This window comes from Chironomus tepperi, unplaced genomic scaffold, assembly GCF_022539635.2.
Source record: "Chironomus tepperi strain 1889 unplaced genomic scaffold, CSIRO-AGI_Ctep_v1 contig_93, whole genome shotgun sequence".
Classification (NCBI taxonomy): domain Eukaryota; kingdom Metazoa; phylum Arthropoda; class Insecta; order Diptera; family Chironomidae; genus Chironomus; species Chironomus tepperi.
In genome coordinates, this window is record NW_027226215.1 from 1,420,875 (window position 1) to 1,674,734 (window position 253,860).

General features: G+C 31.8%; 17 protein-coding genes and 1 long non-coding RNA gene across 38 annotated transcripts; 9 read left to right on the top strand and 9 right to left on the bottom strand.

Annotated features, from left to right (window-relative positions):
• Positions 1 to 515: 515 nt before the first annotated feature.
• On the bottom strand, positions 516 to 18,390 carry LOC139086897 (transmembrane protein 65). 6 transcript variants are annotated; one of them, XM_070635531.1, is made up of 5 exons: positions 17,960 to 18,390; positions 11,256 to 11,333; positions 10,122 to 10,163; positions 9,785 to 10,056; positions 516 to 8,590 (listed from the first exon to the last, which is right to left on the bottom strand). In XM_070635531.1, exons 1-5 carry the CDS (start codon positions 18,249 to 18,251, stop codon positions 8,441 to 8,443), a joined length of 834 nt encoding a protein of 277 aa, XP_070491632.1. In that variant the 5' UTR covers positions 18,252 to 18,390; the 3' UTR covers positions 516 to 8,440. The 6 variants fall into 6 exon arrangements, with proteins under 6 accessions (XP_070491632.1, XP_070491630.1, XP_070491631.1 ...); XM_070635529.1 differs by having other exon boundaries at positions 11,253 to 11,333; XM_070635530.1 differs by having other exon boundaries at positions 11,256 to 11,336.
• A 3,347-nt stretch (positions 18,391 to 21,737) lies between these two features.
• Positions 21,738 to 37,558, top strand: LOC139086928 (uncharacterized). 4 transcript variants are annotated; one of them, XM_070635569.1, is made up of 8 exons: positions 21,738 to 21,800; positions 28,927 to 29,192; positions 33,876 to 33,915; positions 35,023 to 35,100; positions 35,186 to 35,454; positions 35,788 to 35,855; positions 35,918 to 36,299; positions 37,054 to 37,558. In XM_070635569.1, exons 2-8 carry the CDS (start codon positions 29,156 to 29,158, stop codon positions 37,341 to 37,343), a joined length of 1,164 nt encoding a protein of 387 aa, XP_070491670.1. In that variant the 5' UTR covers positions 21,738 to 21,800; positions 28,927 to 29,155; the 3' UTR covers positions 37,344 to 37,558. The 4 variants fall into 4 exon arrangements, with proteins under 4 accessions (XP_070491670.1, XP_070491672.1, XP_070491671.1 ...); XM_070635571.1 differs by lacking the exon at positions 21,738 to 21,800 and having other exon boundaries at positions 28,679 to 29,192; positions 35,918 to 36,307; positions 37,054 to 37,218; XM_070635570.1 differs by lacking the exon at positions 21,738 to 21,800 and having other exon boundaries at positions 28,695 to 29,192; positions 35,339 to 35,454.
• On the bottom strand, positions 37,470 to 40,625 carry LOC139086929 (prostaglandin reductase 1-like). Of its 3 annotated transcripts, XM_070635574.1 has the most exons (4): positions 40,456 to 40,587; positions 40,244 to 40,365; positions 39,602 to 39,850; positions 38,713 to 39,537 (listed from the first exon to the last, which is right to left on the bottom strand). In XM_070635574.1, the coding sequence occupies exons 3-4, from the start codon at positions 39,808 to 39,810 to the stop codon at positions 38,754 to 38,756; spliced, it is 993 nt and encodes a 330-aa protein (XP_070491675.1). In that variant the 5' UTR covers positions 39,811 to 39,850; positions 40,244 to 40,365; positions 40,456 to 40,587; the 3' UTR covers positions 38,713 to 38,753. The 3 variants fall into 3 exon arrangements, with proteins under 3 accessions (XP_070491673.1, XP_070491674.1, XP_070491675.1); XM_070635572.1 differs by lacking the exons at positions 38,713 to 39,537; positions 39,602 to 39,850 and adding an exon at positions 37,470 to 38,614 and having other exon boundaries at positions 40,456 to 40,624; XM_070635573.1 differs by lacking the exons at positions 38,713 to 39,537; positions 39,602 to 39,850; positions 40,244 to 40,365 and adding an exon at positions 37,470 to 38,614 and having other exon boundaries at positions 40,456 to 40,625.
• Positions 40,626 to 43,484: 2,859 nt separating this feature from the next.
• Positions 43,485 to 141,183, bottom strand: LOC139087043 (putative uncharacterized protein DDB_G0289963). Of its 2 annotated transcripts, none has more exons than XM_070635735.1 (7): positions 140,689 to 141,183; positions 106,116 to 106,984; positions 76,761 to 76,928; positions 59,399 to 59,602; positions 48,696 to 48,778; positions 47,181 to 47,296; positions 43,485 to 46,888 (listed from the first exon to the last, which is right to left on the bottom strand). In XM_070635735.1, the coding sequence occupies exons 2-7, from the start codon at positions 106,700 to 106,702 to the stop codon at positions 46,697 to 46,699; spliced, it is 1,350 nt and encodes a 449-aa protein (XP_070491836.1). In that variant the 5' UTR covers positions 106,703 to 106,984; positions 140,689 to 141,183; the 3' UTR covers positions 43,485 to 46,696. The 2 variants fall into 2 exon arrangements, with proteins under 2 accessions (XP_070491836.1, XP_070491835.1); XM_070635734.1 differs by having other exon boundaries at positions 59,390 to 59,602; positions 140,689 to 141,182.
• On the top strand, positions 80,536 to 81,900 carry LOC139087053 (uncharacterized). Its single transcript, XM_070635746.1, has 3 exons — positions 80,536 to 80,784; positions 80,862 to 81,185; positions 81,578 to 81,900. Exons 1-3 carry the CDS (start codon positions 80,536 to 80,538, stop codon positions 81,854 to 81,856), a joined length of 852 nt encoding a protein of 283 aa, XP_070491847.1. The 3' UTR covers positions 81,857 to 81,900.
• LOC139087059 (uncharacterized) lies at positions 109,888 to 110,641 on the top strand. Its single transcript, XR_011544100.1, has 2 exons — positions 109,888 to 110,046; positions 110,117 to 110,641. It is a non-coding gene; the product is annotated as an uncharacterized lncRNA (long non-coding RNA).
• A 1,286-nt stretch (positions 141,184 to 142,469) lies between the features above and the next one.
• On the bottom strand, positions 142,470 to 149,853 carry LOC139086939 (apoptosis-inducing factor 3-like). 3 transcript variants are annotated; one of them, XM_070635587.1, is made up of 5 exons: positions 149,671 to 149,853; positions 149,289 to 149,433; positions 144,158 to 144,362; positions 143,586 to 144,091; positions 142,470 to 143,526 (listed from the first exon to the last, which is right to left on the bottom strand). In XM_070635587.1, exons 1-5 carry the CDS (start codon positions 149,740 to 149,742, stop codon positions 142,640 to 142,642), a joined length of 1,815 nt encoding a protein of 604 aa, XP_070491688.1. In that variant the 5' UTR covers positions 149,743 to 149,853; the 3' UTR covers positions 142,470 to 142,639. The 3 variants fall into 3 exon arrangements, with proteins under 3 accessions (XP_070491688.1, XP_070491689.1, XP_070491690.1); XM_070635588.1 differs by having other exon boundaries at positions 149,289 to 149,425; positions 149,671 to 149,809; XM_070635589.1 differs by lacking the exons at positions 149,289 to 149,433; positions 149,671 to 149,853 and adding an exon at positions 144,419 to 145,110.
• LOC139086940 (caspase drICE-like) lies at positions 144,805 to 149,204 on the top strand. Of its 5 annotated transcripts, XM_070635591.1 has the most exons (6): positions 144,805 to 145,421; positions 145,599 to 145,680; positions 146,483 to 146,564; positions 146,877 to 146,938; positions 147,010 to 147,491; positions 148,343 to 149,204. In XM_070635591.1, exons 4-6 carry the CDS (start codon positions 146,898 to 146,900, stop codon positions 148,960 to 148,962), a joined length of 1,143 nt encoding a protein of 380 aa, XP_070491692.1. In that variant the 5' UTR covers positions 144,805 to 145,421; positions 145,599 to 145,680; positions 146,483 to 146,564; positions 146,877 to 146,897; the 3' UTR covers positions 148,963 to 149,204. The 5 variants fall into 5 exon arrangements, with proteins under 5 accessions (XP_070491692.1, XP_070491691.1, XP_070491693.1 ...); XM_070635590.1 differs by having other exon boundaries at positions 145,599 to 146,790; XM_070635594.1 differs by having other exon boundaries at positions 144,826 to 145,421; positions 145,599 to 146,938; positions 147,010 to 147,059; positions 147,115 to 147,491; positions 148,343 to 149,201.
• A 623-nt stretch (positions 149,854 to 150,476) lies between the features above and the next one.
• Cln3 (CLN3 lysosomal/endosomal transmembrane protein, battenin) lies at positions 150,477 to 155,488 on the bottom strand. Its single transcript, XM_070635741.1, has 7 exons — positions 155,258 to 155,488; positions 152,085 to 152,221; positions 152,000 to 152,013; positions 151,813 to 151,940; positions 151,559 to 151,752; positions 150,892 to 151,443; positions 150,477 to 150,797 (listed from the first exon to the last, which is right to left on the bottom strand). The coding sequence occupies exons 1-7, from the start codon at positions 155,314 to 155,316 to the stop codon at positions 150,616 to 150,618; spliced, it is 1,266 nt and encodes a 421-aa protein (XP_070491842.1). The 5' UTR covers positions 155,317 to 155,488; the 3' UTR covers positions 150,477 to 150,615.
• Positions 155,489 to 156,010: 522 nt separating this feature from the next.
• On the top strand, positions 156,011 to 167,875 carry LOC139086911 (uncharacterized). Its single transcript, XM_070635546.1, has 8 exons — positions 156,011 to 157,288; positions 157,348 to 157,608; positions 157,669 to 157,854; positions 157,983 to 159,527; positions 159,714 to 160,258; positions 163,242 to 163,578; positions 163,633 to 163,804; positions 163,863 to 167,875. Exons 1-8 carry the CDS (start codon positions 156,058 to 156,060, stop codon positions 167,779 to 167,781), a joined length of 8,196 nt encoding a protein of 2,731 aa, XP_070491647.1. The 5' UTR covers positions 156,011 to 156,057; the 3' UTR covers positions 167,782 to 167,875.
• Pp2A-29B (Protein phosphatase PP2A regulatory subunit A) lies at positions 160,259 to 163,096 on the bottom strand. Of its 2 annotated transcripts, XM_070635766.1 has the most exons (6): positions 162,958 to 163,096; positions 162,789 to 162,894; positions 162,523 to 162,676; positions 161,948 to 162,441; positions 161,119 to 161,884; positions 160,259 to 160,987 (listed from the first exon to the last, which is right to left on the bottom strand). In XM_070635766.1, exons 2-6 carry the CDS (start codon positions 162,867 to 162,869, stop codon positions 160,707 to 160,709), a joined length of 1,776 nt encoding a protein of 591 aa, XP_070491867.1. In that variant the 5' UTR covers positions 162,870 to 162,894; positions 162,958 to 163,096; the 3' UTR covers positions 160,259 to 160,706. The 2 variants fall into 2 exon arrangements, with proteins under 2 accessions (XP_070491867.1, XP_070491866.1); XM_070635765.1 differs by having other exon boundaries at positions 162,789 to 163,089.
• LOC139087072 (phosphomannomutase-like) lies at positions 167,782 to 168,897 on the bottom strand. The gene has a single exon (XM_070635767.1). The coding sequence runs from the start codon at positions 168,816 to 168,818 to the stop codon at positions 168,063 to 168,065; it is 756 nt and encodes a 251-aa protein (XP_070491868.1). The 5' UTR covers positions 168,819 to 168,897; the 3' UTR covers positions 167,782 to 168,062.
• Positions 168,898 to 169,417: 520 nt separating this feature from the next.
• On the top strand, positions 169,418 to 170,862 carry LOC139086912 (lipase member H-A-like). Its single transcript, XM_070635547.1, has 5 exons — positions 169,418 to 169,431; positions 169,493 to 169,739; positions 169,800 to 169,878; positions 169,930 to 170,096; positions 170,473 to 170,862. The coding sequence occupies exons 1-5, from the start codon at positions 169,418 to 169,420 to the stop codon at positions 170,860 to 170,862; spliced, it is 897 nt and encodes a 298-aa protein (XP_070491648.1).
• Positions 170,863 to 171,298: 436 nt separating this feature from the next.
• On the top strand, positions 171,299 to 172,840 carry LOC139086913 (lipase member H-like). The gene is made up of 4 exons (XM_070635548.1): positions 171,299 to 171,369; positions 171,752 to 171,852; positions 171,910 to 172,110; positions 172,572 to 172,840. Exons 1-4 carry the CDS (start codon positions 171,299 to 171,301, stop codon positions 172,838 to 172,840), a joined length of 642 nt encoding a protein of 213 aa, XP_070491649.1.
• Positions 172,841 to 191,835: 18,995 nt separating this feature from the next.
• Positions 191,836 to 213,929, bottom strand: DIP-alpha (Dpr-interacting protein alpha). 3 transcript variants are annotated; one of them, XM_070635667.1, is made up of 13 exons: positions 213,811 to 213,929; positions 211,608 to 211,965; positions 203,499 to 203,608; positions 203,204 to 203,345; positions 203,101 to 203,144; positions 201,232 to 201,332; positions 198,368 to 198,459; positions 198,152 to 198,280; positions 195,748 to 195,764; positions 195,465 to 195,567; positions 195,231 to 195,401; positions 194,082 to 194,282; positions 191,836 to 194,018 (listed from the first exon to the last, which is right to left on the bottom strand). In XM_070635667.1, exons 2-13 carry the CDS (start codon positions 211,657 to 211,659, stop codon positions 193,810 to 193,812), a joined length of 1,371 nt encoding a protein of 456 aa, XP_070491768.1. In that variant the 5' UTR covers positions 211,660 to 211,965; positions 213,811 to 213,929; the 3' UTR covers positions 191,836 to 193,809. The 3 variants fall into 3 exon arrangements, with proteins under 3 accessions (XP_070491768.1, XP_070491770.1, XP_070491769.1); XM_070635669.1 differs by having other exon boundaries at positions 213,787 to 213,910; XM_070635668.1 differs by having other exon boundaries at positions 213,771 to 213,910.
• An 11,076-nt stretch (positions 213,930 to 225,005) lies between these two features.
• Positions 225,006 to 229,519, top strand: LOC139087060 (integrator complex subunit 5-like protein). Its single transcript, XM_070635753.1, has 3 exons — positions 225,006 to 225,151; positions 228,491 to 228,784; positions 229,223 to 229,519. Exons 1-3 carry the CDS (start codon positions 225,043 to 225,045, stop codon positions 229,318 to 229,320), a joined length of 501 nt encoding a protein of 166 aa, XP_070491854.1. The 5' UTR covers positions 225,006 to 225,042; the 3' UTR covers positions 229,321 to 229,519.
• Positions 229,520 to 233,464: 3,945 nt separating this feature from the next.
• Gas8 (Growth arrest specific protein 8) lies at positions 233,465 to 235,365 on the bottom strand. The gene is made up of 3 exons (XM_070635549.1): positions 234,597 to 235,365; positions 233,861 to 234,121; positions 233,465 to 233,790 (listed from the first exon to the last, which is right to left on the bottom strand). The coding sequence occupies exons 1-3, from the start codon at positions 235,342 to 235,344 to the stop codon at positions 233,465 to 233,467; spliced, it is 1,335 nt and encodes a 444-aa protein (XP_070491650.1). The 5' UTR covers positions 235,345 to 235,365.
• A 10,090-nt stretch (positions 235,366 to 245,455) lies between these two features.
• On the top strand, positions 245,456 to 248,278 carry LOC139086916 (kinesin-related protein 4-like). The gene is made up of 3 exons (XM_070635550.1): positions 245,456 to 245,546; positions 245,816 to 246,581; positions 246,877 to 248,278. The coding sequence occupies exons 1-3, from the start codon at positions 245,456 to 245,458 to the stop codon at positions 248,276 to 248,278; spliced, it is 2,259 nt and encodes a 752-aa protein (XP_070491651.1).
• The last annotated feature ends 5,582 nt before the right edge of the window (positions 248,279 to 253,860 follow it).

Consider the following 253,860-nt stretch of genomic DNA (forward strand, 5'->3'; position numbering starts at 1 on the left):
TATGATGATTTATGTCTCTAAATTAAAGAAATGTCCGATACCTTAAAGAAAAGTTTCAGAACATTCAATTATCCCCAGTTATCCTTTTTCAACTAGATACAGCTGCTTTAACCTTAAACCTTTTTACAGTTCTGACTCTTTACCTTCTTTAAAAAGTTTCAAACTTATATCCAACACACTTTTGTTCAGAGTCTAGTCACATATGACTCCACAGATGCTACTAAAAATATTAAAATGAGCATAAAATGTATGCTTGGATGTGACATAAATTCTACCTGAAAATAAATTAAAATTTCTTTTAAAAAACAATTAAAGCCAATTGGCACAGACTGGCTAAAATGTCGCATTAGGGACTTATCTAGTCATGTCTATCAAGTCAATTTAAAACACATTTTAAAAGTATTTTACACACATTAGGTTATTTATGATATATTTTTGTGAATTTCTTTTTATTTCGTATCAAGTTCCTCTCTACGAGAGGAAATTAACATAAAAACTATATAGCATAAGAACTGTTTTCATGATTCCATTCATTAAATAGAGTTTAAAAATCTTTTTAAACAATTTTTTCTAATTTTATTTATTAAATATTTTTTATTAAACTTTTTTTTTTTGTAAGTTTCTATGCAATTCTATTTAATGGAATTAACAAAAAAATATGGCAAAATGGACAAGTTTCAATTTTTATTTTTTTCTTCTATAAGCTCTTCAAATGTTTTTGTATTATCTCGAGTTAGGCTTAATATAATTTAAGATTTGTAGCAATTCCTCTGTTATTTTTTTTTATTTTGTCTAGGTTTGATTAGGGATTGTTCACTCATTAAGTTCATAAAAGCAGGGGAAAGGGATAATCTGTAACGTAACACCATGACACGTTCTTTAACACCATATCACGTTGCGTAACACCATAAGACGTGACGTAACATCATAAAACGTTACGTAACACCATAACACATTACGTAACACCATATCACGTTGCGTAACACCATAACACATTACGTAACACCATATCACGTTGCGTAACACCATAACACGTTACGTTACAGATTTCTACCCTCACCAACTCCCTGAACGTAATAAGTGAACAGATTCCCACTAACTAAGGGATTTTTAGAGATATTGAGTTTTCGATCTGTAACCAGGGTTGTTAAAAACAGAATCTGGTGTGTTTTGAAAATATGTCACATGTAAAAATGTGTGAATATGTGTGGAAAATGTGTGAATTTTCACATGTCCACACATTTTTCCCTGTGCACACATGAAATATGTGGAACAGAATATGTTGTAACAACCCTGTCTGTAACTACACAACCAGGGGCATAGCTAGAAATTGGATATGGAAGAGATTTTATTAAGGAAGAAGGAGTTTGTGATTTTTGTCTCGAAAATTAAAGAATTTAAGTTAAAAAAGGAGTGAGGGTTGTTTTGACCCCAACTCCTTCCATGTCCTCCTATATACGCCCCTGAATACAACTATATCATTATATTTGTAAATCCATTTAAAAATCCAATGTTCCACTTCCTTTTCATGCATAAATTCACATTTAGTTGGTGGCTGACGTAAGAAAAATCAATATTTATTTTCACTACATAATTGTGATCCTATAACATCAATGGCTCTACTTAATCATCCCAAAATATATAATTCTATGATTCTCGAAACGTCATATTAATCCTAACAATGAGATATCCTTATCATTACCATCATTAATTTTTAATTTGGAAGATATTTCTGTTATTATGAAGAAGAACTAACAAGTATTTGGTTTGCGGAAATATAATTAAGTTTTTTTCTTTTCTTTATCATTACAAGTTGTCAACAACCTTAGACTTGGAATACAACGTAAAGCTCGACATTAATATTTAATGCAAAAACGGCTTCTTTTGGATATTTTTTTTGTGCTTATTTGGCTTTGTTGTATTTCCTTTTTTTGTTCTTATTATTGCTTTAAATATGACCAAAAACACATAAGAATGTATTTCTATATTCAGTTCAATTTTTGTGGACTGGATTAAATTCAGCTTTTAAAATTTTTGATTTAAAATGTTCAAATTGAGCTTTTTTGAACTTTAAGCTTGCATTTTTATTTTTTAACATTTAATTTGTAATAAATATTGCATTTTTAAGGGAATTTGTAGCAGTTTATTGTTAAATGGTTAAGAATTTTATAGGTTAATTGTGGTTATTGCTTATAATCATCTTGCTTATTGTTCATTTAGTTTAGAAATATTTTAAATAGCTCAAAGCTCAATTTTGAACATTTTAAATTTTGGAATGAAAATCTTGTTTTTTTACATTAAATGTCCTTGATATAGGTTCAAATTTTACCACCGTAAAGCTCTAAAGCACTACATAATCTCAGGTTCAAAAGATTCAATCTTAAGATCAAAAATCACTGATATCAAGATCAAAACCTCCAAAAAATGTTAGTATCAAAAGCTCATATCAAACTTTAAAACAAAATTTCCAGATTGAAGGCTTTAATCAGAGCTTTAATCAAGTATTTAATGCCCTAAAGTCAATGAATCGAACGCTTCTTAGAATCAAATCTTAGGATCAAAAGCTCTAATCTCAAATCTAATGTTTTAATTTGAAGGTCAAAAGCTTCAATTTTAAGTTTAAAAGCTCTGGATTAAAGGATCAAATTGGTCCAAATTTGAAGTTAAAAACTCTAGTTTCACTGTTAAGTTTGAAGATTAAAATTAAGTCAAGATTAAGAGCTTTAATCAAATATTAAAAGCTCCAAACTCAAGTTCAAAAGTTACAATCTCAGGATCAATAACTTTAAACTAGAGCTCGAGTTCAGCTCGGATTTTGAAAGGAAAATTGGACTTGGCTCGACTCGACGACAAATAAAATTCAAATTGGCTCCAAGCTCAGCTCAAAACTAAAGCTTTTTTCTCAATATCAAAAGCTTCCATTTCAAGATTTGAACCTCAAAATTGAAAGTTTATAGTTTATAAAATAAAGCTTCGTTCTAACCAATAAAAGCTCTAGATCAAGAACTTTATTAAAAAAATCGAAACCTTCTCATTAATCCAATTTTAATGCTGAATTTAACCCAATTAAAATATCCAAAACAAAAAAAAAAAATGGAATTTTCATTTCGCTTATAGGTTTTGTACCTACGATCGAGAGGAAAAAAGAGTATAATTAATGAGAATTATTTTTACAGCAATTCTACACCTAATTGAACAACATCAACAACAACGAATCTACTTAATGAAATTTTTTTTCTCCATTCTACTTCCATTTCATGCTACGAATAATTTTCAATTAATTAATTTTATAGAAGTAAATAGTTCGAATCGTTAAGGAATTATTGGTACAGAATTGGTATGTTTTAAGGCATAAGGATGTGAATTGATGAAGGCTACAGTATGGGAAGAAATTTGTTCTACATAAAGCTACATATTTAACTATCTATGCTAAATTATGTATGATTATGTTGTGGACTCGATTTTTGGTGATAAATTTTAGTCTATTTTTTTCTAAAGATTAAAGGCTTCGTGTTATTTAAGGAGTGATTGAAAGTTTTTCTCATTAAGATATTTTTTTTTTCTTGTTCCTTAATTGATTATTCATTTATTTACAAAAAATCCTTTCTTTTTTGTTTCGATTTACAAATCGATTTCAAATTGAAATTATTAATTAACAAATAATAGACATTTTTCATCTTCTTACTTAATTAAGAATTTAATAAAAATCAATAATTATCAAGGCATGGCTGGCTTTGTAGAATTTGAGCTTTCTTTGTGGAAAAAGCTCGTTTTGTGATTAAAGCTCTTCTGAAAAGCGGCAATGGTCAAGTGGTTAGAGCGTCGGACTGCCGTTCTAACGACCCGGGTTCATTCCCAGGGAACGTCTAGTTGAATTCGGATGCTTTTTCGCTGTTCTAGTCTCACCAACTGCAGGTGAGACTGCTACTGTTGCGACTTTTCATGTTTCCATAGTTGATGCATCTCTTTAAATCAGAGTTGCAAAACAGGCACCTGTGACAGGCAAAAACCGTATAAATTCTCGATCATTTGTATGGTTTTTCTAATGAATTCATACAAATTATCAAGAAATTGTAGGGTTATTGCCTGTCACAGGTGCATGTTTTGCAACTCTGCTTTAAATCTGTTTAATCCAGACTAATACAGTCCTACCAACTCTGATTTTTAAAGAGAGTTGAAGAGGTTTTGTGGTGTTTTTTTTTTTTGCAACACTAAGAAATCTCGTTCGAATCTCGGCATTAAATATTTACTCTTGTCATTGTTCTAAACATGTATACTAGAAACATGACTTTCCTTTTGTAGGATCAAACTACGATATGACATCTGCACAACTTGAAATTCCATAGCAAGATCAAGTTTATTGCTAGATATAAGATCAACTTACCCCAGCCTATTTCTCTCGAGAATGTCGTTAAAAGAATTAATCAGTTACCTCAGCCTTAAATATTATCCATCAAATTGCTTTCTACTCGAGTTGTGGAAACCCAAAAAATAAGAACTCTCGACTAGAAAACCTTGTTGACAATTAAATCGCATATAGATATTCTTAGTCTTCTTTATAGAACAAACAACCCAAACACAGCAATTATCTTGTCTTCATTTAAAGATTGTGTCTTAATAAGAATATCGATTTTCATTCTTCGAATGTGTAAAACTTGCCGGCAAGTTTTAATTAATCCCAGATTCGGATTAGTCCATAGAATATGGACAGAATATTAACCCAGATTCTCATATTGCAGGATCTGTCTCTTATTTATAGATTAAATCGAATTAAAAGGATTTAAAAGAATTTGAGACAAAAAAAGTTCTTAGTCCTCAAAATCCAAAGGATTAAAAGTTCTGTAACTCTTTAACTGACACAATTTAAAGCCATGCTTAATATCTCATTTAAATTTCTACTTTATCATTCACAGAACACATTTATGTCCTTATTTGATTTATGTATTATCAATCAAATTTATTCAAATGCCTTTTATCTACCTCCACATATACAGCTATAGCTATATGCAAGCCTAACTGTAATTGAAAATGATAAAGCTCATTCACATTCAGTCAGTGATGAAGTCAGGCTTTCGGAAATATTTTCATCAATTGACAAAAAAAAGGTAAAATTTCAAATCTGTCAGAGATGCATGCTGTGTATGAGAACAAAATATGCTTTAAGCCATATTAAAGTAAGGGTATGGAAGTAATATTTTATTCCTTAATGGAAAAAATTCTTTATTCCTAAGTATTTTATAGTCGGATTATTAAAGACAGCTAGTAAGTCTTCATGATTCTTATATCCACTTCGGTGTGTCTCTTCAAAGTTCTGTAAAATGATATCGTCAACCTGCCATGGAAGTAATTTTTCTTTCATCTCATGTTTCAAATAGAAGGGGTTGTTTAGTCATTATGTAACAAGAAAAATCGACAGTACCCTAAACTTTAATCTGTATCAAAATCTCCATGGATGTATGAGACGTAACAGAATTTCGAACATCCCCACCCCTCCATCCCTTTAAAAGCGTCACTTAAGCTTTTTAGGTTAAAAGGGGGAAAGGGGTGTCTACGATTTTTTAACTGCTTAAACCAGTATTGGGAAACCTTCTATTTTAAGCGGCACTCTTTGGTGGTATGATGTCTGGACAGAAACAACACATAGCAAACGGTTCATGGGATTTTCAACCATTTTAGAGGACACGTGCTCTGGTGATGAGCAACCTACGTATCGCGACACTAACCTAATGGTGGATGTCACAACCGTCACTTCACGGGCGTTATTGCATTTTGGAAATAGAATGAACCTTCTGCCGAGTGCGGTGTTGATTAAGGTTTAACACGAAAGAGTGCTGCAAAAAATAAAATGTTGCGCCCCATTGCAGCAGTAGTGTGTCGCAATACGTAGGTTGTCCATTAATGCACTAGTGTAACGCGATACGCAGGGTGTCCATTATTGCACTATTGTTTACTAACGTGCCGCGGTACGTAGGTTGATCATAACTGTAATAATAACTGCATTACGCAGGTTGTCCACCACTGCACTAGTATGCCGCCGTACCAAGTTGCGCATCACTGCAAATGTGTGGCACGATACCAAGTTGCGCACCACTGCACTAGTGTTTCGCGGTAAACATGTTGCCCACCAAACAACTGAAACGGTCTAAAAATTCTTTTGTGCAAAAAGTCAATTTTTCTGTGTTACATAACAAGAAAACAGCCCCAAAAGAAGCTCTTTCATCACAATTATGTCTCAAACTCTTCCGAAGCAGCCATGCCTTGATGATTTTTTCTCCATCACTCTTAATTTATCATAAAGCTTTTCTTCATAAAACATTAACAAAAAAATATTTAAGAAGCAATTAAGTCATGTTTTTTGTGCTTTTTGAATTGAGGTCATAAGTTTTTTTTTAGCGAATTGGTAATTAAGCAAATCCATCGTTAAATTCGACATTGAAAATTAATAAAAAAATTGTCTATAAAAAAACATTAGCAAAAATTCTTTTTTTTTGTTATCACAAGATGAAGATAAAGTTTTTACAGCATTATTATTCTTATCCATTTCAAAATATTAGTTCCACTTGAACTGTTTTGCAATTCATGAGCATTTTTTTCTTGTTTTTGTGAATAAAGTTTCATTTTTTATATATTTAGCATTTTACTTTACTTTTACCAGATACAAAGCAGTTGAAAATGTTGCTGGCATGTCGGGAACAGGAAAGTTTTCCTTTTAAAGCTTTTGGGAGGTAAAAAAGATAAATCCAATGGAATATAAATGAAATGTAAATGTGGAGAAATGGATTTCATTTGGGATTATTGGAGCGCTTTTGTCTGGGTCAATGAGTTTTACATTGGAATTTACTTGTATCTGCAATTGGAAGAATAACGGAATTCTGAAAATTTGAATTTTAACGGATTTTTAATTTTTGAATAATTTAACTGAACTTCAATTTTTAAATTTTTAACGGTTTTTTGAAAATTTTAACGGATTATAATTTTTGAAAAGTTTTAAAAGATTTTTCCTTTTCAAAAATTTTAACGAATTTTAAATTTTTGAAATTTTTGCTGAAAAAATTCCCACCACCTCGAAAAGTTTTTCTCAGTTTTCGCGATAATAAAGCAGTTTTACAGTACAAAACCTAACTTGTGCCCTTTTACGATATGGCGCGAAAACATCTTGCTACCTTTCAGTTCCTAAAAAGCTCTATTTTTCGAGATATTGTGGCATTTAAATTCAATCGTAGTAAGCAATTACTTTACTAATATTAAAGTGCACTCGGGAAAATGTTTTGATGTGGAAAATAAATGTTTGATGACATCAGCGAAAAAAAAATGGAAATCCGTCAACAAATATTCGATCATATCTGGTTGTATTTTAATTATCATGGTACATAAAAGTCTCATTTTTATCCCAAAATTGTACATAAAAACTTTGTTATTTGTTAATCATTAAGTTAAAAAATTTACAATTTTTTTTTCGTAATTAAATTAAGGAGCTTCAAAGCTCGTCGTGTAGCATCGTCGTAAAAAGTTTAAGTCAATACTCTTCAGATACTTTTATATACTCATAAAAGAACAGAAGAGTGATTGCCATTAAAAAAGGAGACAATCCCGAGCGACACAAATGAAGAATGCTTTGGCATGGAGCTCTTAAGGCTCTAACACGGAGGTTTTAAAACTCTAACATGGAGCTTTTAAAGCTCCACTAAACCTGTTTTATCAGCTCCAAATGGAAGTCGCCTTTGTTTGACGTCCATAGGGCTGCCAATAATAAACATCCATAGAGTTGCCAAAAACAGGCGACTTTCATTTGGTGCTGATAAAACAGGTTTAGTGGAGCTTTCAAAGCTCCGTATTAGAGCCTTAAAAGCTCCATGATGGAACTGTCTTCATTTGTGTTGCTCGGGAATAACATGAAAAAATAATCTCAATTTGTGATTCCTGAGGAATATCCATTGCAAAATTTGATATAACTTCCGTCTCAAGGAATTAAGTTTCAATTCACAGCGGTGGACAACCTTTTATTTTTCGCGGCACAACCTATGTGGTTAGCTTCGACTGCAACTACACTGAACTGCATATGACTCAAGCCATTTCCACACAATTGTTGCAGTGCCATCAATGTGCCACTTGTGTGTGACACTAGAGTGCCGCGGCACACAGGTTGCCCACCACTGTTCTATTTTTTTGCACGCAAAATTGATTTTTTCTTAGTGAATTAAATTATGTATGTACGCCAAATAATTTATAAACTGAATATATAGGTGTACGGTAAGTACATTCACAAAAATCCCATGAGATTATTCCTTCCGTAAGATAAAGTATAAAGAATTTACGCACGCAATGATTGAAGATTGAAATAAGTTGAAAATTACAGTACAACAATAAATGGATGAAAATGATAAAATTGATGGGAAAAAAGAAACAGAAAATCGATCGTTCTTGTCAATTTTTACTCTGCTCAATTCTCATCCTCATTCTTTGGTTTTGTATCATCCTTATTCTTGACATCCTTATTTGTAGCTTCCTTCTCCTCATCCTCTTTACTCTTCATAAACATGAGTGGAATCATTCCTAAAAGACAGCCTACGACAATTCCAAAAACACGACCCTGTTGTGGAGATATTAAATGAAATAGACAAAGAAGAATTTATTAGAAATTTCATTAACATAAATTTAAAATACCTCTCGATAAAATTGCTCAAGGCATTCTATGATCAAAAATTTAAAGACTGTTTTTGGCAAAATTTGAAGATTTTGTGGGCGAAAAAGGTTTGAAAAAAAATCTTTTATTATGTTTACTTTTAATAGCTTTTTCCTTTTAAATGATCAAAATTTATGCCATTAGGTGTTACAAAAGGGATACTTTGTTGTAGACATAAATCATGTTTGGAATCTTGTTTCATTCAATCATTCAAAATTAAACTTTGAAATTGTTTATTTTTAGAATTGATGAAAATGAAGTTCAAAATTTGAATTTGAATTGAGATTTAAATTTTGAACTTTGTAACGGAATTTGTTAATTCTTTCATGGATATAATCCATTAAGTTGGAATCTCAAGTCAACCCATATCCCGAGTGGCACATTCTCATTTGTCGCCGTTAAAATGGGTCAAAACTAGTCGTCAAGATCCCTTTAGAGCTACTTCGTGCCTTATCGTTAAAAAAATACGGTGACATAGCGTTGTTCTGCGAACACAGAGTGCTGTTTCCAAGAGATCATGTGCAAGGTCGAAGAATACATGGACGACAAGACGTCAGGATACCCAGACACCTTTATGAAGGCTGATTTTGCTTTTGCTCTGATTTTGATTTCCCCGAATATTTAGAACAAATCGGTTAATCGATCAAAATTCTACCTCCAGGTAAGCGTGACTCTGATTTTGTGCTGGATTCGATTTAAATCCATCATTATGTCACATTCACACCGTCCTGGTTGCCAGATTTTGATTAAATTAACAAACATGTGCTATTTGGGTTTGGCACAATAGTGCACTTGACTTTTTAAGCAGCAGATGACGATAGAGCACGCGCCATCCAAGAAATGTTATGACTCACAAAAGAGCTTCAACTGTCAGAAAAGTGCGATTGCCTCACACGAAACAAAAAAGTTTCATAAATCTTTTCACAATTCATGCAATCAAAGGTTCTATTGTTTGTTACATCTGTGCTTCTTTTTTATATCGAAATGCCAGTTCCACAATTTTATTACATTGAAATATTTCTGTCGATTTTTGATTTTATGTAAGAAAAGTTCAATCGAGAGGCATTACCATAAATTTGAATATGATAAAAAATATCTTACAAAGTTTGATGCTCGTCTTGCCGATTTCATTTCCAATTGTACAGGCGTCAAGTCAGGAGGTTTGATTCCAATGACTTCAACAATTCTTTCTACATATACAGCTGATCCAATTCCTAATACATCGCTAATTGTGTTACCGAGTGCTGCAGCAGCCATCGTTGATATTGTCATAATTGTACCAACACTGTACTCAATATAATCACCAGCTATAATCATTGTGAAATTATCCAAGAATCCAAATCCAACGAACGGAAGTGAATTTATGAGACATACTGATGAAGAAAATTATTTTATTAAAATATTTTTCATGTCCTTAAAAAGGCTTTTAATAGCTTACATTTGAGTAAATCATTTGCTTTTGGTTTTGGCGTAGCTGCGACTGTTTAAGTTAATGTGTAAAGGAAGAAAAAGAATAAAAAAGTAATAAATTTCATATGAATTTCCAGCAATTTTCCTTAATTTAGACAGTATGTTACATCTATATAGCTACTACTTTTTTATGATAACACATGCGATAAGAATATATGAACACTTACGATCAATAATGCCACACACACACATAAGTACAATACATAGAATATGGATGTAAATGGAATTTGAAAACGTGAGGACTTTACAGTAATTTAATCAGTCTTTTCATTCATAAATTATAATTTTTTAGTATGGTCCGCAGTTATATGAAATCAGAAGTTTAGGAAAAATCTTGTGAATAATTTATGAACATTTCCTTTTCTGCTCGGGAATATTCATAACTCTCATTCAGTCATTCAAATAAAAACTGGAAAAACTTTTTTTCTGCTCATTTCTCAACAGATCTACATTGTCTTTATCCGGAAAGCACATGGTAGTAATGGCAGAAAATTAGTTGTACGGTACCACATTGTCACACTAGGTATGTCACACTGTCACGTCATATATGCCACATTGTGATACTAGGTATGTCACATCAAGTATGCCACATTTTTATACCATGTATGCCACATTATCATACCATGTTTGCCACATTATCATATCATGTATGCCACATTGTCACAACATGTATGTCACATTGTTACACCATGTATGCCACATTGTAACACCATATATGCCACATTACCACACCAGGTATGCCACATTACCATACCAGGTATGTTACAATGTCACACAAGGTATGTCACAATGTCATATCAGGTATGTCACATTGTCATACCAGGAATGTCAAAGCCACATTTTTATGGTACCGAATTTTCACTCATTTCAACGTCATGTGCTTTCCGGGCTAGTCATCTGCGACATCTTTGAGTAATGAATTTTGTTCTTATTCTGGTCTGTCACAAGCGTTTTTTGTTGGATGTTTAATTAAATTACATAAATCGTACAGAACAAACGATTTGGCAATTTTTTTTGCTTGTAATCGCTTAATACAGATGTAAATGTGTCACATAAATTAAGAAGCATAGAACACTAGGATATTTTTTTTTGATGTTACCACATTCATTGGGGAAACTTGTACGGTTGAGTTTTGTGTACATGTAGTATGGCAGCTTTTTTTGAGTTACCTTTTGGGAACCTACTGTTGAGTATTGTCGGATAAATTAAAGATACTTAAGTAAAATTATAAATAGAAATAGAATAGTGCAGGAATTGACTACATAGAGCAGTGTCTCTCAAACATCTCAGCAACAGTGTTGTGACACAATAGTGTAACATAGCTTGAGAAGCACTGACTTTGGATATTGGAATTGTTTGGCACGCTTTTGGACAATCAGAAATTAGGATTTGAACCACAAATCTTCAAACAATTAGTAACAAAACTCTTAAAACTTGCCGTACCAAATCGGCATAAAAATGCTGTATTTGTATAAGCTTCTTATTCATCTATCTGTAAACAATCAGATAAAAACTGAAAAAATCTAAAACAAAAGCTGATAAAACAAAAGTAAATGATAAGCAATTGTGGCAGCTGAGAGCAAATGTTCAAGCACTACTTGAACGTCGAGTACTCTTAAGAATTAAAGATACAAAGAGTACGCCTATCTAGCAAATCTACTGGAATTAAATACACATAGGATGTTAAGGGTATGCTTTAGATTATGCTTAATAAAACTTGATGGTTTCAAAAAGCAAATTAATGGTTCAATTAATCCCAAGTTGTTTTTTAAACGGTTATGTGCTTTGAAGCTATTCTTTACATTTTTTGTAGAATATTTAAAACATTTATCTAGGACTATCTGGGGAGTGATGGTGAAGTTGCCTGATGTAATTGATTCATTCAGCATGTCGCCATTATTATCAATTTTTGGAAACTGTGGTATCGTAGTAGAATGAGTTTTGGGGTATGAAATCATATTAAGGTGAATCTGTCAGGGCGAGATAAGACCTTGATAGACCCAGTGACTAGACAACTGACCGGAAATTCTTGACCATATTACGAGAAGTGGGTTCGATTCTCATTGAGTACTGTCAATATAACAAAGAGTCGTACAATGCTTTTCACGACAATTCAAGACCTAAAATTGAATCAGTGTCTAAGTCTGTTATTTGGTAGCCATTTGGAAGCAGCAAGCAGTTTCAGAGTCCATTAAGATTAAGAATGGATATCTCCGCATAATGTGCGTGGCTTGAATGGTATTCTCCTTAATTTTGTACAGCCCGAGCAACACCATGTGGCCACTAGTGCGCCGAGTTATCAGAAAGACGTAAGAGTTTCCTGAAGATAACACGGCAGCTAATAATGAAATTCGTCGCATTATGCCATTCGGATAGTCTATCTTATCTCCAAAATATCTATCAAAAATCAAACAAATTTACCAAATCTCATCTTGGCAATCACAACCCTAATAAATTAATCCGCACCTTAATCCCCAAGAATTATGATTCCAATTTAATATTCTCACATGTATCCACATGAATCAATTCAATTCCCACAAATACTCATTTATCAGCCAAGACAGCTCATTAATGAAGAAAAATGCGCCACAATTTGTCAAAATAATTTTCATACAAATACACTTTAAGGGCACTAGACAGACCGGAAGGATATGAGAATAAAAACGAAATTACATAATAATTACTTTCATAACACACAAATGTTTTGTTGTGTGCTATGCAGGGTGTTATGCTCTATTATACGGTAGAAAAAGTTTGTACGATTTAGGGGATGTTTGGAAGTTACGTGACGGTAAGAATTGGGATTTTAGAGACTTTCGGTAATTATGCTTTTGTGTGGAAATAAGGTAAGAACAAAATGCTTTATATCTGATTCTGTTGCTGACTGTTTTACCTGACAGTGTCTGGTTGTTAGACCTCACTTCCCCAACTTAACGTTTTGTAGTGTTTTGATGCGATTCATCCCTCAAACAGCACAGCGTGTTCGTTAGGGCACTGCTACGTCGTCGTCCTAATGTTAAGACGTAAAATTGCCCTGACGGCCCCAATAAAGGCAGATTTAGACCCATATTCCCGATCGGCAAATATTGAAATGCTCCCACCAGGGCTATGGCAGAGTAATTAGAGTCAAGTGGCAGGAACTTGGCGAAAACAACCAAATTTACCAAGTGGCTGATACTTGGTTCAAAGTACATTGCCGACTTGTTGCTGTAGTGGCAACATTTCAAATCGTGACTCAGTTTCCTTCCTAACCGTCACATAATTTCCAAACAGCCCCTAAATATATATCTCGAATATCAACAGCATGATAAGCTATAATCATAAAGAAAATTGAAAATGAAGAATTTTTCTCACTTCCGTAAAGAATCTCAATTCCCGATTGACGAATACGAGCTATATAATATACACAAAAAAAAGTGTAATATAAGATATGGAATGATGTTATGGCGCGCAAGTGAGAAATTGTTTAGATGATGGTGGTGGGGGGATGGAATGATGAATGCCAAGATTAATATAAAGTCGAAAGTTCTATAGCAGGAAAAAGAAATAATTGTTTTGCGGTACAAAAAAAGCAGGTCGGGAATATATATAAAAGCTCAAGTGCCTGAGGCTTATAAAATGGTGTAAAATCATTTACATCACAATTCCTGACACAAACAATGTCGTGTCGTGAATAGAGCACTTATTCCCTATTTCTATTCAACAGTGCTGGATGTAAAATGGAAATGAAAGCAACACTAAAGCATAATATTTACGGTTGATATGTGGAAAATAAGGAATATCAAGCTTCTATATCCTTAAAGCTAGGATATGATGCTTTCACAGAACATATGAAGGCATTGAAGAATGAAGAAGTTAATTTTTCCCTGAAGTACTGTATAAAAGCATGTATATGCGCCATTAAATAATGTTATAAAAAATTAAGTCAAAGTTCTGGTCTGCGGACTATGTAGTTACATCTAGAGTGTGCCAATGAAAAGTTCATGATGAGCTTTAATTTTTAGAGCTGATGGCTACAATCAACAAGGAGGATATAATGAATTCTAAAAGATACAATGTTTGAATTTTTCACGTAACCTTTGTGGATTTAAGCCAATTTACACATAAATTGAACTGTAATCCCCTTTTTGTATTGCAATGGTTGTTGGGGTTCATAAATTATTTTGTGTAAATTGAGTACTAAATTGTAATAAACCTTATACATTTTGATATTAAAGAGCTCATTCTCATTTATTTCAGCATTGAGACTCAATTTAGAACGAGTATCTAATGCCATTCCATATTAACATTTGTCATATTTGCAATGAATTTTGTAGGTATTTTTAGAATTGTAATTTAGATTAAAATCAGACATTTTAATTAATATCTCTATAGGAGCGTCGTTCATAAATTATGGAACGCAAATATTTAAAGAGCCGACTTTTTGAACCTCCTGCTCTTCTGCCTCTCTCTCTAACCTTTATATATTTGAGGCGTACATCCACTCCTTTCCCTCTCGTCCCCCTAACCTATATAAATTTCAGGCATAACCCCATCTTCCTTTCTCCCTAAGAGCGTCACTTAATAACTGAACGTCCCCTCATTCTATGACACATATCCTGAGAGAGATCGACAGTAATACGAAATGTAATATTTTTTTGCGATTTTAATGAATGTGATTCAAGCTATTTGAGATGCAATGCTTCTCCGTTGATGCGAAGTTTTGTTTTAAAAATAATTAAAAATAGCTTTTTTAGGTTTTGTTAGGTAATTTTTTTTAAATGGAAATTAAGATTATTCTGATGTGTATCGTGATTTTAGAGAAATTTAGATGATTCATAGATATGGTGAACATCTGCTGTATTTTAGCTGAGAAGCTACTGTACTTTTCTCTCCTGTTGCTGTGTCCCGACAAAGCCTTAAAATGTCCTGATTGTTCAAGAAGTTGAGAACTATTTTACTTCACCTTATCCACAGCTTATAGGGAAATATCGAATGATACTAGACAGGGGTGTACATGCGAGCGAAGAAGGATTTTGAATATTTTTTATATGTATTGTAAAAATCTTGTGAATTTTGGGTTTTTTCACGAAAAACCTAACAAATTGGATTTTTTCCTATAAAGGGAGTTAAGGAACCACATCTCGAAACTTAGCCCCCATCCTAGAATACACTCCAGATACAGAGTTTAGCTAGAATTTCTTTGTTATTGTTATTTTTTAGATTTAAAAACTTAGCAAAGACGTGAAATTGTAACTGATTGGAAGCCTTTTCAAACCATTCAACAACCCTCGCTACCTCCTCCTTTCCCAACGTTCTTCAAACTAAAATTTGAAAAACTCATAAGACGAATCATTTCACCACATGTTCATATTGTCAAAATGTTACTGAAGGGGGTTATTAATTTCATACCAGGTTTCGTACACATTATCCCCCAATGTATACCCAACAACACATTAATTACAGTCCCCTTGATTAAATCAATAATTTCTCCATGACGCCACAAGTATTTTACATTCCTTAAACATGAGAACCCTCAACAAAGACAGAGAAATTTTCGCATGATTAATGTCTTTAAATCAAGAAATATCTTCAGTCACGATTAATAACTTTCTTGGAATTGTTGGAATTAAATTATGTCAAATTCTCCATTGGCACACTTAATGGCAAACACAAGTGATAACATAAAACATAACAAAAATGTACTTATATGTGTCATAATAATAAATAATATTAATGAATAAAATAATATGAAATTAAGGCAGAACTGGAAGTCGACTTGGATTTTGTATAGAACTCAAGTCGACATTTTCATACAAAATCGGAATCGACTTCCAGCTCTAAAATGATAAAAATAAAAAAAAACAAAACATCATACCAATTTTCTTTTGAAGCCAATCTTCAGGCATTTTACAATATGCGCCACCCACAACCTCGCCGAGTGTTTCAACCTTTGAGGGGCGGCCAAAGCGTGATCGCCATTTGTTTCCAGCTAGCTGAGCTATGAGGTAAGTCACATTGAACATTTTGACAGGCGTGTAATTGTGTGTGGTTTTTTAAGACATTTGCAGCAACAAACATATTTTTTTTTTGTAGTAGGCAAGTCGATAAGATTATGTGTGAGTAAGTAAGAAAAATCATAATTAAATCATTTCATTGTTAAGTATAAATTCAAGCATAAATTAAAAAATTAGAATTGCTAAAAATAACAAAAGAAAAAGTTTGTTTAGATTTCGTTTTGTTTAAAGCAGTGCTGTACAACCTTTTTTGTGGCATGGCACATGTGAGACACATGATGGTGATTTCCGATCGAGACCACACATGACACATAGCGACATGTGTCGCGTCACACAAGTTGCTCACCATTGCAAATGTGTGTCGCGTCACACAGGTTGCTCACCAATGCACAAGTGTGATGCGGTACACAGATTGTCCACAACTATACAAGTGTGCTGCGATACACAGATTTCTCATCATTGCACTAATGTGTCGCGTCACAAAGATTGCCCACCACACCACTACTGTGCCACAACACACAGCTTGTACAACACTACTTTAAGGTAACATTCAGCTATTCGATACTGAATCTCTTTGATTTTTGCATACATAGCAATGGATGCTAATAGGGATAATTTATGACAAACACCCCCTCAAGAAAGGAACACAAATATGTCATGGATTATCTCCAATAAATCAATCAGATCGCTTATAGTAATATTAAGGATATTGTTGGCAATAAAAGTATCCATTTAATATTAATAGAATCGATAGGAAGCAATTCTACATTGTCGAGAGCTTTCGACCCTTTTCATAAGTCTAGACTCTATATACACAGTCACCCTTATCAATATCCTTTAGAGACCTAATTAACACTGCTTATACAGCATATTGTCGTACAATCTGTGTCCTCTTCTTGAGCGTTTGTTTGTGGATCGAAATAAAAAGTTTTGTGCTTGTTGGTTTTAATAACCACATTAATTAGGAAAAAGGTTGTTGTGTACGAGGATGTATTTATAAAGGATCTAAAGGTAGATGCAGGAAGAATGCGAGTTTAGTGGAACAAAGATTTAATTAACTTTTGGGGTTTTAATAGCTATTAAAAATTTTTTGTGTACACACCGAATTGAAATATCAAGCAAAACAAAACAGGAAGATGCAGAGATCGAATGCAAGTTGAGTTCGCGACAATTCGTCAAGAATAAAGGAATTCCGATACCGAAGACAAGACGGGAAATTCCCGAGGATTCCCAAGATTATCCGAGGAGTCAAGAGACTACCCGAGGAATCAAGAGATTAACCGAGAAGTTCCGAGACTCCCCGAGTAGCCCCGAGACATCCCGAGTAGTCCTGAGACTTCTCGAGTAGTTTTGAGATATCTCAAGTCTCGGTCCACGTTCCGATCTTGGGAATTTGTCGAGACCGAGACTTCGGGAAATCTTAATAGGAACCGAGTTAAATTTATTTGAAATTTTATACTTCACAAGCGTTAGCAGAAAAAAAAAACTCAATACAAATCTGAATCACTTTAAACCAAACCGAACCGGACCGAACCGAACTCAAGTCAACTTCGACTTCTAAGAAAATTTAAAATTTGGAAAAATCACTCAATTGAGAAGAAAAAGGAAGTCACTCGATAGATATCATCGTGCATATTTAATGAGGGATGACAAAGGATTCGTTAAAAAGGAAAATAAATGTCAACTGGAGCAGGTAGGAGATTAGAAAAAGGTTGTAGTCAACTGTCATTTAAAGGATGTTGATCAAATTGATTGATAGGATGCCATTTTAAGGTTCATAAAAATACAGTATACATCTATTAAGACTTACACTCCAATTTCCTCTTATCTTCTTTTAACTGAAATTTTTCTAATTGTTCTAATAATGTTGCCCGTTCCTCTTCATTAAGTCTAAACACTAAATCATGTGCTTGATCTTTTGTTAAGCTTCCAAGTGCTTGACTATAATAAACTTTTTGACTCAATGGATTATTATTATTATATTTATAATGATGACTGTAAATTTTATTTTGTGACACATTAACTGAATAAGTTCTTCGACATAAAGTCACTATTTGCTTATTCGACTTATGAATTAGTGAACACAACTTTCTTGCACTCATTTTTGATATCTTATTACCGGCAACACACAATAGCAACTGACACGAAGCACACTGATAAACAGAAAAATGGAAAAATCACGGAAAATTACAAAAAATAAAAAAATTTTCTCACAATACACAGAAAAAAATTTCTTGTTCACTGAACGTAACTAAGGGGAGATGTGCTTAAGTGAAAATGGCTTTTCTGTAACGTTCGAGATGATTTTGAATTTTTTTGCAGTTTATGTAAATTAATGTTTTTGTTTTTATTTTTGGAATGGATTATTCCGGAATTGTTTTGATTATGAATGATTTTAATCAATTGAGGCTATTTTGATGAGCTTTTGATTCATTAGGAGAGCTTTTGAAAGCTTTTAACGGGTTTTAAATTTATTTTGAAAAATTCAAACAATTGTTATGAACTAAATTTTGGTATTTAAATGTTTTGATCACTTTTAACCAGAATTCGATGTCGATTTGAGCTGATTATAGAGTCGAGTCAACTTTAAACGACTTTTAACCATAAATCAGCTTTTTCAGTTTATTAAATAAATTCATTTCAATTCCGAAAATCATTCGATTTAATTCAATTTTAACTTTCAAACTAAATTCAAGCTTTTAAAATTCAAATCTTTAATTCACAATTTTTAATATTATTTCATCAAAACCATAAGCATTTCAAGAATCAATAAAAGTTCTCCCTCTTTTAATGTGTTGCTCGGGACAAAAGTGTAAATTAATGTGACGAAGCATATGATTCTTATCTGACACTATTAATATTCCATTTCATTTGAATTTGTTTGATACAGTGACACGAAATGTTGATATTTAAAATACTGATTTTCTTGCAAAATACAGTTTTAAATTAACTTAAATTTTAGAAGTTGTTTAGATATATGTTGCAAATCCAATCAGACAATTAGCATACTCACCTAAATAAGTGTGTTTTTGAACATACTCACTTAATTGAATTGACTGTTCTTAATGTTATCATCATACTTCTTGTTTGTTCAGGGAACTAAGGTTTGGGAACATGGATATTTTTTTCCCTAGGAACGCCTCATGACTTTAATGCACCACAGAGTGGACCTAGACTCAGATTTTCTATAAAAAATTCAAATTTATGGAAAAATTCAATAATTTATTATTATTCGACTCCAATCAACTTTGAGCTCTGACTGTCATTTTATTTTACAAAGTAATAGGTATGTGACGAGTAGAGTCACCTTTTTAAAATTTTCCCGTGGCGACAGAAGACTTCAATACACCCAATTCGGAATAATTTAATATAAGCGTCTACTAATTGTTTAACGAGTGAGGGTGCGTCTCTGGGTAGCCAAGAGGCTACTCTACATTCAGTAGACCTTCAATTTATAGTGGGATCGGATCCGCTCTTTTGATGACATTTCTGACTAAAGTCTACAAACGAAGGCTGCGAGCCGAGTTTAATGGTTAAATATGATTTGAAAATTTAGGAGGTCATGGATCACAACTGATCTGTACGACCAGCGAAGTAAGTAATATGATTTGAAAAAGAACAATTGAAATAATCTTACCTACCGAGTCTCGAACCCATGTGCTCAAGGTCGGTGCATTGCAATAATTAGATCCCGAAGTACTACACCATTCCACCATTGACTTACTAACTTAACCATTGAACTAACTTAACAAAAAATCACTTACCATTATAAAAGTCAACCAAAACAATCCACAAATCTAAATTGACAATTCATTCCTTAAAGGCTTTTTAACTCTTACTCATGATTAAAGAATGCATTGCACAACAATCTATACCAAAATTACCACAAGGATAATTTTTAAATGAATATTAAATCGATCATAAAACAATCAAGTTTATTAAGTGCGAAATCTTTAGATTAATGGAAAATTGCATTAAAAATTATTTTATTGCTGCCAATTGCTCAACAATGCATTACAGGGATGAGATATAGGTGCCATTACTACCATGCAGTCAATTGATATATATTGATTGATGTAAGCGACAATAATTGTGTTATCAATTATTTCATGTCGAAATTCACACCGAGTGATAAGAATGAATTGCTGATTAACATTGGCACTGACTGCAATTTCAACTGACTGAATAATAAGCCCATGGTGTTACAATTCTGCAATAAAGTCCAATAAATTATTCTTTAATGAGACCACAATATATTTTAAATGATTAAGTTGTCAGTACAATGAGAGTTTATGACATAAAAACCGGAATCAATTGAAAGATTTTTATTAAGATAATGCGAATTATTGAGGAATTTAAATGCACTTTTAGATATATCATAAATAATTTATGAGTTTTACAAGATTAACTTTTACAGAAATAAATTATGCCGAATTTTTCAAAGTCAGCCACGTGAGAATGAGGACCGTTAAAGGGGCTGTTTATACTTGTCGTCAATCATGGAAGGCACTTCCTAGTTTGAGATTTACTGAAGGTAGCAAGAGGGAGGGTCATCTATGAAAACGTTTCATACATTGTTGTGGTCAGAGATCGAAGTCGAGTTGTATTTAACATGTAGTCGAGTCAACTTTAGACGAATTGTCCATACAAAAACTTAATCAAATTAGAGCTTTGGTGCTGGAATTGGATTCCAGTAATGGGCCTTTCAGTTGATCATTGGAAGTGCAGTAGTAAGAGGGATACAGAAAATGTATAATTTACAAACATATGGCAATTTGCAATATAATCGAAAAACCCCGACAGCTCAGCGGTAGGAGCTTGCGACCTGAAATTCTAAGAAGTGGGTTCGAGTCTCACTCGGAATCAGTTATTCGGAATTATACTTTTTCTGTCTGATCAACATTTGGGTTCATTTAAATATTATTCAATAGGTACTCAAGTCTGACTGGTGATTATAGATTCTGATTATATTGTTTCATTATATCGTGAGTTCGAGACCTCAAAATGTCTCTTTTTAAACTCATATGTACTGGAAACACCGATTCACAGCCTTTTTTCAAAGACTGCAGATAGTAATGCCACCAAAAGAAATGGTTTTGATTCCCTTCTCCAAATTGTAGGTTTACTGATTCCAGTAATCTGATTTAGGATTTGACGTACCCTAACTCGAAAAAACAATTTTAAGCTGCAAACTGTCATAATGCAGTTCTGAATTCCAATAATATGAACAGCAACAGGTCTTCTTTTGCAGATTTTTACTGAATCATCTCAAAATCACAACTTCTTATAGACGCAACTTGCGTATAACATAAAAAATTAATGACGTTATTTTGGAAAGTCAAAGAAGCCATACAGCGTAATACTTTCATTGATAAGTTCGTTGGACGATTTTATCGTCATTTTTCTTCCTTTCGCGCGCGCTTCCTTATGAAGAATATTATATTTTATTGAGATATTACAATAATCGACTAAACGATCGGCACTTCTCGATTTTCTTAATTGAGCTCTCAATCGTAGAATGAAAAAAAAAAAATTCAGCATTGGTATTTGAATGAAAACAATTTTCAAGAAGTTTCAGTTTTATTTCAGCAACCGATGTGATCAGTCGCGAAAAAAATTCAATATTGTGCAGCTCAAAAAAATATTTTTTTGTTGGTGACAAATTTTTTGTGCATTTTAAAAATATTTTTCTTCCTTCACATCAGCATTAGCAGCATAGAAAGTGAAAGATCTGATCAATAAATCAATATTACTGTTAATTATATAGTGTCAGCAAAGTGTCAAAGCAATGTTAAATCCCACTCCATTTTTGACCACGCGACTCGCAAATTGTGATTGTGTGTGCTTGCAAATTTGCAACTTTGATATATGCCATAGCTAAATTGACGTTGTGTCACTGTGTTCCAAAAAAAGTAAACATTATTAAGCTAATTTATGGAGATTCAAAAAAATATTGTCAAGTGACATTTTTGATTGGGATCAAAGCGATTTTAGAGATATTGATGTAGTGTGAATTGTGATTGAGGCAGGGATTGCGATGGATTTGAAATTGAAATTAGGGTTAAATTAGGGTTTCCAGAATTCCCGTTCCCGTGAAATTTCGGGAATCGGGAACGGGAACCGGAATGGCCTTCGGGAACGGGAATATTCCCGGGTAATTTTTACTCTAAATTTTTGAATTTTTTTTTGAGAAAAATTGAATAAATATACAATGAATAATGTATATAAACACATTAGTTTTAAATTATTAATTAAAAGACATTTTTTCAGAAAAAAATCTAAAAATTGAAAATTTTAAGTCAAAAAAAGTTTGGTTAAAATGTTTTTTATATGAATCGGGAATTCGGGAATATTCCCGTCAGATTTCGGGAATCGGGAACGGGAATTCCCGTTCCCGTTCCCGGGAATTCCCGGGAAAATTCCCGTTTTTGGAAACCCTAGGTTAAATGTTGTATGATAGTCGTGCAACACAATGCGGTCCCGAGAGGCAAAAATGAAGAAGGCTCCACGACGGAACATTGAAGGATCCGTTTATTAATTAGCACCAAATGGAAGCCTTTTATACATATTTGGCAGTCATATGGACGTCAGGTGACACAGTATATTAGGTTTAGCGTAGTCTTTAAAGTACAGTGGTTTTTTTAATTGTGTCGCTCGGGAGTGAAAAGCTTTTTTCTCCATGAAAATGAGTCGAAATCATTCTTCACGGTAAAGTCAGGGCTACTTTGTGGCTTACTGTCAATACACTGACTTATCGGTGCCCTAGTGAACAAGTTTTATTGTTAGAAAGTGATTGGGCTTCGCAAAGAATCTATCAACTGTTATTTTAAGTTCAAATTTTATTTGAACCAAAATTAGTTGATTTTCCCCTAGAATGAATTGATTTTTCCCTTCCATAGTTGCTGACCCCTTCATATTTGTTTATATTTTCATTCAGTTAATATTTATCTGATCAATTGCTTCATTTACAAGTTTTAGCTGCTATTTCAACAGACAAGTAATGTCGCTAGCTTATCTCATATTTAGTATCAATTCCCAATACTATTGACTGACTATTGATTATGCTAATTTTAAAATCAATTACATATTTTGTATTTCTATTAAAAATCAATTCCGATTAGATCAGTTTAAGCTTCAAAAGTGTGAAAGTTTTAATTTAATTAGCATAATAATTAACAATTTACGGTCGTGTGTTATTAATAAAATTAGTAAATGTATATTTAATAGAGATATTATTGACTGATTATTTCCTACGAGATTCTCCGTTACGGAACTTGAACTTCTGGATTATTTAATCCTGTTAATGATAAATTACAATCGTACTTGAGACTTCTTTAGATTAAAATACGATCCAATTAAAATTGTAATACATGTTTTACAAAATAAATCATGAGGAGAATATTAAAGCATGTCAAACTGAATATTTAAACTACAATTGAGCTAATGCAGTAAATTTGACTGCAATTTTATTTATTTGATGCTAAGCAAATGTTGAGAGAAGTTTGAAAACTAATTAAAAATCGACTGAGTATAGAATAGGTTCTGATCAGTAGCCTCGTACCCGTCAACGATGAAATCTTTCAATGCTGTGGAACTGATCAATCACATTTATGTCAATTTTGATATTTCCAGGTCATTTTGTTCAATTACACACCATATAAAATAGAATTGGAATTAAGAAATATTTTAAAAATTTGTGTGGTTTTCAGAACTAGCTACATTTAATATTTTGTCTTGCTAAATTTGAACATCATTTGATTTCATTGAAAAAACAAGAATTCTCACTCAAAAATTAAAATGCCATCTACAAATGATGTTATTTGTTCTTTCTTTCTCTTAAATAGAGCGACAACGTTGCTAGAATTCTAAAGAGCAATGATCTTTACTGATCGGCATGCATCTAAATGCTCTCACTAAGGCTTTGAAGCTATAGTACTATGCCACCTCTAATAGTTTTTAAGTACTCTATCATCCTAATGCCTCGGTGGGAACATTTCAATGTGTAACAATCAGGTTATGTTCAGAAATAAATCTTAAAGCTTAAATTGGTTAATTGATTGAGTCATCCGTCCTGGATTTGGATTTTTGATCGATCAATCCTTTTGTACTATTCGAGTATGTGACCTTCTCCGAGTGATTGGTATGTGTGGTAGCTAATTGAATGATTTTACACATTGGCCCGGTATTTAACATTAGTTCTTGTACCAATTTTTATCTGGTCAATTACAAAGTAACTAGTGTAATCAATGAACGCATTTAGATATCCTTTACCAATTTGGATTCCTCTGTCGTTTCTTATTTTGGTGGCTATACAAATCATTGTGATTGATGGCCTCCAAAATGCAATGCCGTCTTTATCAACATCATTGCTAAAGCTTGATCCTAGATCCCAGCTTTATCCACATGCCTAGATATCATAGTTGAACGACCACAAAAATATTCTATGTCGCAAAAAAATTCAACCAAACATTTGGGGCCATAAGTTATGTATTTATATTGAGGTTACAAATTACATCGTAAATTACAGCAATTGTCTTTGAATTTGTTAATTAAAAACCAATTTAAGATTTTATGTCTCTAACAAAAATTTCCTTCATAAAAATGACACTGAGACGATTACAATAAATCAAAAAGTTTATTACCAAGCATGTAGCATAGTTATGATAAATATTATTATGTTTATTTACTCACATGGGGCTCGCGTCACATCTTATCGTCATCGAGATCATGAAAATATTTGTTCCTTCTATTATTAATAATTTTTCACGCCAATTAATCGATGCTACATCTCTCTTTTAAAATAGTTTAGTTTGATTCTATTTTAATATTAAAAAAAATCCCGTGTCAAAGCCAAAAAAAACATTCTCTTTCATTAAACTGCCAAAAAACAAAAAATCAATAGCAACGCTACCTATACTATCTGTAAATAATATTATTGAAGATGTATATAGATGTGGGATGCTGTTTCGCCGTCTTCTCAAACATCGATGAATAATCGTTGATGCATTTTAATTTTTAGCGCAATTTTTAAGCTTTTAACTTCATTTTAATTGACTGGATGACTGAATCTCAGTGAGATCTTGGGAATCAAACATCAATGAGAGTTTAAGTTTAAAGCATTAGCTCAGTACTATCGAATAATTGGCTTATCGCTTTGTTTTGCTAGATTTAAACTATTGTTAAATGATTTTCTTACTTACTTTGCTTCGCTGGCCGTACAAACCAATCGTTATCCATTGCCTTCCATAGATGTCGACTAATAGTCAGAGTTCTATTGCTGACTATTGCTTGACAATTCCCGATTAAAACTGCTAAATTCTTTATTTAATGATTTTCTTGTGATATTTCTGTTTTGTTTACAAAAATACTGGAAATTTTTCCCCTCGGCAACAATTTGAATTTATTTTAACCGTTAATTTTCAAAGAAAAATTGACCGTTATTTTTCATGGCATTTTTATTACTGATTTGATACTTTCTGCTAACCAAATACTGATCGCTGTGCATAAATGCGCTTAAATCCATCAACTAATCACTTGAAAATTGTAAATATTTTTTTAATTCAGCAACAACTTTAAGAGAATCGCTTTAAAAAAAATTAAAATTTTTGATCATAGGGAAAGTAAATATTTAGAATAGTGTAAATAAATGCCAGGCACGCTCTTAAAATTCCACAATCGTGATCTTAAGAGCCTCCTCATTGTATCCTCACAAAAAAAATTATTTCACATCTTGTGCATCTCAAAATTTATAGTAAATAATTAAAATGAAAGTATATTTAATAATTTTTTTTATTACATCTATGCCAGATGAGCGCAAAAAACAAAAAACAGATATTTTTTCTGTTTGTTCAACAGTTGTTATATGTAAAAAAGGCTAAAGCTCACAGACTCTATTAATAATTAATTTGTAAATAATGAGAAAAAAAAAATTTGTATTGATACATGCACATAAAGACGCTCACATGGTATATCATCCATGCTCGACTTCAATTGGGATTTATTTTTTAAATAAATATTAGTGTAAGTCATTGAAATCAGTTAAGTGATCGTGGTGGAATTAGGCGCAGATATGTTGCCACGTGACATCAATTATCTGTTGTAAAAAATATGCAAATTGTAACAAAATTTACAAGTTTTGTATCGGAAATTTTGAATTTGAAATTTTGTAACGGAAATTTATAATTTGAAATTTCCAAAACCATACAACAGTTTTGGATTTTTAATTATCTGCTGATAGAACAGGGTAAAATCATTTAAAATTGTGGAAAGTTCTTTAACGGAAATTTAATATTTGAAATTCTCAAAACCGTACAACAGTTTTTTGATCTACAGTTTTTGCAGAACTTTTCTCAAACGTAAACAACTCAAAATTAATTTAATTTCAATCAAAAACAGCAGAAATCTAAGAAAACAGCACCAGATATTCCTAGTAACAGAAACAAGCAAGTAAAAGAAGACAAACGATTATTAAAGAAGAAAGTCTGAACATCTTTCACACGCGAGAAAATTGAAATCATGAAAAAACATCAATATTAAGGTTATTTGAGTAATATAGATGACGTTCAAGTTCATTGCTATATTTATGCTTCTTGGCAAGCCCACCTGCAGTGTGACGTCATATGTAATTTGTTCACATAGATCAATGTAAACTTATGCGATGTTTATAATATGAAGAAGAAAAACTTTCAGTTTCATGCTGTTTAGTAACCAGGCATTACAAGATAAGTGGGTGATGATATTCTAAATTGATAGTGTAATTAAGTTTTGACTAGCCCTGTAATAGCTTGTTATCAATTTAAGTTAAAGAGTTATGAAAGATCAAAGTGTAAAAATTTGCTGAAAATTTGATCAGGAAATGTTTTAATAAGACGTAAATTTAGGAAGACATGTGTGCAGCTGATCATTAAACACAAAAAAAGAAGATCATTTTGATCTCAAATGAAACATTTACAAACATGCCAAATCGATATATTTTACTGAAATATTCACTTCTTTTAAGACAATTTATCACCCTTAAAGTGATTGAAGTCAATTTCAAGGTACGATTTTTTTGCTAACTACTGCAAAGTGTGAGGAACTTTTCCTTTCGCTCGGCCAACATGATCGAAAAATAAGCATTAAACTAGAAAAACACAATAAATGATTTCCGTTTACATACCTAAATGTTATTTTATTTTATATTAATAAACATGTACTGGCTCCAACTAGTTTTTTTTTTATATTATTAGTCCCGAGTGATGCATGATTCATTAAGGTATGCTTCTGCATGACTGACAAATGTGATTCATTGCTACAGATTTGGAAGTTATGAATGGGATTTTTGTATTGTATTGTGGAATTATTTATAGGATTCGTAGTAATTTTCTTTGAAATTCGAAGTGATTTTTCGTCATTGGTATGTACAGAATCTGCCGGCAAAGCAGGGAGATAGTCTACTAACCTTGAAATGAACATAATTTTCTTTAATTTAGACTGTTACAAAGTTTAAGGCCGTTCACTTATTACGTACCCGAGCGATACAAATGAAGAAGGCTCCGCCATGGAGCTATAAAGGTTCCGCTAATCCTCTTTTTTATTAATATCAAATAAAGGCCGCCTATTTTTGACAATCATATGAACGTCAAACGGGGGACCATTTGTGTCGCTCTGGGTCAACTCGGGAAAATCCGAAAAAAACAAAATTCGTAACAAAATCTCCAAGGAAACACCCTAGGCTGAGAAACTAGGCGGTGTAATATCGCGGTATTTAGTATGGATACTGCTTGAATACTGCAGTATTACCGCGGAGTTTCTCAGCCTAAGAAACATCCCACCCCTTACTCCTAAGAACGTAATAAGTGAAATTTGTCGCTTGCAGAATCCTTCTCTTTTACAAATAAGCAGGGTCGTAGCAAGGGTCAGAAGACTGCACCATTTACATAGTACGCCTCTTTTCGAAGGATTACACGAGCTCATCAAAAGAGGAGGGTTGACCCTCTTTTGACCAAAATCTTTATTTAGATATTTTGAGGATTTTGAGTATTTTGAGATAGAATAGCACTTTACAAAATAAATTCAAATCCATTCCATTCTCTCCAAAAACCCTCTCAGACTCCGTTCCTTGGGGATGGAATCTTGAGTTGTTTTCTTCTTACTACTTAATAGATGAATGACCCCTAATTGAATTATCTCTAAAACCTTTTAATTAAGTCAGTTTAACTTCTTTAAAATGTCGTCAACATTTGGGTTTCCCTAATGATCTACAAATATTCGAGATTAATACCTTCAGTCATCAGAAGTAAATGACGATCTATAAGTCCTATAAACCCACTTTTCTTCAACAATACTGCTCCACTTATTCCACTTTCGAACAACACGTCAAATTATAAATAAAAGTTACTCATTGTATATCCACGTGGATTCCCGCATCCAGGCTAATTCATTTCTCTCACACAAAAAAAAACAACGCATTGCATTGCCCGGGAGTATAAATGATTGGAGAGTATGAAGGAAAATATGAGCGAAAATCTATTGATTTTCAAGACTTAAAAAAATCAGATGTGCAGAAATATTTGCCTGCTCTTGAAAATATTTTCCTACATTCAGTCGATGCTGAGATGTGAGAACGATCATCTGAAATAATAATAATAAAAAAAATAATGTAATTTTTGTGAAGGAAGAAAAAAAAAGTTGTTAAGATGCACAAAATCGATGCTAAAGTTGTGAATTTAATGTGAAAAAATCAATTCCGATAAAAATTCCTATTTAATTTTCATTACATGATGTTTATTTAATCAGTGAGGAAGTAAAGTCAACAAATAAACTCTTTTAATCGAGGAACTTAACGAACCAAGCTTTATATTCCCATCGTAACTACGTTAAACAAATAAATTTCGGGAAATTCGATAACGAAATTTGAGAATGTTTTAAAAATAAACTCAAAATTGGAACTAGACATTCAGCAACAAGAAGAAAAAAAAATCAGTTTCAACAGACGTCCATCACAATCGACAATCGATAGGTCATTATGTATCGAACAGTAGTGATTCTCTTCCTTTGGTTTGGTAAGTCATAAGCAGCACAATATTCAATGATCAATGTCATTAAAATTTTTTTACTCATTTTCTATGCCAATTTTCATTTTTGTTATTTTACTCATCTGATGAAATTGATTTTTTGACTCATATTTCTAAGGATTGGGTATGTGATGGTGATCACTTTGTACTCAGGTGGAGTATTCAGGGGTTTTTCCCCGAACGACACAAAAGAAGAAGGTTGCACCACAGAGTTTTTAAGGCTCTGCTCAACCTCTTTTATTAACATCAAATGGAAGTCACCTTCGGTTGGTGTCCATAAGACTATTAAAAGTAGAAGGCTTGCATCCTGCATTTGGCGGTAAAAAGGTTTAGCTTAGTCTTAAAAGCTCTATTGCGGAGCCTTATTCGTTTGTGTTTTGACGAAGCCTCTCCCCTCCTTACTTATTTACCTACAGATCAGCTGTGATCCGAGGCCACTCTCAGTTACCATCAAAAATGGCTTTAACGCCAATACCAAAAGCAGCACTGCAAACCATCTCCAAACTAGATTTGCCTCCTCCCTTAAACTTTTGCGTTTCGTTCAATTCCAAACTAAGTGGGGTGAGGGGTATATTGAGGAACTCTCATATATCTTCTAGCTACATCCCTGACACTCTCTGTCTGTGAAATTTTGCCGACCTAACAAATATTTTAATTTTTTGAAAGTGAAAAAAAGTGACGCAAATGTTATAAAAAATTTATTTGCTTCCTTTCATGTAAAAGCTGTTAACGATAAATAGTTTACTCCATACAGGTGGCGCCGTTCACTTAATACGTAACACTTAGTGGTGGGCAACATGTGTACCGCGACACATTAACTTAATTATTTACTTCGCTAGCCATGTAAATCAATTGTGATAATTTTTCTGGCTTCCGTCTGCCAATTACTGATACTTAATGCAATACTGTCGCTATCGACAACTTTCTTCCAGGAGTTCTTTGGACTTCTGTTTTACCAAGTCTACGTAGCATACCAATGTGATTGGAAGTTTTATGAACCGTATATCGTGTATCTTTTTCGGTTCAGGCTTGCCACAAAAAATAATGATTGTCCACCACTGCTCTTAGGGATGGGAGAAGGAGTTCTATGAAGTTCTAGGGAGGTATGGTTTGAGATTTTGTTACAAAAGAAGAAAGTGGTGTCAAGAAAAAAACGATTTTGTGATGTTACTTAACAAGTTAATGACCCCATATCTGTTGCTTTAAAATCGTCTACACGTGGCATATAAATAAACTTTCAAGTTTATTTAGCAAGAATTATTCTCGATTGATAAAAAGATACACAAATATCTTTACGCATGATTATTTGGACAATCATAATAAATTTAGAATAAATATATTCAAACTAAATTATTTCTGTAAATTCGAAATTCTTTGAATTTTAGCGCATGTAGAAAAATGGTAGACATTGAGGAATCATGATAAGAATAATAAAATATAGAGTCACATGCTTAATTCAGTCGTACAGTTTAAACAATAAATTTGAAGAATTTAGTATCAAATTCTTACGATTGTAAAGATAAGATGAAGATGATGAATGAATTGTAAGATCACTGTATATATCCTCGGACACAAATGCCGATCAATTCACTAGAGATTATAGAAATGATCCCCAAAAAACTAGAAACTAGAGGTCAAATCCAGTTCTCTAAGAACCAATTGAAATTTGTATGAAATGTTATACTTCACAAGTGTCAACACAAAAAAAAAGTTCCGTTAAAGTTTGTCCGTTAAAAAAATTCAAAAAAAAAAAATAAAAATGTTCAAATTTTTGTTTACATTTTTTTCAATTAAACACGTGTAAATGAGAATGAATAATGTCCTGAAAATACTATAATGCATATCATATTTAGCAGCAAGCCCTTCCAATCTCTTCATCTGCATACTTAATAATTAAATACAAAATTAACAGCTCAGATTATTAAAGCTCATTTAACGGTATTTTATGCCTCATGACTGTCATAAGCTTTATAAATTTAATTCAATTCCAATTTTCTGGTATTAACGGAACGAATCATGCTTATTGATGTGTTCATTGATACCAATAATAATCAATATGAACATAAAATGAACAGGAACACGCATTTTTCTGCAATATTCATTACAAGCCTTTTTAATTGTCCGTATGAATAATCAAATTAATTCCGTCTCATTAAGTATGTTCTTAATAATTTTTAATTGCGTAGGCATTCCAGCCTGAATAAACAATTTTCAGTTAAAATGAATCCATAACAGCTTTATTTCCATCAATGAGTGTTATTTGATGAGCGGAAAGCAATAACAATAATCCAGTAGAGGAACCAGAAAATTCATCTTTCAGAGAATCCATTAATTTTTCGGTATAAAGATTATGTTTAATACAGCAACGATTAAATTGATTGTAATGAACTCATATGTATGAATTGTAAACAATCAGAATGTGAACATTTTCGATACTTCTTCTTGTTCACGGCTTATAAGCAAGGCAGATTTTTCACAGACACGAGACTTGGATGAAAATTATTTTATTTATAAATTATTGGCACGTCAATCGACGCCTTTTTTTATTACGATTATTGAGCTATGAAAGTGGCTAATCTCTTTGAAATTTCATCCATTTTTAATATTAATTGAATGATTCTATTTCTTTGGCATGTCTTTTAATGAAGCATTATGGATCAAATTAGACGTTTTTGACTTGCTGGGAGGTTGATTGATTTGGGTTGATGACGTTGGCTGGTTTTAAAAGTCGTTGAACAATTTTAAAAAACCGTTGATAATTTGAACTTTTAATAGCTGTTTTGAAAAAATTTGAATTTTCTACAATCGATCTTTAACTTTTAAAATCCGTTGAATTTTTGAACTTTCCAATTTTCAAAAAGCGTCCAAAAATTTAAAATTTCAAAAAACCGTTAAAAATTTGAACTTTTAAAAGCTGTTGAAAAATTTGAACCTTTAAAAACCGTTGAATTTTTGAATTTTCAAGTTTTCAAATAGCATCAAAAAGTTTGAATTTTCAAAAACCGTTAAAAAATTTGAACTTTTAAAAGCTGTTGAAAAATTTGAACCTTTAAAAACCGTTGAATTTTTGAATTTTCAAGTTTTCAAATAGCATCAAAAAGTTTGAATTTTCAAAAACCGTTAAAAAATTGAACTTTTCAATAAACCCTTAAAATTATATTATGATTGCAAATATGCAAATAAATTCCAATGGATTTCACATTTTGCAATAAACAATTCCCTCAATCAACCAAATTACAAAAACATTGTCAGAATAGTCTGAATTTCAAGGGCAAGACCGTTTTTTAATTCAGCGTCAGATTTCGTTGTTTTTTGTCTATTTCTCGAAAACGGTAATACTTATAGAAATACCAAATACTTGGTTTTATAGAACTTTTTGGTACCTACAAAATGATGTATCAACCATATTTCAAAGTTCAGTCATTGAGGCTGTAGAGCCTGAAAAGTGTCAAAATCTGATGCTGAAATTTTGGGAAGGGTATTTGAAATTTTACTTAAATTAGTCTATCTTCCTCAATTCTCAACCGATTTCAATAATTTTTTCACTGATTGAAAGATGAATTTAATGGCTGTAATTTATTTGCAATAGTTTTTCAAAATAATATTTTTTAGTTAGTTTAATTAACTTTTTTAACCTTATTTTCTTTTGTGTACTCTCATTTTTCTACTTATGAAACTTTTTGTTACTTTAAAGCATAGTTCTTTGTATAAACTATTAGATAAGTAACAAAAAGTTATGAAAAAAGTAGTATAATTAACTTTTTTCAACCATTTTCTGAAACACGTTGAAATTGAAAATTTAGCATGAATTTCAACATAAATTTAGGACACAACTAAAGCTTTACACACATTTTAATTAAATATTCAAAAAAAACTAGCTAAAACAATAATATAATTAAGTAAATCCATAATTTTGTTAAAGTTTAACCAATAAAATTTTGCAACGGTTTTCTGAATTTCAAAAATTTGAGCAAAAAAGTGTTGCTTAAAAAGTAGTTAAACATATTTTAACTAAATTTACTACTTTTTATGCCATTGTTGTACTAAACTTTGCTTGATATATTGTTATTTATGTAATTTTGATACTTTGTGAGAGATTTTAGGTGATAAAAGTGAAAATTAACGAAATTTACCAACTAAATGTGTTTTGGTTAATTTAGCTAATTGTACGCTTTAAATCATAACTTTTTCAATAAAATGTGATAGAATATATTGTTATCTTCAACTTTTGTGAACGTAACAATATGATTTAACTTATAGTTCTATGAAAAAAATTGATTTAAATATTTAATTTGCTAGTTAAACTAACTTAGAAAACCGCCATTTTGAAAATTTTACATACAAAACATAACATTTACTTCTGGTTATTACTTAGTGAAAGAATTTTATCGATTGGATGCTTAGAAGTTGAAATATTTAAGTTTAAAAATTCATTCCCTTTTTTCGCGGTCTTGCCCTCAAGTGTTTATTCTCCCTGAAACAACATTATTTTAAGATGAATTAAAGCGATTTTTAATAGTGACTGTCCTACTTGAATTAAAGTCAAGTGCTCAAGCAATATGAATTCTTGAGTGCCGCTGTCCACACCAATTCATACACCAGAATATATTATAATAATCGTGTAAAAAAATGAATATTTAATAAACTATTTTTTTAACCTTTTCATTACAGAGACAACTCTCACATGGAATTTAAATTTCAATTCGCACAGGTAAATGAGTTCATAAGACACATTAAGAAGAACGTGTAAAATGTAACTAATTGACTTGTTATAAAACTACATGCCTGCAGGCGCCTTTCAGGAAATATGTCCAATGCAATCGTCTATTGAAGCTGTTACATGTCGTATTATAGATATGAACTCATTGTCGATTATACTTGTTGTCTTACACTCCATTTAAATGATATTACTTTAGATTAGCGACTTTATGTGATTAATTTATTAGTTATGATTAGTTTTTAATGACTATTCGGAAGCCGCAGTGAGTGTGACTAATTGACATAAAGTTGCGCATTTAATGTTGTTGATTAATTGATTTTGTGCAATTGAATGCATTTAAATATTGTTATTATTAGCAATGTCGTTTGAGGCTGTTTGTTTAGGTTTAGTACAATTATTTTTTTAACGGTCGAAATGATTTTGAAATTTTTTTGAACTTAGAATGAAGAACTTTGAAAATTTTACTATTTTTGAAATTAAATTTTTTTAACGGTCAAAAAAGATTTGAAATTTTTTGAACTTTAAATTAACAATTTTGACTAAATTTTAAATTGCGCTAAATTTTAAAATGCCAAAAATTGTCAAAAATCTTTTTTTGAACTTCAATTTTTTAACGGTTGTAATAAATTTGAATTTTTTTGAACTTTGAATAATCATTTTTAAAATTTCAAAATTCAAAAAACTGTTGAAAATCTTTTTGGATTTTAAATGAATAATTTTGAAATTTCAAAAGTCGTTAAACTTTAAAGTTCAAAAAACTCTTACTTTTGGATATGACATTAGCAATTTCTGCAATCTTGTCCACAGAATATTCATGTCATGCAAACAGTTTTAATTAAAATAGCAAACATTCATGGATAAGCTTTCAAAATGTGTTGACAAATATAATCGTCGACTGTGTCTACATGATAAATCAAATATTTAAGTTGTAACTAATCAAACTGCCTCAAAATAAATTTGTATCTTCCTCTATACATACATCACAAGTAAAGGCGCCAAGCAAACATATCAAGCAATAAAATTTATTTATGCATTAAATTAATCTATCCGTGACTATAAATTTAAATTAAGTAAATTTTTTGTTTATAAATATTACAGAAATGAGCCATTTGAAGCCTTCCAACGAAAAAATTTCCTTCCAACAGATGATTTTGACATAGATAACGACTATTCGAGGTAATTGCTTGCTACTGATTGTGCTTGTCGAGTGTTTAACTAATGCGTGCTGTATTGAATATTCATTTAACTTCCCAAAATCAAGATCCCCTAACGCAATTCCATTATCACCAAAAACAAAGACACATTACTACTACAAAGCTCATCAAAGTCGAACAGTTTCTATTCCAAGTCATCAGCGTGGTGGAAAGATACATGTTGGACCTGATGATAATGAAACTAAATCTTATGTTACCAGAATTGATACAACAAATTTGGGACCAAGAAGACATGCTAGACGATTAGGATCAGAAGAGGACATGATGGATGATGATGACAGTGGACGTAATGATATGAAGCCATTCTTTCGGGCTGGTGAGTTACTTTGAATGAGATGGAGATGATAAGGACATTTGGATTTCACTGATTCAAAATTTAACGGTTTTTTGAAATTTCAAATTTAACGGACTTGAAGAGTTTGAATTTTGTCAAACCATAATTTAAATTTTTAATGACCGTTAATGACGTTTACAACGGATTTAAGAAATTTGAATTTTTTAAATCCATAATTTGAATGTTAAATGACCGTTGAAAGTATAAATTTGATCAGTAAACGACAAAATATGCTCAACTTCATTCAACAATTCAACCATCCACAAATACAATTTTTCACAAACATTTCCCATTAATTTACTTCTCAACAAAAAGGAAAACTTTGCATAAAATGTCCACCAGAGAAAATTCTAATAGCCAAAAAGGGTTTAGATGGAGTACAAGTAATTAATTTAATTTCTGAATGACTTGTTCTACTTAAATTAATTACTTTTTTACATGATAGGTTGAGATCCCACAGCTGACAACGTGTAACGAGAGACCAATATCAAAATCACTTTACGAATTGGAAACGCTGTTCAGTAAGAAGCATCACTTCATTTTACCAAAAGGACAGCACTCGTTCATCGCACAAGTTGTGAACAAGAAGAACTACTCCGTCGAGCATGTCTGCAATCTAAAGTATAAAATAATTGTCAGAAGTTGTGGTCCGTACGTTCCAATGAATGAAAATATTAAAGTAAAGTGTGACTCGGCAGATATTTGGGGATCAAAATGTGTCTTTTCATGTAAAAATAATGGCATATTAACACATAAGGAACCGGTGGTATGCAATGACAATCTCGAATGGCATGGACCAGCCGAACCAGAATGTATCGTTCAACAGAGTAATAATGTGAATTTATTTTTGGAATTAAATTTTTTGAGTTTCACTTGCTTAATTTTAAAGACTCTGTGAAATATCAAAAAGTGCTTTTGGGGATTGCTTTTATTATGATTGTGTGTTGACCCAGTGAGGATTGTACGACAAAGTAAGCATTGAAGAAGATACATTGTTAGTGTTTGTTGATGAACATTTACATTTAGTCTGTTGGGACATTGTCTTATAGTCGTTATAAAATGTATCTTTGATTACTTTAAATCTGTATCTTATGTATCATGTATATTGCCGTTCTGGATGTTCCATAGTAAGAATGCAGATAAAGTAAATCTAAAATGTGATGGGAAATTGCTTAGAATTCAACCGCTTTAAAAGATTTGAATTTTCTGAAAATTTCAAAGTTCAAAATTTGAACTTTACAAAAAGTAAACAAATAAGTTCTAAATTAAAGAAATTAAGATAATAATTAGGAATTAGCTAGTCGAACGACAATCTACAGATACAGAATAAGCATTATTCACTCAAATTCCAGTTAAATAATGTAGAATACAACAATAAGTAGGAATTTAATCAAAAATATCTCCAAATGTAATTTATAAACAGATTCCTCGCCAAAAATATCAATACTTAAAGCCTTCAATGTCGAACAATAAGACTCACTGGGTGTTTACACTAGATTAATCTTAAAAGCTTTTCATATTCATGCTGTAAAATTTATGATAACAAAGCAACAATTTAATTTTTGTTATTTTCTAATACAGGAGATTATTATAAGAGAATCGAGAACTCCATAGCATCATGTCAGCTACCAACATCACCAGAACATGCAAAATTTTCCTGCAAAGTCAATCGTGATTTGATAAATGAGCATGAAAATGAGTTATTCATCCCCGATGGTACTAGCTGTCGAATAAAGTGTGCACGTTTTCATGAGATACCCGATCACCTGCAAAAGTTTTCATCCATCCAGTGTAAAAATGGTCGTTGGAATTACACGATACACAATAATGTGAATTTCTGCACGAAGATACAATTGAAGAAGTTTCCTTGATTTATGGATTGATGTGAAATATTAAAAGCACAATGTACCTTCTACGAACTTAATATTATTAACAAAAATTTACTCACTGAAAGCAAAAAAAGTATTCACTTCCTTTCCACTTTAATTAATATGCTCTTGTTTTTGTTGCTCGACTTTACTTTATAAATATAAACATTTTATTTGAGAATAAAAAAGGCAATAAAAATGGATATAAATGCATTAGACTTTAACGACTGCCTTACCAAAATTCTTTCCTCTTAACATGTCTATAAATGCCTGTGGGGTATTTTCAAAGCCTTCTGTGATTGTCTCATTGTACTTGACTTTTCCTTCTTGAATCCACTTTGCGACTTGATCGATACCTTCCATCCATCGGTCTGTGTATCTCCAAACTAGAAATCCTTCCATTTTCAGCTGCTTAAACACAAATGCTGTCTGAACTGCGGGAACCTTTGGAATTTCAGTGTTGTAGCTTGAAATGGCACCGCAGACTGAAATTCGTCCATAATCATTCATTTGACTGAAAATTAAGGAACTAATTTCACCACCGACATTGTCGAAATAGCAGTCGATTCCCTTTGGTGCTGCATCCTTCAATTGTCGATAAAGGTTCTTAGTCTTGTAATTGATTGCCTTGTCAAAACCTAACTCAGTCTCGAGCCATTTACACTTGTCATCAGATCCAGCAAATCCAATGACTCTGCATCCTTTAAGCTTAGCTACTTGACCAACTAAAGTTCCAACAGCACCGGCAGCACCAGTTACAACAACAGTTTCACCTTCTTTTGGCTGACAAATTTCAAGGAATCCAAAATAGACAGTATTGCCAGGCATACCCAAATATCCAAGACCAAGTGAGGTAGGAAGGTTTCCATACTTAGGAAGGATGTAGCAGTCACGGAATGCCTTGTTTTGTACTTCAGTTGGATTCAATACTGTATGTGATCTCCATCCGAATTGCCCGAAAATGGTGGAATCAACTGGAAAGTCTGCATTCTTGCTCTCAACAATCTTTGCCATTTGTCCACCAATCATCAAGCACGGTGCCTTGTAGCTCATCATATAAGGTCGCATGTATGGATCTATCGAAAGATATTCAGCCTGTGCCAACACCTCACCATCCTTCAATGCCGGTAAGTTCTCCTCAACCAAGTCGAAGTTAGCTGCTGTCGGTTCTCCACGAAACTCCTTTACGTACATGAACTTACGTGCCTTTATCAAATTGCTAGAGAAAAATCGTCGAATCATGTCTGGTGATGATATGAAGAACTGATATGGAACTGGATTAAATGGAAAATAATAGAATTTGATAAGAATTATTTCATATTTGTGCCTGTGATGTAGACATGACTGATAAAACAACAATAAAACGCATATGCTTGTTACGTATATTTATTTATTTAGTTCCAATAAATTATTTTAGACTCTTACAACAGCCTTTCCAGTATTCTTTCCATTAAGCATATCAATAAAGGCCTGTGGCATGTTCTCAAAACCGTCGGTGTATGTCTCTTCTACCTTGATCTTTCCCTCGCTAATCCAGCTCAACATTTGGGTGATTCCTTCCATCCATCTGTCAGTCCAACGGTGAACAATGAAGCCTTCCATTTTTAATTGTCCCCAAACGAACAAGCCTTGTGGTGCTGGAACCAAAACTTTCTGGTCATTGTAGCCTGAAATTGCTCCACAGACGGAAATGCGTCCGTATGGCTTCATTTGATGAAGAATGATACTGGCAAGTTCCCCACCAACATTATCGAAATAACAGTCAACACCTTTTGGTGCTGCTTCCTTTAAAGCTTTTGCTAAGTCATTCGATTTGTAGTTGATGGCTTTATCGAAGCCAAGTTCTTTTTCAAGCCATTCACACTTTTCATCAGATCCAGCAAATCCAATAACTCTGCAACCTTTAATTTTAGCAATTTGACCAACAAGTGAACCAACGGCACCAGCTGCAGCTGTTACAACAACAGTTTCACCTTCTTTTGGCTGACAAATTTCAAGGAATCCAAAGTATGCTGTATTTCCAGGCATACCACATGCACCGACAGCTAATGAATATGATTGAGAGCCAAAGTCAGGGAGAAGTGTGAATTCATTGACAGAAAGCTTATCGGGTTGCAAGATTGTGTGTGTGCGCCATCCAGATTGTGAAAATACGGTAGAACCAACTGGAAACTTTTCATTTTTCGATTCAATGATTCTGCAGGAATTAATCTTTTGTTAAGGAATTTCGTCATATTTCATAAATTTAATCAGTTACGTACTTAGCAGTTTGTCCACCAATCATTTGACTTCCAACAGGGAATCGACTCATATAAGGTCTCATATATGGATCAACGGACAAGTAAATGGCTTCGATGAGAATTTCCCCATCCTTCAATTCAGGCAAGTCTTCTTCAACAAGCTCAAAATCTGATAATTTTGGTTCTCCCTTGAATGGGCTGACATTCAGGAATTTCTTTGCGCGGACCATTTTTGTTTTTGACTTGCACGAATTGATATCACTTGGAAAACTGAATTGGAATAGAGAATTGGGACAGACTTTATATTAAAGACACTCAAAAAACTGATAACTGTTTATGATAATAGTATTTCCACTGCACACAGCTACAATCAGGCAACAATGTATAATTTACAACTAGGTACACATCACTGGTTGTTTACACGCTTTTAATTGATAATTTCTTCATAATCCTTTATTTTATTTATCAAGATATCCATCGAACTTTTCTTATTTCTAAGGCAAAGTCCAATTAATTTAACTTTTCTGTTTGTATTGATGGTGGAAGTGATTTTTATAAATAAATACAGACGCACATTAAGATTAACCAAATTTTGATTACGAAATGTGTTTAATTCCTTCAAACCGTCTTTAAATTCACTAAATACTTGGATAATTTACTTACAGGAATGAAGATACAGCGAATAATCAGCAGGGAACAAACGTTTTACCGGCAAAATTAATTAAAATTTGTAGTCAAATATTTCGGGAAATTACGACCTTGATACTCGAATCTTTGGTGAGAGACTGATCAAGAGAGTAAGAACACACTTTGTGAGACTTAATCATATTAAGATAATGAAGAAAAAGAGTTTAAAAATGTATGATTTTACTTACAGATATTAAATTGATTGTATTTAAGAGTAACTTGACTGTTGAATCACAAATACTCAAAATTATGCAAGGCTGGATGTTGTTTTATCAGATTTCAATCACAAACTGGCTTAATAAATTAATTAAAATTGATAAAAATTAAATTTTACAAGAAAGCCGAAATAATTTTGAATTTTGTAAACAAAAGATATAGGGGAACATCAACTTTATTGGTTTGTGCAAGTTCAACAGGTGAATTTCAAATTTAAAGTGACCGTTAGAGTCAAAAGTGTTTAAAAATATGAAAAACTTTAAGAAAAGAGCTTCTCAAAAGGAAATTAGAAGCTGTGGATCAATTTTCAGTTTTCAAATTTGTTTAAAAAATCCTGTAAAATAAGAATAAACAAATTTTGAATTTGTAAAATAAATTTAATTCAAAATTTAAAATAAATTAAATTAAATTTCACAATTCAATTAATTAAAATTCAACAAATTAAACTCAAAATTCTTACTTTTTCAATTTTATAATTTTTCATTTTTATTGGTTTAAAGATTTTACTTCATTCCATTATCATTTTTTATTCAGTTTGAAATTTTTCATTTTTATTATGATTTCATATTAAAGTTTTTCTTTTATTAAATATATTCAAAAATGATAAAAATTGTAAGAATTTATATAAAAAACATAAATTATTTTTAGCAAAAAGAAGTTTTTATTATTCATCAATTTTTTATTTCTTTTCATTAGTTTTCTGCTTTCATTTTAAAAATTTTTTAAATACAAAAAGATGAAAATTTGATTATTTGCTAAGAATTTGGTTTGATAAGAAGATTAAAAACCGTTAAATTTTGAAATTAACATTTTTTAATTTTCTTTTTCAAATCTCGTTTTAAATTTTAACGGAAATTTTTAATTTTTAAATTAAAAAATGCAAAAAAAGAATAAATATGAAATTTTTTACCATATTTTTTAGTTTCTTTACCTCTCAAAACTTTTTTTTATTCATCGAATTTCGCTATTCACTTTAATTTTTTCAATAATTTATAAAATTTAAAAAAACTTTTAAACTTACAGTTCCTGTTACATTTCAATTTTTATCATCATCTTTAGCAAAAAAATGTTTATATCCATTCATACATGAACATTAAATTTGCAAAGGGAATTACATTATTATTTATTAGATTTTTTTTTTTTGTTCCTACAATTTTTACTTCCATTTTTTAAAAATCTACAATAGATGCTGCCAAATTAAAAAATTGCTACAGAATGCTACATAAAGTCTTTCCGCAAGTATGTTTCTTGTCATATTTTAATTAAAATTTTTTTTTCTCAATATGAAATGAAAAATCCATCCATTCTCCCTCCGCACATAAAGTTATAACCAACTTTAACATACTCTTGAACTTCCATGCGCAAGCACAGAAGCTTTATTTTATTAATTACTTCACTTCGTAATTAAAAAAGCTAATTTTTTTCATTTTTTTTTACTTCATCATTATGCTTAAAGTAGTAGTATGCTTTTATTTCTCACAATTATTACTTAATTTATAATAAAAATGTTATATAAAAATGAAGGAGTTTTTGTGATTGTTGAAATAGAGAAACATGACAACAGAATTGAGTAGGCTTTGTGGTTTTTTGAAATATTTTTAAGAGAATTTTGATTTATTTTGATTCATAACTGGTGAAATTTACTGGATGCGAGCGTTTATCTACATCAGAAGTGGGATACCTTTGTGCTATGAACGTTCTGAATGCTATGAACCGCATGACATGTGCGATTTTGGTCAGGATTACCATTAGTGTGTACCCCGGCACAAAAAAATCTGATCTACATCAATATTCATGTTTTGTGATTGGAAACAGATGATCTATCGTTAGAACTTCATGATCTAGTCATGCCAGAAATAAGGAACTCATACCTTAAAGCGTTTTATGGATAACAAGTATTTTGTTGACTACATAAGTTTTCCTTAATCAAAAGCCTGTCCGCTTTTGGCCCACCATGTGCCATTTAACGAGCTTTCAACACAAGAAGTTAGAACATTGTGGTGTTAGGATAAATGCAGCACAAGAATAGTCTTTTTGTCTCAGATGAGCAGCAAATCAATAAATTCCCAAATCAAATGGTCATAAACTAAAGTCTATCTTCCGTGCAATCAAGGCTTCCTTTTTCTGTAGGATTTGTTCTACTGTTCAATCCAACGATAAAAACTGTGTGAAGAGCACTGGATAGAGAAGAAGATTCAAATATGCATTGTGCAATATTCCCTGACAGCCCACGATTGCTCAGTTGGTAAGAGCATGAGCTAATTAGTTCAGAGTAAAATCTTACGACGCGGGTTCGAGTCTCATTCGGGCTAAGATGCGTGGAAGTGTTCTTTTCTTATCTAAAATCTAAGAAGTAGTAAGAATCCGAACATTATAAACCATTTGAAAGCCAAACGGAGTTCGGAGTCTATTTGGTGGTATCCACAGAGACTTCTGGAATCTCCAAAATTGCGTCACTCAAAGGGCTACATTTTCCCCGTTTTTGAAGTCGATTCAGATTTTGTATGAAAAGTCGAGTCGACTTCGAGGTTTTTGCCCTTTCTTCTAGATCAGAATTGAATCAACAAATCAAAGTAAACTCAAAAATTCAAACTCAAAAACCCACAAAACCTTACTCAATAGAGAAAACAAAAAGAAAATGAAAAGAATCCAATGGAGTCACAAGGATACATAAATAGAGAAAACGAGCTTTTTTGCTGTTTAAAAATGTGAATGCTTTTAATATATCAGTGATGTGAGTTTGAATTATATTTTTTTCTTTTTTAAAATTATTGGTCAACTTTTGTGTATGCTTTATGCAATCTTTGTTGTTGTATAATTTAAAGAATTTGATTTTTGATCTAAAAATTTGACCTAATTTGTGTGTTTCTCAAAAAGAGCAGTTTTTGAACAAATTTTGTTTTTTTTTTATTCTCAATAAGTTTAAATTTTTCTCCATAAGAAGGCATGCTTTTCGATATTTTTTTAGGAGAGGGATGCAAAGCGACAAAGAAGCACAACATTTTATTTTGCTTATTTTTTATTAGATTTTATATCTTCTTTTTTTTGACTCAACAATGCTCGTATTAAAATATTTTGACCTTTTTTTTTTGACCACTTCAATAATTTATTTTACTTTAATTAAACTTTTTTTTTAACATTTAAATAGTTTTTTATACAATTTTTCATCTTCAAAATACACTTTTTTTCACTTAAATTTTATGTGATTTTGCATTGCATAAATTTTATGAGAAATCTGGGCGGAGTAGGCTGTGTGAATTTTTAAAATTTTGACATAATTTTGAATTTTTAAGTTGAATTTTCGAGGATTTTTGTGCAATTAAAATGAATTTTAGGCACCCTGCCGTGGTTACGACACCCTAATGGAACACTTCATATCAGTCAAAGCTTAATCGAACATTTTGCAATATTAATTATATCAATCTAGTCCAAAAATCATATCAAAATATCAAAAAAGTCACACATCCATTCATGACCCAAGATGCACTATGTTGATACGATGCCTCAAAATATTTCTGGGAATTCAAATTGTTTCTGATTAAAAGGTAAAATTTTGTCATTCATTATAAGAAAATAGAAACACTTTTTTGTTTAATATTATTTACTGCATTTTAATAATTGTCTCTAGATTCATTATGTCTATTGAATTATGTATTGATGTTAATTGTGTATATATATGTACTTTTACTTTCAATTCATTACATAAAATAGATTATTTAATGATTGAATGATTGATTGAATGATGAATGTGTCTTGAATAATGGAAAAATTCTTTAATTTTAATCGAAAATGAAAATTTGGTTTTTAAAATTAGGAATATTTTATGGATAAAAGTGAAAAGATTATTTATTCAGTTACTTAAAATATAAAAGCTTTTTTATTTGCTCGGTTAATGTGTTTTTTGTTGAATAATGATTGAAATCTTATCAATTATTTGCTGAATTCTGGATTTTGAATTGAATTTTGCTGTTTTTTGAAGCTTTAAAGAGCTTTTGTTAGGTAAATCTGTGTCTTGCCATCTTAAATAATACAATCACTTATATTTTATCCTTCTAGATTGCTTAATTATCGAAATTTTAAACAAAAATTCTTAAATATGAGAAATAAATTTGTAAACAAACTTCAGCTTTTGAAGAATGAACTTCAAAGTTCAAATTTTGAACTCAATTTTAATGAATTTCAAAAATCATAGAAACCTAAGCAAATTCAAATTTTGAACTCTAATCCTTAAAACTTCACCTCTAACCTCAAATTCTAATCCAGAATCCAACAAATTCCATCCGAAAAAAACCTAATTCAGAATCTTTCCTAGAGCTTAACATTTACAATAATAGATCTTAGATAACAAAAGTACTAAAATTATTGTAAAATTTACATTTATTCTGACTTACAGTCTACAATGCTGTAACTTTATAAAAAGACTTTGTTATACCCTACGGATACTTTAATGTAATCTAATTACCATCAGCCCTCATAAATGTTTCATCAACCATTTGACTGCTCAAATTCTATGTAAATTGATATTTTTTTGTGTGTAAAGCTTTTATTCAACTGCTTAACACGCTTTAAGCTGGATGATGTCAGCCAAAAAAGCTGTAAAGCAATCAGTAGATATTTTTTTTATTTGTGATCATAGTCAATTGGTTACTGAACATTATCGAAACCTTCTGTTACACAGCTATAAGCAGAGCTTGTAGTCGACTAGAATTTACATGGAGTCGAGTCGACATTTTCATACAAAATCCAAGTCGACTTAAAGCTCTGACTTGAAGTTAGCTGTAACGTTCGTTTACTCACTAGAAAATTAATTCAACCATGGTGTGGACAACTTAAAATGATAAATAATAATGTTTAGGGAGGTCGAGGGTAGGCACTTTAACTTTTGTGATGGTTTCTTGTATATTTGATGATCAACTGTCTCTGATATAATCACAGATTTATGTGTGGCACAGAGTTGGAAATTGGCCGACGACTGTCGTCGAAGGTTTGACGAATATCATCTACAATCAGCATTCAACGACGACTAGTTACTTCCGTTTACAGCTGTCTATTGACTACTGTCACCAGTAGAGGCCGGTCGCCGTTGATTGATCACTGTCGATGACCGGTATTCATTGACAATCGGCCGTTGACACCTATCACAGGTGGAGACTGATCGCAGTTGACTGACTGCCGTCGGCAGTAGGTGTCCATTGACAGTGTCAGTTTGCAAACGGTCAATAGAACCTGCCACCGGTGGTAACTGATCAACAATGTCTTCCGATTCTAGAAGACAAAATGACCAAGTACAGCGTATTGCCAACTCTGATGCATAATTATAAAATTCAAAGTGCCCATCCCTTGACTCTCTAAACTATAAAAAATTTCAATAATTTCTCTGCTTTATTTCCCAATTTTCAATATTTTTTTGCATGATCTTGCTGTCAAATATTTCACACATTTGTGTCTGCTGTTTTCATGTAATAAAAATATCCTGCAAATATTTTTAAACACGAGCCATAATCTTTTCGTTATTTGTTTTTTTCACTTTTATGTCTGCTATATTTTTCATTTTTTTTTGATACATTCATCATAAGATTAATTAATTATACAATATCTTCATCGGATATAAAGGAAATGAAAACAATAAAAAAAAAAATTATGTGAGTGACATTGTAAATACGTTTTTAAATGTGACTGAATATTTCTCTTCTTTTTTTGTTATCATAATTATTCGCATTGATAGATTCGCATGCATGCGGTATGTATGTGTATGTGTGTATATATGAGTGTAATTTCATTTTTTTTGTACAGTAATCAAACTCAATTACTATGCTTAATATAAATATTTTTTTTCATGGATTTATCACTAGAATGTAGTCATACAACGTGTACAGTTCGGGATCTTTTCAATTATCTCAACGTTGACGGTCTGGTCAAATTATTCTCAAAACTAAAATCATACATATTAATACACTGCTGCTATTGTTCTTACTGCCATGTTTTTTTTTTCATATTTAATAGATTTTTTTTTTTGTTTAATTCATGGATATTATCAAAGCTGCATCTCAAAAATTGCCAAAGATTGTGTCTCATTCACACATATCATTATCATAGAGTAGAATAGGATATTATGCAATACACTAGTACATAAGAGATGACAGAGAAATAGAGAGAAGAATTACAAGAAGGAAGAAATTTTTTATCATCATTTTGTTCATCAAATGACATCATCTATTGAATCACACAACATGCTCGTCCCTTTTTCTTCTTTTCATCAATCACCACGTGACTTGCTGATTGTGGACCAGGAACTGTTTGATTTGATACTTGTGTTTGTGGTGCATCTTTTGTTGCATCACCATTTACTGTTGTCGTTTTTTGCGGTGATTTTGTACCGTTTTGCTGTGTGAGAAGTGGCGACGCCTAAAAGTAAGCAAATTTTGAGAATATTAGCAAATGTTTACTTTGATGCTATTTGTAAATTTGATTTTTTGGGATAATTTGAGACTTAATCATGAATTTTTCTGTAAGAATCTGTCTTTTGCCATGCTTAAGTAGCTAAATGAGCATGTTTTACTCATCTATCATCTCTAATTTCTTTAAAATTCAACAAAAATTCTTAAATATGGGAAAAAAATCAATGCCCAAAATTCAAATTTTCAAAATCCGTTAAATCTTTGATTTTGACATTGAATAGTAAAATTTCAATATTTACCTCAAGTTTTGTCGCACCATCTACAACTGCTGTACCGTTGGCATCATGACTATCATCTACATGAGTTCCATTTGCTAATAATGATTGATCACCGGTTGGCGTAATTGGTTTACCTCCTGCAAATTCAATTGAGATAATTTTACTTTTTTTTGGTTAATTCATGTCGTGTTTTTGCTCATAATTTATGGTTTTGTCTTCTCGTCTACCCCATTGAGAGAGACTTTCATGAAATTAAATAAATAGTCATTTGAATTAGGTTGTCGTGGACGAGATTGAATTGAAAAATAATGAAGATAATGCGGAATTGATGACGGATTGAATTTTGAAGTTAATTTTAGAACAATTTCAAATAACATGGAATTTCAAATTGATCATCAATTGCAGTCTGTACACAGATGTCTGTAACCTAATGACAAAAAGGTTAGCAGAAGTAAATGAATGTTTTGGGTATGAACAATAAGAGTTTGATATAGATCGTATCTCATTTATTATTTGTAAGCACAGGACCAATAAATTTTTTTATTTTTTTGGCACAATAATGGCAAAATTTTCATTGTCACGGCCAAATGCCATTAGGTACTGACAGCAGAGACAAAAGCTATTGTCATAAAACATTTTGTCAGCAAATTTCGGATGAAAAGTTTAGGGAGTGTCGAAAATTTAATTGAAAGTGCATTCAGTGACTCGAAAATTCTAAAAATTTTGGGTTTTGCCAAGAGCAGCTGGCCTGTATTTCCTTCATTTTGGCAATTTTGGACTATATATTATAGTTCGTTAAAAGCTGCAGGTCTGCAATTTGGATGAACTTCACAAAAATGCGTTCAGCAATAATATTTAGATTTTTAAGTGCATTCAGTAACAAAAAATTTCAAAGAAGTTAAGGTCCTTGCAAGTCGAATAGGTAGAGCGATTGACTCAAATTTAGTACAGTAAAACCGAACATCAACGGTTCGAATCCAGTTATTTTCAAATTTGTTCTTTTCCGGAAGTTTAAATTCTTCGACAACTTAATGATCGTGATCAAGCTTGATCAAGCCAAAATTGGAGCTCTGGATGGCGTTAGATTGAAGAAATGCTTCAGAAACTTGAAGTGAGGTTAGAGACAATAAGGAACAAGGTCTACAGATTACCTACCCGAGCAGGTAAGGAAAGTGCTTTCAAGAGCAGAGTAAGCTGAAAGCAATGCTCACTTGCATGCTCTTCTAGTATATTTAAAAAGAGCGAGCTCTCAAGAGCATGCTCTTCGCCTGCTTGGGATATTGATAGAATGGACCTGATGGATTATTCTGTAATGTAATAAATGACAAGTCCCATTTCGTTTGGAAATGTCGAAATTGTCCACCACTGCTATTTTTAAATAATAAATGACCGTTAACTTTTGAATTTGGAAAAACCGTTATGAAGAATTGTTTGTTTTATACTTAAGCAGCTAAAATAAAATGGAGCAAATGTCGATATTCAGACTGAAGTTACCTAAAAACTGATATAAATAAAACATCACCGAATGACTCTCACCTTTAATCATATTAACTATTTCATCAGCCTCTCTCGATAAATCGCCATCTGGTCGAAATGGATTGTCCCATCCTGAATCGGTGCTGTAAAATAGAATAGAAATAACCATTGAAATTCATCTGTATTTTTACACTAAATTAAGTTGAATGCAGTCATTCATCCATTCATTCATATTTTTATGTGGAATACCTTTTTGTATAAACTTTATTTTCTATAACTGATGAGACTTTCCTACGATAATGATATTCATCCACGGGTATTTCATAGACATAATATAATGTGCCACCGTGTGATGAATTTGAACGAGGTATTGACGTTTTGTTGATCATTGCTTTGTTCCTTACTTAAGTTATCTTACTAATAATTTTATTTTCATTTGTCACTTAACCTCAAAAAAGTTTAGTTCCTGATTTTTTTACTATTTTGATTATCTTAACGTCCCTTTAAAGCTGTAAAATTTACCATAAAAGTTAATCATCGTGCTGATATTTTAAGGCATAATAATCATTAAAATGTTTACAAAAATAATAAGCACCGCATTGTAAAAAGGGAGAAAGTCTAATGACTTTACACAAAAAATTGTAGCCTTGCCAAATGATGCGTGAGCTTTTCTTTTAATGTCAAGTTTAAGTTTGAATGACTTTCATTTTACATGTGTATGTATGCGTAACAATTATTGATATTTACTGCACACGCGAATATGGGTCAGTGGGGGAGAATCAATTGAGGCACGTTGCCAGTCACGCATACGATTAAAGGATTTTCAGCATTTTCTCTCTCTCTCTCTCGCATCTCAAACACAACGAAAGGAATTTGTATTATTTTGAAGGAAAACTTGCACAGTCAGAGTCTTTTTGTGTTCAAAGTATTTCCTTTTTCGTGTAGAAAATGAGGTTATTTAGTCAGTTTTGGCTTGTTGACAAGGACAATGGAAAATCTAGACTAATTTTTACTGTTCTGAAATGCTTTTAATTGACTCGTTTGTCATTTTTCTATTGTTGTTGTTTTATTTTAGTTAATCGGAGCAATTTGGCTTGATTTAGACGTCGAGAAAGCGAAAGTAAACAGAAACTTTAAGGCAGACTTCTCGAAAAATGTTCATGTAAATAAAACACGAAAGCATTTTCATTCAATATTTAAGGTTTTTCCGAGCGGTGCATACATTTAGTTTACAATGTCTACAATGCCACTAAGTTGTCAATAGAATTAGAACTGACTGATCTGTAGCTGCCATTACCAAAACTCGAAGCCGACTTGGATTTTGTTTGGAAAATTCGACTTGGGTCGACTCAGCGGCAAATAAAACCCGAATCGACCCATAGCGAATTGCTCAGCAACTCTCATAACCAAACAAATGCTTCTCAGTTCCAATTAAACTCTCTAACATGTAGGCAACATCTAAGCCTGTGCCGATCGGTTCAATAATTGCATTTTTATCGATTTTCACGAACCCTCGTGGCAAATTAATGCCAATTCATTTATTCCTTCTGCCATGTTACCGCTACGGCGCCAAAAAGACTGATAAAATACCCATTTTTGATTTGATGATGTGTCGCTTGAAGACAAATTTTGTACAGATGCTACGCATTCTAAGAAGAAAATGAAAAATCTTGGACATTGAGATGTTTTTTCCGAGGAAAAATGTGAGAGGAATTATCAAAGAGAAATATTTATGTCACAGAACTTGAAATGGAAGTGATGTTTTGAGATTTTGGGAGATTTTGAATACAGTCTGTGGAATCTTTAATTAAGACTGAGGAATCTTGAATTAAAATTCCTCATTTTGAAGCTTTTGTATTGTTTGAATCTCTTCTGTAACTTGTAAATGTAAGAACTTGATTGTTGTTACCTCGAAATTGAATGTCTTTATCGAAATACTGCACGAATATATAAAATTAAGCACTTTATTTTCAAAATAACAAAAATTAACTGAAAATTTGTATTGAGGGGACTAACAACCTCAAAAAGGAAACACAACTAATTGAAATTACATGTATCATTTGAATTTAAAAGAGCCGTTGACATATTCTCAAGAAATATTCACGGATTTTCTTAGAATTAACAGCTCAGCATGATTACGGGATCTAATACAGCAATGATCTAGTCATCTTATCAGCTAATTTTCACTTGGATTTGGAATTGTCTGAGGAATTGACCTTAATTTATTCAATTTATGTCATGAGGGGCCAAAACTACGTGAAAACCATTTAATGACATGTCTAATGCCCACTTGATGTCTAGCTTCTACTTATTCTTATCAACTTGTGCGTTAGTTCCCAAGAAACACTCAATAAATATACACTAAAGTTCAAGGATACCGAATTTCTCTCATGACTCATGAATGGTACATATTAAGAGAGAATAATAATCATACAAACACATCCACAGCTACTTGTATGCCTGAATAATAAACTTTATGTCTCTCACAGATCTAATTTTATCCAAAAAGAAAATCTTCTGTTCAAAAGTTTTTAATGAATATCTTATTCCCAAATGGAATAATTGAGCTTCAAAATTTTATGCATTCACAATTGTTATGTAAACAACCTTCAAGATCCTTAAACTTTTCCTTCACGTCTATCGATTTTTACATAAATTTTACATCTTCTGCTTAAAAATCAGCACTTTCACATAAAAATTTTACATTCTTTGCTTGTGTTCTACATAAAAAAAAAGCTTAAGAATGCTTCAATCAAGCATTATCGATTAGCCGCGAGCACAATCGTGGAAAGAAGAGGCACTGTAGACATCCGCTTAGCGGATATCCATTAATGACGAATGACAATAAAATGAATTTATCTTTAATCAGCTCTGAAATTAATGAAATTTTACGTTGTGACTTTCACTTGTCCCTTCTAGACAACAAATTGATTTTCTATCGACTGAAAATTGGCAACAACTGATTTTTCTACTCGACCGATTGTTATTTTACATGTCCATCAATTCGTGTTGTGTTTTTTGAAGACTATCCCGATCGGCACAAGTTTTTTGAGGCAGCCAAGTTGTAGTGACATGACATCTAAGTTGCGATGACATGGCAGTCAAGTGACGGAGACATGTTAGCCAAGTGACGGTCACGTGACATCCAAGAGGCGATCCCATCGCATCTAAGAGCCTACCACATGACATCCAATTTACTGAGACATGACATTCAAGTTTCTGTGGCATATCATCCAAGTGGCTGTGACATGTCATCCAAGTGGTTGTTTAATGTCACCCAAGTGGTTGTGACATGTCATCTAGGTGTCTGTGACATGTCATCAAAGTGACTGTGACATGTGATCCTAGTTTCTGTGACATGTTATCCACGTAGCTGTGATATGTCATCAAAGTGACTGTGACATGCCATCTCAGTTTCTGTGTCATATCACCCAAGTGGCTGCAACATGCCATTCAAGTGGGTGTGTTTAGTTGCCAACTTAGACGCCATTTGGTTGCCATGAACAATTTGTGCAAATCGGGATTGTAAACATTTTTCGGCTAAATTTTGTGAGTCACAGTGACTGTGGCAAGACTGTGGCAAGAAGAAAAGTGACATGAAAAATTTCCAGAACGAGCGTAATTTTTCTCCCTTTTTACTCAGCAATTACACACGCCCGACAATTCACCTATGCTCAAGACTTTATATCCATGTTACTGTTCTGTTTCCGTGCACTAAAATACTGAATTTTTCACAAATTTTTCACATGTGTTGGTTGTGGATTCTCATTGATTTTCAGATTATTATGCCGTTTCTATTTACTTTACATCGCTGAATTTCAAAAATGAAATGAAAATTAAACTTTTTTGCTTCCTTCAAATATGAAAAAAAAAAATGCCGCGCAATTTTTCTCTTCTCGATTTCTCTTTTAGTTCCTCGCGTGCAACTCGAATAACATCAAAATAAAAACTGAGAAAATGGAAAATTTATCGCTCTAAAACCTTATTTTTTTTTCGTTCTTCCTCTGACGATTTTTTAGTGTTTTTTGTGCTGCGCGCATGCGTCAAATGACAGTGAAGCACTTCTCGTCGAGGAACATTGTATTACATGCTAGGAAAAATCTATGGAGAAGCTACGATTCTCAATTTTTGTGATGACTAAAAAATTTTTGCTGCTATTTTTAAGAGCTTCACACATACACGTTTGTTGCATTCACGTGAAACTTCTTTTATATTATTTCGTTCCTTCTTCTTTTTTTGCCATTACGAAATTGAGAGGAAAAATGATTTTTCTTTCTATTTTGTGACACATTCTCGTATGCGTTTTTTGACTCAACTGATGAAAGTGCTTGTCGGTGAGGCGCTTTGTCAGGTGGGATCATTAATCATTGTTGGATCAAAATTTTTAGATGAGATGATGTGGAGTTGAATTTCAACAAAGGCACAAAATTGTTTTTATTGTTTTAAAATTGAGTTTTGGGGGAGTTTGAGGAACAATTGACTCAAAAATTTGATGGGGAATATAATGACTTGAATTTGAGTTAGGGAACTTTCAAAAATTATCTAACGCCAACCCCCTCCTCCCTAAGCAAGGGCGTATTCAAAAGAGGGCCAAACTCCTGAATACTCCGAGAAAGTTCTGCGCATCTAGAATAAGGGAGCAGTCCTACAGAACGTCTGCGCAGAGCAACATATTTTGGGTAAACCCTACCCTGGTATGTCTAGTACTAACGAAGACTAATAAGGACGACAAAATTATACTGGATTGAATCCAATTTCTGCTAAATACGATTTGTAATTCTAAGAACTTAGCGTAGTCTATTTGATATTGTTCATTCAGAAAAAAATTCATATTTAGTGGTTCTTTGGCTCAAGGTAACGAAAAAGCAGGAGTGGCGTCGTGGTTAGAGCATCAAATTACCAACTCCAACGACCCGGGTTCGATCCCAGGGAAAGCCTATTCGGATTCGGGTGTTTTTTGCTGTTTCTAGTCACACCTTCTTTGCGACACTGGATTGGATGTGTTGAAAAGGACGCTAGAGTCCTAAATATCCCGAACTGGCAGAAGGTTTCGAAGGATAGAGCTATTTTCAGACATTCCTTCCGCGCGGCAATGGACTCTCGTGCGCCCCAGCCAAGGAAGTAAGTAAGTAAGGAAGTAAGTAAGCGACACATGTAATTGTGCAGAGTTCGAAAAATGCAAAACGTTAATTACGACAAAAATCAAAAACACTTCTTCTGGACGTTATCTCATCATAAACAACGAATAATTACCAAAATCCAAAATTAAGATGAAAAAAGCTGATGCTTGGACTTATTAAACTGCATACGCACACCAAAATGGGTTACAAATTTCATAAAATCTCCTTTAGTATGCCAGAATGGAGTTTAAAACGACTCGAATTTTATATCGAGCCGGCTTGACTGAAGTTAACTTCGAGCTCTGTGCCACCCAAAGATTGTTTTGAAGAGATTCCCAACAATTATTCAAAAGTAGTAACATTCTGCCGACCAAAGCTTCCTTTTCAAAAATCTGCAACCCTTATGAATCTCTACAGTCAGCAACAGAATTAGCAACTTTGTAAATCTTTACTAAATATATCCTAATTGGTCGAATTCATTGAGTCAAATCTAATTACAGATCATTCTATATTTAGTCAGCTTATTCACATAATCCACAAAAATATAATTTTTTGTTTGATTGAATAGAGCTGCTGATTTGATCAGTAAAGCACTGCAAAAATCGATCTAATTAAGGATGTTTGTGTCTGCGTTTTTCATATGAATCTCCTCAATTATTTAATGATTCACAAACAATATTATGCGCCGTCTCATCTAAATATATCCATTATGACTAACTTTCAACTTAATTTCTGTTTCGAGCTTCACTTTTACTTGATTTTATGCCTTCACGATTCGAAAAAAATAAATAACAAAAAAATTGTTCAATTTACATACACGCGATGCGGCATGTGTGTGTGTGTGTTTATAGGTTAAGAATGCGGCTGAATTTTTATATTTCTTGATGGCATTAGGCAAAACTAAAATACGATTAGCTATGCTCACTTAAGAAGAATATAATGATTCTATTCTTGTCTATTCTAAGAGAATATCGAATTTTTTTAGTCTGCAGAATATCCGAATTGAATTTCATATTGTGTAATTTTATTCCTATTTGGTAGCATGGGGCAGAGTTGGCATGGCATGAAGATGTCGGCAAAAGGTGCGGCAAAGAATGGCTATTATAAATGACTTGATCTACAGGCTTTCATCTTCCATCGATTGTCGCCTTACATCGATAGTCTCTTGTGCAAGTTTCTGTCTTTCTCCCTTGTCTTATGGAGTGTATTTGCCAATTTCGGTAGAATAACATATCCCAACCATGTCCCCTTCTACAGGTTGTCACATTCGTTGTTGACCACTTCTATCCGTTGAAACATTTCATCGATGACCCATTTCGTAGGTTGACACCTTCTATCGATTGCTCCGTTCGCAGATTGCGCCATTCCACCTATAAGTTCTAACACAGGTTGACATCTTTCATTGATTGTATCCTTCGCAGGGTTGCCATCTTTCGCTGATGGACTCTTTCGCAGGTTGTCACCTTCTGTAGTCTTTCACAGGATTCCCCATTCCTTCAAATTGTTCCTGCCGAGCATTCGATATTACCGCCAGCCATTTCAAAAATTTTGAATAATCTATTAATACTGTTAATTAAGGATCCAGCAACATCCCAAGAACCCAGCATCTAATGTCGACTCTAAGCCTCTCTATGCCAACTCTGACATAAAGTAATAAATCTTTAAACTGTAAAGATGAAAAAGTTTTTTTCTCGATTGAAATTGTTTGAGAACGTCAATTTGTGGTATAAACAAAACCCCAGCAATATCCGACCACACAACTGTTTAGGTCAAAAATTGAGGGATTGATTAGTAATGAGTTTTAGGGAATGTTCGGAAGTTACGCAACGCTAAGAATGGGGATTTCAGAATCCCTTTCCCTACTTCCAGCGTAACGTTTTGTTAGAGCTTTTCAAAATTGCCCGAGCATGCCAAAATAAGGAATAGTGCAGCCTTCAAAGTTTTGTGACGGAATCTTTATTTGCGTCACTCGGGCTGTAATCTGATATTGTGGAAGGTAAAAGAGCTCGTGCGAGACCAAATAACTTCTGGACTGTTGAGAGTGACAGTATTGCTTTTGGTATTTGTTACTGGTTGACGGAAGCCTGCGATAGAGGTAGCTTTAGCCATTATCTGAGGGACGCCATGGATCATAGTTGATCTGTAAGGCCAGCGAAGGAAGAAAGGAAAGGTAATCCGTAACATAACTAACTAACATAACTATAAACCACACTCCTCTTCAAGTGTTACGTAACTTCCGTACAATCCCCTCACATCATATGAAAAATGCAAAATTATCCATCATAAAACTAGGAATGTGCTCTAAAACTGTATCAAAATATTGATGATGATAAAATGAGGGAATTCTTGACCTTAAATCTATTCAAGTATTGTTTATTTACATGCCATAAACTCTACATTCACAAATTAAAATGAAAAACTTCATAATCGCTTTGAGCAAAAAAATGAAAATTAAATTGTATAGGAGGCAGAGCATTTAATTCGGAGTGTAAAAAAGAGTGGAAAATCGGCAGTATTAAAAATAGAATTTTTCTTTCTTTTTTGATCGCATTCGTACTTGAGTGTTTCCAGATTACTCCAGTAATCCAAGACAAAATAAAAAAAAGGCGGAACATTTTCATCGTTTGTTTATAACTAACAGGTTGGAAAATTGCTTTTGGTATTTCCATCAATTTTCACTTTATCTACTTGTAAATTTCCTCTGTTTATGTTACAGCACAAAATTATTTTAATTCATCCTTGATCTTCATTCTTTTAATTACATTAAAACTTTGCATGATTGTTTAAAACTTAAGGCAAAAAATATTTTTATTAGATTCTCGTGCCTGTAAAGTTATTTCATATAAATCTTCGACAGATCATAATTTTGATGACCTCATAACTCACTCATATCAAAGGTTGAATACATATTTACATAAGAACTGATAAATTCTGTGGAGTATTCATGCGAAAATTGCTTCTAGAATGTTATGTTGACACTTTTACTTGACTGGATCTTATGAAGTTCTCAAAGTTTTCTTTCGGCGCCAAAATTATGCGAACTATGAATGTTATTTGATATTAATGGCTGTTGACAAGTTGCTAGAAATGAAAATGTAGCTGTAAATACTTGTTTACTTTGAAAAATAGAAAATTGTAGAAAATTTACATGTTTACTATGAAAAAAAAATGTGTTCAAAGGGCGTAGAGCTATGAAAAATTTATATTGCATGTAAATTCAAATTTTCAAAAGTCGTTAAATATTCTCTTCAAAAGAAAATGCTAATAAAAAGATGAATTCAGCTCAAAAGTGCAATTTATCCACAATATCAATGCATTATGGATAAAATAAGGAATATCAACCACAAAACTGCACTTTATGCTCCACATTAACATATAAAACATTAAACTTTTGTGCCATTTTCCTTGATTTATGTCACATAAATCCGTAAACACATCTTTACCATCAAATCATTTACTTTATTCACTCAGTAATTAAAAATATGTTGAATAGCTTATTTTCCCCATAAGTCTCACATTGAGACCGACAACATAGAAATTAAATGTAAACAAAAATATTTTCTTCATTTTTTATTAAAAATGTTTCTCGCCCAACCTATCTCGTTTTTTTATGTTGGATGTTTGAAATAGTATATGCTTGATGATATTCTATTTTATGATGATCCTGCAACAATAAAGAAAGATTAAAATACCCTCAAGTCATAGATGAAATGAGAATTTTTTCTCTGAGTGTAATAACCTCAAAGTTAATCACAGTGAAACTTGTCGTTCTAAAGATTCTGTTTTTGATCTCAATAGGCTTTATGGACAATATGATTGAATGGATAAATAGATAATAAAAGATGTTTAAAAGTTTGAAAACTTATGGATTTGTGAGGTATAGCATCCTATTGAGATGTTGTGTCTATTGTTGTAGGTGATGAATTTGCTGTCAATGGAAGCTCGCAATAATGAATTTCAATCAGCACATTTAGAGTAACAAAAGAAGTAAACGATTTCGATTAACCTTTATTCTTATCAGAATCTAGCAATAAGAATGAATTATGGCTTTCTATTTTAGACAGTGGATTGGGTTTTGTGTTTATTGGGAAACTTGATGATGTCGAAACAAGGTCATTGTAGTGTCTGAGGATGGTATAATCTGGGATATCATGACATATATAGACGAATCTGTCAGTTCGAGATATAGGCGACTGTGGATCGATTGGTTAGACGACAGACCAAAAATCTGTATCACTATTGAGAGTACTTGAGTTCGAATCCTAATAGATACCAATTTATCAATTAGGAATCTATGGCCAAGCGGTTAGACAAGCAGACCAAGAATCTGTATCACATTTTCTAAGAATATGTGGGTTTGATTCCCATCAGAGATCGATATCTGGATCGAATGTTAAAACAATTAGGTTTAACTGTCTTGTGTAGAGTCGTGGGTTTGATTCCCATCCTGCAGGCTTCAAACGCCGCCTACTTCACAAAGCATTCTCTACCATTTTATCCATCATCAATTAAGTATCAAGGCAGGATTTTCATAAAAATTTCGCAGCATATACAAAATTAGATCATCCTTATCTAGATCGTATAAACCCCATATTTACAGAATCAATCTATATTTGCAATCTAATTTCCTACAAAGTAAACATTCAATCCATTAATCCAATTTAGTTCCTCGGAAACATCGCAATTCTTGCATCAGCATTTAGAATTTACATTTATGTTATTTCATTCAATTTATTCATCATTTTAAATTCACGAACATTGTATCAATTTCTATATGAATACTATCAGATGCTTACGTAATTCAGTGCTAGTTCACAAACAGAATAGCACAAAATTTATTGCAAATATATATAAATAAAATAAATGAATTCGTGTACTATTTTTTTTATGGGCAATCAAGCGAGGACTAGTTTGAATTAAAAATGCTTTTTGACCATATATACATTATATGAATGAGAAAATACCTAATTAAATTAGAAGTTTCATTATTGGCATGTTAGAAAAGCCAAACATTGATGTTGTGTATTTTCAGAATTTGTCGCCACATCCACAAAAAATGAGCAGCTTTACATCGATAATGAAGTAGCGTTTGAACTTTTATAACTCAATTAAGGCGATTTTTATGATTTTTTTTCGTAGGTTTGCGATGGATTTATGGTTTTAAGTGTTTCGTTGTCGCTTCAATTTGGAGATTAGAGAAGCCATAAAAATCATTGGGAATTCCATGATTAATTTAATTTGATTGACGCAAATCAACTTTGCAACGGAAAAATTTGAAAATTTTAACAAATTTTCTCCTCCACTTCAAGATTTTAAATGTGAAATTCAGCTTAATTAACAAAGTTTATGATTTTTTGCTTAAATTAAATTGTTGAAAAAACGTGAGCAAACACGTTTTTATTAAAACCTTACAATAATTCATTGTTAAAAAAAAGTTTTGGAAGTTTTTGTTTATTTTCCTCAAATATTTGTTTAGGTATTTTTCTATTATTTTCAAAAGAATCTTACAAAACACAAACATAACACTTATTCCATAGAAAACAACACTTCATTCCAGTAGATGCATACAGGTTCTCATTCTGTCCAATTAACACATTCACTCACTTTCATTCGTGCTGATAAAATAAGTCTTACCTAACTTGCCTATTAAAATCTGGTGGTATAACAGCCGTCATTCTACTATCGGTATCACTTAGTGCCGAATTATGTAGAAATGAGTCAATTAGTGAATTATTATTATAGTAATTATCACCGTAATAAAGTGAAGTGTTTTCACTACAAGGTGGACTGACTTGCTGTGGTTTGCTGCTTTGGAAAAATGATACACGTACTTTCGAACGTTCTAATCTGAAAATAGAAAGCAAAAATAAAACAAAAAATGAGTTTATAGCCAATTGAAAAGAATAAAAAAATTAATTTTTTTCTAAGCCCCTAAAAGCTCTACAACCCGCAACATTTTATGCTGCACTGCCCCAGTCATGTCACTTCCCAATATTTATTCTTCTTATTTACACAATTTTTTAATTTAATTTCATGTTTGTATATATAGCATAAAGTTGTATAATACAATCGTATCTGCTCATGACACTCCTTTTTGTGCATGACCCAGATTGAAAGGATATAGAACTCTTTAATAGCCATTGTACGCTCTGCATCATGATAAGTGCTAATTAAATTTTCCAAGAAATTCACAAAACTACATTGTAGCACATGTGAAGTCAAGCTTTATATATAAAGAAGGTTTATTGACCAAAATGACGAGAAATAATAGTAAAATTTATTGGAACTGATAAGATATTGATTATTTTATCAAGTTCAAAGTCTTTAATTTAATGAATCGAGCATTCATGCTTTGATTTCAGCACTTTCTTTAATGGCCTGAAACTTGCAAGTTTATTTGGGCGTGGACATTAGTTTTCATGTCGAAATAGATCAAGAACTTGCCATGCTTTCCATCCATTAAAGAATATGTCCATGAAAAATGAATCATGTTGCCACGATGGCTGCAACTACTGTGAATGCATTACGTGTGGATGAAAATGTGGAATTTTCTAGGGCATTGAAAAACTTTAAAGTTTGCCCTATATTCAGTATAGCAACAACAACAAGCACTGTTGTCAGTCAGAAGTAATCTGCATCGCTGCAAAAATTGTATTAAAATTTAAATCACTTTAAAATTTATTACGATTAAAGTTTTTAGTTCCATTTCACTTGCAAATTTTTCCATCATCAAGATAAAGCACAAGCTGTTTGTTTTCTCCATTCTGATTTCAGATAAACCTCAACTTTTGATTTTCTTAGCGAGATAAAACTTTAATTTACATTAAACTCTTTTTCATTGCAATTGTTATGGATAAAGAAAATGAGAAAATATACAGCAACAAATGGCTTTAAACATAAGCAAAGAAAGCCGAGTAATACAGGTGATGAAGGCTCAGTCAAGCAGTTCTATATGGCCCCGTCAAGCAGCCATATGGTCCTGGTTACGAAGGTGACTTCCATTTGGTGTTATCATTAGAATCATTAAGATCCAGAGCTACGTTGAGAAATTTCTTGGATAATGATTGATTAACGAGTGAGGGTGCCGCCAAACTACTGCACTTAGTAGACATATTACAATTTATATTGGACAAGGAACTACTCCTGATCGCAGATAATGAAATGTTGTAACCACGGCGACGAGACGACAATATTCTTAGAACCAAGTGGCTGTTAACCTCGTCGTCGTTTCAATATGTGCCGATCGTGACTCCTTTATTGAAGCTATTATCAGTTTATTGACTTTAACCTACAAATGGAAGCTGTGAGCCGCGTTTCCATTGCAAATGATTCGTAAAAGGACAAGTGAAAAAGTTTCTCCTGCCGAGTCTCAAACCCATGCTCGCTTGGTCGGTATTACAATAATTAGATACCAAACTACGAAACCATTCCGCCACCGAGCCAATTCGGCTCATAAAACAGGTTTTGCGGAATCTTCTTCACTTGTGTCGCCCGGGATAGAGTTCTTCAGTATCCACCTTTTTGCGCAAATAAAGGATTGGTTCTATGCAAGCAAGCGATAAAACAACATAAAATATTGAGTTGTATGTTATATCTATTAAAGAAAAGACTGTACTTAGCACTTCAATGCCTTGACATTTGCCGATATCTTCTTTTCCCTCCTTTTTCCTATGAAATATATCATCATAACATTTCATTATGCTTGTACTATTCTTCATATTCAATCTCATTAAAAGTCATGATTGCAATTTTGCATGAGACGGATTTTCTGATATCTCAATTTATATTGTTGTATTAAAAGAAAATAAGGACTTTCGAATACAATGTAATATAATTCAACTGAAGCCTTTTGGTTGAGTGCTGCAGTCAGTGACCTAAAAAAGTGCTTAATTTTTGGGTCATTTGAATGTTTCGTCGAGACAATTGAGGTTTTATTTCGAACTTATTCGAAATTAATTTCGAAATTTCGTCCGAAAATTTAAATTTGAAATGACCGTTAGCGAAAATGTAATCAAACAAATTGTTTCGAAATCAATTTCGATATTAGATATGAAAATTTAAATTTGAAATGACCGTTAATTGCTTTTGAAGAAAAACATGAGAATTTGATTCAAAATTTAAAAAGCCGTTAAAAATTTATAACATTTATTGGTAATTTTGGTCGCAAAAATATCTTCTTTCTCTTTATTATGTTCAATTCTCATCCATAAATTAACCTCAAAAATTCACGCTCAATTACATTTTTCAAAAATTTTGTGCTCCTAATGATCATTCAAACATCATTAATATTCACGAATCGATATTTTTCTGCCTGTATCTGTAACATCCGTCAATTTTTTTACACTTTCTGCCAGCATTAAATCACTCATGCTTGACAAGTTACTCATCTAGTGCTCCAATACATTTCAGTCTTTTTAATCAGATTTGACCAAACAATACATTATGCCAAGCTGAAAAGAAGACAATTCGTTTTTTTCGTTCATTCGGAAACCTTACATTTAAATGCATAAAAAAGAGAGCTGTTGATGTGTTATTGCATCTATATCCATTGTTTATTCGTCTTTTATTTCAGGTTCAATGATTTTTTTATAGGCAGACAGATACTTTTTCATTTTTAGCATTGATTATTTTGTTTAAAATTGCAATGTTGTTGCCTTTTTTGTGTGGCTATATAAAAGCCACTATTAAATTAAATTGCATTTTGCTGTAGAAATAACTAAGTAATTGAAATTGAAAGCTGCGATTGGATATTTTTGTGGATCAAGATTGAGGTAAACATATCAACTTTATCGTTCAAGATCAATGATCGAGTTTTGTGGCTTGAGATGGTGTTGATTTGATGCTTTAAGGGTTTTGCATTGGGGAAGAGATTAAATTTCATTTTTTCTAACAGATGTTGTTATTAGATGTTCTCAAGTTATGTGAATTTAAGTTTTGCCATGTTTTTCTACAGTTTACGAGCAGTTAGACTTTGATTGACTGTCTAATTAGCTAGAAATTTGCAATTTACTTTTAATTTAAATCTAATTAATTCAAATTTTTGAATTTTTACCGGTAGATTTGTATAATTGAATTCTCAATTTCAGTAAATTTGAGTTTTGCCATGTTTTTGTACAATTTGGCTACATTTAGACTTTGATTGATTGTCTAATTAGCTAGAAATTTGCAATTTACTTTTTGAGGTGGAGTGAAATTTCAAATTTTTGAATTTTTAACCGTTAGGTTTGTTAAATTTTATTCTCAAATCTAGTAAATTTGAGTTTTGCAATGTTTTTTTTACAATTTAAAGGCAGTTAGACTTTGATTGACTGTCTAATTACCTAGAAATCTGCAATTTACTTTTCGAGGTGGAGAGGAATTTCAAATTTTTGAATTTTTAACCGTTAGTTTCATAAAATTAGTGAAAGAATTTTGTCTAAATCATTCAATTGATGTTTACTGAATTGCATCAACAATTTTCCATTTGATTACTCGAAGCAACAAATTTTTTTGTGAGTTACAAACTCATCCAATTACAGCAATAATTTCATCACTTGTACTTCAAAGTCATAAAAAATCAAAGAGTGCTGTTGTAATCAATAACATGATCCAATAAATCATCACATATTTTCTGCCTTTCCCACTCAATAATCTTTATGATCGTTCCACCGATCAATCGATATTTATTGCAAATAAAACTCCATTTTTTTTCTTTCTTTTTTTCAATCCGCTTTGACATTATAATTGTCGGAACAATTATGTGAAAGGAAGTTGGTCGTTTATTGCACTTGTTTTTCTACATAAGCAAAGGTATAAACTTTTGTGGATTTGAAGCTAAAAATTTATTTGCCATTATTTATCAACACTTTACAAATAATTTATGCAATTATATTTTGAAAACAAAAAAGAAAGAAGCATAAGAAGTAAGAAGTAAGTTTTCTTGTATCTTTAGTTAGGTAACCTCATTAAATAAGGTTTATGCAAAACAGAATATTTAAGAGGTTATAGAATGTGTTTTAATTACAGTGGATAAGTGTGGAGGTCTAAAAAAATGGATAATAATTAGCTCCGTCTTTGGGTTCGAATCCTTTAAAGTCAAATATTTTCATCAATTTCTATTCATTTAATGTAGTTCATGCGGACGTATACTATGTCATTAAATTGGTATGAGGGTAACAACACCTGTTTAAGATGCTTCTTATTATGCATTGTGGTGTCTGAGCAAAATGAAATCTTGGGTATCGAACAATATAAGGTCGATTCTGTCAGTGCCAAGGGAAGGTCTCTGTGGGCGAGTGGTAAGGCAACTCCCAAAAATCAGGGGTCTGGTTCGTGGGTTCGAATCTCACAAGAATTTGATACCTGAGTCACACTATATTGAGCAATTTTGTCCAAACAATGTGTCGCAGCACAATTAAGGGTGATGCCAAGTCCGAGACCGAGCCTTCCCGGGTAGTCTCGCTTCATATTGTGGATTGGGGTGTCTATACTTCCCGGTTAGTCTCGGTCTAGAGAATTTCTCACCGAGACTTCGGGAAATCTTAAGCACAATAGTTTGCCACCGAAGTTATTTAAAAATGCCATTAACAGTATGTCATGTGCGGTTTCGGTTATGGTTTACTAACAAGGTGTGCCAAGGCACAGCCTGCAAGTTTGGACAACACTGATAATAGAGCCTTATCGATAAAAACACAGATCAGGACAATCCTCCGTGCATCATTACATGCCCCCCAACTAAATGACCAAAATACACTCTAACTGACCTCTACAGACTCAAGACTCAATAATCTGCAAAACAATACTCAAATTATCTGCTGCAAAATTTCCCATGAATTGTGAATCACATTGATAATAAACTAAAAGAAATATGAAAATTGAATTCTCCGTGATTGAAAGAACTTTTAAGTATAGGCACTGTGGGAGACTAACCGAAAAATTATGGATAATCACCAACAATTCATATGAAATTCATGAACAAAAAAAGAGAAAGAGAAAGAAGAATTTTCTTTCTTCCGACATTATTACCGCATTACCGATTTGTCCGTTAGACAACAGAATGAAAAATAGTAAGTAAGTAAGTAACTTGCAATAGATTTGTGTATGAAAATAGGCAGAGAGCGAGAAAATTTCAAGTTTCAATGACCTCTGCAAGGTAACCTCTGTAAGGTAACTCATACAGATGTTGCTTGATTCCATCCATCAGTGAATTATTCTAATTTTAATGCATTATTGGATGTGAATTGACTCAAAAAAAATTTCTGTGCCTTTCTTCTGTTCAAATATGAATAATTCAGTAATTCACTAGCCACTAATTATGCATTCAGCTGTAAATTTATTAGTAATGCTTAAAGAGTCACTCAATACACCGTTATTGTTCTTTCCTACTCCCAAAATTAATTACATTAATATATTCGGACCTTGAAATTTAAAATTTCATTTGTTTGTTTATTTTAAGAATTTTTTTTCTTTCTTTTTTCACGCGAGTTTGAACATCGAGTGATGTCAGCTTGAGTGACTAAAATAAAGTAGTTTAATCTATTTTACTGATAGGTGTTATCTTGTTCTGACAAAGATTATCAGAGACTTTGGTAGACATTATTGTCATGGCTGTCGCTAGTCGAAGTTGATTGAAGGTAATAAAGGTGAATTTTGTGCGCAATTCTTAAAATTATCTTTATCTAATTTTATCAAGTTCAAAAATTGTGTTGAATTGAGTTTCAAAATTCAAAATTCAACGGCTTTCCTAAAAATTTGGATTTTTAAAAAATTTCAAAAAATTTGAATTTTAACAGATTTTAAATTTAAGGTTCTAACGGATTTTAAAAATTTGAATTTTTGCAATATTTTGTTTAAATTTTAATGATTTTTAAAAAATTAATTTTTACTGAATTTTTGAATTTTTTTTTTGTGATAAACATTTGAACTAAAGAGATTTTGAAATTTGAATGTTGATAGTTTTTCCAAATTCGATTTTAACGGATTTTCAAATTTGAATTTTAATTGTTTTCAAAAATTTAATTTTAACGAATTTGAATTTTAAAGGACATTAAAAAATTTAAATTTTTATGATTTCCGAAACTCAATTTTTAACGGATTTATCAAATTTTCATCAAAGTTTTTTAAAATTTAGTTTTTAACGGTTTTTCAAAATTCGAAATTTTACTATCTCATATTTTGTAAGTTATAAGAGATTCAAGCTACTTTGAACCAACTTTTGTTACCAGAACACCACAATATAGTCGTCAAGACATCACTACATTACTACAAGAAGTCAAGGTGCCTTAAGGGCATCATAATAGCTGCATTTAGTTTCATTACTCCATTGATAAATTAAGTTAATCGCTGCATGTCGTTTGGAATATTTAAATATAATACATATTAAAGTTATTCGAACTAATAAGCACCTGCACAACCTCTTGCATATATTAAATCCACCATAAAAAGCAAATTAAACAACGCACTGCGCATTGGTCTTGAAAAAGTGCACAAAAAAAGACACAAAAAAAAAAATTACGTCATTTTAAGGCCTTAAAAGTTCATGACAGACTTGTTGGTATCCAAGGTGAGCACCGATTTCATTTTCATCTTTTTAAACATTATGATAAATGTAAAATTTATGCAAATTCATCGTACTGATGATATCAGGCACAAATTACATCATCCACTTGCACACATAGCATTCAGTAGTGCGCGAATGCCGGAACATGCTTTTATTTATTTATATTTTTATTTCTTCCTTCTCATTTGTTGCTAGAGGCTGGATTAACAGAGTTTACTATTTATTCGCTCAACCGGCGTCTGTCTTCAGTCAACAGGAAATTATTGAAAAATTTTTTGTTTTCAATTTTGTCAGAAAAATCTAATAATTTTTTTTTCAGCATTTCCATACTGTTTACATTCTGAGACTTAAATGAAAAATATCCATCACATTGTAGAATTGTGAATGTGTGAATGCAAAATTTTATACTTTTTTTTCACCATTTTGCCAGATATACAATTTTATTTTTAAATCTTTAATTACGTCAGTTTTTCTCGATGTTTTTTTTTTGCGAAGTAGAAAAAAGATAAAGGTTTCTAATGTGTTTCTTAGGGAATGAATTGTGGCTTTTTGTCATTGATTCTTATCTGATAAATGTCAAAAATTGAAAATTGACTGTCAAAAATATTCAAAATTTTAAAAACCGTTAGAAATTCTGCTTGAAAATGGTGAAAAATATTCAAAAAATTTAAAACCGTTAGAAAGTTGTCATTGACAATTTTGAAAAAATTCAAAATTTTGTAACTGTTGGAATTTTTCTTTAAAAATTATTACAAATATTCAAAATTTTGAAAAACGTTAAAAATTCTCTTTGAAAATTAGTCAAAAATATTCAAAATTTTGAAAACCTTTAGAAATTCTCATTGAAAATTATGGAAAAAATTCAAAATTTTGGAAACCGTTAGGAATTATTTTTGAAAATCATTAAAAATGTTCAAAATTGAAAGATATTCTGTTTAAAAATGAAGAAAAATATTCAAAATTTTGAAAATCGTTAGAAATTCTTTTCAAAAATTGCAAAAAAAATATTTGAAATTTTGAAAAACGTTAAGAATTTTTTTTGAAAAACATGAAAAATATTAAAAATTTTGAAAGCCGTTGGAACTTTTTTTTTGAAAATCATGATAAATATTCAAAATTCCGAAATCCGTTACAAACTCTTTACAGCTTTAATTGATTCAAAAACATCAATCTTCACTCATGCCACCCACAAAATGCCAATTTTCCAACAATTTATTTTTATCATTTCATTCTAAATCGGTAAAAATTGAAATAATTGTACGAAAGAGAGGATGGGAACAAAATAAGAGAAAATTAAATGTACATCATGACATTGACAATATTTTATTTTTGCGGTTGGTGATGCACTCGAATGTGGAAATAACTTGTGTCTATAATAACAATAATATAAACTTTAATTTGACTGTGTCTGTTTGTGTGGATATTTTAATGAAGTTTCGTTAAGAAAATTTACAAGTTGAGTCATGAATAAGGCGAGAAAACAAGAAATCCATTAAAAGCATCTTGCTAATGCAGTCAATTAAACAGCTTTGATTTTTGAAGCTTTATGTCAAATTCTTTTATCTTTTGTTTATTTTATCTATGATGCATCGATTGGATATTGAAGAGTCATCAATCTGATAAACTTCATCTTCTACATTCCAGCTTTAATCGTATGACAACATCTATTGTGAATATGTTTGACAAACAAGCAGAAAAAAAAAGTCGCAAAAGAGTCTAAATGGATGAGTAAACAAAATTTTTCGTATTTACCGCTATCATTTAATAAATTGCTTGAATTTCTCAAAATCATGCATGCTTTTCGAGATTGCTAGAAAAATGAGTGATTTTTTTGTGAAGAATAGTTGGAAATTTTCTTTTGTTTGGTTAATAAACGCATTTAAATTCATGTGAAAGATTGTTTTAGATTTAACGGGATTGTAGAATTCAAATTTTAATGACTTTTGTAGAGTTCAATTCAAAATTGATCAAAGAAGTTTCAACGGTTTTGTAAAGTTCAAATTTTTACGATTTTTGTAGATTTTAAATGAAATTTGGTCGAAATGGAAGTTTTTACGGTTTTGTAAATTTTCAAATATTTAACGATTTTTGTAGATTTCAAACCAAATTTTGTCAAAATGGAAGCTTTAACGTCTTTGTAAATTTCAAATTGTAACGATTTTTGTAAATTTCAAACGAAATTTAGTCAAAATGGACGCTGTAGCTTTAACGGTTTTGTAAATTTCAAACTTCAACTATTGTCTCTTAAATCAACTTATCTTTCCAGACTTCCTAACACTTTAAAGCCTCATACCTATCTAATCAGCCAATCTGCTACGCTCAAGTTCATCTATCTTCAAAAATGCTTAAGAAAAAACTCAAGAATTTTATATTAAGCTTTAACAAAAAATGTACACTGAGTGGCAGACACGATTAAGAAGCAGTTTTTCGTTTATTTATAACAAAAAAAACATTCAACAGAATCATGTTGAGATTATCTTTATGTTTCGTCTCTCCGCATTGTATTCGCATAATTTGATAATAATCGACAAGGATTTAATCCCCGCAAAAAATGATCAGACTAGATGTAAAGTCATAAAATTCACAAAATTGGTCATTTTAGTACATGGACAAGACTGTGTACGAGAAAAGAATTCGCATTTCGCCAACAGAAAAAATGACAATCGTATTAAGTTCATTGCCAAATTAAAGTATGATAAAATATCCACCAACGCCCACTTACATACTATAAAAATGAAATGAAATTGAGAAGTATATAAAAATATCAGCAAGCAGGCATCATCATCATCAAGATGAAGTGATACTGTACATAACTACAAAGAGAAATGCTGCCTTTTATCTTCATTAAATGAAAAGAATTTTTACAATTAATTTAAATCAATTTCCATTGTATTATTTTTTCGTATGATATCATGCTGCACTCTGGTAATAAAATCGCAATTGTTATAATTAATTAACTTTAATTAATGCTTAAATTTTTTTATAAATGATGAATTAACAAGATCTTTAAGAAGATTTAGAGCGCATAATCTGATAAAATTCATCAAATAACTTTTAACGGAAATTTAAAATTCAAATTTAGCAATTTCGAAATATTTCATCCACTTCAAAAAGTTTTTTCAAGATTTCTTAAGAGTGATAATGAATTTTTAAAATGTTTTAAATGATTTGTAATCAAAAAAGTGGCAAAAAACAGATGTAAACCTTCACATTTGACTAGCATGTAGAACTCAATAGCTACATACTTCACACTGAGTCATCCAAACCGACCTTCACAAATAAACATTATGATAAAATAAACATGGACTAAAGATCGCGTGGAGATGATTATAGTTTCATTGTAAGTTAATATGATATGCAGTATTAAGTTCCGAACATAATAATGATCTTAGTTCCTCATTGTAATACAAGTTCAGCATGTGCTAAACTTTCATCTATTAATTTCCATTTTAAATATCATGATGAACATTTTCATTATTCTTCTTCTTCATCTCATTATGCTCATTTTACACAAAAAACAGCATGAACTTAATCGATTAATTTTGTATTCCATAAAACTTAAACTTTCAACTTAAGTCGTGGCTTTAAGACAACAAAAATAATGTTTTTCTTTTCTATATTTCCATTTCTTTTTTTCATTTGCCGAAGGCGCAATAGCGGCAATTTATTGATCAAAGGTTGATGCTGTAAATTTCATTTAATTCTCATTTTCATTTGCTCGTGTTTTCTATTTTTCCTTTTCAATTTATTAATGTTGCATCTCATAGACTTGACCATGTTTTAATAAAAGGCTGTTGCATATTGATACTGTCAGCTAATGTCTGCGGTACTTTTGTGGGTCAAATAACCGGCAAAATGGTTTTATATTGTTTTGAGTTGTATTTTGGGAGATTAACGGATAATTTGAATTTGAATTTTTGTGGGTTTTTCAGTTAGTTTTGAGTTGCGATTTGGATTTGTTGTTTTAAAGTTTTTTTGTGAAATTTAAGTTACTTTTACTGGATTAACTGAGGATTTTGAAGCTTATTCAATTAGTAAACAGTTTAGACAACAAGAAGCAAAGAAACAATGGTAAAAATTGTAGTTTTAAATGGATAAATTGATGGATTTCTTTAATTTTTCTATTTTTCCACCCAAACTGCTTAAAAATTGACAATTTTCATCAAAAACACATCAAAGCAGCTCAATTCAACTTCAATTAATAGACGGATAAATATGGACAGAACGATAGTTTCCAACTCTTCACTTTCAACTGCGACTATCTCTCTCAATATAATAGAAATTTTGTAAAAGATAATTCCTTCATAAATTAACTCAACTAATGATTGGAATTTAACAAATATGAGCATGAGCGGCAATCAATAACTGTCAATTTACAAATAAGCAGCTGATAGTAGTTTGAGTAAAAGGTGTTTGATAGAACTGGCAAAAATATTATTCCGCTTATTGTGTTTCGTCTACACTTACACACATGTGCTATGTTGCCAGATATCATCGCTACTGTAAATTTATTAACCCCAAAAAAAATAAGGCAGAATATTTCACATAAATTCTAAACGTTTTTATTTATGTTCGCTTTTTACACACAGCACATAGAGAATGAGAGTGAGGAATGTTATGTTTTGTGTACGTTACTCATAGATTTGTTATAAATAGAACATGATAGTTTCTATATTTGGCTGTAAAAGTTGGTTGAGCTGTAGTTAAGACAGGAACAATTAAAATGCGGTAAAACTCAGAAAATGTGAATAGCATTAACTTAAAATGTACATGGCATGATGATGCCAGAATAAATCGTTCAGAAACTGTTCATAATTTGATTACTGTCCCACGACTCTTTATGTCCAATAACGTTTCTTTTTTGACAATAATGTGCCAAATTCTTTTTAAATTTCAAGTTTTTCTTTTTGATTCCTTTTTTTGCACCAAAAAAAAAATTGTGTCAACGACTCTAAAATATGACATCATAATTCACAGACTTAAATGTCGAAATATCCATTTCTATGGTCAACAGAGTTGCGAATTTATGGAGTGACATTATGTATTTGAATGTGTGCAGAAGATTAACTGTGGGCAGATGGAAATTGCGCATTTAAACCGTTAATAAATGGTTTTAAATTTGAATTTTAGATTAAACGGAAACTTAACGGCTTTTTCAATTTTAAATCTTCCTGTTTTTTCCATCTCCTCACTTCAAAAAGTTTTTTAATGATTTAATGCCTGTAAACACTTTAATCAAGCAACGATTGTTGTGAGAATACGCAAAAAAGTGGCAGCAATGCTTTATAAAAAACACAAAAGCCGGCAACTTGATTTATCTTCAAGTTTTTGAATGATTTAAAGCACTGACCATATATTTCATTAAGCACACTGATTATGTAAGCACAAAAGTGCACTTAAAGTATTAATGGATGAGATAATGAGCAGAAGAATCCGACGATTTATATACCACTGGACATGGATATATAAAAGTTATTGCAAGTAATTCCACCAACGATTGTAAAGTCATAAAGTATAGTGAATTCATTTAATTAAAATCTTTCAATCATTCAGCACATATTTATCAGTCGCAATTGTCGGGATCATATGAAATTAATTACCCAGTAATAGGCTATCAGTAAGACTTAAATCATCATAGTCATCATTCAAAAAGAATGAAAAGAAGGCGAGAAAGGAGAAAAAGAAGCAAAGAAAATGAAATTTAATTAATTTATTCCATACAGGCGATATTATTATTGAATATTGCAATCAAACGGTCAAGGTTACAATAAAAGTCAATTGAATTTTTGCTTCCATTCCATATATTAAGTCTCATGATTCATACTTTTTTATTTTTTCGCATAAATAATAAAAAAGAAACCAGAACTGGATATATTTTGTAATTTCAATATGTGCACATCAATTTGCGTACATCGTAAAGTGTATCAAGCATGAGAGAAGGAGAGGAAGAGAATGTCAAATGTGACTTTGTTGCCCTTGAAAATTTGTACGGGAAATTTCTTCTCTGACGTTTAATGTCTGCAGTCGGTTGATGGAAGCAGAAAATTTCATTACGACATGATGATGCATGGGTGGGCAACCTATGCGGTGTGATGCACCTTGGTGTATATGACATATGAGTCATGGCGGCACACTAGTTTACCCCGGGCTATTTGGGTCATGCCGGCAATCTAGTCTACCCCGGGGCACACCTTGGTGATAATCCTTGACCATAACCGCATACGACATATGAGTCATGGTGACACACTATTGTACCCCGGGGCATATGGCTCATGGCGATTCACTTGCGTACCCCGGGGCGTGATAAGTCTTGACCGTAACCGCATACGGTATATGGACGACACACTAGAGTACCGCTTCACACAGGTTGCCTACCACTGCTATAATCTAATCAATGTTGTCATTTCATATTTCCATGTAAAATAATTTGCGTGGCAATAATGTTGCTTAGATGAAGTCTGAATAATACTTTTATTTTTTCAATTATCTTATTTATCTACAAATAGTCTTTCAATTGCTTCTCATCGTCTGTGTATTGAAACGTGTGGAATTTACGTCAATTGTTTTACTATGCAGAGGTTTGAGACGAATGTCTAATATTGAAATTTTTTTACTGCTAATAAATTACTTAAATATTATATTCGATTGATATGTGAAGAATGTGTAAAGCCAGATCTCTTTTGAAGTTGGATTTTTGTCGGAAAATTCAAATGAGGCTCTTTGATGTGCGGATGATCGTAAAGAATGAGGAGAGTTTTATAAATTATATTCGAAATTGCATATAAATGAGGGAAGATGGGGTGAGGAGCTGTGTCTGATAATCTATAGGTAGAGATGTGGGGTCTATAAGGAGGCTTATCTAAGGGTAGCCTATGGGGTCAAATTTTGCTCTCTTTGAACAAAAGTTCTTTAACTTGCTAGAGTTTTTCGAGACCAAACTTTCTAACTTCCAAACTTCCGATCCCAAAAATGTTCAAAATCAATTTCGAAATTAGCTTCGAAAATGGTTTCGAAATTAGTAGAAGTCATGACCTATATCACCCTATTGCACAACTCGAATTCGTATCAAATTCTATACAAATTCGAATAGACTTCTCAAACAAAATCCAAGTCGACTTTAAGCTCTGCCCCAAAGCATGAATTCAAAAAATTAAGATTAAAGAATAATGTCATTTTCGGACGTCCTCCCTCCCAAAAAACTATTCTCATGGAACTATGTAAAAAATTTCGCTACTAGCTTAATGTGAAAAGTAATTTCTATAAACAAAAGGCATAGACTATGGATTATTTATTGTGAAAGATTTACTGTTTACATTTCATGAATTACTTTTCCGGTATAAACAAAAAATAAAAGAGAAATATTATAAACAAACTTGCTCCAAAATCATAACTTAGTAATCATTTTTCTCTCAATTTAAAAGTGTAATTTTAGCTTTGAAAACGAAATTCAGCGAGTCGATCAACAAAGTCACAGCAGTGGCCATTTTGCATATTTCATCGGTTCTTATCTCATTCAATCTTATCGACTTCAATGAATACAGAATGATTCATTACATGTCATCGATTTTGATGTAATAGTGTACTTAGTATGCATTACATGATCTCACGTGAATGTGATATGCTTAAGTGCAAGCTATAAACATGAATGAAAATCATATATGGGAGATATTTCTGTCCTTGAATGAACAAACATGAAAGTCAAGTTGATATCAGCTTGCCGATGCCAAAAATCGTAAATATTTTGAATATTCAAGGAGAAGTCAATAAAATAAATAAATGCCGAATTATACGTCAATAAATTTTGTTGTATTTGCCCATTCTTAAGCATGCATAATAGGTTATTAATGATATGCGTGTCAAAGTGTTTGAAAAAATTATGTAAATATCTTGTGACATCATTTCTTGAGTCATCAAAATATTTTCAGATTCCACTTTTGTTTTGTATATGTGATCATGATGAAATGAGGCTAGATTAACGATCTAAAAGTTCATAAAACATTTTGTAGGGGAGGGAATGTGATGAGATTTAGTTGGTTTTGGCAATTTTTAGAGGCTTTATTAGAATTATTGGATTTTTGGAAGTTTCTATAGCCCAAGTGGACAAAACCCGTTAGAACTAGTCACTAACTAGACATGAACTTGCATTCTACCAATTTTATCGAATTTTTGTCCACTTAGATTTATTGAAAGAATTTAACGGCTTTTCAAAATTCAAATATTGTTTCAAAAATCAGCTTTTTGACAAATTTATTGTCAAGAATTGCGAAAGAAAATTCGCTTTAAAGCAGCATTAAAGCCATATCCAGCAACAGATTACATATTTTATGAAATATGTCCATCATTAATCACATTCAACAACTGATTCTAATACATTCTCGTGAGTATTTCATCATTTTTGATAACATTTATTTCATTTCACAATATTTAATTACTAGTTTTACGGAAAATTCCCATTTTATTTAATTATTGCGACCCAGAAAGTTCAATTTCACCACAAGTAATGCATTCAATTTTTTTCTCCCACATTGTAGCAATAAGTGTGATCCATCACTTCAATTGCATAATCTTGTTGATCTCGTTATGTCAGCCATTCAGTCACCAGTAAATAAACAATCAATTTAAACATTATTTTGAAAATTTCGCTAATAGCAAACCCAAAAAAATACATAATCTGTCACTGTAAGGAGATAATAAAATGGTATTGCGCATCTACGGATTGTTCTAGTAGGTAAAAATAGAACGTGATTTTTGCATGAAAATAGTTATTTTGCTGTTATTTGTATTTTTGGTTATCACACAAATCTTTTTTTGCTTTTTCGCTTTACTTAAATCGATAAAAATTTCACTCACTGTCGCACAGGCATATACAAATACACAGTTAATGCTTAGCAACAAATAGGGAAATAAAAAAAAATAAAATTTGCGAAAAAAGGGCAGGGGTGTGAAACTACGCTACACTAACAAAAGAGTTTAAAAATTGAATTCAAAAGATTCTAAAATTAGAACAGAAATGATCAAGGTAGTTCAAAAATTGATCAAAAAGGGTTCAAAAAGGGTTCAAAAATTGATCAAAAATTCAAAAATTGATTTCAAGAGTTCAAAATTTGAACAAAATTATTCAAAAATTGAACCAAAATGATCATAAAGTTCAAAAATTGAATTCAATAGTTCAAATTTTGATCGAAATTGTTCGAAAATTTAACAGAAAAAGTTCAATATTTGAATTTAGGAGTTCTAAATTGATCAAAAGGGTTCAAAAAGTGATCAAAAGAGTTCAAAAATTGAATTTAAAAGTTCAAAAATGTTCAAAAATTGAACCGAAATGAACAGTAAGTTCCAAAGTAATCAAAACTAGTTCAAATATTGATCAAAATTGACCAAACTGTAACTAGATCAGTTCCACACCCTCGAATCAAATGTCAGCTTTTCCGTTCCGTACTCGGTGTGGAAAGAGAAAGAAAATTTTTGCGCTTATGCGATTGTGGAAAAATAAAACAACACAAGATTCTTTCTGTTTGGGACAAATTGACCTTGAAATACATAATTTTTTATATGTCACAATACACTGTGTCAGAAAGAAGACATTGAAAGGTTATAAGAGTCACTTTTTACATGCGCTCTGTTTTTTCTTATTTTACCTTTTAAACTCCTCTTCTTCACTATTTTAACTCTTATTTTTGCACGTTTTTTTTTATCAAATAAAGAACTTAATTTTCACTTTCTGATAAAAATTTTCATTTCTCACTGCTGTTATGGATGATTTTTTTCTCCTTTTTCGTTTCACGCGCGTTTCCACAAAAAAAAAACTAAATTTTTAACTTTTTATTCTTCTTAATCCTCTGGCTCATTTAATTGAAGCACAAAAAAACTTTGAATCATTGAGCTGAAATGCCTTCCTTTATTTCACATAAATTATAAGAAATTCTCTCTCTTTTTTTTATCGGAACTGATGATTTTTTATTACTGTATACATTCACTGTATGTTTAATTTTTTGGACATGCGCCTGCTCTTGGTAAATATATTGCTCAACATACACATATAATTTCGATCTCTTTGAATGTGTGCCTTTGCAAAGAATGTTTTTATTTCTGATTTACACTTGAAAAATGCTTTTTTTTTTGTTTTGATTTGGTTACTTTGATTTCAAGCAAAAAATGCGAATTGGAATTTTTTTTCAAATTTTCTTCGTTTTTGTGATTTTTTTTTTATTTTCTTAGATTCTACGCTTGAACTATGAAGCGAAGGTACGGACGTTCTATCTGACGAGTTTAATGCTTACGGTTCATAATGTTATAAGCGACTAATTGTGGAAGTAAAGAAGAGAGACTCTGATGCCGATGAGAGGAAAATATAAAGCGAGAAAGAGAGAAAAATTTGTATTCGCAGCCAACTTCACGTCGTTGAAAAAAAAACAGTCAAACTTCTCTCACATAGAATTTTTGTGAACCATACAAATGTTTACTTACTCTTCTTGCAGCTCAATGCCACTATCGTTCAGTCCATTAGTTTCTTGTCCTCCTGTCGTTGCATTTACAGATGAGAAGAATTCACGTTCAGCGTGTTCAGGCAAAGGTGTAGGCGTCTCAAAAATGAGTGTTTCAACCATTGATCCTTTTGACGAACCAAAGGAGACTCTGTAATGAGAATAACATGATAACAGGTTCAATATTAATGAGAATTAGGTTATTGTGTTGTGTTGGATATTATGAAATATTTATGCATGAAATGAAAGTAAAAACGCGTCGCGTTTGCACATTGAATAAAAAAAAACTGAAAGCATTCTCGTGTGCGCACGTAATCTTTAAAAAAAAAGAATTAGTAATAAATTTATTTAATGCTTTATTTGTTTAAATTAGAGTAGCGCATTTTGAATGTGAATATTTCTTGTAATTTATTGCGTTATTTTTCATACTTTTTGAGATTATTAGAAGGTGGAGTGTTGGGATATGATGCGTATGATCACGTAGTTTAGTTGAACTATGTACTGTAGAGTTTTATTATTGATTGATATCTACTCGAGCTAGAAATCGACGCAGTTGAAGTTCAGTTGAGTAAATTGACTTGACTCGAACAAGACCAAGCTTGTGGAACTGATCAAAAAATTGTCATGATTGACTGAAATAGGAATGGACAATTCTGCCAATTAGTCAGTTCTGCATTCTTATAGTCGAGTTTGTGGTGTCTGAGAAGAATGGAAACATGGGAGTCGAGGCAGTGTCCGAGTGGAAAGACAAAAGACCGGAAACCTGTATCACTCTTTTGTGAGTACTTGAGTTTGAATCCCATCAGAGATTGATCTCAATCATGTAAGTAGAGTGATATCGAGAAATGACAGAGATCCCCACAATGCTGACTTCATTACAAACTTTAAAATTTAGTATATACTCAGTTTCAAATTGGTTTACCCTGCAAAGAAGGTTTGTCTAAAGCGGTGGTGAGCAATCATTTTAATACCACGGCACACTTCAATCCTTAACATATTTTTGCGGCACATCTGAAATTTTTCATGTCACACACCGATACACACGCATTTAACCAATGCAAAGGCACACAGTTTGCCTCACCACTGATCAAAAGATCTGTGACATGAGATAAAATTCCCATAATTCGGTCAAAGTGTGACTTTAACTCGACTAAGATTCAACCGGTTCTGGAACCTCGATCAACATTGATACATCTAATCTAGATTCAATCTGATTGAAGATAGTTATTTCACTGTTGCTAAATAAACCAGTGGTGGCCAACCTTTTATTTTTCGAAGTACACTTTGGTTATTAACCTCGACCAAAACCGCAAACGGCATACGGTACATGGGATTTACGAATAATTTTGGCAGCTAACTAGCGTGCCGCGACACACAGGTTGCATATCACTGATCAAAACCAAATAGAAACCCCATTAAATACAATAATTCCATACCATCACACACATTTATACAGCAAATGGCTTGGAAAAATGAAAATGCGATAGGCACAATCTCAGGAGAATTATGGTCAGTTGGGACACCAATAGATAAGGGTAGGAAATGATTGATTCTTCTGATTCATCCTTTGTCGACGGCATCAGCATTTCACTTATCATTGCTACAAATTGCTATAACATCTAGTTTGAATCACCCAGTCAGACCAGACAAAATGCAGCACAATTCTCTCAAGTTAAATGAACAAATCGACCAAAGCAGCATACTCAACAAAATTACAAAGTAATTACAATGAAATGAATTATTTTTTTTTGTATCTTTCTCACTCTGCAACTCTCGACAGCATTCAATCGCCTATGTAATAGTCAATTTCATCAAAAAAAAAATTCTAAAATTACTTTACAGCACGCAATTTCCAATTGAGTAAACGATTCGTTAGTTTAATTTTTGTGTACTGTTGATTGTTGGAGACGATGAGAAGGAACGAGAAGAGAAAGAGGAAATTTCTCATTCATAGCGGTAGATTTTTAACTTAAAGACCCGAAGACTTTATGGAAATTGATGATTTAATGGACATTAAATCAAAATAAGAGGAACTGATGATCAGACCTTTCAGCGATCATCATTCGATACGGACGGAGGTGCTTTATTACTCTAACAATCAGTGTGCTGCTCATTTTTTATACCAAAAATCACAATGATTGCAGACGATAATCGCTGCGGAAATTACCGGGGCTGCGACTGAAAGCATCATTAAGTCACAAAAATGTGGGTTAATGTAGAACATCTAGTAAAATTCACTTTTTTTTAGGTTATTTACTCTAAAGTAGGATTTGTTTATATTTTCATTCCATTCCACTCAGTCATCAGTTAATTCTCAAAAGTGCATTTCTTAATGGAATTACTGGAGTTTCTGTTTCGTAACTGAGAAAAAAGTAAGGTGTTTTGGTTTGTTTACATTTCTTCACATTTGTTTACATTATTTGGGTGCGAAAAAATCATAACCTTTGATATTCTGACCTTATGTTTTATTTTATGCTTGTATATCAAAAAGATGCTTAAGTTATGTGCATAGACTTTGTATATTCTTAGTTGTGCTACTTTTTATTAACAATTTATTAAATTATTTATGTAAGAATCTGTTGAATTCCAGCAATTTTAAGCGAGAAAATTGAGAAAAAATTTTCGAAGTGGAAAGAACATAACCTAAAATGGACATAAAACAAGTGTTTAACTTAATTTAGATAGCAACAACTTGAAAAGCGCTTATTTATCATCTAGACAACAAAAGTTCCCACGCAAAACTCGTACATCAACTTTACCGCTGACATTTTGCAAGTTAACAACTTGCCACGTATTAAGTAGCCTGAGGAATTCACCAGAACAGGCACATTAAAAAACGCAATACTTACATAATCGCGACTCGACTGCCTCGTGTACCCATCAAAAGCGATAAAAGTCATAGAACAATATTGGCGAATAGAAAATGCAAAGCAAAGCGTTATTGAGTAATCGTTGCATGCTACGGACATTTCAGTGCCGATTCGACAATTTCAAATTATTGTTGACAGTTGAAAAAAAAACGTATTTTAATAATTTAGATATTTTAACGGATATTACAAATTCAAATTTTTTAACGGTTTCTGAAAATTTGAAAAATGAAATTAACGGAAAGTTTGAAGTAACGCTTGTAACGTATTTTAATAATTCTAATAGTTTAACTGTTTTGGAAAATTTATACAAATTTTTTAACGACTTTCAAAAATTTGAAAAACAAATTAACGGAAATTTCTTGTAACGTATTTTAACAATTCAAATTGTTAAAATGAAATTAAAAAATTCAAATTTTTTAACGGTTTTTGAAAATTTAAACATTAAAATCAACGGAAATTTAGACATGTCCGCAGCATGAAGTAACCTTTAGCTAGCGCCACAGAACTTCTCATAAATCTAACTTTAGTCACTTAACTGCTCGCCTCTTTCCACCCATAGTTTTGGCACCTGTGCGTGCTCTAAATTAATTTCTCAATTCAAGGTTATCAGTGTCGTGCCTTAAAAGCTAATAATGTAGTTTTATCAATCATCAAATAGTGAAATTATCGTTTCACAGTATGTAACCTAAATTTTGATTTAATATTTTTTAATTTTTCATACGACTGACTTAGTTCCTTTTGTAGCTGTATTAGTTTGACATGAAAAACTTACAAATTGAAATAATTTTTTATGACCCAAGAGACAAAAGCCTGTGTTTAATATTATTCACGATTTACATAGTCTGTAATATTCAACGGCATGAATTTCCATTCAGTTCCTTTACAAAAATGCATCGAATATCATTTATAATATTAATATTCCTTTCATTGCTGACTATATCTTACTGTGACGACGATGATGATCAAGATTTTGTCGATTTTGATGCCGAATCACCAGCTACAGAAGAGCCAATATACAGCCTTGAAATACCCGACACTGTCATAATTGAACGACATAATGCAACCGATTATATAGCAGCTGATAACGTTAAACATCATGTTATGGGCATATCCGATGAAAGGTGTGACAATGCACATGTAAGTTATGGATTATAAAATATTTAGGTCGAGGATGAGTAGCTATAAACTAATGTAAACAATTACATATTTTTCAGTACAATCTTGCAACAGACTTCGATCCAGAAAATCAGACGGAAATTGATATTAATACAAAGTGCTTTGAGAGTAGCACATATCCTGTCGATGAGACTATCCAGCCCTTAATGACAATGCTTGAAATTCCAAAACGGTACATGCCGATACATCGATGTATGAAGACATACATTAAATATATTGAACGACTTCCAATGATTGGACCACATCGACCATTATGGGCAAAATATGGTGAATATGTGTATTTGCCACCGCAGCGATGGTTACACAATATTGAACATGGCGCAATTGTGCTACTTCATCATCCTTGTTCTGACGCTGAACAGGTAAACTTAACAAGTTTTTTATGTGTTTTTATGAGTTTAAAACCAGAGTGTGACTGTCTCAAAAACGACCGTTATTTTTTCAAATTTAAATTTTTAAATATTTTTTGACCGTTTTGTAATTTGTATTTTAAAATATCTAATGTTCGAATTTTTTCGACAATCTTAGTTCGAATTTTTCGACAATCTAAAGTTCGAATTTTTCGACAATCTAATGTTCGAATTTTTTAAAAATCTAATATTCGAAATTTTCGATAATCGAATGTTTCGAAATTCGAATTTGAGACAGTCACACTCTGAAAAAAAAACGATAACTTTTTTTTTTCTATTTTGGATCGATGACCGGATGACTCATTTGTGTATGGCTTGTAACTTTTCATTATGAATTTTTACAGCTTGCAAAGTTCAAAAAACTCGTTAAAGGCTGCCTATATCGACACGTTATTACACCATACACAAATCTAACAGTTGACCGGCCATTTGCACTTGTTGGATGGTCATCAAGCTTAGAAATGTCACATTATGATGAAGGATTGTCGGTGAATTTTATGAAATATTATGCAAGATCTGGTCCGGAAAGAATGTTTCGTGATGGACAGTATAAAGAGTTGCTGATTGAAAAGGCAAAAGTTGTTACAAATGTGATTGATTCAACAATTTGTCCAGGCTTTTGAAGCAGACTTGATACAGCCAATGTAATGTAATTCTTTTTTAAATTATGAATGATGCCTTGTACAAGCTGTGTAAAGTTATAAAGCTAAAATAAACAGATTAAAAAGTAATAATCAAGAAATTTTCTCGCGCACTATGTGATTAATTAAAAGAAACTGCTTTTAATCCATATTTGTGTGCTGGTGCTGTAAGTTTACGACCCTTTCATTATTGTTTCGTTTTTTTCCGTCTTTAATTTCGTAGATGTCTTGCATTTTTAGATGTGGATGCAGTGTTTTGGACTCCGTTTGACTTAGATGTTGATGTTGATTCGGATTTTGGATGGAAAAGCCAACTTTGACTTGTTCAAAAAGTTCGTTCTGAGCTCGGCAAAAGCCAACTCTGATTTGTTCAAAAAGTTCGTTAAAAATGATTTGAAAGTTCAAAGTTCAAAAATTTAAATCTTTGTTTACATTCTGAGTAAGATTTGTTTTACAAATTTTAGACTTTCTGGACATAATTACTTGTCATATTATCGAACTTTTGTTAGATTATAGCCTAAAGTTATGTATTCATCTTGTTATGAGCTTGTTAAATGTCCAAAAAGTACTTCAATTTGCAATTTTCTAACATTTTGATCTAAAATTCAATTTCGAAATTCCAACTTTACTAAAATATGTTTCTGGTCTCTAATTCCTCTAATTCCATAGCAAAATGCGCTATACAACCTAATCCTCTAAAACTTCTAAACTCCAATTCCCAGAAAGGCCAATAAACTACTCTTTAATTATTGAGATTATATTTTTTTATGTTCAAAATAATAATTACGATGCACTAAAAAATAGAAAAATATCAACAGTGGCTTGATATCGTAAAATATTTCATATAATTTAAAAAAAATAGAGAAAAAAAATGAACAGAATAGAAATTTTTCAACCATAAACTTTACATAAACCATACATTGAGTAAGTCAATTAACTGATTAACTTGTTTTTCTAATACAATCAGCCTCATCATTTAGATACGAGAGTAGAGGTGCACTTAACAGCTGAATTAATAAATTGGAAGTCGTAAAAAAATTTAATTTGTTTTGTTAAGTCAATAATTGAGGAATTTTAAGTTTTGAAATCATAACGAACTTTTGAAATTTGAATTTTTTTAATGACTTAATTCAAAAATTGAAAAGCCGTTAAAAATGTTGTAAATTAAAAACTCGCATTTTCACACATTTCACTAATTTGACTGTTTTGCCATTCACCAATTAGACCAATTATGTAGAAAATAAATCAGAACAAGCACATGTGAACCAAAAAATAACACATTAAATGAGGAGAATTGAGTAAGAACAGGAAATTTTAGGCAATTTTTAATGAAGTCATTAAAAAATGTCGTTTACATACAGCTTCTACATCAGAGAAGCTCAGTAACATAAATCATCGAAAAAGTGAAGCCATTCCGACTCACATTATTGTCAGTTAGAAGCCAAAAAATTTATTTCCAAAATGGAATGATGAAATTCATACTTAAAACGGCTATTTGAACAATAAAGCATAATAAAATTTTTGTTCTTTTTCAAAATCAAGCAATTGGAAATTGGAGCTTTTTTCTGAAAAATTGAGAAAATATTTTTCAGCATTAAATTACAAGTGTGTGGATATTTTCAATGATGTGAAACATCGGAGCTTATGTTTACTCAAATTTACACAATAAGGCTTTAATGCATCATATTGATACCTTATAAAATGGTTTAAAGATTTAATGAAGCACATTGTTGTGGGAAAGTTGAGAATATTCTTAAAAATTTTGCAAAAAGTCAACGGTTTTGTTAAATTCAAAAAGTCAACGATTTCGTAAAATTTAAAATTTCAATGAATTTGCAAAAGTTCAAAAAGTCAACGGTTTTGTAAAATTCAAAATTTCAATTGATTTGTAAAATTCAAAATTTCCATGAATTTTCAAAAGTTCGAAAAAATCAACGGTTTTGTAAAATTCAAAATTTCAATTGATTTGTAAAATTCAAAATTTCCATGAATTTTCAAAAGTTCGAAAAAATCAACGGCTTTATAAAATTCAATATTTCAATGAATCGCAAAAGATCAAAAAGTCAACGGTTTTGTAAAGTTCAAAAGTTCAATGAATTTGCAAAAGTTTAAAATGCCAGCGGTTTTGTAAAGTTCAAAAGTTCAATGAATTTTGCAAAAGTTCAAAAAGTCAACGGTTTTATAAAATTCAAAAATTCAACGGTTTTGTAAAATTCAAAATTTCAATGAATTTTTAAAAATTCAAAAAATCAACGGCTTTGTAAATTTCAAAATTTTAATGAATTTGCAAAAGTTCAAAAAGTCAACGGTTTTGTAAAATTCAAAATTTCAATGATTTGAATGATTTTTTTAAAAATATTAAGCATTTCATTTAATATTTGATTAAATCTAAGAAGCTTAAACAAATCAGCATTGGACTATTTTTAGAAAATCGTAAGAACGTTCTCTCAAATAATCTTATTTGACGTCAATTTCTGATAAGAAGTATCAAATTATGGCAAGAAAATCTAATTTTAAATAAAATTAGATGAAGCGTAAAATTGGAAAAATTCTGCCAATAGCTAAACATTTCTCAATCTTACATAAATAAATAAATACATTAAGTTGCAACCAGCAGCAGCAGCAGTAGAAATATTGAAAATTAATTTGTATTGCTCTAAATTTCAATTTTTATTATTTTTCATCTCCTACAAAAAAAAAAAAAGTTTATTTATAGACCAAAAAGTAAGAAAAATAAATTTCATTGTTGTACATCTACTTATCGTCAATGTGGTAATTTGAACTCTAAATGTCTTCATAGACATTCAGTTTGATTGACCACAGCATTTTACTTTGTACTGTACATGAAACATAAACTTACAGCTCCCCCGTAGACTTAAAAAGACGTGAAATTGAAACACAAAGCAGACGAAAAAAGAGAATTAAAAACACATAAAAATTTCATTTAGAATACAATAATTTAATTCTTTATGACATAAAATTTATGAATGTTTTTGCTTTATTTCTGTTTATTAATATTTATATTGATTGAAACTATATGGACGAACCTTAATTCAATATAATTTCATAGGCATTTTATGGACGAGTTTATGACAAAAATAGTAGTTAAGAGCTAACCGTGTCTAAATTGATAAGATTCAATTTATAGCATATGCTGAGTGCTTTTTATTAAATTAATATTTTGAATTTGTTTAACGGATATTTGAAATTTGAATTTTTCTCAAAATAAGTTTTCGAACAATTTTGAATCTGAAATGAACGTTATATTGAATTTTGAATTTGAACTTGTTTTTAACGGATATTTGAAATTTGAATCTTTTTTCAAAAGAAGTTTTTTTGAACAATTTTGAATTTTTTGTTAACGGATTTTTGAAATTCGAATTTTTTTCAACATTATTTATTAAATAATTTTAAATTTGAAATGACCGTTATGAACAAATATTTGAAATTTGAATTGTAATCTACTGAATTTTTAGAATATTTTTGAATCTCATTTGACCGTTACATTGAATATTCATCTTAAAACACAAATATGATCGAATTTCCACATGGAATCACTCAAAAAACAGCAGATCCTCCTCTGCCGCTTCCTCTTGCTCCCCCTCACATTCTCAAAATAACAAAATTTTTCTTCATCTGCAAAAATTTATTCTCATTTAAACATTTCTAAAAGAAAAAAAAAATATATTAAAATCGATTCATCGTCCATCCTACACACATACACCGTGAATTTATCTTCATATCTATAATATCCGGCAATAAGAAGTGTGATGATTAAATAAAATTGACACGAGAAAGGCAAAAAGTCAATTTATTTCAATTGCATTCTCTCAATACTTAAAAGCATGAAATTTCACAGCATATAAATTGTAATAAATCAATAGAAAATTATGAATGATGAGAATCTGAATTGATTATGATGAATGCCATTGTTAACATGTGGAACTATCAACAATTGTGGATGGAACTTGATGGAGATGCCCAAAATTATTAAATCATTTGATGCTTAAAAATTGACATAAATTCCAAATGTGATTAATATTTGACATTTTAGTGTCACTTGACCGTTATAAATAAATATTTTGGTCGCTTCCAATTTAGTTTTATTGAATTTCATTTTGGAAGTAAATTCGCAAAGAAATTAAAACATCAAGTTAAGAAGAACAAACAAGCTTCTGTAAGCAGTAATTGCTGTGACTTTCACTTTCGGACTTTACGACATGGATTGACACGTGCTTAAAATTGCGGAATTTTATTTTTTTCTAAAGCGATCCAATTATATCCTTTAATGGAAGGAATTTTCAGGGATGTTGAGCATTTAAAGTCAGTGAATGAAATAAATTCTCAATACAAAATCACTGAAGTGTGGCATATTGGAGCTTTTGTAAGGGCACAAGTCTTTAAATAACAAGTAGCACTCAAGATCTTGTCCAGAGCGCAGTTCTTAACGGTTTTGTAAAATTCAAAATCATAACAGCTTTGTAAAAATTCAAACTATCAACGGTTTTGTAATATTATAAATATTATAAATTTAAACATTTTTGCAAAATCCAAATTTTTAACGATTTTGTAAAATTCAAAATTTTTAACTGTTTTGTAAAATTAAAAATATTTAAGGGTTTTGTAAAGTTCAAATTCTTAACGGTTTTGTAAAATTAAAAATTTTTAACGGTTTTGTAAAATTCAAATTTTTTAACAGTTTTGAAAAAATCAAGAAGTCAACGGTTTTGTAAGATTTAAATTTTAACTGCTATGCTAAGCTCAAAGATTGACGCATCAGTCAAACTGCACTCCAGTTAATTGAAAAACATCCAGCATCAAAAAATCCACAGATTCGTAATTAAGTGGAGCCAAAATATTTCCTGTTTTAAATTTAATGCTTTTGGCAATTATCAAGTTTATAATGATGATTTTCGCACATTTTTGCGAACAAAGTATTTTGTTCTTTTTGTATATAAATTAAAGCATGTGGAACTGCCGCTCAATGAGCAATTTTTTAGAATTCAAAAACCATCTGTTTATAAAGTGTTTATCGTGAATTTTTTCAAAACAGTCTCATTCTGATGACCTTGGATAGTTTGGAGATTTTTTGATGTCAATTCCAACAGAATCTGCTTTATTTCAAAGGGAAAATGGATGTGCCTGACCACATAATTGTTGCCGAAATAAGCAATAAATTAAATTTTGATTTACTTCCGTGAATGACACACGAGTTGAGACTGCGAATTCTGCTTTTTTAAAGCTATGGCCTAAGGTTGCGTGATCTAGCACATGAAACGGTCGACGCACATGTTGTATAATAGTCAAGGTCATCAATTTGCATGGAATTTTTATGCTGTAATTTTGTAATTTTTAGAACAAAAGGTTCTGCCTTGACATTTTGACCTACTGAGCTTTTTCCTTAACATTCTAAATGGCTGACAATTATCAAATTTAGAACAAATTTACAACCCCAAATTACAGTCAATAAAGTTAAAGCATGACTGTAACCAACCATTTGTATTACGTCATTTGCCGCTACAAGTAGAAAGCTTTTTAAAGCAGTGGTAAGGAACCTTTTTTTTCGAGGCACACCTTGATGGTTAGCTTCGACTGAAACCGCATGTGAAATACGGTTTGTAGCATTTCCAATAATTTTTGGCGGCACATTAGTGTTCCGTGCTTCCTAGTTTCACTAAAACTGCCTAAAAGAACGGTTTAGAACACTTGTGAGCAACTCGTGTGACGTGACACATTAGTGTGTTTCCATGAATGTCATGAACAACATGTCGTGCGCGGTTTCGGTTGTAGATAACCAACAACGTGTGCCGTACCACAAAAAAGGTTTGATCTAACTTATTGATTAAATCAATGGTGTGCAACTTGTGTGACGTGACACATTAGCGACACATGAACTACATGGCAAGTGCGATTTCCATCGAAGCTTACTATTAAGGTGTGTCGTAGCACACAGGCTGCCCACAACTGTTTTAATCAATGGCTCAGAACAGTGGTGGACAATTTATGTGACGTGACACATTAATGCGATGGCATGAATGTCCTAAACCGTATGCCGTGTTTGGTATCAGTCGAGGCTTGACACCTAGGTGTGCCACACCACAAAAAAGGTTGCCCACCACTGGCTTAAAGTTAACAAAGCTTTAAAGCTCCCATTATTCTACAAAAAAAGGCAAAACTTCCTGTTTCATTTTTACTATTAAATTTGTAACCCACAATTCACATCAGTTAAATATTCAAAACTATAAAAAAAGTTGTAGAACGTAATAAAATTTATGCTACATAGTCACGATATCGTACACATTGTTGAAGCTATAGCGAATAAAAAAATCGCATATTTCATGTGATATACAATCGTCTTTATAAATAAACTAAATTATTGCTATTTTTTAAGGAGCTAAGTTCAAGTGAGTTTGGATAATGTGGACGGAATTTAGTGTATCTAATGTTATTACTTACTATTCTGCGAATGTAACATAAATTGTGCTATTTAATCTACATCTATATCCAAAAACTATAATTTTTTCCATTTCATTTTTCACTCTAATGAATGATTTTCAGTCAATGGCTATGAATGGATTCGTGATCATGCGAATGACCGAATTGGAACTTTTAAGCTGATTGTTAGAAATGTGAGGTTTGGGATTTAAGCTCATTTTGGATGGCTGGGTTAATTGTTTTGAGGTTGGGTTGTTATTGGACAATTTGCAGTATTGTCATATTAATCTATAATTTATACAGTCTTTGATTCCTAAAAAATTCCATGATTTTAATTTTTTTGCATCTTGATTATTTAAAGGGTTTCTGACAGCGGTTAACCGTTAACAGCATAACAGCGGTTTTTTACCTAAAAATGCGGTTAACGCAAAACAGCGGTTATTGAAAATTAACAGCTGTTAACAGCATTTTTATATGGAAATGCTTTAAATAAGAAAATTTTGAAGGCTTTTAATAAAAAAGTTTTAATTTCTTTCTAAGATCTCTCTTCTTTTGTAAGAAAATGCGAGTTTTGGATGAAAATTTTAGGCTACAATTCCTTTGAAAAACTTGAAAGATTTTGGGAATTTTTTTCAAGTTTTCAATTTAATCATAAAAAATCATTCTTTTTCTTTGATTTTGATTAATTTCTTTACTTTTGTAGGTTTAGACAACCATACGAGGCAAATAAAAAGAAAATATATCAATAAAAAGCTTATTAACATAGGTAGTAAAATTGTGATATTATTAAAAATCGCAATAACTGCTGTTAACCGCGTTAACAGCTGTTTTGAGTTTTTTCATAACAGCATAACAGCGGTTATGAAAAAACGCGGTTAAACAGAAACCCTAATTTATTTATGCATCTTGTTGCTCACTTTTTGCATCTTTTCTTAACCAATTTGCATCTTTTTGCTCAATTCAGACATTTTTTAGTTAATTTGCTCACTTTTTGCTTTTTTTTAGTAGAATTTTGCATCCTTTTGCTCAATTTTTACATAATTTTGTGTAAATTTTCAGTTGTTTGCTCAGTTTCTGCATCTTTTTTGTCAATTTGCATCTTTTTCCAATTTGTGTCAATTTGTTCACTTTTTGGATTGTTTTGCTCAATTTTTGCATCTTTTTGTATCAGTTCGTATTCTTTTGTGAATCAATGATAGGTCTTGAATATAATTTCAAACTTTTTTGATTCGCTCTTCCCAAAAACATTCATGAATTCCCCAAAAAATCAAACTTCAATTTAATTTTCTTCACCTTATAGTTTAATACTGTTTCACAACAAGAGGAAAAGAGTTTTGAAAAACAAATCATTAATTTAATCACAGCAGTCGAAGTAATTTTTTCTCCATTCGTCAATTTTTCATTCTATTCAACAAAAAAGCAATTGAAGCTGCTTTCTTCAATTTAAAAAATTAGTTAAAATGAGAATTCGAGATTTAGCAATTTATTTTGGTTTTGACAAGCTGCAGCGATTGTATCAGGATGTAAAAAGTCACGGTGGTCTACAAATGGCGATCCAAAAATTTCGTCGATTTGATGATCTCAAGTTTGGTCGACTTGTTGGTGAAGATAAATATGGCAACAAATATTATGAAAATTTATATTACTTTTTCGGACGTAGTCGTTGGGTTGAGTATCCAGAATATAAGAATTGTGATATGGATGGATCACAAGTGCCACCCGAATGGAATGGATGGTTGTGTTATAAAACAGATGCACTGCCATATGCTGATCCGATAAAGATGATCACAAAATATAAATGGATGTTGGATCATAGTGAAAATTTGACTGGAACTAAGCACGCTTATATGCCGTATTCAACGACAAAGCCAAAAATAGAAGCTTGGGTGCCAAATAAGACGAGTGGCAAGTGATAAAATGATTCTAATTAATTAAATCCCCATAAAAAATGTATTAATCGATAACGAAAGTTCATCATCGCATGCCATTCAAAAATAGATCTTGATATCCAAAAAAGACAAGATGATGCACAAGTGTAGGAGTAAATGCTAAAGGATTACTGCAAAATAGTTTATTTAATAAAAATCTGTATATGGATGTTGTTTAATAACAATCGGATAGATTACATCATCATCATCATCAAAGTTACATGTGCATCTGTACTTTATTTTTTATTGATGACCGAGATTCACATTAGTTTCTATAGCAAATGACTTTATGTGTAAATTTTTGTTTGTCATGCGATGATTTTTCTGTGTCAAAATAAAAATTTGTTGATTGTGATTAATTGAAATTATGGAAACTAGAATTCGGTGTTCTAGAATAGAAAATGAACATAACGAAATGTGAGTCAATGGCTTGTGCTGTTTGAATTTGATTTTGATGGGAACGTCTTGAAAGTTGTTGAATAAAATCGATAAATGTTCAATTAAATGGTAAATGGAGGTAGTTTATGAATTATTTTAGGGATCAGATATGCATATATGATAAAGCATTGACTCACATTTTAATAAAATTTATTAATTTTAATGGATTCTAAAATAATTGAATTTCAAATGCTTTCAAAATTTTGAATAAAAATGATTAGAAATTTTGAACTTCTACGTTTTTCAAAAGCTCAAGTGAGAAAATTTGAAATTTTTGACCTTTAATGGCTTTTAAAAATTTTAAATTTCAACGGTTTTCAAACATTTCAACCTTTGAAAATTTTTAACTTTGACAATGATTTAAAATTTGAACTTTAACGGGTTTCAAAAATTTAAATCAAAACATTTAAAACTTTTGAACTTTGACGATTTCAAAAAATTTGAACTTTAACGGTTTTCAAAATTTCAAATTGAACTTGAATTCTCAATTTCTGAACTTTAAAAATTTTCAAAAATTTGATTTTGAACAACATCTGTAATTTGAAAATCAAACCAAAATTCATTGAAATTTTGACAAATTCTAGCACCAGTTCAAAACAGACAGATAGGTTTTTGGAAGTAAACTGTCTCCTTTTCGTTAAAGTTCAGTCAACTCTTGTTCAAATCTGAATGTTAATATATTTTTGTCACAGTATAATGATCTCATAGAACAACCTGTATCTTCATTCTATGACTCATCACCTGTATCATCATTAGATTTCCCACTTCTCTCCATCCACGTTGGTTATTTCCCATGAATTACCAATTCAAATTATTAATATAAAAATATTACCCTCTAAAACCTTCTGACTTAGAAGTTCAGTCAAGCTTACTGCGTTGTACAAAAGCGCAGCACTCAAAAACAATCCAATTAACCTGATTAACTTTAATGCATTTTACTCATCAAACTGAAATAAAAAAAAACTCAAACTCAAAAGCAAATCCTGACTGCCATTAAAAATCCATTCGGAATTTACATCAATTCGCAATAGAGGGCACCTTTTGACTGAAAATAAGCTCGTACTTGATTGTATTGATGATACACAAATGGTGGTTATGAAAAAAAGGCGAGGCTGATTATTTCATTTCCCTTCTATTTAAGCACGAGCGACTTCCATTCCCTCAACCCGAAATGCATTATCGTCAACAAAATTTTAGGTTTATTTTTAACCTCAAAAAACAATTCAAGTTTCCTTTTTGCCTTTTGGCCGGTTTCGCTCACTTTCATCTTTTTAATTTCTTTCCTCTTTCCTTTACAGCTTCAGAGATGAAAACTGCATACATAATGTCTATAATTATCAGCACGGCAAATCGCAATTGACGATTGACGAGTAAAATGTTTGTAATTATTTTTTTTTATTTTGTCGTTCTATTTTTGAGTTTTTATTTTGTTACATTCATTTGACATGTATGCAGGGAATGAAGCCAAAATGCAAATACAAAATTTTCATCAAATTTTTACTATTTTGGGATTCTTTAGCATGTGCTATATATGTCCACGGCTCATTTAAATATCCGTTTAAATTATAATGTTACTTTCACTTAAGAGAATTGCGTAAAATCGGGAGAATGTTTGCCTTGACGCAATGGTAATGAGTTATTTTGGGGAATTATTCTGTATTTGGAAGGCAGGAAGAGATTTGGCTGATTAACGGAAATTTAGAATTTGAATATTTCGATTTGAACTTGGTTTGAACTTTGTTATTCTTCATTTGGAGAGTGAGAAACATTTTGATTGAATAACGGAATTTGAAAATTTGAATATTTTACTTGAATTTCGTTTTGAACTTAATTTTGAACTTTCTTTGTACAATCCGTCCGAAAAATGAAAATTTAATCTAAAATTGACATTAATTAAAGCAGTTCTTATTAAACAAAGTTAATCAAACTCCAAAATGGACTCAAATCTATTTAAGAATCAACAAAACTGCCTACAAATCTGTTTTAAAAGAATTGTGACAAATTATTCAATCAATAATTGACATTGGATCATTCAAAGTATTTTCATTCACAACAAAATTACTTGAAATTGAACAAAAAAGATTAATTGTGCAGAACCAAGTGCTTATTACACTTCAGAATTATTAATAAATGTGCTAATTACTCGCAAACTAACACTTCTTCTAGATTAAGACGATATAAACGAGAGATTGATGGTAATTATAGAACTTATTATTATAGAAATTATTAGCACTTTTTGTTTTATATTTCCAGCTTACAATACATTTACGGTGTTTAATCAATAAAATTAGTTACATAAACATTCCCATTGTGTAAAGTTGAAACATTCTAATACAATATTACAGTTTTTACATTAAGAAATTAGCTAAAAGGAATAAAGAAATCAATAATCATCCCTAACAAACAAATGGAATGAATACAATAGGAAATACACAAGGAATCTAGATTTTCAACAAAGTAGCACAGTCGATGGAAAAAGAAAAAGTCCAAACAAAATTGAGGAATTCATTCAAAAATTGCTTTATGGTCAAATTGATATTAATCTAAAAAGGTGACACCTTAAACATTTATTAAAATTGCGCAAAGCATAAATGTACGAATATATCAAAAGCTGTGAAAGAATGAAAAGAAGATTTACGAAAATAGCGTCATTTCTAAGATGCTACACAACAACAACAACAACAACATCCAAACAACAAAAAAAGAGAGAATCTTTTCCCATGAAAATGAACATGAGAAATTAGTGATGGAAACGGATACAGAATATACATATGCATATTATATCCCGCACCATCAAATAAAAAATCGTATATCATACGCATCCCACGCAATATAATATAAATATCTTTATTTACTTTTAATAAATTAAAAGTGTCGCATGAAGAGACACAACACAAATATATCATGAAATCATAAATGATCATAACTTTGTGCTGTTGCTTGTCTCTGAGAGGAATGAGATCCGATTTGAAAGACATTTTTAAGTAATTTAAAGGAATTTTAATTAAATGTTTAATATGCGGCAGTAAAAATTGTTTTCACATATTTTTGAGAATATACAGTAAGGCACAGTCACTACATTGTTTGTATTCAAAGGCAAAAATGTGCCAAACATTCCCAGTTCCCAACCAATTCATTAAGTTAAACATGGCGTTTCATACAAAATTTTTCTGTGAAATTTAAAACTCTTTTTTAAAGTAATAAATTGATATCATATGTCTTATGTAATAAGCCACAACAGAATACATTATGAGCTGATGTCACCCATTCCTTCAATATTTTGCGGCTTGTTTGTTTTTAAAAAAGAATATGGCAACTGTTTAAATTCTCGCAATTTGTTTCTAAAATTGAACAATCTGATGATGACGTCTGTTCACTTTTTTGCGGATTGTTTTCAATGTCAGGAGCATTCTCCATAAGTCCGTAACCGCATAGCTTGTTATTTTTGCATTAGAATTATCGTGGGAATGTGTGATTGACGGAGAAAATTGTTTGGGTTGTCATAAACTTTGGCATTTTTATTGAATTTGCGTAGAAAGGTGAAATTAGTGTTTTTTGCATCATAATTGCTTGTTCTGCATCATTTTTACATGTTTGGCATCATAAGTACCTCATAGAAAATGCATTTTTTTTGCATCAATTCATTATTTTTTGGATCATGTTTGGTTGTTTTGCATCATTACGAGCAAATTATTCACATAAGATGCAAATTTACTGCATCAATTTCCCATGTCTTGCATCAATAACGACAAAGTTCTTAATTAAAGATGCAAATTTATTGCATCAATTGTATAATGATTCATTAGTAATGATTTGCATCATTTTTGCATGTTGATCATTAACGACGAAATTGTTCATTAGAGATGCAAATGTATTGATTCAATTTTTGATGCATTGCATCATTTTTATTAGTTTTGCATCACTAACCACGAAAGACTCCACAAAAAATTCAAATCTTTGTATCAATTTCTAATGATTTGCATCATTTTTGCATATTTTGCATCATTAACTACGAGTATTTTCACATAAGATGCAAATTTATCATTTATTTTTGCATGTTTTGCATCATTTATGACGAAGTACTTCACAGAAGCTGCGATTATTTTGCATCATCATGTTTGATTATTTTGCAAATTAAATGACAAAACTGCATCATTTTTGCATATTTTGCATCACTAATCATGAAATTCTTCAAAAAACATGCAAATTTATTGCTTCAATTATAATGCGTTGCCTCATTTTTGTATTTTTTGCATCATTAACGACTAAATTCTTCTCAAAAGATGCAAATGTATTGCATCTATTTCTAATGTTTTGTATCATTAACGAGGGAGTTCTTCACAAAATAATAGATGCAATTTTAGCATCATCAGCACTATAAACTTCATTTTCATCGCAAATTTCTGCTTCAATGACGCGAAATTCTCAACATCAATGATGCAACTCATGTTTAATACCTATACAAAGGTCATTTTCAATTTCATTTAATTATCCACTAATCGCGTCATAAAAGACTCATTAAAATCAAAACAATTTTAAAAAACTATAAAAACATCCAATTAACTCCATTCCTTATCAGCTAATACTGAAGCGTGAAGCAAATTAAACACATTCAGCGTGATTCTCAATTAAAATCATAAAGTAATTAAGAATTATATCAAAAAAATCCTGTTTGACCTTCAAATTTTGAAAAGTTCGCAACCCTCGCGTCATTTAGGGTACAAAACAAGCTTGTTTTTATACACCTACGCAAAAATACTGATTAAATAAAGCAAAAAAACGAAAAAATCTGTTTTTGAATACGAGTAAAAAGTTGCAATTCTCGATCATGTTTGAGTAAAATTCTCAGAGAGCAATAAAAGTTGAGAAAAAAGCAGACAAGATGCCTGCCCCGGTATGTCGTAATAGTACACTCGAAATACTTAAAAATAAAGAAAAAAGCTGAATGAAAATCACAGTAAAAAAAATAATTGAAACAATATTAAATTACATTTTTCAATAAATTTTATGAGATGTGAGAAGTTTAGTAGCAAAAAAATGAAGGTTTGGTGTGTGTGAAATATATATACAAAGCGGAAGGAGTGATGAAAAACACTTGCGAATGAGATCAGGTGTTTTGCAAACGCAGGAGAAGTAAGAAATATTTATATATACACAGCATTATTTGCCGTGTTGCTACAATCAAAATAAAATAATTCAATTTGTCAAAATATTGGTCGAGATGAGTTTGTTGTGGGACGAAATGATATCTTATGGGATTTATGGAGTATCGTATAGTCACATAAATTTATGTGACCTTCATTTTGTGACAAAAGGTATATCATTTAATTGTCGTGATGAGTTGTGGATTGTGGATTGGAGGGGAATAAGAGATTAAATGACTATTTTATTTTAAATTTAGAAGGTATTTTTCATGGTTTTAACGAAGCTGGCTTTGAAAATTGTGAGAATTTTGTGAAAAAATTTAATTTCTTGTAACGGATTTTTGAAATTTTAATTTTTTTCCTTGCCAAATTTTAAGATTTTGTATAATTTCCGATTTTTTTCCTTCGAAATTTTAAGGTTGAAGAAATTTTCAAATTTAACGGTTTTGTAATTTTTTCATAATTTTAAAATTTTACCAGTTTTTGTAATTTTCTCAATTTTCAACGTTTTAAAATTTTTAAATTTTTAACGTTTTAGGAATTTTCAAATTTAACGGTTTTTTAACAGTTTTGAATTATTTTGCATAATTTTGAAAATTTAACGGCTTTTGAAATTTTAAATGAATTTTTAAAATTTCAAACCTTCAAATGACTGTCCAAAAAGAATTGATTTGTGTATTTTTTTAACATAATTAACTAAGCAACCTTCAATCAGTCAATAAATCAAACTCTTCATGACAATACCATTCCCAAAATAGCCATAACCACTCATTGTCTCATTAAACATGCTTTAAATCAAGTTTGTCAACCGAATTTTACCGATAATCAACTCTGTTCAAGAATGTAAAACAGCACAAACCTCGTTCAATACAATCAAATTAATTTGAAAGTTTTGAAATGACGATTTTGGCGACTCTCGTGCTTAAAACAATGCAAACAAGACGAATGTTTTGTTTCTTCTTTGTTTTCATCGAAAGTAAAGTTTGGGGTTATAATGACATTGTGTATCTGTAAAATGTTTGAGGCGCATACATAAATTTACTACATTATCACCCATACAAAAGATTTATGCTAATGATCACATGTAGCAGATATAAAGTTTGTGGTTAAAATTTTTAACGGTTCTTTGAGCATTCAAAACTTAACAGTTAATTCCTTGTTTTTATCCTTTGTTAAACTCTGTAAAGAGAACATGTGCTTTTGTAATATAATTAATGGCACTTTGCACGCTTACAGTATGACTTAAATTACTTTGTAAGATGTACATGGGAAAATTTAATTGGTGTAGCTTAGTGATGAGCAACTTGTGTGATGTGGTACACTAGTATTGTTCAAACCGTATATCGCCGTATACAACTGCTGCTCAAACTATGTGGTGCGACAAACTAGTGTTGTCAAAACTGTGTAGTGTGTCACAAAATTGTTGCCCAAACTATGTGGTGCGACATACTAGTGATATTCAAATTGTGTGGTGCGACAAACTAATGTTGTCCAAATTATGTGAACCGACAAATAAGTGTAATTCAAACGGTGTGGTGCTACACACTAGTGTTGTTTAACCTGTGTGACTCGACACACTAATGTTGTACAAACTGTGTAGTGCGACACATTAATGTTGTCCAAAATGTTTGGTGTGACACAGTAATTTTGATCAAATTATGTGGTGTGACACACTAGTGTTGTCCAAACCGTGTGGCATATCAAACTTGTGTTGTTCAAATTATGTGGCGCAACACGCAGATTGCCCGTCACTGAGTTAAGGAGTCCCAGTACACAAAAAAGGTTTCCCACCACTGATTTCGCTTGTAACATTCTTAATAAACATGTCATTTTTGCTGTTCGGCCACCCAAAGTGAACCTACTAATCCAATTTACAGTGTGAAAATCCTGTTAAAGTAAATTATTTACATTGTGATTAAAATCACATTCTAAAACTTTGTAAAGAAGAAAAAAGGAGAGGAAGTTTATAAGAAATAAAACAGACATTGTTTACGCAAAATTTCGGAACAATCTTTTTAGATTACAAATGAGCTCTTTGCCACAAAGCGAAACGGCCGAGTCGAGTTTTTTTTTAATTAATAAATTTTATTTAATGTTTACTTATGATGAATTTTTTTGCAAACAAAATAATCTTTGACTTAATGCTTTTATCATTTTTGGCTGGAATTTAAATATAGTCTGCTTAGTTTGCTGTTTTAAACAATTTATGAGTTTAATTATAATGATGCAAATATTTTTTGCTCAATTGGAAACTTTGTTCAGCAATTTTAGGCTTTATTTACTTTTTGAGTGATTAATTAATGATCAAATTGGTAGATAAGAAGTGAGCAAAGACATTTTCATTACTTTTAATAAGCATTTTTGGTTTAAAACCAGAAAAATTTATGTTTTATTTTACAAAAGAATGCTTTGTTTACTATGTTTAGGAAGTGATGCGAAAAATTGCATCATTTTGTACTTTATGAATGATTTTCGTTAAATTACAGGTTTTGATACTATTTGATACTATTTGAATAATTGTTGAATTAAGAACTATGCCAATAAACATACTGAAATTCCTTAAAAATCGGGCTGGAAGACTAAATAGTCTTTTATTATAGATTTAATTTTATATGGAGTCGAACACAAATTTTGTCCGTTAAATAAAATTTAAAAAAAAGCTCAACATTCAAATGTTTGTTTACAATCTGAAATTCTTCAAAATTTAACTTTTATAGACATGAATGCTTGTCATTTTATTGATCTTATGTTGGAATACAGCTTGAATTTATGTGTCCAACATGTTATGGACTTTTAAGAAGTTTAAAGGGAGCTTGAAATCGACTGGAACTTTAAATTAACTAACTCAACAACTGAAGTTGAGTTTTTTGAGCAATTCATTACAACAATATCTATGTAAAAGCATTCCTCGCGACTTTTTGGCAATGGTGATGTGATCACATTCGAAAAATCATCATGATGTTAGGTTTTCCACACAAAATCTGAACCAACTTCAAGCTCTACCTTCTAAAATGTCCAAAAAGTACTTCAATTAAGAACCAAATTCCATCACTTACTGTAATTGCTCATACTTAACAATTCAACAATCAATTCTATTCGGTCATCAGCAATCTCAACACTATTCTTCATAAGAACTGAAGCATCATCAAGATCTCTTGATCACAAAGATAGTTAAAGTGGTAAATATGAGGAACTAAAGAGACATTAAAGTCTACTGTAAATATTATATCCACTTCAATTTCTCCACACTTTTTAAAAAATGCTCAGTTCATTTACATTTTGCAAAAAAATTATAATAATTCCGTGCTGAATTAAATTGCTCCATTCATCCACCCACAAATTCGATTTTCTAGTTTAAATATTTTTACATCAAGCATGACGAGAGATTTCTCTAGTTCAGTGGTGGACAAACTGTGTGATGTGACACACTAAAGGTTGCATTCCGTATCCATGAACCGTATGATGTTTAAGGTTTTGATCGAGGCTTATGGGCAACCTGTGTGACACGACTTGGACACGACACACTAGTGTGTCGACACAGGTGCGCACGGTGTGCGGTTTCGGTCGAGGCTTATGGACAAATGTGCACAATGTGATGACACATGTGCGCACAATGTGATGACACATGTGCGCACAATGTGAGGACACAAGTGCGCACAGTGTGCAGTTTTGGTCGAAGCATACCACCATATGTGCAGCGACACAAAGATTGTGCAGCCCTGCCATATTGTTTGCCAAAAAAATTTTCTAACAATATTAAAGGTCAATAAATAGGAATTTGCTAATAGCGGCATTTTATCACAGTTCAAAACATCGCATGCTATTATAATAATAAAAAATCATTCATAAAATTTATTATAGAATTCCAAATGGGAGAAGAAGAATCATCACATGAGTCATCAAGTGGCCTGCCTTCATCATCATCATCACTTGTTTAAATTCGTTTTGTATATGCTGCTTTACGTAATGTATTTTAAAATAAAACTGGAACCAATTCCTCTTCTTGTTTGTAAAAAAATTCTCATTACTCTTTAGTTCGCTGTTTCTGTGTTCAATGGCTTGCGATTTTTTGGTTCTTTTGCGAAATATTCAGAAGAACAATGAGCTAAGCTTGTTTGCAATGTCTGTCTATACTTGAATTTTTGCAACCTTTTTGAATGGACAATTTAAATTTTCATTTATCTATGGACATTTATTACACAAATTAGTCACTATTGTCAACAATTGTTGGACATCTCAATGAAGGCAGTTGCGAAAAATGCGCTATTTAGTGCTGAGAGGATAAATCCAAACATTTCGAGAACTTAATTTTTTTGATTCTTGTTCGATTATTCATGCACGATAGCTTCTTTGTATTTGTGTATTACACTTTTGACTCTCAACCTTAATAAAGTTGGATGGAAAAGGTTGAATTTTTGGAGAGGAATAAGCGCATTTTTGGGAGAATTTTAGATCCTTTTGAATATTCAAAATTTGTAACGAATTTTTAAAATTTGAACTTCATAAAAATTTGAAATTTGACTTTTGATTTTGCACACAGTTTTAACGGAGTTTACCACTTTGAATTTTATGTCCAAATTTAGCTCCTAAACTCATTATGAATTTTCAAAAATTTGTAACGGATTTGAGGTTACAATTTTAACGAATTTTTAAAATTTACATTTTTAGACGATTTTCCAAAATATAACGGATTTTTAATACTTAAACTGAATGAAATTTTGATTTTCAACGGATTTTCAAATTTGAATTTCAAACAATGTCAAGATTTTGGTGATATTTTGAAAATTTTTAAAGTTGGCATTGGATTTCTAGTTTGAACTTTAGTTTTGAATTTTAACGACTTTTTAAAATTCAAACTCAAAATTTATTTTAGTTTTTAACGTATTTCATAAATTCAAATCCTTAATATGATATAAAAGTGAAATTTCTGATTAATCATTAAACAAATTATCAAAAATTAAAATGTCAAAAGGTTAAAAAAAGTAGAAAACACTTTTCAATTTTCTGATAAAATCTCTTCCAAAAACATTTATTCAATCACCAAAATTGAAAAAATTTTCATGAAAGCCTTAGACACTCACGTAGATACATTTATGAGATTGTAAAGTTCAAGTCAAATTAAATATAATTACGAATATCTAACATTTGAAATCATTCAAAGTGAATCCCGAGCGACACAGATGAAGAATGTTTCGGCTTGGAGCTCTTAAGGTTCCGGTAAACCTCTTTTAATGATTTTAAATAGTAGCATATGGACGTCATTTGGCCTTTACACGGATGAAACTTCCGTTTAGCAGCTATTGGACATCATTTGGCTTCCACATGTAGGCGGCGTCCGTTTGGCAGCCATAAGAACGTCATTTAGCAATTCCATGGAGTTAGCTTCCATTTTGCAGTCATATGAATGTCATTTGACCTTTAAATCGAGGCAGCTTCCGTTTGGCAGCCATATGGACGCTATTTGGCCTCTACATGGAGGGGGACTCAATTTGGCAGCCATATGGACGCCATTTAGCCTTTACATGAGGGCGGCTTCTATTTGATATTAGTAAAAGAGGATTAGCGGAGCCTAAAGAGCTCCATGGTAGAACAACCTTCTTCACCTGTGTCGCTCGGGAACCCAAAACTGAAAAGCAAGAACCAAACTGAAAAGCAACAAGCACTAAAATTTCTCTTTCAACTAAAGCGCAAGTGGTTATTTTAATGAATATCTTTCATTTTCATTTAGGCTTATTTTAGTTCTTCTTAATATGCTTTTTTTTCTCGCAAAAAAATTGCTTGGCTTCTTTTGTCTGTTTATAAATTTCATTCCATTCACGTTCAATTCTCTCTTTCCATCTCACTTCCACTTCATGATTGTGTTGCTCTTTAGGCATTTAGCTTATGTATTTATATTTATATCCATTGAAGTTATTTATAATTATTTTCGCGCTACAAGAATTCTGATTTAAGAATTTAGGAAGTTTCAGGCCTAGCCGTCATGCTGCTTTAGTTTTGCATAAAACTTTGCTTTTATTTTTACCCAGAAAATCATATTTTTTAGGTTAAAAAGCTTAAGAAGTTTGTGGATTTGTTTATGAAATATACAGTTCTTATGGAACTCCTGCGATATTTCCGTTAGAGCTGACATAAAGTCTGAAGGTTTTTTGATAAGACTGATTGAAAAATAATCGCATTTTCACAGGAGGTAGTCTGGATGATTGAATTTTAAATTTTGTTTTGTTGAGTTTAAGTTTTATTGAACAATTTAGTTTGTTTGATTATCATAGCCAACTATGTATTTAATGTCTTCAAAAACAAAGTATTAAAGTATACCAAACTTTAAAGCAGCTTTTGTTAACAAAGTGATTAAAGCATTAAATTGGTAATCATGAAGAAGTTGCTTCGATGAAGGTTCAATGAAAAAGTTAAATCGAATTCTGTTTACAGAATAGCAAGAGATGTTATAAATACCTTTGTTAAGTACCATGACAAATTGGTAATTGATAAAGGGCAGCCAGCGATAGAGACAGTTTTGGAGGCAATTGGATCACATATAGTATAAAGTCTTTATATTGTCTACATATACAGTAGCGTGCAAAAGTTTGAAAACACCTTAATTTTTTCAGTTTTTTGGCTATATCTTTTACAATAACGTCATATATTAACTGAAATTTTTACTAATTATGCTTCTTAATTAGTTAAATAAATTAAATAACAAAACTTAAACTTTAACTGTAATGGTTTTCAAAAATTCAAATTTTATTAAAATCACTGCCGTGCAAAAGTTTGAAAACAGTATAATTTCTTTCAAAAAATTAGTAAAAAAAAGACAAAATTGTCATTTTTGCGTATTAATTGTGCTTAATTATAAGAGATAGTTTAGTTTTTGATATATTAGAAGTGAGAAAAATATGGAAAAGACAAAGGAATTGTCAGAAGTTATAAAAAAGTTGGTGATAAAAGCTTTTCAGGATAAAATTCCTTATCGAAAGATTTCTGAGCTCTATAACATCTCAAAACCAGGAATTAGTCTGCTTTACAAGAGATTTCGGCAAGGCAATACAGTTGAGAACAATCCACGTTCAGGAAGACCAAGTATAATGAGTGAGAAGTCTGAAAGAATGTTTGTAAGATACGGCAAGAACGATCCTCTAAAATCTGCAGTTCAATTAAATCAAATGATGAGCAAGTATCATAGAGTAAATTGCAGTGTTGACACCATTAAACGTCGCCTACGTAAGAATAATTTATTGGGAAGACGTCCAGTTAAGAAACCACTCATATCCGTTAAGAACCGTAAAGCCAGAATTCAATTTGCGAAGGAACACTTAAACTGGACTTCAAAAGAATGGTCGAAAGTTCTTTTTAGTGATGAATTGAAATGTATGTTATTTGGCTCTGATGGTGTGAAGTTCGTGCGACGTCCAGCAGGTACTCGTTTTGATTCTAAATACCAACTTCCAACTGTAAAACATGGTTGAGGTAACGTGATGATTTGGGGCTGCTTTAGCCGTGATTGTATTGGTCCTATTCATCGCATAGAAGGCATAATGGATCAGCAGGTATATTTGGACATTATGAAGGACGTGATGTTACCTCATGCGAAGGATAAAGTGCCTCGTGGCTGGATATACCAGCAAGACAATGACCCAAAGCATACTGCAAAATCTGTAAAACAGTTCTTTACAATGAAAAAAGTCAGATTATTCGATTGGCCTTCACAAAGTCCTGACTTTAATCCAATTGAGCATTTGTGGGAGCAGACTAATTCCTGGTTTTGAGATGTTATAGAGCTCAGAAATCTTTCGATAAGGAATTTTATCCTGAAAAGCTTTTATCACCAACTTTTTTATAACTTCTGACAATTCCTTTGTCTTTTCCATATTTTTCTCACTTCTAATATATCAAAAACTAAACTATCTCTTATAATTAAGCACAATTAATACGCAAAAATGACAATATTGTCTTTTTTTTACTAATTTTTTGAAAGAAATTATACTGTTTTCAAACTTTTGCACGGCAGTGATTTTAATAAAATTTGAATTTTTGAAAACCATTACAGTTAAAGTTTAAGTTTTGTTATTTAATTTATTTAACTAATTAAGAAGCATAATTAGTAAAAATTTCAGTTAATATTAGACGTTATTGTAAAAGATATAGCCAAAAAACTGAAAAAATTAAGGTGTTTTCAAACTTTTGCACGCTACTGTATACTATATAGTCTATAGTATAGGATAGTATAGTCATATTTTACTGCCAGCAAAATAAGTAAGTAAGTATCTTTGTGGAGTAACCGGAGGAATGTTTGGTTCAAATTTTGTATGGTAACTCGAATATCGTCGGTTCGAATCCTATCATATCCAAATTAGTGCTTTTTCATAAGTTTTAGATATTTTAACTACTTTATGCTCGATATTTGAGCTTTGGGAGACGCAGGATTAAGGAAAAGTCAAAGGACATGAAGTCAAGCACTAAAATGGAAGGAAATCTTCAAGACTACCTAAACTACATATTGAATATAGCAAGAACGGTCCTGATGTAATGCTCATAAAAATTCTAACGATAGTCTAAATTCATTCAAAGCATCGCCATTAAAAACTGCATTATTTGGATGATCTTACATCATCAATTGTCAATATCAAGTCACTATGAAATAGATTCCTAATTGTGTATCAATGTACAAAATTGAATTATTCCGAACGTTAACATTGACAAATAAATACAAATGCAAATTATTATAGATCACTTTGAGGCAACCGAACATGACAAACAACTAAGAGTCATGGTAAGTGAATAAAGCAAGTAATAGGAGTTTGGACGCTCGAGGCAAAACTTCAAATTGACTTATAAAAGACACTGGTCACATGCAATTGTCTAATTTTAGAGTGTAGATTAATAATTAAGTTTAATACTTGTAGTCTTAATAGAAATCGGGATCCAGGGTTGGTGTGGAGGTGTTATCTACTGGCGAAATGGCAGTATTTTTCCTAGTGCAGTAATAGACGGCCTATGTGTCACGGCACACTGTGCTCTTGTAAGTACATCCAGCAATAACCCAAAATTAGAAGCCTTTCAGTGCCATTGACTTCGTCAGCATGAATTATTAGGAACTTTAAGTCAATTTCAATTGAAATTCGAGTCAACTTCAAGCTCTGATAATTTAAACAAGTCATAAACTTAGTACGTACATGGAAAAAATGTCACGATTGCTTATCGCTACTTCAAAATTAAAATACTTTATGTCACGGCTATTAAACAATTTCTTTACAATTTTTTCTGCCATTCCATCAATACCAGTAGCAATTAAACAAGCAAATATCCAGTACTGTAATCACAAAATTCCTTAATTAGCCCAACAATTCAAATTTTCATATCGCATTTAAGATCATAAAACTAAAAAAGAAACAAACAGGAACATTTCGTGGCAATAAAGCATAACAAATAATATTCCCAAGTAAGTACGTATGCTTATGAGAGCATGCTTATGCAAACAAATGTGTGAAGTAATAGATTTTTAAGTGCGAAAGGAAAAACTTTGTCGTTAAAAAAATATTATTATTAACTTTCAAAATTAATGCATAAACTTGAATGCCTTAGAAGAAAAAAAAAGGTTTAAAGACTTCGTGCTGTTGATTGAGGGACTAAAGCGCATTTTGGCCAGAGATCAGTACTTGATTAATAAGCCAGTTTCCGATTAAAAAACGAGATCCAGTAAGCTTCAGGTCATTTTCAGACCCACAAATCAAGATCCAATAGGCTCCAGGCAACTTTCAGACCCAGAAAACCGAGATCCAGTAAGATTCAGGATCTAAAAACAAGATCCAGTAAGATCCAAGCCACTGTCAAAAAAGTTTGCAATAAATCTATAAATTTTGAGAATTTTTTTATAATGGTTTTTTGGAATTCAAACTTTCTAACGGTCAATAAAATTTCAAATTTTTTAGTGATAAATTTCACGTGTTTTCTTCATATTTAATCTTAAAACCATTAATTAAAGCATTTAACCATGTTTTTAAAATTCTAAACCAAATTATATGTAAAGAACACAATAGCACAGACCTGATGCTTCAAACCGGAGCTTTCTACAATGTCTGATTGCTGAGATTTCGCAGCTCAGTCAGTCAGCCACCCAGAAAACTGATCAAAATAAAGAAATTAGCTTCATTTTTTTGAAAATTCCGCTAAATATGTCTAACGACTAGCGGCAAACAATTGTTATTTCCATATCCAACAAACCAATTATTCAACAAGTCATTACGTATGATTGACAACAAAGTGCTATGAATATATAAATTGAAATCATATTAGACTTACCTTTTTAAAGTAACATTTTTGCTGCCTAATTTAGACATTTTTATAATTTTCTTACTATCACCATTATTGTTGCTAGTTTCATCATTAACATTATTATTCACAGTATTTTCAGATGTAGCCACAGAATCACTATGTTCTGTGTCTGTTTCCTTTTCATCTGCACATCTCGTTTCATTTGATAAGGAATCACTGTTTTTGATTATTGCATTAATATTATTACTATTATTGAAATTATGATTATTATTAATATTATTTATATTATTATTATCATTACTCGTGCTATTACCGTTTATTAAATTATTATTACATAAACTTATGTTCATATTGTAATTAACTTTACTGTTGCCATTTTTTATAAGATTACCATTACGATTTGATGTGTAATTTGTGGCTATATAATTGTCAGCTGCTTCAGCACTCAACAATTTTGTATTTTCATCAACATCATCATTCTCATGATGATCATGATCTAAATCCGATGATGTTGTATGTAATTTTGTACTTGTTGTATTTTGAAGATTTAAATTTAAATTTATATTACGAGAAGTTTGGGATTTTTCCTCGACAGGCAACATGTATGACAACATTTTGATGTCTTGACTCTTTTTTCCCTTTCTGTGTCTAATTCTTTATGTGTCACTGATTGTTATTGTGTCTTTATTTTTTGTGAATGAACAACTTTTTTTATTTTTATTTTACTCACAAATTTCTCGTCATTTTTAAAAAGCATAAAGGAACACAAATTATATCACAAATATCTCCTTCCTTTAGTTTTGCAAATGAACTAATTTTCTGGCCTACGATATGGCTGACAATGTAATTTAGTAACGTTGATTGATGTCTTTCAAATGATACATTCACTCAATAGCCTGCAAATAAATGAAAAGAAAGAAAAGTATTTCATTAATGAATGGAAAGAAAATTGATTAGATAAAATGTGTAAGTTTATTTTGAATCTATTGTGGTAATTGTTTCTTGTGTCTTTTGGGAAATTTCATCAGATTTTCATTTAAATTTCAATGCAAAAATTCAAAATTAGCAAGAAAATGATCAAAAAGATCAAACATCGGTTAAATATTTGAATTTTTTAGTAATTTGAACTTGAAATTTAAAAAGCCTTACGAAGTTCAATCAAATTATTCAATTTCTACAAAACCGTTGAAATTTTGAACTTCAAAAACCCATTTATTATTCAATTTAAAAGCCGTTAAAACTCAATCTTTGATCGAAAAATTCAAAATTTCACAAAATTGTTGAAATTTTGAACCCTGTTTTGAACCTTAATAACCGTTTGTTTTTAAAGAGTCAAATTCCGTTAAGAATTTGGACTTTTCAGTCATTTGAACTTTTACAGTCCGTTTGAACTCAAAGTTCAATAATAAAAATTCAAATTCTCCAAATTAAATTTTTGATAAAAAAAACCGTTTGATATTCAATAAAATTCATCTCAGTAAACTTTGAAATTTCAACTCTTAAAAATTTTCTCATTTTCATTCCAAATCTCGACAAGTTCAGTCAATTTTGCTTTTTCCTCGAATATTTTTTTAAATTTCTCGAAAATTTTCATGAATTCATCCTCAAGATTCAACGACAGCATGGAACCACTTCATAACTCAACAATGAAACCAAAATCAAAAACTGCAAGAAAAAATTTAATGTCAAATTCCAGAACTCAAAATACAAGTGCAAATAACGACATGGTCTGCTTTTGCTTTAAATCTCCGCCAGTTATGATGAACCAAATGGCATCAAGTAGTAGTTGTACTTGTCATATGGATCATATGGGTAACGATATGGACATAAGTGGCATACAAAGGATGAATAACAATTCAACATTTAATGTGAGTGGAGGCAATCGTAGTAGACAGGGAAACAAGACAACCTTACAGGAACTGGAAGAAACAATGCAAAACATGTCTAATGATTTTGAGGAGACAATTTTGGAAGTTGAAGATGATCCAAGTAATGTCGTTCCATTGGGACGATTCTACCGTACCAACTCGTTTAGATAAATTTATATTTTGATATAAATTTTCTTATATTTTTATACAATATTTTCTAAATAAACTCAGTTAACTTTGCTGAAATTTTTAAATTAAAATGTTAATTCGTTAAATTCAAAATTTACAAAACCGTTAAAAAATTTGAAATTTACAAATCCGTTAAAATTTTGAAATTTAAAAAACCGTTAAAAAAATTATCAAATGTTTTGAAAATTCAGACAAAATCTTCTTAAGGCACTGTCATCTCTCTCGTGCCTGTTCTATAATTTGGCACAAAGCCGCTCAATGTAGATTACTTGATGAATCATTTCGCATTTCATTTTCGAGGGAGAAATAAAAATTTATCATCAGCTTGACCCTTAAGTCTTATCGTGAACAGAACATACATAAAACGCCCAAGATTTTTAATCGTAAAGTACAGTTTATTGATCAGTAAGGAAAAATCTTAAATTTATTACATTTAGGGAAAATTAATTGATTCTGTTCTTCTTATTATTTGGCCTTTCTACTTTTTGGCGCGTTTTCAATGTCGGAAAAAATATTTTTTTTTGTCGATTTAGCAAATTGCTAGTAAATAAGTTATTAGTAATTACTAGTCATGGGATAATAAAACGCATTTTTCTCGGTCATTAAAAGCGTCATAAATGAAATTTATTGAGGCTTAATCGCTTTGGATGTTGATGATGGAATCGCATGTAGCATTATCAAATTGGCAGTTGCAAGCAATCTGGCTTGAGACTTGATTCCAGAGTTGTTATACAGGTACCTGTCACAGATAAAAACCTTACAATGTCTTTAAAATTCGTCTCACAAAACCATACAAATTACCAAGAATTTGTACGGTTTTTACCTATGACAGGCGCATGCTTAACAACTTTGTTTGATTCCAAGGTGTCTAGATAGGTCAATAACCAGCAGATAAAAAATCCCAAAGATAATCAATTCAGCATCAAAGTTTGCCAAAACAATTCACGTGAATGCGATATGCAGCCATAAATTTTGTCTAGATTTCTGCTTTCATGATAATAATAACAATGAAGATGACGCACTTGGCATTGAACTTATTTGAAGATATATCCATTCAGCCACAATGTGCAAAAACGTAAACACATCAGTCACAACAACAAAAAAAAATTTCATGAAATTTCCACATGCAAATTAACTGTAAATAGAACTAGTTTTCTATTATTCATCACATAAAGCGGCTGAGATAATTCCCACAAAATGTCATTCATCAGTTATCAGCGGCACCATGATGTACACATGCATCTGGTGGGTGAAAAGAACATTTTGCTAAACGACTGAATTGGTTTAAAATTTGTCAGCAACTTTCCTATCGCTTACGACATCTGTTATTGTTGAAAATATGGAGGGAAGAAGCAGCAATTTTGTTGATTTTGCAATTTATGGCCAAAATTGAATTTTGTGAATTATTTTTGATGTCGCGGCAGAAAAATTCTTGATAATCATTTGGAAAATATATGAACATTGCATGTTTTGATTTGATTTAAGGATGTAGGATGAAGGGAATGATTATTTCTTGTTAATTGGATGCTGTGGTAAGGAATTACATTCAATAAATGAATTGAAGATCTTGTTTTTTTGAACTTTTGATATAGGGGATTAACAACTTAGGAAAAAAAAGGAGCACGTTGAAGAAAATTTAAGTTGATTTTACCCTGATAAACATTTTTGTGAAAAATTTAGTTTTTGTGGGAATTTGCTTGGTTATAGTAGGATTTTGACTCACTAGATCTAAAGCATAGGATCTATTTAAGGATCTGAAGCATATAGTAAGAAGAAATAACATAAAACCAAAGATATCTTATCGAATTTTCAATCATCAACAAAATTTTGAACTTCAATTGATAAATCCTGGCAATTTAAACCTTCTGGATCTTCTAGAATCAAGCAAATCAGAACAGAAAGTAAGTATCCTATCCCAAAGCAAACAATTCAATTCCTTCAAAAGCAGTCACTCAACTATAAATTTTCCAGTTCTCTTTGTAGATTGATCTTCAATTAAAAAAGTAAATTAAAAACACAGCCTTAATTGTTTAATTAAATCGTCAAAAAGATTAATGGATAGATATGAGCACAGAGTACAGAGGGAGAAAAAAATTATTGTTTAACTAAGAAATTTATTGGAGCATAAAAATAGATGAAAAACGTATTAAAAACATTTTATAATTTCCAATTGTCAATTTAATGGAATGAGAGAATCTGCCGGCTACACCTTATCGCATAGTTGATTGTTCAATTTATTGTCCTCGGAAATAATGATTGTATAACTAGTCAACGATGGAGGGGACATAAAGCAATCAACCCACTTTAATTACTTCAACGGAACTAGATGAAGATGATAAATCTCAATTGAAAAAAGGCAGCAAAATCGATTCGGACGAAGCTGTCGAAGAAAAATTTCACTTCTTTCATCAGTATTATTGTTATTGTCAAGTTGTCAAATGTAGCATACACTAAATTGTGATGTCGACAAGCATAAAAACAAATCTAAATGTCAAATGTGATGTCTTCTTCTTGCCACTTTTTCGCTAATTGAAGAGTTGGGTAAGATTTTTTTTGTTGTTCCGGGAGGTTCACAGTTTGAGATCAAATCAGTTGCTGAACTTATCAATGTGAACACGAAGATGTTTTTGATTTTATGAGGATTTTTTAGGGTTTCGTGTTGACATAAAAATGAACAGAACAGCCTTTTTGTGTAGCATTATGTCAATATGAACCTTTTAAATGGGTTTTAAAAAGGATCATTTTTGGTGTCTTTTTTAGTAGTTTGATGGCTTGGATGTGATTAAGAATGTGATTGAGAGACACGCTGCAGAATGAATTCAAGGCTGTTGTCAATGTGTAATATGAGCAGCCCAACGTCATTTTGACAATTTGCCATTAATACTGTGACATAGACCATGGATTACAATTGTTCTGTACAGACAGCAAAGCAAGTAAGTAAGTACGGTGATATAGTAGTACTTTACTGTCTACTTTGTGCCACTAAGATTGAGTTTTATTTGAGAAGTTCTAAGTAAAGGAAGCCAATGTTCTGTAAGACAAGCGAAATAACTAAGTTAGTAAGTACATGACACATTAGTGCTCTGACTGCAACTTTATGCATCTCAGATTTTGTTTCAATAAAGGAACTCAGTGTAAGGAAAGACATTCCGACAGGCAGAAGGATAGAGCCGGCCTTTAGATGTTTACTCTGTGCGGCAATGGACCCACATTCGTCCCAGTCAAGAAAGTGATCTGTACGACATCACAATTGATCTGTCCTACAAACCAGCCAAGTAAGTAACTCTGTTCAATTTGCAATTTCAAGTCTATTTTGATTCTGTTTTTCTGTATTTTTAATGTGTTTTAATTTACTTAATTTTTTTTTTTTCGTACATCTGGAATTGCACTTTAGCACAGCCATTTTCTTGTTATTCTTGGAAATCCCAATGTTTTCGTCTGTTTATTAATATAGCAGTAGGTAATTGTAAATTTTTGAAGGAAAGTTTATATTAAACAATCTTAATTTATTTATTTTAAAATCAAACTATTTATGACTGATTCAAGAACTAAAAGTGTCAGTGACATAGATAGAGATATCTGGGTTAGGAAAGCAGGCGTAGAATAGGCAGTCGCTTAAGGCTTATGTAAATAGGGTGCTCAAGAATATTTCATACTATGGCGAAATAGCATCTCGCAAGACAGGAAATACACAGTGTAAGCTTAGTTTTGTTTTGATTGGGTGATATGGATCAAGATGGTCAGATAGGACACAAGCTATTTGACAGGACAAAGTGAATCAAACAGCTTTGAGCCTGATCAAACCACTGCATTCGCTAAGTTGCCCCGAGGCATCGCATTGTGCCGCTTGGGGTAAACATAAATTAATTGAATTTGTCATTAAATTCACATTAAGTTAGTCCTAAACCACAAAACAAATTTTAAAGAAATTGAGCTAAATTGGCATTTGGATTCAACGTCGACTTCATCTGAGTCTAGTCAAGTTTGTCTTAAGTCGACGTCAACTACATATGTCAACTTTGGGTCATCTCTACTTAACTCAAATGAAATCAACATTGAGGACTGGATAAAAGAGTTGTACTAAGTTCTATGAAGCGAAGCTAGTCGAGGTTAACCTCAAAATCTCATCCCTGGCTCCACCCCGTGCAACACACACACTATTAACTTAGCTTTCAAACGGATATCAAAAATAAATTTCTATTTCAAACAACGTGGGCTCTATTTACATCCTAAGGTCAAATTCATTGACATTAAGCTGCACTCCAAGCAATAAGATACATATACAGTACAAAAATAATTAATATCAATCCACCCAGTACAGTTGTTAATTGAAATTAGAAAGGACAATGAGAAATGGCTTCGTAACATCCTCTAAAATTATAAAAAAACTGTAATACCGCCCAAACATCTTCATGAAAAAGCAATCAAGTATGTAATGAAGCATCAATCTGCCAATCTATGCTGAGCATAAATTGAATCACTTTCTAAACATTCACAGATTTTTTTTTGAATGTTATGCCACTCCATTAAACTCAAAGTGCTCATCTTCTGAAGCCAGTGGTGGGCAACCTGTGTGATGCGGGGCAACATGGAATTAGCTTCGATCGGAACCACACATGGCGTACGGTTCATGATGTGCCGCGACACACAGGTTGCCCACCACTGTTTTAAAGAAAGAAAATGAAAAATGATTCGCATAATAGGTTAAGTTCCTCAAAAGAAAGATTGGCATGATCTAAAAATTCATGTAATAAATTGCAATCATTACCCAAAATCGGTTCCTTTCAATCAAAAATGCTTTTATTTATCATCATTATGTCGGTAAAAACTGTGCGATTCTTAACAATTTTTGGGGAATTTTCTATCAGTAATTTAAGACAATCATTTGAATATGCTGCTTACTTCCTTCATACTACTCCTAACTCACTGAAAATAGCAATTTGATTTATTGCTTTAGACACACAACTAACTCTTTTTTTGTATTGATGATTAAAAATATAGAGAAGCGCTTGATGCGCAATAAAATAGAACAGTGGGAAAAATGAGTACATGTAAAAATATATAAATATAAAATTTTGTTTAGCGAATGTTGTTTTTTGTCTATGGGAATTGTATTATTTGGTTGCGGTTTGTCTGACTTTTGCTCTATTCATTGATGAATGCAATAAATTCATTAATGTCATTTGATGTTAGCTTCATTAAGACTGCGTTTAGAATTTATTGACTTTCATAAATTGGAAATGTCAAACTTTAGCGGTTTTTTAAGACTTTAATGTCACCGGATCTGCGAAACTCAATTTTTTAAAACAAAAATTCAAATTTTACCAATTTTCAAAAATTGAGATTTAAACGGTTTTTAAAAATTCAAAATTTAGGAAGTTTTGAAAAAATCAAAATTTTACGGTTTTCAAAAACTTGAATTCAACGACTTCAAAAATTCAAAATTTAACGGGTTACAAAAATTCAAATTTCACCTATTTTCAAAAACTCAAATTATAAAGGTTTTCAAAAATTCAAATTTAAACCGTTTTCAAATTTAATAATTTCAAAAGTTTGAATTCAACAGTTTTCAAAAATTCAAATTCGACGATTTCATAAATTCAAATTTTACCGATTTTCAAAATTTGAAATTGTAACGGTTTCCAAAAATTCAAATTTTAACCGTTTTCAAAAATTCATATTCAACACATTCAAAAAAATTCGTTTTAACGATTTTCAAAAATTCCAATTTGAAAGTTTTTCAAAAATTTAAATTTTGCCGGTTTTCAAAATTTAGATTTTCGGAATTTATTCCGATTTTTGACTGCTCTTTAAAGTTCAAAATTCAACATTATTCATATCGAAATGCCTTCCTATGCCTCCTAAACTTGCCCCTTTTTTCGTTCAACGTCAATAAAATAAAATGATTTTTGTTATAAATGAAAAAAATATTTAAATGAAGTCATAAAAAAAACTTTTTCTCCCTACCCGATCAGTGAAAATGCACTTGAAATGGATCATAAAGTTTATTTTGAAAATGATTATGAGTTCATAAATATTAGAGGCATATTGATATCTGAATTTCGAAGACGTTGACCGCCTTTTTTTCATGAAAATAGCAGTTGAACTTGATCGTAACCTTGAATCGGATTTGATGACTCAGAATTGCGTAGATAAAATTTTCTTTTTCTGGCTAACTTTCAGATTAAATGTGTGAGAAAGTGTTTGCACGTGTGATTATTCCTAGAAATACAGCAGAATGAAATGAAAACATACAAATGATTTCGACCGGCAAAAATACAAGTTTTCTTGTGATCACATCAATTGGATTATGTGTTCATTTGAAATTGTAATAATAAAAAAAAAGACGGAAGTAAAGACTTTAATGAATTGATCAGATTATAATTTGCACAACAGCATGGGGACACTTGAACATTAAGCTGTCTGGCAGAATTATTGGGAAATTGATCTCAATTAATAATTGATATTTTCACAAAAAACCGTTAATTTTCAATTTTAAATTAGTAAAAAATTGATTTTTTTGAATTTGAATATCTTAAAACCGTTAAAATTTAGATGTCTAAGAACCGTTAGAATTTTAATTTTTTAAGAAGTTTAGAATTTAAATTTTTAAAACCGTCAAAATTTGAATTTTTGAAAACCGTTAAAACATGACTTTTCATTAAACTCAAAAAAATTGATTCCGTCAATTAACGCATCAAAAACCATGAAATTGCCCACAAAATATATGACCTATATTCTTACAAGAATATTACTCATGCGTGCTGTTAATCATTACTGCGTGAAATGATTTAATTCAATTACAAACTTCTCCTTATGGTAATTTAAATTCTGTATTAGAAACTGTCTACTTCCAAAAAAATTCAGCATAACTACAACTATATTAACTTACAAAGGAATCAATCATCATCACATGGACTTGTGATGAAATTTTTATCCATCAAACTTTACATTTGATATTCCTGATTTTTAATTTTGATCAAAAAGAAGCTTAGCTTACACAGCTCTGTAGTCAATCATCCAATGAGACTATAAAAATTTATTTAGAGAGACTTAAAAGTAAGTGATTACTTTGAAAAAAAGTATCTAAGAAGAAATAACAAATCTGATAAAAAAGCTGACTTGTAAACAGATAGAAATGGTTAAGTCAGGGGCGTATCCAGGGGGGTGGGTTGGGTTTCGGGTGGTTGTGTGCTTGGAGGTTCTCCAATTCTCTCCTATTTACAGTGCTTCAATTTGCTCGTGGTTTTCAAGAAATATGTCCCGTACCCAAATTTTTGGTAACCATACAAAATTTTATGTCAAGTACCACACCCCCACACCCCTACCCACACCTCCTGCTCCTTAGTAACTTATTCGCTGGCCGTTCACCAAAAATTGTGATCCAAGGCCTACCTTAATTTGCTGAATCTATCGCTGGCAACCGTTTGCCAAAAACCGATGCCAAGTACACTGCCAAATCTATCGACAGCGTCTTTCCATGGTCCTAACCCAAACCCCTCTCCTAAGAAGCAAAAGTGCCTTGATAGCTCACTTAGCAAGGTGCGGGTCACGAAAGTTGGTGTTGAGTTTTGAACTCCAGGGTTCGAATCTCATCACCGACCTAGTGATTTTTCGGAAGTTTAGATACTTCGGCTTCTTAAGTGTAGCAGTTATTGACGGGAACTAAGAATTAGGCAACGTAAAATGTTAGAACGGGTCATGATTGATGTAGTTGGAATGATAATAGAAACGAGAGCCGTAAATTCATCGCAGAGAGCTTTTATGGAACGGACCTGGATGCATTATAATTAACTGAATAATTGGAACGAGAGCTTACATTAAAACCGAACCTAATGGAGTTACCAGATTAACTACTACACATCAAACACTGCAATTAGGTTATGTGCTGTATACTTGAGCTTATATGTCCATAATATAGATTTAAGAATTATTGTTAAGTTTAAAATCGTAGCGCTTTAAGAGTTCTTATTTGTAACGTTGTCGCTCGATTTAAGAGGAAGGATGAATAAATAATAAAAATCCCCATAGGATTTTTATTTTAAAAAAAAAAAAAAAACTCTCCACCTCAAACAACCTCCTGACTACACTCCTGTATTAACCATGACACAAAAAAAAATTCATGAGTAATGGGAAAGTCCCACGGAACATGCTAACAGCAACATTTTCTTTCATTTCCGTCAAGTGGATATGCCAACGAGGGAGCACAAAAAGGAAGTACTGCGCAAAATTCAATCTTTTTTACATCCTTAATTTTTACCTGCACGTGGATATCTCTAATCTAACTCGAATATATTTTCGTTTTTCCTTAATTTAATAGGGAGCGCCTTTATGGGTAGATACGGTATGTTTGTCATACGCTTGCTGTTGACTATGGAAACTTTCCTTTTAATTTTTAATTTTCTTGTTATTTTATCATACAAAAAACTTTTCCAATTTTCATCGATTCCTTTGTCAATCTTGGTTTTGGATGGGGAATTCTTGTTGAAAAGTTTTTTTTTCAAAGGCAGCAGAAATTGTATCCGCAATTATGTTGACTAGGGAGGATTATTATCATCTTTTGGGAAAGTTTGCTAGACACTGAGACGCTATTTACTGGAAAAGTATTTGGAAAGTTCATGTGATACTAGAGTAATGATATGAAAGCAGATCCAACAAAGTAAGAGTGAGGATGCATTAGTGTTATGATGGATATGCTATTGACAATGGTAACGACCTTGAACTTTCAAGTTTTTTACTTTTCTGAAAACAAAAAGCAACCGAAAGGGTTCTCGAGATTGACTTCCAGAAAAGAAGAGAAGGATGGTCAAGAGGATGTTTAATTATATTGATTGAGAATAAATGTTTTTCAGGACTTTCCTGTCTCGGCCTCGAAATTTATCGAAAAACTTCCAAGTAGTCTCTGTCTCGGTCTCGAAATTTCAACAAAACCTAGGACTTCAGAAAACTCTTCCGCATTTCTTAGATTTTTTTCTTTTCTACACATTGTGCCTTCCGCGTATCTCTTTCATCTTTCTTAAACGAATACATTTCGGTCTAGTTCCATTTTCCGTTCTACACTACAAATTTCTGACAAATGCACTAATCAAACATCGCTGAAAGTTCCAATTTTATCACTATTTTGTCCACTTAGTACTCATAGTACTTTACAGACAATGAGCATACTCATCTAAATGAGTGAATCCTGAATATGGTCTTTGTTTGTATTGTGGCATGTGAATTTCTGAAAATGCGCAAATTTTGGACTTTTCGGATTCGAACCAATGGCTTTAAAGCAACCACACCATATTTTAGACAAGAACCTTACTGATTACCCTACCCAGACTCTTGACTGACTATGAAGTAAGGAAGATATCAATATATCATGCATACTCAGCAAAATATGTATTCAGTGCCGATCAATTGAATACTTAGCCCTTCATACGAACAACAATTTTCTTAATCATCAAAATCAACAACTGCTTATTGTTACCTGTTGATTGACCTAAGACCAAACTCAAATTTATTTAGTGAATCTAACTGTTCCCACGACTCTCAATAAATTCAAAGAATTTCTTAACATTTTGAACAATTTCAAAATTCAAAAGCCATTATTAAAGTTCAAGTGATCACTGTGCATCCATTATAACCTCAAATAAAAACAACCAGCATGAAATTACTTTGCACAATCACCAAAAAATTTCGTACCCAAAAAAATCTCATTAGAAATCGTCAAACCCCCATCATCAGGCAATCAACAAATTACCATATTAATTTCCAATTTTTCACAACTTTTTCCTCACGCCGAGAATCTGAATAATAAATTTGACAAGGAACTTTCACAAACAGTCAATAACTTTATTTTTTTTGCGTAAAGCATCTGAAATTACATATCGACTGACATAACTTTCAATTGTAATGATGAAGCCTCATTTACATGAGAAAATAATCTCTGCATTTCCTTTTCATCGAATCTTTTCATGCATTTGGCATTGTCTGATCAGATTTCAAGTGAAAGTAAGATTCATGCTTGATGTTCCCGAGTGACACAAATGAGGAAGGGTCCAACACGGAGCATCTTCTTTCTTATAAGGCTCCAATTAACCTCTTTTACTAATACCAAATGGAAGCAGCCTCTGTTTGGGAGCCAATACCAAATGGCATATGTCATATGCCCTCCATATGGAGACGGCTATTTATATGGTAACCATTTGGCCTCGCCATGCAGACGTCTTCCATTTGACAGCCATATGGAGGCTGGCTTGTATTTGGCAGCCATATAAAATCCTCATTGAAGCGGCTTCCATTTGGTATTATAAATGTAACACTTTAAGGGCCCAGCATTATGAGCTGGGGGTACTGCGATATAAATCTGTTGTAAACACCCTTTAGACCTACAGTTTATATTTGGTGATCCGAATCACTTGCAAGCTCTGTACATTGCAAAGACACGAGTACGTAGACCTTATGTACCCTGCAATACACCCAGTTATTATACAATTCGTGTGCGCAAGATTTCGTAAAGAAAGTCATCGAAATACTAATATATCCTTGTATACCTAGCAGTATAGACACATTATAGTGCCAATGACCTCAAAACTTCACCCAACACATAAACCGAGCTTCATATCTAGAACGGTGAAATGGAAAAAGAGCTTCGAAAATTAGACATGACCTGGGATTGAACCCAGGACCTTCGGCACGTAAGGCCAACGCTCTACCATTTAGGCCACTGATGTCAATTCAACATCTAATACGATAATCCATTTAGTATTAGTAAATGAGGTTAATTAGAGCCTTAAAAGCTCCATGACGGAACCTTCTTGATATGTGTCGCTCGGGTACTGATGTTGTCATGGATGCAAAAGAAATAAATTTTCAGAACGTTTTTCTGCAACGTGATTTCTTCAATTTTTTTTATATACATTTTATAAAATTCTTTCCCATTGTGCCCCTCATCGTGTGGCAGCAAAACGTGAACGGATTTAAATGAGAATAAAACATTTACTACTATTTAAAATGTTAATTGATGATGATCGGTGATGTATTTGGGGTAAAAAAAAGGAGACAACCTTTTTGTATTCTAAGTTGTTGCAGTCAGATTCAGCTGTCTGTCTATTTCACCATGGATGACTTGTATGATAATACATGAATTGTTAAAGACGTAATAAATTTTACAAGATTTACATTTATTGTGCATACAATAATGATGGCATGAAGGTGACATGGATGACTGTATAATTCGCAATTCTTTTTACTGCTTTTTACGAAAAAAATTTCCATAAATAATTTTACACAAAATGACACAAGTGGATTCATTTGTCTTGCAGGAAGCTTTAAATTATTAAGCAGAGTTGTTGAACGGCTAGCTGAATGAATCAGTGACTGGACTGAATATTCTTTGAGTAGCCAAAGCTAAAATTCAGCTTTGTTTAAACAAAAACTTGAGGACTGAGCTCAAACAAAGTCTACAATGGATTTAGTCCCTTCAAGCATCCAGAAATCTAGTCAGAATACAAGTCTGGGCTCTCAAGTAGGCCTCTAATGCCTTACTTCCATTCAAACATCCAGTAAATAAGCCAGAATACAAGTCTGGACTCAAATTAAGTCTCGTATGCCTTAATTTCATTCAGACATCCAGAAAAATAGTCAAAATTCGAGGTTGAAGTCTACAATGTTTGGAATATCGAGCAGCTCGATGTCGCAAACCAGATGGATCGAAATCAGTCGTTACAATGCCATCTGGGTTTCTCCGTTTATTTCGGTTAATACGGCTACATATTAGTGCCCTAGTGAACATGTTGTACCCTACGTTGTGCAGTTCGGTTGAATCCTTCTCACCACATCCGAATCACCAACTCTGATCCTCAGAATATCATTAAGTATCCAGTTGTCAAATGACAAAATTGAAATTAAACAAAAATGGCAGTTTTATAAACCTCAAAAATAAACTTTTTAAATGACTTCTTGAAAGTTCATAACTTCTACGGAAGAAATAATAATAAAACCAAAAAATAAAAGACTTCATCACAGTACATGGAAGTAAGTAAGAACACCATACCATGCAATTGACGTCAAACGATGAATTAATTGGCATCATTACCAAGCACTTGATGTTAGTTAATATATAAAGAATTGTTAAAAAAAACTTATTTTTAGCGCTGTTGTCTGTTTTTACACAAATATCTTATTTCCAACCTTTTTTTTTCATTCCAATCATTCATTCTCGTCGCTATTATAGCAAAATTATTTTTTAATCGCGCCACAATATAATATACCAAAGAAAATAAAGTTTTAACATCGCTTATGAAGATTGAATTAACAAGAGTTATGAAAAGTGCAGATGAATTGTTCTTTCATGTACATACATATAAATATGACGGAAAAAGATACTCGGTAGCAGGATGATGTTTAAATTATGCAGCTGTCGGTAATTGTGTTGTACAATGATCCAAAAACTCGTTGAACTACTTTTGAGTAAATTATTATCAAGAGTTGTGGCATCATTAATTGCACAAATGTTTTAGTTATAAAGTGAGAAACATTGGAATTTTTTGCTATTAATTCATTTGGGATTTATGAAATATCTTCAATCATATGCAGTTGCTCTTTGTTTTGTGAAATACTTTGGAAGTTCTTTGACTTTTGTTTGTAAATAAAGCAACCGAGATGATGAATTTGGCAAAAACTAGCTACCGAGATGATAAAACGGTCAAAAACAAGCAACTAAGATGACGAATTTGTTAAAAATTGGCAACCGAGATGATGAATTTGTCCAAAAAATAGTAACCGAGATGACATAATTTGTCAAAAATAGCAACTGATTGACGAAGTTATCAAAAACAAACAACCAAGATTACAAATTTGTCAAAAACTAGCAACCGAGATGACAAAATTTGTCAAAATCATACAATCAAGATGACATAATTTGTAAATTTAAAGTTTAAATTACCGTTAATTTCATAATTTCCAAAATTCGTAGAAATTTAGAAATTTTTCTATTAAATAGCGATCACAGACAACATTGTATGTTTTCGTGACATAAAGCTCAACCTAGTTCATTGTTATTGAATATACATTGTACGAAATATCATCAATAACACGAAAAAATTATTCAATAATTGTAAATTTTTGCATTTTAACTGTAATTTGTAAGAAATGAAATAAAAATAGCAAAATTCCACGCGAAATGACGCCATAAACTATGAAAATTTTCATCTTGTGACCTATGGAAATTTCATTCACAAATGTATTATTCAATTCGTTTCGAATGTACTAGCTAAAATGTGCAAGTATATGACAAGCTTTAATTTAATTCAGCAATGATCTAAATTTGAATTAAGCTAGAAATTTTTTCAAAATGTCGCATTTTGATTCAATTTGATTCATGAAGTGCCTATCTACATTAAACGTGGAAAATTCTTTGATGTTTGCTTGCTTTTTTGATGTTTTTGAATTTATAGATGCTGAGAGTTCACAATTTAATTAAATTAAGTTATTCCCTAAGCGATCTTGTCGACATGTAGTTGGGGATGAGGATTGTTCGTAAATTACGTTCAAATTCTTCGAAATTGACTTCGAATTCTTCGAAACTGACATCGAATTCTTCGAAATTGATTTCGAACACTTCGAAATTGACTTCAAAGTCTTCGAAATTAGCTTCAAATTCTTCGAAATTAACTTCAAATTCTTCGAAATTGATTTCGAATTTTTTCGAAATTGACTTTAAATTCTTCGAAAATCATTTTGAATTCTTCAAAATTGACTACAACTTCTTGGAAATTGACTTCGAATTCTTCGAAATTGAGTATAAAAAGTACAATTTTAATGGACGTAACTTCAAATGAATTCCCGTGAAAATTTGCTTTTTTAATTCAAATTCATGAAGTGGAAAAATTGCATAAAATGTGGAAAATACAATAAACTATTTTAAATAATAAACTCACAAATTGTCTCGACTCAAAAATGCTAATTGATGTAAATAAATTCAATATTTATAATCCCTTTTGGTATTCACCGCAAGCTCTCTTGCTATAAAATATGAATTATTTCTAATTATATCTATCGTTTTACTTTGAGAATCTCGCCACTTGCATTGAACTTATAAATGCAATGAAGGGTAGTTAGTTAAATTATAAATAGAAATTGATCGATATAAAAGCTGTAGGTAATGTGAGTCGTTCTTTTAACATTTTAAAATAACACAAAATATGGTGTAATGTTACTTGATCGATGACTTTTTTTCTCTCTGGCTGCATGTTTTGAGTTTTGTGTGGCATTTAGCAGATGCTAGAATTATTTTCAATTCTCTCAATGAAAAATGGACTCATTGTAGTGATGAAATCAGAATTGGTTTCAAAACCTTAACTCAAAATAGCTTTTGGTCATCTTTAAATTAAATATTTATTTAAAAGTCCTCTTTTTTGATCAAATCAGATTGAGAGACTGCAGTGCATTTTTGCTTAAAAATCAGTTATTGATCAAGAAGTTACAATGAATCATTTAGTAAAGTAAGTATAACAAACATGCATTAAAAAACTTGATTAAATATAACGGTAAAATTTGTTTTGAATATTAACGGTTACAGAATTTTTAAATTTTCGAAGGGCAAATGTTGCGTGTTTTTGTTTATAAAATTTGAAAATCAAAATTAAAGCATTTTAGTTACTAAAATATATTCACACCGTCCCATAAAAAGTCTCGCGAGTAGGCCAAGCTTCGCTTGGCAAATGTTTGAGGGGTCAGGCTCCAGCGGGTAGGCCAAGCTTCGCTTGGCAAATGTTTGAGGGATTAAACTCCAGCAGGTAGGCCAAGCTTCGCTTGGCAAATGTTTGAGGGGTCAGGCTCCAGCGGGTAGGCCAAGCATCGCTTGGCAAATGTTTGAGGGATTAAGCTCCAGCGGGTAGGCCAAGCTTCGCTTGGCAAATGTTTGAGGGATCAGGCTCCAGCGGGTAGGCCAAGCTTCGCTTGGCAAATGTTTGAGGGGTTAAGCTCCAGCGGGTAGGCGAAGCTTCGCTTGGCAAATGTTTGAGGGATTAAGCTCCAGCGGTTAGGCCAAGCTTCGCTTGGCAAATGTTTGAGGGGTCAGGCTCCAGCGGGTAGGCCAAGCTTCGATTGGCAAATGTTTGAAGGATTAAGCTCTAGCAGGTAGGCCAAGCTTCGCTTGGCAAATGTTTGAGGGGTCAGGCTCCAGCGGGTAGGCCAAGCTTCGCTTGGCGAATGTTTGAGGGATCAGACTCCAGCGGACAGGCCAAGCTTCGCTTGGCAAATGTTTGAGGGATCAGGCTCCAGCATGCAGACCAAGCTTCGCTTGGCAAATGTTTGCAAAAAATGTTCAAAGTTTCAAAAAATCATAGAAAACTTTGATTTTGAAATTTTGTATGAAAATAAAGGTTTTTTGCTTTTTTAGAAGCAACGGCTGTTCCTGCCATGCCCAAAATCTAATCAGTTCTTCCTTGAAATAACACCGATCAAATGCAAAAAACTAGAAGTCTCTACGATGTCTCGTTTTTGAGTTATCGTGTACATTAACTTGCTTGCATGCTTGCTTGCTTACAGAAAGCGAATTTTTCGATTTTCTCAGCAATGCCTCAACCAATTTCAAATCTGTTTTTTGATTATGGTGAGGAATTCCAGGCACAAACTTTTTGCGATAGAACAAAACTTGCCATTGTGCTTAGTTTTGCTGAAAAATCCAAAAAACTGATTTTTCAATCTGAACAAATTCAATACATTCACACGTGAAAACGGTGTGAATATAACAAATCAATAAGATAAGAACTCAGTGTTACGGACCTAAAGCTTCAAATCCGAGTTTTCAGCAATATCTGATTACTACGATCTCGAAGGTCGGCCAGTCTACTGAAGAAAGTAAATTAAAATACGTAATTTGATTCAAAAACGCGTAAAAGAACAATAAATCAACAAAGAACACACTTCAAGGTTGTGATATATTCCCAAACTGTCGTATCTATTCTAGGTCAAACAAAGATAAAGTAGGATAATTTTCACTCCTAGAATTTTCAAGTGAAAATTCAAATTTAATTTTCTCTTAAAATCTCATCTTTCAAAAAATTTGCACGTAACAGTCATCAGAAATGAATAATTAACCGTAATATCAGTTGACATGTCTGTACTACATGCACAAAAGTAATTGGACGTTCTTAAATAAATCCACCTGTCAATTTTAATTTGTGTTGTAAACAAAGAAATATCCGACATATCAAAAAATCTACATCCTCACGTAGGGACAGGCACATAGCAATTTTCATTAAATATTCAATTCAAAGAGAAAAGAAGAAATTTAATGAATAATTTTTATAAATTTTAAATACTTTCACTCGTTTACATTCTTAAAAAAAAAACGTGAATTCTTTCAACTTATTAATGACAGAATGTAGAAAACAACTTTCCCAGTCAATTTTCTGCACATTTTCTTCTTCCTCAGCAGCACAATGTGATTATCAATTTCAATTTTTTGTTGTTTGAGAAGCATGTGCACACATAAAAACTAATTACACCGTGAAAATAATGTATGTTGGCAAAAATATAAAGAAGAATCTAGGCAAATTTTTCAAAGCCGACAAAGCTCAAAGGCAGGAATGCATGAATGGAAGAGCTGTAAAGTAGAAAATTATTCTTCCCATCTTTAACTACATTGCGTTTATGTCAATGCAAAGTAGATTATTTTGGGATTCAGTTTGACCTTCTGGAAGAATTGGAGATGATTTAAGTAGAACATTGCAAATTTGACCTAATAATTGATAATAGAAGGAATATGCTGCAACTGCGCATCTCATGTGTTTCATCGATAGATTCGGATGATGAAAATTGGTTGGGATTCTTGTTCTGTTGGAAGTATTGCAGATGAAAATTAACGGTTTTTAAAAATTTAAATATTTTTTGGGGCAAACTTAAGCTTTAACGGTGTTGAGACTTTTTAATTTTAATCGTTTAATCACTGTTTTGAGCTCAATGATGCTCAATAGACTATTTAATTTGGAAAGAGAAAATGGCAATGCTGGGATGGAAACACTAGTTGATTGGACTGCCATTGACAGGAATCCGTGAGCGAAAATCGGTTCGAGTTTTCCAAAGGCTACTTGACGAAGAACAGTGATGAAAAAATGTCAGCTCAATATGTAGACAAACTAGAATAAAAAGCCAGCAACAAAATCAGATGGAAATTACTGGATTTGAGCATCTAAACCAAAAAAATGCGCTCTAATCACTCATAACCCACTAATTACTTTCCAACTTTTCATGATAAATTCAGTACTATTCTCTATTTTTGCAATTATTTACTGCAATGCTTTTCATTACTGCATAATCTTTCCTTCTTCCTAAAAGAAAGTTTACATAACGTGCCATTTATCTGGTCGGTAATTGATAATCTACAGTCAACAAACAAATGGAGTAATTGAAGGAAAAAAAGAGTCCAAATTAAGAAATTCCTAATCGCGATCGTTTCATCTTGCACTTCACTTAACTCTGTCATGTCTAATTTAGTCCACAATTTACCTTTTTGACGTTCAACTCTCAACAGCATTAACATTTGCAATTATTCTTAACATCATGTATGATTCAGTAAACTGTCACAAAATGAACCTTGAAAGAGTTTATTGTCCATTTATGAGCCTGCCTTCATTTATGGCAATTGTGAAGGAAGGAAGGCACATTAGCATAAAATTATGGCTTGATATGCAAGACACAACATAATTAGTGTGAGTATGAAGAGAATTAATGAAGAACATGAGCTTTTTACTTCAGTTCTTGATGATAATTTTTTGTGGATGACTGAGTGAGTTTTACATTACATCCAAGTTGAAGTAATATTATAATTTAAATGCTATTAGCACGATTTCTTCAACGTGAAGTTATGATTTCATATGATGTTTCCGTTTATGTGCTTAGTATTAACCGTCTCCTGTCTGTTATGAGTTGAATGAGTTGAAATGTTTATTGAACCAGATTTGCTAAATTAATTAATGTTTTTAATGAATTAGATTAAGTATTACCTACTTAATGTGTGGTTTAGAGATAAGTTCCTTGATGTAGAATTGTGTATGGATTGTTAATGATTAGTTCTGGACAAATTTTCAAAATACGATTTGAAATTTATGATTTTGAAGGATTTTTTATCCAAAATTGAACCAGAAGAAAGTCCAAATTGGTTTTTAAGTTTAAAACACTATGTTTAGTTATTAATAAGCTTAATTAAACAACTGTAACAAGCTCCAAATAGACTTAATTATTCACAATGATATTTATTCTTCTGAATTTGAAAACAGACTGAATTTTTTCTTTGAAAAGGGGTTTTCAACTATGCACGAAAATAATATTTAAATTGGAAATGATCGTTATTTTAATAGTTGTTATTCATTGGATTTGTAGCTTCAAAAACATTAAATTGTCAGCATAAAACTTCATTTCAGCACAATTTGTATCAACTGTAATAGAATTAACTGCAAACAACCATAATAATCCATAGTATAAGCTCTCCATACTCCAATTCGCGGATTAAACTTAAAGTAAATGAACATAGAAAATCGATCCCATTCGTGATATATGAAACCGCTGAGTAAAATTAAGGGAAAATTCAGCTATTAATTGCTACTTTTTCGGCACGTTTTATTCCATTAAAAGAAAATCTTTAAGTGTCTTTTACACGATTACAGCCCAAATAGTCAAATCATATTATTAATAGCCGCATTATTCTTCAAAAATGTCACAGTCTACATGCGACGCAGCTAACCCTTCATTTTCAATCGTGATTAATATCTCTGCCTTCATAATTCTCATAAACTGCACATTAAAATAGAGTAAAATTAATATGCAAAGTCATTTCATGTACCAATGCCCTAATTTTTTTGTTGCTATACTTTTTCTTATTATTCCTTTACTAAGGCATGCGAAGCACACAGAAAGAAAATAAATGAAAAATAATTTTCAACATCAAAAAAAAAAAATGCGATGGCGTCTCATGGGAAAGAAAATGAAATAAATATTAAAATGACATACACACAAAATATCTCAGTCACTCATCGGAGAGTCTATGATATAGAGGAAACTGTTCATTAATCCATTAAGTTCTAAATAAAGTTTCCATTTCTCTTCGTTATTTGTTTTATGCTTTTAATAAAAAAAAAAAATTATTAAAATTAATGGGATGACGTAGCACAAAAAAAAATATTCGACAGACTTGATGCTTTTCAATAATTATTGATTTACAGCATGCGGAATGTATTAATGAATGCGTAAAACTGTCTTAAGAAATTACAACTTACATATGTCAAAACTTGTCAATTTACAAAAGTTTAAGACACAGGCAGTGTCACTGTCCTCAAATGTCTATGAACACATAAGCCAGAGACAGATTGAAGACAAGAAAAATATCGTTAAAGGTAATTGGAAGTGGATGATTTGAGCGCATTTTGTACGTAATACTGTAATTATAGAATTAGAATTTACAGGTGCGTTGGCGTCATATAGACTTACTAGATTTGTGGCTGTAATTAAATATTTTTTTCATGGTTTGTTATTTTGCTTATGTAACTTATGATATGTATCATTGCTGTTTTTCAATGAAATGTAACTAAAGTAAGTAAATTAGATAATAAATCGTAAATGTCTACTTCATTTTTTTACGTCTAACTCGTGGAGGTATTCTTGGCTTAATTAATTAGGTAGAATTTATTTGACAGAATCTCAAATGAAGTGAGATAATGAACTGTAATGTGGCAAGGAACATTACATAGGGCAAATATAGTCTGACTTATTCGATTGTAAGATATATAATTAATCTTATTTATAGATTGGGTAAAATCCGGTACATAGTACTTATTAGCTAAGCTATAGCTTCACTTCAGAAGATGACATCTAGCAAGTTGACATAGACAGAGGTGGCAGAATTACAATGAGTAGATGCCTTTTATGAGTATAGGTGGCTCGGTGGATTTAGGACTTCGATATTCAATTATATTGATAAAGACTAAGCGGTCATGAACTTTTGATTCCGACATTCCGAATATTGACATTGATTCTAACAACATGATTGTGAATATTAAACAAAATAGCCTGAAACTGAATTATAAATTCGAAATTTAATCCTGAAGACAAAATTGACTTAGAATCGAACTCAACAACTAACGACCAAGAAAAACTTGGCACATAAGGCTAGTAAATAAGTTAATAAGACTTTTAAAGTTGTGATTTTGGAGTAGAATAGGATCTGAATTAATAAACGTTTTATGGGTGAATCTGCCGTTGCGAGATTAAGGTCTCTGTAGCCTAGTAGCTAGTTAATAGATCGCACATCTAAAACTCTCTGTTTTGTGAGAATGTGAGTTCGATTTCCTACCAAAGTTTGATGTACGAATCAATTATTGGGTAAATGTTATCAATATGGCATTCCGAGAGGACGCATCATAAAAATGACCCGTTACGTCTTCATGCTTTTAGAACGTTATCAACATGATGTATCACTATCGCGTTGTTTTGCGTAATTGTGGCGACTTTACAAAATTTGACTCCAGATTTTCATGTCATCATTGCAATGAATTATGAGCAAATCGAATCATTCAGGTTACCACATCACTTAAATATGTATGATATCACTGGATGTGTTAAATTCGATTCTATCGATTTTCAAATTCACAACGTAAGATCTTACAGAATATTGTAAATTTGATTCTATCGATGATCAAGTCCACGTAGGATATACAGAATATCGTAGATTCCATTCTATCGACATCAAGTCAATGTCTCCAGATCCCAGATTGTATAAGAACACTCGAATTGCAGGAACCTTGTTTTTTATTATTATGATCATCATAACACTTGAGAAATCTAAAATTCTGACTTTATATCTAAGATTTGTTTCCAAAAAAATAGTAGTAAGTCCATCATCTGCTCATCTGGCAAATGACGAAAACTACGATTAAGAAATTTCAAAATCATCTAAATGACAAAATTTTTAATTTACAGACCATTACAATAAACCAGCAATCAGACACACCCACAAAATACAAGAAATTTTCCCATTTTTCCTATAAATTTTGCTTCATTTTTACCCAATTTTTTTGTAAAATTTAAAGAAAAACAAAAAGAGAATTTAAAAAATGTCTCATTTTGAGTCTTCACATTTTTTGTGAGCTATTTTTATGTCTTCTCATTCATACATCATTTTGTGTATTGAATTTACATGTGCTGTTTGCTTGATTCTTCTATAAAAAAATTATGACTTTATAAAATTTCATTTTTCCTTTGTTAAAAATTGGATATAAGATGAAAATGGATAAGCTACGCATATTCAGATTGCTAATTTGTCACACCAGACATGTCTTGATGGTGTTTTCATCATAAAAATTCCTCCTTAATTAGTAGAAAAAAATATCTATTTTCAAGACTCAGTCATCAGACTATGAGAATAAGACATTTTTTGGTAAATGCGCTCAAAAAGTACATTTTGTGTATTTCGACTAATGTCGCATCAAAAATAGAACATGCTATGCTCTTTTCAGAGCAGGGAAATTTATTTTTGAATTCTTTTTATTTCTTCTTGTGTTTTTTTTTTTTATTTTTTTTTTTTCATCATTCATACATTCTTATTTTATTTTTATTTCATATTCCATACTTTCTATTCCGTCTCTTTGATTCCTCTCAAAAGACATTTTAGATCTATGGGGTCATTCACTTATGACGTTCTTATAACGTTTAAGGAGGTTTTTATCTGAAATTGTGGATACATTTTGAATTATTGTATCAAACCCCGTGTTCGCTATGTCACTACGTCACTCTAATGACGATAAGATGCAAACTATGCCCGATGACACCATGACGGATGACTTCGACACATATTTACAACGAAAAATGAGTTTTGTGGGATTTTTCCCATTTGGATTATGAAAAATTTGGCAACCAGCTGCGAAATCGTTTATATGCTGCAAGTTTAGAACGATTACTGGTCATCCAAGGGTAAGAAGAACGACAGTCACTTAGGGAACTAGGGTTCGTCTAAAACTGCAGGCTTGCATACAAAAAATGCAAGCTTGCAGCCTTTGGGTTACTATAAATGTAACAGGCTAAGAGTATGCTTTCATATTACAGAAAGACCACTATAGTACCTAAAAGCGGTCTCTTTGTCTGTTAGGGAAAGATACATCCGAAAACGGCAAGTCTGCGCATCCAAACGCACTAACTTGGAAATGGCCAATCACATTTTTGATCATTTATCCATATCTGATCATATTTATTCATTTATAATTCAAATCCACAATTCTTTCTGCCATGCATTCATCATCCTAGCCTCAATCATTCTTTAATGTCAATTTTCCATTTATTGTATATCAAACTGACTCAAAACCTACATACATATCTCAATCGACGTCACTTGTGATCGACTTCTCTTTTCATAACATAAAAGTCAACTCATTGTGGGTTTATGAAATATCAAAATAGAAAGAAAGAATTTTGTGGTAAATTGAAGTTTGAAATGTCATTTTCTTATTCCTATTATTAGCTCCTTTCTCTATCAATTGTTTCAGATTTCTCGATCGAGATTTTACCACACAATATGAAACCTTTAAGTGCGAAAAGAGACACAGAGAGAAAAAAAAATCAATTTGAATCGTTTTACTTCACAAGTTCAAGATCAGTTTCATTATCTTATAATGTCGAGAAATCACATTATTATTTAGAGACTGCTTCATCAATATTCAAGTCCTCATTCTATGCTTATTATTATCTTCATATCAGTTCGACAAAAAAAAAAGAATGTGTGGAATGGGATTGTAGCAATGTCAAAATCGTTAGACATTCTTTACATACTGTCGCTAGCTTATTTTCACATACCTTTGCTTTGTAAATTGATTCTCATTAATTTGCTTGATGATAATAAAAAAGATAATTAGTTTTTGCCTCAAATGACGCGGTTATTGGATCAAATGATATTGAAAGGATTGAGTTTGCTTCTTTTGATGCAAAAAGATGGTTGTTTTGGTTCTTTTGATGCGAAAAATTGCTTCTTTTGATTCGAAAGTTTGCTTCTTTTAATGCAAAAGATTGCTTATTTTGATACAAAAGTTTGCTTCCTTTGATGCTAAAGTTTCATGTTTTAGTTTTTATAGATGAAAAATTGCTTCATTTGATGCGATAATTTGCTTCTTTTAGTAGAAAAATTGCTTCTTTTGTTTCAAAATCTGCATCATTGAAGGAAGTTTTGATGCAAAAATTTTCTTTTTTCGCTTATTTTAATACAGAATTCGCTTCTTTCGATGCAAAAATATTTTAAAAATTGGATTTTTTTGCTTCTTTTAACCCAAAATTGGCTTCATTTGATGCAAAAGTTTGCTTCTATTAAGGCCAAATTCGCTTCCCTTAATGCAGAGAATTGCTTCTTTAGCAAATTCTTTACATTAATAAATCAAAAGTCTCTATTTAACAGAATATTCTAGCTACATCTTACTTATTTATTTAACACATCTGATTTATAGTTCTCACCCTCGCCTTAAATGCACAAATTCTCTTGAAAAATTGCCCAAATTTTTGCATGGAAGCAAAACAAACAACCATATCAGTGTAAAGAATCGTCTGTATTTTGTCATTATTTATTCCATACAGAATTCGTCCATTAGCCGTCCCTTTTAGACCTCCGTCAAAAAAAGTGCAAAGAAGAAACAACAGCCGACGAGGGTGCAAAATGAATAAACACATCAAAGTGAAAACTGAAACCATAGAAACAAGGTTCCCTCCGATAGTTTAATATCATGTACACAAAATATACTCTTATTATTTTTTTTGTGGATAATAATTAAATTTAACCTTGTACATGAAGCATAAATCAATAAAATTAATAGTATAGAGTTTGTTGAAAGGAAATGGCAAGTTGTGCATGTAAACAAGTGCATGCAGGCGGTCGACTGTAAGCAATTAACATAACTAAAAAGTGAAAATGGGCTTTTGCACAATGTGCATTCTCTAAATTATCATTTAAATTTTTTGACAGCTCATTTTTTGGAACTAATCAGGCAAAACAGAAAATTGTGTAAATCAATAATTATTTTGGTTACACGAACTGTTTGGTTTTGTATGAATAATTGTTATAATTGTCACTATCTGACAGATATTGTCGTAAATTTGAAATGTTTGTTTGTTTACTTTTTAAATATTTGCTTGAATTGAAGCGGAAACTCAAATTTAAGTGATGCAAAAATAGTTTATCAGCAAATAAACTTGTATTTATGTCTGTGATGAGCAACCTGTATGCTGTGGCACACTAGAATTTATACAAAATATTGTGGAATTATCCTGAACCGTATACTGTGTATGGTTTTGGTCGAGGATTGACGCAAAGGTTTGCCACGAAAAAAAAGGTTGGAATCACTGATTTAGGTTACTTTAACAGGCAAAGAGCATTTTTTTCATGACTCAGAAAGCCACTACGGTACCTAAATGTGGTTTCTTTGCCTGTTAGAGTTGATTATTTCAAATTTCATGAGATTTCACATTTTTCGGGGATTAAATTCGTTCATTTGTCAACAATTCGAGTGCTTAAAACTTTCTGCATCACCAAGGCGAAAATTAATTAGATTTTTGCATCATTGAAGCGATAATTTGTAAGACATTTAATAAATTTATTGTTATTTATAGAAAATAATTGATGATTTGATCGATTCATGAGCAATTTATGAACATAAACTAACCCAAAAATAAGAAGACATTGAAGCAAGCATTATCGAACATCAGAAAATGATTTCTAGTCTAGTCTAGTCTTCATTATTGCAAAATTTCATTATTTTATCGGCAAATTTCACTATCTAATCATAAGTTTTTGCTGTAAATGTTTCTTATCAAGCTTACACTCTACCTTGTGATAGGAAAAAGCTGCCGATTGATAGTCAAAGAATCTTTTAAATCTTGAAAACCCCAAACGGCACAACTTGGAGTGGACAAAAGTACATTATAACCAGTTAAAGGCAATGTCTAATTCGAAGATGGATGTTTGGTTGAAATTTGGCGTATTTTAATATTGCGCAAAAAGGTTTTGCTGAGAATTTTATAAGGCACAAAACGGTTTTGTTCGGAATGGGGGACGTAGCCAGAATTGTATTAGAATTGGGTATGGTGGAGAATCTGAATAGATAGCAATAATATAAAGGGAGAGAATAGAGATGACTAGTTCTAACTGTTTTTTGGTCCACACGGTAACATGCTCACTAACGCACTACGGTACGTAGTCCTTCAACGGCAAGATGCAAAATTGCCCTGAAGGCACCAAAACAACTGGTATCGGCACCGAAAACTGCGGTTCACCGCATTGTGACACTAGTCAGTACAAACTCAAAATAAATCAAAAAAATACAAAGCATTATCTTTTGTCATGAAGTCATTCACATGACTTTCTTATGTACACCGAATGCAAAAGTTCATTGTTAGGCTGTTTATAAGCAATAAGTAAACACACAAAAATATCAGTGACTCACAAAAGACTTATTATTTTTTTGTTTAAATTAAAATGTGTATATCTGCTATTAAAGGAATACCAGAATATAAAGACGTAGACACACGTGATTTAAATTACTAAACATGATGTCGTATGGACAATCTTTTTTGAGGAATCAATTCATATTAGGACAAGAAGAAGATTATTTTCGGCTTTAGTGGGGACTCAAGACGTAATTTAAAAGAATAATTTACATGCTTGACAGCAAGTAACTCAAAATATGGGTGGGCAGCAACAATGGAATTCTTACAATTTTAACTAATGTATGTGTCTTGATTAGCTCATGAGGAAGTACATGTGTGTTGCTTAATTTGCAATTTTCGGCTGGTTTCTTTGTTCTTTGAATGTTTTGCATCATTTTTTTGGATCATTGAAGCAAAAAATGTTATGAAAACCAGATGCAGAGTGATTTAGCATCAACGTTTTGTTCATCTTATCGATTTACCCGAAAGTTCAATTCAATTTGACCTTATATCCATGAACAGTAGACATTCATAACCTTCAAAACACATCCATATCCGAATTTCCTTTATCGCACCTCAGGATGTTGTCAAAACAACCCAAAAAGAAGTCTCAAGTTTAAAAGTCTTCTTTGCCTTATTCATAAGCTTGTAAATGTTTTGCATTTACACGAGACCGTCTAATCTCTTCCGATCAAAGTACGCAAATATACGGAAAAAATGATTTCTTGGGATTAATTTTTTATAGGCACGTTATGTATCAATTATGCTGTATCATTTAGCATAAATTCCAATGAAAATAAACATTTAATAACTTCTAAAATAAATAAGCATTTTGTTGAGTCGATTGACTTCAAGGATTCAAAGAAACGATTGTCATGCTTTCAGGTCGACACGCAGCTGTAGGAATCAGGGTTGCAAACTGGGGACCTCTGACTGAGTTACTGTGTTACATTCAGCACACGTCATTTAAAGAATCAAGGAAGAATAGGGAAACTGAAGTCTGACTCCGAAGCTGATCAAATGTCAAGAATGAACCTTCACGAGGTATCTTCTGTTACCACTAAACACACTGCTCCTGACCGAAGCTGTACTAGGATATGAACTTAAAAGAGGAGTTTAAAGTTCTACTCAAATCCATCGCTTGTAGGAAGGCAGCCCCACAAACAAGGTAGGAAAAGAAGGCTTACAACTTGGATATTAGCCTCTTGTAGCAACCTAGACTCCAAATCGGGTAATAAGTAACAGAGAGAATCAAACCTAATTTTAGTTAAGATTGCAAGCTGAATAGTGATTTTGTCAATGAAACCGGAAGATAAACGACATAGAAATTTTCTTAAATCCAGCCCAAGAGCAACCTAAGGCAGAATATCATTGGTCCTAGCCAAAAAAAAAGTGTTAAGAGATCTTAGGGCTCAATTCAGTCTACACATATCGCTATACTAACAGAAAAACGCAATGTTACCCTGACGACCTCATGACGGTTAATTTTGATTCCCCACATCTTGTGGCTCGAGCTAATCACTGACTAATGCACCAATAAGAAAGCTTAATTAAGTCTGTTATTTCCTTGTGCCTCTGACAAGTTCATTGACTATACCGTGATGATTTATAATTCATCAAAACTCACCTAATTACCCCAATATCACCTCTGGCTAAAAAGCTAATGTTAGCTAGCAAGTCGAATGCAAATTTTCAACGCTAATGAATCTCGCATAACACTAATCACCATCGTCTTCTTGTTTTTCTCGTTCAGAAATTACACATAATTCGCTTCAATGTATCATAACATGTCTCATTCTGCATAAGTATACACAATTTATTGTGTGCAAATATTCATTTTACTTTTCAGCACAGAAATAACAAGGAACATTCTTCACTTCTTACTTAAAATTAATGTGCTGTTTGAAATATGCTGTCTGTCTCGTTATGTGATTTTAAGAACTTTTTCTAGTTTGCTGTTACTGCTACTAAGTACTTCCAATAGTAAGCATCGAAGGATGTTCAGCATAAAAAATCCATTTCGTTTTGTCAAATGTGTCATTTAGTCCTTAATGGAACTCTATTTACTTCATATCAGATTATTCAAAACCATGAAAGTTCTGTGATGTAGCATGAATGTGGATATAGGCATGACTCACATTCTTTATTTATATTGCGACAATTTTTTTTGCTTACTTAAGTTTATTTTCATTTCATTTGGCTGTTTTAAGAGGTTTATGACTTGAAAACTTTGCTTTAATAAGACTACTCAAGTGGATGTAAGTAAACATTTCAAAGATTTTGAAGTTTTTTTCTCACGATTTGTTGTGAGATATTAAATCAATGAAAGTCTTTTGTTAATATTTGCTCAGCAATTACTTAAGATGATTAAATCATACAAAATATTAAGACTTTTAATGTTTTGTTTAATGGATTTATTGAAGTCTAATTGAGTGACTTGGATAAAATAGTGGATACAGAGTTGATACTATAGGGAATCTAGTTTACACTTGAGCTGGATATTAATCTGAAATTTGAACTTCTGATTGTTCAATAACTGGTAAGTTGGAGCATAGTATGAGAATCACTCCCGAGTAGCTCAATGCAGTAATCAGAGCAAAGCTATGTCATCATGTGGATGTTAAGACAAGAGGGTGTCCTGACGACCACGTGACTGTTTAGGAATGGCACAGATGATATTATATTTAGATAGACAAATTGTGGCAAATTTCAATTTCAGACAAAAAAATGGTCCGGAAACAGCACTCATGGGACCATTCAGAGCATCTCTATTTGATTTTGACATTTTGCCGCCAACATCCATGTGAGCATTATTGTGCAAATCCTTGTCATATCGACATCATTCTATATACTAATTGAGAGATTTGTCTCTTGTAAGAATGGAACCCACGTCTCCACAAATGAGAGAATCTGTAGATTTCCGGTCTGTTACTTAACTATTCAGCTACAAAAGCCTTGTTCTTGAACAGGCACATTTGCCTACATACTGATCAATACCGCAAATTCTAGAAATAGCCACTTTGTGAGTAAGAAGCAGTATGCTCAGAGCATGCTCTTTGACTCAAGACATTGTTACTTTAGTTCATCCGGAAGAAATCTGCTTTGACTGTTAGAAACCAAAACTTATCGATGCTTTATAGCATCGTTATCGATTATGTTGCTCCGCTCGGGTTTTCAGCCCTGTTTTTTGCTTGTTTCCGGGCAACATCTAAATTGCAACCTAGCTGTGCTTAATGCTAGATAATAATAATTTTACTAAACTCTTCCTCGTTTTCTAAGTAGCTAGGAAGAGTTTGAATTAACTTTTTAACCCAAATCCCCTCAATGTACCTGACTACAAGTAAATTTCCTTGAAATTGTACAATTTGCCAAATCTTCTCATTCACTTAAGTTCAGATGATTTGATGAATGAAGTCTAACTCTCTTTAATGTGTTTATTAAATTGAACTAACTCAATCTCATTTGCCAAGCTTCTTATTCTGTTCACGAGAAATGCACAACAATTTTGTCATAATAGCTTGATAGACCTCATTTGCCGATAACCCCTAAATAGTCATCGAACTAGCTTGTCCTCTATCTGACTTGAATGTCATATTCTCATTACATCATAAGCCAGTCATCACAGATTGCCATCACATTACCCCTAATTACAATCTCCTTCCCCAACCCCTTTCTTCTCCCTGATTCATCCTTTCCTTTTTGGCTATCAATTTCGCTCAACTGACAATGATCCCATTTTATATTCAATTTTCTTATCAAGCTTGGCTTTTTTTTTGTCTTTCACAATTTTTTGTATGTGATTTCAAATGTGTGCTAAGCATGTATATAGGAAAGTGTCATCGCCGTTATCTCACATTGTGTCTTTTTCTCGTACATTGTTGTCATTTACGCTATTTATTTGCTGATGATGGACATGAAAATTGCAAAGTAAATTTATTTCACAAACAATGTCATAGCTGTACTTTGATACATAATTTGTTTATGTCTTTCTAATCGATATTTTGAAATTTATTTCCCTTTGTTTGATTCTTGGTCTATGGCAGGGGTGGGCAACCTTGTTTCGACGTCACATATTGATCGTAACACAGCATTAGGTTCATGTCCTAAAACATATCCATAATCCTCACAAATGTTCCGCGATACACAAGTTGCCTGTTTTGTTCTATGCCAGTGCTGAGCAACCTGTGTGCCGAAGTACACTTTTGTTTCGTCAAAAGTTATTGGAAATGCCATGAATTGTGTGATGTGTTCGGATGAGGCTTAACATTTAAATGTGCCGTGACACACAGGTTGCCTATTATGTTCTATGCCATTGATGAGCAGTCTGTGTCGCGTTACAAATTGCAGGAAATGCCATGAACCGTGCGATGTGTCCGGTTTCTATCGAAGCTTACTATCAATGTTTCCCACGGCACACAGGTTGCCCATCACTGTCCTATGCTAACCATTTCTACGCTTTCTGTTGTCTATGTGTGCATTATTGTTGATATGAAAATAAAGGCATTTTTCATATAATTTTCCACTTTATTTTAAATTTCCCTTCATAATTTCGTCTCGCCTCGGTATATTAATGAGACTTTCTAAAAAAACATATTTACATACCATTTTTATAAAAAAAAAAGTATCGCGAAATGGTAAAAAGGAAAGAACAGAAATTTAATATGCAACTCATGCTATAATGTGAAGTAGAAAGAAGAAGAGTGAGAGAAGCGATTTTACGTACTTTAAGGTTTCTGCGCACGGAAGAATTTTTTATTAAAATCGAGTGAAATTGTTCTGTTTTACTAGTCGAGTATTGCAATGCATTATCCGGCACATTTTTGCATTAGATGTGCAAATTAAGTGCGACTAAATGTAAATTAGACTGAGGAATTTGTTTGATTTATAACTTGGTTCAATAGAACAATAAGAACTGAGAAATGAGTGGTGTACAGGAATGAAGGTGTGCATTGTGCAATATTCCCTAAGAACACCCAGGTGGCTCAGTTGGTAAGAGCACTTGACATGTGTGAATCAAGGGGACGTGGGTTCAAATCCCTATTAGACTATCGTATGAGGAAGTTTACTGTCTTTAGAACCTTAATAAGAGTTCATTCTAAGCATTTCAATTCATTTGGGCAGGACTTCTCAAACTATGCTCCGCGACTCTAAAGTGTATCGCTTAAACCTTCAGTTTAGTGACTAAAAGTACAGAGACACACCAAATTCACACTAGATTTGTGGTTATGCATCATTATTGTGTCACTGATATGCTTTCTCGCTATCGGGATCGGGATCAGGATTTACCGGGAAATTTCGAAAATTTCAATACCAATCCAGATCCCGAAAATTTATCGGAACCGGGATTTCGAGAAAGCATAGTCATTGAATAAATCTGAGAAATACTGTCTTATAGAACCTTAACACGACATGATGTTGTTGCTTTTAGGTTTTAGAGATTTAGACTTGTTGCATATGCTCATGTTGTTTTGTCTTTAATTTGGATCTTAAAGTGCCTTAATTCGGAGAGTATGTCCTGGCGACACAACGCAGTTGCTTGGCATAATAGTGCACCTCATTTACTGTTTATTAATTTTGAAAAGGTAACCCTTAGGCACGAACTTATATCACAAAGAACAATCCTGACCCTTGACAACTTTTCAGCAAACTTGTTCAAAAACTTACATCTTAATCTTTGACTTCATACCCAAAAGGTGAATGCTAACCTTGAAATATATTCAGCATTCCTTACATTTTAGTTACATAGTTACTACACTCCTATATTTCATTGAATATTCGATATGTGATGTATTTAATCACAATGGTATTCGTGTGGAATCATATAGGATCAATAGAGGATCTTCCTTAATTCCAGAGCACGTGAATAATCCACACAACATGATAAAAACTGATAAAAACTAATTTAATTACTCTTATGTACATAGCAGGATTTTAGGAATATAGACGAACCCACATTATTAAGATTGCATTCATGCCTTAAACAGTCAGTCAAATTGCTTAAGTAACTCATCACTGGCAATAGGAAAAATAGTAATAACGAGGGATAGAACGTCGAGCGTTAAACGGATTACGAAGTTATTGAGAATTAGTAATATTTTGTATTTACAAGGGTGTGTCTGGGATGGATTCAAATAGTTGATAATCAGGAAGTTACCAAAATATTCACGTACATCTTCAAATCCTCATTGTCTCACAAGTAAGGAATTTAAAACTAAATTTCACTTTTGTCAACAAAACAACAAAAAAATTGGCATGAATTCACACATCGACAGAACAAAGACAAAATTTAATCCATTATCCATAAAATCAGAAATATCTTGAGTAAGGACATGACATGAAAATATCCAAATGAGAGAAAATTTCATTACTTTTGGCCCGATCTGGACATGTCATCCACGAGGCTGTCCTGTGGCGTCTAAATGAGAATTTTCATGTAGCTGCCATGAAAATCTTGTACCAATCGGATCAGATTATGGATTCTCCCTTTGCATTCCCGAACGGCACATGGCATCCAAGAGGATGTCATAAGGCGTCCTAGTAGCAATTTTCATAAAAGTTGGCACTTGGATGACATGGCTGCCATGAAAATCTTGTGTCAATCAGGTCACAATTCTGGATTCTCTGATTGCATTCCCGAACAGCATTCCCGAACAGCACAATGATGTCATAAGGCGTCCAATTGGCGATTTTCATGACAAGTTGTCAATTGCTTGACTTCTGGCCAACACCTGACTGCCTCGAAATACTGAACAGATCGGTTCAAATTCTGGATTCTCCCTAGCACTTCCCTATCTATTTTTAAAGCATTCATCCCTATCCAAAACACACAGCATCTCCAACCAACACAAAAAAAAAAACATAGAAGAATAAAAAAATTATTGATTTTTCCACAGCCGCTCTTGCCTTTGTTGTGTGTATGGAAAAATAAAGGAAAAATTCCATTCTGTGTTTACGTGCACGACTTATTATTGTATATAGGGGGATTTGTTTATATGCACGATAGATTCATATTTTTTGGCGAGAGAGCCAACACTTTTTTGTTTTTAAAAAATGAGATGAAATTTCACCCAAAAAAAAAATAAAGTTTTAGTTCCACTTACCGTGAAAATTTTCTTTGATTTTTCCACGAAAAATTCCACAATTGCACACAAAAAAATATTAATCCACAAGAATAATCCACAACAACGTAAATTGAGAGTTTCTTTACAAGAAACGCAAAAAACCAAAAAAAAAAATAAGAATCGAATTTTTTTTAATTCCCTTCCTTAGTTCCTCACTTCTTTTCTTTTCTTTTGTTATTTTTTCTATTCAGATCTTTTCTCTTTTATTACATTTGAGTCAAATTTAAGAGCCGGTTTAAGGTCATTGAATTAAATAAAAAAAATCACTTGAACAGCATGTGAATCTACACTGCCTATTTACATCCAATTTATCAGCAATAGCACATGTAAAAAATTTAATTTTTTTTAAACAATTTTAAATTTTTGCACTTTCAAAATAAATTTTTTTTTTTCAGCAATGATTTTTTGTGATTCCCGGTTTTCGGAACGAGCGAAAGCATACACACGACTTTGTCGATTGAAATTCTGAGACGAAATAAACTTGGAAAATGGAAATGTGAGAGAGTGGAAATTATTTTGTGTATGTAATGCTGAGAGAAGAGATTAACGAATGTTGTTATTTGCTCCCAGTGTGTTCGTGTGTGCTGAGTTCGTTTTGGTACTATTGTGACTGTTTTTTTGTGATGACTTTTTTGTTTTAAATTTGAATCGTGACTTTTTCAAATTTTATTTTAAAATCTAAAAAAGTAAATTAAATTTTTTTCTCAATTTTTCAAATTATTGGTTAACTGAATACAGTTTAATCTCAATAATCGGCATATAGCATGCGTTTGTAGATTGCAGTTAGAGACTTGTTATTAGTTTTACTATAACTGATTTAAAGTGGCTCGGTGGCAGAATGGTTACATACTTCGGTACCTAATTAATGTGATACCAACCTAGCGTTTATGGGTTCGAGACTCGGCAGGATAAATTCTTCTCTTGTTCTTTTTCGAATCATATGGAGTCGAAGCGCGATTCTAGGTCTCTCTTTATAGACAAAAATTTTTATTACCTTTATAGAGGCAGTATTATCATCAAAGGAGTTCTTCTGATCCCATAATAAACTGTATTATCTACTTTGTGCAGAGGTCTGGCGCACCCTTACTCGTAAAATAATGATTAGCCACAAATCGACGTAGTGCATAGATCTGGCTCTCAATGAATAGAATAACTAAAGATTTTTTTAGCCATTATTGTTAGGCTGTGGAACTAGTGCTTTAGACCCCAGAAATATCTCATTAATTTCGTTTTTAATAGCTAGCTTTTAAGTGTCCATGGACAAATTTAATCTAATATGTAGTAAACTGTCATTTCTTCGAGGACTTTTCTGTCTTTGGATCTACAATATGTTGAATAGCTATGTCAAAAGAGTCGTAATTTCTCAAGTATCAACGTACTAACATTCACACTGCGCCATTACAATATTCCCAATAGAACAATCAAGTTGCATTTTTTGGCAGGTCTTAAAAGATCAATGACCATTCCAACCTCAAGATTTCATCTAAATTATATAATTAACCAGAAAATTCATTTAGGTACAATTTAGAAATAATCATACATTATACAAGTACTCTCAGTAACATGTGTAATTTTTGAGTATGGAATGTATGGAATCAAATTTGATGTGTAAAATGATTTCGACAATTTTCACTCGAGGCATCAGCCGGTTAAACAAAAACTTTGTTTACTTATTTTTTGAATATTTTTATTTATTAAAATGTAGACTCAGCATTTGTACATTAAGTTCGAAATTTAAGATTTAATAGAAAATTTGTAAATTCTTGTGCATGTAAGATTGTAGGATTGGTTCGTACTTTATTCATTACTTTTAAGGTGTAAATATTTCATCTAGAAATTGAGTAAATCACAACAAATATAAAAAAGGAATTTTGAGTAAATTGTATACGCAAAAAATAGCATAAAGGCATTAATATCTTAGCATTTTACATTATTCATGAATTTTTTTGGTCCATCCAAATGGATCACTTTCAATATCAGCTTTTGTGAGTATTTTGCCCATTGCTGTATATTCAGCAAATTGAGAAACAATTGGATCACGTGAACAAGATGCCATTGCGATGACTTTACCATCATTATTCATGTAGAATACGACAAACTGCATTTCTTCCAAGTCACCTTCAACTTTTATCTCACTAGCTTTTCCGTAACCAGCATAACGAATTGATTTTCCAAACAACATTGTCCAGAAATATGGAACTGTCTTAAGTTCTTGCTTCATTCCACACATATTCATTGCTGCAACTTTTCCATGATATTGAGCTAAGCCATAATGTCCAATAGCTTCACGATGATCTGTATTAAGCAATGGTGCATTTGCAATATCACCGCCTACATAAACGTCTGGAATGTTTGTCTCAAGGTATTTATTTGTGTCAATTGATCCATTACTGTTGATGGCAATTCCACTATTTTTTAAAAATTCTGTATTAAATGTCGTTCCAACACCCATAATAAGAACATCTGCTCTTAATTCACTTCCATCAAACATTTTTAGTGTCTTTACTGCTCCATCTTCATTTCCAACAATTTCTTTAATTCCATTGTTCATCATGAAGTTTACATCCTTCTCCTCAAAGTACTCTAAAAGTCTCTCTCCAACTTGCTGTCCAAAGGCACGCAATGGATATGCATCACGTCCAATCACTGTGACCTTTTCAACTTTCTTAACACAATATGCAGCCGCTTCCATTCCAATGAAACTGACACCGAGAATAGCAACATGAGTCTCATCTCCCAATTGTGCATCAATTGCATGAGCATCCTCAATACTTCTTAACACAAAAACATTCTTCAAATCACATCCAGGAATGGTCACTAAAAATTATTTAAAAATTTAATTAAAGAATATTTTGGAATAATTTTAGAAATCTTACATTTTCTGGCTGTTGCTCCTGTGGCTATATATATCTTGTCATATTTAATTTTGTAGCCATTTGAGAGTGAAATTTCCTTATTTTCTGTATCCAATGAAGTAGCGGATGTGTTAAGCATAACTTCAATGCTATTGTCATCATAAAATTGTTGAGTTCTAAGCAGGACAGACTCAGCATTTGCATCCATAACTTTACTTAATTTTGGTCGATCATATGGAAGGACAGACTCATTAGTAACCATAACAATACGTCCAGTGAAGCCTCTTGCTCGAAGATTTTCAGCACAAATTGCACCACTTGGACCACCGCCAACGACTATGTAGGTTCTGTAGTCATTCTCTTGACGTTTTGCCATCACATGTGTTCTTTTGTTCGATTGGAGTTCAGACTTCTTGGCACGAACTTTTACTTGACCTTTGTCAATCTTAACTTGATAACATGGAATCGGATCTGGTCCTGGAAAGTCTTCAATATCACCATTTGCTAGACTAAAGCAAGCTCCGTGCCTGAATAATTTTTTAAAAAAATCAATAAAATTTTCATTTTCAATTTTATAAGTTTATTAACTTTACCATGGACATCTGACACGTCCATCACCTAAAGCACCAGTCGAGAGTAAAGCTCCATAATGACTGCATTTAGCACCAACTGCAGAAATTTTTCCATTTTGTTTAACAATCAACACCTTTGAGTCACCAAGATCAAAATTCTTCATTTCATTCTCGCCGATGTCATTCTCGTTACACACGACTTGCTCGACATATTCCTCTGATTTGCCTAAATAATGCAGGAATTAAGTTCAAAATTCTATTAATTATTTTCAATTTTCTCACCACAAAAACCGAACATTTTTAATACAGAAATATCTTTATGCTTCCTTCACATCCAAAAATCGAAACAAAACTGAAACTTTTTTCCTTCAAACGTTCAGACTTAATTACAGAGAATATCTTATTACGTCATCGACGTAAATTTTTATAGGATTTCAATGGAACACATTATTGCAACAACAAATAAACTTCGGCTACACGACGAAAAACTACATAGAAAATTTTTCGATTCGTTGAGGGTGGCTCGTCCAGACAACTGATGTTATTATCTATAGTTTTAAACAATTTTAAAGGCTTTATGATAAGCCACAGATAATAATGAACATTAAATTTATAATGTTTCGTAATCCAACACAATGACAGTTTTGATTGATTTTACAACAACATGAACATACTTTAGTGATATGCACAATTTTCCCATGAGAAATAGCATTGATAAGTCTTAAAAACTCGGAAGCTGATTTCAGACCGCAAACGTCATGGGTTTTGTAAAAATGAGAAGAGAATTCTTGAATTCCATTCATTGGCATTTACCCACATATTTAAGAGAAGCTTAAGATTCTAAATATTGAGAATTATTTCAAATCGAATGTCGAGTTAGAACTTGTTATTGTGACTTTCGAAGGTCATTAACAGTCATTGGTTATTCTTGCCGATTCATTGTTGTGTTTTTCCGATGAGCATTTTGGGAATAACTTCCATACCAACAGCATTCTATATAGTGATTAAGAGATCGGTCTCCAATGGGAATCGAACTCACGAGCTCTACAAACAATGATGCAGATATCCGCTCTGTTGCCAAACCACTCCGTCATACAAATCCTACACTATCATTGACATATTCACTTATATATATCTCGATAACTCAGATTCCACTCAGCTCAGACACTACACCGATCGACACAAAGTACCCAACTACAGCCATATTCACTCCGACCTCTGTATAATTGTCATAAGGATTACAAATATAAGTTTCGTGCTGCTTGGAAACATATGCAATATTTGAGTATTAATAATCCTTGAAATTTTAAATATGATTAATCTCAGTCTATGATGTTATAACATAGTTATAACGTTCATTTGAAGTTTGAATAATATTTATTGTACATAGTTGAAAGCCCCTTTTCATAGTAAAGTTCAGTTAGCATTTAAATTCCGAATAATAAACATTATTTATCCGTAGATGCGAATTTTATGATTAGTGAATCATAAACTGCAACCACAATAACTAAAGTTCGCAAAAGTACAGTTATTTCAACAAGCCTGTAAGTTATTTTTTTGGGCGAACCTTACAATAACAAAACTAGCTATCCACATTTACTATGTAATAATTAATATTGGGCAGCTCTATTACTCATATTATCTCCTATTCTTCTTTCCCATCCTATTCTTTCTTCAGTAATGAGCCAGTCCATTTTTAAACAATTTGATTCCAACTTCTCCACAAAAAACAAAATATCGATTTCTTACCAAAAACTCATTAGACCGTATCATACCGCTTCGATTAGAAAACTCACCATGACTATCTATTTAATTCATTCGTATTTCTTTCATTCCTTCTTTTCATTCTGACTAATGATAAGAACAATAATTTATCGAAAGCATTCACATTTTTTCATGTTGCGGTTTTTTGACTGCTTATCAAGAAATGACTTATTTCATGCTTATTAACTCGTCAGTCTAAATATAGAATTAATTCGAGTAAAGCGATTAATGTGAGTCGAGGTGGCTCGGTGGCGGAATGGTTTAGTACTTCGGTACATAATTATTGCAACACCGATCTAGCGATCATGGGTTCGAGACTCGGCATGGGAAATTTTTCACATGTCCTTTTTCGAATCATATGTAGTGGAAACGCTGCTCACAGCCTCCCTTTGAAGGCTACAGGCAGTAATGTCATCAAAGAAGTGGTTCGGATTCCACTATAAATTGTAGGTCTAGGTTTGAGCGAGAGATCTGGCGAATCCTCCCTCGTTAAACTCCCAATAGCCATGAAACGCATATAAACGCGCAGCTATGGACCTTAAGGTCTGCAAAGCTAATGTTTATTTTATTTTTTTATTAAAGCGATTAATAAGCGAGTCAAATAACACTTCTGTTACCAATAAGATCTTTCCATATCCACAAGAAATAGAAGAAATACCTTCGGGTAAGAAGCACTAAACAGCCGAGTATACATGTTCTCTCTCCCACTCTCATAACGATCACATGTTTTTGCTCAAAAATAATTCCATTTCTTCTTCCAAAACAGAAAGAGGCAAGACCATACATGCAAAGTTGCGTATGGGAATGAGAATATCTTGAGAATGGGAGAGAGTTGATCATTTGATCAAAGGCATTTAGAGAGTCAATCTGCAGAGATTTAAGCAAATTTAGTATGCGCGAGTCGCGGTCGACTTAAATATCTTTTTGGTTAATTAGTTTCGTTTTTTTTTTGTTCTTATTTTGGGCTAATAAACAGCCAAGAATCATTAAAAGATCAATGATAGACGAGAAGGAATCCACGAATGAAATTATCCAACAGTACGCAATAAATTTCAAGTGCTAAAAATTCCTTTGATAAAAAATAAAATTCTTTTCTTCTTCATTTTTAGACGGGGAACCAACAGCAACAACAACAATAATAATAGCATGGCTTTTGAAAGTAGTTTTTTGTCCACTCTGTGTTGGCCATTTCGTCAAATTTCAACTTTTTTTAGAAATATATTTCACAATCCGTGCAGAGATTCTACAGTTGGAAGAGTCACAAGAAGGTTGCGTCGATGGGCAAATCGAATTATGAATATATTCAGATTTAGATCCACAAGACAAGCTACTTATCATGTTAATGATTTTCCGACACTTGTACTTCCAAAAATTAATGCAAGCCATGAATACAACATGAATCATGAGAAACGAGGAATTGCTGTGATTTATAATCAGGAACATTTTGAACCACATACTGGATTTAAAAAAAAACGTAAAGGAACAGATGTTGACCTTAAGGCACTTATAAAAACATTTGAGAGACTAGAATTTAAAGTGATGTATTATAGTGACTTGAGTAAAGCTGAATTGATTAAAAGTCTCGAAAAAGGTAAGCTTTAAAATTCCACCAACATGATTTCCCATGTTTATGATGCATGCTTAACTATGTCATATATGTTAATTATTTTCCACGACACTTGGTGTGTGTAATTTAAGTTATGTAGTTCATCATGAAGTATGTAATTTTACTAAATGTTCAAGATGACCTTATATGCAGTTAGTTAGAGGGCAAGATCTAAAGTTGATCGGTATTCAGATTGAATCTGAATTGATTTTGGATTCTTTCACTTGTTGAACGTGTTCAGAGCCTTACTACAAGTAAGATTCTGGAGGAAAATTGGACACTGCCATAGCATTGCACGAGTGGGACCTGAACTTCCGCCCTCTTAATTACATGTCATGTGCTCTTACCTTCTGATCTACTGAGGTTTATTAGGGAACGTTGCACAATTGTCACTTAAACATTATTTCTCTAAACGTTTTAAATTGTTTGATCTGAATCTTTATTGAACTCCAAGTCATAATCCAAAATTTCAAAAAATCCTAATTTTTTCAATCATTAGAAAGTTCATTGACCTAGGAAGGTCAGTATTTTGAATGTTGTGTTGCAGATCTGATCTATCTGAGCAACATTGTTGCTTTCTTTGAGCAAATTTCTATCCTTATTGTGCAGATACCATCCTTCAGGCTGAGTTTGGATACACTTTAAATCTATTCTTATAAGCACATATATCAGCACATGGCTCGGTCGTCAGCGGTTCATTTAGTAGTAACAGGTGTTAAAGTCAGAAGTTAAGAATTTGACATTTGATTAGCTTGCTAGTCACACTTCGACTTACCAAATAATCTGTAGCTTTTTACAGTATTTTCTAACCTAACTTCTTTTTAATTTCTCCACAGTTTCATCAAAGGACCACTCAAAAAGTGACTGCATTATAATAACAATTTTATCACATGGAGAACTAAACAAAATCTATACCCGAGATGATCATTATAACATAAGCTTAATCACATCCTTCTTTACTGACGAGAGCTGCCCATCATTAAAGGATAAACCAAAAATCTTCTTCGTTCAATCTTGCCGTGGAGGTCAAGCTGATCGTGGTCACCAAATGACATATTCATCAAATTATAGACTGGCAAGGGTTGACATGGGATCATATGAGGAAGTTGATGTAACTGCAACTGGAACGATACATTCCCAAATATATCCGCAGGAAATGGTACATAACCCACCAAATAATCCTGATTTTTTAATTGTTAGATCTACAATGCCAAATTATGTTTCATTCCGAAACGAAGTAACAGGTTCATGGTTTATACAAGAATTATGTACCGAATTAGACAAATCTGGAAATGAATTGGATATCCTAACCTTGCTGACGTATGTCAATGGACAAGTAGCCATGCGAGAAAGCAAATCGAATGATTTAACTGGATATAAGCAAACTCTATGTATCTCAAGCATGCTGACAAAGCGACTAATATTCCATGTTAAAAACAGGTTGAATCAATCGTGACTCATATGGGAAACTTTGTCAATGTCACTTAGCAATTCTATGTTATTATTTTTGTTAAATTTTATATTACTATTGTTGTAAAAAGTAATTAGACTTAAGGAATTACAATATTATTGCCAATTTTAATTAACTTTCTTATAAAAAAAAAGTTAAATCTTACAAAACCGTGCCGAGAAACAATAAATTGCGAAATATTTTCTAACAAAAAATAAGTTACAAAAGAATGCAATAAAGCAACATAATTAAAGAAAAATATTTGAGTAAATTTGTATGATGTGGAAGCATTGACCTCGATATGTTTCAGAAGAAAAAGAAGTTTAACTTACCAGAGCTTTGGCCCACAGCATTATTTGATCTCCTGTGTGAAAATGCCTTACAACTTCCAGCTCCCATGATCAATTTTTGAGATTCCAGGTAATTTTGTTGAATATTCTTTGTCCAAAGTTGTTTAGCTGCTTGATGACTAAAAAGCTTATATTTAAAAGATTGCTCCTTTGAAATAATGATTTTTAACACAAAATTCTATGCTCTAAGCATATAATCTAGCCAAAACTAAACCGATCGTTCCGCTTTTTAATTTATGACTGACGAGTAAAGTTGTATAGCAAACTTTTTTCGCCAATAAGAAACTCTACATTGCGTTAATACCGTTTAACATGCCCTTGAAATCATACAATACTTTACAGTAATTGGTAAAAATCACTATACCTGAGTAGTAATGTAAATTTTATGTTGAGAGCATAATTTTGTAATGATTCGTCGACAATTCAATGAAAACATGATTGAAAACGTGTTGAGATTCTTTAGATTGTCGGTTTTATGTTGATAACTCCTGAATTAAAGCATAATTTCACTTAAACTTATTAATTTTATGCTCTGTATACAATTGAAAATTTAACAACACTAACACAACTACATACGGAGAAAAATTCAGTCACCTTGGAAAAGTTTGAAAGTTTTATGACCGTTGGGAGCTTTTTAAGCATATTTAAGTGAGTTTTAGCTTTTGTTGAAAGCTTTGATGTAATCAAAGAGTGCATTTTAAATCCTTGATAACATATTTAATAAGCTGAGGTAATCTTCATAATTAAAATTAATAGCTTCATAGAGAATAGGAAACACTTGTTGCTGATTTGTGTTGAATAATTTAACTTGTTGATGTTCATTCAGCGGCTTGTTGATTTGTTCCCATTTCTGGCAAATTGACCAATTTCAATATTTAAATTACAAAAATCCGTTATTTTTTAAACTTTTTATTAAAAAAAATTTTTCAAAATTGTACAAAATCTAATTACTTAAACACTTAATAGTGTTTACTTCAAGAAACAACGGCATAAGTTATGTTAAGAATATTAATTATAGTGCAGTACGGTATAGTCAATTTTATGAGTAAATTAACTCATCTGTCGACGAAATCAATAAAGGCAATTTCTGATATGATTTCATAATTAAAGCTATAATTAGTATTGATAATTAATTAATTTCAATGTGAAAATGCAAGTTAGAAGATACCATTTAATTCTTTTCAATGAACTTTATATTTTCAACAAAAAATATCAATATCAAAAATGTTTAATACTATACACAATTATTTTTGGTATGGAAAACTCATCAAAACGTACAAAACTGAACAATTATAATAAAATGTTATGTTTACTGAAGTCTTATTCCTCCCGGAGTTCCACACATCCAGTTGTGCATTGGCATTGCCAAAAATCCTGCAAGTGTAATTCCAAGAGAGTCTGATAATGTTACAACCATCATGGCATATTCTCTTCTTGTCGCTGGAATTTCTCTACTCATTCTGTAGAATGTGTTGACGTAACTTCCACCACCTGAAAATAGTGAGCGTGATTAGATTTAATGGTAATCAAAATAAATCCGTAGGATTTAAAATTAATCCGAAGGATTAAAGTAGGGTAGACTTACCTAGCAATCCCTCAAATATAATCAATGCAAATATGATCCAAATTGACGGTGTAAACATGTAATAGGCTTCAAATACGAAGAAAATAACGTTTAAGCCCTGCAGAACAGCCATTACCCAAATTTGTCGGATATGTATTATATTAACAGATGATCGAGAAATAAAGACACCGATCTGATATGTGACTTGATACCATCGATATTGTTCTGATTTATCTAAGAATATATCGGGGAAGTAAACAAGCTCGTACAGTCCTTGATTAATGAAATATTCAAACAAATAGACTAAGCACAGTGGTATCATAAAATGAACCAGCCGCTTTATGTAGAATATTTTCTCTTTCGCTGATGTAAATGCAGGTAAATCATTTGATGCCTTAACTTTATCGCCAACATGATGATCCTCAATATTAAAGCTCTTTGGTTTTGTAAGCAACAAGAAGAATGTTAAAATTTCCAATGCTGGAACTACGATCATAACAAGCATTGTCTGTTGAGTACTTAAGCCTACTCCACGAAGAACTGAGTATGCAAGGGATCCAGCAATTCCAGCACCTAAAATGTTTTGGATTTAAATTAGTTTATAACGTCTTTTTAAAATTCGAATTTTCATGAATAATTTTTTCTAAAAATTCAAATCTAACCGTTGAAGAAAATTCAAAATAATTACCTCCAGTTCCAGAAGACCAAGTGGATATGACATTATGATGGAAGAACGATGAATAAGCCAAGAACGTCGGTTCACCAAGTCCAGATCCAAATGACGTCAAAGCCACTCCAGTCAACGCGAGTACTTCCGTATCTGCAAATGCCACAACAACAAATCCACCAACAGCAGCCAAACATGATATGGTAATGCGAGTTCTGAAAATAAACAATCAAATTAATTGACTCCTGAATATATTTATAGAACAGACACAATACCTATGCCAAAACGGTAAAAACGGAGACAGGAATTTGATGATCAGACCGGGAATAACATCAGCAAGTAAAATAGCACCAGTACTAACAAGATTGCATGGTCTGTTACTTCCTCCATGATGTTGCTCTTCCTAATAAGAATTTTGGATTTAATTAATAATTTCTTGAATAAAGTTTCTGTTGGACTTACTTCGCCGTTAAGTTCTGTATATAAAAAAAAAAGAGATAAAAATAAATTAATTTTGTTATTTGTGAATCTTAATTCCTTTGTTTACCCTTTAAAATGTCGTGTGCTGCCGTTAACATAACAACATATCCGAAATTATTGCACAAGCCGAATAGCCAATATGACACGAGATCTCTCCAATTGCTTTTAGGACGATGCTTCTCATCTGTTTCTACATCTTTATTGCTAAATTAAATAATTTATTAGCGATTAATGTATTTTGGACTATACAAAAAATACAACAATGTCCAAAATGGAATTTATGAGTTTAATTCTAGGTCTAGGTCAAGTTTAGTCAAATTAATCATTATAAAGCATCGCATATTTTTCATAAGAATTTCGAGTGGAGTTAATTTAGTGAAGTTGATAAAAAAGAATTTAATCTATAGATTTATAGTAAATCACTTAGAATGACCATGGACTACTAACTAATTGAGGCTAAAGGATCAGGGACCTTTCAAAAATTAACAATGAAAAGTTCAGAATTTCTTCGTTTTAGGTCAAATTTGCCCCTCTGAAAGTAATAAGTGAGCAACCCCACTCAGAAATTTCAAAAATTAAATATCCGTTAAGTTTTGAATTTTGAAAGGCGGTTAAACTTTTGGGGTAAAATAAAGCAAAATAATTTGCAAGTTATCGATTAATATCATTCGAAGCCCATGCTTAAGGCATTCCAACAGCAGCACTAGAAACCAGCTCTGCTAATCACTTTAAAATTACATCAGCAATATTTTACTCCAATTTTTATTCAACAACTATACTTTGTATGGTATCATAAACTTATCAAATGTTAAGTGCCTTGTACTTGTCCCAAGTATATAATCTAATCTAAAAAAAAGTTTCTGCCATATGTGTGACTCTATTGTTAAAAGAAAATGTTTCAAAATATTTGAAAATGACTCCAAATTTATTAGACATTCATACGATCATTGACACAAAGGGAGTTGTACGCAAGTGATGGAATTGGATTGTTCCATTTCTTCTCAGTCAGAATATTACATAGCTGCATACTCAAGTCCACAAAGTGTAAGCAACACGTCCTGATAGTGTTAGCGGTCAAAACAAATTCAAATATTTTAACGGACAAAGTGATTTTGAAATTTTCAAGTCTTTTTCAGCGGTCAAAGACAAATTGTATTCGCCACAGTTTGCTAAGAGCCGATTGAAATTTGTATGACATGTTATACTTCACAAGTTTCAGCAGAAAAAAAGGCCCCATGCAAATTTTAATCGGTTCTTAGCTAACTGTGGCGAAGACAAGCTTACTTCGCCATCTGGTAGTTGTTCAATGTGCCGATCAGTGTCAATATTCTAGTTAGACATAATAAGCGAATTACCCACATCTATGTGTGCACAGGAGGTACACAAATGCATTAATTCTGTCAGATTATTTCTATTCTTTCTTTTCACTTCCTCATAGTATAGCACAGTTTAAAGTTTATGAGATATCAAAAAATCTATTTTTAAAACTAAATATTTTTTTATAACTTTTTTCATTTTCTGTCCACAGAATTAGACATGTGGTTCAATGCTTCGTGTCGACAAACATAAATAGTCAATTATATTGCGTAGAATACAGACTGATAAGACTCGGTTTTTGAAGGACGATGCAACTAATTATTTACGAAAAGTGTATGCGAGGAATAAATTAGTGGCTTCAGCCTTAATTTTTGTAGTTTGCATTGCACATCTCCATAATATATCATTTTGTGCTGAATTTTTGGTATGCAATTATCCCGAACAGCACAACGTGTTCGTTAAGGCAGTGTTACGTCGTCGTATAAATTATAAGACTCGAAGTTGCCCTGACTGTATTTTATCGAGTCGTCGTCACATTGTGTCACTCGGGTGTACATGTCATGTATATACAAGTGTCTCTTGACTTCAAAATGCTAATTATTTGAGTTCTGTACAATTTATGCTGAACTGACTTCAATGATAACTTCTGATACAAACTAATTATGGAGTGGATGTTCAAAATTCGATCATCAAGTCGCAATTGCTTTTCTGTTTACGGACAAATGTGAATGACAAGGTATGCAACGATGCGTTTTGTTTTTCATATTTTTACTGCATATTCCTTTGATAGATTCGGGATTCCCGAAGAATAACAAAATTGTTTTAGAAATACCCGAAAATTAGCATTAAGCAATTGCAGAATCGATTAGCAAAATAAATACGGATAAATACAATCAATTAACATATCACTGCAAAAAGCAGGAAACCAAAACATCAACAAGGAGATGCAAATAAGGATGCATTGGTGGATGCCAGGTGGAAATGCCAGAGAAAATGTCATTGCTGGGATAAAAGTAATGAACAGCGATGAAAGAATGTCAGCTTAATATGCGAATCTACTGGTCCTTGTGAAGCATAACATCCCAAGCAACTCTATATAGTTGCTTGGACACTGCCGAAAAATGAAAATTGCCGCAACGTGCTCTAACAAACATAGAGAGCATGTATACCGTGATGCCATCACATATCCACATGCATTACGGAATTATGTAAGCGTGCTATTTGCCGGTTAGAAACGCGTGCTGTACAGGCATCTTTAAAATCTTCTAAATTCATCACACTAAAATAGCTTAATTATAATTGAAGATCATAATAACAGCTAAACGACCGCGAATAATCAAGTGCATCATAATCATCTTATTGCTATTTGTGTAAACGTGATGCAGCATGTACAAACAAATTAGCTTAAAAACAAAATCATTGATCGACCCGATTGACCGGTTGTAAACTGATTTCAAAACATTTCAATACAATTCCATAATCACTTTCGCAAAGTAGCACTAAGTAGCTTAAACACATTAATAATAAGCCACAATTATTACAAATTTGATTAGTTCATTCCTTAATTGTGAGGGCTGTTGATTGAGTGACTGCCTTGAATAGCGCCAATTTGATATGAAATTATTGACTGATAAGAATAAGCACGATGTATATATACATCGGCTCACTTGCACGGCTCAAAATATTCATCAATGGGCAGGCACAAGAAGAAGAAAATTGACAATTCAATCAGTGAATGACTTATCATTAAGTATTGTTAATATTTTTATTATTTAATTGGGCCATAAAACGTGACAGAAATGATAAGAGTTAATAGATTGTATCGTTTCGTTGACTGTCAACAGCTCGATATATATGGTACTCATGATCATCCAGTGACTTATAAAAAGTTGATCAATGTTAACAAAAATTAGGCTAAACTACCTTGTTTCATCACCCGTGATCGCAAACACATCGTTTACTTTAAAAGTTTTCTTTGTCATTTTTTAAATTCTTAATTTTTGAATAGCACAAAGTATAATTAAACACGACAGATAAAATAATAATAGTCAAGCTATCAACTTTTTAGTTTAAAAACATTTCTTTTTTATCTTCTTGCTAAGAACACAGATATTTTTGAAAAACACATGCACTCGACGCAGAGTTTAAATGTAAACTGAGAGAAGAAAAAAATGTATTGGAATTAAATGAGTGAAGTAGATTGTTCAATGGCTTAAAATATTATCTTTTATCAACATTACGATTACACAAACACTCAAGACGGTATTAATATGTACGGCATGTCACGTGCGAATTCTATGAATGCACAATTAAATTAAACAGTTTAATGCATTTTTAACGCTGCAATTAAATTAAACTTGATTCACTTAAATTTTATATGCATTTTTTTTTAACTGATAAATTAAATTTGAATTATTGCACAATTTCAGCGCCTACCCTGCGAGTCAAAAAATTAAATCCACTTTTCCTCAAAATTCTTAATGAAAAGCTTTGCTATTATATACTTAATTGAATTTACTCACTACTAAATGTTTATGTTTGCACAATGATCCATACCTCATAACTAATTAATTTTAAAACTGATATTTTTTAGCAAAACATTTGCATGCTAAGATTAACGGTCAAATTTATTTTAAAAGTTTCTTCAACATAGTCACCAGCCCTATTTATTTTGAATTTAAAAAATATTCCATCAATAGAAAACATATTATTTAATTACAGAAATGGATAGTAAATACAATAAAGCACACCATCGTTCCCGGTCTCCTGAGCGTAGAAGTCAATCTAGAAGTGAAAGCTATAACGATCGTAAAAAACCAAGAAGCAGGGAACGTTCATATGATAGAAATGTGAGAAGTGGAGATAGAAAAGACGATTCAAGAAGTCGAGAATCCTCAAATAGAGAATCCTCATCAAGATCATTAAATAGGGATTATCGACATCGATCAACATATTCAAGTTATTCTAGAAATGATAGACATTACAGACGATCAAGAAGCCGTTCAAGAGATCGCGACCGACGTAGATCTAAAGATCGTTATGACCGGCCTAGGGAATCGTCTAGAAAATCACCATACCGTTCGTCGTCACGCAGATCTCCATCTACTAAAAAGACATACGATCCCCGTGAAAATTCAAAAAGTCGTCCAAAAGAAGGAAAAGCTGAAACACTTCTCGAAAAATGGCGTAAAAACTACTGCGAAACATCAGAAGAAATCACCAAAAAATTGATGGAAATGGCAAATGAAGAAGAGGAAACAACATGGATAAGATCCTCGCCAGCAGAAATTTATTACAAGAAAGTTAAAGACAATTTAGTTGAAGCAACTCCAAGATTAGAAGCTCTATGTAAACTTTTTGATGAGGAATTACTGCAAAGAGGCAAAAGAATCCGAGCAACATTGCCTCCTTATAATCCACCAGATAGAAGACGTCGAATGAGAGCATGTAAACATAAATCTGAAGTATGTTCATCCTCAGAATCATCAGATGAAGAAATCGAAGAAGACAGAACAATGGAGGAACTGTCTAGAAAGACACAACATCCATACAGACTACATCCAGATCTTTGGCACAATGAACGTGGCGAAATGAACGATGGCCCATTATGCAGATGCTCAGCAAAGTCTAAGAGAAGTGGAATTCGTCATGGCATTTACAAAGGTGAAGGAGGCTTTGAGAAATGTGAACCTAATTCCAACAATGCTTTAAAGCTTCATCATTATCGAATAACTATTACTCCGCCGACCAACTTCCTTACTAAAACGCCTACAATTATTAAATATGACGAACATGAATTTATATTTGAGGGATTTTCTTTATTAACTCATGAGCCATTGGATAGTGAATTGCTGCCAACCTGTAAAGTCATTAGATTTAATATTGAGTATACGATACTTTATGTGGAGGAGAAGATGCCTGAAAATTTCACAATTCAGGAACTTGACTTATTTTGTAAGTAATTAATTTACGACCTTTTGTTCCTATATGCTAATTTTCTTATTTGATTCCAGTTAACTTCTTATTTGTCGAGCTTTTGGAACTTTATGACTTCTCATTGAAACCTTCACTTGCTGGGGACAAAGATGCATGTGATTGCTATCACTTTTATCCACGATTTGTTCGAGAACTGCCAGATAATGGAAAAGAAGTTTTAGCAATGTCTCATGTCTTACGGTACTTATTGGACAATTCAGGTCCATTAGTTGATCAGAAAATTTTGAAGGAAAAAGACAAAATGGGTCAATTTGAGTGGCAGGACTTTGTTGACACTGGTAAGCACATTTATAATTTTTATTCCCAAATGCCGAATACTAATCAATAATTAATTTTAGTCAAAGGAATGTTAGTCACCAATCCATCATCAGTGCCTTCATCAGTTCGAGTAGATCAACTTGATCGTTCAACAGAAGACATTCCAACTTGTACTGATGAAACTGGCACAAACTATCCAGCTATTGTTCATTTTGGAATTCGACCACCTCAGCTGAGTTATGCAGGAAATCCAGAATATCAGAAAGGTAAGATGAAATTCTATGCTAGGCCTAAACAGACATAAAAGATTCAAATTTTAACAGTTTTTCAAAATTTGAATTTTGAAGCTAAAATTTTTGAATATTTTTGTAACGTTTTTTTTTCATCGATATAGCATGGCGAGAGTACGTCAAATTTCGACATCTGATTGCAAACATGTCCAAGCCTTCATTCGAAGATAAACGTAAATTAGAAGCAAAAGAAAATCGATTACAGGAAATGAGAACTCAAGGAAGAATGAAACGCAACGTCACAGTTGCAATATCATCAAAAAATTTCTTCCGTACAGGCATAATGTGCGACATTGTACAACATGCAATGCTTCTGCCTGTTTTGACAACACATTTACGTTTTCATCGATCACTGGAAGTTCTTGAAAATAAGATTAATTATAAATTTACTAATCGATATCTCCTTCAACTGGCTTTAACTCATCCAAGTTATAAGGAAAATTTTGGAACTAATCCTGATCATGCAAGAAACTCTTTAACAAATTGCGGAATTAGACAGCCTGAGTATGGAGATAAGAAGATTCATTATATGAACACAAGAAAAAGAGGGATAAACACGTTAATTAACATTATGTCACGTTTTGGTAAAGAACATGAGGAACAGAGCAACATAACACATAATGAGAGACTTGAATTTCTTGGTGATGCTGTCGTCGAGTTCATAACATCCATTCATTTATTCCATCTGTTTCCTGACCTAGAAGAAGGTGGTTTAGCTACCTATCGTGCAGCTATAGTTCAAAATCAACATTTATCTATCCTGGCAAAACGATTTGGATTGGAAAATTTTATGTTGTTTGCTCACGGCAGCGATTTATGTCATGAATTGGAACTGCGACATGCAATGGCAAATTGCTTTGAGGCATTAATGGGTGCATTGCTGTTAGATGGTGATATAAAAATTGCTGATAAAGTATTTTCGATTGCATTAATGGATGAGCCAACATTGAAGGATATATGGGACGACTATCCGTTACATCCATTGCAAGCACAAGAACCAAATGGTGATCGACAATATATTGATAAATTTGAATTGCTAAAGAATTTGAGTATTTTTGAGGAAGCAATTGGAATTGAATTTACTCATATACGATTATTAGCAAGAGCATTTACAGACCGATCTATTGGATATACGAATCTGACACTTGGATCTAATCAACGTCTTGAATTTTTAGGCGATACAGTATTGCAATTAATTTGTTCAGAATTTCTCTATCGACATTTCCCTGAGCATCATGAAGGTCACTTATCATTGCTACGAAGTTCTCTCGTAAATAACAAAACGCAAGCTGTCGTATGCGATGACCTCGGTATGACAAAATATGCAGTTTATTCAAATCCAAAAGCTGAACTCAAAACAAAAGATCGTGCTGATTTACTAGAAGCATTTCTCGGTGCTCTTTATGTTGATAAAGATTTAGTATATTGCGAGAGATTTTGTCAAGTATGTCTATTTCCACGATTGCAAGACTTTATTATGAATCAAGATTGGAATGATCCTAAATCAAAACTTCAACAATGTTGTTTAACATTGAGAACGATGGACGGCAATGAACCTGACATTCCTTATTATAAGGTTGTTGAATCCACAGGACCAACAAATACTAGAATATACAAAGTTGCTGTATATTTCCGTGATAAGAGATTAGGTAAAATATTGATTTCTAACGGTCAAATGAAATTTAAATTCCAACTGTCAAATACAATTTGAATTTTCAGAAACTGTTGTATGGTTTTGAAATGGAATTGTATGGTTTACGGTTTGAATTTTAAAAGGCCGTTTAGCTTAAGTTTAAAAACGCATAATTAACAAGTTGTCATTCATTTATTTATAGCAAGTGCAACAGGTCATTCAATACAACAAGCAGAGATGAATGCAGCAAAGAAAGCATTAGAAAATTCCAAAAATCTATTCCCACAGCTAGATCATCAAAAACGTGTGATTGCAAACAGCTTAAAGCGACAAAAAGTACAGAAACCAAAAGAAAATGATAGCAATGAAAACTCAATGGACTCATTTGAATTGAAGAGTAAATCTACAGATCAAGAAGCTAGAGTACCAAAGCAGTATCAAAAGAGAATAAATATTGTGTCGGATGCTTCCGACATAAGCAGCTCATCATTAGATGAAGGAAGTTCTGACGATTCTGATTCCGATAATTCAAATAGCATGCGAAGTGGATCTAGATATAGTGGAACTAGACAGGAAGAAGATTATGAAGAGACAATTGTTGTTAAACCGGCTGAACCTTTTGACTTTACAATGGAACCAATATCATCGCCGGAACTGTCAGACGTAGCTACAACAAGCAAGCAACTTGATGATGTATCTGATGATCTATCTGACGGTGAAATTGACGAGTCAAACAGTGAAATGAAATAAGATTTTTAATTTATAGTAATTTTTATTAAAGATATTAAGCTTTTTCCTTAGTTTTTTTTGTTTTCAATGAAATTTATTAACTGTAATGCTTGATTTATCAATGCATTTTTGGGAAATAATTTGTGTATGTGGATTTAATTCTCATTTTCAATCGAAATAAATTAACCAATTTTTCAAAAATCTTTTTTTGTTTTAATTTTTTTCACAATTTTTTAACTTCCAGTAATTTTCAATCCCCAAAAAGTGCAGCTGGTGAAAATTAAATTATTTATCGTTATTGTTGTTTCCTTACTAAAAAGATGTATTTTTTTCTGAACTTTTCTCATTGTTTTTTTTATGATCATAATTAATTAATTATTTTTTTTTTCTTCTCTTCTTCCTTCTTTCAACATGTAAAACATTAATAATCTACTTGCGCGCGAATATGTTAGAAATGTGATTTCCTTTAAGCACTCGCTGCAATAGTTGAAATCGCCTCGGCAGCAAAGTATTTAACGTCTACATCTGAATCTGTGTTCAATTGTTCAAGGATTGGTTTTATTTCGCTTTCTGTTGTTGCCTGATCCAAGAATGGACTGACCTTTGAAAGGGTTTTAGCGACATTGAATCGAACATTTGCTACTGGATCTGCTGCGAGTGTTTTGATGGTGGGTAAAAATAATCTCTTTATGACATCGGCACCGACTACGTCAGCGAGGGCGTTAATACAGAACAAGCATGTCATTCCTAAACGATAAAATTTAATTAAAATGTTGAATATTTTGACAGAATTAAAATTAAATCCAAGGATTAATCTTGAGATTAAATTTAAATCCGAGGTTATAATATTAATTCATAGGATAACATACGGTACTTACGATGCAAATAGTTGTTATTCTTGTACATGACCAATATCTGTGGAATAATGTTTGTTTCTGCCCATTGTGTACCGAATGTCTGAACAATTTTCTTCATGTTGAGTGTGGCTGCTTCGCGAATAGCATAGACGTGATCGTTTAACCAGTTAAAGCATAAATCTCTTAATTTTTGATTGAAATAGTCCTGTCCTAATTGTCCAGCCAAAAGAGGCATGTATTCAATAATAGCTAATCGAACACGCCATTTCGAGTCCTCTGCTAATTCAACGATTGCAGGCAAAAGAGATTGAGAGAGTTGTTGAATGCCAATAACATCATTGATGCAATCCAATGTTGAAATAATATTGAGACGAACTTCTGGCCACTCGTCAGTCAATTGAGTCAAGAAGAGTGGAAGTAAATGCTCAATTGTATTTTGTCGTCCGAAAATTGGACTTAAGCCCATAATAACCGACGCTAATGCTGATTTGACATGTTGATTTGCATCCGAAACGAGTTCCTTGATGTATGGCAATATAGACGTCATGATGATTTGTTCTCGATTTGTTGGATCTAAATTAGCGCAAAAGTCTTTGACCTTTGTGGCTGCTGATGCTCGAACTTCCGCTTCTGTATCTTTCAATAAATATTGGAAAGCAGGAACAAGATCCGTTTTTGTAATTTCTGGTCCAACTGCTTTCTGTAAATCCACAAATTTCTCAGCAACAACATAACGGACTCTCCATGACGAGTCACTAGCACACTGACGAAGTGTCGGCATAACCAACTATAGAAAAAAAATTATTTAATTAACAATTTTATGCTAAAAATGTGACTTTTTATGACTTACAGTTTCAACATCCTCTTGTTGCAAAAGTTGAGCAATGCTGACACAGGCTTCGACGGCAAGTAAACGAACTGAATCTTGATCATCTTGGGCGAGTTGAACAAACATTGGTATTAAATCAGATTTCAAAAATTCAACTTCAACAACTTTGGCAAATTCTCCCAATTTTCCAGCGGCGGCTCTTCGAACCATTGGAGTCTCATCCTGACAAAGTTGTCTAAATAAATTGCGCAATTCTGCTTTTACAGATGCTGGAACTCGTGGATAACAGACTGAAAACAATCCGCAAGCAGATGTTCTTGATGTAAACCATTCGCCAGACACGAGGCGTTGTAATGTTGGAATAACGTGTACTTCCAAATCATGAGCACTGTGTTGAGCGGCAACATTACGTAGAGATTCCACTGCTTTATCACGGACGACCGTTTCCTCAACAGTAGCTAAACTTTCCAATGGTGGAATAAGATACATTGCATAATCGGGACCGCCAACAAGATCTAAAGGAATTAACAAGAAAAAAATAAATAAATAAAAATTTGGTTCTGGATGATTTCGCGTTTGCATGAAATAAAATTTACGTGTGAAGGTTCCAAGCTGTTCTGCAAGTGCCAATAAAACTTCATCTTCATCATAGATTGTTTCTGTCAAGAAAGGAACAAGTTCAGTTCTTGTACGCTCCTCGCCTAAAGCCAATGCAATTGTTGACAATTTTTTGATAGAATTTAATCGAAGCTGGAAGTTTCAAACGGAAAATATAATTATTAATAGCCAAAAATCGATTGTTTTACGTCAATAAGCTCATTAAGCTGATTATAGACTCTTAATACATATTATTATAACTCACTTGAATGTCTTCATTCTTTAATTCATCGATTAAAACGGCAATTGGATATAATGAATCATCTGCTTTTTGCTGATCCGCCATTATTTTCTTAATATCGAACTCTCAACTTTTTTTTTTCAAAAGAAACTTTTAACAAAATAATACTCCTTTACTCAGCACTTATACTTACAGAAATACTTTATTTGCATGAAAAAATGTCTTAATTATAATATGTGATTATAATTGATAGTAAAATCGCTTTATTTAATTCCTTTTAACACAATAATTAATTTTTCAGAAATTTTCTTGCTGAGTAGGGTCGATTCAACTGTTTTGGTTCAAATTTTGTTCAGGGGAAAAACTACGCCACATTTTAGGGCCAGTGACGGAATTTCATAAATCGCATAAAAAAATACCGGAATTTTTATAATATTTTTATTTTTAAGTATTTCACTATAATTAAGCTTTTGCTAAAACAAATATCCTATGGAAGGGGAAGTTCCAGTTGAGAATAAAAGCATAACATGCTTCAAACTTCCGGAATTGTTTGTTATAGACAAACAGGAGACAAAAAAGTTTTTTAGTCAATATGGAAGCATTAAATCATTTATTTTAAAGCCTAAACGAGCTGAATGCACGATAGAATATCATTCTGTGGAGGACGCAATGAAAGCACTAAATGCAGATGTTGATTTTGAAATAGTTCCAACAAAGCCAGAGTACTTAAAAGTGAATGATGACTATATTGATCCAGACGTACAAACAGAACTACAGGCAATGCTTCCAGTTAGCATGAAATCATCTAAACCAAGTAAGCTATTCATTTTTTTACCTGTAAAGTTTATTAATTTGTATTCTATTTAAGGCGTAGAAAGTTTAATGAAGCATCCATTCAAGTCAAAGATGTTCCTTCCTTCACCAAAACAAAAAACTGAGCCCATTTCAGTGGCTGTTCATACTGATCCACGACAAATACAAAATGCAAAAATGGAGCTAGAAAATTTGACAAGGAAGCCAGCCCTTTCAGCTGAGGAAAAGTAAGTAAACATAGCATATCCTAGAAACTTTGTTACTAACAATTCTATTCATCCCTAGATTCGCTGTTCTGGACATGAGAGACAAGTTATACAGATTAATTAATGCAAAACCAATAGACATAAAGAGCGTGACAAGCACAAAAGGAACTTGCAAAGACATGTGTCCTGAAAAAGAAAGATTAATGCGTGTAGCAAGGCTTCAAGTAGCTTCATTTGAATTAGATGATGAGACTAACAGTATGGATCCTAATAAAGCAATTAAACAATATTCAAGAAGTTCAGCTGATCAGGAGATTCCATTGCCACATGAATTACGATCAGAGGAAGTGCTTCAAACTACAATGACATATTTATTACACAACATAATTAATTTGTGTGATGATGAGGAAGTTTCTGTTGGAGATTGGTATCATTTTGTTTGGGACAGAACGAGAGGAATCAGAAAGGATATAACTCAACAAGAATTGTGCTCATTAACGACTGTCGAATTGTTGGAACAATGTGCAAGGTTTCATATTCATTGCTCAGCACGTTTGATTGCTGAAGATCCAGGGATTTTTGATCAGAAAATTAACGATGAGAATTTAACAAAATCCTTACAAACTTTAAAGTACATGTACGATGATCTTAAGGCCAAGAACATAAAATGTCCAAATGAAGCTGAATTTCGAGCCTACGTCGTGCTTCTGAATTTAAATGAATCAGGAAACTTTTTATGGGAAATTAAGAGACTTGAAAAGGACATTTTGAACTCACAAGAAGTGAGATTTGCACTAGATGTCTATTTTGCAGTTGCTCTTAACAATTATGTCAAATTTTTCAATCTTGTTAGAGAAGCAACGTACATGAATGGCTGCATTTTACTTAAATATTTCACACAAATTCGATTAAGAGCAATTTTCACAATTATGCGTGCCTATACGCAAAGAAGGGGTGCAAAATTCTCTTTCAACTTGTCATACCTAACTGAAATATTGAATTTTGAGAACTATGAATCTACTGCCAATTTTATGAGTTATTATGGAGGGAATTGTGAACTCGATGCTGATATTGTGAATTTAGATCCAGGAACTTTTGCAAATGTTTCAACGCCTTATCAAATGGAACGAGCATTAGAAACAATTGAATGTAAATTGGAAGGAACAATAGCTGAAGCAATTTGTGGTGGTGAATTGCCGTCTCCTAATTGCTTCCTAAAAATCGAACCACATTCAAGTTTTGACAATAATGGATATTTGAAAAAGGAAGCATTTTATGCTGAAGATCAAAATGGTCCATCACCCAACAATGACAGTCTTTTTAAAGTACCAAAAGAATCACCTCCTGTATCTCCAGCTGCAAAACTATGGAATTCAGGTGTTCAACAGAAAAATGTCTTTAAAAATGATCAAACTGACTCTGGGATATTTGGAAGTGTGCCTTTCACAAAAACATCAAAGCCTACAAATTTTGACAATCCATTTGGAATGGCCAATATCCCTAAACCCAAAGCAAATGTCTTTGGTTCGCCAAATGTTTTTGGAACTGCATTTGCTAATACTCCGAATACAAACATGAAAGTTTCAAACATTTTTGGAATGCCTTCAGGGAAACCTGTGGATATGTTTAGGGCATCGCCATCAGCTGAAACAGTCAAAATTCCAACAATTAATCCATACATATTTGCTAAGCCAATAGGCATGCAAGAGTCACCAATATCAACTACTAGTGGATCGCCATACAGTACAAATTCAAATACATCATCAAGTGGATTAACATCAGATCAAGAAGCAGCATTACTGGAAGAAAAACGTCGAATTGAAGAGGAAAGACTTCGTAAGGAAAATGAAGCAGCTGAAATGATGTTAAGGAAGAAACTAGCAGAAAAAGCTAAACAGGAACAAGAAAAGCGTGAAGCACAAGAACGAATGGAAAGTCAAAAAAGAGCAGAAGAAGAACGACGCAAGCGAGAAATTGAGGAATTAAAGCAAAGAAAATTGCAAGAAGATGCTGAACAAATCTTTAATTCCATGCTGGATGAAATTGTGACATCAAAAGTTAAAACGGAAGCAACAATGGCTGACATAATTTATGTCAAAATTCCCCGAGACTTTTATGATGCACTTGAACATGACATTGTTGTGGAGGAGCTTATTCAAATCTCAAGACAGGAACTGTTAGCTTTTTATAATTCAACTAAACGGAAGTACGACGCATTGTACAGGAATTTCGATCATTGGCGGAAAATTGCATTTAAGGAAAAACAACGACGTGAAAAATTATCAAATATTGGATGTACATCACTAAATAAGTCACTAGAAGATCATGCAAATTCAATACTACATCCACAACAGAATGCGACATTATCAAATATGAAGCAATATTTAACTGGAAGTCCACAGCAAGTCATTGTGCCAAATTTAGACAATTATAATCCAATTGACTTGTTTAGTGACTTGAAAATTCAAATGAAGAATCTTCCTAGCAAGCTATTTTGGAAAGTTGTCGTGTCAATTCCGTTAAAGAATGAAGAACGTTCAATTGGATTCTCTTGTTTCATCAAAAAGTATTTAACGAAGATTTTTAATGCTCCCGAGGATGGAAATATCTTTCACCTTAAGCACAGCATTGTCCATCATTCAAAAGTATCAATTTGTGTGAGGAAAGTTCAAGGCATGCAGTGTCTTGATGAAAAATCTGATAAACAATCAAATGCCATTGACAATACAAACAGTATCGTCTTTTTCTGTACGACAGCAGATTTGAGTGAGTCACGAAAACGATTGAATAATATTCTCGATCAAGTCAATAATTCCGTGTCAGTCAGCATCATCATTTATAAGAATGTCATTCAAAGTAGAGATGAGGATCTCATTCAGAAATACTTTGACTTGTCACTAGAAACGAAAGTGAAAAATTTTGAAGTAAATTTATTTTATGAATGTAAAGAAAAGTCAAAGGATCTACGGCAAGTGCTGATTGAAGGATGTCAATTTTTATATGATAATTATTCACAGCAACTAAGTACGGAATACTCAAAATTATATGATTTGGAGATGCAGCATTTACATGACTTTTTTCAATTCTATTTTGGTGATGAAATGTGGCATAAAATTGAATTTTCTTGTCGAGACAATAAGGAATTCAGCAGTAGGATGAGCTCTTTTAATAATGTCATTCACATTTACAATTTATGCATTGATAAAATTATTGGAATTATTTCTACAAATTACAAGGATTTACCGACATTACCTGAAGAATTTAGGACATCACTGCCAAATATGGAAGTTCGTATACCTCACAGTTTTGAATATTTCCCATCAAATTGGAAGCAATTGTTGGAACAGAAAAGCTTAATTGCATTTTTGCATGATTTGAAATTAATTAAAATGCAAAATGACAAGTTTGAGAACTTTAAAGATTTTCAAGAGAAAATGCTAAAATTTTTGGACATGAACATGTCATCGACATTCAAAATGCAAGTTTATCATGCTGTTTTAGATAAAATCATCCAACAATTTTACTTAATGCAATTAAAGTCAAGCGAAAAAATAGACAATGCCATTGATAAGATGCGATGGCTGAAAATATTCGAATCGATTGTTGTGGGAAAGTTTAATGAAATTTATCAACAGAAACAGCCAAACTTGCCGAAATTTGTCATCTACTCGAAAAAGGACATGCAAAGTTATATGATTCCATGGTGGTATTTAATTAGCTTGACAGCACCGACAGACGAGAATCAAGATGAACCATCCAACAAAAAGCCCAAACTCATGCCGAAATTCGACAAAAATGAATTTGCGTCAGTTCTTAAGAGAGGATTAGATTCACTTCAAAAAGCTACTGAGATAGTCAACAGTTCTCGAGAAAATACAACAAAGACAAGAGTTGAATCGAAAGCTTTCGATCAATATTTAAATACATGTGAAGAACAATTTCGTGGAATGAAGCGATCACTTCAATCTATGCAGGATAAATTCAAGGATAATAAGTAATTGATTACAAGAATTTTTTATTATTTTATTTTAAAAAAAAGATTTGTTGAAAAAAATACAGAATAAAGTTTTATAAAAATAATGAACCTAAAAAGCTTTTTTGGAATGTTACTAAAACCTTACAAATGTTTTGAAGAGTGTTGAAATTGTATGGTTTTCAATAGGATTCAAAAACATTTGAAAGGTTTTAATTTAATATCGTTCAATAAAAACATTTGAATGGTTTTAATCTGTTGTAATGGTTCCAAACATTTCATCAAAACCATACAAATGTTTTCAAATCAGTCTAATGCAAACATTTCCTTTAGAATTCTTTCAGTATCTTTGTAGCTATCAACATGATGTCCAATTGTCATTGGATGCTCATAAATCTCATAATCATTTCCACCAGGCTTTGTTTGATCACCAAAGAAATGAATTTCTTTAAATTTATCACTTGGAAGTCGTGAAAGGCAAAATGATTTATTCCAGCCTTTTGGATAGACATCAAAACTAATTTGTCCTCCAATCGCATACTCAAGGTCAAGATCAATAAACTTTTCTTTCAAATCTCTAATCATATTCTTCCGGATTTGATGCTGATTGTCATATTCATGGAATATCTTTCGTTCCTCCTTAGAGCATTGTCGACCGGTTGGTGCAATATTCATCATACCGTTCCTGTACTCAATGAAAGTTCCTCTTTTGAATGGAAGCTTTAAATCAGCAATGTAACGAAGTGTAAAATTGATAAATTCAGTCAGCACTTCCTCACCGAGCTTTTCACTAAATGATGACTTTTGGATCTCAACTCCATTCTGAATATGCATAATTCCGTTCTCTGGAAAGATATACTCAAATTCCTCAAGAACCTCCTTTCCATTCATCTGTTCATATATTTTCTCGAGATCAGCACCAGTCACAATAGCCAATGTTGCTAATGGCTTTATTTTTGTAAACAAAAACTTCTCAAATTTATCACAGATTGATTCTCTAGGTAACGTTAATGTGTTATCTATGTCAAATAATAGTAAAATTTCATCACGACTTAATGACATCTTGATATTTTAAAAGATACAGTTCGAGATACAGTGAAGTTGCAAAACTGAATAAACTAAACAAAACAAGCTGATAAGAATCCATAGTAAGTGATTGTAAGCTGGAGAAAAATACCGTAGATTCAAATATTTTCATAACGACATCAACCGTGACTGAATAAGTGCTTTTTAGTGACTTTTTTGTAAAAACTAAAGTTTAATGCATTTAAAATCAAAACAGTGCACAACAGTACATTTATAGACGGGAATTTATGACTGAATATATTTATTTTATTTTGACAATCATTGTAAACCTATAAATATATCACATAAGACAGGTTGAATTATAGTGTAGAATAAAATTTTCATTTGTGCTGTATTTTGGATGCGATGAGGTTTTTAGTCACTTTTGCTGCCTTTTGTGAGTTATTCTTTAAATTTTGATTTTGTTTACTTACTAATAAACTGTATTAAGTATCTGTAATATTTCTAGGACAGCATAAATGTGATACGTTCTATCCAGAAGCAACTATCGCCTTTTTCTTTGGGTAATATTATTTAACGGTCATTTCAAATTTAAATATTGAAACCATACAAATTACAATTTATTAAACTGTTGTATGGTTTTCAAATAGTAAACAAGATCCGGAAAATCTGATATTTTCATTTAATTAAGCATTTTTCCTTCTCATTAGTCCAAAATATTACACAGAGTTCTTTGCAATTGAAGACTTTGAAAATGTTAAATTACATCCAGCATTTAATTTCAATAAATCGACTGTTTTATACATTCATGGATTTAGAGAAAGCGTATTAGCAGATAGTGTTCAGACAGTCGTGTCTGCATATTTATCAAGAAATGATCATAATATTTTCGCACTTGACTGGTCTAATTACTCATCTGGAAGTTATGTTGCTCATGCAGTTCCGAGTGTTATCGGTGTAAGTTTAAGTTTTCCATTGTAAGTTATTTTCTATTAATTAACATGTAATTTTTCAAAGCTTGGAAATTTAATTGGATATCGTATGAATTCATGGCTCGAACAAGGCATTCTTGATGAGAAAAGATTGCATATTGTAGGTAAAATTATGAAAATTGTGTTAATGCAATTATTTAACTTTTATGTCTTAGGTCATTCACTTGGCGGGCAAATGTCTGGGTACATCGGGAAAATGGTGAATCTATTATCAAGTGGAACTAGAAAAATTCACAGAATCACAGCACTAGATCCAGCAAAACCTTTGTTCTATACAAATAGGACTGCTATGATCTCCTATATTCACATGAACGATGCTGAGGTATGAGCTTTAAAAGTAGTGGTCTTCAAACTACTTAGAGCAGTAAATACTAAGCCTGAGATCCACTATTATGTACTTTAAAGGAGTGCTTCTTAAATTAAGCTTCGCAACACTTTAGTGCAGTGTTGTCTTGAAAGTGCAATTTAATGCGCAATATTACGCACTTTGATGCGCAAGTCTGCGCAGTCTAATGCTCAAGTCGACTAACTTTCATAGTTCAATATTGTGCAGCAAAATATTTTGAAATATAAATTAAGCGCAGACCTCCCATATTTCAAACTATCTAGAATTCAACAATTGCATGCAAGTATGCGAATTGTATGCAAGACTTGTATGAAATTGTCGAATTCCAAAACTAATATTAAGTATTTTCCAGCTAGTCGACATAATCCACACAAATGCCGGCGTACTCGGAAGCAGTGTATCTGTAGGAAATTGTGATTTTTGGCCAAATGGAGGATCTTTTCAGCCCGGATGTGCTGTCAATTCTATAATCAATTGCGATCATAAAAGAAGTTGGATGTATTATGCTGAAAGTGTTGCATCAATGGAACCTAAATTCAATGCTATTGTATGCGAAGACTACAAGAACTTTAAAAAGCTAAATTGTTCTGATAACCTTACAAGCTTTATGGGCTTTTATGCGAGTGAAAATTGCTCGGGTGTTTACTATTTACAAACAAACAACGACTTTCCATACTCACGTGGGGTATTTGGATTACTGTATTCACCATTGGTTGATATTGACCGTCAAAATGTGCCATAATTATTGTCATTAAACAATTATTAATTAGAAACTTTATCGCCAATAATATTAAATGGCAATTATGGACAATAAGTTTTTAAATTGATTACAAATTTAACCCATTTGTGTCATTTAAGGCATAATTTGCCTAGCCTGATAATGTCAAATGTACTTTTGCATGCAATAAACCTCAACAGTAGTGCTTATATGCTAAATATGTGCACAATTAAGTTGATATTTTTGTTAATTCTGTTACTGGAAGTTCATTTCAGTGCTGCACAGGATTCTAGATATCGGGATCTGCAGTTCCTCTTCGTTTATGGGTTTTTAGTCTGCCTTACTATTTTTTATGACTGTAGAACTCAAAATTTCATATTTTCCAGGAACGACACAACAGAATTCCAGTCATTTTACTTCAAACAAACTCCCCAACTCCTTTCACATCCAAACTACGACAATGACAGACCAACAATACTTTATGGATATGGATATACCGAAAATTATCTTCGAAAGAGCACTCAGACAATTGTGAATGCATATATAGAGCGTGGAAATCACAATATTGTTGTTATTGAATGGTCAAAATATTCAGGAGGTAATTATTACTTTGAAGCTATTCCGAATGCACAAAATGTTGGGGATGAGGTTGGAAGGCAGTTGTGGAAAATGAAAGGAATTGGATTTAATTTGGATAATTTTCACCTTTTGGGGTAGGTTATAGACTATTTTTAAGGGGTCGTTCGTAAGTGATGTCCATAAATGTTCACAACTTTACTGTTTCTGGCATGCTCAAGCATACCTCAGCATGCTCAACCCACAGTTCACTAATTCCCCAAAAATTATTGGACGTCATTCCTGCACGACCCATTCAAATTCAACTCCATAAAGTCATAACTCTTAAAATTTATAGACATAGCTTAGGTGGTCAACTTGTTGGATACATCGGACGTGCTATGTACAAATATTCCTCATATTCCTATAAAATGCCTATTATCACAGCACTTGATCCAGGTAAACAAATCTCAATGCAATGAAAATATTCCGAAAGAAGCTTTTTGTATTTCACAGCTGGTCCATTGCTGTACGGTATTCATGCAATTGTGAATAAACCTTTAAATAAGGATGATGCAGAGATTGTTCAAGTGATTCATACAGACACGTCGTTTTTTGGAGCAGCTGAAAAGAGCGGAACTATTGACTTTTGGCCAAATGGAGGGAAAAATCAGCCTGGATGTCCGACACCTAATTTGGATTATAATAATGAAGAAAGTAAGTTAATTGTATGGTTTTCAAAATTGGATTCGTTCAGTAACTCAATTTTTGTTCAGTTCTTTTCAACTCATCGTGAGAAAAAGACGGAATATTGCACAAATCTCAAATTTATACAGAAATGTCAAGTGATTTACTTCTTTTTAGCATTAGCTGGTTAGATTAGTTATTAATTAAGCATTTACAATGCTTCGTCACCAACATAAGTTATCTGGATGTAGAAAATTTTGCAAATCGAATTTTGAAAATTTTCTTTCATAGTGTTAGTGTTTACAATAATTTCAAATTTTTGACAGTTACAAACTGTATGAGAACATCTATTAATCCAGAGTAGAGAGTAGCTTAATGCTGTTGAACTTCATTTTATGATAGACGTCTTTTATCTACAACTATCAAGCCATAACCACAAAACAGAATCAACAAAACCTCTCACAATATTCTAATGTCTATTTTCATTCCAGATTTCTGCTCGCACAGACGTTCATGGATGTACTTCGCAGAGTCAGTTCGCAATATAACTTCAAAAACTTTTCATTCAGTTCCATGTCCAACATGGCAGGATTTCGTCACTCAAAACTGTCCGGAGAATGTTACAACATCGCAAACATTTATGGGTATAGACACGAATCGAAATCTGACTGGTGACTACTTCCTCCAAACGAATGCTGACAAGCCATACAGTCGTGGAGTTTATGGAATTTTTTATGACGAAACTTTTTCTGAAGTTTGAAAGTTGTGCTTTGAATTTCAACAGATTTTCGAGTGTTTTTTTTTGTCCTGAAAAGTTTATCTGGCTTGTATATATCTTATGGCTTGATGCTATTCATGTGCTAAAATAATTGAAGGATAAAAAAATATAATAACAAGAATCAATGTCGACAATATCATTTATTATTCTGGAATATAATGTATGAATAAAGTGTTGAAACATTCAAAAAAAAATTAAGGCAACAGTGGGCAACAGCCAGGAATAAGAGAGAATGAGAAGAAGAAAAATGAAAAATGGCCATTTATAGACGAAAAAACTTTATCTATAATGAATATCAAAAAAAATTCCGCCTTTTCTCACAGACGAGAGAAATTTATTAGAATTGAAGCGGAAAAAGTCGGCGTTCAATGCCAGTGTATGACTTTAAACGACAATTAAATGCAGCTGCTGTTCTAAAATAACATTTCCGAAGCAATCTGTAAATGATATTAAAAAATTTTTAATGTCTCATTGTGGGATTTTTTTTTCTCTGTTCTCTCCTTTTACTTCTCACAGCTTTTTTTTCTGCCTCATTCAAAAAATTCAAGGATTCTTTGTGTCCTTAATTGAAGGACGTCAAGCGCATTTCTAAAACGCATTTTTGGAATTGGCAGTTTTTACTTGAAATTTTTAACGGTTTTTGGACATTCAAATTTTTAAAAGACAGGATCTTTGAACGGCTTTTTGAAGTTTGAATTTTTAACAGCCTTTTGAAGTTCAAATTTTAACGGCTTTCTGAAGTTCAAATTTATATCGACTTTTTGAAGTTTAAATTTTAACGGTTTTTAGAAATTTAAATTTTGAACGACTTTTTTAAGTTCAAATTTTAAACGACTTCTTGACAATTGAATTTTCAACGGTTTTTTCAAGTTTAAATTTTTAACTGTTTAAATTTTTATCATTTTTCTAAATTTAAATTTTTAATTGTTTTTTAAAATTTAAATTTTTGAGGACTTTTTGACTTTTAAATTTTTAGGGCTTTTTGAAACTCAAATTTATAACAGCTTATTTGCGTTAACATTTCTAACGGTATTATGAAATTTGAATTTTAAAAGATTTTTCAATTTTTATCAATTTTTTATTATTTTAACGATTTTTAAATTTTTAATGTTTAACGATATTTTTATATTTGAACGTTAAAAGTATTAACTTATTCTGGATCAATCTATGTCAGCAACATTAAACCACCAAACTGATGTTTCATACTTGAAACGTAAAATCAATCAATGTTCTTGTGGATTCTTATCTGGTGACATACACCACCATCCAGCCGAAGAACATAGTGTAACATTAAGCTTCCATACTCCAAATATGCACTTAAAAAACGAAATAATAATTTTAATTCATACCATCCCGAAATAAAGAAGATGTGATTTCTTCAAGTGCTTTCAAAACTCATAACTTTTTTTTTCTGTTCTCATTTTTTGTTTGGTTGAAAAAAAAAAAGTTTTGCGGGCGCTCTTAAAACCTCATTCAACAGTCGTTCATTAAAAATATTTTTATTCTACCCCCAAAAAAAATTCAATTATTTTAATTAAAAAATTAAAAAGCATTTTCATAATTTTTTTTTTTCAAAAAATCTCTGTTCTTGCAAAAGTTTTGTAAACTTTTTGAACTTTATTAAAATTAAATTGGCAGAGATGAGATAATGCTGTAATATCTAAATGAAGATTTCAAGTACCGTGTCGATTATTACGAATGACTTTTAAAAAATGTTTAATGCACGATATTGTTTTGATTGCCGTTACAGATGTTGAATGTTATATTTTTGAGCATAGCATAGATAAAGCATAAAAAGGCATGGATAAGAAGAAGTTTTTATGGCAGCAAACAAGACAGATCAGATCTAAGCCTTCTGCACAGATTTCGAAAGGATTTATGCATCGCTTGGAGATACAGATTGTGATTTTGGTGTATATGAAGGGCTTTATGCTGTATTTGTTACTTTTATTATGCTTTTTCGATGTCTAAGAACACCTTAAGACTTCCTTAAAGGGTTACAATATTGGAATTACTTTAAAAGGAATTTTACATTTCAATATTCTTACTGATATTGTGACTTTTACGAGTATAAATCTATTTACTTGCAGGATATGATGAGTTCCAGAAGGAATACAGCAGGATAACATCACATTTCACAGCTTACTTTGTTTATTTAAGTTAATTTTCAATTAGATTCTCGTTTTTGAACTGATTTACTTCCAGAAAGGTAAATAAATTCAAATTTTTGAAAACCGTTAAATTGTAAAACCCGCAAATTACATCATAAATTGTAAAATAACTGACTTACTTACTGGAACCAAGCTCAGACTTGGAGTTAGACTTTACATTTATTGCTTTGCAGCCCAAAGCTTGAACAAATTCTCTGTTTTGACATCTAATTGACATTTCCACAATATTGCTAAAGAAACAATTATTCAGGATAAATTTAAAAGAATCTATAAGTAAATAAAGCTTTAGCTGTTGATGAGAGATTAAACAACAATGCTTATCTACAAATAAGTATATTTAAAAAACTTCCTTACAAATTTAAGTAAAAACGAGCTGTTTATTCTTTGAAATTCAAAATTAGACTGAAATATTTACATGAAGGGGTCAGCAACTATAACAGGGTAAAATCAACTTATTGAATTATTGCAAATATAATTTGAATATTAAACGACAGTTGACATATTCCAACAATAAACAATAAAATCGCCAGCTTTAAAGTGCAAAAATTCTGAAAACTCACGACAACAAAACAAAAGCAGGCATTGATTAGAGCAGTAATAACAGTCCTATTGTTACTATCAAATGCACGATTATGGTAACTAAAACTATGATTATCATGACATTTCAACATATGATACAGGAAAAAGATCTGAAAAGCATGAAACGTGATGCTCCATAAAATCATGTTAAAGACTAAGAGTTAATTTTGGTTTTGAATATTAATCTAAATTTATATCTCACCCAATATATGTATTTTATGTACGCTTTTCATAGTTTTAAACATGAATGATGATGATGATATTCCAGAGGATGGAGAAGCAGCATATAAAAAAAACTCGCCTTTTTTAGTAAACTGAAATGTTAAAAATGAAACATTTACATCACTGCACTGCAAACACAGACTGTCGAGATGATAAATTAGGGAGTGAAGTGAAAATTTTTTTTTTCTATTTTTTTCTCATCTTTTTAAACTTTGTGTTCTTTAAATTGACTCTTGGGAAATTATGGTTTGTTCTTTTCATTCAATATTACTTCCATGAAGCGATTGCATAATTTTTTTTTATGAATGGCAAGCAGCCGCCGCCTGCAATGTATGTCGAATTGACTGGGAGAATGGAAAAAAATCTTCATTCAGTTCCAGCAGAGAATAATTGAAAATTAATTACGAAATCAATTTGATAAATTCAACTGAATTTCATTCATAAATTTTATTATCGATAAATTCAATCAATTAGCAATTTCAAAACTATAATCATGAATATAATGGAGTTATAGAATTGAATAATATGTACATTGAATCATTTTTTTTTGTTTGTTACGGAAAAAAGTTTTTCTCTCATCTCAACAGACATTTTGGGAAATGAGAGAAATTGATGGGAACAGTTTGACTTATCGTAGAGCAAATTTCGATAAAAATGTTTATCCGCGGATTATTAAGGAAAATGTTTATCCGCGGATTATAGAGGAACTAACTTCTAACTATCAGTAAACCTTGAATGATTTATCCTGCGTGTAATAAAGAAACTAACTTCCAATAATCATCGAACCTATAAAATGATAAACCACGTGTTGTAAAGCAACCAAATTCTAAGAATCAGCCAACCTTAAAAACGAAGTATCTGTGAAATTTAAAAGAACTATAATCTGATAATCAGTGAACATTGAAATTGATTTATTCGCGGATTATAAAGGAACTAACCTCTAATAGACATTAAACCTTAAAAATGATGTATCTGCAGGTTAAAAACGAACTAAATTTTAATAATCAGTAAGTCTTAAAAATTATGCATCCGCAGGCTATAAAGAAAATAACTATCAATAATCGGCTAATTTTGAAAATAAAGTATGCGCGGGTTATAAAGGAATTAACTTCTAAGAATCAGCCAATCTTAAAAATGAATTATGGGGCTGTGAAGAAACTAACTTATAAACAGTCTATTCGCGGGTTGTAAAGGAACTTACTTCCAATAATTAGCAAAAATTGAAAATGATTTATCCGCGGGTTATAAAAGAACTAATTTCTGGGAATTAGCAGACCTTGAAAATGACGCATTCGCGGATTAAAAAGAGCAAACTTCTAACAACCATCAAATCTTGAAAGTTATTTATCCGCGGGCTTTAAAGAAACTAACTTCTAAAAATCAGCAAACAAAGCTTGGAAAAGAATATCTATGAATACCTTAACAACCAGACTTGTTACTGTACATCACAGTAATCAAATGCGTTTCAAATTCTCCATGTGCATAAAGTCATCCGCCTTATGTTTCACATTTCACCGAAAAATATACATGAGAAGCTATGAGAAGCATTCTTTTTTAGTTCATAAAATTCATACATATTTTATAATCAGCATGTAGAACTCGGATATGTTGACGTATCTCTCCCATAAAAAAAAGAAAGGAACACTACATAACTAAATCCCAGACATTTTAGACATGATCTCACATCGTTTTCTAAAATAGATTTAAACATGAGGAACTGTGTATTCAAACAAATGTATGTAGAACATATTATCAAATTTTATTCATAACTGAAATGTGCATTGTAATGATCAAAAAAGACAGAAGGGATGGATTATGTACTATAATAGGTTCACTTACATATATCCGAATTTTTTTCATCATCCTTTCAGTGAGGAAGCATTTATTCAAAAAATAAAATAAAAAAAAGTTTGTTGGATGTGAAAACATGAAAGTTCCATTATGATGGAGACGACATTATTCTTCATAATTAGTAATAATTAGGTGATTTTATTTCAATGATTTTTAGCTTCTGCTTTAATTGCTCTACGCTTCGTCTCTAAAAATTTCTGCAGTCTTAAAGATGACAAATGAAATTTAAAGCTATTAAATATTTAATAAAAGTTATGGAAATGATGACTTTTATAAAAAAAATTTTGAACTTGGGTTGTAAAATCGTTCATTAAAGGAAGTTTTAAAAATTTTTAATGCTTAATACTTTTAGGATGGAATGAATTGAGGTGGTAGACATTAAACTCTATGCTTTAAGTTTTGATTTTTAAGGAAAGCTTTAATTTTGAGTCAAATTGTCTATAGTACAAAATTTTGTAAATTCAGTAAATTTTGACAGTACTGAATTTGGTACCAATTTGGAATTAGTAATTTACAAGCTGAAACTTAGGTATCATCTAAGACAATGGTATGCAAAAATGTTTGGAAGTACCATGAACCACTTGCCGTGTTCGATTTCAGTAAAGGCTAACAACGTGTGCCACGAAGATAAAAGCTCGCCAAACACTGATGTAAGATTAGCCATGGACCACAATTATTTGAATCCGACGATCAACATCCTGAATAATTCATTTTGGCTATATGGATAATTATATCAAGGAATCTTCAATTTCGAAAAACAATTAAATTTAAGATTGCAAACAAAGATTTAGATTTTGAGCTTTTTGAAAGCTTTTTTAACGGTCAAAATAGCTTTTCATTAAAGTTACAACAATGAAGTTCAATTTTGACCGTTCAAAAAGCTTTCAAAAAAGCTCAAAATTCAAATCTTTGTTTTTTTACAATTTAAAATTCAATTGTTTTTCATAATTGAGCATTTCTAGACATAACTGTTTACCATATTAATTATCTTTTGTTAGTATACAACTCAAAGTTATGTACTCGACATGTTATGAGCTTGTAAAATATTGAAAAAATACTTAAATTTTGTAATGTGTTTTCCCTAACAGGAAAAAAGGATCCTTTGATGGTACAAAACTACCACTACGGTACCTAAATGAGGTCTCTTTGCCTGCAAGGGTAATGTTCTGTAATAAGGAATTTCTGTTCTATCAATATTCGACTCGTTTTGTAATCTTGAAGCTCTTGTTCTTGTTTTTCCACTACATTTGATATTCTTTAGTCTAATCTTGTCTAAAGTACAGCCTAAAGCTTCAGTTAAGTCTTAATCTCGTACATTAAGCAGTTCAAGTATTTAAATCTTATCTAAACTTCTAAGAAAGTATTATGACTCATTAAAACCTTACTTCAAATCCTTGTCCATCACTGAAAAGCTGAAAAATAACAGAAATTCATGCATTTATAATCCTTCTCATTAATCAAGCTAACTAGATTAAAACCATCAAGAAATCACTTAACACAGAAATTACACCTCTCATTTTCACTCTCAATCACCGGAAATTTCTACTCATTTACTTAATACCTATAAAAGTGGCAAAAGGTGAAGCGCAAAAAGGAACAAAAAAATAAAAATCACTCTGCCGTTTTTGTTTCTTTTATGAACCGTACCATGAAATGAGAACGTAATAAAAAAGTTCATATGAATGAAATTAATTGATGGAAAAAAATAATATCATTTACGATGCTATGAATGACTGTACATCCATATGCATGTTATATGTACTTGGAGAATTTTGTTATCATCATATCATAGTTTGGTATGAATTATTTATGATATGATATGTGTTTAATGTGAAAATGATGCAACTTTATTTTATTTTATATTTTTTGGGGAAAAGAGTGCCTGATATGTCTGTATTCATTCTCACTCTGCGAGTACATGAAACATTTTTTGATGGTGTGAGCAGTCCGAAAGTATGAGTGAGCATAAACTAACAAATAAGATGCTGGAAAGTAGTCAAAAGGGTTGTTTAGTTATTACGTGATGCTGAAAATGACTTATTGGCCCCCTTCAGTCATGGGGACTCATTGTTTGAGGCGTAGCACGACCATCCTCTCCTCTCTGATTCCTTTACTTCCCTTTCCCTCCCTCCCCCTCCTCTTTCCCTCCCTTTCCCTCCTTTTCCCCTTCCTTTCCCTGCTTTTTCCCTCCCTTTCCCTCCTTTTCCCCTCCCTTTCCCTCCTTTTCCCCTCCTTTCCCCTCCTTTTCCCCTCCCTTTCCCATCTTTTCCCCTTCGTTTCCCCTCCCTTTCCCTCCTTTTCCCCTCCTTTTCCCCTCCTTTCCCCTCCTTTTCCCTCCATTTCCCCTCCTTTCCCCTCCTTTTCCCTCCATTTCCCTCCCTTTCCCTCCCTCCCCCTCCTCTTTCCCTCCCTTTCCCTCCATTTCCCTCCCTTTCCCTCCAGATTAATCCAGATTGTCCGGATTATTTGCGATCCACGATCTTCCAATGGTTGATCCATAGTGCCCTTGGTTGGAATCCGCATGGTAAATGACAATCAGGAGCTCTAATAGCTACTTGTCCCAGAACAATGATTAAAGTATGTTATTCTTCTCAAAAACAACAACTACGTGTCCGTCTGTCCCAAGACAAGATCATCACGTAACAAGTGAACGTCCCCAAATAGATGCTCCGTCCGAAAAATGAGTGAATTTGATTTAAACTAGTTCAATGATTTTATAAAGGCTATTGAGAATAAATGAATTGAAAAATTATACATTAAATTGAGTATAAACTAAGTTTTGTTCATGGCACTTCCGCCTTGTTTTTCCATGTTCCAGATAGCCAAGAAAGGAATAATACAATAAGATATTTTGGCCTTTTATGTTCAAGTACTGCCGTTGTCAGATAATGAATGAAGCAAGTAGAGAGAAGCTTTACTGCATACATTTTATGGATTGAGTTAATTTGAGAAGCAGTCAATGCAATTTAATTAGAATTTTTTTGCTTTTATTTTAAAGGAGTAATTAAAATTTATTTGGCATGAGGTTTTGGGAGGCATAAAGTTGGATTTATATTGATTAGTGTTGTTAAATTAAGAGATGAGCAAGGTGGTTGGTTAAGTTAGCAATCTGCAAAAATTCGGGAAAGCTCTCAAAAACTTTGTAGTCCTTGCAATCAGGAGTGGCAAAAGTACGAGTTCGATTCCCAATTGAAGTTTTAGATAATTGATTTCAAAATATTCCTGGATATTCTAACGTTCTATATTCCGGCATATAACTCGGATACCAGCAGTGGATAAAGTGGTATCAGGAGAGGAACACACCGTCTCGTACACATACACTTGATACTTAGTCATCTTCGGAATTTAACTTCAGCTTCCACAATTCGTCCCTCAGACTCACTATACAGCATCCTGAAAAACTGAAACTATCTGGCATTACCCCTAAATTGACTCCATCAAAAGGTCAATGTTGTGATTAACCATTATCGACTATATCATAGTAAAGAATACATCGGAAAGTACTGAAAACCAGAGGTCGAAGTCCGTGTTAGTCGACTATAGTCGACTAAGGTTTGTTTTAGTCGACTAAAGCCGACTAAAAAATTTCTGAGAATTTTCTTAGTCGACTAAAGTCGACTAAAACCGGCTAAAGCCGACTAAAGCCGCGACTAAGATCGACTAAAATGAAAATTTTTCACACTTGTGAAGTATATGGAATTTCATATAAAAAATTCCTTTTTTTAGTTTTCAACAAGCTTAAGTTCGAATCTCACATTATTTTTTGAATATTTGTTCAACATTTAACTACTTTATAATCTCAGAAAAGTCTAATTTTCTTATTCTAAGATGAAAAACTTCCAAAAAAGCCGATTTTGCATAGATTTTCTTATTAAATCGTGAAAAATTCACGAAAAATCCGAATTTTGTCTCGAATTTCTAATTTTTGGATGAAAAACTCACGAAATACTGAATTTTGCTTCAAATTTTCTTAATTAGTGAGAAAGCCGATATAAAACTTGGCTTTTCTGGGTAGTTTTTTAAACCAAATAAGATAATTCAGGCCAAGGCTCCCGCAGATTATAATCTTCAATAATCTTTCTATGAAGATTATAATCTTAAATAATCTTTCTATGAAGATTATTAAAGATTATAATCTTTGTATGGAAGATTATAATCTTTAAAAATTTTGTATGAAGATTATAATCTTAATAATCTTTGTATGGAGATTATAATCTTTTCCATACAAATCCTTTTAAAGATTATAATCTTTAAATTTATTGTCATATTAAGTTTTTAATTATTACAAAAGTGTAATTTTTATCAAACTTTCGAAAAAATCTGAATATGGCCTGGTATGAAAAATTATTTGGAATAGCCGAATTTTACTTAATTTTGGTTATTTGAGATGAAAAATCCGTGAAAACTCCGTCAGAAAAGCCGAATTAGGCCTTGGTTTTCATAATTAAGATAGAAAATTCCTAAGAAAAGCCAAATTAGGCTTTAGTTTTCATAATTAGGATGGAAAACTCCTCAAAAAAACCGAATTAGGCCTTGGTTTTGATATTTAAGGTTGCAAATTCCTCAGAAAAGCCAAATTTGGACTCAATTTTCTTATTTTGGGATGTAAGTCGACTCGGAAAAAACAAATTTTGACTTAATTTTATTAATTAAGATGGAAAACTTCTCAAAAAAGCCGAATTAGGCCTTGGTTTTGATATTTAAGTTTGAAAATTCCTCAGAAAAGCCAAATTTGGACTCAATTTTCTTATTTGGGATGTGAGTCGACTCGGAAAAAACAAATTTTGACTTAATTTTCTTAATTAAGATGGAAAACTTCTCAAAAAAGCCGAATTAGGCCTTGGTTTTGATATTTAAGTTTGAAAATTCCTCAGAAAAGCCAAATTTGGACACAATTTTCTTATTTGGGATGTAAGTCGACTCGGAAAAGCCAAATTTTGACTTAATTTTCTTATTTGAGATGAAATAGCGTTTAGAAAAGCATATTTTTGCTTAAACTATACACAAAAACTCTCGAAAATATTAATTTTTGTTTCAATTTTCTTAAAGCAAGGGTGAAATATTCCTGAAAAAAGAATTTTTCGCATCGATTTTCATTGTAGTTGAGTGAAAACCTAGTTTGAAACCTTATATACAATGAAAAGTTAGCAAAAAGCTCAGAAAATAGATAATTTCGCATAAAATGTTTATTTTTCTTATATTTGAAATTGAATTCACTGTATTAGAAGATTATAATCTTCTATATGAAGATTATTTTCAAGATTATAATCTTTCTATGAAGATTATTAAAGATTATAATCTTTGTATGAAGATTATTTGAGATTATAATCTTTGTATGAAGATTATTTCGGATTATAATCTTTGTATGGAAGATTATAATCTTGAAAATCATTTTGTATGAAGATTATAATCTGCGGGAGCCTTGATTCAGGCAAAATTTCAATTTTTCGAGAGTTTTTCATCCAAAAATTAGAAATACGAGACACAATTCGGATGTTTCGTGAATTTTTCACGTTTTAATAAGAAAATCTATTCAAAATCGGCTTTTTTGGGAGTTTTTCATCTTAGAATAAGAAAATTAGACTTTTCTGAGATTATAAAGTAGTTAAATGTTGAACAAATATTCAAAAAATAATGTGAGATTCGAACTTAAGCTTGTTGAAAACTAAAAAAAGGAATTTTTTATATGAAATTCTATATACTTCACAAGTGTGAAAAATTTTCATTTTAGTCGATCTTAGTCGCGGCTTTAGTCGGCTATAGAAGGTTTTAGTCGACTATAGTCGACTAAGAAAAAAATCTGTAATGCTTTAGTCGGCTTTAGTCGACTAAACTTTAGTCGACTTTAGCCGACTAAAGCCGACTAAAAATCATCCGACTACGACCTCTGCTGAAAACAATTATTAGTTTTAAATAAAGAAAGAATACAAGAGTATTGTGTAGATTTAAACTTCTTTGGATAGAAAAGCTTGACCAATAGCCAATTTACAACCCAAACTAATCTAATCATCCCCACGCCCACCCTAACCATCCCCTTTATTTCCACTGAAATCTCTAAAAAATTCTCTTTGATTCAATAAAAAGAAAATATTCCTAATAACGACGAAGAAGAAGTTCCGCCAAAACGCAATAAGAATGTTCTATAGTTTCCCATAGTTTTTGCCTCATTTAATGGTCGATGATTTCTCTATGAATAGAAAAGAAAATAAAAAAAATCCAAAACATTATCATCAAAAAATAATTTTTTATTCTATTTTTTTCTTTCTATCTCATTAAAGTCATTATTTCATCAACAAACGTCGATAATAAAATTTTTTTTCCACAAAGCAAAGCAAAAAAAAAGGAAGAACTAGAGAATATTAAATATATTAAAATAGCAAGACACGAGACACGAGAAAAAAAAAAACACAAAAATAAATGTTAAAACAGTTTCCTTTTTTATTCTCATCGCAACATAATCAACATAAAAATGGGAACAATGAATGTATTCATCACAGACATTGGAGAGAAGATTTTGCTCTGTGCTGTACTGACGAGGAGTCGAGGGTTGTGTACCATGTATACATACAGAGGAATTTTTCTTAACGATAATTAAATTGGAGTCAGAAATTTATCACCATACCATCTTCATTCACATCTTTTTCGTTTATTTTTAGCTGATTATTTTGAGATAAAGTGCAGATTTGATATCATGTTGAGTTGATTTTAATTGGCTGTTATTTTGTCTCGTTGATGGAAAGAATTGAATGTGGGATGACGGTTGATTTTTACATCTTTTTAAAGCGCAAAATGAATTGTTTGAATTGTAATCAAATTTAAAAGTTTGAAAATTTCGAGTTCGAAAAAATTCGATTTCAAATGTCAGATTCTAAATTTTGAAAAATCTAAATTCAAAGTTCAAAAAATTCAGATTGTTGAGTTCGAAATTTTAAATTCTAAATTCCAATAAAAATTGTATTCAAATTCTAAATTTCCAATAAAAATTCTAAAATTCAAAAATTTTAAATTCTTAAGTTCGAATTGTTAAAGTTTGAAAATTTAATATCTAATTTACGAAAAGTTTGAATTCCAACATTAGTTCGAAAAATTCGAATTCTTATATTCAAAAGTTTGAATTTTAAAGTTCAAAAATGTGAAAATTTGAAAAATTTGAGTTTGAAAGTTCAAAGAATTCAGATTTGAAAATTCAAAAATTCTAGTCAAAAGTTCAAAAAATCAAGTTTAAATTCTAATTCTCAAATCAAAATTTTTAAATAGAAATTTTTTAGATTTTAAATTTCGAGTTAAAAATTTAAAGAAATTCAAATTCTTCAGTTCGAAAAACCAGAATTCAAAAGTTCAAGAAATTCAAATTCTGTAATTCGAAAAATTCAAATTTGATTTCAAAAAGTTCAAAAAATTGAATTATTTAATTCCAAATTCTTGATTCTCAAGTTCAATAAAATCAAGTTTAAATTCTAATTTTCCTTAATTTCAATTTCAAAAGTTTAAGAAATTTTGATTCTGAAAATTCAAAAATTCAAAATCGAAAGTTCAAAAATTCGAATTCTAAATTACAAAATATTAAATCCTGACATTCATTATAATTAAAATCAAAATATGCGCTCTAAAAACCTAAATAATTCCACAACTTTCTATTGTTTTCCTGCCTCCTTAAATACATAAACGATTCTAGTCTATGTTCTCGAGTTGTTTCTTTGTTTAATTATTGAGTATATTCTTTAGAGATTATTCTCACATTTAAGAGAGAATTTGGGGTTTTATGCTGAGTAAAAAAAAAGGAAAAATATACACGAGATAATCATGTATCCTCTAAAGTAATGTGAGATACACAAGTCTATTAAAAACAAAACAAATCTGTTGATTTTTATTATTTTGTGGGTTTTTGTCAGGATCCATTGTTAAGTTCAGATTTTCGTAATTTTTGTGGACGTTCATTAAAAAATATTTTTGAGTTTAACCGGAAAAGCCAATTTTTCACACATTAAAAAATACGTAAAATGATCTCTGAGATTTTCCACAACAACAACAACAACAGCACATCCTCTCCGTACGATACACATTTCAGAACTGAAATGGCACGGACACATTTCCTCACATAAATAAGATTATCATAAAAAAAAAACATGAAATAGATGTGAAAATGAAACATGAACATTAATCTTTAACATTACTAAGGTCTGAAGCATTAGACGAAGAAGCTTTTTCATATTTTGATTGGCTAAGACGTTGGACTAAATATTTACCTGTAAAAGCACTGCGCAGAAGGGACTTTTTTTTTGTGGCATAAAATTTTACTTTACTTTTAAAAAAATTAAATCATAACGGCAGCCAACTAATATCATTATTCGCATCCATATTCGTTGAAAAATTATTTTAAAGTGAAAAAAACTTTGCCTATATTTTTTCAAAAAAAAGAAAAAGAAAATGTTAAAAGTTCTCGTGATATTGATCGAGAGGCTAAAGCGCATTTTCGTCCATCGATCAAAGTTTGATGAAATTTGAGCTCAATTAATTGAAAATTGTATAAAAAGTAACGGTTAAATTTTTTTGAAATTTAACGGTCGAAAAAAATTCAAAATTTCAAGGGATTAAAAACATATACCCTGAATTTACGTTATAAGCCACTACCCGTTACTAAGCCACTGGCTTAGTAAAGAAATTTGACTGAAAAAAATTTTTGGATTCTTTAATAAGCCACTACCAAAATGCCATTAATTAAACTAGATGAAATAATTTAATTTTTTTTCAAATGATATATTTAGACATTAACAATCAGTTAGGACTAGAAAACACTTAATAATTTTTAAAATTTCCATGAAAATTTTGAATTTTTTTCATTTGTTTACTTTTCTTTACTAAGCCACTACTAGTTATTAAGCCTTTTTTTGAGATTTTGAAAACTTTTTTCTTCCGATAAGCCACTGGCTTATAACGTAAATTCAGGGTAAAATGAACTAAAACTTCTATAAAAAATAACGGTCAATTATTTTTTGAAAATTAACGGTTGAAAAATATTCAAAATTTCAAGGGGCTAAAAACACAATATGAACTGAAAATTGTATGAAAAATAACGGTAATTTTTTATTTTGAAAATTAAAAGACGAAGAAAATTCAAATTTTCGAGGGGCCTAAAACACGTGTTTTTTGCATATTTAATTTTAGAATCTTTAATTAAAGCATTTAACCATGATTTTAAGCTCCCAGACCAAGCAATAAGCTAATAACTCGATGGCACAAAGCTAATGCTTCAAACTAGAGTTTTCTACGATGTCTAGTTGCTGAGATCTCGCGAATTACCTAACAAAACAGCCTTCCAGCCGATCAAAGTGAACTTAAAAGCCTCATTTTCTCAAAAATGCCGCCAAAAACGAGAAGTTTATGCTGTCTTGTCATAAAACGTTTTAAGTGTAGCAGCAGGTGTTGATATTTACTTTTTATGTTCTTTGCCGTTATCATCATCTTCTTCATCGGGACCAAATAAACAAATTTCTACTCCGTACTTTTTTTTCTTGTCTTGCCTTACCAAAAATACCTTAAATTTTTTCTTTTGTTTCCCTACTCTACGCACACACGTGTTTTAAAAGTCAATTGTGTTTTTCCTATCTTTATGCCTTATTTTCTTAGGTTTTGTTTACATGCTGTATGCCTTTAAAGTCTTAAATAATATTTAAAAGCTGTTGAGAATGTGAAATTTTTTGGGTACTTGTGCTGATAAATTATTATTGCCATTAAATTTCTTTTAGAGTGGATTTTTCTTTTAAAGCTGAACTTTAAGGGCTCTTAATCGAAATAGAAAAAGTTGATATTTGAATTATTTGATGATTTAAATGATGGAAAAATTGGTATTAATTTTTGGTGAGTATTTACACATCTTTGGAAGAATAAATTATAGTTATTGAGGCTTATTGCAATGTTATGGCCTAAATCAGTGTTTCTCACAATTGAGAAATGGTTTGATGGTAACATTGTGCGGAAAAGACTATTTCTGGCTACAACATATTGAAATTTAGTTGAAATTTAGCTCAAAAGTAGTTGAGTGCTTTACTAGTTGAAAAGGGAGTATGGTTCTTTAAAATTTGATAATGTAACTCAATGTTCGTCGGTTCGATTCCCAATCATATCCAAATTTGTTCTTTTCGGAAGTTAAGATCCATACTTTGACCGCTTAATGAAGGAGCCCGAGTAGACTAAAATACGTTCAACTTGTCATATGCCTTTTCCTGGTTCCCACTAAATGCATCGCTGGCTGAGCTCTATTTACTCCGCGATATTTACTTGAAAAGATAGGTTAAAAGTCTATTTAAATAACCCTGCCTGTAGAATGAAACCCCAATCAGGATGGGAATGGGCAAGGTTTTACGATAAAACAAGGTTATTTTAATCATATCCTGCTTCCTTAGCAAGCATGTGGAGAGTGTTCAAATATTTCCTACTTTTAAACCAATTCCATCAAATATTAGCTCCAAGTTAGTCGAAAATCAACTTTAACTAGCTTTTAGCTAAGACGTCGAATGTCTTAGTTCCTAAGTAATTCTTTTAAACATGGAAGTTGTAAGAACAATATAGTTTATATCAGGGTTTACAACGAAAAATTTATCCAAGTAAATCCACAACTATTCATGTTCGTACCACAAGTAGTCATTACCTCTTATCTTAATGAATGATCCATTAGAAGCACAAATTTCAGACCTAAAAGGATTCATTCATAAAAAGTCCATGCCAAAAAAAAATCATATCAATTTATCTATGTAAATGTGTATGAAGCATATAAAAGAAATAGCAATCTGGATGTATGATAAGAAATCTCAGCAGATATATCTGTTATGATATCAAAACAGTAAAGTACATGCAGCAATATGAACACATTTCATTCATGGTTTGAAGTGATGAAAAAAGCAGAGCAAGAGGCAAGGAACGATAAGAATGGAATGGAAAGTCTCTAAGGAGAAGTCATATTGCACGTTATCTATAACGATGAAAGGAAGCCTAAGTAGAAAGCCATATAAAATATAATTTCATCATGGGAACTATTTTCATTTTTATGAAATCCCATAAATTTGTTTGTATTATACTGTGTGATATTTAACAGCTCTTCCATTTCTCTCTAAGTAGTACAAGTTTATCTCAACAGTCACAAAAATGTGTCTGAGTTATAAAAAAAAAGGAATGAACCAAAAAAAAATAAAGTTGAATACGTTCCAAACATGAATATATGTAGAAACCTTGTCAGTTACTCTCCTTAAATCTCAAAGACATGTGTTTTATGACATCAAATAAACTTTTTTTTTTCCCGCATGTCGTAAGTTTCCATTTCATTTTTCTTACTCACGATCATGCATACAATGCCGATTAAAAAATTTTTGTTCTTTCGCTTTCGCCTTTATTGTTTTAATGCCATATGTATTGTTGAGGTTTTTTAGCGCGGTTATCTAAATAAAATTGTGATTTTTAAGTCATTTTGTATGACTGACTGGCTTAGGTATGAAATCTCAATATCTAGGCATCTTAAAGTGCTCGGTTCTATAGCTGTACATAGACAAATTCAAGCTTCACGGCTTTAATCAGTAACAACGATGATTATACTTCAGTAATCAGAAACAAACTGGATTTAGCAAAAAGGGGGTTTCAACTATGTAATTTATAATTCGAATCATAAATAAACGTTATAACAGTTGGATTTGGACCATTTGACCTTTGCTTTTGAGGTATTGGCTTATAAATTGCTTTGGTAGCTTGAAACTATTGCTGCATGCTTTAATTAATGATTTTTTTAATTTGTTTACAATGCCCTTCAGATTTCCCCCTCGGTATGAAATTTGAAATTTTTTTGACCGTTAATTTAAAAATATTGACTGTTATTTTTCATGAAATTTTCTGTTAATTTTGGAGGAATTTTTGCTCAACATTGTAACTGAATTTAAATTTTTAATAGCGTTTTAAAAATTTTAATTTTTGAAAAACATTGAAATTTGAATTTTTAAAAACTGGTTTAATATTTGAATTTTTAAAAGCCGTTAAATGCCCAAATTCTTAAAATTTCGTTAATTATTAAGAGCTTAGATCCCTAACAGGCAACGAGACTTTTTTTAGGTACCTTAGTGGTAATTCTGTTCCATTAAAGCATGCTCATGCCTCTTAGAGGAACTGACTTGGATCCCACAGAATGTTATTTTGTAGGCCAGAAAAGTGACTTGGATCTCTCTTAATGTTGCATTATGAACGAAGATGTGACTAAGATCCTACAGATTAGATTGTTCCTTGTTAATCAAATACTGATTGCTGGACGAAAAATGCGCTAAAGTCCCTCGATCAACCACTAGTAATATTTTTATTTAAATAATTTTTGTTTGTGTTGTTCTCATTTTTTTATTATTATTTTTTTGTATATATTTAATGCCTTGCTATAGCTTTATTATTATTATTTTTACATTATAATCCTGTCACAGATAACTACGTCTTCATCTTTTTCCTCATTTATCATTAAACTGAGAGAAATGAGGAAAAACAAAAAACAATAAAAATATTTTTCAATTTTTTTTTTCTTTCTTTTATTTTAAAAAAAGAATTATACATGAGTTCTAGATGTTATGTATGTCATATTATAAGTATATTTTTAACAATTGATTTCTCATAAGTAAGCTTCTGGATAGAAAAAGCTAGAACATACATAATACTTAATTTTATATACCTTTTAAATTGGGGATTTCTTTTTTTATAACCAAAAAATTTTCTTAATTTATTAAAAATTTTCCATCTTATTTTTTTACTCCTTTGCAGTTTAATTTCCCTGAATTATCTCATATTTATTATAAATTCATTTTATTTAATAAGAAACTAATTATATTTAATTTTTTTTTAATTAGAGGACATTTCTAGGTGAAAAATTGGAAAATTTAGAGGTTTTAAATAGGATAGAATTTATAAAAAAATTTAAAAAACAACAATAGATTTGGGACTTTAAACTACCTTTATTTTGAAGAGTATACTTCTTTGTTAATAACATATCTTTTACTAAGTATGTTGGGGTATCCAAGAGGGACTAGGAGAGAGTAAAAGAGGGGGTTTAATCAAAAACAACCTACATTTTTTTGAGGTTCACAAAATTCACATTCCTTCCATCAAATTTGCAGTCCATATCAAACCCATCCTAATTTGACGTTCTACTCCCCATACTTCTCCAACTTATTTTCTGGCAACTTTTTATTTCTTTGGGGCCGTTTATTTATTACTTAACACAAAAGAACCGAATTCTGATCGCCGTTCGTAACAAAATCTCCTTGGAAAATGTTTGAGGCGTAACAAAATTATCTCTTACCACTCTACCTAAGAGAGTGGTCGGCTGCTTACACTTTATTAGACTATTCTTGAGGATTTGTAATAATTCAGAAGGAGGTTGTGTAAATGTGACTTAAATTCTGAGAATTACATTGTTCATTATTGAAAAACTATCGTCATTCTGAAACGTAATCTATGAATCAATTCCTGCTGATGCATAGCTAGGAATTGGTTATTGGGGTAAAACTTCAAAAAAAGCTAAAGTTTTGTGAGAAAAATCATTGAAATTTTCTAAAAGAAAGTAGAAAATCCCTATTTTGAAAGATATCAGATAATACCCCCTGCACCCCGACCTCCCCTTCCGTTTCTAAATTAATCGTCATTTAATAACCATTCCTAGTACATAAAAAAGTCACAGTCAGAGCTCGATGTCAGCTCTAATTTCGTACAAAATTGAGTCGACTTTCCATACCAAACCTAAGCCGACTTCTAGCTCTGCTCACAAGTATGAGGAAGTAATTATTCAATCAAAATCATATACTGTATGATCAAGTTTATGTAGCTTTTATTCCGTCCTAAATTTTATTTAAATTTTATTAACAAATCTTCAAACATCATCGAACAACTCTCATATGAAAATATAATAATCTCCAAAACTTAATATTAACTTAAGTACGTAAAATTGTGAAATTTGATCGACTGAAGCATGAACAAAAAAAAGTTAGAAATTTTTTTAAAGATTGAAGCTATCCGATAGTTCATATTCAAAGCTTTTTCCATTATTTTTTTTTTTTTTGTATATATAATTTTAATTCTAGATATTTATACCTTGCTATAAATTATTTTTTGATCTAACTATTTGACTAATAACGGCACATTATAATTTTTTTTATCATCATTTACATTCTAAGTATTTTATTTATAATATATCATGTATATATACGTGTGTGTATTAATGTGAAGTTATTATTATAATTGTTTAATAATCATTGCAATTTAATATAAAAAAATGAAAAATTACACTAAGGCAGTGGTGGACAAACTGTGTGACGCGGCACGTGATAAGCCTCTACCAAAACCATACATTGCAGGGGTACCAAAAACCAATTTTTTTTGTAACGGTTTTTTTATTTTTAAATTTTTTGTTCACTTTTTTCTTACAAAACCATACAAATTATCAAGAAATTGTACGGTTTTGCCTGTGATAGGTGACAGGTTTTGCAACTCTATTTCAAACTCTTTTGCCTACCCACCAATGTCCCGCGACACACAGGTTGCCCACCACTGCACTAAAGAATCTGGAGAAAATTAAGAGCAGGATTATAAGTAAGAGAAATGTACAATATTTTGTATAAAATGAACAAAAATAATTTCAACAAACTGCTTGCTGCTTCATTTTATAAAAGAAGTAAAATATATTATAATTATTTACAGTATACACAAAACAAGTTGCAAGAATGAATAGAAAGGAAGAAAGGCGAATGAGGAAACATTTTCTTTTGTGCAGGAGGGTGGAAAAAGACCTGGTGGAAGTTTTATAAGCTTTAATTTTATGAATTTTCATTTTGACTGACTTATGAGCTGTCTGAGGTGTCTTCAAGATTTTGTTTGACTTCTATATTCTAAGATTCTAATTGATTTCAATTTAGCTTTGTGTCATTTCTACATAATTATACTAAGAGGCAATTAACTTATTTTGTAGCTTAACGAGTCGAGTTTTTAAAACACTTCCTTACTCAGAGCTCGAAGTCGACTCGAAATAAGTATGATCGACTCGACTGGAATCGAATCTTTGTCCTCTTTGGAATTGTGCGTTTTGAGCTCGAAGTCGACTTGATTTTTGTATGAAAGAGTCGGATTCAAATCGAGTCAAGTTTAGTCGACCGTACAAAATCTCGACTTCTAGGTCTAATCCAATCTCTAAAATCGTTACGTAAAAAGAAAACAGCCTAATCCTTTATATTTTAGAACAAGAGGATATTCATACAATAATTGAATTCATTGGGATTTGAACTTAGGTCGAAATTCCAAATTTTGATTATTAACTAAAGCCGTAACCACACTTAGTAGATTGATCTGCCGAACCACTTCTTGACTTGTTCTTGACAGATAAATGATTAAGAAGTAGCAATTTATCTCCCTAGAATACTGCTTACGTGTATCTATTAGGTCTTTCGTTAAAGGAATTATCAAGCATTAACAGACAATGAGCATACTCAGCTAAATTCTCAATTTTGGGAACATATTCCATGTTTCTTCAGGTATTCTGAATTACTCAAGTAATCGTTTCCAAGTAGTCAAAATTGTATTAAAACACTTTCGAATCATTTGATGCCAAACTGGACATTCCAATAATAGACACAAGAAAATCTTAAGAATGCGCTCAATCCACCCTCATGCACTTCCTATAAGGCGTATTTTATACTAGTTTTAAACTAATTTAAAGAGACCGAGACGAGTCAGACAAGTGAAATAAAAAAGGAAAATGAGTCATTTAAGGTCATAATGATGATTGTTGGGGGTGAGAGGAACGAAATTAAATCATTATGTTGATGCCAAAAAATAAAAGCTTTTTTTTTTATCTGTGCCTGATAAAATTTACCAATGAACATATTTCAATTAAATTAAATTATGGTTTCATTCACTTTTTGTTTTGTGCCAAGTTCACATCTATGCTATTCACCTCACATCCTCCTCCTCCCCCACGCACATTCACATCAATTTTATATATATATATTTAAATCCCCAAAAACTCAATTTTAAAACGATTTGCTTGTGCATGATAATTTAAAATTAATTTAGTTGGTTTCCTGAATCTGCTGCATAAATATCCACATATAATGAATGTCATTATGTGATTAAACGTGAATAGTGTGATAAAATAATTGATGATGATAATGTTATCGTATGAAGTGTAAGGTGCCATCGATGATGATGATGGCCACGCGAGTCCATTATACCATTTGTCTCATAGCTGTCAATATTATTTGAAATTTTATTTATGTGGATATTTGGTTTACGTGTTGCGTGAATTTGGATTGGAACATTTCTTGTTGGATCTAAACCCGGGGTTAAATGAGATCGTTAATTAAGGTTATGTGGATATAAGGTTTTTTACTAACCATTTCGGTCATCAATATCTTCATCCTCATTTGAACTATAATTATCTTCATAATCCTGACTGTTATAATTTGGTTTTGGAGGTGATAAATTCGATGACTCTTTGCCTGTACTTTGGGAATTTTTAGTATTTTTTGATACCTCATTCATGTCACTACCGCCATATTTGGGTGGTGGAACTTTACGTGTCGGCCCAGGTATCTCTATAATTTGAAGGTAAAATTTAATTTCGTCTTTGTTATTATTACATGCAATGTGTACACTCATGGAAAAATAAGTAAAAAGGTTTTTAAAATTGTATTTCGAGGGTCGAACTCATGGTGACTTCTTGGTTATCTGTCTAGTACTCTATCTGCTAGATCAACCAATCATATGATCGTGTGAGCAATTTTCAACTTGAATATTGAATTTTTAAAAGTTTTCAACTTTTTAAAATTGTTTAAATTTTTTAACAATGAAATCTTAAAATTCAAAAGTTTTGAAAAATTTGAAAATTTGTTGAAATATTTAAAATTTAAAAATAAGAAATTTAAGTTTGAACAATTGTAAATTTTTACAAATTTTTAATTTTAAAAAATTTTAAAATTTCAAATTTTTTTAAAAAACTGAAAAATTTTGCAATTTTTTAAAATTTAAAAAATTTGAAAAATGTAACAAAATTGAAAAATTTAACGAATTTAAAAAAATTTAAACAATTTAAAAAAAAATTCCCAAATTATTCTACTCTTAGATTTCTTTACTTTTCAAATTTTTTAAATTTTTTATAAAACTAAATAAAATGAAACTTAACTTTTTGAAATTTTTGAATTTATTTAAAGTTTTGAAATTGTTTAAATTGTTACAAAACTTTTCACATTTTTTAAACTTTTTAAATTTTTTAATTTTTTTATATTTTTCAAATTTGTTAAAGTTTGTAATAATTTTTTTAAACTTTTCAAATTTGCTAACTTTTTCAAATTTTTCTAATTTTTTAAATTCTTAATTTTTTTAAACGTTTTAAAAAATTTCAAAGTTTAAAATTTTTTCAGATTTTTAAATTTGTTAAACTTTTAATCTTTAAAACATTTTTAAATTTTCAAAAAAATATTTTAAAAACACTTTTTAAATTTTTTCCCTGAGTGTATAAAAAATGCCAATGCCAATTCATTTACCGTATAAACGTATGCTACTGTCCACCTCTCCTAATGAATTTTTCGCTATGCATCGATAGCTTCCAATATCTTCCTTCTCAAATTTCTTCACAATAACTGTCATTTTCATCTCATATAACGATTTTGAATGTTCTTGTACAATGTACTTTGACGACGAAACAATCATTTCACCTGTAGCAAATGTCTATCAATTATATCTCCCATTCACAATGGTCAATGATGCATTACACATACCTGTATCTTTTATCCAATAGTTTATTGAACGTGGACTAGCTTCCACATGACACTCGATCTGAACATCCGTTCCAAGTGGTGCTCCAACTAGCTGATTTGGAACCTTTTTTTTGTTTGTTTGTTCCATATTTACATATAAGTAATGTAATAAATATTTATTTAGTTATTTAAATATATGTGAGGATAATTTATTATGTCCATAAAAATTTCATCACATAATATTTTTGCATAAATTTCCTTACTGCTTATGCTCTATAAATAAAAATAAGAAATGTATACTCACATGTATAACAGGATGAACTAGTGTAAGAAAAAATATAGAAAGAAAAAATAGAAAAAGAAGATGAAAGAATTTATGAAAGTCTATTTCTTGTAAGGAGATAAAGTTGGTAATGTGGTTGATATTAAGTTGGTGTTGGCGCAGGTTTTAAAGACTGTGTTGGAAAATTTCATTTTTAAAATTCTGAGATTTTGGTCATCTCAGTAATTTTCAATCTTTAAAAATCCGTTAATTTCTAAGAGAATTTTTTAACAATTTAGCAATTTTTAAATTTGAAAAACTTTTTAAATATTAAAATTAAGAATTTCAAAATTTGAACTTTTTCGGATATTTTATAGAAATTTTGAAAATTCGATAAATTTAGCTCGAAATTTATTTTCAGAATTCTGAAGTAATTTAATATTTGGTCACGTCAGTAATATTCAAAATTAAATAAAACCGTTAAATATTAAAATTTAAAATTTTCAATTTTAATGCTTTTTAATATTTTACAGAATTTTAGAAAATTGAACGAATTTTACTGGAAGTTTTGCATTCAAAAATCTGAAATGATCGAATTTTCAGTCATCTCGGTAATTTTCAAAGTCTAAAAAACTGAGAATATTTGAATATTAAAAATTGAGATTTTTTTAAACTAAACTCAAAAATTATCTTTTAAAGATCTGAGATTAAATCATCTGAGACAAATTTTGTCATCTCAGTATTTTTCAAACTTCCAAAAACCGTTAAATGTCAAAATTGAAGTTTTAAAGCCTTCTAGATGTACCTTCAAACTACAAAATTATCAATTCATGACAAAATAAGGACAAAATTCTCATTTCCCCAAAAATTTACATACATATATTCAGGTCATATAGGAAATTTGTAAATTTATTATTCCTCTAAAAAAATGAGTAGTCCTTAATCTTTCATTTTTTACCCCCACCCTAATACATTTCCAAATAATTTTTTATTCCTTCTTATCAGTAGCAACAAGTTTGAAAATTTATACATATTTTCAAAAATTCCTAATAATGCTACATAAGACGAATCATAAACTCTCTATTCCTTCCATCAGTATCAGTCTCCCCTATCTTGTGTAATACTCAAAAAGGTACTTTCAAGGAAGGAGAATGAAATTGAATAAGAAAGCGATTACCTCGGAACAACATAAAATACTCATAAAACACAGTAACAATATGTTTTTATTTTTTTACATATTTGTGACTACGTATGTAAAGAGGTTAGGCAAGATGTGACAATGTTATGTGGATGGGTGACACAAAAGAATGGCAAGAAGGGGGTGGGGGGAATTATTTGAACAAAAGTTTATATTATATCTATTTGTGGGTGAAAATATTTCACAAATTCCATGTAATCCTCAAAGAATAAACCACAAAATCCACAAGTAATGTTTACGTTACAAAATATTCCTTTCTAATAGAAAGGCTGAATAGTTTTTTTGTCTTAATTTCTTGTAGTTAACAATATTGAATGAAGTCTTTAATATTAAGGAACATTTCATTAATGATTCTAATTATTGAATCTAAAATTATAATTATCTATGGATTTAAATTTCCAGAGTTAATCAGACAAGCTATTTGTTTGATCCCAAATGTTCAGGAATGAGTAGCATGAACTTTTAATTGTCAATTTTAAAGTCGTTCTATAAATTGATTGAAGTTTGTTTAATAGAAGAATGCTAAAAGGATTCTTAAAGTTTACAGAATGAAACAACGCATTTAATAAACTTTTGGATCTTATAAGATTTCATGATTTAACGGTTTTTTAGAATTCAAAATTTTTAGAACAATTTTTCACGTGTTTTTGCATATTTAAATTTAAAAACAACAATTAAAGCATTTAAACATGTTTTTAAGCTATTAAATTCATCGATAAGCCAGTAGCTAGATGGCACGGAGCTAATGTTTCAAATCCTAGCTCTCTACGATGTGCGGTTGTTGAGATCTCATGGTTCACCCAGCCAATTGATCAAAGTAGATAGGGACATACTGTATCTGAAAAATTTTAGTGTTCTTCCACATTGTCTTTGATTTCAAATTTGAAAAATTTAAGAAATCGCTTCTAAAGAGAGTTCCGAGTGAACAACTTGACATAATCTTCGGTTATTAACAAGACTTCCGGTTGCCCTATGAAACAAAACATACGGTGTAAATCAGTGCAGTTCAAACTGAGTGAAACCAAAAGTCTTCGAAAATGGCATGAACTGAATGATCTGCGCATTTATCACATCCCTTGCAGCAAAAAAGCTTGCACAACACTGATCTAAATGATAATTAGATATTATGTCAATCCATGTGTCAAGCTGTTCACAAAGAGTCAAATCACTCATCAATCTAAATCCCTCCCTGCGCCAACATTTTCACTATACTCAAAATAAATTCAACATTACAAAAATCATACTTACAATGAATATTCAGTGAAATTCTCTTAGATACACTTGGTGGTACTGAATTGCTAGCAATACATAAATACGATCCCATCTCATTCCGTCCAATTTTCGCCAATTTCAAAACTTCACCCCTAAACGATGTAACTAAGAATGATGAAAAATAAGAATAAGAACAAGAAAAGATGTAAAGAAGAAGATAATAAGAGTCGAGAGATTTGTATAGACATTTACCAGGAGTTTTTGAACCCATTGAATCTTTTAAAATTATCTCATTTCCATCTTCTCTTCTCCAAGTCACAACCGGAGTAGGATAGCCTCGTGCTCTGTCGACATAAATGCAAAGAGATAATAAATTTTTACTCCTTTTGTTTTCATATTTTTTTAGCACATTTTCATGAAAGGAAAGGTTACTATTGTCCGCATTTTGTCCGTCTGTCTGTTTGTCCGTCTGTCTTTCCGTCAATTTGTCCAACAATCTGTCCGTTTGTTTATCCGCCTGTTTGTTCGACTATCTGTCCATTTGTATGTCTGTCTGTTTGTCCGCCTGTCTTTCCTTCTATTTGTTCGTCTATTTGTTCGTCTGCTTGTCCGTCTGTTTGTCCGTCTGTCCGTCTGTTTGTCCGACTATATGTCCGTTTGTCTGTCCGATTGATTATCCGCCTGTCTTTCCTTCTGTCCGTTTGTCCATATGTTTATCTGTACGTTTTTCTGTCCATCTGTTTGTTTGTCCGTCTGTCTGTTTATCCGTCCGACTGTTTGTCCGTCTTTTTGCTTGTCTATTTGTCCGTCTGTTTATTCATCTGTCTGTTTGTCCGTTTGTCTGTTCGTCTCTTTGTCCGGATTTCTGTTCGTTTTTTTGTCCGACTGTCTGTCAGTCTGTCTGTCCATCTGTCTGAATGTCTATCTGTTTGTCCGTTTGTTTGTCCGTTTATCTGTCCATCTGTTTGTCCAACTATCTGTTCGTTTGTTTGTCCGACTGTCTGTTCGTCTGTTCATCCGTCTGTTTGTCCGATTTTCTGTCCGTCAGTTAATTCGTCCGTTTGTCCGTATTTTTTGATACACAATGTCGGTCACGAGTGACAAAATCTATACTAGTTTCTTATTCATTCAAGCAAATAGTTCTTAATACAATAAAAAGCAAAAAAGGAAAAGGAAAAAAAAAAACTTCAAAAACAGGAAAAAAGAACTATGTACTTATAGAAAGAAATTAAACTTAAAAAAGCTATCAAGTATAGCTAACTAGAAAAGAGCTTTCACAAGAATTTAATTTCATGTTTTATCTCATTCCATTCTCATATTTTTTATTATGAACATAATTTATGCTCAATTTGAGGAAAAAGAATGAAAGAAATCCATTTCAATAGTATGGCTATAGATGATGTTCAAAGGATGTAAGGTATGGGTATGCAGAAAGGAAAAGTTTTCATCCTCTAAATAGATGTAAGTCAAAATTAAATTTAATTTTCAATTCTTTTCATATTTAATATTTTATTTATATAGTTTTTTTTTTTCATGTAATAATATGACAAGCTGTTTTATGCTAAATGGGTGAAATGAAGAGCACTGATAAGTTTTGATGGGATTTTAATGCAATTGAAGCGCATATTCTTGTTAAGTACAATTGAATTGGAAATTTTGTTTTAAAGATTTGCGTTATTATTTGTTAAATATGCCATTTAAATTGAGAGAATTGATTCAAATTAGTAGTTCAAAGTTCATGTTGACATGCTTTTTAGAGAAAGTTGTTTAAGTTCCTTCAGTGCAGTTATGGGGTCATTCTTTTGACTTGTAAAACTAGCGATACGATTTAGTATTCCTTAGAATTTATTATGAACAGAAGATGCTCAATGTTTCGCGAGTCATAGTGTGCAATCCATGCAAGGGTATATTTAGGTGGAGGGGGAACGGAGGTGAGTACGCTTTAAGGGTGAAAATCTCCCCAATCACCAAAACGTTTAAACAGAACTGAAACTGGTGTGAATATGATACTAATAATCTGCAATAGATTTCGAACTTTTTCGAAAATCATTTCGAATTTTTTCGAAAATCATTTTGAACTTTTTCGAAAATCATTTCAAACTTCTTCCAAAATCATTTCGAATATCTTTAAAGTCAGAAATATTAACGTATTGCTTTAATTCAAATTTTTGAAAGTACGAAAAATTCATTTTTTCAGATCTAATAAACGTTGCATACTGTTTGTCAGCATTCACACTGACCTTGAATATGCTATAGCTTTAGGAGATCTAGTAACGATTGAAGTAACCCAGTAAACTGTATATCCACAACTACATCAAAATAATGCTGATTCTTGTACAATTTTCATCAATACCTCGCGGACATCATTTCCATTTTTAAATTTTCCAAACTGCAAAACTGAATAAACTACAAAAGCATGTTCATCTCAACTTTTTCTTGAACTAAAATTCATCATCTCGCGCGAATGCGATGGAGGAAAAGTGCATAAATGGAAATTATCTTAAACTTTAATATAGTGGCATAAATTGATTCAAAAAAGGAAGGAGAGAGAGGAACTGAAAAACGTTTAAAATGAAGTTCATCTGTTCTAATTTCTGTACACACAAGGAATATATCTAGGAAATGTACAAAAACAATGAAAACTCATCTCTTTTCTCTCATCATTAACAAGCAGCTTCATAACAGCATTAAACTATGAAAATAGGAAACAAAACAAAAAACTCTTCATAAATATTTTCCAGATTTTATGATTTATTTTTTACATAAAACTACTCTAGCTTGTAAGATGCAGTTGCAGGCAATAAGGAATGGTTGTAGGAATAAGAAGAAGTAAGTAAAATGGTGAAAAAAACGAAATAAAACGCGTCAAAAGTTTTTCCCATTCGAATGGAAATTTAACAGATGTTGCTCTCATGAATATATGTTTGTGATGGAAAATAAGAGTTGTAAAGGATGTACAAGAAAAGATTCTCGACAAGGAGCAAATGGGGAAATAAAAAGTTTAAAGTGATTAAATACATTTTTTTTTACATTTTTAACGAAAATTAAAGACACAAAAATTTTAAAGGCAAGAATAATGCATGCGACATGAAATATGAATTATGGATTTCTCATACCTGCAAGTGAGCCTCACTGAACCACCTTCAGGAACAATCAAATCACTTGACGTTTCTTCTTGGATGAAATCTGGTGGAATCACAACGTCTAGGTATCCAATCTGAATAAAAATGGGGAGGAAAAGTAAGGAATTAATTTTTGGTGTTTTGAACTTAATGAGGTTTTGGGGTAGGTAAGGCACGCATTGATTAAGAGCTATGTATCAGTCAAGCTGCCGAGTTAGATTCTTCTCCTCCTTCCATGCTTTACTTCAATGTTTAATTATAGTTCAGAAATGTTTGAACTTTTTAGACTCAAATTTGGAAGTGGACATGGACATGAGTATGAGAAAGTACACAAATGGACAATAATGAGCAATATTCTGGTATAATGAGTAGTTTAGATCCCATCCTGATCGGCACGTAATGAAATTTTGTAATCAAAGTGAGGAGACTCTTAGTGGATAAAAATACGTTATAAGTATTTGATGGCAAGTAAATACCCAGTTGATAACTAGTTCTAAATTCACCGAGTTGCTGTGACTTATTTTGGCATTCTCAGATGGAGACAAAACTTTAGAATATCACGGTTCCGATCACGTCTAGAACACCTGTAATTAACATGCATTCTTTATTGTGCTCATAGCTGACTACTCAGTGCACTTTTTAAGGAACGAACAGTTGTGAGGATATTTTATGAAGAGTCCTTCTTTTTGAACTGAAAGCACTGCGATTCGATTTGAATATAATCAACTATATATTCTACCATTCAGAACTACAATTCATAGTGAAATCCAAAACACCTGTTATCTTTGCAAATTCCAAAGACACGAGTATGCCATGGAGAATTACGTATTATCTTCAATGTTTGTATCTAGTCACAATTCATGCTCGTAAGATGCCGTAGAGAAGCAATTTAAATGCCAGTATCTCAATGTGTATTCAGCATGAAACAAATCTGGTGCCAAAGATTGAAGTATTAAACTTTGGGAGCGTATTCAGAGAAGGAGGGAGGTGGTTAGTATTTTGGTGGTCAACCCGATAGTGTTGTGCAAATCAGTGTTGCGCAAATCAGTGTTGCGCAACCTATGGGTCACGGAACATTTGTGTTTCTAAAAAAATATTTTTGAAAATCCCATGAACCAAATGCTGTGCAAGGTTTCAATCCCATGAACCAAAGTATGCCGCGAGAAATAAAAGGTTAGCCACTTAACTAAGAATTAAGTGACAGATTAGTTCAATGACCAAACCCTGCAGAAATCAAGAGTTCTTATTCCTCTGATGTTGACAATATTTGATACTTTAAACAAAAGTTGTATCATGAAAACAACAAGAATGATCCCAAAAAGCTGAGAAAAAAGTTTTTAAATTTTATTGTGACTTTCATATCCACTACGAGCGCACAAGAGAGTAAAAAAAACATAAACAAAAGTATCATAAATTCTCAAAGTGAATTTGTGCGGTAATAAAGGAACAGAACACAGAAAAAAATAACAGAATAAATTCAATTTTCGTCATATTGCTCAATTTGTCATTTATAATCCCACTCCTCATCATGGAAATAGAAAACTTTCTTAAGTGAAAAATTTTCTCCCATCCACAGAGACAATTCTGTTTTGTTCCTTATCATTAACTTGTCACCAGATGAATGGAAAACAAAAGAAAAACTTTGTTTTCCCGTGTACAACAGTTGTGGACAACCTGTGTGATGCGGGACACTTTGTGGTATGCGTCGATCAAAACCATACATTTTGTATGGTTCTATGGCGATTCCAATCATTTTTTGCAAGAGAATAGGGTTCCGCGGACCAAAGGTTGTCCACCACTGACGTAGATGAACAACTCTTGTTGAATATGACACGAGAATGACTGAAATGGCTTTACACTCACCTGACTTTTCATTGGATCTGTATTTATTTGACACATGTAACCGCCTATGAATGAATATTAACGTCAATTTAGGTACGGAATAGAATTTAGCAAATAAAATTACCTCTGTCCTCCTCAGTGACAGATTTTATGTGCAAATTCCACGTATTAACGTCCAAATGAGATACACTCACTCGTGGATTATGTGTAATGACGTGATCATGAATTGCTTGGATGGCTTTCGTATCTGCTTTCACCCATCCCACCTGAAAAATATGATAATTGTATTAAGCGAGACTCATTCAGAAATCTGTTTTGGAACTTGTGCTGTACGTACAAAAAACTTCCAATTTAATCAATGTCAAAATCATAAAATTTTGTTAGATTTAATATTTTAAAATATATATAAAGTAATTTACCCTGTAACCACCTAAATGTTTTACATGGCATGTGAATGTTGCATCTCTGCCTATAGCTACTGAAATATTTACAATGGGATCCGCAAATTCAGGCTGAAACATTAAAGCTTCTGTAATTAGAAACGAAAAAAAAAAAATAAAATGTTAAATAATTAATTCCTCATAATTAACTTTAGTCTATTAATATATATGTATGCATGATTACAGACGAGAAGTGCCTTTTTGATAGGTCGAGCGGGTATGTTAAATATCAACGACTTTTGCTGTCATAAAATAGAAATTTAATTAATTATTGTGGAGGTTCAATTTCATTTGAACTTTTGTTAAATGTTGAATTTTTATGATTGGAACTAGCTTGGTTCCCGTCAAGTATGATGTGAAAATATTTAAAAATTTGATTTTGGGTTGCTTTCTTTCTGTCAGACTCGATTAGGCAAAATTATCATAAATAAACGGAGCCGAATTACGCATAAAATGACATATAATTGATTGCGCTGTGCACGCGCATGGTGCAAAAAACACGTGTTTGGAAATTCTACAAACTATAGCCTCAGGAAGCGAATATTTTAAAAAAATTTTGATGCCATTTTATCAAGCACATCCATAATCTCATAAAAATATATCACACAAACCGTTCAGGAAATTTTTGCATTTTGTGTAATTTTGAGGTTAAGTAGGTTTTTAACCTCAAAGTCGAAAAACACATTTTTTGGGGATTTTGAATCTCAATAAAGTTCGACTGAGCTGAAATTTGTCATTTAGATTTCTAATTCATGTCTGAATATGGAACTAATATCATACTTAGTACAAGGGGCAAGCCACTGCTTCTATCGGAAGTCGACGTGGAAGTTTGTGGCTATCTTTATAAGTCGTTTTTTCATTGCATCGAATCAAAAGATGCAATTTATTTGATATTGTTATTAAATTCTGCATTAAGCAGAACAATACTATCATCACTTTTCTATTAAAATCCTATTGAGTCCAAAAAAATTTCTTTAATATTCTTTTCTACCTTAAATCAAAAAGTTTAATATCTATCTATAAATAGAAGAATTCTTAATATTGATCACATCTAGATGAATATTAAAGCAAAAGAGCATTAAAAATATGTACCAAAGAATCAATAAGTCAATTTGCCCCAAAGCGAATCTCCGAAAACTGTCAAAAAAAATTTTTTGTACCGTAAAAATTTTTTTAACATGTTTTGAGGACAATTTATGTTCAAACTAGTAAATCGGATTTAAAGCCAACGTAAACATATTCACACCGAAAGATGGGTAAAGTATCGAGGGTATTCGAATTTTCATGCAAATTGACATTTGTAGAGCTTTTATGGAGGATATGTTTATAATTGACAAGCATGTCTAGCTATATGGACGAATATATTGCATCTAGTCAATTATATAGTTAACTACAATGTCAATGATCACTGTGCGAATCCTAGTCATATCTACAACACATTATGTACTGGATTGAGAGATCGGCATCTGATGGGAATCGAACCCACATTCTCACAAAAGAGTAGAATGCAGATTTCCGATCTGTTTCATAATCACTTGGGCACAAAGGCCTTACTAACGCAGTGGCGGAATAGCTATATATGGCTCAATGTTCCAATTTAGCATTGTATCATATCGAGTACGGTGTGAATATGCACAGAAAATTTAGTGGAAATAAACCTAAAATAATTTATGAAACAGACATTGTACATTTAAAGACATGTTAATTTAAACACAGAACTGATAACTTATTTTCCATTGGCACTGAACAATTTTTTTTTCAACACCACATTCAATAAATTTATTTTATTGATTGTTGCTGTTACTTTTGAACTTCTACAAGGTTATGGTACATTTTTTTAATGTTCTAAAATGATAAATGACTTCATGACAAACTGTAAATTTTACTAGAAGGAGATAGAAAATCGTTTTAAATTTATTTTTCAAATTTTTAAAGACTTTTGGTTCCAAATTTCAATGAGAATTCATTCTTTTCAGATATTAGGTATATCTAATTCATTGGGTCTAGATAGAAAATAGCAGCAGTGGCGTAGTGGTTAAAGAGTCTGCCCAGGGTTCGATCCCAGGAAAAGTCTAGTTAGATTTGAGTGCTTTTTCGCGATATCTAGTCATACCAACTCGGTGTGTATTCGCGCCATATAACTGCATTGAATTTGAATGGGAATTGGGAAAACTTAATGCTGACGTTTGCAAGTAAGGTCGCATCAACGGTAAACACATAGAATTTGCTTAGAAACCTTTAGAGCAGAATAATAGTTTAAATTGACATTTTTGTCAAGTATTCAAAACAGCACCTATAGCTCAGTGGTTAGAGCATAAGATCAGAAATCATAAGACACAGGTTCGATTCCCTAAAAAAGTGTCCTATTTTTCTACTATACCGTACACTAAGCATTTATTATATTACGCAGCAATGAATTTTTAATTCCACCTCCTTCCTTCCCTATGTTATAAAGCTTCCAGGCATTCATATTTGGTTAAGCTGTCCCGAAAAGCGAACGTAGTAAGTGACAAGATAACGATCCTCAAGATTCCATTCATTAAGTTTGATAGTGAATTAAGTTTCAAGTATTAAAGGTATGTGACTCTGAATCTGGAACTAACCAAATGTCAAGTGTACAACCTGCTCATGGTATCCGCTAAATACCATTGTTGATTGAGATATGTACACGCGCGGATATGTACATAACTAAGTTTAAATTTAACTTCAAACTTTTATGACTTTAAACATAAATCTCATGGGAATTTTTCAACAACAAAATAATATATAGCTCAACAATACCATAATCCCACATATCAAATTTATCCTAATTAAAAAGCATTTCTGCATAAAATATTTCACTAGTCCCGCGCAAATCCAGACAAATGAAATTAAAATCCTGTATTTTCACATCCATTTAATACTGCAAATTTTTCACAAAATGATTTTCATCGTCTAGTCCATAATAAATTTTAATGGAGTTACTACATTATAATCTAAAATTATTTTTTCATTTTTTTCATCGCGATAAAAAGGAATTTTTTGGATCTTTATTTCAATTTCATTGTTCCGACAGACTCAATTGGCAAGATTTCAACACTTTCTTCTGTCTATCACACAATTCACAGATAATTACAGCTCCTACATGTGATATTTTTTTTATAATTCTGCCTGTTCATACCAAGAATAAAAAAAAAGCCATACGATATGAATTTATAGAATTTCAACAATTGCATGTGTTTCATTGAAAATTGTTCTTTTTTAGAGCAGAAATAAAACACAAAATCCCATTTTTTTTTGCTGCTTCTTCCTCTAGTTTCTCTTATTTCATGGAATGCACTCATGTAGAATTGTCCGATTACTGATGAAATCATAAAAATATGGTAAAAATATGTCGTGGATATCACGATGAAGGAATATGTTCCTTCGTATGAGGAGACAAAGGGAAAGTGAGACAGAGAGATGAACAAAAAGAGACAATTACAAATAAATTGGAAGTCAATCGTTTTAGCGCATTTTTTAATAGCAGAAGTGTCGATTTGACAAGTCAATTTCAAATAATCCTAGGCAGAGCTAGAAGTTGACTCGAATTTTATATAGAATCGAGCTGACTTGAATCGACTTTTAGATACAAAATCGACTTCGGAATTCATTCCTATAAGAAGTTGTGGTACATGAGCAGAACGGAATCTAGGATACTAAACCATAAACAGTCAAATCTGTCATTGCGAGAATAAGGCTTCTATGATCAAGTGATTAGACAACAAATCGAAAATCTGTAACACTCTTTTGTGAGTACATGAGTTCGATTCCCACCTGAGACTGTTTTCTCAGTCATTATATAGAGTGCTGTCAATTTGGCAGAGATTCGTGAAAGCTGGAAGCACTGAATTCTTTGTCCATTTTGAGAGAAACACTCGAGAGCGTGCTAAACTAGTATATTAAAGTAGTGTAAGTTCTTGAAAGCATGCATTTTGCCTGCTAGGGAAATGATACATTAAAGCTTTGCGTGTAGATATCAAATTGACGTAAAGTATAGCTCCCTTGAATGAAATCTACAAGTAAATTGGCAAACGATACTAAACGATAAATGCCAGGTACCATCGAAAGGCCATGGATCATAACTGATCAATACAGTCAGCGGAGTAAGTAAGTCTGAAGCAAGATCAACAACGGCTTCGATTACAGCAAAGTAAAGTTAACATCTCGAGCATGAAGGCGTCCAAAGAACTCTTGGAGAGAGTCTGTCGATAGAGACAATGACGAGAAGTAAGTATGTGAAGTTAACATCCCCACAAGATTCATACAATAAAATCCATTGCCTAATACTTTAAATAATCTACTTCATAACGACAAAGTGTATCCCATAGATCCAACAAGGTTACACAATACACGCGTTGAATAAAAACGAGAGGAAAAATACGGAGTAAAAAAAAAGGAATAAAATAAAATAAACTGTACGAGAAATGTGGTGAACCAAAATATGTGTGTGAATTTTTATCTATGTGAAACCTATTATGTCGTTCCGACTTCTCTTTTTTTTCCACCAACACAGAAATGCACAATAACAAAAAGTTTCTCAATGGCAATATGATAATAAATGGGTGAACTATGAAAACGGAAGTTGAAGTTTTTTTTCGATCAGACGATTCCTTTTTTTCACTTTATAAGTGAGGGAAAAAATGTTGGAAAAAAAATTATTTATTGAGGAAAATATGTATATTTTTTCGGAAAAAAAGAAGTAAATAATGATGGATCATATGCACATATTTTTTAGTCATCACCCAAGGCAGTATCAAATGAGATACTATTCTTCATATTTAAAAAATTATTATTTTTTTCACATTTGTAAGCATGAAATAAGTGAAATCTTGACATTCTTGGGAGATGCAAGAAGAAATGAAATGTTGATACTTTTTTTCTTCTAGAAGCTGATTGATTGTGGACTGGAAAAATATTATGCCGGAAAATTCAAATTTTTCAAGACTTCAACAGGATATGTAATTTAATATTATAGACATTTAATCATTAAAATTTAGCAAGCTAAAGATGTTGATATTGGGAAAGGGCAGCTGTCTAGAGTAAGTAACTTATAAGTAAATAAGTAATCAAAGTAAGCCAAAACTGCCATAAATTTTGCTGAGTTTCAAACTTATATTTTCTTTGAGCTATGCAACCTGTATGCAGCTGATTGATAAGTCCAAGCGAATTGAAATATTTTTTCCAAAAGGTTTTGATTTTGGATCCTCAAAACTTCCCCCTGAGAACTCCCTTGTTGAAGGTTTAATGCAGTCGTCTCAAACACACTTTTGTACAGGGGATATTAAGGACCCTAACAGACAACTTTTAAAAACTAAATACTAAATTTTATAAGCATTCTCATGATCATGCTTCATGACAATTCGGGGCGAGACAGGTAGGGAATGGGTCAAAATCGATGCATGTAACTGAGTGCTATCAAAGAGATCGATGATTTTGGATTCACTTTTTAAAGAGTATTTAGATTTTTAGCAAGAAAGCAACCTTCAAACAGCTCTACGAACAAGAATAGCTTTATCGGACTTATTCACAATTTGAACAATAATTCAACGAATCAATCAAAAATTCAACTAATTATTCATCATATTTCAATGCTTCCTTGGATCAATTTTTAGATTTTACTCAACAAGAAGAGAAGTGGCGATTTTGGAACAGATTTAATGAATGACAAGTATCCTGTGAACCACGGCACTTTTATGTATCACCCAACTTCACTTCCAAGAGGTCCTAATAGTTCCCCTTTATATATTTTCCTAATATTTTTAAAGGGCTTCAATCTAGTATTCAGCATATAATGCTAAATATAATCTAATTACCCATAATATCATCCCCAATTTATATTCAAATAATTAACACTTATTCAACAATTTTACTAAATTGAAATCCAGCCATAAAATTAAGCACATTTTAAATGAAATAGCAACAATTGTTCAAATTGTCAATGTATAAATTACTAAGCCACCAATTATGAGCAAATAAAAGGTTGCGAATGCAAAAAATAATAAAATTAAATAATTAAGGCTGCGGTAAGCACTTTTTATTGCACAAAAAAAGAGAGTACATTGTACAATGCCACAAATCATCATGATTATCAACCCATAATGTGGATTTTCAATTGAATTTATTTACTTTTACAATATTTGCAATTTTCTATTTTCAATTGTTGTAAAACGATTTAAGTCTCGTCAGCATAAATGCACACATATGCACTTTAAAGTATAGGAAGAAGATGGAAGCAAGCACACATGGTATCTCAATGATCATGTTCGACATAATTCTGCACTTTTTATTCCTCTCTTTTTTTTGTGTGTAAAGAATAAAGTCAGTAAATCAATATGGAAAAATGTGCACAATAATTTCACAAATACAATTGTTAAATATTCATTGTGAATCAAGTGCATCGCTATGAATGAATGAGAGACAGAAACAGACACAAAAAAAACAGGGGTTGTATAATGAATGATAAAAAAATGACAAAGACTTGAATGAATTTTGCGGCATTTTTGGGAAGAAGGAGTTCAGATTTACTACACAGTATGGAAATATTTTCATTGAAAAAGTTCAATCATTGACGAATATTTAATGGATTATAATTATTAAGCTTCAGTAATTGAGATTATAGTAAATCCAATTTTTAACGAAAAAAATCAGGAGTAAAATGAGTGGAATCAACATGATCATTTCATTGCAAGTTCCATAAATGGCAAGATTATATCTGGAGCATACTAGGAATCGTTGATTAATTGCAGCTTGTTCTATTTAAGTGGTTTTTTGTAATGTTGGAATTTTACTTAAAATTGGCTATACCTAGATAACCTTACGCTAAGTGTTCTGATAACTGTCGCTAAATTTTGAATTATGCTTAGATGGCACGACTTTAAGGTGTCCTATCAGCACTGTAACGGTTTGATTTGGACATATTTTTACGATGATAAAAGAAATTTGCCACATTTTGTCGTTCGGGATAACCTACAAGGACCTTTCGTGAGGAACTTTTCCAAAGGACTAAGTTGAATTTTGTACTTTTTTCTGTTAAATTTATGGACCAATACAACGATAAGAGCTGTTCAATGAGCACTTTATACAGACGTTTTAATAGTGTTTTGTGCCACGCTCCCTAACATCTCCCAGTAGTTCATTATGTAAGAGCACTTAACATACATAATCAAGAAGACGTGGGTTCGATCCTCAATCTGGTTTTAGTATCTTTTTCTCTAGAACCTTAAACATAGTAAGATTCAAAAAATGAAATTTATATGATGTCACTTTGCCACATGGCCGAATAAACCTTGATAGTTTATTGGTATGAGAGCACTCGACTCGAAGTCGTAGAACAACGTGTGTTCGAAACCCACTCGGAATCCATTATTCAGAATAAAACTTTTATGTTAGATTAACTAAAATAATTAAAATCTGAGCCAGAACTGAAATTAAACAGACACAATTTGGCCATGTCTGCTCAGCTATGTTCTTCCACTTAAAAAGTTTTCGACAATTCCAAGATGATTGACTTGATTCTAAAGTATTTTTCAGAATTCTGGAGAGATATTTTAATCAATTTTATACATTTTATTGTAGACAGACCACGAATCAATTTAAACACTGTCAAATCACAGATTCGGCTATTAGCACAGATTTCAAACAAAAGCTATTATCAATATTAGCGTAACCGACCTTAACCTCCAAATTTCCTCAAAAAAAAAATTTAAAAATTTTTTAAACCAAAACCCAAACTCAACTTTAAGAAGCGACAAAGTTTGTGGAGCATAAAAGTATATTTTCTCAAAAATTGTCTCTCCCCAGATGCGAATAATTTGAGAAAAATATCATCGAAATCCCATAACACAATAACATATAAATATATTGAAATAGCTATAATACTAAGAGCATTTTCTCATAAATTTACATCATTTAATAAAGCTATAATGCTATTTTGGATCTAAAGAGTGTTCAAAAGCGAGCAGCATATAGTAGTAAAGTTTTTTAATTCACTTGACAAATTTCGCTATTTTACACTAGTTTTAACTTTAACATTTCCCGCTCTTTTGTTGCACTTTCGTCGACACTTACTTTGAAAAATAACAGCGAATATCACTATTCTAGACAACAACATTTTATCCATTTTTGCGGTCGTCGTGAAACACAAAAAAAAATAAACTTTTTTTTCACAAAACGAGATTTTTACACAGAGGAGAAATATTTCCTTTTATCATGTGACAATATTTAAACTTTTTTTTTTCTTTTTTTTTTCAGCTACACTTTCACATTTTTTCCATTATTATGCTGGAAGCGAGATATAAATTATGATTGCATTGAATCCAAACACTGCTTTTTTTATGTACTTTTTTATGTTGAATTAACTTTTCAATATTTTTTTTTATTTTATTTTCCTTTCTTCTCACTTGTTTATATATGCAGGGTTGTTGGACTTTAAAGTTAATTGCGGATAATATCAGATTAGCACATGGTCATTGATTGAAAGTGAAATTATTGAGGAATTTTTCATGGATTTTTAATTGGAATTTTTTATTTTATTAAATAATATGTTTTTAATTGAGCATGAAAAATTAACTTTTAGTGGTGAATTTATTGATGGTTAAATTTTATGGTGCTGATCTCCTACTTTGGCATTTTATAAACGAGGAAAAAACGCATTTTAATTCGGTACTTTAAAAGATTTATTAAATTTAGTTTTGTACTAAACGTTTTCAAAAAAATAAAAATTTGAAAAAAAAAATAAATTTTGAAATTTGAAAAAAAAAAATAAATTTTGAAATTTGAAAAAAAAAATTAATTTTGAAATTTAAAAAAATTTAAAATTAAAATTTGAGTTTTAAAGAAATTTTAAAAAATTTAAAATGAAAATTTGAAATATTTAAAATCATATTCACAACAAACTTTTCTTAAAATTGAAATTTTAAAATTTAAAATTTTCAATGAAATTTCAAAAAAAAATAATTTAAAAAATATTGAAAAAATTTAAAATTTTTATATTTGCATTTTCTAATTAAAGGTTGTTTAAAATCTTCTAATTAAAAATGTTACATTTTCCAAAAAAAAATCAAGACTCGAATAAATTCGACTTGACTTTGAGATTTGTGACAAAAAAATATTAATTTTGAATTGAATATTTATAAAACCCAAAGGATTTATTCTTATCATGATTCTTGAATATTTAAATATATAATCATGATTAAAGTCGAAATGTAATAAAAATCATTTATTGTATTTTAATTTACTAAATTTTGTATTATTAGCTCTAATCACAAAATACTCTCAAAAATTAATTTGATTTATTTGATAACGCTGACCCAGAATCACCCCAATTAACATTTATTTTTTAAAAAACGTTTATTTTCGTCAAATTATTAATTTACAGATTAGACAAGAATTTTTTTGAAATTTTTTTTTGCAAAGGAATCATAAATACGTCAAAAACTGAATAATTTTCACGAACAAATTAGTGATCGTGCTTTTTAATTTTTCAAAAAACATTTGAATGAATTATTGATTCTTTAAGTTAAGGAATTTACGTAACAACTCCAATTTAGTAATATAATGAATCAAAATTTGATTTGACTAGTATGTGAACCCCTTAAGTCAGTAGTGGGCAATCTTCTGTTGGCAAAACAGTAGAGTAAGCTCAGAGCAACGCTAACTAGTATGTATTTAAGATAAGCAAGCTTTTGTGAGCTGTTAAATCTTCTAGTATTTTATTTTTCGCAACACACTTGGTGGTAAGCCTCCACTAAAACCGAACACGGCACAAGGCACACGATTCATGGTATTACTAAAAAAATTTGGCATCACAAAAGTTGCCAATCACTGCCTTAAGCGTTCAATAGTTTCCAAACGGTCCCTAATCAACACTATTTCACAATTATCTATAGATTTTTTAATTCATGAATAAATTCCATGAAAATTCTTCAATTTCTTTAAAATCTAATTTGAACAATATAAGTCGGTTAATCAATTCAAAATCTAACACGAGGTCGGCGTGAGTCAGGCATGGTGCTGGATTTAAGTCGAATCCACTTTCAAATCGGAGTCAAAAATTTTTATCATGATTTTTTCAAATTTTTATTGTAAAATTATCAAATTGCAAAATTCATAAAAATCATTATTTCTAGAATTTTCACTAAAGTGTCTGATTCTGAATTAGAGTCACGCCGACCAAGCGTCAGATTTTTGATTGATCACCCGATTCATGCTTTTCAAATTTAATTCAATTACACTCAACATCAACGACCGAGTTACACAAATAAGCACCAACCCTGTCTAGTGTTCAAAAATGAATTTGCACTTGATAAATGAATATCTTTATTAACATGTCATGTTTGTCTAACACACCACAAAATTCTCACTTTTCATCCAAAAACTCAAAAGAATTTGTCTTCAAAAAACAAAACTTTAATTCCTTAAGGATTTAATTCTAATTATTTCATTACACATCTCATCATGTTAAAGATATAATAAAAAATCATATTTTTTATTAACAAGAACAAGATGAATTAAAACAAAATATATAAATATATTTTTGTGGTGATATGTAAAACGATAACGAGATAGAGCATCCGTTTATTTACGACGACAAAATAAAACTGATTCGTATGTGAATGCAAAACAAGAAAAATAAAGAATGTGAAAAGAAGAATGAGATTCGCAAAAAAAAAGTTTCTTTTTTTTTCTTCTTTTTGTGGATGTGAAAAAGTATGGAAAAAGAGGGAAAAAATGCTTGATAATGCTTTCATCAAACAATCATCACTAGCAGTTAGTCCTTGAAACATTGCATCATCATATTATTCGGGTTGAATTTCAATGGAATCAGAAACATTTTTAAAGTTCTTCAATTTGTTGAATATGAAACGTAAAAGCATGAAGCATTGACAACAATCAGTTAATATTTTGATTGGTGCTGGTGCTGCGCAGTTGAAAACAATGCGCATTAAGCCGGGGAAAAAATAACAAAAATTTAAAGGACTTGATAAGAGTGCAACTAGGCTGAATATTCAATTGTTGCAGATTTTTGTTTATAAATAATCGATTTAAATTAATTAACGCGTCTAGTGGATTTGTTTGTTTTGATTTTAACAGATTAAAATGTTCTCGCGCGTTCAATTTTTCTCGCGATTGCTGATGTAATTGAATGGAAATAAAGCTTTGCATGATTATTATTTAATAATTGAACTCAACGATTTAGAAAATTTATTAAAATTGAAATTTGAATTTTTAGTTCAACTTTAAAATGCTCTAAAAATCTATTTAAAGTTTCATCATTTGGCATTTGTAGTCAAATCACCGATTTTAGTGCGGCACGTGTAAAAGTCGACATAGCATGGTTTAAAATGTTTCATGACGTCATTTGTGTAACATTTTGGAGGATTTTTTGAAAATAAGTTTCATTTGAATTTTTGATTTAAAAATATTTGGAAAGCTTTGTTGGCATTAAAATGACACAGTTCAAAGAAAAATGGTGATCTTCATTTTACTAGTAAACTGAATAGCAATTCAAGCTTTAGCATTTTTCAATAATTTTGCAATAAAATAAGAATTCATTGGAAACATATCTTTGGTTTACCGCCCTAGGAAGAATCCAAAATGGAAAAGACTTCATAGAGCTCCAAAGGCATCGTGACGTAGATCAATTCTAAGAGAATGTCAGTTAGATGCAAAAAAAGGATTATTCGTAAAAAAAATTGTGATCAGGCCAGTAATAGAGTCTCCAGCATAGTTCCATACTTCCAGTAAGTAAGTGAGTAATCTATTCGGCATCCTAAAGAAAATATGATTTTATTAATATTTGAATTATTCCATTTAGAAAATGACATATGTAACTGTCCCGATCGGCACACAGTATACTTAGAACCAAGTGGCAACCACTTGGCAAATCCGATTGTTTTCACCTACCACCTCTTCGTCGTGGTGGGAACATTTCAATATGTGCCGGTCGAGTGTTATTTAAAATTCAAATTTTCGATTTCAAATCCTTTATTTAAGCCAACTTCAGTTATGCTTACAAATAAAATATGAATTGAATTAAAATCAGTAATTATCAAATTTTGAATGATCACAAGATTTAAAACTATGTGATACAGCAATAACTCATTTAAACTGATCTATGTGGACTTTCTACGATGTGTGGGTAAAGAGTTTTCATCGGCAGCCGACCAGACAAAATACATGTTTTATTAAGCTTTATTTATTTATAAAAAAATGCGATAAAAATAATAGATTTGCTAAACTTACTTCTCGAGTGTACAAAAATACGGTATAACAAGTTAATGTCTAGTCAATGTCTAGTTCTAGCGTATTTTTGTCCACTCTAGCTTGTTAAGGTTTTCCGATTTTTTTGTTAATTCGGTTCTCAGTTTTGGAATTTTCTCAAGAAAATCCTTAGGAAATTAAAGATTTTTTTTAACCAAAAAAGGGAGTAGAGGAGGTTTTCAACCCACAACCCCAACCCTGCTCACTAACCCTTCTGACTTCCTACATTTTCCAGCCAGACATTATAGTACATGCAAAATTTTGATAGTGCTGATTTGATTCTAACGAAATCATCTTGTTTCATACAAATTTACACATCCATCAGTTTCCATTATTCATCTACATTTTACAATACATCAGTCGTCTATCATGTATTGTAAAATTTAAATCTTCAATACCGACGTATTAGTTCAACATTTAGGACATATGGCAACAACAACAAAAAAAATTAATTCTCAAAAATATTTAATGCATTTCTTTAGAAATTTTTAAATTAAAATAATAAAAAAAAGTTACACAACGACAAACTTGATGCACATATGAGTCATTTGGATTGAAAGAGTGGCAAAAATAAAAATTGGAACAGAAAAAAAAACAGAAACTTTATCTCTTATTCAAAAACGGCATTTGCTATGAAAAATTATTATAGAAAGCTTTTAAAACTTTTTTTTTGTGCTCAAATTGTTCGCTTGCAAAATGGAAAAAGTTTTATTATGCTACATTTTTTTTTTTTGTTACATATCGAGGAAGTGAGACAGGAGGGATGAGATAAAAAAATATGAAATTACATTAGTAAAAGTGAGACGTGTTAAAAAAATTACAATTGACAGATATGTTAAGTTTTCAATTTTTATACCCCCACCTCCTCCCTACTCAGAGGCGTAGTCATGAGGGGCCATTAGGAGAGAATTGGATAACCGATTATTTCGTGACGTATTTTTTATTTTTAAATTATTTGTTTGTTTTTTTGAAAAAATTCAAAAAATAACGGTTGGATCTCTCTAGTAAAATATTCTGACTACACCCCTGCCCCCCTCTTACCCCACTCCTCCTGTTGTGTTTATTGAATGAAAAGAATTTATTTATTTTTTTTTGAGATTGAAAAACTTTTTGTGTTAGTCAATTTCTGAATAAAGGACATAAAAGTTGATAAATAATTCTCACGTTGAAAGTTTTTTGTCAATCCCGAGTGAAAAATTGCTATTTTTGTAAGTTTATCATTGACCATCTGCTGAATTGAATCAACCGTGATACAGCCATACAATCGGTAATGTGCAGTTGAGGAACACTTTCGAATTGTCTAAAAGAAAACGAAATATTTCAATCAATAAAAAAAAAATTTTTTTAGAGTTATTGTGTTGTTGATTGAGGGGAATGAGGCGCATGAAGCAGTGGTGGGGAACATTAGATTTTTTGGCGAAACACCCTGGTGGAAAGTCACAAAGTCATGTAGTTTATAGCATTTTCAAAAAATTGTGTCGGCAGACAGGTTGGCCACCACTGGTCAGCATTTCCAAATGAGCTAAAACTTGGTCAAAATAGTTTTGAAAATCAACGGTCAAAAAATTTTCAAAATTTTGAGTGGGAATCTCCGCGTGTTTTTTTGCATATTTAGTTTTAAAATCATTAATTTAAGCATTTAATCATGATTTTAAGCTACCAAACCAATCGATATGGCAGTAACTCGATGGTACTGGGCTAATGCTTCAAACCAGAGCTATCTACGATGTCTGATTGTTGAGAAAATAACATCCAAATTCAACTAAACCTTCTCTGAGTCAACATGAGTCGTTAGAATCGATTGTTTGACACTCTAACTAATACTGCTGTTCCGCTGCCAGCCAGTTATCCAAAGTGAATCAAATCTCCTCACTTCCTTTTCAAAAATCCACTAAAAAAAATTCTTATATGTTAAGAATGCACATGACTTCATTGTGAAAGGCTTGATTTTGGTCCTAAAAGCAAATGTCATGAAAATACAACAGCTGCAAAAAAATCGGAGCTTCTATGTGTGCCTAACATAATGATTTTTAACATATTTTCTTTTACATGATTTATGAGATTTTGGAACGTGAAAAATTTCAAAATTGAGTTGGTAAAATATGTCAATTTATATATATATATATATATTTTTTTTTAGGAAGTTGAACCTCTTTTGTATATTTTTAGATTATTTTATTTCATATTTTTAGCGAAATGTTCAATAATTTCCAGTTGAACCCATTTCAAAAATTGTTGTCAATTAATCAATTTGGTGGATGGAATTAAATTTTTATATGGATTATTGGAACTAGCGGGTGTAGAAAAATTGCTGAAAAGAATTATGCCATCTCAATCACACATAGGCACGTAGTAATTGAAAGTTTAATACTTAACAAGTTAAATTTTGATTGAGGAGCCAGATGAGTCGTCAGTAGCTCAGAAGTTGACAATTTGCGAGTGGAACAGGTCGCGGATTAGTCTATCGGATGTATGCACTTATAAGCTTAATATGTGTTAAGCTTGCCATTTAGCAAATATGCTATTCAGATCATTGATATACCGAGAGGCACAATGGCGTTTCACGGTTATTAATTGCTTAAGGGATGTGGGTACGGCAGATACCTATAATCAGTAAACTTTCACAGTTTATTGTGGGACCAGAACCCCTCCTTTGTTGAAATTACTGCCTGCATCCTCCAAAAGAAAGCCTTAACCCACATTTCCACTACATATGATTCAATAAAGGACAAGTAAAATTTTATCCTGTCGGGTTTCGAACACATGACGGCTTGGTTGATGTCACAATAATTAGTTACCCAAGGACTAAACCATTCCGCCACTGAACCACTTCGACTCACGATGACCACTACGACCAAACTAATATAAAGCTCTATCTTCAAGGTGATTATACTTTTTCGCATTACAGACCACCTCAGTTGCCAAATCGTCCCCTCCTTGGTTCCCACTCTGGTTCCTCCCTTACAAATAGTAAGGCCAGAATAAAAAAAATTCTTCTACATGACTTGATAATATTCAAACTAATTAATTAGCCAGGATTAATCAGCAGTATTGATGTGAGCTACTTAATATACACAAAATACTCAAATTTAAATATTCATCAATCAAATTCTATTCATCCAAAAAAAATACGAACCTGATAATTAAATTAAATCACCTGAATTTGAATGATGTGTGCCAATTATTTCATAAATATTGAAAAAATTTAAAACTTTTTTGATTGTTTAGATTTGAGTAAATTAAATAAATTATTCAGGCACAAATGCAATACACGTAAATAAAAAGTGGCAGCGGATTATATATTCATTATAGCAATTCAAATAGACGCCGATAATCCTACAACAAATAGTTAACATGCAATTTTATGTTCAACAGATTTTTTTATGCTGAATAAATTGTTTGACAAGCATTTTCAGCAACAGCACAAAAAAATAAAATTCTCATAAATTTCTATTAGCCTTTTTTATTGAGTGAGGAATAACCCGAGCAGCACGATCCGGGGAATTCGATTTTTCGCTGCACAAAAGGATCAAAAGCAACCGTCACGATGAAGCCAAGGAAATGTTGCGTTCCTCCGTTAATACAGCAAAGTCACAGTCGTAGCCAAAAATGGGGGAAGTTGTTACCTCCAAATCAAATCCCCTCCGAAATCCACCCTTGGGAAATATAGCGATGACCTATGAAACATGCTTCACTGTTCGAGAGGAAGATTACTTCTTCTGAGCATGCCCCTGGGCAACAGAGTTGCAAGTCAGGTTCCTGTGACAGGCAAAAACCTTAAAAATTCATGATAATTTATATGGGTTTTCTTACAAATCCATACAAATTACCAAGAATTTGTACGGCTTTTGCCTGTCAAAGGCACTTGTTTTGCAACTCTGCTGGGTAACGTAGCTGTGGCCTAGTAAACACACTGCACTGTTCGGGTATAATAATGAAAAATTATTGAATGGCAATATCACTGCTAGTGAATCATTTCATTTACAATTCAAATGAGTTTTTATCATCAGTAAGCTATTCATACATACCCGAAATGATTAATCATGAAAATAAAAAATCAAAGACTTTATGTCAACAGATTTACATGCAATCACGATTAACCGCAGACTCCTCTTCCTGAGTCATTTTGTTTTGCATTTTTATCAGCATAAAAAAATCTATAAACATAAAATAAGGGGGCAATAAAGAGTCAGCAATAAACACTTTCCGTTGTTTTATTGAAATAAAAATAAAAAAGATGTTCAATTTAAAATCAATAATCAACTGGAAGCAAATAGCAAGTCAAATGTTTTGATGTGAGATTTAACGCGACATTTGTACATTTGTTTATGTACTTACTTTAGCTTACATCCATACAGAACATTTACATGATTTTTAAACAACTGGATCTGATTCATAAAAAAATAAAATTCAGCTTGTTGTTGTTGTCTGGAAATAAAAATTTTACTAGATTTTAATGTAATGAATCATGTTTGAATGATGTTCGACTGATTTAAAGGGAAATCCATTTTTTTAAACTTGTACAATTCCAACAATAGTAAGAGCTTGGTAATGTTTAATGTAATTAAGAACTTTTTACGGATTTTAATTATTCACAATGATGTTTATTCTTTGGAGTTCAAAAACAGACTGAACTTTTGTATGAAAAAGGGGTTTGCAACTATTTACAATAAATATTATTCAAATCTCAAATGACCGTTATAACATAAGTTGAATTATTAAATGGCACATGATTTTTGTAGAATTCAAAGTGTGGAAGTCTCAAATTCGAGTTTCTCGACATTAGATTTGGGAATAAAAAATTCGAACATTTTGAACTCAACTTATTTTAAAGTAAAAATTTACGTTGTGAAGAAAAGTAAAAGTAACGGTCAAAAAAAATTTAAATTTTAACGATAAAGTTTTTTTTGAAAAAATTTACCGGTCATTTTTGAGACAGTTACACTTTTGTTGGATTTAGGTTAGTGTTGTGCAAACTTTTTTGAACCACGAAACATCTTAGATGTGAACACTTTTTCTCAGCACATCTGAGCTTGTTCTACAGTGTGCCGCTACACTCAGTTTGAGCAAAACTGATTTAGATGATATAATTTCTCGTTATCGGGATCAGATCTTTCAGGCATTTAAAATAAGTATCATAAATCTCGTGTATTACAACGATGAAGCTGCTTAAATGTCTAAATCATAATCCTCGATAATTTTATCATCGTCTGATTCAGGGTCTGATTGTGGATAATCTCATCTCAAACTATTCTAGTTGTTCATTTAGATTTTAAACATTTTAACGTCAAGTCGGACATTAGGTATGTGTCTGAGAGGATACATGCTTCTATTTTACATAGGTTTTGTAATTGGAATATTTGCTGTTGCAGCGCTTTTTTCAAATTTTATCAAAGACAAATCGAAGCAGCCGTCTGAACCAAGCGGAATTTCAGTTGCCATTAGGACATTTGTCAGTTTATTTACATAAAGTCATAAAAAGTTACAAAACATTTAGTCCGAAAGTGTCAAAAACACAAAAAGTATCTTCCGTGTTCCACGTCGAAGTTGATAAGTTGGTTGAAATTTCAAACTCAAAAGAACAAGATTAAGCAACAAAAATGTGCCTTTCTGAAAATATGTGTGTGGTATGTTCCGGTATGATTGCTGGTGGATTGCTGATTGGATTTATTTTGGTAATGCATTATGAAAATCAAAATGTTCAACTATCGAATTCAGGAGATAATCCGATAAAAATTTTTGGTCTATTTGGATAATCTATGTTAATAATTTTAAGACTTAAGATTGCTTTAATAAAAATTATGTATTTTTAAAAAAGTAGCGAGTTTCAATAATCTGTAAATTAATATTTTGAATGATGAAAATAAAAAATTATGAAAGTACTCGATCTTATCGAGTCACTTAAGCGCATATTTGTCCCAGCGATTAGTAATTGATTAATACTTCAGCTTTTCGATTCATAAAATAAGATCCAGTAAGATTCAGGCTACTAGACAACCCACAAAACAAGATCCAGTATGGTTCTAGTAACAATCCTAACCAAAAATACAAGATCCAGTAAGATCCAAATCACTATAAAATAAGATCCACTAAAGTTCAGGTCCATCATCTGAGACAGGCCATTTATCACAATTCACAAATCAAATGGAATTAAGGAAGTAAAGTTCAAGTCACCATACAACAAATTTATGAATTTTTATTGTTTAACGGTTATCGAGATAGAGCTGTCTACAGACGTTCTTTAAATCTGACAATTGGCCCCCGTGCGCCTCAACCAAGGAAGTAAGTAAGTAAGTAAGTAACGGTTTTTCATAATTCAAACCATTTAACGGTAACGACCAATTCAAGCTTAATTTAGTGAACACTACAAAAACATTGCAAAACTATAAAAAAACAATGTAAAAACCACGTTGTTTTTGTTTACAAAAATATAAATTGTCAATTATCATATTCATGCGTTGATTTGAAAGTTTTAAATGACCAGAGCTACAATAACCTGCGTAATTGAGCTATTAAAGCAAGCTAGAGCTCTCTAAGACGTCTAGTTATTAAGTTTTTAACGTCAACCGAACAAAGTGATAAGCTACAATTTTCTCAAAAATTCGCCAAAAAATGTACTTTTTTCTCAGATAAATGAGCCATTTATGAAAATTCCCGAACAATTCACCGAATCTCTCGTTTAAACTTGCTTTATATGAATCAACGAATGTGTTTCAAGAAAAGTAAATTATCTGGATATTTTTGATACATCTAATTACTAGTGACAGTGGTGAACAACCTTTTTTTTTCGTGGCACATCTTGGTAACAAGTCACGATCGAAACTGCATACGGCATGCGGTTCCTGATATTTCCCCTATATATTTAGTATGCTGTAGCACCCAGGTTGTTCATCACTGATTTATTTTAAGCTAATATCTGAAATGATACAACTCCTTCAAACTGACGTGAATAATCCGAACATGTTGATAATCCGCATTAGCAATACAAGCCGAAAATGATTATATCGTGTGATAATTAACTCAGTTAAGCTATGATAAGTAAAATTCTATCAAATCATGAGATTAATCATTACAGCTTAATCATCAGTCACACTTAAATCACTTTTCATATTTTAAACAATTTAGTTAATTTTTGGACACGTATCTGTAAAGTCAAGATTAAAACAATGTTTTGCATATCAGAAAGAAAGTGCTTTGTATTATTTGGATTTATTTTGGGCGCTCTTTTTGTGTTTATTTTCTACGATAAACTTAATTATAGAAACAATCCTCATTATAGAGGAAATAACAGCAGTGTATTAAATTACGCACCAAATTCATCAAATTAATTAAAAGTAAGCTTTGAAACCAATTGTGTCTTTATGTTTGAATGTGTGTTAGGAAGTGTCGAGGATCCTACTGGATCTTACTTTTTACGTCGAGAAAGTGTCTTGGACTTTACTGGATCTCATTTTGTAGGTCTGGAAGTATACTGGATCCTACTGGATCTTGTATTGTGGATCGTGAATTGATCTGGATCCTACTGGATCTTGTTTTGTAGGTTGGGACTAATTAATCAATTACTGATCGTATTGATCGATTAAAATAATGGTCAAAAAACTTCAAACCTTTAATTCGAGCTAGGATTAGACTATATTCCAATTCACAGGCTATATTCCTGTATCCGGCGAAGGTCAATCATACATTACATCTGACCAAATCTTATGATTTCATTTAAAATGAATATTATTATTGTGTATTACTCAAAACAATGATTTTCAGCTGACTTGCGACATTAAAGGCTATAAACAAGTTCGAATTGTAATACGAACAAAGAACATTAAAACTGGCACTTCATTAATTTCTGTTGCCATAACAATAAGAAAATGAATAAAAAAAAAGAGTAAGAAATTAATCAATCTTAATAAAACACTAATCCTTGATGTAAAATGTGTAAAGAAAATGTTGAATGTCCTTTTGATGTTCATCGAGAGGCTTGAGCGCATTTTTGTCCAGTAATTAATAATTGATTGACAAATAACCAGAGCACGAAAACAATTTAAAATGCCTTGCTAATTGAATAATTAAGATACCTGAGTCAAATTTGTACATGACAACTAGTAAGTCGTGGGTTCGAATCTCAGTGATAGCTTAATTTGTCCTTCTTCAAAAATTTGGATACTCCGAATTCTTAATGTTCGAGATTAAGACATGATTGGTCCTTTGGGCAACGTTGGATTAAGGAACTGATCAGGAATTTTTAGTTCAGCGGGATAAATAGGGGCGAGAAAGCTATGCAAGAATTCCTATTGATTGGAATATTGTCAGAACGGATCTAATGGAATTTAGTGAAGAACTAGATGGGTAGGTTTGACAGATGTATGGCAAGCGTGTGCATACTGTTTACTACAAGTATTAAAGGCCACTCACAAATTTATCCTCGTAAAAACTCTAAATATGAACTAAAAATTACATGAAAAAACGGTCAAAATTTATTTGAAATTAACGGTCAAAAATAATTCAAACCTTTGACGATGGGAAGTTTTCCAAAGTTTTTGTATGTAAATTGAAAATTTAATAGAAAAGTCATTAATTAAAGCATTTAGAGATAGTTTTGAGCTACCAGACTAAGCGATAAGCCAATAACTTAATAAGATCGAGCTAATGCTTCAAATCCGAGCTCTCTAGGAGGTGTAGTTGTTGAGATCTAGAATTTCACCCTGAAAGTCTCACCCTGCCATCAAAGTGAACTCTTTTATTCCCCAAAAATCCGCTAAAAAGTGGAAAAAGACGAATGTAAATTTAATGGATGCTTCATCAGCCAACAACATTTATAATTTATTCTCCCGTCATTTTCTTTAAAAAAAAGAAACCGGAGAAACTCCGCGTTAACTCTTAAATTTGATGAGTTTGCATAAAAAATGCTTTATTAAAAAAATGTTTCATCGCTGATGATGAGTGTTAAGTAGATTAAATTAATGAAATGTTAACTTTTACAATGATTAATTATTGCCAATAGTTTCTTTCCACTTTCCCATCATGAATCCTTGTTGAAGAAATTATAGACCCGAACTACGATGAGACAGCAGTCATAATTGAGAGAGAATTATGAGAATATTGTTCCCATGTCCACACACACATCTGATTAATTAAAAAAATAATTTCGTTATCAATTTTTAAGGCAAATATTAAGCTCAATACTGGTTATTTTACATCTCATTTGAATTCGCGACGCGGTAATTGTCAGTCAAATTGTATCATAATGAAGTCCGGCAAGTGCTGTTTATTAAGTTCACTTGTTATAATTATTGGCTTAGGCATTGGTGGATATATATTTCGTGATCAAATTATCCATAAATATAATGAATATAGTAAGTTGAATATGGGATTGTAATTGCGGTGACATTTTGTGATGATCAGTTGCTGATTCAAAATTTGGTGTGAATATGATTTTGTGAAGCTTAATCTTCAAAAATTGAATGAACAAAATGGGGATTTTTGGTGGATTAAATGGAATTTTGTGAAGAAATATGCTGAATAACAGTTCATTGGACTAGATTAAGTCCTAGGGTTCGACACTTCAATGCAATTATGCGCATACTGTTATGTGCTCTAACTTGCAAACAGTATGCGCATACTGGCAGGCAATTGTCGAACCCTATTTAGTGCTAATAAAAAGTGTAATCAACTGTATCGTGCAACGGACCACTGTAACTTGCATCAGGGCAAATTCATGTCTTTTCGTTAATACGGCGACCAAACGGTGCTGAGAGTTCCAAAACATGCACTTGTCACAGTCAAAAACCGTATAATTTCTTAATAATGCGTATTATTTTTCTTACAAAACCATACAAATTATTAAGATATTGTACGGTTTTTGCCGGTGACAGGTGTTTGTTTTGCAACTTTGGCGGTTCTATAGAAAACTATTCGAGATTTTTATGAAAGCATAAATTGCTACATGGTGCTGTTCGGGAGTGCATCTGACCGCAAATATGAAAAATCTTGTGAAATCATGCTTTTTTTATCAAAATTACAATTTCAATCATTACTTGAGTATGTCCTGTTAATCATAAAATAGGACTTATTGTCTTTATTTCAATTATTCATCCAAATTTTGACAGTTTTTTCATAAATCTGTTAATCATTCTCGAAAATGATCTCATTTGTAGAATTTTCAGAAATGTTAAAAACCCCATTTGAATATGTCATGTGTCGACATGACACAGATTATATGTATGAATATCAATATATTTAATTAATATAGGAATCCTCACTAAAAGTCTCATAGGGAATTTAAATCAATTATAATATGTTTTCAAATTGAGGAATTGAAAAAATTAAAACAGTCTGAGTTGGTGTGACAGTGGTTCTCAAGCTATGTGACACGCAACTGCGGTGTGACACAATTTATAAATTATTCTACTATTTTTAACTCAAAATTGATTGTTAATTGTTGAAAATAAGTTAACGGTCATTTTATATTCAAATTTTATCAACAACTACAGTTAGTTAACCTCCCCCTTTGTGGTTGTTTCTCCCCTCAAGAGAAAAGTTCAGTTTGTTTTTGATTTTCAAAGATTCTTCTGATTTTCTATCAAAATCATTAATGTTCCAACATTTATAAGTTACAAAAGTGATTCCAACACAATTACTAATGCAGGAACTTCCAATTGTCCAACAATTTGAGAACGACTGCACTTTAAAATCAATTAATTTTTGATTTATTAAAAATATTTAATATAACTTTACGTATATTTTTCTAAGAGAAATAACAACAAAGGTCAAGTTCAGCATATGAGATTAAAATTGAACGCTTTATTATCATTGCTTGTGAATGTATACAGTAAATTTATTATTGTTTTTTTATGACTCAATTATCAAAAATATATATATATGTATAAATTTGATGGTTGCAAGTCACGAGTCTGACGGAAATTTCTATGAAAACGAAAGTTTTGTTGATAAATTGGAATGGAATTTAAATTATGAAGAAATTGTCAATAATTTGTGAATTTTATGGACCTTTTTAAACATTTTAAGATTTCTCGAAGTCCTGGTCTTGTTGTCATGTAAGATTTACTGGACTGAGACTGAAACGAGTCTTTTTCGGGAATTTCCTTTCTAGACATCGGGAAACTTTAGTTAAAATTGATTGGTTTTAGCCAAACTGTCTGTCTCGACAAGCTAGTTTGTGAACCATGAATCAAATGCCGTGTGCGGTTTTGAATCCAGGAATGCTTTTGTCATGCTCGAGATCTCTTACCACACACCTTCAAAGTGTGTTGTGATGCAAAAGTGTTTAGACAACACTGAGTTAGACATTGACGTAAATGTCATAATATTTTGAATTGATTTCCTTTAAATCACACCTTAATCATTGAACTTAATACTCTTTATAGACTAGAAAAGTGATTATCAATACTGAATATAATACAATTGTGGATTCTTATCATCACTTGATTGATTTAAATTGATTATTCTGAACTAATGAGGAATTTTATTAGAAATTTACAATCTTTAAAAAAACATTTCAAATTTAATAAAAAATGACAAACAAAAAATTTGGAAAGTCCAAAAGATTAGACAACTCCGGACAGTATAACATGTTCACTAGAACACTTGTTCGTCATCATATTAACAGCAAGTCGCAAAGTTGCTCTGGAGTCATTTTGAATGATTTCGACCAGAGTTGAATAACAGGCACGTGTGACAGACGAAAACCATCCAAATTATCAAGAAATTGTACAGTTTTTGTCTGTCACAGGTGCCTGCTTTGCAACCCCTTTTTATGTCGTCATGTCGTCGCATTATGTTTCTCGGGAACTGATCTATCATTAATTAAAAATCCATCGTGTTGATAGCCTTTACACTTTCTTCTTATTAAAAAGCAATAATCGTGTGCATAAAAAAGTATTTTGCTCAAGTTTTAATCGATTCGACGTCTTAGTGTTGTCCAACCTTTTTTTGTGTCACAGCACACAATTGTGTTTTCAAAATATTTTGACGGCACACGAGTGTGTCACGACACATGGGCGTTTTACGTCACATTGGTGAGTCATGACACGTGTGTGTGTCATGGCACATGTGTGTCTCATTACTCATTGGTGTTTCACGGCACATTGTGTGTTTTACGTCACAAAGGATGTGTTACGTCACGTAGGATGTGTTACGTCACATAGGGTGTGTCACTACACTGTTAGAACTAGTTAAATACAATATAATGTGTCAATTAATGACAACATAATATTTTTGTCCTATCGAAAAGGAAATTCTTGAGAAATTCAAGTTTAATCTCACTATACACTTTTGTTGTGTCAGATACAAATTCATACATTGAGTAATTCATCCATTTGTTTACACACAATAACGAGAGTAGGAAATAAGAAAATAAGGAAATAAAGAATTGAAATGAGAATAACTCGGAAAACTTTGGTAGATGAAATGAATGAAAAAAAAAGAACATATTTCATTTTAATTACCCCTTTAAAGTTCATTATATGAGCTGTCTCACATGTGCTACATTTATATACTTTTATGGAATCATAAGATCCACATGAGAATGAATTACTACGGTAATTATGTGTGTTTGTGTGTGTGTGTGCGGATGGGAAAAAAGGAAGAAAATAATTGTTTTGCGGTTTTAATGAAACAAATTGCGGTGAAAATAAAAAAATTCCATAATGTCGCATCATTTTCATCCTCAACAGGGAATCCAACAGATATTATAGACACGGAGGATATAAATGATTTTTACGATTCATCTGAAGAAATTGACACAACAACCAAAATTAAAATAACTAGTACAACAACAGAAAAAGAAATGATATCAATTGAAGATAACTATCGTGATTCTGACGAAAAAGAGGATACATCAGATCAAGAGGTGGATATTGATTCTACAGACGTCGAAACAACAACGACGCCAACAACAACAGTCCCAACAACATTGACTAGAATTAGAGAAACAAGCACAAGAAATATAATTGAAGGATCTGGATCAGGTAAGAGACATTTTTACTTACTTTGCTTACTTTGGTGGACGTGCAGATCAATTGTGATCCATTGCCTATTTAAGCGTCTCCTAAAGGTGATTCTACCTTCTGCCAATTACCGATTCTAAATCATGTAATAATTGATTAACGAGTGAGGATGCGTCAGACCTCTGCTCTTAGTAAACCTAAAGTTTATAGTAGGATCAGGAATCACTCCCTTGATAACATTACTGTCTCTAGACTACAAAGAGAAGCTGTGAGTCGCACACGATTAAAAAAAGGACAAGGAAATATTTTCCTGCCGAGTTTCGAACTCTTGACCGCTTGGTCGGTATCACAATAATTAGATACCGATGTACAAAACCATTCCGCCACCGACCCACCTCGACTGACTTTTGCTAAAACTTGATCTAATTTAAAAATTTCTTTTTATCTATCTCTTTTTAGGTTATCATGCATCAACAAAAAAACCAATATATATTCCCGATGACGATGATTACGTCGATGAATCAAGCGGCGATTCAAATTTAAAAAATATGCATTAACTTGATATCAATATTAGTTCCTTAAACAACAAAAAATTTTATTCAGAATAAAAAGCATAAAAGTACGTCTTTATCTTCCATATGAAAAATGAAAATTATATCATATATATTTCTAATGCTTAAAAATTACTTCGCATTGTTACACAAATTACAAATACAGCAGATGCTACCATAGCAATAAATTTATTCATAAAATCTACGCATTCTTATTTTTTTTTTCGGTTGTTTCGAGGACAATTTTTGTTTTGCTTTCTAATCCTCTCTTCTACATTAAATTATTATTGGCAGTAAAATGTATTGTTATAAGTATTTATTAACAAATAAAAAAATTGCTGTAAACATGTGGAAATTGTGTGTGTATGTGTATTTTCTAATAGTCGACAGAATTCCAATGTGTAAAATGATTCTCAACAACAAAAACATCTAAGAGACATAAGAGGATTTTGTGGGACTTTTCTCGTGTCTAAAATGTGGTAAAAAGTAGAAATTTGGAATATTTTCTTGTGACATTTTTACCGTCTTTTTTTGCTGTATGAATTTTTGGGACCTTTGTGGGAGGTTGTTCATGAATATAATTTTCTTTAATAGTATGTCAAGGGAACCTTTCAGTTAGGCAACTTATGTGTCGTGTCACACTAATGTGACTCTAAATGAGAACCATATACCTTGTGTGCTTTTGGTTGAGACTTACCACAAAGATGTGTCGTGAAATACAAAACGTTGCTCATCATTTTAAAAAATAATCTAGATGATTTGAAGTAGTTGAACACCCCTTATAATTCAATATTACTGGGATTCCTTATTTAGGCATAAAAACACAATTTAATCAACAATTTTCAGCAAATTATTCATTTTCTCTCTAGAATCATTTATAGTAGTTGAGCACCCCTTAGAATTTAATATAGCGGAGGTTTCAAATTTAGTCATAGCAACACAATGTCGTTATTCATTGCCAAATTTCAACTTATTCATATATTTATTCATCTTTTTCTTTCATAAATTGTGCAACAAAATGTTCCTGGATTGTTCAAATGCTACAATAATGTTATAACGTTCATTTAAGATTTAAATAATATTTATTGTACATAGTTGAAACCCCCTTTTTTCATACAAAAGTTCAGTCTGTTTTAGAACTCCGAAGAATAAACATCAATGTGAATTTTTGAATCCGTAAGGAAGTCGTTTTAATTAAATTACACTTATAGAATTACAAAAACAATTCTAACTTAACATTAGCTCCTCAATTCTTAAGTTTGTTGTATAAAACCAAGTTTACAGCCAGATTTTATCAACAAAATTGTGTTGTTTGAAGCTGAAATTAGGAAAATTCAATAAAAAAAGGATTGGATGGACTTAAAAACGAAGTTTCAATATAAATAAGCCAAAAAAGTCTAAAGTGGCTAATTTAGTCGCCAAAAAGTACTAAAACAATATCTTAATCTGTAAAATTCAATCCAATAAAGCAGGACATTTGTAAAACTTTCACCAACTAAATCAGCTTGTCGCCATCCATTCCATTCTACTTCATTAAATAAATAAAAATCTTCAATTTTTCTTGCCATTTTTATTAAGAAAATTTTTTTATCACCACTCTTTACAGTCAAGTCACGATCATCTCAAAATATACATTCAATTTAGGAATATTTCAAAAAATAAAGATAAATTTTCAATTTTAGCCAGCCTGACCTCAACCATAGAGCTCTCAATTTAAAGCTTTTATAATGAATTTTTCATGAATAGAAATTTCATCCTTATTTATTTATTTAAATCCTAATAGCAATTTCAGTTTTGTCACTTGCCACTGCATTAAAATCAATTAAACATACTATTATGTCACATGATGATGATGATGATGATACATACATGATGTGGTCAACAACTTTCTCAAAATTTTGTGTTGAATTTTTCATGATGTCGACTGTGCGAATTGAAATGTTTTGATGAGACATCATGTGCGTGTGAAATGGTAATGTCTAGCTACTCTCGATTTGTAACGGTTTTGGTTATTTTAGTACTTAAATTTGAAATAAATTCATTATTTTTAGTACATTTAGATTTTTGTAAATCTAAAGCCTTCTGCTTGTTTTGCAAGTAATTAGCTTATTTATTAATATCGCAACATTGAACTATAAACTTGCAGAAGATCAGTTAATTGTCTTGTGAATATGCGTGAAAATACTTAATTTTGTAAATTAAACTAATTTTGTAAACAAAAATAAAAAATTTTGAATTTTTTCATAAATTGCTAACTTTTTGCTTACTTTCCATCCTGTTAACATGTTAATATCGTAACTTTGAACTGTAAACTTACAAAAGATCAGGAAATTAACAAGCAGTTATGCATAAAAATGCTCAAATTTACAAAAATACTAATTTAAAATTTTGTAAACAAAGACAAAAAAATTCAAATTTTGAACTTTAATGGACAAAACCGTACTCAAGAGTAGCTTACTAAAATGTCGCTCAAAAATATTCAAATAGCAGAAGCTGCCTGCCTGCTTATAAGCACAATAAAGAACTGTTGTGTCGTTTTTGTGATAATTTAGTGACGGGAAAAATATCTGCATTGAAAATTATGGATACTAAAAATCGACAAAAGACAGACAAGCTATAAAGTCATTAGAAGTCACAGTTTATGTGTGACGCAAAAATTCTGCGGAAGTAGTTAATTTGAGGCACAAACGTACTGAATAATTTGTCTCTCATTCTATTTCATTCGAAATAATGCTAACACACATGATTTTTGGGATGATTTTGATTCCAGGCACGTAATTCACACTATTTTTCTCAACAAAATTGCATCACATGTTTGACGCTTTTTGCTAGCACAATTTATGGCATTTGTATTGATTTTTTTCAGTCAGTCACTTCCTTCGAGTTCTATTTCAAAAATGATGAAAATATCCAACATATACACAAACCCAATCCCTCATTCAGTCTTATGGATGAGATGTGAAATACAAACAAACAATCTATCTATTATTATCAGTAGAGCAAACATAATTATGTGTGGAACTATAGTGGACTCTACTTTACTATCAAATAAACAGATCTGATTTCATTTTCATTATTGATCGACTCTCTCATTTCTATGCTGTATGGCTAAATTAGCTATAGAAAAAATAATCGATATTGATGCCAAATGAGGACTATTGGATATATGTGTGTTGGATAACCTGTTGCAAATTTTTACGTGCATTATGTTTTTCTGCATGATAGCTGTGTACATATCATCTGGTCAGTTATTAAGTGCAATGAATTAATTAGGACATTAATTATTTATGTATATATACGGTTAGTTCAGAATCTCAAGTTGTCAACCTAAATATTTGATATTCATGCTATTAAGAGTGGCTTTTAATTAGCACGTCTTTTGACTTTGTTGATTTGGATTCTTTAAACGGCTATGAACTAGAGTGAGGTTGCACAAGGAGTCAATTTCTTCGGGATTCTTTGAGGTTAGAATGAGGTTAGGTGGGGTTAAGAGATATAGTCAAAATAGCTTTTGATACAAAAATAGTAGTTAGGGTCTGCGAATTTTGTGTCGAAAAATTCGAGCTTATTAAAGAATTCAATCCAAATACTGGAAAAGTAAGCATGACTCCCCCTCTAGAAAAACTCTTGGGGTCGCCAGAATATTGTATACAGATCAAGCGAGCAATATATAGGAATAGATACTGAGTGGAGTTTTTGCTCATGTAGATGCCTTGTTAATGAATTTTGGTCGAATTAAGGGGTTACCCTTAATAGCACAAATCGTTTATTGGATCACAAATCCGGGAACAAGCTAGTGTGGATGGTATCGTAAACCAAATTTGGCACTAAGTCGGAGTCAGATCGGCCTGTTGCTACATTTTGGATCGATTTCAGCATGTGCTATTTGGGTCGATTTCAAATGACACGAAACACCCAAATGACCCCGTAAATAGAAATACAAAACAAATACCAGAGTGTGGCCGTCTCAAATTCGAATTCTTCGGCATTTGACTGTCGAAGAAATCGAACATATCGAAATCAACTTATTTTGAAATAAAAATTTACGTTTCGAAGAAAAGTATACAAAAACCTTCAAATTATAAATAAACAATACAATGCACACGTGTGAATTTAATTTTAATCAAGAATCCACTTCAATTCTCAAAGGTCAATGCGACATCCTTGATATTGACGACGCAACCTTCCTTTGATTAGATGGCATCATTCCTAATTCTTCTATTGGAATTCCAAACTTTATCATTTTTGATTTATAAATCTCCAATAAATCATCATATGCCTTCGAGACTCTTGCAAGTTCATATCTTAAGTCTTGAATCTTTTCATTCTTTTGTGACAAAAGTTTTTCTATTCGGACACTCATTGCTGTTGGCTCGATATTAGATGCTTTTAATACCTCGCCCAATAATGATTCACGCTGTTCTGTTTCCTTCTCCAAAAAGCTTAGCTTTCGTTCTAGCACTGCACTTTTAAGGCCTTCCGAAAGAACAAAAGAGAAAATTTGTGAAAATCACAGACAAAAAAAAACATTTAAAATCATACATACTGGATCTCTGTTGAACATTTAAAACTGCTTCCTCAAATTTCTGTCTCAGTGCGTCTCGTTCCTCTTTTAATTTCTCACAATGCAATACTTTTGCATCGAGTTCAAATTTAATGTTATCCAATTGCTTTCTTAATCCATCGTAACGTTTTTGCAATTTCAGCATTGATGCTTTATCTTTTTGGTAATTTTCCAATTTTCTACGCAGTTCAGTTGTTTCTGCTTGAATATCTTTTACCGGTTCAACGATGGTTTTATTTTGAGCTGATTGAATGAAGGATATGAGGGTGAATTTAATTGTAAATCGATAAATTGCAGTAATTATTAACGGTTTAATTGGTTTTGTAATTAATTTTGCAAGAACTAATAACTAGTGGCAAGCCCCTTTTTGTTTTGTTTACTTTTTAGTTTCTTTCAAGTTCTTAGAATTGAATTTATCTTAATTTAATTATTAGCATCATTAAATCATCTTAGTTTAATTATTAGACTGCACTTTATGCATCAGTATTGACCATTAATCATTTACAGTTTTGTACGATTCAAAACAATCAAGATAAATTCTCTTTTTACTCAAATAAATTAAATTTACCCCAAAAAGCATAAATGCAGTGTTCAAGAAACCGAAAAGTCATCACAGCAAGAGAAAATTTCAACCACAGCAATGATGCATTGAAGTGAAAATTGCTTAATTGTTCAAATAATTGCAGCCAAAACAATTAACATGTGAACTGTTATTTACCTGAATGAGCATCAGCCATTTGCTTCTCATTTCTCTCTGTTTGACGTCTCATTTCCTCCATTTGCTCCTTAATGCTGCTTATCAATGCCAGATTGTTAATCGTTATGTCATTATAATAACTTTTCATTTCACCAAATGCTTTCTCGTGTGCATCGATCAATTGCTTTATTTGGTTATTCTTACGTTCTTCAACTTCACTCATTTCCATTCGATGACGAATCTCGGAATTTTCCATATATTCTTGCAGACGACGCTCATGTAAATTTGCCATTTCCTTTATTTCATTTTGAAATTTTTCTCGTTCCAAGCTTAAATGCTCACAATGTTTCATTTTAATCTGCTGAATTTGCAATTCATTAAATTCATCTCGTTCACGACAGATTTTTTTCAATTCACGCTTATCATTAAATAATTCTCGTTCTTGTATGGCATGGTCTTCTTGTGCAAGCTTCAATTGTGTCATCATTTCAGCTCTCATCTCGCCAATACGACTTTGATTCTCATATTGAAGATGTTTCATTTGCTGCATAACATTCTTTATCTCTAAATCGGCTTCCTCTTGCGCCAATTCAACTTCGCGCTCTTTATTACGTATGATAGCTTGCGAATCCTCATATTGTTTTCGTGTAATCTCCCAAAATGTTCTTAACTTGTCACGTTCAATTTGAAAGAAATTTCGTTCTTCACGTTCGCGTTCTAATTCATTCCTTAGTTTGATACAAAATGCCTCCAGTTGTTCACGACTCATTCCAGCCGTGTCAACGCCATCGATGACAGCTTAAAAAATTGTAGAAGCATAAAGTTATTAATTTCTTTCTTTTCTCTTTCTTTCTGCTTTTGAAAACTTTCTTCTTCTGAATTTATTCTTTTTTTTTTCTTTTTAAGCGAATTTTTTGCTGTTTCAAGTTCAATTGCAATTTTAGATTTCATTGTGTCTGGTTTATCTCCCTAACATGCAAAGAGCATGCTCTCAAAGAGGTTGCTCACTTTGAATATACTAGTTGGAATTTTTTGTGAGTGTTATTCTCAGCTTATTCTGCCCTTAAGAGCTTGCTAGGATATCTCAATGTAAAATACACAAGTATTCATACAGAAATCAATGTCATGAGAATCAAGTGTTATATTATGTGAACTATGCTATTCATTTCCTATGAAGCGATTTAACTAACTGAAATTAACTTCCTGAATGAGAAGTTACGATTCAAATTGCAAAAAAGTATTCGATCTTTAGTAACGATCTTTAGAAATTTAAAAATTATTTTGTTAAGTTCAGAGTCAACTTCAAGTTGATCGGAAGTACTTAATCCGTACATTGTGTTTAGTATTTTTTAATCATTTTAGTGGATTTCAGTGAGTTTTATTATTAATTAAAGCCTGATGAACACTGAGAAAGCAGTACTAAGGTACGTAGAATGGAATTTAAGGGAAAAATTTATATAAAAAAAAAACTTTTTTTTAAAAAGTACACGCTTTTATTCATGAGTGAACTAAAAAGAAGAAAATAATTTTTTTCCGGACACACAAATATAAAACAAAATTTTTAACTAAAAATAAAAGCGTGGGGCGCTCATAATAGACATAATGTTATACATTCTTAGTTACTTGGACATAGTCTTGAAATTGTATAAATGTCAGCGTTTACCATTTACAGTAGTCGACAGAGCAGACAATGAATATTCTCATTTTCATGAGCGTGCTTATATGTATACTCAATTAATGTAATTGAACATGCTCAACTATATGAGCATACTCATGAGCATGCATCTTGTCTGTTCGGGATGCTTGACTACAATTTCCTAATTCACTTTATGCACTAATTTAACTTTTCTTTTAAATGCTAAAATAGAATCTTATCAATTTACATATTAATATCTATTGGAGTAAATCTGCTTGTTATATCTTGTTGAGTAGTGGGCTTGAATGTACAAGTAACTAAGAATGTATAACATTATGTCTATTATGAGCGCCCCACGCTTTTATTTTTAGTTAAAAATTTTGTTTTATATTTGTGTGTCCGGAAAAAAATTATTTTCTTCTTTTTAGTTCACTCATGAATAAAAGCGTGTACTTTTTAAAAAAAAGTTTTTTTTTATATAAATTTATTTTATCCTTTTTAGTCATATCAAGTAATAGATTTTTCAACCCATGTGTATTCAATTCGTTTACGTAAATACTTAAAATATTTCGGTGACGGTTCACTTCGCTTCGTTTCGTTCTTCTGACTGTGTATAGGTCACAGTATTGTCGGACTCCACTTCGCTTCGCTTCGTTCGTCCGACTGTGTATAGATCACAGTAATGTCGGACTCCACTTCGCTTCGCTTCGTTCGTCCGACTGTGTATAGATCACAGTATTGTCGGACTCCACTTCGCTTCGCTTCGTTCGTCCGACTGTGTATAGATCACAGTAATGTCGGACTCCACTTCGCTTCGCTTCGTTCGTCCGACTGTGTATAGGTCACAGTAATGTCGGACTCCACTTCGCTTCGCTTCGTTCAACCGACTGTGTATAGGTCACAGTATTGTCGGACTCCACTTCGCTTCGCTTCGTTCGTCCGACTGTTTATAGATCACAGTATTGTCGGACTCCACTTCGCTTCGCTTCGTTCGTCCGACTGTGTATAGATCACAGTAATGTCGGACTCCACTTCGCTCCGCTTCGTTCGTCCGACTGTGTATAGATCACAGTAATGTCGGACTCCACTTCGCTCCGCTTCGTTCGTCCGACTGTGTATAGATCACAGTAATGTCGAACTCCACTTCGCTTCGCTTCGTTCGTCCGACTGTGTATAGATCACAGTAATGTCGGACTCCACTTCGCTCCGCTTCGTTCGTCCGACTGTGTATAGATCACAGTAATGTCGGACTCCACTTCGCTCCGCTTCGTTCGTCCGACTGTGTATAGATCACAGTAATATCGGACTCCACTTCGCTCCGCTTCGTTCGTCCGACTGTGTATAGGTCACAGTAATGTCAGACTCCACTTCACTCCGCTTCGTTCGTCCGACTGTGTATAGGTCACAGTAATGTCAGACTCCACTTCACTCCGCTTCGTTCGTCCGACTGTGTATAGATCACAGTAATGTCGGACTCCACTTCGCTCCGCTTCGTTCGTCCGACTGTGTATAGATCACAGTAATGTCGGACTCCACTTCGCTCCGCTTCGTTCGTCCGACTGTGTATAGATCACAGTAATGTCGAACTCCACTTCGCTTCGCTTCGTTCGTCCGACTGTGTATAGATCACAGTAATGTCGGACTCCACTTCGCTCCGCTTCGTTCGTCCGACTGTGTATAGGTCACAGTAATGTCGGACTCCACTTCGCTCCGCTTCGTTCGTCCGACTGTGTATAGGTCACAGTAATGTCGGACTCCACTTCGTTCGTCCGACTGTGTATAGGTCACAGTAATGTCAGACTCCACTTCACTCCGCTTCGTTCGTCCGACTGTGTATAGATCACAGTAATGTCGGACTCCACTTCGCTCCGCTTCGTTCGTCCGACTGTGTATAGATCACAGTAATGTCGGACTCCACTTCGCTCCGCTTCGTTCGTCCGACTGTGTATAGGTCACAGTAATGTCAGACTCCACTTCACTCCGCTTCGTTCGTCCGACTGTGTATAGATCACAGTAATGTCGGACTCCACTTCGCTCCGCTTCGTTCGTCCGACTGTGTATAGATCACAGTAATGTCGGACTCCACTTCGCTCCGCTTCGTTCGTCCGACTGTGTATAGATCACAGTAATGTCGAACTCCACTTCGCTTCGCTTCGTTCGTCCGACTGTGTATAGATCACAGTAATGTCGGACTCCACTTCGCTCCGCTTCGTTCGTCCGACTGTGTATAGATCACAGTAATGTCGGACTCCACTTCGCTCCGCTTCGTTCGTCCGACTGTGTATAGGTCACAGTAATGTCAGACTCCACTTCACTCCGCTTCGTTCGTCCGACTGTGTATAGATATAATTATCAAATTGTTCGTTTTCACATTGAGACCTTAACAACATTAACATTTTACTATAAAGTAAGATCCAGTAACATCCAGAACCGTATTTATACAGTTTAGCAAGATCCAGCAACATCCAGAACCGTATTTTTACAGTTTAGTAAGATCCAGTAACATCCAGAGCCATATTTTTACAGTTTAGTAAGATCCAGTAACATCCAGAACCGTATTTATACACTATAGCAAGATCCAGTAACATCCAGAACCGTATTTATACAGTTTAGCAAGATCCAGTAACATCCAGAACCGTATTTTTACAGTTTAGCTAGATCCAGTAACATCCAGAACCGTATTTATACAGTTTAGCAAGATCCAGTAACATCCAGAACCGTATTTATACAGTTTAGCAAGATCCAGTAACATCCAGAACCGTATTTTTACAGTTTAGTAAGATCCAGTAACATCCAGAGCCATATTTTTACAGTTTAGTAAGATCCAGTAACATCCAGAACCGTATTTATACAATATAGCAAGATCCAGTAACATCCAGAACCGTATTTATACAGTTTAGCAAGATCCAGTAACATCCAGAACCGTATTTATACAGTTTAGCAAGATCCAGTAACATCCAGAACCGTATTTTTACAGTTTAGTAAGATCCAGTAACATCCAGAGCCATATTTATACAATAAAGCAAGATCCAGTAACATCCAGAACCGCATTTATACAGTTTAGTAAAATCCAGTAACATCCAGAGCCATATTTATACAATATAGCAAGATCCAGTAACATCCAGCACCATATTTATACAATATAGCAAAATTCAGTAACATCTAGACACACTATTTTAAGACCCTGTTAACATCCTGACACAATATGTCCATAATATCAAGATCCAGACACATTATGTCCAGATTCAATATGCATAAATAAATTTTCATGGAAATTTCATTTTAATTTAACGGTTATTTGAGATTCAAACTTTAACGGTTTTTTGAATTTTAAATATTCCATGAGAAAAATACTTATCTTTGACTTTTCTCTTCCAAAAATACTTTAAACAAATAGTATATTTAATATAATTAATAGCTGGTATTATTAACGAATGCACAGTAAATCATATAAACTGGATTTTAGCTCTATTAATAGTCTAATTCATGTACATTGAGAATATACTTGATTGACTTCGGATTTTTTTCCCATATCAAATAATTTTTAATTAATTATAGCATAATTAAGCATTTTTGTGTTTTCAAAAAGCCTAAATATTGTATTGTCATCGGGAATACATATGTAGAAAAAATTTGAGCTCAATTGGAGCAACAGAAGTGGTCGAAAAATCGATTGCAAGATTTGACGCATACAAACAGAGTGACTTGAATAAAAGCGTGTAAAATAGCAAGAAGAGTGTATTTTTTGGAGAACTTAAAGACTATTCTTTCTATGACTAATCATCGCGTAAGATTTAAGTTTCATAAACGCTTTCTTGGAAAGCATACGATGTAGAAATGATCATAAGTCCGAAGTAAAGTCAATATAATTGTTGGCCATAGATCAGGTTTGATAAAATCCGGATCCGGGCCAGAATAACTCCAGTCTAGGTCTGGTTTTGCAACCTTCTCTTGACAGTATGCATTCCGAGTTTACAATTTATAGTAAATATCATCATCAAAGGCTTTTCTTTTACAAATTGGTAGATTCATCTTTATATGACTAAAATTGCTCCAACAAGTACGCATACTGACCATAACTATTAGATTATTGTCCTTGATATTAACAAGCATGTCCATTCTTGTCACCCATCCCTTCATGCATATTAATCTCAAAACATAACATTTTAACCCTTAAAAATGCGCCTCAATGTCTCAAGGATAACAAAAAAAAATCTGGTGGCATTTTTTTTCGTCTGTTTCCATAATGATAAGTAAAAAAAAAATTTGTTAAAGTGTGGGATGCTCATGGAAATATACATGAAGAAATAAACCACATTTCTCATCAAAGAATGGGTTTTATGTCTTATGACTACATTCCAGAATTGAATTTCCTCGAGCATAAAAGAATAAAAAAAGAAAAACTTTTTTTGCCGAATATAAAAAAAAAAAGTTTAAAAATCGCAGAATAAATTTCTACGGTTCATTGGATGCTAATGCGGAAAGGGCGATTCGTTTCAATTTTCTCTCATTCACAATTCGCTGATACTTTTTTTAGTGCATTTTTGAAAGAAAGGGCACCTAACAATACACTTTGATCGACTGGCTGGATGAGGAACGAGATGTCGGCAACCAGACATCGTATAAAGCTCTAGTTTGAAGCTTTAATTCCATGTCATCGAGTTATTCCAGTAACAATTGGTTTGGAAACCCAAATCTATTTCTATGTACGTTAATTAATTACTTTTGATTTCATGAGCAAAAAAAGAAACTTTTTTAAAGCGTTGCCTTCAAAAAATTTGAATTTTTAGCAAACGTTAGAAAATTTAAATTCTTAAAAACCGTTAAATGATGAAATCTTTTATTATTATTTTCTAACCAATTACTGAAGCATTGCTTTCAAAAAATTTGAATTTTTACCAACCGTTAGAAAATTTAAATTCCAAAAAACCGTTAATTGATAAAATCCTTTATAACCAATTACTGATCACTGGGTCAAAAATGCGCTCGATAAGGTCGAATACTTTTGTAAATTTTTTTTTGCATTCTAAATTCACTGAAGCATTTATTATTCATCATCAGAGAATAAAAGAATAAGAAGAAGAAAGTTGATAAAGCAGCTTAAATTTCTTTCATGATCCCCGGCCAATTTTGAATGTCATAAAAAATTATACTTACAGCTTCCTCCCTTCTTTTTTGGTCCCTAAAAATAAGAAAAGAAAGAGAGATAATGTTAGGGAGAAACAAGATTAAAGGACATTAAATTTATATCTACTGTATAATTCTATAAAGAGTCAAAACAAAGCGACAAAAAAACAATGAAACAACAACTTTCTCACATTACTTAGTGCGGATAAAAATTAATAAGTAGACAAAACAGAAGCAAAGTTATGTCGGTTACATTGAAATTTGAAGCATGATGGCAGTTTGGATTAAAAACTCTTCACTGTGGCATGTTGAGAGTTAGGAATGTTTTGGGGTTGAAATGACTACAGCGCTTTTTTAAATTTTTATCAAGGGTGTGGAAGTCAACTTCAATTTTATTTGGATTTGACGACTCAAGTCGACATTTCTATACAAACTCCGAATCGACTTCGACTTCTGGTTTTTATCAAGAGTGTGAATCAACAAGCTGTGATGGACTGGACATGTTATTCGACGACATGTAGAAACTCCATTAATTAAGGTTTCTAAGCTGACTTTCTGGACCGTAAAAGAGCTTGTGGACGTCCAAAGAACTCTTAGAAGGAAGCTGTCGATAGAGATAGTATTGCGTTTGGTATCGGAAATTGTCGAGTAGAAGCCAGCGATAGAGTCAGCTTCAGTCGACTCATGTAGGAGGTCAAGGGTCACAATTGATTTGTATGACCAACGAAGTAAGTAAGTAAGTGAAACTAAGTCGTTTACATGTTACGTTCATGAGGTGGAACGGAGGTAAATCTGATCTACCATTTTGGTTCGCTATTGTGTAACGTAATAAGTTGACTATGATGGATTAGTTGCACACCCTTGCTTTGTACCTTTGACTATCAGCTTCGATTTGGAGCCAAATTTTGTCTAGTTTGAAAAAGGTTAGTCTCGAAACGTAACGTTGGACACTCATCCAACTCACCCAGCAGACAAAAAGCTCCAGAGCCCGATTGATCCGTTTCAGACACGGTCTATTGCCAAATTTCGTCCACCACTACATTATCCTAGTTGTGTGGTTATACCATTTCATAAGATGAGGTGGTGTTTGGGGTCTAAACTCCTTTGGTAGAAGTCAGGAGCACTTTGGTAACACGACCTCGGATTTCTGGCTACACCCCTGATTGACAGCAAAATCACATCTCCCATCAAACTCAACAAGACAAAGCAATTTCATAAATTTCACTTGTGTTTTAGAAACTCGCACTGAAAAACTTTTTCATCTCTATTAAGTTTCAACTACATAAGCTGATAGAAATGCATGAAGAGGAGTAGAAAAAAAAATTTATATATGATGTTCAATGTTCATAAGTCAATAAAATCTGAAGGGGATAGGAAAAAAAAAAAAGCCAAAAGCAACAGGTGAAATTGGAGAAAGTTTATCGAAGGAAGCATCGTTGTGCAGAGTCCATTAATTTTCTAGAATAAACTCTCGATTGAGCAGCAAAAAAGAAAAAAACTTATCAATAATGAAAATGAAATTAGATATATCTATTGTGTATGATGGAAAGGAACAACAAAAAAAAGGAACTAAAGTCATGTTTGTTGACTGGATTGAAATTAAATGTTTTTCTTTATAATATTTGAACAATGAATGTTTACATTTTATGGACATAAATTGTAATTAATATATGAAATATTACAGACTGTATTTCAATTATTTTATGCTTTATACTTACCATTTTTAATCTTTTAATTCCCTTCTTTTATTACTTTTTATATCAAAAATTAATTTTTCACTTTAAACAATTTTTTTTAATTATTTCTCGCCTACTTAAATTTAATTTAAATTTGTTGTTATTTATATAAAATAACAAAAGAAAAGTTGCGTTGTCATCGCAACAGGAACGAAAATTCAAAATTGCATAGATATAACGCAACTCGACGTTATTTGTTTGTGGATTATGTTTGTGAACATTTTGATATTTACATTTATGTGGGGTATGTTTGGTAGGTGTTCTTATGTATGTAAGACCTTTTTATGCGTTATAACATTTAATAAGATGAATAAAGTGCTTGGAGGGGTTGTTGTGATGATTGTGTGCTGCTTCAATTCATAATATTGTTGGTTAAGCTTGATAATGATTGTAAAGATGAATTTGTATGAATGAGCATTTATATTTAGATGTATAAATATGGGAAATGAGGATTTATATGACTTCAAAATATGAAAATTTTTGGAGGATCTTAAAAATTTAGTTTGTCAATTATTATTATTATTATTATTATTTCCAAGTGACATGGTTTCGAAACAACGTTAGGGACAATGGCAAAAAGAAAAGGAGGATCCTCCCCCCTAGATTACGATCCTGCTTCACGGATGTATTTATTATCACCAAATAACCAAATTATTTGACAATCATTTGGAACCCACACGGAGACGGAGTTCTTCTTTACTTCACTGACCTTATCTAAAGAGTTTGTGGACGACCACAGAAATTTTGGAAGGAATCTGCTGAAAGAAACAGTATTGAACTTGTTATTGGAAATTGAAAGACGAAAGTCAGCTATAGGCGCCATCTAAGAGAGACAATTGATCACAATTTATCACAGTAATTTCCAACGGTGATAACGTAAATATGAGATTTGAAAATTTAATCAAAATTAACTGAAATTCAAAATTAAAAAACTGAACCAAATTTATTCGAATAACAATTCAAATTTCGGCACCAGGCCGGCGTGATTCTGAATCAATAAACAAAATTTTGTATCAAGTCAGAGATACTCCCGGCAAATCCTGTGAAAGTCCCGTACCGGTTCGGGAAGATTTTCAGGAAAGCATGGGAGTCTCTACGATCTGGTACTGAATTTTTGATCAATTAACCGATTTGTGTTATTCTAGCAATTAAAAAAATCAATATGAATCCTCTCAAAGAACAACTGTTTGAGAACCACTGCGTCAAAGGATGCCTCTGAGTTAATTATTTGCCTCGTCATTCTCATGAAGCAAGCATAATGAGTAAAGAGATGGGATAATGGATTTTTCATTATAATTTTTTATCCTTTTGTGCATTAAGAATAAGAATAAAAAAACAAAATTAAATTTTCAAATGAATTTGATAAGTTGTTGTTTTTCCAAGTTCTCCCCTCATTTTATGTCGAGCATCACTTTTTGCTACCCACAAACCAAGGGAGACTTTTTTCCAGTTTTCATCTTTTTTGGAACAAAAATAGTGTGAATTACGTGCTTAGAATTGAAATGAACATAAAAAAAATGTTGAATTTTTTTTGTTTCTATGCACATAATTTCCACAATGCAGATATTTTTCTGTTCATATGTTTGTCGTCACATGAGGACATGACATGTGTGCGTATAACCAACCAAACTTTTCTTCCTTCTGATTTTGATTTAAAGAATATTTTTTTATTATTTTGGGGAAATTTTCATTTTTTATCTCAATTTTTTTGTGTATATTTGAGGACAATGGCATAAAATATCCTTTAATGTTGAATCACCATGTGATTGTATCATTTTGAATTGATAACAGCTTTATAAATCATTTGATTTGGATGAGTTAACAGATGTTATAGTTTCGTATATGGTGCAATATTCAGCATTTAGGGAATCTCTGACATATGTGTGGATGTGGACATCTTGAAAGTTTTTTTATGCAGCAATTGGAAAAGTTTTCAAATTTGAATTTATGTTTTGAATTTTCGACGCAATACAATTGTGTGTCAATGTATTGGTGTGTAAGAATTGTATTATTTTTCCGTTAAAAATGAAAAATTCAAATTTTACCTCGTTTTTTGGTTCAAGGAAAATTCATTCAATTTCAAATATGAAAGATAAAATTGTGAATTATTCATTATTAAAGCTTGATATTATAATAAATACACGTTAGATCAATCAAATAATAGATGGAGAAACATTTAATCAATATATTTTATTGTTTAAATCAGTAAATAAGAGAAAATTTTGAATTGAATGTTTTGTTTACAACTTTTTCATGGTTAAATTGTGAAAATTCATTTCAAAAAAAATAGAAACACTACCTTCCTTGCACCATTTGCGTTGTTAGCTACTTTAACTACCTGTTCGCATTATCAACCCCTTCTAGACTGCCTGAATATCAAAATGAAGTTAGCTAAATTTGTTGATTCAAAAACTTTCCGATATCAACATGCAAAAAATCAAGCTTTTGGAAACTATCAGGTTCTATCAGCAGGTAATCATAAGATATTTATTAAAATCAATCCAATAACATATCATTCGCTATTTTAAGATTATCAAGTAAAGATCTCTTAAAAATGTCAAACATTAAAGTTGGAATAAAATTTCGTCCAATTGTGGATAATGATACTAAACCTCGCCAGTGGATTGTTAATGGAAATGAAATTCAATCGAAAAACTCAAAGCATAAATTCTCATTTTGTAAGTAGCAAAAAAATTAATCCTTATTTCCTAATTTATTCATATTCTTAAATCCAATTCCAGCTAATGTATTTGATGAGTTCTCAACTAACCACGATGTTTACTCACTGTGTGCACAGAATGTGCTTAAATCTTTGGACGGCTACAATGGTACGATACTGACCTACGGTCAAACATCCAGCGGCAAAACATTCACAATGATGGGTGACAATAATACGAAAGGAATTGTTGAAATGGCCATTGATGACATATTTGATAAGCTCAATGACAAGAACTTTATACTTCGCGTTGGATTCATTGAAATCTATAATGAAAAAATTTACGACTTGTTGGATAAATCGAGAAAGGAGATCAAAATATTCGACTATAAAGGACAATTGGAAACGAATCAGAATGAGTTTATTGTCAAATCGAAAGAGGAAATACTAAAATATGTGAAAATTGGAAATAGAAACAAGCAAGTTGCTGCAACGATGCTGAATGAATTTTCAAGTCGGTCACATACAATATTTAGCATATCCATCGATATCACCGACACCATGGGTGAGACAAAATCATCAAAACTCATATTTGGTGATTTGGCAGGTAGCGAGAAGCCAGACATCACGAAAAATTCATACAATGAAGGGTTGCACATCAATAAAAGTTTATTGGCACTTGGAAAGATTATTAGAGAATTATCAAAGCCAAATGCTAATATGAAGAACGTCAGGTTCCGTGAAAGTTTATTGACAAGACTTTTGGCATCATCACTTGGTGGAAACTCCTACACAACGATTATCTGCACCGCATCACCTGTTTGTCTTGAGGAAACATTTAATACAATATGGTAAGAATCTAAGTATAGAACCTGGAGTGAAGTGTATGAAGGGGTTGATTGTAAATGACGTCATCTCTATCCTTGACATATTGGGAATCGAACCCACGTCCTTACAATCCAGTAAACTACAGATATTTGATCTGATGCTTACCCACTTGACAACAAATGCCATAATCTTGTACCGACAGATTCACTTACATATGACTCGATACCCAAGAGTCCACTCCACTCCGACACCACAAACCCCTTCAATTTACAATGATCAAATGAATATCCATTAATTATTTCTCTTTCTAATCAACAGTTTTGCACAAAATGCAGAGAAAACAAAATGTAAACCGATATCCAACAGCATAAATGACAGTGCACGAGAAGTAACAATACTGAAGAGTCAAGTTCAAAAGCTACAACTGGAACTTGATTTCGAGAGGTCAAGAATCTCTGATAATTCTATAATTAACTTTGATACAACATATCAAGTAACACATACAGTTCGTCGTACAGAAAGCTTAAAAAGGAAATTTTGTGTTGATCATCAAGAGTCAATTTGTGAGAATCCAACAAAAATCTTCGTCCAAACAGACGAATCAGCAATTGAAGAAAATAAGGAATTGATTGAAGAATTAAAGAAGCAAGTTGCTGACTTTAAGACTGAAAATGAAAATCTTAAAGCTCAATTAACAGAATGTAATCAAAACCTAGATAATCTGATACATACAAAGGAGTCACTGAAACATGACTTGAAAGAAGAGTCACATAAGGGATGGAAAATTAAAGAAAAATGTAAGATGTTAAGGAACAAATTAGTACGAAAGAAGGAGAAACTCTCATCAATGAAGGCAAATTTAATTGACACACATGACGGTCTAGACAAGTCACAAGATGAGAACTTAAAGGCACAATATGAGTCGGATTTAATGCATAAAAATTTAATAATTTTTGGGTTGGAAAAGGAATTAAAGAAGTTTAAAGATGCTGTTAAAAACAAGCAATTTGTATCATGTGCTGTAAATACGGATGCTGATCCATTTGAGGTACAGAAACTTGAACAAGAAATCTACTCTCAACATCAAATGATACACGATTTAAATATGAGGAATCAAGGGCTGCTTTACAAAAATCAGATGCTACAGAATCAACTTGATGACGCAATCCTTAAAGCCAATGATACGATAAAGGAACGAGATGAATTTAAGAAGATGAATAATAACATGAAGATGAACTTTCAAGAGTCAATTAGGAATTCGCGGAAGCAGCTTCACGATCTTATCGAACAGAAACAGAAACAAGCGATTGAATTTAGGAAGCAATTGACTAAATCAAGGAACGAAGATGTTAAAAATCATCTCCAATTACAAGAGCATTATGAGAACCAAATTACTGCTTTCAAAACCACTAACAGGAAGTTAAATGCCAGGATAGAATTTTTAGAGAGTGAATTAAATGCCAAAAATGGAAGCAGCAGTAAAAAATCTAAAATAACTGATTTATCTATGTATCGTGACTTAATTCTGACAAGAGATCAGGAAAATGAAAAGATTAAATTTATAAAATCGAGGTACGAACGGAAGTTATCAGAGACTATTACATACTTAGAAAGGATTTTAAATCAAAAGGATATGGAACTTAATGAGATTAGAAAACTTCAACATATAAAGGAATCTAATAATATAATTGACAAGCTTGTTGGTGTTAGCATTCAGTAAATATTATTCCATAAACTTTTCAAATAAATATTGTTGGGGTTGTTCGTAAATGACGTCTATAGAATGAGATTATAACTTCAATATTTAGATTTCACACTTTAGAGTTCATTACAGCATTTAAAATGGTCCTGAAACAGTCATTACAATACCGTCAAGGCTATTTCATGAAATTTTGACATTTTCCACCCAGCACGACATTCTAATTGGGAGCCATTCACTTATTACGTAACCCAAAAAATCTACTTTTTGACCCCATCAGTAACAATATCATGACCTTCCTCCGACCCTCTCCCTCCTAAGAGCATTATGTAATAAGTGAACAGCTCCTTGATGCTTTGGCCGCAAAGCGTGGTGATGTCCTGAAAGCTACAAAATGGCTGATTTTAGACCATTTTAAGGGCGACAAACGAAATTTGCCCCATCTAGCATTGCCCTAGTGCAGTGATGTTCAAACTTTCATGCAGTCAGATGTAGGCACACATTAGTAGCAAGCAAAAAAACTGCACACAACATACTGTTCATGGTATTTTCAAGCAAATTCGTGTACTTACCAGTGTGTCGCAACACACAGTTTGAACAACACTGTACTAAGTTATCAAAGTATGTCGTGTCATCAAAACTGCTATATATTAAAATTTAGACGTCATAAATAAACAACCCTTTTGTTAAAACCTGTAAAATAATAAAGATAACTGTATTTGATGCCAACTCTCAAAGACACACACGTATTTAACTTCCAAAAACAAATTGATACGATTGATATTAATTGAATTAGAAAACTTTTCAGATTGTAAACTTCCAAATGTTATCAAAATATGAATCCATCTCCAAAATATCATAATTCAAACAATTCCTTTTTATTTTTTAATTAAAAAGATAAATTTTATTGCCACAAAAACCACTCTCAGACATACGCTGTAAGTATGTACATATCATCATGTTACTGAAAGTTAAATTAAAAAATAAAAATCGACGCAACACACTAAAATATGTAAATAAGTATTTTTATGAGATTCAAATTTAATTGTTTCTTGAAGTTTTTGCGGCATTTGAAAATGACAGATGTTTCTTTTCAGCTGGTGGGTAGACAAAACTTTATCGTTCTTCATGGAAATAAATACATGTCTTGAAAATGAGAGATGAATTTTTCCTCAAAAAATCTTAATTTAATGCATTAATTACTGCTTATTGGAGTGTCAATATTTGGGGATGGAATTAAAGATGATTTTTATTTATTTTTCAGGAAACTTTAAAGAGTCGTTTGGATGTCCTGAGAATTTTTCATATTTTATGTTTGTTTACGCAGTTATGCACGTTTAAACAGTAAATATTACCACCTGTGTCACCATTAAAGTGATGTTATATTTTTAGGCTGAACTAACTGAACAGATTGTTTACTTTTCTAGTGGTGTTTAGAGAGAATTTGAAATCAATTTGTCCTTTTGGAGATAGCTAACGATTTTTGAAGGATATTCAGAGAAATCACACTTTTATTGAATGAAAGTCATCCTTTTCTGTTGAATCAACTGAAATCTAGGTCCAGTTTTGAAAAATTAATTCTCTTAACGATGTTAAACATGTTTATTGTTTGAAGATTGTAAACAAATTAAATATTCCAAAGAAAGGGCCTACAACTATGCATAAAAGAGGATGATACAATTTAAATTTCAAACGACCGTTATTATATTTTCAATAACTTCAATTTTGACAAAGCTTAAAGACTTAGTTACTTATTTTTCTAGTCGTACAGATCAATTGAGATTCACGATTTCCCTCAGATGTCGCCTTAAGCTGGCTCAAAGCCCAAGAGCTTCCTAATTATAAAAAAAAAAATAAATGATGGTTTTGAGTAAAGGGGTTGCAACTAAGATAAGAAATTATAAGGTTTTGAAATTTAAATTGCAGAAATTTACCAAATTAAACTGAAAAAAGACATCCCAAACTGCAGGGCCGCACATCTAAGTCGCAGGAAATGCATGCCTGCGATTCCTGGTCGAAAACTGAATTAATCTTAAAGATCCAGTGCTAATAAGCATAAAAATGTGCGGAATTTTAATCTATAAAAGAAATAAATAGAAAATCACTATCATTTCGGTCAATTTTCCCAAAAAACATGCATCCAGAATCATTAACATAGATTGTAATCATTCCATTACCGAAAATCTCCACGTCATCAGAATAAGGATACTAAAATCTAAGGAAATGCGCTTAAATATTTGTTCCTTAACATCTCATTGAGTTTTTATAACCCCAAAGCAATATTATAAATTTTCCAGCATTTTCGGGGAAGCCTGTCTCAAGAATATTTATGCACTTGCTTCTTCTATCCCTTTTTTCGCTCTGTACACAGCACAAAAGGAGTCTCTTTTATGTTTAAAATATGTTAATTGTCGACAATTTTTTTGTGTGTATTTCAATTGTGCGTGAAATTTTTTTCATTCAGTAAATAACAGCTGATAAACAGCACTAAAAAAACGAAAGAATGCGCAAAAAATATTGATTTGATATTTATTCACTTAAAACAAATGCGTGTGTAGTCATTCAAGTACGTGACATTCATATTTTTTATGTGTCATGTCTGTAGAACAAAGTTCTCTTTGTACTTTAAAAAATCAATTTTTTTCATTCCTCAATGCTTGCTGAATGTCGCAATCAGAGTGTGGCCGTCTCAAATTTGAGTTTTTTGGGCATTAGAAAAATTCGAACATTTCGAACTCAACTTATTTTAAAATAATAAGTTACGTTACGAAAAAAAAGTAAAAGTAACGGTAAAAAAAATTTGAATTTTAACGACATTTATTTTTTCGAAAAATTAACGGTCATTTTTAGGACATCCACACTCTGATCGCAATATAAAGACAATGCCGGTTGATTCAAGAGCAGTGATAAAATCATGCACTCACAAGACACAATAAGATTTCTCTTTATTTAATGTATGGGTCACATATTCATTAATCTATTAGCCAAATCGTAAAAAGTTTCGCAAAGTCACTCTGTCATATGTATTATACAGCCATAAAATGGTCATAAAGAAAAACGTTATTCTGTCACTGGTTTCATGATACAATATTGAGAGCATTTTACTCCATCCCCTATTTGCTCCCTGCTACTTTTTTCTGTAGTAAGAGTGCAAGTATATGTGACAATATCAGGGACACTGGACTAAATATATGTTTATTGGTTTATTTTTTTTTTCAGCAAGAGATATTTTTTTATGAATTGGATCTAGTTTATATCTTTATTAACACCGGAAATCTAGTGGTTTTGTCTTTTGGGGTTAAAAATGAGAATTTTTAAAGCATCATTTCTGGGAATGGTGTATCGTTATGGATATTGCTGTTTACTATTCAAGAAAGATGACACATATATCAGTGGTGTGCAGCCTTTTGCTTTTCTCGGCACATCTTCGACCAAAGCCGCACACGACATGTTGTTCAAGGCATTTTCCAATTTTTTTTGGGAGTTGTCCACCACTGCAATACAGATGTACAATTGATATAGGTAAGGACTCGAACCCCAACATCCTATTTTATGACTATCAAAGATATATTGTGTAGCAATGTATGATAATTATTAGTCTAAGTATATTCAAAATGGTTCAAAATGTATGGTTCAATACCCGATCAGAACAACATAGTCAGTTGAGGCGTATTCAGGTGGGAAGGGTATTTTGGTGTAAACCCTCTCCTTCCACAACCTTTTTTGGGAAAATCCAAACCCATCTTCTCTAAATTTTAGCGATCTAAACAAAAATATTCAAAAGCTTCATCCCTTCAAAATATTTCTTGCTGTGCCCCTGATCGATCACCCCTACATCGACGTGTTAATCGTGTTAATTTTTTGTCATGAAAGTGCAGGAACGTCATTGTGACGGCTGATTTGTTAATTTTTCGGCAACGTATTGCTCAGAAAAGATTTTATCGACGGTCAGGATTGCAGTGCCTCCGGCTTTTCCATTGCAACCTAAATCGAACATGAATCTTGATTCAAGGATTAATTCGCCAATTTGTGTCGCTTAGGACTAACATAGCTCGAATTCCCAAATTACTCATCCTAATCCTGTTAAGTGAGAATTAATGGAACCTCTAATGAAATGTCAAAATTATAATTAGACAAACGGTCGACTAATCGCAACCTTTTGCCATCCTGCTATGCATAACAATGTGATGTCATCTGACCCCCATCCCAAAATTAGTACGAACCACAATTTTCACATGAAAAAAAGATGCAATATAAAAATTAAAAAAAATTGTCTTCTAAATGCCACGAATGAGATATAAATTAGTTTTTCTCGAGAACAGATTGTGTTAATTGACATAAATTTTTATCCTCCCCACCATGCATATATGAAGCGTAACAGCTACGACTGTAAAAATTGAATTTCAAATTTTTTTTTACAGCTAAAATTAAATTACAAAACGAGAATAAAATAAAAAAAAAAATTATTTAACAAACTTGTTTTTGACATAAAATTAATTCAATTTATTATAAATTCGGCTTGATATATCAAAAAAAAAAGCAGCAAATTCGTGGTGTAATTTGATTTCATTTTCATTCCGACAAAATTTTCATGAGATATTATCGCAGAAGCTTTTTTTTTTGTTCTAAATAAGCGACACAGAATCGAAAATAAATTTTTTATTGCTGTCAGCAAACAAATCTCAATGAGTACTTGAGAATGGGGATGAAATCGCCTGAGGATTTTAATGAATTGTTTGCTTGTTTGAAGTATCAAACTTCATTGCCAGCGCAAAAAAAAGCATAAAAGGAGAGGAAAAAAAAGAGTAATTCACATATGCCCCGAATTGTACATAAAATGAGAAATTTACTACGTGATGAGATTCTCAAATTCGAGGACTGTTTGCTGATAAAAATGAGATTTTCTCCCTTGTCTGCAACAATCACTTATGAAAATTAGCAGTATTTTTTATGTACACAAAACAGATTTGTTTTAAAAGCATAAACGGCCTGTTTCACTAAAGTGGATTATCCTCGATTTTGGATTATCCACTTCAGTTTATCGGAAATATCTCAAGCAATTTAAGAGTTACTTTAATTTTGTTTTTAGTTTATAATAATGTGACCCAGCCATGACAATTCTACATATTTTGAATTTTGTTGATCCTTAACATGTATTAATTATTCAATTTTTCAGTCAAATCTAGTAGATTTACCGGAATTATTGCTATAAATTTGTCAATAATTGAAAACCCAAAATTTCAAATATACGAAAATATAGGCTTATGCATGTTCTACAATTATCACATAAAATATCTTTATAAACTTTTAAAATGTTGGAGATATTTCCAAAAAACTGAAGTGGATAATCCGAAATCGAGGATAATCCACTTTAGTGAAACAGGCCGAAAGTGATTCGTAATTTTTTTAAATTAAGCTCAAGTGTTTATTGCCTCATTTAAAAATATCATCACTTCATTATGAGAGTGGCAATAATACAATTTATTATTGAGTATATGTCATACACCAGCTATATATTTCTTTAAACAACATCACACGTCCATTTCACATAATTTTTAATATTGAGATTCAAAAATGTCGAGATATTCGCTTTTAAATGTGAA

Excerpts from the sequence above, each read along its gene's own strand:
- Gas8 (XM_070635549.1), bottom strand. The coding sequence starts at position 235,344 with ATGAGTCGTGAACAACTGGAGGCATTTTGTATCAAACTAAGGAATGAA. Across the intron at positions 234,122-234,596 it reads AATGGCTGATGCTCATTCAG|CTCAAAATAAAACCATCGTT; the intron begins GTAAATAACAGT and ends TCATTCAATCAG. Across the intron at positions 233,791-233,860 it reads AAATGTTCAACAGAGATCCA|GCCTTAAAAGTGCAGTGCTA; the intron begins GTATGTATGATT and ends TTCTTTCGGAAG.
- LOC139086913 (XM_070635548.1), top strand. The coding sequence starts at position 171,299 with ATGACAGACCAACAATACTTTATGGATATGGATATACCGAAAATTATC. Across the intron at positions 171,370-171,751 it reads GAAAGAGCACTCAGACAATT|ACATAGCTTAGGTGGTCAAC; the intron begins GTGAATGCATAT and ends TAAAATTTATAG. Across the intron at positions 171,853-171,909 it reads TATCACAGCACTTGATCCAG|CTGGTCCATTGCTGTACGGT; the intron begins GTAAACAAATCT and ends TGTATTTCACAG.
- LOC139086928 (XM_070635569.1), top strand. The coding sequence starts at position 29,156 with ATGTATCGAACAGTAGTGATTCTCTTCCTTTGGTTTG. Across the intron at positions 33,916-35,022 it reads TTAAATTTCAATTCGCACAG|AAATGAGCCATTTGAAGCCT; the intron begins GTAAATGAGTTC and ends TAAATATTACAG. Across the intron at positions 35,101-35,185 it reads ATAGATAACGACTATTCGAG|ATCCCCTAACGCAATTCCAT; the intron begins GTAATTGCTTGC and ends CCCAAAATCAAG.
- LOC139086912 (XM_070635547.1), top strand. Across the intron at positions 169,879-169,929 it reads GAAAAGATTGCATATTGTAG|GTCATTCACTTGGCGGGCAA; the intron begins GTAAAATTATGA and ends TTTATGTCTTAG. Across the intron at positions 170,097-170,472 it reads TTCACATGAACGATGCTGAG|CTAGTCGACATAATCCACAC; the intron begins GTATGAGCTTTA and ends AGTATTTTCCAG.
- LOC139087072 (XM_070635767.1), bottom strand. The coding sequence starts at position 168,818 with ATGTCATTAAGTCGTGATGAAATTTTACTATTATTTGACATAGATAAC.
- Cln3 (XM_070635741.1), bottom strand. The coding sequence starts at position 155,316 with ATGACAAAGAAAACTTTTAAAGTAAACGATGTGTTTGCGATCACGGGT. Across the intron at positions 151,444-151,558 it reads TTGGTCTTCTGGAACTGGAG|GTGCTGGAATTGCTGGATCC; the intron begins GTAATTATTTTG and ends AAAACATTTTAG. Across the intron at positions 150,798-150,891 it reads TATATTTGAGGGATTGCTAG|GTGGTGGAAGTTACGTCAAC; the intron begins GTAAGTCTACCC and ends CACTATTTTCAG.
- LOC139086911 (XM_070635546.1), top strand. The coding sequence starts at position 156,058 with ATGGATAGTAAATACAATAAAGCACACCATCGTTCCCGGTCTCCTGAG. Across the intron at positions 157,289-157,347 it reads TCAGGAACTTGACTTATTTT|TTAACTTCTTATTTGTCGAG; the intron begins GTAAGTAATTAA and ends ATTTGATTCCAG. Across the intron at positions 163,579-163,632 it reads CATGAAATCATCTAAACCAA|GCGTAGAAAGTTTAATGAAG; the intron begins GTAAGCTATTCA and ends ATTCTATTTAAG.
- LOC139087043 (XM_070635734.1), bottom strand. The coding sequence starts at position 106,702 with ATGTTGTCATACATGTTGCCTGTCGAGGAAAAATCCCAAACTTCTCGT. Across the intron at positions 59,603-76,760 it reads GGCATTGAGCTGCAAGAAGA|ATTAGAACGTTCGAAAGTAC; the intron begins GTAAGTAAACAT and ends TTCTATTTTCAG. Across the intron at positions 47,297-48,695 it reads AATAGTTAATATGATTAAAG|GAGGTAAACCAATTACGCCA; the intron begins GTGAGAGTCATT and ends TTGAATTTGCAG.
- LOC139087060 (XM_070635753.1), top strand. The coding sequence starts at position 225,043 with ATGAAGTCCGGCAAGTGCTGTTTATTAAGTTCACTTGTTATAATTATT. Across the intron at positions 225,152-228,490 it reads CCATAAATATAATGAATATA|GGAATCCAACAGATATTATA; the intron begins GTAAGTTGAATA and ends CATCCTCAACAG. Across the intron at positions 228,785-229,222 it reads AATTGAAGGATCTGGATCAG|GTTATCATGCATCAACAAAA; the intron begins GTAAGAGACATT and ends ATCTCTTTTTAG.
- LOC139086940 (XM_070635590.1), top strand. The coding sequence starts at position 146,898 with ATGATAGACGAGAAGGAATCCACGAATGAAATTATCCAACA. Across the intron at positions 146,939-147,009 it reads ACGAATGAAATTATCCAACA|ACGGGGAACCAACAGCAACA; the intron begins GTACGCAATAAA and ends CTTCATTTTTAG. Across the intron at positions 147,492-148,342 it reads GATTAAAAGTCTCGAAAAAG|TTTCATCAAAGGACCACTCA; the intron begins GTAAGCTTTAAA and ends ATTTCTCCACAG.
- LOC139087053 (XM_070635746.1), top strand. The coding sequence starts at position 80,536 with ATGCATCGAATATCATTTATAATATTAATATTCCTTTCATTGCTGACT. Across the intron at positions 80,785-80,861 it reads AAAGGTGTGACAATGCACAT|TACAATCTTGCAACAGACTT; the intron begins GTAAGTTATGGA and ends CATATTTTTCAG. Across the intron at positions 81,186-81,577 it reads CTTGTTCTGACGCTGAACAG|CTTGCAAAGTTCAAAAAACT; the intron begins GTAAACTTAACA and ends GAATTTTTACAG.
- DIP-alpha (XM_070635667.1), bottom strand. The coding sequence starts at position 211,659 with ATGGATAAAATGTTGTTGTCTAGAATAGTGATATTCGCTGTTATTTTT. Across the intron at positions 203,609-211,607 it reads ATTCGCTGTTATTTTTCAAA|AAGCTTTAATGTTTCAGCCT; the intron begins GTAAGTGTCGAC and ends TTCTAATTACAG. Across the intron at positions 201,333-203,100 it reads CAGATCCAATGAAAAGTCAG|ATTGGATACCTAGACGTTGT; the intron begins GTGAGTGTAAAG and ends ATTTTTATTCAG.
- LOC139086916 (XM_070635550.1), top strand. The coding sequence starts at position 245,456 with ATGAAGTTAGCTAAATTTGTTGATTCAAAAACTTTCCGATATCAACAT. Across the intron at positions 245,547-245,815 it reads CTATCAGGTTCTATCAGCAG|CTAATGTATTTGATGAGTTC; the intron begins GTAATCATAAGA and ends ATCCAATTCCAG. Across the intron at positions 246,582-246,876 it reads GAAACATTTAATACAATATG|TTTTGCACAAAATGCAGAGA; the intron begins GTAAGAATCTAA and ends TCTAATCAACAG.
- Pp2A-29B (XM_070635766.1), bottom strand. The coding sequence starts at position 162,869 with ATGGCGGATCAGCAAAAAGCAGATGATTCATTATATCCAATTGCCGTT. Across the intron at positions 162,442-162,522 it reads ACAGCTTGGAACCTTCACAC|ATCTTGTTGGCGGTCCCGAT; the intron begins GTAAATTTTATT and ends TAATTCCTTTAG. Across the intron at positions 161,885-161,947 it reads AACAAGAGGATGTTGAAACT|TTGGTTATGCCGACACTTCG; the intron begins GTAAGTCATAAA and ends TTTTTTCTATAG.
- LOC139086929 (XM_070635573.1), bottom strand. The coding sequence starts at position 38,582 with ATGATTCGACGATTTTTCTCTAGCAATTTGATAAAGGCACGTAAGTTC.
- LOC139086897 (XM_070635527.1), bottom strand. The coding sequence starts at position 18,251 with ATGAGTGCAAGAAAGTTGTGTTCACTAATTCATAAGTCGAATAAGCAA. Across the intron at positions 16,134-17,959 it reads AGATAAGAGGAAATTGGAGT|CTCAGCTAGCTGGAAACAAA; the intron begins GTAAGTCTTAAT and ends CTTACCTCATAG. Across the intron at positions 8,591-9,784 it reads CAAGACGAGCATCAAACTTT|GGTCGTGTTTTTGGAATTGT; the intron begins GTAAGATATTTT and ends TCTCCACAACAG.
- LOC139086939 (XM_070635587.1), bottom strand. The coding sequence starts at position 149,742 with ATGTTTTCATTGAATTGTCGACGAATCATTACAAAATTATGCTCTCAA. Across the intron at positions 149,434-149,670 it reads AAATTTACATTACTACTCAG|CTTTTTAGTCATCAAGCAGC; the intron begins GTATAGTGATTT and ends TTTAAATATAAG. Across the intron at positions 143,527-143,585 it reads AGGAGCAACAGCCAGAAAAT|TGACCATTCCTGGATGTGAT; the intron begins GTAAGATTTCTA and ends AATAATTTTTAG.